The sequence below is a fragment of the Elephas maximus genome, chromosome 23, assembly GCF_024166365.1.
Source record: "Elephas maximus indicus isolate mEleMax1 chromosome 23, mEleMax1 primary haplotype, whole genome shotgun sequence".
Taxonomy (NCBI): Eukaryota; Metazoa; Chordata; class Mammalia; order Proboscidea; family Elephantidae; genus Elephas; species Elephas maximus.
Genome location: NC_064841.1, coordinates 10,251,971 through 10,504,402, shown reverse-complemented (window position 1 = coordinate 10,504,402; position 252,432 = coordinate 10,251,971). Strand labels below are relative to the sequence as shown.

The 252,432-nt window shown below is 42.4% G+C and overlaps 2 protein-coding genes across 3 annotated transcripts; one reads left to right on the top strand and one right to left on the bottom strand.

Annotated features, from left to right (window-relative positions):
- Positions 1–34,408: 34,408 nt before the first annotated feature.
- TM4SF4 (transmembrane 4 L six family member 4) lies at positions 34,409–61,489 on the top strand. Its single transcript, XM_049867505.1, has 5 exons — positions 34,409–34,582; positions 35,398–35,487; positions 47,033–47,169; positions 57,369–57,558; positions 61,472–61,489. Exons 1-5 carry the CDS (start codon positions 34,409–34,411, stop codon positions 61,487–61,489), a joined length of 609 nt encoding a protein of 202 aa, XP_049723462.1.
- Positions 61,490–79,573: 18,084 nt separating this feature from the next.
- WWTR1 (WW domain containing transcription regulator 1) lies at positions 79,574–228,762 on the bottom strand. Of its 2 annotated transcripts, none has more exons than XM_049867498.1 (7): positions 228,653–228,762; positions 227,623–228,056; positions 135,659–135,795; positions 101,700–101,902; positions 88,329–88,462; positions 86,737–86,849; positions 79,574–81,817 (listed from the first exon to the last, which is right to left on the bottom strand). In XM_049867498.1, the coding sequence occupies exons 2-7, from the start codon at positions 228,051–228,053 to the stop codon at positions 81,633–81,635; spliced, it is 1,203 nt and encodes a 400-aa protein (XP_049723455.1). In that variant the 5' UTR covers positions 228,054–228,056; positions 228,653–228,762; the 3' UTR covers positions 79,574–81,632. The 2 variants fall into 2 exon arrangements, with proteins under 2 accessions (XP_049723455.1, XP_049723454.1); XM_049867497.1 differs by having other exon boundaries at positions 228,481–228,732.
- Positions 228,763–252,432: the final 23,670 nt, after the last annotated feature.

Sequence of the window (252,432 nt, the reverse complement as noted above, 5' to 3'; positions counted from 1 at the left end):
TTAACTGTTTGCACCCCCCAGGGACACTGTAGATGCTCAATATTATTACCCTAACCTACAGTGGTGTTTTAAGCCTCTTCAATGATAGTTTTACCTCTCCTTCCAGACCAGCAACATAAGGTTACTTAATTCTCTCAACATGCATTCGATTCCTCGTTTTGAGACTCTTCCCAAGGAGATGTCCTCAATGCCACAGGATAAGACAGATAGATACTTTTTATGTTTTTCTTTTCTAAACTTAATTGTGAACAGAGAGGGAAAAAAATGCAACTAAGAGCTGGAAGCGGGAGGCTAAGCCCTCAGTAGGGAAAAAGACCATGAATCTGCCTGGGGAGGAAGGAGGTATCTTAAAATGTCTTAAGAATATTGAACACATATCCCCTCTGCAGGCCCTAAAGAGGAATTACGTACCCATTGTGTATGCTGAGGGTTCAGAAGTCCCAGCCATGGGGTTACAAGGCTGACCTCTTAACGTCTAAGGCTAAGAAGGCTGATCAGAATCAGGGCTTTTCACTTGCCTCACCTCACAGCCCAGGGGAAGTTTCGGGGCCAAGGGGGAGACTGAGGCCACTATCTGGGAGGTCTGGGAGTGGTGTTCAGGGAATGTGATCTCCTGCCAGTTTGGAGGTCTGAAGGAATGCAGCAGGTCAGTTCACTGCTGGCCTCCTCCCCTCTCCACATCGCTCGACTGTTTCTCTTGGCCTCATCCAAGTTCTGGGAACTGTGGAGGCTTCCAGATAGTTGCTGGAGCCTTGTGCAGCCCTGGGCTGGGTGATACGGAAAACCAGGAGCATTTCTGTGGATAGCAAGCAGGAGCCAGTACCAGGCTGTTATCAGGGCTCAGGAGTGAATTCCAATACAGCCATTCTCTCGTTTCTCCACCCAAAACACTGACAGGAAGAAAAGAAATGATAGGAGAGTCAAGTCAGGCTCTGAGGGACAACGGCTAAGAATCTGCCACTGCATAGGAACTTTTCTGTGAACTCTGTAGGTGGCTTTGGTAGACTTTCCTCTAGATGGGGTACACATTCTAGATAAGGGAACTGGCATTGAAGTCAGACAGATCCATCAACTGGGCTCTACCATTCAGCAACTGTGTTGCCTCAGTTTTCTCACCTTAAAATGGGGATGATTATATCGCCTCCTTCCTATGATTGTTTTGAGGATAAAATGAGAGAGCATATATCAAGTGCATGGTGCTATCCTTGGCTCGAAATAACCCCGCTGCTGTTGAGCTGATTTCGACTTACAATGACCCTATAGGACAAAGTAGAACTGCTTCATAGGATTTCCAAGGAGCAGCTGATGGATTCAAACTGCCGACTTTTTGGTTAACAACCGTAGTTCTTAACCACTACACCACCAGGGCTCTGTGGCTCATAATACAGTCTCAACAAATATTGGTCTTCCATTTCCCATTTTCGTTTCACACGGGTCCAACAGGAAAATGAAGGACATCTCACCCCATCCTGCTAAACTTTCCCTATTGTGCCTTATTAAAACCAAAACCAAACCTGTTGCCATCGAGTCGATTCTGACTTATAGTCTTATTAAAAGCCACAGGGAAATTTGGAGAGACCTGGTGTGTCCTACAAAGGAGGACAACTCAACTCAAATTCACCTTGACAAATATTTGTATAACGCTAGCTCCCCATGGACACTGGGGTTAAAGATGATGTTCTAGGTACCTATTGCCAAAACCACACAAAACACAGTACCTTAAAAATAACAATGTATTTATTGCCTCTCACGGTTATGTGGGTTGACTGGGCTTAGCTAGTTACTTCTCATGTGATTGCAGTCAGTTTTCGGCTGGAGTCATCTGTGTTGGGCTTTCCAGATGGCTTTTTCACCTACTTATCTTGTACCTCAGTGCTCAACCATGTGGCATCTCAGTGCTCAACCACATGGCATCTTTCTCCTCTTGGCTAGACTTCGTACATGGTGGCTTAAGGCTCCAAGAGAAAGGAAGCAGAAAGTGCCAGTTATCTTAAAGTGTGGGTCTGGAATTGGACCAAACTTACTTCTGCCATATTCTGCTGGCCAAGGCAGCTAGTATTATCATCCCCACTCTACAAGGGAGGAAAGTGAAGCATGAGAGGAGCCAGTATTCAAGCACAGGCAGACTGGCTCCAGAGCCCACCCTCCTAATCCCAGGCTAAAGTGTTTTTTATATTGTTCTGTAAGAAATCAAAGGATGCATTGCACTGAGCAAATCTGCTGCAAAAGACCTCTTTAAAGTGTTAAAAAGCAAAGATGTCACTTTAAGGGCTAAGGTGCATCTGACCCAGGCTGTGGTGTTTGCATGTGAAAGCTGGACAATGAGTAAGGAAGACCAAAAAAGAACTGATGCCTTTGAATTGCAGTGTTGGCAAAGAATATTGAATATATCATGGACTGCCAGAAAAATGAACAAATTTCTTTTGGAAGAAGTACAGCCAGAATGCTCCCTAGAAGCAAGGATGGCTAGACTTCATCTCACATACTTCGGACATGTTATCAGGGGGGATCAGTTCTGGAGAAGGACACCATTCTTGGTAAAGTAGAGGATCAACGAAAAAGAGGAAGACCCTCAAAGAGATGGATTGACACAGTGGCTACAACAATGGGCTCAAGCATAGCAACAATTGTAAGGATGGTGCAGGACAGAGCGGTGTTTCATTCTGTTGTACATAGTAGGATTGCTATGAGTTACAACCGACTCGATGGCTCCTAACAACAACGAGGCAGCTACAGGCCAGCCCAGATTCAAGGGGGAGGATCCACGGACTTCAGCTCTTGATAAAACAGATCCCTGGCGGGGCAGTGGTTAAGAGCAGTTCAAATCTGCCAGCCACTCCTTGGAAACCCTATGGGGCAGCTCTACTTTGTCCTATAGGGCTGCTATGAGTTATAAGCAACTCAACGGCAACAGGTTTTTAAAAATTTTTTCTGGATAAATCCAAACCAAAGTCACTGTCATCAAGCCAATTCCAACTCGTAACAACCCTATAGGGCAGAGTGGAACTGCCCCATAGAGTTTCCAAGGTAGTAGTTTTTACCGAAGCAGACTGCCACATCTTTCTCCCCCAGACTGGCTGGCAGGTTTGAACCACTGACCTTCTGGTTAGCAGCCAAGAGCTTTAACCACTGTACCACCAGGGCTTCCCATCTCTTGATAAACAAAATAAACCCAAACCCATTGCTGTCGAGTCGATTCCAAGGTTTCCAAGGAGTAGCCGGTAGGCTCCAACTGCCGGCCTTCTGGTTAGCAGCCAAACTCTTAACCACTGCTCCACCAGTAGTAGATTGAATTGTATTCCCCAGAAAAGAAATGTGGAAGTCTTAACCCCTATAAATACAATCTGTTTGGAAATAGGTGTTTCTTTGTTATGTTAATGAGGCCATACTGGAACAGAGTAGGTCTTAAACTTAATCACTCAGAAGTGACTTATAAAAATAGCGGAATAGACAAATACAGACAAACACAAGAAGAAGACAGACACTACATAGTGATGGAGGCAGATACATCTCCAAACCCAGGAATGCCAAGGATTGTGGAAACCACCAGAAGCTAGGAGTGAAGCCCCCAGAAGGAATTAATATGGCCGAGACCTTGATTTGGACTATTAGCCTCCACAACTGTGAGGAAATAAATTTCTGGTCTTTAGAGCCACCCACTTGTGGTATTTTTTATTTAGACAGCCCTAGGAAAGTATGTGTATACACAAATGGAAGGAAGCAACGGCAAACGTCTTTGGAGACAAGCCACCCTTGATGGATAAGGTATCTAAGTTCCATGTGGATACAAATATGTTTACTTTTATAATTTTTTTTTTTTTTTTTGAGCGGATAGCTCTCATCCAGGTGAGTATAAAGTACCACCCACCACGTGTCTCGGGCTTCTGAGTTTCTACCATTGAAAATGACTTCAGGATGAAGGGTAAATTCAGCGGATGCTTCGTATCATAACTTTTTCCTGTTGGCTAGGATGCTTTTGTCACTTCGGGACTCTTTCTGCTGACTACTTTCATCCTCCATGCTCAGTCAGTTTACAACTCTTGCTTGGTCTCCAGATTAAAAGCCAAGGCTTTTGATCAATCAGACTAAAAGCCTGGTCTTATTCTACCTCCTCATGCTGCCCCGTTTCCTTCTGTTATTGCAGTAGTCAGCCATGTTGATTCTTTCTGTGGGCCTCTCTACTAGTTTCTTTTTGGTCTACTAGTTTCTAGTGGCATCTTGGCGTTCTGGGCTTATAGATGTTGCCCCCATTGTCACATGGCTCCCAGTGAGCTTCACTTTTCTCAGGTAATTCTTCTCAGCTAGAATAAGGCATATGCTTTAGTAACTTTTTCAAAGCACTTACCTTAGTTTGGAAACTCTGGTGACGTAGTGGTAAAGAGCTACAGCTGCTAACCTAAAGGTCAGCAGTTCAAATCCACCATGCACTCCTTGTAAACTCCATGGGGCAGTTCTACTTTGTCCTAGAGGGTTGCTATGAGTGGGAATCAACTTGATGGCAGTGAGTTTTTGGTCCTTAGTTTGTAACTTTACATTTGTGAGTTTGTTGGCTTAACTTCTGTCTTCCTCACTGGACCCTAAGCTCTTTGTGGTCAGGAGCCATTTATCACAGGTCTTTGCCTAGTACGTTCTAGATGCTCAATAATATTCTTTGAATGAATGAATAGCTTCTCCTGTCCAGAATCATTTAATGATAAATGAAGGTCAATCTCAGTAAAATGGGAAGAAATTTTAGAAATTTATCTTCACGACCATGGTGTTTGATGTTAAGTGTCAGGTCTTGAAATCTTAGTATCCATTTTAAGAAAGAGGAAAATCATTTGACTGTGACTCAGAAGTACAAACTTAGTGGTTATCTTTAAAAACCCCCCTCCACGGCAGTAGACATGACCTCAGGCATCCCAGGCTCTACTAAAGGTATATTTCTAAATCATCTGCCATTCCAGAGCTTCTTGCTGGGTTCCCTTATCTCACATTCCCTCCCAATTGTTTCATACCTGGTTTCCACTCCTCTCCCCAAGCCCTTCAGATGAATGTTGCAGTGGGAGTGTTCACTTGGTTTAAAATTGCCTTGACTGCGCTGCCCCTTTGAACAAACCCTGACAGACTTCCTTTGGCTCCAGGCTCTGATGCACAAGTGCCTGTCCTGCTTCATTGCCATACCCACACATAACTCTGGGGTCCTCTACTAAATTCCTGTGCCCTGAGTCTCAGCATGTTCAGGAAGGGAGTTCTGTTACAGTCATCGGTGTTTCCCAAGCTGAAAACATGGGTGAGCCAATTGGTTTCCGGGAATCTTTTTATTTTTACTTTTTATTATGGAAAATTTTAAAGGTAAAGAAAATGCTATAATGAGTCTTGATATATCTATCATTCAGTTTTAGTTATTATCAACTTGTGGCCAGTTTTATTTTATCTACACCCCACCCACTTCCCATCTCCCCTGAATGATTTGAAGCAAGTCCAAGACAGCACATGATTTTTACCCATAAATATTTCAGTATCTCTCTCCAAAGGATAAATACTTCTTTAAAAACCACTCAAATATCATTATCACACCTAAAAATACTCTTAGCACTCTTAATTGTCAATAACTACTAATTTTCAGTCTGAAAAATCTGGCATAATAAGGCTCCATATTGCTAACCCTTCTGTACCACCACCTTCCCATACATATGCCACCAATGACTACACATACACCTTCTAAAGAACAGAAGGATACACATTTTTAATCACATCTTTTATCTCATTGTAGGTGTGGAATTAACAGACAATTGGCCTTACTGTAATCGATGCTTTTCAGGCAAAGACCACCAGCAGCACCTGTAATTGAACAAGCTGGGTTTTTTACTCATTGCAGGAAAGGAAAACACATGTCACTGGAGAACCAGGTGTATCTGCGTAAGAGGGTGTCTTAGGTTGGGTTCTCTAGAGAAGTAAAACCAGCAAAGCATGTAAATATATATGTAGAGAGAGAGAAATTTATGTTAAGGAAATGGCTCACGCAGTTGTAGAGGCTGGAATGTCCCAAGTCTGTGGGTCAGGCAGGAGGCTTCTCCTGATTCACGTAGCTACATGGGCTGGTAAGCCCAAGATTAGTAAGTCAGACAGTGGGGCTCTGGCTCACAGGCTGAGAATTGGCAAATCTCAAGATTGGCAGGCAAGATGGCAGGTAAGCTGATAGCTTAAGTCTCAAGAACTGGAGGTCAGATGAGCAGGAGCCAGCTGCAGGATCCAGGGTGAGCAAAAGCCCATAAGCCTCGTCAAAAAGTCAACCTATATTGGATGCAGGCCACATCCCCAAGAAACTCCCTTTCAACTGATTGACTACTTGCAACAGATCCCATCATGGAGGTGATCACATTATATCAAATCTCATGGAGGTGATCACATCATTATGCAACTGCCAAACTACATCATAACTCCCAAACCACTGAGAATCATGGCCCAGCCAGCTTGACACACAACCTTAACAATCACAGAGGGTGTCAGAAAGAAACAGAATTCAGGATTTAGTTGTGTAATTTTGGGAGAGTCTAAGAGATGTGGTTGTGAATCTTAGAATCTAAGGTACTGGTGGATCTGAATTGGGTGGCTTCAGACCTAGATTAAAAAACTCCATTCTGAATTAAACTAAGATTTTCATTTCTACTCTCCTAAAGAAACCATTCAGCCTTTTGTCAAAGTTTTGTTGCTTGAAAAACGTAAGTCCAGTGCCTGTTAAGAATGTTTACACTGCTGGCCCCAGAGAAGGCACTTTGTTCAACAGGAGAGTAGGAAATAAGACTGATAATGTGAAATTAAGTTAGAACTTATAAATAACTTTATAGCCAAGATAGGTATATATCAAGCCTTAGTTACATAAGGCTCCCAAATTCATTTTCATTCATTGGGATTTTTCCACTGTATTTCTGCTAGTTCTTTGTAAATTGGTAACTAGGTAGGGACTAATTTTGTTAAAAATAAAAAAGCAGATAGCAGCTGTAAAAGTCTTGACTGTCTGTAACACAAAGAGTACAGAGATTCAAGCTTTAACATATGTAAATAAACTTAACTATCCTAACTGCTTTCAGGGAATTCACTGTGAATACCCGGGCCCTAACTCACTCCCTTTTAGCCAGATAAATGATGTTCACATTTCAGAAGGTTTTAGATTTAGAGCTGATTTAATCTTCATTTTTTCCTAACTAATGGTCGATTTTATATTTCAAGGACTCCAGTTAAGCTGACTCAGCCTGCAACGTATCACTCAACCTCCACAACAAGAATGTTTATGCATTTCATTTTAGAAAAATTGCCTTAGTCAAATTGTTTCAGGGACAAGAGATTTGTGGTAAGCTAGAAATTGATATTAAGAAAGTTTGTAGTTTAACCGCCAGTTGTAAATTTCCCTTCCTTCCCCTGCATTTGATTTTATGTAAAACTATTTGCCTGTATTTATTCTGCATGTTAAATACCCCACTGATCTGCTTACAAAGAAGAACATGAGCTGTATCCTGTTTGAATACCTTGTGTTTCTATTCTGCAGAATAGAATTATTCCTTTGATAAAATTTTTGATGCAATTTCTATAGAAGTGTAGGTTCAGTGCTTCCACTAAGATAGGAAGGAAAGGGCTTACTTTAGATTGGGTGTTTCAGAAAGTTGGGGGGGGGTGCAATTCTATGACTGGGCATCTCACTAAGTCTTATCTATAGGGAAGACAGACTATAGTGAGGCTAAAACTATATTTAAAAATTAAGTCATAATCACTCATTTAGTGAGACGGGAGACGTTGGTATTTTGTGTTCTATAGTGGCCTTGTTTTTGTCTTAGAATTACCTTGTTTGACAGGGATGCTCTGTGACATATAGTATACATCCAACAGGAGAAATCAATGACTGGCTTTGAGCAGCAGGCCAGCTTATAATAATATTGAGGTTATCTATGAATGTCAAATCAGTGCCAGACATCAAGGCCTCCGTTTTTTCTTTCTCACTGTCCTACCACTTTCTGGGATATATGAATTCAATGACTACTGCCTTCAGTCCTAGCTCTTCTTGACTTTCTTAACCTACTTTTTCCTTTGTATAATTTTTATCACTTTATTTGTGTGTATGTTATATGCAGATTTTGTAAGCTCCCTTAAATTTTTTCAGGAAAAAAATGTAAACAAATGAGTGAATGAATGAATGTTAGAAAATGTAAAATTAACCCTGCTATCTGTATTGTCAACCACTCCAAAATCAACCCTTTTGGGTGAATATCCACCAATGTTTTACTTGTATAGGGTAGTTACCAAGCCTATATTGCAAGTGATTTCATTCAGTAACGTAGAGCAGTTATCGCAAACTTTTTTTTTTGGACTGGAACCTTCAGTAAAAAGAACACCACACACCTTATCAAACTCAAAATTCCACTAAATAATACTTACCATTGCTTTTTGTGATTAACTAGAGTTAGTCAACCTGTGAAGTTAAGAGCACAGTCCTCCAGACTGCTAAGTCTGCCCAACACTTTTGACATCAACTGAAAGTTTGACAGTTTTCCAAAACCACACTCAGTTCCAATAATTCCCTAGAAAAGTTCACTGAAAACTGTTATACTCACAGTCATAGTTTGTTAACGGTAACAAATACAAGTTAGAGCCAGCCAAAGGAAGAGACACATAGAGCAGAGTTTGGAAGAGTTCCAAAAGCAAAGGTTCCATTGTCCTCAGGAATTCAACGTCCTCCTGGCATCCGTGTATGGCAATACACATAGAGTATTGCCAAACTGGGAAGCTTACCCAAGTTTACTCATTCAGAGTGTTTAATGAGGCTTCAACATATAGACGTGATTGATTAATTGTCCAAGTGGTTGAATTCAACCTCCAGCCACACTCCTCCCTAGGCTGATAGCACATTACCCAAAGCCCCCAACCCTCTAACCACATGATTGGTCTTTCTGGTGCAGCCAGCCCCCACCCTAAGATTATCGGGCACGGCCAGCTCCACCCTGAGTCATGTTCTAAGTATAAACTATAGGTGTGGTCAGAGAAAAAAAAAAAAGAAAGAAAGAAACCATTGATGTCAAGTTGATTCTGACTCATAGCGACACTACAGGACAAAGTAGAACCGTCCCATAGGGTTTGCAAGGCTGTAAATCTTTACAGGAGCAGACTGAGTGCTCTATCTTTCTCTCATGGAGTATCTAGTGGGTTCAAACTGCCAATCTTTCAGTTAGCAGCCAAGTGCTTCACCAGTGTACCACCATGGCCCCTCGAGGTCAGAGGGGCCCACCATCAATACAAAAAACATTCCTATCACTTGGGAAATCCTAAGTGCTTAGAGGATACCTCCCCGGAGCCAAAGACAAAGTCCAGGCATCTCTTTAAGGTGAGGACAAATTCCTTACTACATGGAAATATGTCCCAATTATTTTCTTTTTATTCTATTTGTGAGCTAATGAATGACCTTACAGAATGCAGCTTGGCCTTCTTCCTTGGTTCCTGAGGGATAATCTTTGGAATTTCCTGAGTAGCTGAGGTGCCTTTTGTTATCTGGAGCCCCGTGGCTGGCCTAGTAGTTAAGAACCGGGCTGCTAAGCAAAAGGTCGACAGTTTGAGTGCACCAGTGGCTCCTTGGAAACCCCATGGGGCAGTTCTACTCTGTCCTATAGGTCGCTGTGAGTTGGAATCGACTCAATGGCAACAGGTTTAAAATAAGCAGCGTTTATCATAATGAATTACTTTACCATTTTTATTCTTGCAGTGGTAAATACATACCTTTACATCTGATTCTTTGGATCAGGAATTCAGTCAGAGAGCAGTTGATGCTGGCTGTGAGCTGTGCACCTAGCTGGGTTGCTTGATCAGAATGCTCACACGTGGGCTTCCTTCCAACAGTGCTGGCTTCCAAAAGCAAAAGACCCGAGAAGTAGAGAGAGCTGAGCAGAAATGCCATTGTCTTTTACGACTTAGCCTCGTTGTCACTTCTACCCAGTTTCAAAGGGAGGGAACATAGACCAGACTTGACTTTGAAGGAGTGGCAACATTGCATTGTAAAAAAAACGGCATGTGCGGGGGGATATACATTGGTGCGTATATACATCTTTGGAAAATACAGCTCACCGCAGTATATCGTTTAGATTTAACCTTATCTGAATACTCACTTTCAAATATAGGTAAGTGTTCCTGGTGTAATTTGGAGTGGAGAACTTTCTTATGTGCTGTTTTGCGAACATTGTATTTAAAAAAAAACCGGTTGCCGCCAAGTCGATTCACAGAGTAGAACTGCCCCATAGAGTTCCCAAGGAGCACCTGGCGGATTTGAACTTTCAACCCTTTGGTTAGCAGCCGTAGCACTTAGCCACTACCCATGAGGGTTTCCAACATTCTACTGGCCAGCTAAAATGTGAATGTATACATTTACTACTATAAGAATAAAATATTAAAATAATTCATTATGATTATAAAATCTGCTTATTTTATATACAAAAAAAATTATTAAGAACCTGGTGGCACAGTGGTTAAGAGCTCAGCTGCTAACCAAAAGGTCAGCAGTGCGAATCCACCAGCCTCTCCTTGGAAATACTACGGGACAGATCTACTCTGTCCTGTAGAATCACTATGAGTCGAAATTGACTTGATGGCAATAGGTTTGATTTGGGGTTTTTTTTTGGCCAAATAGATGGATAGGGAAATCAACTGACAATTTATGTCATAATTCCAACCTTTGTAGAAAGGATTGATATATTAACTTCTATACTATTAAATAAAGTAACCTTTCAGAACTGTATTTAATTTCATTTAAGCCATGAATCTTTCCAAGAAAAGTTCTATTTTGAAATCTCTCACATATTGGAAAAATTAATTAGAAGCATAAAGATAACTTTAACACTTCAAAGTGTGCCATGACTTCCGTGATAGATCGTCTTTGGTCCAAACAGGATAAAGAAATGCTATGAAGAAAAAAAAAAGAAAGCATTAGCTAATAGTGAGTTATCCCCAAATATCTCACTTCTCCACCAGCTTCAGTTAAAATGAGCATCTATTTATGACACTAAACTGCTGCAGCAGCAATCCAGAAACAAACGGTGCCAAGGAACTATATGCCTGACACCAGCCAGGCTTTTGATGTTTGCCTACTAAAAGTTCAAATAATTAAATTGCAATGATAATTCAGTTTGTTGGTAAAACTTCAGATTCCTTCTTGTATCCCTGATGTTTTTTCTATGAAGCTAGTATTAGGTTTTGGCCTCAGCTTTGGTTGAATGTTGATTTTAACATTTGGTTGCTCAGCATTTGATCAAAATGAGTATACCACCCGCTGTTATCAGTGGCCGTGTACCATGTGTGGCCAATACAGCTTCAAGTTCTAAATCAAAGTCTGTACACAGGCAATGTTGGCCTACACAGTGTTTCTGAAATTTTTTATTGGGTTTCCAGTCACTCTCAAATTGGACTATTTTGTATGATTTCCAAGTTCCCTAAAAAATCAGGAAAAGAAACAACCTTGGGCCCACAATTTCAGCACTGTAGCCATAGGTTGGAACTCTGTTGCATGCAGAAAACCAGTCAAAAGACATAACTGAGGGTGTGGCAGATTGATTGAAGTGATGACCCCAACTATTGGCCTTTTTTTTTTTTTTTTTTTGCAGCTCCTTTCATCGAGAGCACTCTATGTTCCCAATCCTTGAACGTGGGCTGGCCTTGTAAATTGCTTTGATCAATAAAATGAAGCAAGAAGAGGCCTTGCGCATGCTTATTCTCTCTCTTAAAACCTTGCCTCTGTCACGTGACAAGCCCAAGCAACTTGTAGGGGGACAAGAGACCATCTGGAGGAGGGTCCATTTGTCCTGCCTAGTCATTCCAGACCAGCCCGCTCCTAGCCACCTTGCCTGCTGGCCTCAGACACATGAATAAGCTCAGCCAAGAGCAGAAGAACTGTCTATCTTACGTGTAGATTTATGAACGATTAAAAATAATTATGTGTTTTTCGCCATTGAGTTTTGAGGTGGTTTGTTACACAGCAAGTGGTACAGAACACAATTGGTAGTTTCTCATCCTGCGATAATATTCTCCCAAGAAAACCAGATTTAATACATATAAGTCCTTTGAGTCTCTTATATACATTCTCCGGTTTCCTTTCACCTGAGATGGTGAGTGGTAGTAAAGGAGAAGGGGGGTGAGTGAGCAGGAAGCTTGGCCATATTTGTTTAGAGTGGGTAACCCAAAACTAAACCCATTGCTGTCAAGTCGATTCCGACTCATAGCGACCCTATAGGACAGAGAAGAAATGCCCCATAGGGTTTCCAAGGAGCAGCTGGTGGATTTGAGCTACTGACCTTTTGGTTAGCAGCGAAGCTTTTAACCACTGGGCCACCAAGGCTCCCTTAGAGCAGGTAGTTGGCAATATTTGCCGGTAGACTTTTTGCCATGGAAATTCTGTTTTTCTCTGCATGGCAACAGCTAAATCTCTAGCCTAGGAGTCAGAGAACGTTCACACTAATTCTGATTCTGCTGCTTGCTGGCTGTGTAAACTTTGGCAACTCTTGTGACCGCTCTGGCCTCAGCTTCCTCATCCATAAAAAGGTGGGTGTAATAATACCTGGCAGGTCTACCTCACTGGCAGGATCAGGTGAGATGATGATATGAATATACACTGAAGACTGAGAGGTTGCACTGCGTACACATGCAGGAGACGATGCAAGGATACAGTCTGGGGCCTCAGCTGAGCACACTGTTCAAAATGTCTGCTAAAACTTAAGAAATTCAGTAGAATAAATGGATGGATGGATAGATAGACATACGAATAAATAAATAAAAATCAATGTTTGGTCTGTATGATGTCAAATACTTGGATTTTATTTTTATGATATAAATAAACAAAAGTTTTGTTCTGAATTAAAAAAAAACAAACACGTTGCCATAGAGTCAATTTCAACTCATAACAACTCTATAGGACAGAGTAGAACTGCTCCATAGGATTTCTAAGGCTGTAATCTTTACAGAAGCAGACTGTTACATCTTTCTCCCGTGAAGGCAATGCATACTTTACTTCCTGCTCTCCTTTCCCTGCCAATTAAAGAGCAGTCTGTAGACACAGCCATAGTCTTCTTAGCTGGCCATGTACCTCTACCCCATCACTTCTATTGCCTCCTGACCTTGGACCTACCTTCTGATGGACTCTGAAGACCTGATACGTAACTCAGGGAGAGAACTCAAGGCTTGAAAGTGGGGCACAAGTAATATGATACCCTCTGACATGAGTTTTCTATTCTCCTCTTTCTGCAAGAGGAATAAGAGAATAAGGACAGTAAGTCAATGAAATGGTATTTTCTACTTCCTTGTAAAATATTGTTACTTACCATGACTCTGTCAAAGAGAGACTGATCAAGCCTTGACTGGAACATCACAGCCATCAGTTTTTCTACAGTACTGTATAGCTGGCAATAATTGTGGATGTTCTCATTGGAACAAGAAAGGGGAAAGGGGAGAAAAAAGGAAAGAGCACTAATATATAATGAACACCAACCAGAATGTAATCTCCTTAAAGACTGGGTCTTTAAGTTGTTTACCATTAAATCTCTAGCACCCAAAATGTTGGATGGATGAATGAATGAGCAGCTACTCTGTGCTAGACCCTTCTCCTCCATCATTTTCTTTAACCTTTGATAGCCAATTATCCCACTTTATACTGTAGATGAAATTCCTGAGGCTCTGAGAGGTTAAGCAATTTCTCAAGGGCCACAGTTATTAAGTGGTAGAACGAGAACTTATCCCCTTGTAGAGGAAGGGCCCTTTCATTGTATCCCATCAAGGTTCTGAAAAGAATTGAATGCAGGCAGGCCTGAAAGTTACCCACACCTTAGTCACTCTGAGAAGATAGCTTCATTTGGGATGATACCCAGGCTTCCTCACAAGAGCAAAGCAGAAAAAATTAGAGGACAGATCCCCTCAGCCAAGGTGCTTTAGGAGATCTTTCATTTTCTTCTGCATTTGCTCCTCAGTTGTGAATGGACCATGAAGCTGTAGGCAGCTCTTGAAGGTACACAGGAGCTGACTCACAGTGAATGAAAATGGAAAAGGTGTCTTGGATCCAGACACAGGAAGGCCCCTGCGGATGGATCACAGAGGCTGTAAGACCATGGCCCCCACTTGGACTCTCAGCCAGTTTATGCACATGGCAGATGGAATGTGGGCCATGCTGTTTCCTGCCCATCTATCACACCTCTGTCTAAAACACAGACATCTAAACTGAATGCACTTAATAAGATGTCCTTTGTCAAGTGTTTTATTTTGGGGGGGAGGTGGGAACAGCGGGAGCAGAGCTTAAACCAAGTATGAAAACTTCTCCTCTTCTTCCCTGCCCTCTCCCAAAACCAACCTCCTACCTCCTAACCCCTTCCTGCCAGGGGCCCGGGGTATCTATCTCCAGTTTCATGTGTATGCTCAGGTAGCCCTCAATTCAATTGTGAGATGTAGTGAGTGGATATTTTTAAGCATTAATTTGAATTTTAAAGTGCATTCAACATTATATGGGAATCACAAATGGAGAGGCATCAGTAGGGTTGGTGTCACCCAGCGCAGTAACTCATGGCGCCACCCTCTTAGCCTGGGGTGGGTAGGGCCAGCTGGTGAACCCCCCCCCACCGGTGAGCAGAGTGGCCTGGCCCTACCTCACCCCATGCAGGGCCCAGTGCCATGCTGTGCAGCCCTCCACCTCCCAGCCCTGCCACTGTAGCTCCCAGCAGCTCCTCCCCTCTCCCATAGGCAAAGGTGGAGACAGGGACAGATTAAACTATAAGCAAGGTAAGCATGTGTTTAGGACATCAACAAAACAGGGGCACCAGTTGTCCAAAGCAAAGACCCATTGATGCCAAGCAGACAGGATACAAGGAAAAGCAAGAACCACAGTAGGAGGAAACTGGCAGGGTACTAAATGAAACTGATACCCGCTCTAGCACATGAGACTATGTGGGCTGGGACAAAGCACACGGGGTCACAAGGGCGCCCATGCCCAAGGTTGTTTAAGCTATGAGGTCCTTCCCACTTCAACACTTTTGTTGACACCTTACGACCATCTCAAGTGTAATTAAAACTCCTTATCTTGGCAGGTCTTTTGGGAGTGTATTACTTCTTTCTAATAAACAAGAGATGGAGGTGGGCTGTAGAGCCTAACTCTTGCTACATTCACCCAGTGTGCAGCTGGATCCAACACAAGTGGTTACTGGGCAAGGATGGATTATATTAATAGATAACAGGTCTCTGATCTATTTTGAGAGAACCATCTTCACATCTGCTGGTCCAGCAACTCCAACCCGGAGGGCCAGCAATATTCTTTGCCATGATACAAACTCAAAGGTATGTCCTGGTGAACAACCAATGGGAACTCCAGCCCCAGATTACACGTAACAGTGAGGGAACTTGAATAAGTCAACCATTGCAATAAATTCAATCAATTACTTTTTAACTATACAGCATTTACATACAGAGTTATAGCTTAAGTTTTGTAAACAATGATATTAATAACTTTAACTGTAAAATATGTTTGGCATACATGCAGATGCAATCTAGCATACATTTAATATAATACTAACATGGGTAACAATTTAACATAATACTAACATAGCAAACATACAAAAATACTGGAAATTTAATGTTTTTCTAGCACTAGAAGTTTTCATTTATGTACCAAGTGAGCTTCACGTTTTATTGTCTGTTATGTAGGACACAGTGCATGACATTACTCTATATATGCTAATAAATGAGGTATTAGACACATTAAGAGAATGCAAAATTCAATATTTATTGTGTAAAATATCTTTCTGTTTTTAACAATGAGTGTGTTTCTAAATTTGTCTTCCAAGAAAGGAACAAAGGGCATTTATCAGAACATTACATTTATATTTTATCAGAATATTTGTGTATCTCCATGTAAGAAAATTGAACTATTCCTCAAGGAAATAAATTAAATGAATATTTCAGTAAGAAAAATTACGTAAGTGTATTTATTTTCTATTTCTTTTCAGATTGACTTTAAGAAATTGATTGATGTTTTTATGACTCTCAAAACAAACTTGGTCGTCAAGAATCGATTATGTCCGTACCTCCTTTTATGGGAGTTGAACAATTCCACAAAGAACTAAAATGTACATTTTATAAATTTTGTATACCATAACAATTAGGTTTTCCTTTTAGTTTTGGATCTAACAGGTACAACCTCACATTCGGTTCTCTCTGACAACACAAGAACACACCAGCGGCACTATAATCATGTGACTTGTGACATGTCGGGTCCTGTCCTGTTGAAAGTGAACCAAAATGCATCTTCAGATTGACCATACACTTGTCTTTGTATCATGCTTTTTGTGATTGCTCTCAGCCCATCGAGTATCAGTCATAGTCCAATGAACTGTGAAGACACAGCATCAAAGGGCAGAAAGTGAATGCAAAAGTTTTTAAGTATTATTTCAAGACAAAAAACACTCATGGAGATCCGTGAAGGTCTTGCCAACAAATATCATGTGACAAACAAATGAAATTATTTCCAATTGCTTTGTAAATATTTCATTTGACTATTTCACACCTGAATAACTAAATTATATGTTTCAAATCAATTTTTTTACTTACTAGTTTCCAAATATAAACTTTCATATTAATGTCCAAATTCGAATGTAAATTTTATTTTATAAATTTTACTTGTATTATAAATTTTATTTATTTTCAGTTATTCAAATTTATTTGCTACGGTAGAACCAAATTTAAAAAGTAACATACTTTTACATCCAGGTAAAATGAAATGGCAACAACTAAGTAGAGCACAAAAACGAAAGATAAAAAGAATCACTAAAGACAATTTCAAAATTAACTTCCTTTTTAAAATGTAATGAATCAGAAGAAACTTCTTTCTTTGAATGCTTGAGTTTAATGGGTGCAAATCATTGCACTAGTACTGCTAGTGCTGAAATTATTCATAGGAATATGAATACAACAGAATTTGTTCCAAATTATGGATCCATTCCTTGCTGTAGTAAAAAAATTAATAATGGTGTAGAAAGTGAAACTATTTTAGAATCTGAAATTGTTGCATCTGCAGACCTCATAAATAACAGAAAATAGATCCTACTTTGTGGAATAATTTTCTTCAAATGATGTAAATTATTTGGATCAAAAGAGGGCCAAGTAATTTTCGACATCACAGTGGACCATTTGAAAATTTGTGTCAAAATTTCTGAATGGTAAACAAACAAGGTTCTGTAGTCAGAATATATTTCTAGGGTACAAAGCTAATGCTGAAAATTATAAGAGAGAGAGACTACTGTATTCTCCATCAATCGGGTGTATTTTGTTTTGTTTGCAAACTATTCAGTCCTAAATCATTTAATTCTCGATTCGCTACAAATGGATTTAGTGATTGGAGCAACTCGAATATGATTGATAAATATGAAAACAGTTCAATTCGCATTTAAACTGAAGACATGGCTTGGGCTTAATTCATGAACTGGGAACAGAAATTAATGAAGAATGTCAATATTGGAAAGCCGTTTTGCAGTGTATTGTTACAATGCATTATAACAATTGTTAAACATGGACTATCTTTTCAAGGGAGAAATGAAGCATTTGAGTCCCCCAAAAGCAGAAATTTGGGGGGTTTACTTCAACTTATTGTTCAGTTTGATTCATTTTTAGCAGGTCACATCTCAAAATATGGTAACACAGGAAAGGGCAACCCATCATATATGTCTAAAACAACATATGAGGAATTAATAAACTTAATAAATGATAAAGTTCAATCAACTATTTTCAGTGAAATAAGTATAGCTCAATATTTTAATTTGTCTGTAGATTCTGCTCGTGATCTTTCTCACACAAATCAGCTAAGTAATAAGATATGTATCTCTAACAGGTAGAAAGCCTGTCAAGCGATTTACCACATTTACAAAAAAAGGTCTTAAAAAAAAAAAAAATTATTTTTTTTAAAAAGGTCTTACCAGTGAATAAATTGCAAATCAAGTACTTCACTATGTGGAGTTTGCAGAACTGATTTTTCTAAGTGCAGAGGCCAGTGCTATGACAATGCTGCCAATATGTCAAGACATTATAAAGGCATGTAACAGAAAATTTTAGAACATAATGAATATGCTATTTTCAAACCATGTGCTACATATTCACTTAAACTTGTAGGACAAGCATAGTAGATTGTTGTCCCAAAGCAGTTGATTCTTTTTCTACTGTTCAGTTACGCTACACACTTTTTGCCACATCTACTCATTAATGGGCAGTTCTTAGAACATATTTAGGCAATGATTGAGTATTAAAATGTCTTTCTAATACACGTTGGGAAGCACATGCTGTAGCAATGAGTGCAATGCTGGAATTGTACTCTCAGGTTCTAGAGGTCTTAGAAAATACTGCTGAATACCAGACACAAAGGAGATACCAAAAGAGAAGCTGGAAACTTCACCAACAAAATGCAAATGCTATAGTATGTATTTATGTTGGTTATGTTTTTTTTTAGTGGTTAAGTGCTACGGCTGCTAACCAAAGGGTCGGCAGTTCAAATCCGCCAGGTGCTCCTTGGAAACTCTATGGGGCAGTTCTATTCTGTTCTATAGGGTCGCCGTGAGTCGGAATCGACTCGACGGCACTGGGTTTTTTGGGGTTATGTGGGATAATATATTACAGCATTTTCATTGGAAGAGTCAACTTCTTCAAAATTCAGAAGTAAATTTAAAGACATGCACAGATGTCCACCTGTCATTAACAGGGAATTTACATAATTTAAGAGAAAATTTTGAAAACACAATAAAATGAATACTGCCAAATACTAATTATCAAGCAGTTTACTGTCACAGAAGCATTAGAAAGAAACAAGTAAATGATGAAAGTGCTCCAGAAGTATTGAGTGCCAGAGATTAAGCACACATAACCACATACTACACCATCATTGGCATGCTTGAATCTTGCGTGAAAAGAACAGCCAAAATGAATGAAGTTCTTTGAAATAGATTCACCTTCTTGAACAATGTAGTTATACCTGATGAAGAGTGCATGAAGGCATCCAAGAAATTAGTGCAGGCTTATCTCAGTGACTTAAATACAAACCTTTATGGAGAAGTGCGACAAGTTCATTCTTACACGACAGCTAAGTTTACAGATTCAGGAAAGACGAATTTTACTCATGTAGGCATGCATGATTCCATAATGGAAGATAAAACACTATGCGTATTTTCCAATTTTGAAATTGCTTTATGCATATTCCTAACTTTAATGATCACAAACTGCACTAGAGAATGCTCATTCTCATCCCTAAAGAGACTCAAAAACCCTCAGCATACAGCAGTGAAAGACAAGAAAGACTTGATTCATTATCCTTATCGTGTATGTAAGTAGATATCGTTCAGCAGCTTAATTGTGATGAAATCATTAAAGAACTTGCAAGAGCAAAGAATATAAAAAAAAAATGTTTTTAATTATAACATGTTAGAGATGGAAGAGCTATCTAAACATGAAATGCAAGTAATTTGTTGCAATATTTTTTTCTGATCATTAAATTTTATTTTATGATATCTTTTCATTTGTTCATTCATAATTATAGCATTTATTATGAAACAAGCATCCAAACTGAACTATGAGCTGTTCAGAGCAAAATTGGTGAAAGCCAATTTTTCACTGTGGGAGATCAACAGAATTTTACATTGACTGTTGAAACAACCAAGTTCACTGACTCATTTTCTTTGTTACAGAATATGGGGAATATTCTTTTTGTAGAAAATGTGGTATATAGTAAAAATCTTAGTGCCCCACATCCACTAAAAATTTCATAATTCAGTTCATCTCCTTCTGCTAAAATAGTATATGCCACTAGTATTATAGTTGCATTTAAAAATAAGTTACATCATGGATAGCTAAGACACACACATATACATGTTTATACATATAACTCACATATCCCATTGGAATGCACGAGTAAGCAGAGGAGGTGGTTCCACAGATTATGAGTGTGTAGGGCCCTCACATGCCTTAACCCAACCCTGGGCAGAGATCCTCCTCTCCTCCCAGTGGCAGGCACCATGGCCCAGCCACCTGCACCCTGACTGGTAGGTGATGGGTGGGGTGATGAATTACCACACTGGGTGATAGGTGATACTACCCCTAGTGATGTCACTTCCTTGGTGGCCCCCTCCCCAGCAACACCTGCCTGCTGCTGCCACCTTGGACCCTGTCATTTTGGTGTCACTCCTGCTGACAGTGTCAGGGTGTGCAGTCTGCACCCCCTTCCCATACACACACCCTCCTAGTGACACTATTGTGCTCATTCTTGTGACAAGAGCATGGAAATTCTGGTTTCAGAAATGTAGGTAATTAGCTGTGTAGTTAATCCCAAAGGGGATCAAAAGTATAGGCTCGAGAAGTAGATATGGTCCTCTTGTGCTTTCCACAGGTGTGGTATTTTATAATTGCCTGTGAGTGGCAGTCATTACCAGCATCATTGTCACCACTAACAGTTAATATTTTATTGTGTCTTAATTAACTGAAGGCACTGTGCTAGGTACTGTTAAGGACTTCACCTTCTAAAGGATAAAGTCGCTGTCTTTGAGGAGTGTCCACCTCTAGGACAGAGGTAAGATTAAAGGTTTTGACATGGAGATAAGTTTGGAAAATAGACGTAGGCCGGAAAATCCCAGGAGGAGAGGGGGAGTAAGCTACAGAGTGTTGACTTCCAAAGTCCTTCCACAGATAAACGGTGTGGCTCCAGCTGCTCAGTGGGAAGAGCCTCATAAAGAATAGGCTACTGCAGAGACATCAGAGAAGAATGAGATCTCAGGAATGGTCTCGGGAGTCAATAATGTCAAATGCCACTGATGCTGATGGACTTTCCGTAGAGAGAGAGAGAGACGGGTTACTACATGGCAAGTGGTTAGGAAATCAGTGGGGGCCTGGAAGTGGAGAGAGGGGCTTGGTGACAGAAGGAAAACAAGAAGTGGGACGTTAGCTGAAGGAGGGAGGGGGGCCAAGGCGAGATGTTTTCAAGAAAGTAAGAATTCAAAAATGGCAAACGTTGATAATTACCGAAGTTGGTTGAAGGGTGAAGGAGCTTCATTAAACTATTCTCTTGACTTGGTATGTATTTAAAATTTTTCTTAATAAAAATTTCAGAAAAGAAAGGTGAGAACTGAGCATGTGAGAAGCGGGTGAAGAAATGATTGCTTCTTCTGTTGCTGTTGAGTAGATTCTGACTCAGAGCAACCCTATAGGACAGAGTAGAACTGCCTCATGGGGTTTCTAAGGCTGTAAACCTTTAGAGAAGAAAACATCTTTCTCCTGAGGAGCAGATGGTGGGCTCAAACCACCGACATTTTGGTTAGCAGTTGTGTGCGCTTAACCACTGCTCCACCAGAGCTCCTAGAAGAAATGATTACAGGGAGGACATTAAATCCACGGGGGAGAATAACAATATTGATGGTACACTCCGGGGAGGTACGTAGAGATGGAATAAAGCAGCACAAGTGAGTGGATTGACCTTAGGACAGGGGAAAGAAATAATAAAAAATGGATGAAGACAGGAACAAAATTTGGGTTGAAGAGGAAGAAGTTGATATAAAAATACTTTAAAGCTAAAAGGAAGATGGATAAAGGAATTTGGGCGTCTACTTCTGCAAAGTCGGGGGAGAGATTATAAAGTGCAAAGGAGGGAGAGGGGAGAGAAGGGAGGGAGAGCCTGAAGAATGTGGAAAAGGGTTGGAATAACAGCCTTGGAATGCAGCAGGGAATGAGTAAGAGCAGAAAAACAGAACTGCTGGGTAGCAGGGCCCTTCCTGTGGGAGTCAGCATAAAGTTTTCATACACCCACACTCTGAGAACCACTGCCTTTAGGCATGCAGAGGAACATTGAACCGGAGTCATGAGGGCCCTCTTCCGATCCCAGAGCCTTCTGAAGTCTCCAAGTTGGCAATGACTGACCCAACAACTGGTGAAATTTTCTAGAGCAGCTAGCTGTCTGCAACCCTGCACAAAGAGCCCTGAATAAATATACTAATAAATGCCTATAACCAAGTACGGTCCTAGGACCCGCCACCACCTGCTAGAAGTGGAAAATCCCAGGCCCCCGCCCCCCAAAAAACATTGTCCTCATGTCTATTCTGACTCATAGTGACCCTATAGGACAGAGCAGAACTGCCCCCGAGGGTTTCCAAGCAGTGGCCGGTGGATTTGAACTGCCGACCTTTTGGTTAGCAGCCAAGCTCTTAGCCACTGCACTGCCATGAAGACCACCAAAGACACCCTGGACACAGTCTCTACTCTCTAGGTTCAATAACAATAGTTATTGCTGGGAAAGTTTTCTTTTCTTTTTTTTTTTTTGCAATTGTGGTTCAGTCCCCAAAGCCTATAGAAGGCAAACGCGTTTGTTTGTTTATATTAATTTTATTTATTTATTTTATTGTGCTTTAAGTGAAAGTTTACAAATCAAGTCAGTCTCTCATACAAAAGTTTATATACATCTTGATTGCTCCTAGTTGCTCTCCCCCGAGATGGCACACTCCTTCATTCCACCCAGTATTTCTGTGTCCATTCAGCCAGCTTCTGCCCACAGGTGTCTACTTGAGCCAAGAAGCTCACTCCTCACCAGTATCATTTTCTGTCTTATAGTCCAGTCTTATCCCTGTCTGAACAGTTGGCTTTGGGAATGGTTCGTGTCTTGGGCTAACAGAAGGTCTGGGTACCATGACCTCTGGGGTCCTTCTAGTCTCAACCAGACCATTAAGTCTGGTTTTTTTTTTCAAGAATTTGAGGTCTGCGTCCCACTGTTCTCCTGCTGCATCAGGGATTCTTTGTTGTGTTCCCTGTCGGGGCAGTCATAGGCTGTAGCCAGGCACCACCTAGTTCTTCTGGTCTCAGGCTGATGTAGTCTCTGATTTACGTGGCCCTTTCTGTCTCTTGGGCTCATAATTACCTTGTGTCTTTGGTGTTCTTCATTCTCCTTCGCAAAAGGGTTTATTTTAACTTTGACTTTCTGTGTATTATAGCTGGTCATTCAATTGCAAGAGAGTTATATTGTTCATTGTTCAGCTCAGGCTTCTGGACTGTCCACCACCATCGAGGAAAGTACAGCCGAAATGACTGACAAAATAAGCACGTATCACCCCAGCTACTGACACCAAGTTATTGCAGTAAAACCTGGGAAAACCAGAACGCGTGTAAAGGTGAAACTGTCAGAGAAGGAAAACCCATTTCCCACTAATACAAGTGATAGAAAAGTAGAAAAACTGCAACCTGTCAAAGGTGGAAAATTTGTAAGACCCGGGGAAATGAAGGCAGGCCCATGCTGAGTTTAGACTCTTACAGGTTTCACCGTACCTTTTAAAACTTGGTTTTAATATTGTATCATCTCAGAGTTTGGTCTTACCCACAACTTATGTTCTCTCTGTTCAGACCTTTTCGCCTGGAATCAGTCCTTAAAGTCAATGTAAAGCATCTTTGGGCCATCTCATCTGCCCCCTGGCACCCCTGCCTTGTATTAGAAGTGTGGGCTGGGGTTCGAAGGCCGATGTGAAGCTTTCTAGCTGTGAGGTCTTGGGCAAGCCCCCTTAGCCCTCTGAGCCTCAGCTTTCTCATAGTAAAGCAAAAAAAATACTCATACTAATAAATGTTTACAACTAAGTATGGTCCTAGGACCCACCCCCCACAAAACCACTGCCCTCTTGTCTATTCCGACTCGTTGCAACCCTAAAGGCCAGGGTAGAACTCCCCCATAGAGTTTCCAAGGAGTGCCTGGTGGATTCGAACTGCCGACCTTTTGGTTAGCAGCTGTAGCTCTTAACAACTATGCTACCAGGGTTTCCATAGTAAAGAGAGAAGGTGACAAGTTTTTGGAAATGCTATGGGGCAGTTCTACTCTGTTCTATAGGGTCGCTGTGAGTTGGAATCAACTCAACAGAAACAGGTTTGGTTTTGGGTGGATAGGGATGTTTGAAGAAAGAGTTAATAATGAAAACGCTAAAGTCATACCTGGCACATAACAAGCCTACAGTAAATATGAACCATTATTAGAATTTTATTCTTTGCAATATACAAAGTTTCAATGGGGCATTAGCTCTTTTGGGGAGTCTCCCCTCTCCCCACTCATATCCTCTTGTTACCATATATCTTTTCATGGCTTCCTCTATTCCCCTGCACAGATCACAGTTTGTTATTTTATATATATATATATATAGTAAATTCATTTATTTTGTTGTTACTGTTAAGAATATACCGAGCAAAACATCCACCCATTGAACAGTCCCTACATGTACCAGTTAGTGACATTGATTACATTCTTTGAGTTGTGCAGCCATTCTCACCCTCCTTTTCTGAGTTGTTCGTCCCCCATTAACATAAACTCACTGCCCCTTGAGGTTCCTATCTCATCTTTCAAATCGCTCTTATAAATTTGATCCCATATCAACCAAACCCAAACCCAGTGCCGTCGAGTCGATCACGACTCATAGCGACCCTGCAGGACAGAGTAGAACTGCCCCATAGAGTTTCCAAGGAGCGCCTGGAGGATTCGAACTGCCGACCCTTTGGTTAGCAGCCGTAGCACTTAACCACTACGCCACCAGGATCCCATATAGATAGTTCTTAAAAGAACGTAATGCTCAAGGCAGACATTTTTTGCTAGTTAAACAAAACTATTTTGGGGTTTTTAGAAGACTTCAGGGGATATTTTTTGTTTAAGGTTTAAAGATTATCTCAGGGCAGTAGTTCCAATGGTTCATCCAACCCTCAGGGTGTTATCTATTTTTGAAACAATCTGATTAACCAGAAACAATATAGCATATGGGTTAAGAGTAGATTTGATTTTTTTTTAAGAGCCAGACTTTAAAAAACAAACAAAAACAAACCAGTTGTCAAGTCAGTTCCCACTCATGGCAACTCCACGTGTGTCAGAGTAGAACTGCGCTCCGTAGGGTTTTCAACGGCTGATTTTCCGAACGTAGATCACCAGGCCTTTCTTCCGAGGCATCTCGGGTAGACTCTAACTTTGGTTAGCAGGCGAGTGCTTTAATCATTTGCACCATGGGATCAAATCACAGCTCTTGCTACTAATTGTGAGATTTTGGGCAAGGTACTTAACCTCTCTGTGCCTCAATTTCCTCACCAGAAAAAAAGCAAACTAATAATAGAAGCTACCTCCTACAATTACTATGAGAATGAAATTTGGGATGTTGCTTGGCTTATAATAAGTACTAGGAATGTATGCTAATATTAATACTAATATATTTGTATTACTAAAGTCTATCTTCCTCTTCTCGTAAGCTCTGTCCACTTAACATGACTCTAGTGCCTAGCCCAGTGCCTGGTACATGTGGGCTCAATAAATATGCTTAAAGAATATATGTATGAAAGCTAAAATTGACCTCCACAAAAGTTAATTGACATATTTTAAGCCTTTACTTTTGTTATTATTTTTCCCCAAATTCCTCACTGTTTTTTTGTTTTTCTTCTCTAATATGTTTGCATTTTTTCTTTTTTAAATGAAAATGACTGGTAAAGACCTGTGGGAAGGCAGAAAACGAATCAGACTTGTAGACATAAACGAAGGACAGACACATCCTCTGCTTTTCAAACTCACAACGTGAATGTCTAAACTAGTCTACTTTAGAATCTGTGTGTGCATTTAGCTTTAAAAAGAGATGAGGAGCCTCAGTTAATGATGTTTGACTTCATGGGGAGCAGGTGGGAGGTGAGTTCCTGTCAAAAGTTAACTTTTTACCTATAACCATGGTGATATGAAAGAACGCTGAAACAAATCGATACTTGGACAGGTCACAGGGGCAGAATTGATCAGCTGGGGCTTACACCTCTCTGAGGGGTCATGGTGGTGACCTTTTGTACTGTGTTAGAGAAGGCCACACATGCCTCTTTGTCAGTCATGAAGCAGGGCCACACTTGCACCTGCTCGTTCTCATTTTGAAAAAATTAAAGATGCTGCCTGTGAGGGTGCAGATGGTGCCTGCTAGACCTTCAAGCCCATATTTAACTCAAGCTGTGTCTACCCACACAGACTACCCAGATCATTCAGGCTATGACTGAGAAAGTCCCTTACTGTGAACCGAAATGCATGCTGTCACCCCTCTCTGTGAGATCAAATAGTAGGTGATCAACCGTTTCTGGTTTTTGACGCACTATATTGTGGTGGTTAAAAGGATGGTCCCTGGAGCCAGACTCCCTGGGTTCAAATCTCACCCCTATCACTGTGGTGGACACCAAAACCAAAAACCTGTTGCCATTGAATTGATTCCGACTCATAGCGACCCTATAGGACAGAGTAGAATTGCCCCATAGGGTTTCCAAGGAGCAGCTGGTAGATACAAACTGCTGACTTTTTGGTTAGCAGCCAAGTTCTTACTGTGGTGGATTAATGACTATAAATTCTTTGACATTCCTGTCCTGGAGAGGTGAGGTCTATGTTCCTTCCTTTGAATCTGAGATGACTCTGTGACTCTTTTGACCAGTGCAGATTCTATCACAAGGAAAAGTAACCCCATGCCTGTTTCTGGGCCAGGCCCTAAGAAACTGGAAGCTTCTACTTCTTGTCTCTTGGAGCCTTGATCCACCATGTAACGTCTAGCTACACTGCTAGAGAAACCACTGCTAGAGAGGGAGGCCCAGCTGAAGCCAGTCTTATAGCCCTTTCTTCCAGGAATGTGAGTGACGCCATCTTGGACCCTCTAGACCAGGGCGCCCACTAGCTGAATAAAGACAAATGATCTCACTTGATGCCACAGGGGGCAGTAGGAATCACCTAGTTGGACCCAACGCAAATTCCTGATCCACAAAATCGTCAGGTATAATAAAATGGTTGTCGTTTCCAATTCTGTTTTGAGGTAGTTTGTGATGCATCAGTGGGTGACCAGAAAAACCACTCACTAGTTGTTTTGGTTTCTTCCTCTCTAAAATAGAGGCAACAGTAACTCCTTGCCCTCAAGTTGACTCCCACTCATAGTGACATTATAGAACAGAGTAGCACTACCCCATATGGTTTCCAAGGAGCGGTTGGTAGATTCAAACTGCTGACCTTTTGGTAAGCAGCCGAGCTCTTAACCAGTATGCCACTGTACCTGCCTTATAGGATAACTCTGAGGATTAAGTGAGTTGATAACATAAAGCTCTTGGACCAGTGCCTGGCATCTAGTAAATTTTATATAAATGTTGGTTCTTACTATCCTGGGATGACGACTCTGGTTAGATGAAGAGATAGAAACATTGGGAGTGGGATCTGTGTTCTCTTATTCTGCAGGTCATTTGGTCCTTTTGTAATCTAGTATCTCCCAGGATATTTTCCCTCTTGGAATGCTCATCCAGGCATGGAGGAGCCAGGCTTGGAGCATCAGAGATAATTGTTCCACTTCAGTAATAGCTACTGCCTGCACTCAAGCCAGATACTTCCCATTCTTCGGGTCAATGGAAGCCATACTGGCTTCCAGCACTGCTCCCAGCCCACCCCTGGGTGCATCCAGCTCCTTACATCTCCCCAAGACATGCCTCATCCCATCTTCAACCTTTCCTCTTGTTAACTTCCCCCGTCCGAAATAGCTACTGACCTTCTCCCCACCAACACAGATTCCATCACAAGCTCTTGAGAAATGAGCTAGCTCCACATTTCCTAAAGGGTGAGCTGCAGAATCCTAGTCCTTCGAGATGCAGAAAACAGACGTGTCCTGTGGACACTGAATTTTGGGAAACACTAGACATTATATTCCCCAACCCTCCTTAAATAATTACAAGCAAATGCCAAGTTAAAAGCTCTAAAAAGTTATGCCATTCAGAAGTCTATTTAACTTTGTTTTATCCAGATTTTTCCAAACATATTTTGGCCATGAAACACTTTTTTACTTTTTGGAAAATAGGGCTTCAGGAAGGAAGCAACCACTGAGCTGAGTCCTGGAGGAGTGTAAGAGCAAAGCAAATTGAGGGGGCAGAGGAGAAAGCAGGAAGATGGGAGGCTTGGCCTGGTGAACAGGCAAATCAAAAAGGGCTGAGTTTAAGATCTGAGGGCAAGGGAAGGCCCCAAGCACTTTAAACAGGATCAAGCAAGATTGGCTTTGCATTTGATGAAGATTGCCAACCCTCATCGACTCAAGGGCACTGGGTTGGGTACTGGCCAACCCTCTGAGTAGTGTTATGCTTTAGACATTTATTTTTTGGTTAGGGACGCATAGTAAGCAAAACAGGTTACACTATTACTCAAAGTCTGTATACACAAAAGTTTCTTAAAATAGTTCTTATACTTTTTGCATGCGATGCCCACTGATATTTGCTTTTATTTTTTTTCTTTCATCCTCTTGGGAATCGCTTTTAAGAAATTGTTTCCAATAATTAGGCAAGCAAAGATGGGAACCTGAACTTTGTAACATCCACGTATGAACGGGCGGAGGTCCCCATCTCCTTCCTGATGAACTAGATGCATAAAAAATAATAATAATAATTCACTGTAAGTCTAGCGGAAGAACCTAATCGTACGTCCTCCACCAAGTAGCAGTTAACTCATCTAACCCCTGTGCATGAGTCTCTTTGTCTCTTATTTCAAGTAAGAGGTTCTAATCCCCTTGAGGGCAGAAAGCGAGTCTTAGATGGATTTTGTTGACCAGGACAGCACGTGGCACGGTGTTCGACATATGGTGAGTGCTTCAACTACGCTTACTGATTGCATGGCACTGCACTGGTGACTCGGTGATTCTTCACCCGCTGCAAGGTTTCTAAGCTGGCTGAGAAGCAGTAATAAGCTTTGCGTAAGTAGTCTGTGTGCCCCCAGTTCCACGGAAAACAGTCTCATGAATCAGGTACCTGCATCTCTGGGAGGACCCTCTGAACCTCCTGCTGCTTGATCCCTTGCGGTCAGTGTTTGCGTTCTTTTCCCTTTCTTTCCCCAGGGATCCCTCTTATCTTTCTTGTCCCTTTCAAAGCTGCCATCTGCCCTTGCTTCTGAGGTCTTCTTCCAACAGGGCTGGCTGTAAAGCGTGGCTCAGTCTCCTTAGCCACCTCCTCCATGCAGACTCCGGAAATGAAGGCTTCCGCCATTTTGGTTTAAGGGCTTCACTGCCTAACGCTCACAGGAACTGAGAGCAGGAAACAGACCATCAAGTCTGGGGTGTCACAATTCTGTCTAGTGCCTAGGGCAGTCTGTTGGTGACCACCCTTCTGAGAGTGAATTCTATCTAGCCTGGGGTGGCACAAAGATGATTCCCAGAATCTCACCAAATTCTCGCCAGTGCCTGGGGCAGTCTGTTGGTGAGGGGCCTCCCAGGGTGAATTTCACCAAACCTCCCTTACCCCCAGCATGGCCCTTCTCCAGAATAGGTGCTTCACTTCCTGCTTGAAGATCTGATCAAACAATTAATAAATGAGTTAGTCACCACGCAAGGGTTTGATATCTCAGCTGGTCAGGGCATTCCAGAAGGGTGACTATTTTACAGTGTTTCCCCTTCTCCACACAGGAAATAAATTACCTCAGGCCTCCCCCTTCCAGTACTCAGTAAATGCTTTGAAGAAAAACATAGTACGACCTGCAATATCCTTTACTTCAGTCTATTTGCTCACACAGGATAGCTAGGCAGCTTCAGTTGCTAGCCCAAAACTCTAGGACATCAGATCTGTGTTGACTAGTGTGGATCAAAGGGCCATGACACTAACTTTTACAGACAAAAGGCACAGTCCATGGAGAAAGAAAAAAAACACCCAGGCCCCAAAGGGCAGAAAAGGCTGCCTAGCTCTAAGGTGGCATCCATGTTTGATTAAGCCATCCTTTACATTCCCAGAACCCTTGTCTTCCTTGGTGGTATTATTCCTAAGACTCCCTGTTGAAAGCAGGTAGGAGGCAATCAACAAATACATGAAAAGATGCTTGCAATCAGTAGTCATTAGAGGAATACAAATCAAAACCACCATGAGATACCATCACCCCCACAAGAATGGCATTAATCAAAAATTCAGAAAACAATAAATGCTGCCGAGGTTGTGGGGAGATTGGAACTCTCATACGCTATTGGTGGGAATGTAAGATGGTATAAGCACTATGGAAATGATATGGAACTTCCTTAAAATATCATACAATTCAACAATCCTACTCCTAGGAACATATCCTAGAAAAATAAGAGCTGTCACATGAATGGACTTATGCACACCCACGTTCATTGCAGCGTTATTCACCGTAGCAAAAAGATAGAAACAACCTAAGTGTCCATCAACAGATGAATGGATAAACAAATTATGGTACTTACACACAAAGGAACACTACACAATGGTAAAGAACACTGACGAACCTGCGAAACATCTCACAACATGGATGAACCTGGAGGGCACTATGCTGAGTGAAATAAGTCCGTCACAAAAGGACAAATATTATATGAGACCACTATTCAAAAAACTCAAGAAAAGGTTTACACACAGAAAGAAATAATCTTTGATGGTTACAAAAGGGGGAGAGGTGGGTAGGGGAAATCACTAACTAGATAGCAGACAAATGTTAACTGTGTTGAAGGGAAAGGCAATACACAATATACAGAAAGCCAGCACCACCTGATCAACGCAAAGGAAGACACTGAGAGGAACACCAGAAAAAAAAAAAAAAGGCAACCACAGTAAATAATACAACCTTACAACAACAGTAAAAACAAACAATAATTTACAAGCAGATCCAAGGTAGATATGTATACTGAGTAGGGAAAGAAGGGTGTATAGGAATATACCCACATACACCACATGTTCGTATGTGCAGCATGTCCTACAAGGCGGACACAGTCATAGAAGCTTCCTAGACACAACCAAACACCTAGAGGGACCGAGTTACTGGGACTGAGGGCTGGGGACTATGGTCGCAGGGGACATCTAGGCCAATCGGCATACCATAGTTCATTAAAAAAAAGTGTTCCGCATCCTACTTTGGTGAGTAGCATCTGGGGCCTTAAAAGCTTGTGAGTAGCCATCTAAGATATATCTATTAGTCTCATCCTGTCTGGAGCAAAGGAGAATGAAGAAAACCAAAGACTCAAGGAAGCAATTAGTCCAAAGGACTGATGGACCACATGGATCATGGCCTCCACCAGCCAGATCCCAGAACTAGACGGTGCCTGGCTACCACCACTAACCTCTCTGACAGTAAACACAATAGAGGGTCCCAGACAGAGCAGGAGAAAAGTGTAGAACAAAATTCAAATTCACAAAAATGACCAGGTTTACTGCTCTGGCAGAGACTGGAGGAATCCCCGAGACTACGGCTCCCAGGCCCCCTTCTAACTCAGAACCGAAACCACTGCCTAAGTTCACATTTCAGCCAAATATTAGGCAGGCCTATTAAACAAATGGAAACCCTGGTGGTATAGTGGTTAAGAGCTACGTCTGCTAACCAAAAGTTGGCAGTTCAAATCCACCAGGTGCCCCTTAGAAACCCCATGGGGCAGTTCTACTCTGCTCTATAGGGTCGCTATGAGTCGGAATCGACTTGACAGCAACGGGTTTGAGTTTTTTGTTTTGTTTTGTTTTATAAAACAGACAGTACCCACGAGGAATGTGCTCTTTAGATAATCAAGTATGCAAGACCAAATAGGCAACACCTGCACCAAAGCAAAGACGAAAAGGTAGGCAGGGGCAGGAAAACCAGAGGAATGGAAACGGGGAGCCCAGGGCGGAAAGGGAAAGGGGGAGAATGCTGACATATTGTGGGGATTGCAACCAATGTCACAAAACAATTTGTGTATAAATTTTTGAACAAGAAACTAATTTGCTCTGTAAATTTTCACCTAAAGCACAAAAAAAAAGTTAAAAAAAAAAAAAAGGCCAGTGGATTATAAAGTGCATTTGCATCTGCTAGGGTGTTGGAAAACAACTGCCAGCAAAATGAGAACGGTCCTTATCTGCTGGTGGTGGGAATACCATTGGTTTTCTCTTCTTCCATCTGCTTGTCTGTGTATCCGATTTTTCTACCAGAGAAAAAACCAAGAGAGCAATTATACTATCTTGTAATAAGAAAACAAATCATATTTTTTTGTTATTCAGAAGGATTTTCTACTTCACACATAGACTTTTCCTTTCTAAAAGGAAAGAAATCTATTAAGGAGACCATAACCAAAACCAAAAACCAAAGCTTTGAGCCGATTCCAACTCATAGCGACCCTATAGGACAGGGTAGAGCTGCCCCATAGGGTTTCTAAGAAGTGTCTGGTGGATCCCAACTACCAACCTTTGGGTTAGCAGCCAGTCTTAACCATTACACCACCAAGGTTTCTTAAGGAGGCCATAGGGTGGATAGTTAAGAGCACAGGTTACGTTGACGCAGAGTCTTGATATAAACATCTTACCTCTTTCCCTAATTCTGCTGGAATGCCCTTCCAGAATGTTCTTAACCCTCTGAGCTGGAGTGTTTTCTCTTCCTTACGGAGGGGCGAGGAGCGTTTAAAGTGCTTATTTGTTCGGGCATATTTTTTTTATGTATGTGCTCAATAAAACATCAATGTTTTTCTTCTCACTGCAACCCTGAGATGTCTGAAATTATCTTTAGAAATGCATCCAAGACACGTTTCCTAGAATCTTTAGAAGGAACCTCAGAGTTCATCCAATCTGACTTCTCTGAAATCCTTTCCCCAGCTTCCCTGGCCAAGGATCCCTGAGCCGTGGCAGAATCCAGCCTCCTGGTCCCCTGGGAGCAGGTGCGAGTCCGTAACAGGGCAGGTCTCACCATGATAATGGAGCTACTTGCTTTTGACTCAACTAAAATTGGAGTCCCTATAAAATTCTGCCTATTGGTCTAGATTCTAACCTCTAGAATTAAAATGAACTAGCAGGCTTCCTGTTCCACAGAGTCCTCCAGCCATCATGTAACACCAGCTCCAAGGAGGGCCATTGCCTGACTTAGGCCTGTAGGCATGACAGTGACACTGAAAGCAAACAGTAACTGAATCACGCTCCCTAGCAGTTGGCAAAATGTCCAGTAGAGGTCTGATTTAATGCCTCCCTTGATCTCCAGCTGCTCTTCCAACTTGGTCCTCTCTGCCTCCTGTCTACCCATCAGTACATTTCCTCTCCTTCCTGTCTACCCAGTGCCAATCTTTCTTTGTCGTTACCCTTTGTGAAGGTAGAGCTTTTACTCCTATATGGGTGTCATAGCTGAACCAGTAGATTGGGAAAACGGTGCTAATTCCATCACGTCGTGTAGGAAAGCAGGTGATTAACTTAAAGAACTTGTATTAACGTTGTTGCCGCTAGTTGCTGTAGCGTCGGTGCTGACTTACAGAGACCCCACACACAACAGAAGGAAATGCTGCCTGGTCCTGTGCCAGCCCCGTGATTGGTTGTGGATCAGCCTGTTGTAAATCCATAGGGTTTTCCCTGATTTTTTGGAAGTAGATTGCCAGGCCTTTCTTCCTAGTTAATCTTAGTCTGGAAGCCCTGCTGAAAACTGCTGAGCATGACAACAGCACACAAACCTCCACTGGAAAATGGTTGGTGACCGTGCCTGAGTTGCATTAGTTGGAATTGAACCTGGGTCTCCATCATAAAAGGTGAGAATCCTACTACTGAGCTACCACTGCCCCCATGAAAATAATACAAGGGGGGAAACATAATAATCAGGCAAAAAATTAACAGTTATTCTGATTTTATCCTTAAAAGAATCCCTATAAGCCTGAGCATAGGTCCCTGGGCAGCACACATGGTTTGTGCTAGACCACTAGCGTAAAGGTCAGCAGTTTGAACCCACACAGCAGCACCCCAGAAGAAAGACTGGCAACCCATTTAATCGACTCCATGGCAATGTTTTGTTGTTGTTGTTGTCTTTAGGCCTGAGCATGGCGATACCCAAACAGACCACCAAACTGTTATTTTCATGTTGAGAAAAATAGAAGCTCTTTCAGATGACCTTTGCATGCCAGGCTTCAGTGGGAAAGACAAAGACACACACGAAGATCATTAGGTACTTGGAAGGCATGGTTTCAGCCAGGATGTAACTCAATTACCCGAGTGTTTAATAAAGAGCTTGGGGGAGATATTTCTTCATTTGGGAGGCAGCACTGTCAGAGGAAGAGTGGAGAGGTTCTGAAAGCTGCGTGTTCCAGGCCCGTCTTGATTGCAACAACGTGAGTGTCTTGTCTGTAGCTGGTGGATTATTAACTGAGGTTATTGGTCTCCATGGCAAAACGATTACGCACTCGGAACATAACCTCATTTATGGGGGTGCAAAAAAATAGGACGCCAGGGAAAGGAGAATGTATAAATAAATGCCCAGTGAGGGCCTGAGAGGAGAAGCCACAGCAGCCCCGAGGATACAGCCATAGGCTGAGTTGGTTCTCAGCCTCCGAATAGGAGTTTGCATTGGAGACAATTACCAGGACTCTGAAGGAAAGCTGTGAAGGTTCCGTGAAGGAGGCAGTGAGGGGTCTTTTCCCTGGATTTATATTGTTTGGCCAGCATGTGTACTGGGAGTTGTGCCAAGTGCCTGGGGGGCTCCCTCATTCCCCTGGTCCTGTTTGGCTTCCTGGCGAACATTCTGCTGTTTTTCCCTGGAGGGAAAGTGATAGACAACACCGAAAACCTTTCCCAGGAGGTCTGGTATTTTGGAGGAATACTGGGTAGCGGGGTCTTGGTGAGTAAACCAAAAAAAAAAAAAAACTTTACACTGTCCAGTTGATTCTGTCCCATAGTGACCCCATGTAAGGGAGCCTTAAAATCTCTGATGGAGAATATTCCTCCTCCTCTTTAGAATCAGGTACTTGTGGAAGAACAGGAGGGTGCGTACTTGCTAATCAAAGCCCTAGAGATGCATGATGACAAGTCAATGCCTCAACTTTTACCCCTCTCTGTTCGGGTCTGAGCAGGACTCATCGACCAAACTGACTTAAGAAGGAATCGCCATTCTTGGGCTGTCATTTCTCATGAGTCAGTTACGTCCCATCAACCAAAATGAAGGCCATGTAACGTCTTTATTCTAAAAAGGTAGTGTCAGAAAAAACAAAAAACCCCAAACTACTCTTTCTAGCAAATTGACTGACTTAAAACCCCAAAGAGAAGCAGGTGCCAGTGGAGTTCTCTTCTATTTGTGCGTTAATAATAATGCCTTTACCCCTTGCTTCCAGTAAAGGCTGGGAATGTCCAGTTGAGAGAGAAAGAAAGGCTCATTCTTCAGGACAACTGGGCAATTAAAAACAAATTTCTTATCCTTTCCTAATTCACCATCTAAATGGAAACTCACAGTGTTAGATCCTGAAATTCTGCCTTGTGGAAGCTGGAGTTACTCAGGCCAAATGGAACCTAAGTACTCAATAACACTCTACCCCACCAGCCATTTTCTGCGAGGTCTTGCCCCAAGTCCCCCATCATGGACGTGGCTCCTCACACAGCCAGGCAGGCACAGTGCCCTTCATATCCCAAACCCATTCTGAGATGTTTTCTTGCTGGCAGATGATCTTCCCTGCACTGGTGTTCTTGGGCCTGAAGAACAACGACTGCTGTGGGTGCTGTGGCAATGAGAGCTGCGGGAAACGATTTGCTGTGAGTTACTCTGGGGGACAGCCACCAGAATGATGCTGGGGTGTGCTGTCTCCTTGTGCTTGGCAGCATGGGGCTGGGGATGAGTTGCTAGCTCTAGGCAAGTTGCTAGCTCTAGGAGCAAGTGGTACAGGGATAAAGATGGAATTCATCCTGCTGGGGCAAAGTAACAGTTTTAATTTCAAATACCATAGCCCTCATACTTTAGGGTACGGGTACTGTTCCAAGTTCTACAATAACAGGCAGAGGTGCTACAGCTGGACAACAGGAGTGGTGCCATATAAAGAATGCAGGTTTGGAGGGGAAAAGAAGGGGGATGTAGCTCTCCTTTTGCCACTCAGAGACCGTGAGATCTTGGGCAAGTCATTTGCCTTCTCTGGCCTTGTGTTGCCTCATCTGTAAAGTGAGGGGTTGGGAGAGGATGAAAGAGGGTAACCTCCTGTCTTAGTCATCTAGTACTGCCATAATGGAAACACAAGTGGTGAGTTTAATAGGGAGAAATTTATTTTCTCACAGTCTAGTAAGTTGCAAGTCCAAATTCAGGGCATCTGCTCCAGGGAAAGGCTCGCTGTCTCTGTCAGTTCTGGAGGAAAGTCCTTGTCCTCAATCTTCCCCTGGTCGAGGAGCTTCTCAGGCACAGGGACCCTGTGTCCAGAGGATGCGCTCTGCTCCTGGTGCTGCTTTCTTGGTGGTATGAGATCCCCAACTCTCTGTTTGTTTCTCTTTCCTTTTATCTCTTAAGAGATAAAAGGTGGTGCAGAGCACACCCCAGGGGAGGTGACCTGAGTAATGGTGGTGTTACAATCCCACCCTAATCCTTTTAACATAAAATTACAGTCACAAAATGGATGACAACCACACAATACTGGGAATCGTGGCCTAACCAAGTTGATATACACATTTTGCGAAGGAGACATAATTCAGCCCAGGACACCGCCCTTCCCCTAAACTCCTTATCCGTGCCACAGCCAGCTTCATCGTCTGTGAGGCCCACCCCCCAACTTTTATCCAAATTCTGCCTCAAGACTCCTTTTTTTTTTTAATTAATATTTTATTGTATTTTTGGCGAAGTTTAGGTTCCCATTCAACAATTTCTGCACAAGTTGTTCAATGATATGGGTGACATTCTTCACAATGTGAACATTCTCAGTATTTCCATTCTGGTTATTCCTTTTTTGCTGCAAGACTTCTGATTCTTCCTTGTTTCATGCGGCCATCCATCTTTTAGCAGCTGAGCTAGAGAAACGAGGTATCAACAATCCAGGGTTGTAGTGGACAGAGTGCTGGATTTGAACACAGGAGATGTGAGGTTGGGTCATGTTTCTGCAACTGGGCAAGTTCCTGAACTGCTCTCTGCCCTCCTTTGCATATCTGTAAAATAAGGAAGGTGGACTAGACCGGAATTCTCCAAGTATGAGACAAACTCTGGTAGTACATAGCAGGCAATATCTTTGGTTTATCTTTCAATAGCATAGGAAGTGATTACCTTTTCAAGTCTTCAGTCCTTTTCTATGAAGAAATAAACTTATTTTGCTAAAACAAATTTTATTTTATTAAAAGAAGACTTATTTTAATAATTCTAACCCTTCGTAATCTCCCTTTTTAACAAAAGAACAAGTCTCAGGCTCCAGGAACGCAACCAATGTTATTTAACTAAAATTCAATAACATTGTTTGTGTTGGCCAGTGATTCTAGTTTGTCATTCATAGTAGCAATGTAAACGTATTTTAATAAAATAGAGTTGATTTAAAGGAAAATATTAAGCAACAGCTCAGGTACATTGATGTGGCAAAAATGAAGAAGGCAGAACTGGAATTTCTAAGCTGGCTGATGGGCGAAATGGTGCTTGCTTCAATCTCCTGGGGCTCAGTTGTCCATCTAAGGGACTCATGACCCCCCAGTAATCACCTGCACCTGCTCACCCTAACTTCCTGAAGGGGAAGGTGTCGCTATCCCTTCAAGTCAGAACCATTTCTAGCATTTCTTTTCAATCATTATTTCCTCATTCATTCAATCAAAAAAATACTCCCTGAGCACCTATGAAGGAAGGGCCAAGGCTGGTGCACTGTGCATATAATGTCAGTTTTCTATGAAATCTTCTTAACCCCCTCGTGGGTCCCAAATAAGCATTGATCATTGTTATGATAACATTTAAAATCATCATTTACTAAGAGATGTAAAAATTCAACCATGATATAATTATATATTATACATAATACTCAATATTTTTATATAATCAATTACAAAGGAAAGGATGAAATACGTAACTCGTTTTCCTAGAACTCTAATTCCGTTATTCCTTGCAAACTTTAGGGGGATAAGTTGGAGATGAGAGTTTTTAAAAATCAGCAATTAAGAAAACTGAATGAAAAGAAGGAAGAGTCATAGCTTAGAAATCTAACGTTTCATTCCCTGGTTCTGAATAGAAGGCAGAAGGCTGGCCAGTATAAAACAAGGAGTCTGTTTGTTATTCTTAGGTTGCTAGATAACCACAGTGAAAAGTGAAGTAACATTCAAAGTACTACAAAAGCTTGTCTTTTTTTTTCTTTTAATTAGATCAAAGTGAAACCCAAGAAACCAAACCAAACCCGTTGCCATCGGGTCGATTCCAACTCATAGTGACTCTATAGGACTGAGCAGAGCTGTCCCATAAGATTTCCAAGGAGCAGCTAGCTGAACTTTTGGTTAGCAGACATAGCTCTTAGCCACTGCACCATGTTTCTACAAGCACACTTGAGTCGTTGGACTCTGAAGTATTTGATCTGTCCAATTGACTTACCTACCTGGGTTTTCTCAATCTCTCCCACCCCATGCCCCTACCCCCGTGAGATCTGCCAGTGGCTGACTGTCCAGAAGGGCATCTCCATCAAAGGACCAGCTGGGCAAGACTGTAAACCAAGGCACCCCTGGACCAGGGGCCGTACACTGGATGGGCGGCACAAGGATTTTATTTTTTTAAGTCAGCTGTCGAGTTGTAAAAATTGGGAGATTTCACAAAAAGCATCTAGATATCTTCTTTTTAAAAAAAAATTAAACTGGCACCCCTGGGCCTGCATGTTGGCAACAACGCCTGCCCAGGGCATGGCGGAGGGCCTGGAGCTGCTGCCCCTCTTTATTTAGGACCATGCTTCCTTAATGTCCTAAGGCCGTGGATCACCAAACATTGTTTAAGTAGGGTATTTACAAACATTTTATTAGACAAAAAGATAAAAGCTGTAACCTAATTTGATTGGAACGGAACTGTAATGCCGAACATTTCAATTATTTTTCCAAATCCTCACAGCCTTCCTATGAGGTGTTTAAGAACATTTGGCTTTCTGTGGAGCGTTGTTGAAAAAACTATGTTTGGTAGGAAGGCCTGTGAGGCAGGATTCCATACTTTAACTTCTTCCTTCAAAATAATCTGTTCTTTCTGGTTTAGCACTTGGCAGCTAACCCAAAGGTTGGAGGTGGGAACCCACCAGTCACCCATCAGGAGAAAGATGCGGCAGTCTGCTTCCGTAAAAATTACAGCCTTGGAAACCCTATGGGGCAGTTCTACTCTGTCCGTTAGGTTTGTTATAAGTCAGAATTGACTCAACGGCAAAGGGTTTGGTTTGGGTTTATTCTTTCAAAAGAAATAACTTTCTTAAATCCCCCTCAAACTGGCGGTCATTCAAGGAATGCAGAAGTAGCTGGCCAGGAAGTCAGTGCTTTTAGCCTCGGGGGATTTGTGAGACTGAGTAGCTAGGAATGCTCCCCCAGGAGGCTGCTGAACTAAATCTTGCTGCCATCTGCACAGCCTTGTTCTCTATCGTTTGTGTCATGACCCCTCTCTCTCCTTTCTCCTTTGCAATGTCATTCTGGAATATTCTCCAGAAACCAACTTTACCATTCTCTTCCCTTTCTTTGGGTAGTAAAATCAGGACATATTCCTGATAGTATACTTAATAGAGAAACCTGGTGGCTCAGTGGTTAAGAGCTACAGCTGCTAACCAAAAAGTTAGTAATTGGAATCCACCAGCCATTCCTTGGAAACTCTATGGGGCAGTTCTACTCTGTCCTATAGGGTCATTATGAGTCGGTAATGACTCAGTGGCAATGGGTTTGCTTTCTGTACTTGAAAAGATACATTATATTAGAATAATCGATACTCGAAGCAGGACGTGGGGGCTGTGGAGATAAAACAAGACAAAGAGCTGGAAAAAACCTTGAGCTCACCTAACCCACAGTTGTATGGTAACACTGAGGAAATGGAAGCAGGCTCTCTTCTGAGATAGAGCAAGACCTGAAGCCCAGCCTCATGGGTCCACGCTCTTTGAAATAAATCGTGCTGACTGAGGGCCCGGAGGAGTGAGCCCATGGGCAAGAGCTATGAGAAAAGCGTGACTTTCAAGGTGGGCTTCAAAAACCATGACCCAGGTTACTCTCTCTTCCTCCTATACTGGAAATTCTTGGTGGCCCAATGGGACAACTAATTAATTTTATCAACTCATTCATGCCAAATATGTACTTTAATAAGAGCCTTTGACCTTAACACCGAGGAGTGCCTTTAATAATGGGACTGAAGGTAGGCTGATACAGTAGATATTTGGGTGCAGTCAGGCATTTCAGCATCCTTAAAGCATAGCAGGTAGATAGAGGCCCACCCCACCCAAAGGCAGGCCCAGATGGCTGACAGGCCAGTTTTGAAGGAAGGTCACAGAGTGGCCCGCACTTCTTCTTGTGCCTGGATCACCAGCGCCCCCTAGGGACTCCTCCTGGTGAGCACTTCTGGGTACAGGCTCTCACAGAGGCTCTAAAGGCCAAAAGCACTGACCTTCTGGCCAGCTACCTCAGCATTCCTTTAATGACAGCCAGTTGGAGGGGAATTTAAAAAAGGTGTTTCTTTGGAAAGAATAGCTTGTCTTAAAGGAGGAAATTAATGGAACCCTATTTTTTCACTAAACCTTTTCTGTGCCTCAAAACCCTCTGCTGTAAATAGGTCATGGTAGTTGCTATCTTTCATAAGGACGTTGAAAGGATGAGGGAAGATGCTGCAAGGATTAGCATGCAGGGTAGGAGGGAAAACTGCCAGCAAAGTGCCTGGAGTATTGAGGTGCATAGGTCCTCAATAAGTGCTTATTGGATGAATGAAGTAAATGAACACACAGGAGGGATTTCAGGGGATTTCCATACTTTATCTCAATCTCATAATTACCCTCTGGGTTAGGCCTCAAGACCCTCATTTTATAAATGTGGAAATTAAGGCCCATGCCTGCCATGACCCCCACATCCAAGGCAGAAAATACAGGATTAATGTTTTAAGGGAAAAAGGCTTCAGGAAATCTCCATAAACACTACAAAGGAGGAACTTTTCTGCCCACTAGACCTGTTTCCCCAGTACATTATAGCTGCCCAAGTCCCTAAGTACCACGTCCCCAAACCACCCACTTCTCCTTCCTTCCCAACCCCTAGCGCCTCCTTCATCTGGTTGGACCAACATAAATATATACTGACCAAGGACACACCAGGGCAAGATGGCAGAGCTGGGATCCGATCACACGGTGTCTGATTCCAGAGCCAATGGAGAAAACTAAAACCAAACCAAACCCGCAGGAGTTCCAATCAATTCCGACTCATAGTGACCCTGCAGGACAGAGTAGAACTGCCCCATAGGTTTTCCAAGGAGTGTCTGGTGGATTGGAACTGCTGACCTTTTGGTTAGCAGCCAAGCTCTTAACCACTGCACCACCAGGGTTCCAGAGGTCAAAGCTGATAAATGGTGAATTAGAGAGTTCTGACTATAGGGCATTTTTATCTTCCATATATGTAAGCATATATTTCTTAGAAATGTGAATGGAAGTGGTGTGCTAAGCAAGCAGAGAGTTACTTGTTTACTTTTATTTTTCTCCCCAGAATAATGCTCTCTGTATTTGTGGAAAATAAGAGTACATGATGAAATGATACTAAAAATAATAAAATGTAATAGAATATAATTATAACATTCATCAAGTGCTTGTTATATCGTGAGAAATTATCCAAAACGTGGAAACAGGCCAAAGAGATTACTGGGTTTCCTATCAGTGAAGTACTGGGCATTATCTAGCTGACCACCCACCTGGAGATTATCTGATTTTCTAGAGTGGGTACCTTTATTTACTACTTACTATTAACTAGGTTAGGAAACCCTGGTGGCGTTGTTGTTAAGGGCTACGGGCTGCTAACCACAATGTCAGCTGTTAGAATCCACCAGGCACTTCTTGGAAACCCTGTGGGGCAGTTCTACTCTGTCCTTTAGGGTTGCTATGAGTCAGAATCAACTCAACTGCAATGGGTTTTTGACTAGGTTTTCTTGCATATTTTGATCTCTGTGAGACAGGTACTTTATTATGGAATCTTATTTTACAAAGGAAACCCTGGTGGCGTAGTGGTTAACAGCTCTCTGCTAGCCAAAAGGTTGGCAGTTCAAATCCAGCAGGCACTCCTTGGAAATTCTGTGGGGCTGTTCTACTCTGTCCTATAGGGTTGCAGTGAGTCGGAATAGACTCTACGGCAGTGGGTTTGGTTTGGGGTTTTGGTATTTGACAAAAGAAGAAGTGGAGACTTAGAAAGATTAACCTCTCAAAGTCATAAGGGAGGAGCCAGGACTCAGACCTAGATCTGTCTACCTGTAACTCCTGCCCTTGACTACACAGTGGTGGCCCTTTTACTGTTTATTCAATCAGAGCAGGTAAATCACACGCACTGTACAAAAAGGAAGAAAGGAAGCCTCCCATTCCTGACACGCCCCCTTCCCAGAGCACCCTAACCGAAGGAAACCCACTGCCACTAAGTAGGTTCCGACTCATAGTGACCCTATAGGACAGAGTAGAACTTCCCCATAGGGTTTCCAAGGCTGTAACCTTTGAGGAAGCAGACTGCCACGTATTTCTCAGGTGGAGTGGCTGGTGGGTTTGAACCACCTATCTTCCAGTTAGCATCTGAGCGCTTAACTCTCACGCCACCAGGGCTCCTCCCAGTGCACCACTGTTACCAATTTTTATGTCTCCTTCCAGAGATATTCTAGGCCTTTTGCCTGTTTATATAGCATCAATTTCCCGGTGTCTACTCTATAATGTGGCTCCAGGAATTGATGGAGTATCAAAAGGATGCAGCGCTGGAGGTGCTCACTAGTCTGTGCCAAGAAATATGGAAGACAGCTTCCTGGCCAACTGACTGGAAGAAATACATATTTATGCCTATTCCCAAGAAAGGTGATCCAACCGAATGTGGAAATTATGGAACAATATCATTGATATCACACACAAGCAAAATTTTCCTGAAAATCATTCAAAAATGGCTGCAGCAGCATGTCAACAGGGAACTGCCAGAAATTCAGGCTGGTTTCAGAAGAGGACGTGGAACCAGGGATATCATTGCTGATGTCAGATGGATCCTGGCTGAAAGCAGAGAATACCAGAAGGATGTTTACCTGTGTTTTATTGACTATGCAAAGGCATTTGACTGTGTGGATCACAACAAATTATGGTAACATTGCAAAGAATGGGAATTCCAGAACACTTAATTGTGCTCATGAGGAACCTTTACATAGATCAAGGGGCAGTTGTTCGGACAGAACAAGGGGATACTGATTGTTTTAAAGTCAAGAAAGGTGTGTGTCAAGGTTGTATCCTTTCACCATACCTATTCAATCTGTATGCTGAGCAAATAATCCGAGAAGCTGGACTATATGAAGAAAAATGGGGCATCAGGATTGGAGGAAGACTCATTCACAACCTGTGTTATGCAGATGACACAACCTTGCTTGCTCCAAGTGAAAAGGACTTGAGGCACTTACTAATGAAGATCAAAGACCACAGCCTTCAGTATGGATTGCACCTTAACATAAAGAAAACAAAAATCATCACAACGGGACCGATGAGCAACATCATGATAAACGGAGAAAAGATTGAAGTTGTCAAGGATTTCATTTTACTTGGATTCACAATCAACAGCCATGGAAGCAGCAATCAAGAAATCAAAAGATGCATTGCATTGGGCAAATCTGCTGCAAAGGGCTTGTTTAAATTGTTGAAAAGCAAAGATGTCATCTTGAAGACTAAAGTGTGCCTGACCGAAGCCATGGTATTTTCAACCGCATGATATGCATGTGAAAGCTGGACAACGAATAAGGAAGACTGAAGAAGTATTGACGCCTTTGAATTGTGGTGTTGGTGAAGAATATCGAATATACCGTGGACTGCCAAAAGAACGAACAAATCTGTCTTGGAAGAAGTACAACCAGAATGCTCCTTAAAAGCAAGGATGGTAAAACTGTGTCTTACATACTTTGGACATGTTGTCAGGCGGGATCAGTCCCTGGAGAAGGACATAATGCTTGGCAAAGCAGAGGGTCAGTGGAAAAAAGGAAGACCCTCAACAAGGTGGATTGACACAGTGGCTGCAACAATGGGCTCACACATAGGAATGATTGTGAGGATGGTGCGGGACCAGGCAGTGTTTCGTTCTGTTGTGCATAGGGTTGCTATGAGGGCCTAGGCTTTCTATATGTCAGAGGGGGTTCGCCTGGGAGGGCTGTAGGATCCAGTGCAGTGAATTACTTAATATGGCCCTTCTAGCCATAGTCTTTGTAACTCCCACCTAATAAGTGTGTGGTACTATGCAAATGAGGGGCTTGTGGCTCCCTGAGGAGATCGGATAGCATGCTAATAATGCAATTAAGGTGCGCAGCACTCTTGTATGGGTGGGACCATGCAAATAAGGTGCATCAAATCCTATCAAGGGGAATAGTCAGTTTTGCCATCCTGCTAGGCTTAAAAGGAGCCATCATGAGTCGGGAAGAGAGGATCCCACCACCACCAAGAAAGAAGAGCCAGGAGCGGAGAGCATCTTTTGGACTCAGGATCCCTGTGCTAAGAACTTCCTAGGTCCAGGAGACAGAGGAAGAACTGTAACACCAGAGATGTTGAGAGACAACGAGAATCAGCATCAGAGAAATGGCAGCAGCAGAGGTAGAAGAACCAGGAGAACAGCAGAAGACAGTGTAGTGCGCTTCCCGGTCCATGACGCCAGAAAACTGAGTGCCTTCAGGCAGGATGCTTGTTGGTGGAGTGGAGTGCCTCCGAACACTTGTTGGAGCTAGGCTTGCTGACCCATGGACAGAAAGAGCTGAGTGCCTTCAGGCCAGGGCTTACTGGTGGAGTGGGGTGCCTCCAGGCATTTGCCGGTAGAGCTAAAAGAGCTGGGTAACACTTGCCTGAGCAGGGCAGAGGCCAGGCCAAGGGGCCAAGAGGCTGAGGGGCCGGGGAGAGGTGTACCTGCAGGCATGGCTGAGAAAAGTCTGTCCAGATCAAAAAACTGTATCCTGGCTGTTCCTGAAGCTGAATTGTAACCTGTTACTTCCCTAACAAACCCTATAATTGTGCGTATTGTCTATGAGTTCTGTGTGGCCTTTGCAATGAGTTATTAAACCCAGCAGAGAAGTGGAGAGTGCCATGGGAGGGATAGTTGGTGTCAGAGCTGGTAAAAAGTTGGAGGAAGGAGTCATGCCTGAACTCTGCCTTACAGGAATCAGCCTTGAGCTGTTGATCTTGATTTTCCTGCCCCCTTATGAAGGTAGAAGAGGTCAGATGCCCTCGCCATAACCTTTTTACAGCTGGTGTCAGAAGCAGGATTTGTTGCGATGGCTGAGTCATGGAAGCATGGGACTTTGTAAGAGAAGAATGAAAGGGCATGGGAAGTGAAACTTTTGATTCTTAGATGGTTACTTTGGTTGTTGTTACCTGTAATGGCTGAAAGGCAAGTAAGAGATGTTCTCCTGCAGCTGAGGGGAGAAAAGCCACATCTGGAGTGGCCTGGGGCAAAAGCTAGGTTGATTAAACAAGATGATTGAGAAGGGCCCAGGGTTTATTGGTTCCACCCAGCCAAACGCCCAATGCCATATGCACTTGAATGGGAAGATAGTCAAGGGGTGGAGAAGATAAGATGAAATTGGAATGTTTCAAAAAGGGTTATGTGTTTATTTGAATGTACGCTGGATATTGAATGTTTCTCCTACCTAGTGTGGTAAACAGACCTGAATGTATGATGGAAATGAATACTGGGCATCATAGATTACAGAGAGTGGGTAACTTCACCTTCATCCAATACTTGATTGGATATGCTAAAAGGGGAACTAGGATTTGCCTGAAGAAACACTGACTTTTTGTTTCAAGCTAGTAGCTCTGTGTATAGAGTATTGGGAACTTAGATGGAAAACCCGAACCCCACCCAGGAAATATGCATTTGGAAAGACGTGCAAACCTTCCCAGAACTGATGGGAGATGAGGAAATTTGCATTTGAGGAAAGCACCTGCAGGAAAAAAAAAAATGACTGTTTTGCTTTTTGAATTTTGAGCAAGTGGTTTGCCCTTGGGTGCATCAAAGCAGGAAAAGTCAGTGCCCATCAGAAGAACCCCCTTCCAAGGGCTGGGAGTTAAAAGGAGCCAGCAGGTAGACAGCCTAGTATGCTTGCTTGAGGTAATTACCTGGGGCCACAAGATGAACAGAAGTGGAAGAAGTGCAGAAAAGAAGAGGTGGGCTGAGTTTGGACATGTTCCATTGGCACCCATTGACCTAGCCCATGGGGTCTAGGGATGAGACAGAGAGAGAGAGAGAAGGGGCTGGCTAGTTTGAAGTGCCTCCTTGGAAACTCTGTGGAGCAGTTCTACTCTGTCCTGTTGGGTCACTATGAGTCAGAATTGACTCAACAGCAGTGGGTTTGGCTTTTTTTTTTCCTTCTGTCTTTCATATTCTATAATCCTATTTTATTTTATAATAAAAATAAAAAAAGAAAGATGTTAGTCCAATCTATTGTTCATTGATTAATCTCTGTTATTTAAAAAAAAAAAAAATTCGGAGAACTGAGATTCTGGGGATTGCCTAACCTGAAGAATAGAAAACTTCCAGAATGTAGAAGGGGGTAGAGACATGTCATGGCCCTCTTCAGATATTTTAAAGACTGCTGCCACATGGAAGTTGTTAGGTTCCATCGAGTCGGTTCCGATTCATAGTGACTCTATGTACACGTGGAAGAGAGGTGGACTTAGTCTTTGTGGCTTCAAGGAATGTACTAGGGCCAATGAGGAGAAGTTCTAGTCTTCTACTCTTTCTCGTTAGTATGCTCTACCCACCACATAAGGCCCCTCAATGAGTTAGCCTCAGTGGGATGATAGGACCGGGAAACTCTAAGATAATTGCCACTTCTAAGATTCTTTGTTCTATAATGGGTTGACCTTACATATTATCCCTGTGAAGGAGATTTTATCCTTCACAAGGTCAAAAAACATGGCTCAGATATCAAACCACAGCCACAGAACTTCAGTCACCAACGAGTAGGTGAAAAAGATACAGGGATGGAAGTGAAGAGAGGGGCATGAGACACGAAAATTCATTCTAGGAGACCCCATAGGCCCTGTCTGCTCTGAAGACTGGTTCTATTTCATAGCTTCCCAGTAATCACCATGTTCACTAACAGGGTTGTTAGGTTTGCTAAACATGAGCCCTGAACCATCTTAAGAACCTGGCCCTCTCTCTTGTTCTCTTTCAGATGTTCACCTCCACAATATTTGCTGCAATTGGAGTCTTGGGTGCAGGATACTCATTTGTCATCTCAGCCGTGTCGATTACTAAGGGTCCTAAATGTTTCATGGACAATGGTACCTGGGGCTACCCTTTCCACAACGGGTAAGACTACACTCTACAATGCCCATGTATCACCACAAGGGGGCGCAGGCAGGCAAAAGGCCCTAGAAAACACGTAGTGCACAATGTCATGTCATCTCCATTGTACAAGTCTCAAGCATGTTGCTTCTTTGAGGCAGAGCTGGAGTTGGTGTGGAGTGGAGTTTCACTAGATCTCACTTCTAATTGCTCTTTTGGCAGATGTCACCACTCACATCCCCAGACATTAATTAGTAGCAACACAACCCACTGCAGTTGAGTTGATTCCGGCTCATAGTGATCCTATAGGACAGAGTAGAACTGTCCCATAAGGCTTCCAAGGTGTGGCTGGTGGACTCAAACTGCTGACCTTTTGGTTAGCAGCCAAGCTCTTAACCACTATGCCACCAGGTCTCCAGTAGCAACACAAGGCAACTAACAACATTAGCAAACAGTGGCAACTTCTGTTACAAATCTTGTAATAGAAAACGAGAACAGTTACTCATTAACTGGGCTCCAAGGCTTTCACTAACGCCTCGGACTGCCGATAATTAAACGATCTTTTAAGGTGCAAATTTACAGAAAATGGCATTGAGAGAATTGTGGTTCTTCACGAGAGTTACTGCTAGTAGGACTCATTATAATAGCACTTAATATTTTTATGGTACTTTGTAGTTTATGGAGCCCTGGTGGTGTAGTGGTTAAGAGCTCGGCTGCTAACCAAAATGTCAGCAGTTCGAATCCACCAGTGCTGCTTGGAAACCCTATGGGGCAGTTCTGCTCTGTCCTATACGGTCGCTGTGAGTCGGAATCGACTTGGTGGCAGCAGATTTGGTTTGGTTTTGTAGTTTATAAAAAACTTCTTTTCCTAACAAATTTACAGTTTCATCTCCACAGCAACACCAAGAGGTAGTTACTCTCTGCCAAACCAAAAAACCCAACCTGTCACGCAGCTGGTTGGGGGCAGCGGCAGGCTTCAAACTCATGTCTTCTGACTTTGAGTCTTAGGCCTTTCACGTTATACATTTTTCTGTCCACTAGTCCTGTGATGTCCAATACAGTAGCCAGTAGCTATGTGTAGCTCTTTGAACTTAATTAAAATGAAATAAAACTAAAAATTCAGTTCCTCCATTGCACTGGCAACATTTTGAGTACTCAAACGTCACATGTGAATAGTAGTTACTGTATTGACTAGCACAGATAGAGAACATTTCCATCGTTGCTATTGTGGGAGTCAGCTCTGACTCATGGTGAGCCCGTGTGTGCAGAGTAGAACTGCTTCATAGGGTTTTCAAGGCCGTGACCTTTCAGAAGCAGATCGCCAGGCCTGTCTTCTGAGGCACCTCTGGGTGTGTTCAAACCACCAACCTTTTGGCTAGTAGTCGAGTGCTTAACTGTTTGCAGCATCCAGGTACTCCTCTGTCGTTGCAGACATTTCTCTTGGACAATGCCACACTAGACTCTAACCTCCAGGAGGGCTCAGATCCTTACTTTCTGGTTCTGTGTTGCAGCCCCTCTGCCTAGCATGGTGATTGACACATCCTAGGGAGTCAGGAAACCCTGGTGGTGTAGTGGTTAAGAGTTCAGCTGCTAACCAAAAGGTCGGCAGTTTGAATCCACCAAGCTGCACATTGGAAATCCTATGGGGCAGTTCTACTCTGTCCTATAGGGTCACTATGAGTTGGAACTGACTCGACTGCAGTGGGTTTGGGTTTTTTGCTTGTTTAGGGAGTCCTGAAATATGGTTATTGGTTCCTCCAGGGCATGGAGAGTAGATCCATACCTAAAAAATCTATGGAACACCAATTTATTAACTTTAACCCTGTTTATTAGTTTACAGTGAGAGTCTAAAGAACTTAAGGGCAGACTCAGGCTGAGGAGGCGGAGAGCACCAGTTCTTTTTGTACACAAAGTCTTGGTGTGTTCACAGATATTCCACATAAAAAATCATGCCTACCTATTCCCGTAGTTAAATAGGAGCACACACACAAAAAAAAGAAAGAAAACAACCAAACCCGTTCCTGCTGAGTCAACAAAGTGACCCTCTAGGACAGACTAGAACTGCCCCATAGGGTTTCCAAAGAGCAGCTGGTGAATTCAAACAGCCGACCTTTTGGTTAGCAGCCGAGCTCTTAAGCACTGCACCACCAGGTCTCCTCAGGGTCTCTAGTATCCTTATAATAAATGCAGGGATCTCCAAATGTGCTTATTTAACTGTGGAAAGCCCCCTTATCTTGCAGAGGACCACTGGGGCTACACTGACCCAGGCGTGGCTTGCTTCAGCATAGGGTTCAGATCACAGAAGGCTGAGCTGTCTCTTGAGGTTCTTCCCCTGGTAGCTCACTCTATTCCACCTTGAGACATGTCTATAGAGCTACAGTTTATATCTTCTTTCAAGAAAATTTTCCCTGTTGTTTCCAACAACAGCATCAAAGCAGCATTAAACATTTTTTTCTACTTATTCTTCTTTGTGAGTGATATCACCCTTGAAGAATTTACAATCAATTAGAATAAATCTATGTCCAAAACAAGAGAGGGAGAAAGGAAACACAAGGAACACCAAGTAACACACTCCAAAGCAGTCCTATGGTCTCATGTATTCTGACATTAGAGCCTAACATCCTCCCCTTATACGCTCGCACCCTGCTTGGGATGCACTGGGACAATGCCCAAGGTCGGGAGAGTCCCAGTTGGCCTGTGGGCCATGACAGGAAGTGCCAAACTTGCGAGAAATATAGGAAACCGGTGTTCCAAGAACTCTGTGTTTGTTATTCTGGCAGAGAAAGTTTCCTTTCACATCACAGCCATTTATTGAGCATCGCTCTGGGCTTGATGCACTCACATGTGTTATTTTATTTAATCTTCACAACTAACCCATCTGTCTAGTTATATAAAAAAAAAAAAAAAGTGCTGCTATAATAGAACTACCACAAGTGAATGGCTTTAACAAACACAAATTTATTCTGTCATGGTCTAGGAGGCTAGAAGTCTGAATTAAGGACACCAGCTCCAGGGGAAGGCTTTCTTTCTGTTGGCTGTGGAGGAAGGTCTTTTTCATCAATCTTCCCCTGGTCTAGGAGCTTCTCAGCATAGGGACCACAGGCCAAAGGACACGCTCCGCACCTGACTCTTCTTGGTGGTATGAGGTCCTCATCTCTCTGTTGGTTTCTGTCTCCTTTTATCTCTTGTGAGATAAAAGATGATGTGGGCCACACCCCAGGGAAACTCCCCTTACATCCGATCAGGGCTGTGACCTTAGCAAGGGTGCTGCATCCCACCCTAATCCTCTTTAACATAACCTAATCTTGCCCCATTAACCACGGGCAGAGATTAGGATTTAGAACATGTAGGAAAATTACATCAAATCATAAATGGAGGACAGTCACGCAATACTGGGACTCATGGCCTTGGCAAAGATGACATGTACTTTTGGGGGACACAATTCAGTCTATGACACCATCCATTAACATGGACCAGGTTATGGAGGTTTAATATAAAAACAGAATAGAGTAAACCCTGAAGGCAAGCAGGACCAGTTCAGAATTCTTCTTCCACCCTCCATTCTCTGTAGAGCTTTGATCATTACGTAAAAGGAGGATGGCTGGAATACCTAGACATCTGCACTGTAGCTTCAAACTATAATGGGCTCAGAAACTACTGTGCAGGGCTGTATAAACAAAGCCACATATATGACACTTGCCAGGTTATTTGTAGGATATTCAAGAGTGATTTTGACTATTTACATTGCATTTTCCTCATGTCCTGACTTTAGAAGGGAATCTCACCTAAGATACAAGCCTGCTCTTTGCACAGTGGGAAGCATATCATGGTTGCTGCAGGAAGGGCAATTGGGTGGGTGAATTTGGGTGAGGTATGCCTCCCTGCGTCCTGTGAGCCACCTGGCATACTTTCATCACATTCCATTGTTTCCCAGCATCCTGTTTCCTATCTTCTGAGACAAGAATCCACATTCCATCTTGATCTTATCCCCCACTGCCAGCTCCCACCCTTCCCTCTGACTGCAGAAGCTCATCTTGTGTTTCTTGTAAAAATCATTGAACTTCCTGCTAGTGTGGCTGTTTTCAGTTGACAAGGTGTTTTCATTCACCCACAGTGTTTCATTTGATCTGCGCAAAAAGGTAAGATAGCTGACAGCCAGAAGGGCAAGGGATTTCCACAAAGGATTACAGTTTCTTAATGACTGAGGCACAAATCCAAGTTTTCTGACCCAAATCACAGTGCTTTTTCTAGAAAAAGATATATATTTATTTCATCCTATCCCCCTTTTGCCTAGATTCCCATCTAGCCAAGTTTGTGGGCCTCTGTGGGCCTGTGTCCCCTCCTCTTTTTTCTATAATGTGGACTTTTCTTATCCATCAGACCCCAGAATGTGAGCCTTGCAGCCATTGTTATAGCTGCAAGCCTAGCACACATACATGGTTGCTTATACATGGTTGCTTAGTGAAGAGAGCTAGCCACTTGTATAAGCCCAAACAAGAGGATTCAAGACATCTGTCACACTTCCCTCATCACCTAACGGTGGTGACGGCAGCAGCTGCTGCTGCTTCTTTTCCTCTTCCTCCTCATCTTGCTTTTATACCTTCTCCTTCTCTTCCTCTTTCTTCTTTTTAATGATTAAGTGCTAGGTGCTTTTATACATATTTCCACTTAATCTTCCTAACAAGTCTGAGAAGAATTCTTATCCCTAGAGGAGAAAAATGAAGTTCGAAAGATTAACTTGCACAGGGTCCCACAGTTAGTAATTAGTAACAGAATTTAGAACAAATACTCTCGCTGGACCCTCCTTTGTGCTAGGGCCTGGGCCAGATATGGAGACAAAGAACAGACACGGTTCCCGTTGAATGAGTGCACGGTTCAGGTGACAACGTGGAACAGCTTTTTCAATGCAGAAAGTGATGAAATAGAGAAAGAGGGCAAGGGGGACTTCCCCAAGAAGGTGAGATGGGCTGACTTAGAAGGGTGGACCGAGCTTGCCTTCCGGGGAGGGAGGGGAAGCACATATCAGACAGAGTATATAGAAGGTCCTGATGGAGCCTCAAAAAGGCCCACCATGCCCAGAAAATGTCAGAAGGCTAACACTGTGTGACCTGTGAGGGGGAAGGGAGCAGAAGGGGACACCACACAATGGGGTGAGGCTGAGAGGCAGGCCAGACTATGGGACACGAGGGACAGCAAGGACTTCACTTAGCAGGACATGACATGACATCTGTAGGATGATTATGATGGCAGCAATGTGGAGGGTGGGCAGAAGGGCTCAGACACTGAAGAGAGAGAAAAGCTAGGAGGTTGAAGTAATAATTCATATGAGACAATGAGCAGATTCAAGGCAGTGGAATTGGGGCCAGAAAGGAGACAAATTCAGTGACTGTCTGAGATGGACTCATCAGGATCAGGTGTGAGGACAAATGGAGGAGGTCATCAAAGTGGACTCTGGGATTTCCAGCTTGGGGCAGCAAGCCATAGAACTTAGCTCTGTTTTCCTCAGAAATGTTTGTGGGTGATAATGTTGAAAGAGCAATGACAGTTAATTTTTTTTTTTTTTTTAAATGGCAAGAGCCATGCTAAAGTAGTATCCCTGAAGGAAAAAGTAACCCGCGACATCTCGAGATATGCCCTCCTGGTTTCCTTTGAAGTAGATAGAGGCTCCTTCCCCTTCTAAAGTCTTCCTTTCTGAGACAATCAGCCAGTTCTCTCTTTTGACTTCTACCTTGACCCTGAGCTACTGAGAGGGAAGCAGCTTGCTCAGGCTGTCAGGACAGCTGTAGAGCGGAAAGCTAGAGGACGCGTCAGGGATAAATTCAGCAGGGTGGGAGTGACAGCCAAGCACCACAGGTCAGGCTGCAGCCTTCTCTGTTCCGGGGGCAAGAGTTCAGTGTTGAGAAGAACGTTCTCAGGTCAGTGGTTTGGACATCAAGACACAGAACTGAACGCAAAATGTTCCTCCCAAATTTTCAGTTGAGGAAACCTGCATTTGCATTTCCGAAATGACTTAGAGGCAAATGAGCCCCATGAGCTGCGCTGAACATATTCCCCAGAGCTGGAAGCCGTACCGATAGGGTGAGATTGGATTACGCGGGTGCTCCCAGCTTTCTCAAAGCAGGAAACACCACAAATGTGGGGACCCAGCTTTGTGCTTGGGCCGATATACGGAGGTGTGATATTGGACGATGCATTCCTCCCTCAGGCTCTTCATCTGTGAAATGGAGGTAACAGCACCAAGTACCTCATAAACGCAGGCAAGAGCTAAATAACATGGTATATGTAAAGCACTTAGTGCCATTCCCATCACATACTACTTAAGAAACATTAGCCTTATTAGTCTTTATTATGAATAGAATTCATTACTATGAATGAGAACTTTCTAGAATGTTGTTTTTTGTAATGATTTTGTGCTTTAATTTCAGTCTTTCAACCAGTCACAAGAAAGTTCAAAGAGAATAATGTCTTTATCGTGGTATAGGTATAAAATGATCAACGTACTATTTTACATGTATTGCCAAAATAAAATTTCAGAAACAAATCATATGTCAAAAATACTAAGAGAATATAACTATTCAAATAGAGGCCGTTTGTGTAAAGGTTAAGAGCAATGACTTTGGAGTCAGACAGACCTGAGATCGAATCCAGGCTCTGCCATTTATTAGCCTCTCCCTTTTAATCTGGGGCTCTGGTGGTGCAGCGGTTAAGTGCTTGGCTGCTAACCAAAATGTCAGCAGTTCGAATCCACCAGCCACTCCTTGGAAACCCTAGGGAGCAGGTCTACTCTGTCCTAAAGGGTCACTATGGGTAGGAATCGACTCAACGGCAATGGATTTGGTTTTTAATTTGACTTCTTAATCTGTAAATGTGTTGTTCCATGAATATTTACTGCAGGCTGTCCTACACCAGGCATTGTTCAAGTAAAGTAGCACCTCCTTATAGGATTAGGAAAGATGGTTCTTGTAAAGCACCTAGCCCAGTGCCCAGCACATTCCAGGACCCAGTAAATGATGCTGTTGTTGGTTGGTTGCTGTTACATCAACTCCAACTCATCGTGACCCCACGTGGAGTAGTAGAACTGCCCCATAGGGCTTCTTAGGCTGTAATTTCTATGGAAGCAGATAACTGGGGCTTTCTTCCACAGAGTTGCTGGTGGGTTTGAACTGCTGACCTTTCAGTTAGCAGCTGAACACTTACCCATTGTGCCACCAGGCCTCCTCAGCTGCTGCTATTTGTTGAACACCCCCACGCTGGCACTGAGGCAACAATGGATGGGACATGGTCTCTGCCCTTGTGAGTTCACAGTTCTGAAGACAGTCAGGTGGACAGACGATGACAGCACAGGGTCGTAAGTGCTCTGCACGAGAGGCAAACACATGATGCTGAAGTGGGCAAATCCAGCCTGAGGACAGGAGGAGCATCCAGGAGGTCTTCCCAGAGGAGGCAGCGCCTGAATTACCCAGGCAAAGTGGGTCAGGCAAAGCACTTGGGCTTCCCTTGTGCCTCTCTTCAGCTACCTCTGTGGCTGGTGAGAAGTCGGTCTTGTGAAATCTATGGTTTTCTATTCCAGTGTTGATGTGACAGGGTTGCCGTGAGTCATAACTAACTCTACAGCAACAGTTTTTGTTTTTAGGGTTTTTTTTGGTTGATCTCATTACTGCAGCTCAGGCAGAAATGCCTTTTGCAGTAATTGGAGGCTTTCAAAAGCCAGTTAAATGGGTTTAAACGGCCACAGCTCTCCTTGCCTCAGAAAACGTGGTAATACGATTAGCTAGCAGGTCCGTGAAAACTCAGGGCTCCCTCTCCCCTCAGGATTGGCATGTCCCACACAGCAATTAACTGCATGTACAAGGCAGCCCTCCTCTGCCGGGATCTCTGAGACACTTAGGATTGATGCCTTCCCCTGAGAGTTTCGGGGGAGAGAAGGGCCTGGCAATGGCTCTCTGTGGTGCTTTGCAAGGATGGGGCAGGAACAGGAGTGACCCTGAGAGGCACCTGCGCTCAAGCCTTGCTGAGTTCCCTGTGAGCGTTTCCTCACTCTCACCACCAGGTGGTGGTGTTGTCCACCACTAGGCAAATTCTCCAGACGAGGGAAGGAACTCAGGATTGACAATTACGTCGTCTGAAGACCCTTTCTTTATAAAGTGTGCCTAGAAAATACTGTATCTTTGTAGCCTCTTATAATCACCAAATTTATACATTGTAAAGATCGAAAGGACTCCGTGGAAAAATGCAGAATAGAAAGATGGGGTGCTTAATGTTAAAAAAAAAAAAAAAAAAGCATTGAATAGTTTTATGCAATAATGGAGTCTAGGTGATGCAACAGTTCACATGCTCGACTGTTAACCGAAAAGCTGGAGGTTTCAGGTGCACCCAGAGGCACCTCGGAAGAAAGGCCTGGCTACCTGCTCCTGAAAAATTAGTCCTGGAAAACCCTATGGAACATAGTTCTCTGACGTGCGTGGGGGTCACTAGGCGTCGTGGTCGATTTGGCAGCAACAGGTTTTGTGAAATAAACGTAAGGTGTGTTATCTCGGTGAGTTCTTACAACGTTAGTGAGGTGGTGCTCACTTAGTCCATTTTATAGATGAGGACACTTATATTAAGAAAAGTTCAGTAGTCTGTGCAAAGAACCCACAGCTGGTGAGAGGAGCGCTTGGATTCACCTGAATTAAAAAAAAAACCAGGCTCTTTCCATTAGATCAGGAATGCCGGTGGTGTAATGGTTAAGTGCTACCGCTGCTAACCAAAAGCCCAACAGTTCGAATCCACCGGGCGCTCCTTGAGAATTCTGTGGGGCAGTTCTACCCTGTCCTATAGGGTCACTATGAGTCGGAATTGACTCGATGCAACGGGTTTGTTTTGTTCCATAAGATCACACGGTTCAGGTTAAGTAAAATATAGTCGCCCTCTGTATTTGCCCGTTCTGCAAAACCGAACCCGTTGCCACAGAGTTGATTCCGACTCATAGCGACCCTATAGGACAGAAGAGAACTGCCCCATAGGGTTTCCAAGGAACGACTGGTGGATTTGAACTGCCGACCTTTTGGTTAGCAGATATAGCTCTTAACCACTATGCCACCAGGGTTTCTGAGAATGATAAGGCGAGTGCTAATTCAGTAGCCAGGTGAGTGTTTCCCATTGAGGCCCTGAAAGGGTGGAAGTGTAATGGAAGAGAGAGAGACGAATTTGTAGGCCTAAGAATGTGAGAAGGAATTTTGTTAATCCACAGGATTTCACCCACTTGGCTCTCGTTTTTGTCTCAAAGACAACATAACTCACATTTCTCCTCCAAGGCACAATGCCCTTTATATCACAGTAGACAGATGGTTTGCTTAATACAAAGTTGGTGTAAAATAGGTATGAAGGCAGCAGGTATCTTCCTTTTAAAGAGAATTAATAAAATATGTTTGCAGGTGGAATCCCTACATGTGAACAAAAGTACAGTTGAGTCAAATTCACTCTTTGGCTAACATGAAGTCTTAACTACATGACATGATTGTACTTGACAGACTTCAGGTGGCTGCTAGGCTTGACAAGTAATCTGTCTAGAGTTGAAACGGCCCTTCGTGACAACAGCTAGGATACAGGCAGCGAACATTTGTGGGATTCTGATGCTGGCCACACCATAGGTTGTAAACCTACCCAGCTCTCATTCTGCTCACTAAAATTGTTCCGCCACTTACCAACTGTGTGTCCTGGGGCAAGTCACTTAACCTCTCTGTGCCTCAATTTCCTTCTTTGTGAAATGTAAGAAAAGAGCCATGAGGTTTCCATGAGGAATAAACGAGCTACTGCGTGTCAAGTGTTTAAAACAGGGTCGGACACGTAGAATGTACTAATAAACATGCTAGGTCTTACCTTTTTTTTTTTTTGTCTCATGGGGAGTCCCTGGGTGGCACAAATGGTTAACATGCTCAGCTCCTAACCAAAAGGTTGGAGGTTCGAGTCCACCCAGAGGCCTCAAGAAGAAAGGTCTGGTGATCTATTTCTGAAAAATCACCCATTGAAAAAAGAACCTATGGGGGAGCACGGTTCTGCTCTGATACACACGGCACCTCCAGGAGTCAGGACTGACTCAAGGGCAACTGCTTACTGGTTATTTTCTCGTGGACCTTATGTTTTGGATGGAAAGTATTGCACAAGAAAAATTGTCGTGGTGACTCTTTAGAATATTGCTTATTTTTGACAAATGTCCCCTTTTGCCCCCGTGTCACCGGCAGAGATTACCTCAGTGATGTGTCTTTATGGAGCAAGTGCCTAGAGCCCGTCAGCGTGGTTGCCTGGAATCTGACCCTCTTCTGCATCCTGCTGGTCGTGGGGGGAATCCAGGTGATCCTCTGTGCCATCCAGGTGGTCAACGGCCTCCTGGGGACGCTCTGTGGAGACTGCCAGTGTTGCGGCTGCTGTGGGGTAAGTTGAGATCCTTGTTGTTCCTTCTCAGCATGTAGGCGGCCAGGTCAGGCCGTCAGCACCGAGGGACCTGAGAGTGTGGCTACCTGTAGCCACCAGACACGGGCTGGAAATCCAAACCAGCCCACTCCATCAACACGGAAACAGCAATATTACGTTGCTGAAACCTGCAAATTCTGTTCTTTGTGCCATGTTATCACACCCATGCTGAAGCTGACCAAAATTATCAGCCTCACACCCAGGTGGCTACGGTCCTGGAAAACAAAGGACTCCACAGACGTACATACAGAAGTTTACAATGATGCTTGTGTGAAGGACCGCAGAGGGTGATCACTTGCCATGTGGGCGTATTGTTAGCAATAAAACAGCAAGGTCTGGCCTGAAAGATTCCTAAATCGGTCTAGACAATGGGTTAAAGTTACCAAGTAACATAAGGAACATACTTGAGGATATTTCCTTTTCCCTGGAGAATTTCCTGAAGTGAACAGAACATATCAAGGCAAAACCAACATTTTGATGAAATTTCTGAGATGTAGAAGCGAGAATTGGTTCTCCTGTGAGAAAAAAATAAAAAAGAAATCACTCAGGATGTACTTTCCAAATAAGACTGTAAAATATCAACAACAATATTTAAAAAAATTAAAATAAACCCGTGGGCAATAAGACAGTCTGATTATTTCCACTAATGACCAAATCAGGTCAGGCAATGATTCACGCACACACACCAAGTTCTTAAAACACGCAGATTGATGTATTTAAAAAAACCAAACTTGAGAGCACCCTAACTGAGAAGTTGTGTAAATAGATGTAAATGAAGGTCTACCCACTTAATACATTGTGCCAAAATTTTAAATGATGCAAACCATTTTATTGAAATTTCTAAAAAGCCTTGTGTTTGTATAGTTCAAAGATTAAATGTGTGTATGTGTATAAAAAGAGTTTCTTATTTTTACCTCCTCCACCTTAAAGGGATTTTTTTTTTTTTAAGCCTGTAATAGTATTGAGAAGGCTTATGAGATAGTATTATTTGAAAAGAGTGGGATAAAAAATTGTATACGTGGTATGTTGTGGTGCTGGTTAGTTGCTGTTTAGTCGTTTACAATTACATGAATAAGAAAAAAAAACACACAATAGGAAAAAAAAGATCTAAAGGAAATCAACCCAAAATGTTGAATGGTAGTTATTTCTGGATAAAAAAGGACTTTTATATTTTTTCTTTCTTCTAACCTACATTATTTAAAAATTAATAATCATATATTACTATTAAAATATAAAACATATCAATAAAAAGCCCCAAAAGGATCAACTGTAAAATGCATTTCTCACAAATAAATTTCACTGACTATCGAGTTTTCATTCTATAAGTTTTCAATTTTATATTGCATTGTATTCTTTTTTTTTTTTTTAGTATGTAAACACAATTGGGGGAAAGAAAGCTCATCTACCAAAATTATTTTTACAGTAAACCAAAAACCAAACCCACTGCTGTCGAGTCAATTCCGACTCATAGCAACCCTACAGGACAGAGGAGAACTGCCCCATAGAGTTTCCAAGGAGCCACTGATAGATTCCAACTGCTGACCTTTCGGTTAGCCGCCGAGCTGTTAACCATTGTACTACCAGGGCCCCTGTTTTTATACCAGCAGTTATGAATATTGAGCATTTAAATCTTGTCATTCACTCAAAATGAATTCGTGTTTGCAAAATAAGCTACGTTCTTTCAAACGCTGATATTTCTTTTTTTTGTTTCATAGGAGGGAGAGTTATACCTTTCAGCTAGGTGGTGAATTATGTTGGCAGGGTTGATTGAAAACGTGACTGCTCTTTGAATAGACGACAGTAGTTTCCTGGATCTGAGGATTATCTGTCCAGTTAAAAACATACCTGTGGGGGACAGGACTTTGACTCTTTTCAAAGACTTCCATTTATTTCAACACCACGTTTTCGGGATCTTAGCTACTGAATCACTTGATAGTCAAAAGACAGGAGATGAATTCCGTTGTTGTCAGCGAGGGGCCCTAGAGAATCCCAGAGGGTAAACATATACCTGCAGAATTATCCTTCCTTCCTTCCTTCCTTCCTTCCTTCCTTCCTTCCTTCCTTCCTTCCTTCCTTCCTTCCTTCCTTCCTTCCTTCCTTCCTTCCTTCCTTCCTTCCTTCCTTCCTTCCTTCCTTCCTCCCTCCCTCCCTCCCTCCCTCCCTCCCTCCCTCCCTCCCTCCCTCCCCCCCTCCCTCCCTTCCTGCCTCCCTTCCTGCCTTCCTTCTTTTCTCTCTCTCCTCCTCTCCCCCTCCTGCCACTCTTTTCTTCTTTCCTGGTTTTCTTCCCCAACTTTTTACTTTTTGGAATAACAGTACAATGAACATCTGTAAATTGTAACCTAAATCCACATAATGTTAATATTTTGCTCACCACCCCTCTCTCTGAGCTACTAGAAGGTAGTTTCCAGGCATCATGAAACTTTACTCCTAACTACTTCAGTGCGTGTGGGAGCTGCATTTTAAAAAATCGGTCTGCTGAGGGTTCCTTTCTTGCCTCTCATACAGCTGGCAGGATTCCTTCCCTGGTAGGACGCTGTGGAAAGACTCAGGCTCTCAGCCTAGTTCCACGACGATGTAACCAGCTGAATGACCTGAGCAAGCTGCCTATCTTCTCAGAGTCTCAGTTACCCCAGCTGCCTCTTGCCTCACTCCCTGAGAGTGTGCGAATTGGCATCCATTCGTTCAGGAACCAAGCATTTATTGAGTGCTTTCTTGACCCTGGCATAGTCTTTAAAGGGGGTAATAGATGGGAACGTGCTTTAAAATTCAAGCTATGAGACTCGGTTTGAATGCCAGCTATGCGGTCTTGGGCAAGTCAGTTGCCCTCAGCTATTTCCTTGTCTGTAAAATGGGGTTATGAATACCTGGCTCCTGAAGTTGCTGACTGAGTGCTTAAGACAAAGGGATAAATATGCCTCCGTCTCAACAATCAGAAGGCTCAGTAAATGGTAGTGTGTATTATGTACTGAGAGCACACAGGTCAGCAAGGCGGCAGAGCTTTGAGGAAAGGAGCTCAATCTCTGAGATCAACCTTCCTGAGTTCAAACCTTGGCCCCTCTACGTGCTCGTTATAATTGTAGATGCATCACTTAATATCTTCATGCTTCTTATCAAAATTATTTTTACTAATAAAGAAAATAAAATGAAGTTTCAGCTCCTGTCTTGGTTATCTAATGCCGCTATAACAGAAATATCACAAGTGGATGGCTTTGACAAAGAGAAATGTGTTCTCTCATAGTCTGTGAGGCTAGAAGTCCATATTCAGGGTGCTAGCTCCAGGGGAAGGCTCTCTCGCTCTCCCTGTTGGCTCTGGAGGAAGGTCCTTGTCATCAATCTTCCCCTCGTCTAGGAGATTCTCTGTGCAGGAACCCTGGGTCCAAAGGACACGCTACTCTTCTGGCTCTTGTTTCTTGATGGTATGAGGTCCCCATGTCTCTCTGCTTGCTTCTCTTTTATATCTCAAAAGAGATTGACTTACATTACAACCTAATCTTGTAGACTGAGTCCTGCCTCATTAACATAACTGCCTCTAATCCCACTTCATTAACATCATAGAGATAGGATTTACAACACATGGGAGAATCACATCAGATAACAAAATGGTAGACTATCACACATACTAGGAATCGTGGCCTAGCCAATTTAAAACACATTTTGGGGAGACCCAATTCAATCCATAACAACTCCTTTAATATAAACACAGGGAAGTGACAGATGATTAAACCTCTGAAAAATAAAGTCAGAAGAGCAGAGAAAACATTCAATAAGGGGCAGGGGGAATGAGGAGGAAAACTTGATGACGGGGAGGGGACGAAAGAGGGAAGAAAAAAAAAAAGGAAGGACATGATAACTAATTTTTTTCTTCACCTTCTAGGGAGATGGACCAGTCTAAACCTCTGATGAGCGGCTTTAACTGAACGACACGTGGGAAAACACTGTTCGTAATCTTCTCTTCTGGGGCTACCTTCTTCCCAAAGGACAAAGCTGGGGGAGGGCAGGGTTATTCCTTGTCCTTCTCAACTGGCTTTGCTCACGTTGGAATTTTATATTATTTTCGAATAAAAGATAGCTTGACCGCTTAGATTTATACATCTTTCAAATCAGCTTCTCCTCAGGGCTTAAGAGCAGGTTCAAGTACATTCTTCATAATCTCTCTTTAAAATTGTGAAATGTATGAAGTCACACATATGGCAGTGCTGCTTCTTTGTACATAGAGATGTTTATATCCTTTGGAAGTTTCCCATAATTCAAAGGGGAAAGCACATGAGAAGTGGGAACCTAAGACCGATTTTTCCTTTCAAGATTTTTGGGGAAGAAAGAATTATTTATGTATCATAATTAATTTTTTATTTCATGCCTTCATTGCTAGTTTGTTTGAGTTACTTGCAGCTAGTCTTTTGAGCCTGCCTTCCTCTGCCAGGGTTTCTTTCTTCCTGTATGTTAAATTAAAATCAGAATTCCAAGATCATGTAATAAAGATTGTGTGTGTTCTGTGAGGGAGGGGCAAAATGATGAAATGAATAACACCTTCTTTCCATTTTGTCTACAAATGCTCCCTTTGCTCGAATGAAAAAAAAGAAGGATTTTAAAAAGGTTGATTTGGGCAGTAATTTTGTCACCCTGTCTATTGCCTGGTATTACAATAATACCCAAAAAAACCTCAAAAAAACAAAACCCATTGCCATTGAGTCAATTCCAACTCATAGCTGACCGTATAGGACAGCGTAGAACTGCCCCATAGGGTTTCCAAGGAGTGGTTGGTGGATTCCAACTGCTGACCTTTTAGTTAGCCACCATAGCTCTTAGCCACTTGCCATCAGGACTTCATTATTAATTCTATGTATTATATTAAACATTAACTTTGATTTTATGAGTCACACTAGTGTGGAGTCAAATCCATCTTACGGATTTGGGATCAAATCCCAGCTCTACCACTAAACCAAAGAACAAAAACCCATTGCCATGGGGTCGATTCCTGCTCACAGTGACTCTAGGGCTACAGCTTGGTAATCCTGGAGAAGTTACATTCTAAGTCTGTTTCCTCATCCATAAAAGGACTGTTGAAAGACAATCAATCATCCAAGAAACACTGAAGTCAGTCAAGGTTGAACAAGCAGGCCTGTGGGATTGGCAACATGATGTAGGCGTAAAAAAGAGGATCACAGTACTACAAGTCAGAGTCTTACTTCTCTATCAGTCAGGCTGATAGGTTGCACTTTTAGGCACATTGAAAGCTTGGTTTCTCAGTCATCATTAATAAAGCAATCCCCAAGCACCTAGTGTGTACTGCCTGCAGGGAGGAGGGTACAGTGGGAGCAGGAAGGGGAGGGGCTAGGCTTTGAAGAGGCAAAGAGTTATACGCTATGATTTTGCCCTCACGGCATTATGAACTGTATGAGATCAGAGGTCTCATCTGGCACCTGGAACTTAACAGGCAAAATGGGAAAAGGCAGGCAGATAGGCACTTGCAATCTAGGTGACCAAAAAAACCCCAAACCCATAGCCATCGATTCCATTGTGACCCATAGCAACTGTATAGGACAGAGGAGACCTGCCCCATGGGGTTTCCAAGGATTGGCTGGTGGATGTGAACTGCCAGCCTTTTGGTGAGCAGCCATAGCTCGCTGTAGCTCTTAACCACTGCATCACCAGGGCTCCACAATCTAGGTGTGAGGTGAGGGAGACTATAACTAAACACACACGCACATGCACACACACACACAGAGTTTCAATTCAGTTGAGACCAGTAGTTCCCAAACTTGGCTGATCATCAGAATCACCCAAGAAAACTTTTTGAAGTTTCAAATCCCTGAGTTGCAGCCTGTTGTTAGTCGATGTTGAGCCAATGCCGGCTCACGGCGGCTCCATGCGCGTGCAGAGCAGAACTGCTCCACAGGGTGTTCTAGGCTGTGACCTTTCCGAAGAAGATTGCCAGGTCTGTCTTTGGCGATACCTCTTGGTGAGTTCAAACTGTCAACATTTTGGTTAGTAGTTGAGCGCTTAAGCACTTGCGCCACCCAGGGACTCCGAGCCCCAGTTCAGACCTACTGAATCTGAAAATCTGGGCACAGGTCTTGAAGTCTGTTTTTTTTGTCTGTGACTTTAGTTTTTAAGGCTCAACAGGTAATGCTGAAAGCCAGCTACTTTGAGCTCCATTGACTTAGACCATGGACTGGCAGGCACCAAGGAGGAGGATGAATCAGATCCCACTGTAGCCTGGAATATTAATATTAATACAAGGTAGTTGTCTTAGTCATCTAGTGCTGCTGTAACAGAAATACAAAAGTGGATGGCTTTAACAAAGAGAAGTTCATTCCCTCACAGTCTAGTAGGCTATAAGCCTGAACTCAGGGTGCCAGCTCCAGGCGAAGGCTTTCTCTCTCTGTTGGCTCTGGAGAAAGGTCCTTGTCATCAATCTTCCCCTGGTCTAGGAGCTTCTCAGTGCAGGGACCCAGGTCCAAAAGATGTGCTCTGCTACTGGCACTACTTTCTTGGTGGCACTACTTTCTTGGTGGTACGAGTTCCTTCCATCTCTCTGCTCACTTCTCTGTTTTATATCTCAAAAGAGAATGACTCAAGATAAAAACCAACCCTCTAGATTGAGTCCTGCTTCATTAAGATAATGTCCTCTAACCCTGCCTCTTTAATATCATAGAGGTAGGATTTACAACACATTGGAAAATCACATCAGAGGACAAAATGGTGGACCGCCACACAATACTGGGAATCATGGCTTAATCAAGTTAAAACACATTTTGGGGGACACAATTTAATCCATAACAGTAGTCCATGCTGAGTGCTGATGGGTGACACAGAAGTTCAGAGAGCTCAGGCCTGTTCACCTACTTGAGTTCTTTGATGAGGAAATATAAATATAGGTAAGAAGCCTCAAGTGCTTATTTAGGGGTTTATTTCAATTCAAAATTTTAAAAACTGAAGAAATTGTACTCATTATCAATATGGTCTTATAATTTTACAAATGAAGAACTGAAACAAGTCTTCGACAACTTTTCACACACAAAGGGTCGTTTCTCAAATCCAGCGACCATAAAATTAGTGGGAACAGATTACCATGGATAAGAGTAAAGGTGAATGAGCCCGTCTTTGGGGATATTCTTCCCCCTCCCCAATAAGGTTGGTCTTAACACCATCCAGAAACTTCTCCTAAGGTTGTTGCTAATTTTGTATTGCTTATTGGGTGGCATATTTCCCTACACTGTTGGACTACAACTTCTCTGAAGCAAGGAGAGTGTCTGATCAAGTCTATACCACCAAGGCCTAACATGGGACCTAGCACACAGTAGGCAATTAATAAATGTGTTGTGTCAATGGAGATGCCCAGGGCACCTGCTTTTCTTTCTCCTGTGCTGTCTGACTGAGTGAGGTAGTGTCGCTGGCCCAGAAATAAGCTGTAGGAAGGCTTCGAAAATGAGTAGCCAATAAAGGAAGGAGGTGAGCGTCTGTGTTACCGCGTGGACATGGGGCTGGGGTAGTGTCAGTACACAGCTCTTTGAGTACTGAACTGTGTTTTCTGTAACTGCATTTGGTTTCTGAGTCTGAGTACCACCGCGCCAGGCTTTAACTTGGGGCATTGTTGGGATTTTCCATCCTGCTACAGCATTCCACTGGGCCCATGAGAAAGGACCAAAGGGCTGCTTGAATGGTGGAAGGGAAAAGGGGAAATACTAGGAAGAAAAAATAAAAGCTAAATTATTATCTCAAAATGTTATCTAGCTATATACACATAGTACACTAATGGACCCGAGCTATTAATGACTAAGGAAAAGATCTAGAATGTGTGGGTTTTACCCAAACACGCCATTGCCGTTGAGTGGATTCCGACCCATAGCGACCCTATTGGAGAGTAGAACTGTTCCACTGGGTTTCCGAGGATTGGCTGGTGGATTTGAACTGTCAGCCATTCGGTTAGCAGCCATAGCTCTTAACCACTATGCCGCCAATGCTAATAATGCCTTAAATGCACGAGAAAGCTGGGCAATAAATAAGGAAGACGGAAATAGAATTGATGCCTTTGAATTACGGTGGTGTGAAAGAATACTGAATACACCATGGACTGCCAAAAGAAGGACCAAATCTGTCTTAGAAGAAGTACACCCAGAATGCTCCTGAGAAGCAAGGATGGCATGACTTTGTCTCACATACTTTGGACATGTTATCAGGAAGGACCAGTCCCTGGAGAATGATATCATGCTTGGTAAAGTAGAGGGTCATTGAGAAAGAGGAAGACCCTCAACAAGATGGGTTGACACAGTGGCTGAAACAATGGGCTCAAGCATAACAACAATCACGAGGATGGCGTGGGATCAGGCAGTGTTTTGTTCTGTTGTGCAGAGGGTCACTATGAGTCAGAACCTACTCCACGGCAACACCACTAACCCAAACATACCAGCCAGATGTACTGCAGGCACAGAGACTAACAAGGTGCTGAACAATGTCAAAAGTAAGATATAAATGACACCCAGCTTCTCCTCCCGCAGCCACACCTTGGTGGATGACTCCCCCAGGGCCTGAGGATAGATCTAATAGTTTAAGGAGGAAATCTCCACATGGGGGCGACAAAGCAGAGGGTCAGACAGAATGTCCTAAAACAGACATCACAATCCTTCAGTCTAGAAAGACCCAGGTGGCAGCAGGATATGACCTGCTTGCATTGGCCTCATGAGGAGAACACACGGAGTGCACCTAAAATTAGTCGACAAACCATGGATCAACTGTCTTGGCACACAACCCTTGAAAGCAGGTGAGAAAATTCTAGGATAGACCTTAATCTATGGGTGCTAATCCTTGGAGTACATTCATCCAAAAGATGAAATAGAATAAAAACAAAATAAGAAAGAACGAGAGAGAGAGAGAGAGAAAAGAATATGTCTGGAGTTTAGAACAATTCATGGGAGAGACTGTTTAGATTGTTCCCAAAAACCGTTATCATCGAGTCGATTCTGATTCATAGAGAACCTGTAGGACAGAGTAGAACTGCCGCATAGGGTTTCCAAGGAGTGGCTGGTGGATTTGAACATTCGACCTTTTGGTTAGCAGTCTGAGTCCTTAATCACTGTGCCACCAGGGTCCCAAGATTGGCCCCAGGAAGGAAAAAAAAACAAAAAAACCTTATCTTTCTACAAAGCTATTTTGTCCTGTGTTAGAAACACTACTAAACTAACCTTGATTTTAACCTAACTTATCAGTGTTCAGAGATTGATCATATGTGTGTGTGTGTGTGTGTGTGTTTATTCGCTACAGGGATTGGATCCCAAGCAATTGTGGGAACTAGTTAAGCACTTTCTGTTAAGACTGTTGTCTTCTGTCTGCTGCTGAAGCCTGACTTCCATAGGCAGACAGTCTGGAAGGGAAGAGGGATGTAAAAGTCTGGGAGAGCAAGAAGGAGCTGTAATCCACGCACAGGACCTGGAGCCTGTGAGTACAGACCGAAACCCATGTCGGTTCTTGTTGCCTCTGACTTTGATGGTACAGAGTCCTGACGAGGTCTTCTGTCATGGAGCTAAACATATGTTACCTGGCTCAGGAGTCATAGAAGGTGAAGGAGAATCTAGGCAAATAAGCAGTTACAGACCCAGCTGCTGTGTTACATCAGTGAGGTGTGTCAGCAGATCAGCAACAACACGGTTGAGCTACAAAATGGCTGCTGCTTTCCTACCATTGCAATCGAGTCAATTCTGACTCTTAGCGACCCTAAAGGAGAGTGGAACTGCCCCATAGGGTTTCCAAGGAGCAGCTGGTGGATTCCAATTGCCAACATTTTGGTTAGCAGCCGAGCTCTTAACCACTGCACCACAGGGCTTGACTGCTTTCCTACCACCTTCCAAATCTCTCAATAATCTGTTTTGCGATGCACTCTCACAGGAAACATATAGGGATGGGAATTCTGGGAAACGTAGTTGGCCTAACCAAATTGACCATACAAAGCCACCACACCCGATTTGGAGGATGGAATGTTGTGTGTGTGTGCCGTTTTTTAGTCTAGATCAAGGATTCTCACCCTTAGCACTATAGGTATTTTGGGCCTGATAATTCTTTGTTGTGGGGTGGCGGGGGGCCCTGTCCTGTTCATGGTAGGATGTTTAGCAGCATCTTTGGCTTCTACCCACTAGATGCTGGTAGTAGCCCCTTCTCCCCAATTGTGACAACCAAGTGTCTTCAGACACTGACAAATGTCCCCCGGGGGGCAACTCACCATGGTTGAGAACCACTGACCTGGATCTGGTCTAGATCTTGAGGTAGGAATCACGAGTTTCCCATCCTGAAAACCAACACAGTGTTTTGTACATAGAACCCAAAAACAAAAAATCAAACCCGTTGTCATCGAGTCAATTCTGACTCATAGTGACCCTATAGGACAGAGTAGAACTGCCCTAAGGGTTTCCAAGGAGCAGATGGTGGATTTGAACTCCCAACCTTTTGGTTAGCAGCCAGCCACTACGCCACCAGAGCTCCTGTACATAAAAAGTGCTCAGTACTTATTGGTTAATTGCACACATACGTGCATAAATATTCATTTACCATCAAAAAGACATGCATACATTTAAAAGAAAGTAAATGTGGTGTACCCAACATTGTCGTGCCCTCAGAGCACTGCTTTTCTTGGTCTAAATGCTGTCTTGGATCATCTTGACTCAGGTGGTTTTAATGAATATGCTCATTACTCCTATATCTTTACCTCCTTCCCAGAACTCTAGAGGGCTTGCTGGAACACAGATTGACGGTTCCTACCTCAAAGTTTCTGATTCAGTAGGTTTGGAAGTGGAGAAGTTCCAGTAAGTTCTCAGAGGATCCTGGTGCCGCTGATGCAGAGAACTTCACAAGTTTTCACACCCTCTGAGATGGCCTCTATTGTCAGATAAGTATGACAGCACACGCATTTTTAATTTTTAACCTGGGTAGGGAGTTCATAGATTTCAGTAGCTTCTCCAAAGAATTCATGACACCAGAATGGTTAAAAGCCAGACTAAAGTCTAATTATGCATTTAAAGCTTTTTATAGGCAGGAATTTATGGTAGATGATTTTATAACTGGGTCAGTCTTGGAGTATACCCAGGGCTGTCTGCGTATTCTTATTTACACACCTGGTCTTTGCAGGTCCCTGAAGTCAACATACTTGCCGGTCCACACTATGAGATTTCCTATCCAGAAGTTGTACCCAAGGCATCAGGTTGAGAGATGACCTGTCCCAGCACCAAATGTGAACTTTGTGGGAAGGTAGAGAAAGAGAGAGGGAGAGAAGTATAAAGAATGGAAGAGAGAGAGAGAATGAGAATGTAGCTAATGAAAGAGAAATAAAACCTCCGCAGATAATCATGCTGCCTCTTAATGCCCGTTGACGTTGGGCCATAAACTTGGGAAAAGGAGTGTTGTGCCATCACAGTCACCCTCAGGGTCAGTTAAGTAACTTTAATAGGGCACCAATTATCCTCGTTCCCTCGTCCAAGATGTGGCGTGGGAAGTTCATATATAAACTCTTGTTAGCTGCTGACGAGTTGGCCCTGACTCATAGCAACCCGGCGTACACCGGAACAAAACAATGCCCAGGCTCATACCATCTCCATGACTGGTTGTGGATGGTACAGTGTTCCATTATGATCCACAGGGTTTTCATGGGCCGATTTTCAAAAGCAGATCACCAGGCCTTTCTTCCTAGTCTGTCTTAGTCTGGAAGCCCCACTGAAACCCGTTCAGCAACATTGCCACAAGTAAGCCTCTATTGACAGAAAGGTGATTGGCTGCGCATGAGACACATTGGCTCAGAACTCTAATTCGTATGTTTTTTTTTCTAATCTTTTTTAAAATACCTATTTTTTGTGAATGTTTTATAATGTATGTAATATATTACCCATTGCTGTCAAGTCAATTATGACCCAAGGCGACCCTATAGAACAGAGTACAACCGCCCCATAGGGTTTCCAAGGCTGTGATCTTTACGGAAGCAGACTGCCACGTCTTTCTCCCACAGAGTGGCTGGTGGGTTCAAACCACCAGCCTTTTGGTTAGCAGCTGAGTGCTTAACCACTGCACCATCAAGGCTCCTTTTCATAATACAATAAAACAGTCATGTATGTACATAATTGATAAAATAAAAAAAAAATAAGCAAACATACACTGGGGCTCCATGAACAAAACTTTTGGAAACTACTCATCAGGTGTGGTCCTCAGACATGAGAGTGGGCCTGAAGTTCCTGGAAGCTTGTTAGAGAATTGCAGATTCCCATCCACAGCCCCATTCCGATTCAGGAAGTCTGAGAAATTCACATTTTAAACTAACATCCTAGGATATTCTGAGGCATTACATAATATTACTATGAACTCTGCTCTGAGAATATTTTCCTTTTTCAAAACAATCCAGTTAAAAATAATTTTATTCATCCTCACTCACAAGACATAGATTTCTCCACTGAGGATACATGTTGTTGCAGTTTTTAGGTGCCGTAGAGTTGTTTCCAACTCATAGCAACCCTATGTACAACAGAACAAAACACTGCCTGGTCTTGTGCCATCCTCACAATCGTTGCTATGTTTGAGGCCATTGTTGCAGCCACTGTGTCAATCTATCTCATTGAGGGTCTTCCTCTTTTTCGCTGACCCTCTACTTTACCAAGCATGATGTCCTTCTCTAGGGACTGATCCTTCCCAATAACATGTCCAAAGTAAGTGAGACAAAGTATCGCCATTCTTATTTCTAAGGAACATTCCAGCTGTACTTCTTCCAAGATAGATTTGTTCATTCTTCTAGCAGTCCATGGCATATTCACTATCCTTTGCCAACACCATGATTCAAATGTGTCCTGAGGATATATAGACGAACGCAAAGAAAGAAACAAAAAGATCAGTATTCTACAATGGTTCTGTTTCCCCCTTCCGTGAAGTCCCACACTCCTCCCATCTCAACCTGTAGCTCCCCATAGGGGGGGCCTGGGGACAGGGCTGGTTACAACAAAGCCATCTGCTGCCCTCTAATGGCGACTGGCCTCAGCAGGTCACTCAGTGGCTATTTCTTAGGTGGAAAGCATGGCCATCTTTCTAAAGAATCCAATTTTTCTCTGACATCTTCCCAACAAGGAACATTTTCTAAAAGCCTCATTAATGCAAGACACAAAAGTGTGAGCTAACAAGTCAAACAAAGATGGCGCCGTCCAAAGGAAGGGCTTCAGTGTGGAAGACCATATTCTCACAGATTTGCTCATTCATTTCCCAAAACTTTTTAAAAAATATCTTTGAACAGTGTACTAGGTGTTGTTCAAGGTTCTGGGTACAGAACAAACAAAAAGCCCCGCTCTCAGGGAGCTGATAGGCTAATGAGGATGACCATGGAGAGGTAAATTGCCTCTTGTTGTCAGAGGTTAGTAAGTGCTGGGGAGAAATACGTGACTTGGGAGGAAGAAAGAAATGCTCACAAAAAAGAAGGGAATGAGTATTTATTGACCAGATACTGGATATTTTACCTTAAGTTGCTTCTCTTAATCCATCACCACCGTCTCATTGTATTTGCCCCTCTCGATTTTATTATGCCAGTTTTACATGTTAAAAAACTGAAATTCCAAGACTTTAAGAAACTTGGCCAAGGTTACAGTGTTAATTAATAGCTACATGGCAGTGAACTTCATAACTGGTGGTGGGAGCAAAGCTCAGGGCAACTGTGTAGAGGAGACTGCCCACACTTGCCCTTCCTTACTGCTTACACCCCCACCTTCTACAGGACTCCAAGGGTGCATGGACTGTGCCAGGCCTCCCTTTCTCCATTAATGTTTCATTGTCGTTCTCATTCCCTGAAAACTTTTTTTACCCTATCCAAATCCCATAAATGGATTCTCTCTCTAGGGTGTAAGTTGTTAAAACCCAAACCAACCCGTCATCTAGTCGATTCCAACTCATAGTGACCCAATAGGACAGAAATGAACTGCCCCATAGGGTTTGCAAGGTGTTAGTGACTGTTAATCTCTGCTAATCTTATACATTAATTCCTCCATTTGTAACCCAGTTATGTTTGTGATCAGCTGCTAAGGTAAAGGTTAGCGGTTCGAACCCACCCAACAGCACCACAGAAAAAAAGCCCTGGTGATCTGCTTCCCTAAAGATAGCCAAGAAAACCCATGGAGCAGTTCTCTTTTATAACACCTGGGGTCACCATAAGTCAGAATCAACTTGATGGCAATGGGTTTGTTTTGTTGTTTTGTTTCTTGTAGCTGAATTAATCAGGTCATTTTTACCTAGGTAAGGTATTTGAATGGGATTTTTCTGCAAACAGTTCCCTAATGTTAATGGTGTAGAGCTAGGTAGCCTGCTTGGGTATGATGGACATACCTTGTAATTTGGCTTGCTGAAATCATGTCATTTACAGGGGTTAGAGCTGCTGTTAAAATATCGGCTTGTTATCCTCTAATCTGTTATAGCTATCAGGCTCTCAAAGTCCTGTAAGAAAAAAAAGTATGTACTCTTTGCTGGTTGATTGATATTGTTGACCATGAGGATATCGGGGAATGTCAAAGAAGATCCTAAGGGTTCTTTATTCTTTGCAGGGGGCAGGGGGATAACATGGCAGTAATTCTGAGGCATCCCCAGGAGAAAACAAAGCTGGTTTAGGACTGGGTTCCTCAGATCCACCTAACTCTCTCCAACTACGGGAAACATAGAAGTAGAATCTGCCCCCCAGCTCTCCCTCGGCGCTCAGCCGGCTGCCTGGAAGTTTTGGTGAGAAGCTGTTTGAGGAGAAAAGGTTAATTTCTAGGATTAAATATTATAACTATTCCTTTTTTATGAAGCCCTTTTATGTCATGTTGTTGTTGTTAGGTGCCATCGAGTCAGTTCTGACTCACAGCAACCGTATGTACAACAGAACAAAACACTGTCCGGTCCTGCGCCATCCTCACAATCCTTACTATGTTTGAGTACATTGTTGCAGGCGCTGTGTGAATCCATCTTGTTGGCGGCCCTTCCTTTTTTTTTGCTGACTCTCTACCTTACAAGCATAATGTCCTTCTCCAGGGACTGGTCCCTTCTGAAAACATGTCCAAAGTAAGTGAGATGAAGTCTCTCCATCCTCGCTTCCAAGGAGCACTCTGGCTGTACTTCTTCCAAGACAGACTTGTTCGTTCTTCTGGCAGCCCATTGTATATTCAGTATTCTTCACCAACACCATACATTGTATAAACACCATTAATGGAAACCAATGAGCAGGGCTGGCTTCATGGTCATGTGTCCCACACAGTTGCTCAGGGCCCCACTTACAGGGACCCCACACTTGGTTTAATGCTCTACAGCTACCATCTTGAAATCCTTAATCAATTTTGAGTGAGTGGCCCCACATCCTCATTTTATACTGAGTCCTGCAAATTATGTAGCTGGTCCTGCCAATGAGTATATGATACATGCTTCCCAATTGTCCTCTGTTTGCTGGGACCTTTTTCTCAGTCTCAACACTGAAAGTCTCATGTCTCAGGAAACTCCTCAGTCCCAGGCAAATTGGGACAGTTGGCCACCCTACTTCTGGTCCTCTAACTGCAAACATACGAAGCATGTGTCACTTTGTTCAATGGGATATATGGCCTAATGACTTATAAGCAGAAAAACCCATTTAGAGCATAAAAATGCTATCTGTGACTCCTACACTGTAATAAGTTAAATACAACTTACACATATTTTCTAGCTACAGTTCAAGTCTTTTATCAACTCACACTTTTAAGATACCAGGACCTATTTCAAAGGACAATCTGCAGGAAAGGTTTGCAGAGTCTAAGGTCAACGTAAGGTCAATGTAAGGTCTTCAGTGAGGCTATGAAAAACCCAATTCCGACTCACAGCGACCCTATAGGACAAAGTAGAACTGCCCCACAGGGTTTCCAAGGCTGTAATCTTTATGGAAGTAGGTGGTTGCATCTTTCTCCCATGGAGTGGCTAGTGAGTTCGAACTGCCGACTTTTTGGTTAGCAGCTAAGCGCTTTAACCACTGCACTGCCAGGGCTCCTTGTAAGGCTATGAGTCAATTGGAATTCAATGTAAAATGTCATTAAGTGTGAGCATCTCACTACAAACAGCATCTAAAGCTTTTATCAGCTTCCCAAAGCCTTCAGAGGCCCTGAGAAAGTGAAATGTGTTGGTTAATTGATTTGGCAAATCTTGAAATTTGGGAACAATCCCGAGAAAGTTCTAGGTGTCCTACATTATGGAGTTCAGCCTTGAGGATCTGAATTAGAAGACTTTCTGGGGGCATTCCTAGAATAAACTTGTTCTCTTTTAGGACCAGAATGCATGCACGGATCTCACTCCAGTGACCAGAAACTCAGCCAAAAAACCTTCCAAATATAACAGAAGGTGCCCGATGCTGATTCTGCATTCATTTTAGTATGTTATATATATTTACCCATTCTGGGTAGCAAGGCAGATGTCATAGCATCTCCACGTTTGAACCTAACACCTACAATACTTTCTCTTCCAATAAAAATCAAGTATATTTCCAAGAGCTTCAATGTTCATACAATATAAAATCATAATTTTGAGAAACAATCACCCTAAGGAAAGGCCTAAAAAATAGTGGTTATGATTTTTTAATGAGAAATGTCAATAAATGAATTTTCAATAGATTATCCTTTTTTTTTTTTTTTTAAGTAACCCAGGTATCCCATAAATGTACACATCTTAGCTCTGGACTGGTTTGGCTACAATATTACTCACCCCATTGATGGCTGATGAATTGGCTTCATCAACTAACTTGGCTAGGAAGTTCCTTATCCCCTATTTTGAAGCCCCAGTGTTTTGTGTGTCCCTTCTGAAATTACTTGCTTCCTTTTTTTTTGGAGAATACAGTACACACACACACAAAAAAACTAGTCCTTCAACCAATATTTCCTGGGCATTGCCCCGTAGTTTGAAGACACAGTGGTCAAAAAAACAGACGAAGTGGCTGGTCTCATGGAGATTACAAAATGGCTGTAGCTGTATCAGTTTATGCTGCCACCAGCAAGGCCTAAGTATCCCAGTTTTCCCACATCGTGGCCGACACTTGGTGTTATCAGTCTTTTGAATTTTGCCAGTTTGATAGAAATGAAATGGTATATCATTATTACCTAAATTCCCATTTTCCTGATTAGTAATGAGGTTGACGAATTTATTTACCACATTTTTAATTTATTTATCACCCTTTCCATGAATTTTCTATTTGTAAAAAAAAAAAAAAATTTTTTTTTTTTTTTTTATCCTTGGCCCACATTTCTATTTTTGTTTGTTTGTTTTATTACTGGTTTGTAGGTTACTGTTTATTTTGGATACTAGCTTAGGTCTGGTTCCCAGAAGCAGCCCCTGTGACAAGGACTCCTGTACAAATAGTATATTAAAGGAGGATTATTTAAGAAAAGCTTTATTAAGGAAGGGGATATTTACAAGGGAGGCTGGTAAGAGTGAGAGACGCAGGGGAGTGAAAAAGCAAGGGTGTGCTCTCAGGGAAAATCTCACAGAAGGGGGTCTCTGTCTGAGCCCTCAGGGGCCCTGGAGTGTGAATTACACAGCCACTGGTCACTGGTTAAAGGGCAAGTGGGGAGAATGTAGAGCCCTAAGCATTTCTGGCTCTGTGTGTATTGGCAAAGTGACTCTAGTAGCCTTTTCAAGGAGAGCCACAGTATTAGCTGTTGGAAGCACAAAAATAGTAAAAAGCAACCTAAGGTAAAAAGGAAATTTAAGGAATCGAAGAAAACAGACATTATTCATTATGAAAAGATAATTCAATTTCACTATTAATTCAAGAAATTCAAACCACAACAGTAAGCTTGTCTTCACCTATCATATTTGCAAAGGCTTAAGATTTAGGTAATGCCCAGCTCTTGAGTCCCTGGGTGCTACTAACAGTTCTCACGCTTGCCAGGAAATGAAAGGTCCATCCAGGGACACCTTGGAAGGAAGGTCTGGTGATCTGTTTCTGAACCCTCGGCCACTAAAGATCCTTTGGAATACAGTTCTACTCTGGCACATGTGGGGTTGCCGTAAGTCGGAATCAACTCAATGGCAACTAGTTTTGGGTTTTTTTAATACCCAGCTCAAGGTTGGCAGTGGTGAAATGGGCCTTCGCATACATTGTTGCTGGAAGTATAAATTAGCACGATCCTTTTTGGGAAGAATACTCAGCAGATCTACCAAAATTGAAAGTCACATGCCCTTTTGATACAGTGTTTTCTTTCTTAGGAATTTTCCTGTAACCAGCCTCACACAAGTATAGGTTGTTTGTCGCAGCATTAAGGGCAAAAACTGAAAACAACCAAATGGCTACCAACAAAGGACATCCATATAGAAGAATACTATTCACTGCTACAAATAATGATATATCAACTATAGGGACCGACACAGAGAGACATCCATGAACCCACTGCCGTCGAGTCCATTCCGACTCATAGCCACCCTATAGGACAGAGTAGAACTGCCCCATAGAGTTTCCAAGGAGCACCTGGTGGATTACAGTGGATGTATTTGTTGTTTACTGGGTAACCTCATGCAGGTTACTTAACCTTTCTTCATCCATAAAGTGAGGATAATATTACTGAAATAATAGGGCCCCTGTACATATTAAATTAGGTACCTATCAAGTTTAGTATGGTGTCTGCCATACAGCAAATGCTCAATTACTAACAGTAATATAATTGTGATTGCTAAAAAAAAAAAAAAGATGAAAGGTCCAAACCACGTATAATTTTTTTTTGTTGTTGTTTAAAAAACAAATATCCAACTTATACTATAAAGAAAATAATCTAACTTATATGTATTTCTTAAAAAGTCTGAGATATGGGGGATGGAGAGCTCTCACTTTTTACTTTATGCATATCTGTTGGTATTTTTTTTAACACTGAGCACATATTGCCTTAAAAAGTGATTTAAAAAAGTGTTATAGGTTTAGTTGTGTCCCCCCAAAATGTGTGTCAACTTGCCTAGGCTGTGATTCCCAGTATTGTGTGGTTGTCCACCATTTTGTCATCTGATATGATTTTCCTATGTGTTATAAATTCTACCTCTATGATGTTAATGAGGCAGGCTTAGTGGCAGTTATGTTAATGAGACAGGACTCAATCTAGAAGTTTAGGTTGAATTTTGAGTCAATCTCTTTTGAGATATAAAAGAGAGAAGTGAGTAGAGAGGAGAGGCACCTCATACCCCCAAGCAAGAAGAGCCAAGAGCAGAGCACGTCCTTTGGACCTGGGGTCCCTGCACTGAGAAGCTCTTAGACCAGAGGAAGATTGATGACAAGGGCCTTCCCCCAGAGCCAACAGAGAGAGAAAGACTTTCCCTGGAGCTGGCATCCTGGATTCAGACTTCTAGTCTCTTTGTTAAAGCCATCCACTTGTGGTATTTTTGCTGTAGTAGCTCTAGATAACGAAGGCAGGAAGTACATTTTCTAAATAGATAAATGAAAATTAGACTTTGAAATGTCAGTAAGTTACTTCCACCAGCACTTCTTTCTGTCGCTTATCTGAATGCTTCTGCTAAGAGTGCTCTCATCGAATGTTTTTGTCGAGTGCACAAAGACATCATGACAGTGAGAGCCAAGGAACTCCACGGGCGAGAAAACATACCCTCACAATACCAGAACGAATGGCTAGCTGCTGTTTTGGTTTCAGTTTTGACAACAAAAAAGGCCACACCCTATTGTTAATAACAAAACAGACTGAGAAACCTATAGTTCTGATGTCGCAGTCAATATGAAGGATTTGCTTTAACACAGAGGTGGTCTACAAGGGTGTTAGGACAGCATAATATTTGAAAAATATGTTGTTGTTACATACCATTGAGTTGGCTCCACCTCATAGTGAGCCTGTGTACAGCAGAACAAAACGCCACACGGTCCCTCACAATCGTGGCCATGTTTGAGCCCATTGTTGCAGCCACTGTGTCCATCCATCCCATTGAGGGTCTTCCTCTTTTTCGCTGACCCTCTACTTTACCAAGCATGATGCCCTTCTCCAGGGACTGGTCCCTCCTGATAACATGTCCAAAGTATGTGAGACAAAGTCTCATCACCCTCGCTTCTGCGGTGCATTCTGGCTGTACTTCTTCCAAGACAGGCTTGTTCGTTCTTCTGTCATTCCATGGCATGTTCAACATTCTTCATCAACACTGTAAGTCAAAGGCATCGATTCTTCTTTGGTCTTCTTTATTCATTGTTCAACTTTTGCATTCATAAGAGGCAACTGAGAATACCATGGCTTGGTTCAGATATACCTCAGTCCTCAAGGTGACATCTTTGCTTGTTAACACTTGAAAGAGGTCTTTTGCAGCAGACCTGACCAATGCAAATGGGGTATTTGTTGACTGCTGCTTCCATGGGTATTGATTGTGTATCCAGGTAAAATGAAATCCTTAACACTTTTAATATTGTCTCCATTTATCATGATGTTACTTATTTGCCCAGTTGTGATAATTTTTGTTTTCTTTGTGTTAAAGTGTGATCCATACTGATGGCTACAGTCTTTGATCTTCATCAGTAAGTGCTTCAAGTCCTCTTCACTTTTAAAATACATGTATCTCTAAAAATCTCTCTGGGCTACTTCGAATAAACAAGAAACCAGAATTCTGTGGATATTTACAATGCTGAAGACTAGGCATTTGAGCCAAAAAAATGTTTGCCTACAGAATTTTATTTCCTTCATTGTCTGCCAGGAAGGTTACATAAGCTTCTCTTTAGTGCCACCCAAAACTCTCAACAAAAGGAACACACACAAATAATGGAAAGACAAAGACTCCAAGTGGAAATTCAATTGCATTTATTTTTCTTATACAGAATCAGAAGTAAAAACCAGTACCAAACTCCAGGTGAAATAGTTTGATCTGATTGATTTAGTGGCATACTTTCTGTATGCATAGCATTCTAAATTAAAAATAAACACACATATGTCATATTACAAAATGTAAATTTTTTAAAAAAAGTTAAAGTACTAGCACATAAATGATGTAGTGTATTAGGGAAAAGGTCTCTGTCAATCACCCATTTTCCCAATTAAATTAATCTATGGTTTCCTTTTTTTTTTTTCATAAAAGTTGCACTTTCAGGAGTTACTTTCTAATTACATCATGAACACAAGTTGTAATTAGCAATACTCTTCTCATTCCAGATCACTTTCTTCCACTGAGAACTCTTCCACCAAGATGTGGTCAACAGCACTCCCAGCACACTAAATTTTTTACTGTTTTACATGCTTCCTCTATATGGTATAATCAGTGAAAGAAATGGTATTCTCATCCTAAATACTATGGTGAAACACTGTCTAACAACTCTTTAGATTTAGTAGAGTTACAAATAGGTTTTGACAATGTATTTACTTCAAGACACTATATTTTGTATGGGGGAAAAGAAACCTTCAAAGAAAGGTCTCTGAAATTATTTTTCAATTTCACTTTCTAATACACCTTTTCCATGGCAAAATTATTGGGTGAAGTGGTGAAGTTTGTTGATTCATTTAGGATTAAAAAGACTAGATATCTTGGCAGTTGTTTTATAATAAGAAATGTAGTATAAATAGCACCTTATCATGAATTCCTCAGGGAATTTTACATTTACGTCAATGAAAAATGGCCATTAAAAAGTTGTCCTTGCTTTAGGGTTTCTAGCTTTAGTGTTCTTCTATAACGGCCATATCTTATGGTCTCAAAATGCAAACAAAAAATTACATCTGGCTTTATCTATTAGTAAACATATAGTCAGATTCTATGTTGTTTTTTTTGGAAAAATATTTATGATGTTCATTAATAAATGTTCCAACTAATTTCACTAAAAAAAAAAAACAAAAACTAGTATCTTCTAATGCCACAAGCCTCTTAGAGAATGACTTCTAAAAATCGGTAATGCAAAAACTATCACTGTTTTAATTATTAAAAAAAAAGGGGTATGTGTTTCTTATATTTAATAACCTGAAAATGAGTCTATAAAAATATTTTTTAAAAAATACAGTAACACTGCTCAGTTTTGTTAGGTCCCTTGTTTTTTTTTTTTTTGCTTAGAAAGAATGTACAATTCTCTTTGCAATTATAGCTAACAAACAAGAAAAAGAAATAGCTCTCCCTTCAATTTAGTAGCAACAGAGACATCTGCCCTGTGTCTTAGAGTGCTTAGAGAGAGGGAAAGGAATTAGGGGAACAGAAACCATGGCTCCTTTAGGAAAAAGAAATCACCGGATTGAGCTGGAAGCCACAGCAGGTTTGTGCTCCACCTGCTACATGGTCAGCAATAACGTGGGCAGGGCAACACCTGCCCGGCCTTCCTGCTCCCCATAAAGTGCACCAAAGCCGCCTTTTCTGCTACAACAGTCTTTGGGTATAAAGGTTGTAGTAGGAAATCGTTGCTTTGTTCTTTTTGGGCACCTCTCACCCCTCCTGCTTGTCTTGCATTTGGGGAACTATTACTTATCTAATTCCATTTCACAACTAGCATCCTTTCTACTCTAGTCCTTAACTTCCCTACTTCGTCTCCAACCTTTTCACTTGCCTTCTTCCCAACAAGGTACAATGTATTCTGCATGTCTATATTCTGGCAGAGCCAAAAGGATCCGATTTAAGATCCTCCACAAATAAGCCCCATTGGGAACTGAAAGGTTCCTCCCAGAGACCTGAATTATGAATGTCTTCCCAAAAAACAATGCATTTTTTAAAGAGATTAAATTCATAGATTATAAATAGTGTCAGCTGGAGATATTGAGCAGTTGAGGACTTCATGGCATGGCAGGCAGACTGCAGGCCGGGTGAGCCTGATGCTGTCTCTCAGTCCTTAAAAGCTAATAAAATAATGTTCCTGGTTACATAAGAGGTATTGAGTACATATTGCAGGCCTTCTTATACCAACTGTAGCAAACAAGGTAAGATAATATACTAAGGGTTCCATTAGTGCTGAATTCAGAAACACAGGTCTCCAGCTCACACCCTCAGAGAGCGTTTCTTACACGCCAGTCAGGGATCCGCTTCGTCTTCTAAACAGTTTCAGAGATAAGATCATTTCAAACACCTGAAATCTCAAAAAGCAAAACTGACAAGGCCTCAGAATTTAAGAAGCAACTGCTTATTGTGTGTCCCATCAGGCCCAAAGCTCTGTGGTCCTGATGTTGTCAGGAGAGTTTCAAAAGGCAAAACACAGAGTTGCCCCTGATTTATCTGAAACACTGGGCTGCCTTTTGTCTTCGACTACAAAATTCTAGTGCTTTATAATCTCCACATCCAATTCTAAATTGCAATTTTAAAGAAAAAAAAAATCGAAGTTGCAATTTTAAAAAGTTTTGCTCATTAAATGCTTCAAATTAGTACCAAACCGGTGTCTTTTTACAAGCTTTGCAGTGTGAGAACTGTGACTAACAATGCTGCTATGCCCCCACTGTAAGGACTAGCTGTCTAGATGCTACACAGGACAGACTGCGACAGGGCCGTGTGTGCCTTTGTAGATACAGAGTAATTAAGAGCCATCAGGGGCAGCCTGGGTTCAAAACTACACTGTATTTCCTACAGCAGAATTGTACTATCCATACAATAATTTTTAAAGCTCAAGTTAAGTATTTTTTAAAGCATTTCATACTACTGCCATCTACACAGTTTCTGAAACTGCAAATCGGGTCTAATTTTGTGCACATTTCCTGGACCAAGCCGCCCGTCAGAAGATACTGCCTGTAGTCAGCATTTTATGGTTTCTAATCAATCGATCTATCAATTTCAACTACCACTCATACAGCTTAGTCATGGGGCAGCAGAAAGACAGAGAGAGAAAAAGAGAGAGAAAAAAAGAGGAGATTCAACTCTGCAGAAATAGTTCTGCATAATCCATCCCAGGAATGCAGGCTTGCAGAAAATGAAAACAGAATATTTATTTATGAGTTTAACTTAAGTTACTGTCAATCAAATCCAGGCAATGATTAAACTGGCCGCATGGAAAGGGGAGAGCAAGGGTCATGGAGGCAGAAAGTGGTGCACCTGTAGGTTTGCTCTGACCCATCCCTTTTCCCAAGAGGCCCAAGAAATGTCAGGTCACGGCCGCATCCAAGTTACAATGGAACCGATTACAGCCAGGTTAGAAAGGGCTCGCTTTTGTTCAGAGCAGATTCTACATCATTGAAGAGGGGGATCAGATCTTCAGATTCCAAAGTTCCTAGGTCAACGTTTGTTCCCGGAAGACAGTCAAGAAAATCAGGGAAGCGGGTCGGCTGGGTATTGATGTTCATGGGTGTCTGTCCCGCATTTTCTCCTATAAGAGAAGGAAAGGAAGCAATTTTAATTTTTTTTTTTTTTTTAGCTCTCGAAAAAGAGTTAAAATGTTAATCTCACTCATTTTTATTTCCACTGTGCCTACATTTAAATAGAAGATTACATTTGCCACAGGTCTAAAAAAAAAATTCCCTGGTGGCGTAGTGGTTAACAGCTTCCCTGATAAACAAAAGGTCAGCAGTTCGAATCCACCAGCCGCTCTGTGGAAACCCTGTGGGGCGGTTCTACTCTGTCCTATAGGGTCGCTATGAGTTGGAATCAACTCGACAGCAATGGGTTTGGTTTGGTTTGGTTTGGTGGTGGATTTCAGCTACCACATCACTGAAGCTGAGTTGGTGGCCCACACTCTTAAGTGATACAGGGATGGCGGGTGAACCTTTCGTAAGTGCTTCTCTGTAGACATGGCCCAGAATAGAACTCCAGAGAGATAAGAAAGGAGCATGCTGAAGGCCTGTGGATCTGACCTGGGATTGGAACCTTCCACTGACAGAGGCATGAAGAGCTGTTTCGTGAAAGGAGTAGAGAGGCCTTACCTGTAATAAAGACCTCATTACAGAGTTATACTCTAAAGATTTGACTATAAGCTTATATTCACCCATGTCATCCTTCTTTATGTTCAATGATAATAGCTCAGGAGTTTCTTTTAAGCATGTTATTAAAAACTGTCTTCATTGATGGCTGTAGGCATCATTTTCAAAGTATTTTATAAAGCAGGTTCTGCAGATCTTCCCTGTCCCCTCTGCACACAGCTACACCCAACAACTACCCTTCTCAGAGGGTTGCAAGGCGCATGAGCACACTAAGGTTCTAAGATGTCTTGCAGTAAAGAAATCTGTTTTGTTTTGTTTAAGCCCACATTTGCTAAATCACTATTTAATCACTCAATTCTATTTTGACTACATTTACCAAGATCCTAATGAGGTAGAGTTTTGCAGAACATACTTTAGAAAACGCTGCACTAGAGGAAGGTTTTTTTTTTTTTTTAGAGGAAGGTTAAGTGTATGGGACAGACATGAAACATACATGTTCTTTATATGTAGTAGTGTAGGAGAAAATAAACTAACTTTGGTGCCAGTAGACTGAGCTTTTTATCTGTGTGACCTTAGACACACTTGTTTGACCCTCAGCTTCCTCATCTGTAAAATAGGATATTGGTGTTTCTTCACGAGTTTGAGGAGAGTGCCATATAGTGTCTGACACACACTCACCGCTCTAGGCATCATTCATGCATACAAACATATACATTAAAAATGCAATCAGTGTGTTGATTGAATGTTCTGAGGGAAAAACAAAGCCCAGGAACTCAATCATTGTTAACTACACAATATAGGAACAATAGGTTAATTCAAACAGCCACAAACAATCTTTCCAGAGGGAGAAAATCTATCTCAAAGATTGAGGAGCATGGATAATGAAGGCCAACATCCACCATACCATCATTTTAACAAAACTTGTTAAATTGGCTTTTGCATTTTATAAGCATGGTAGACTTCCTGAAAAGGGTGCACAGAAATTTCAATATTCTGAGAAAAACTCCAAGGAGAAAAAATGTATCTTTCCAAGTGATGAGGGAAGCAATCAAACGTGCCTTTTGGTGATAGCAAAGCTTAATGGCTTTTCTATAAGTCAAATTATTAATGACTCTTGGATAATACATTAAAGGGTTTGCACTGCAAAAGGCAATGCTAAACAGTAACTTGAAAAAATAAGCCAAGTTCAACAATATAACATCAATTTAGTGCTACCAACCTGACCTAAATATAGTGCTACAGATATTGACAAATAATATCAAAATAGAAAAGAAAGGCCAAAATGATTTTTTTCTACTCACTAGAGTATACCAGCTGGACATGAAGCTTTAAAAAATCATCTGTCCTAAAAGATTACCTGATCTAAATGTGCCGAATGCCTTTTTTTCTTCATCTCCACCTCTATTGATTCTCCATTTTAATTTTCCAGTAACTCAATAGCACATCTGTTATCCAAACAACATCTCTTGTTTTAAAGAATTCCTCTTAACCTTTCTCCTCAGACATTGAAAGCATGAAGAGACTGCTTCTTCATTAAGGTTAACAATCTCAATATCTCTCCTCTCTCAACGTCTCTCTTGGGAGCAATTTAGCAATCTCAGTAATCTTTTTGGTCTTTGAAGTTTTATCCACATTCCTTAAAGAGCAGAAGAGACCAAAACCAGGCAACTCTGAAAAGGGTGTGATTGGTGTAGAATATTCCAGAAGAACGGATGGCTTCTCAGCCTTTAGTCATGGTATTCCTTTACTCTCTCCTTGCACCAAGTCCAGCTGTTGTTTCCAGGCATGCTTTGCAAAAGGAGTGCTTGGCTGGCTGTTTCGCATTCCGCGTGTGTTCAGTGTGTGGTCAGCAGGTCTAACAGTTCTTTTCTAGCCACATGTGTCCTGCCCATCCCCCAGCTTTTCCTCGTCTTGTTACTATACAATTATATTCTACCCTTTGAGGGGGTTTATGCCCATTTCCTATAGGGACTTTACAAAGGTGACCCTAAACTCAATGAGCTGACACTCACCCAACCAGGTTAACTTGGAGCCTTCGCATTTATCCGGATTATTCTGTATATTACTTCAGTCTTCTTAGAAGGGGGGGAAGAGAACTCTGTGTAGAACTCTGTGATCTCAAGCTTCCTCATGACTCTATGAAGCAGCATAATACTCCCACTTTACAGGTGAGAAATCCAAGGCTAGGGAGGTTATGTACCCGAAGTCACTGCCAACAAGCGGAGGAGCAAGGCTGCAAGCTCGAGGCTGTCTGCAAATACCATGTTCTTTTCAGAACACCACTTAATTTCACATTATGACTTCAAAACACTTCCTATGTACCCGATTGAGATCATTTGAAAGAGATGTAGAATAGAACCCATCTTTTTTTTCTCCCCGCATAGTGTTTCCATCTCCTGAGCTTTTTCTTTCTTTTCTTTTCCTTCTTACTAGCTTCCCAGTGTTTAAAGGATGAAAGGAAATAAGTGTCAATCATAGGAAGGAGCCACTTTATGATGTTGCTCCCAAAATGCCAAAATAAATCTCCAAAAAAATTCAGAGAGGGAAGAAGAAAAAGGGAAGAAGGCAGGGAGAAAACCAAAGTAATAAACTGAAGAATAGCAAAACAAACATTTCAGCATTCCTGCGTGACCCACTGAAGGGCAGGCTGTGCAATACTCTAAACGCATGGATGACCACCTACAATAAGACCTTGGAGCAGCTGCTCCCCACGTCACCATGCTTACGTGACACCTGGCTCGCCATTTGACTTTCGGTCTCACCAACAATACGGATTCAGAGCAAGAAGAGGAGTCACTCAGGAGTAGAGGGTCACAAAAACACAGGTGGTGTAGACAAGGGCAGCTGTTTATTTCAGTCACAGAAGACGACGGTGGAGGAGAAACTTGCACAAGTAAATCCAAATAATGGATACCTCCAAAAAACCAAACCCGTTGAAGTTGAGTCGATTCCAACTCATAGTGACCCTAAAGGACAGAGCAGAACTGCCCCAGAGGGTTTCCAAGGAGCGGCTGGTAGATCCAAACTGCTGACCTTTTGGTTAGCAGCCATAGCTCTAAACCACTGCGCCACCAGAGCTCCCATGGATACCTTAGCTGCCATTTCTTTTTGACTTTAGAGTATCTTCTGGGAGTTTATGACTTTCATAATGAAGGCCGTTGTTTTTGTTGTTAGCTGCCATCAAGTTGGCTGCCGATTCATGATGACCCCATGCACAACAGAGCAAAACACTCCCGGTCCTGTGACATCTCCATAATTAGTTGTAGATCAGACTGTTGTGATCCATAGGGTTTTCACTGGCTGATTTTCAGAAGTAAATCACCAGCTCTTTTTTCCTAATCTGTCTTAGTCTGGAAGTTCTGCCGAAACCTGTTCAGCATCATACCAACATGCAAGCCTCCACTGACAGAAGGGTGGTGACCGTTCATGAGGTGAACTGGCCAGGAATTAGACCCAGGTCTCCCACCTGGAAGGTGAGAATTCTATCACTGAACCACCACGGCCCCATTAAGTCGAGATCAGGCTAATAATACTAATTCAGTTTTTTCAGTTGGAGGTCTCGCTCCTGGAAAAGTGGGGGACAAGGACAGGTAACCCAAAGAGCCTGCTGGGGGCTAGCTTGAAGGATGTACAGTTTGTGGACTAGGTAAAAGTCACCCTGAATCCCTTCTTTCTGATTGCTGAGAGAGGACATTGTGGCCGTGTTGAACTTGGAGATTCCAATTTAGAATCTTCCAAGTTGCCTAAGTTCCCAAGTGTCCACTGTCGATTTCTTCCTAATTTGCAGTGAATGAAATGGGAAAATTGTATGCTAACAGAACTATAAACCATTAGAGTTCCTCAAGAGACAAAGTGGCCTATACATTACAACTAAAAACCGGAAGAGCACAAATAGCCCACAGTGGAAGGAGGGTGATGCAGACAGTGGTATCTTAATGCAATCGTAACGAGGGGGCTGTAGGAAATAGAAAAAAAAAAATAATAAACCTGTTGCCGTCGAGTCGATTCTGACTCATGACAACCCTATACGACAGAGTAGAACTGCACCATAGAGTTTCCAAGGAGCACCTCGTGGGTTTGAACTGCTGACCTTTTGGTTAGCAGATGTAGCTCTTAACCATTGTACCACCAGGGTTTCCATAGGAAGTAAGGAGGAGCAAAAAAAAGAAAGAAATTTCAAATCCTGTGTCTATATTTGAAATTGTATTTGTATAGACTATGGGGAAGTGGCTAGAGTTTATTAACAGTGCCTGGGGGGTCAGGTGGCTTTTTCGTTGACATTTAGCGGCTGGATCTTAGAATTGAGATGACTGGAGAGATGACTTAACATCACACCCATGCCACAAGCACTTACAGCCTCTGCTCCTACCTGTGTCCATCTCATCTACGTTGCTGAGGAAGTCTTCCGGAGTTGTGGGGACACTGTAGCACCCCAGCCCCAGGCCACTGTCGGTGCTCTGCTCCCTCGAATGATACGGTCCTCTGAAGAGCAAGAGATGGAGCGACTTCATTGTGAGCCCACCAAATGAATTCCAAAATTAAAATACAGTCCAGAAAACCCCAAACTAGTGGGGTCCTTTCTGCCCAACCTTCCAGGTAACGAAGGGAAAGCAGACTCTGTATCTCCTTTCCACTTGGAAACACAGATACCAATGTCAGTAAAAACTGTAGGTTATAAGCAAATAAAACTAGTCACTCACAGTCAACTGATATTGATTTCCTTTTCATCTTAAAATAGCAATTTGAATGCTGTTCTATACACAGAGTATGATGCCATGTATATAAATTTTTTTTAAAATTAGAAAGCTGTATTGAATATTGCTTATGGATACACACACAAGCAGGCTGTAAAAGTATGAAATATGTGTGATGAACACATGGATTTCAGGGTGGTGGCCACCACTGAGGAAGGAAGAAGGGAAAGAAATGGGAACTCAGGGGCGGTAGGGATGGGGTTAAAACACTATTTGTAACACTGTATTGACGTTTTTTAAAAACATTAGATGGAAATAAAACAAATCTGGGTGATGGGTACATGGGTAACTCTTACACTATTCTTTATAATTTTTCATACATTTGAAATACTTTAAAAATCCGTAATTTTAAGAGTCTGCTCTTTTTTTTTTTTGGTTACCGTTTGATTTCACCTCTCTGTTTTACTCATTTCTCTCTATTTTTTTCTGTAATAGATCACATAATTGTATTTGTTTGCTTGCCAGAAGCTTCCACAGGAGTAGCAAAGACATAGGAAATAGGGTTTAAAAAGCTACAATTAAGGTTGACTACTCCTACTGATGAATATATTTCTGGCTAACTTTCTTCTTCCTTCTCTGTTCATACGTTTTCATTTTTAAAAAAATCATCTCTTTTTTAAATTAAATTTTTTATTTTGAAATAATTTGAGACTCACACTGAAGTTGCAAAAAGAGTATAGAGTTCCTGGGTATTCTTCACCCAGCCTCCCCCGATGACAACATCTTACATAAACAGAGTACTATTAGCAAAACCAGGAAATCGACACTGTATAATACTATTAGCTAAATTACAGGCCTTATTCAGATTCTACCCTAAACATTATCTTTTAAAAGTTTTGTTCTGTACTTGCCGTATGACATGCTCCCCGCCCCCCGCTAGCTACAAAAAACCACAAGATTCTTTCAAATAATCACTACACAACGCCATCCTGTTTGAATTATAAGTTCATCTCATCCCCCTATACAAAGTCCCGACTAGATGTTTACTCCCTGTCATATCACCAGGTTTTGAAGTGAGGATTTTAAGAAATGTAGTTGACTTCCTCTACTTTTCTATTTTTTTCTGCCACGTCCCCTCACTTCCTCCCTCTACCCTCATCCCACTCCCCAAGCTCCCCACATTTTCCCAACATACACGAAGACCCATGACACTCTAGACCACATAAAAAAGAAAGCAAAAATAAATGGCCCCCAAACGTTAACTTACCCATTGAGAAAAGGATCTGAGCTGTTATTAGTGATAGATCTCATGTCTGGGGTCATGGCAGGTGGGTTGACAGCAGCCTGAACCGTGGCCAGAGTCTCGGCTTCCATGGGGAGCTGTCTACAGAGGGCAGCTTCCTAGAGAAATATGAGAGTCACAGGCAGAGGGAAGAGTTACTCACCCATTGTCACAGGGATTAGAGCAAAGTATACGTCACAGGGCAACTTTCCACCACACCAATACAAAGCACTTTGTATTTATCCCCAGTAAGTCAAGACCATCAGGAAACACTAGTCCCTTTCTCCTAGGAAAGTCTTACAGATGAAAGTCACTTTCTTGCTTTCACAGAGTTAATGAGAAAAAAAGCTCAGCTAATATTTGACTTCAGGGCACTCATGGACCAATCGTCCACCCCTCAGTTGTTTGAACATCCAATCACACAAAGGCCTCTCAAGACACTTTCTCAGAGACCAGACTCTTTTGACCCCAGGTTCTCAAGCTGAATCTAAATCAATTATGCAATTAGTCAGGTCAGCACAATTGTGGGATGACAGAATTCAGGCTCTACATATTAAATCACATCTGGCAGTTTTACGTCAATAGCCAGGAGAACAAAACAACCAGTTAAAACAGTTGTAGTCAATCAGTTTTTCTATTTGGCTGTTTTTGTTCACGTGACTAAAATGACTGAAGGTTGGAGCACCATGCAGCTACCGTCCAAACACCACAGACGACTACCTGTTTGATAGCACATGGAGTTCATTAGCAAAAAATATAACACTAGCATTACTATTTTTTTTTAAGCTAGCATTACTTTGCTTAGGAGAGTCAATCTGAAAAGTTGCAAATTTATGGACCATAACTACTTTCTCTAGGTATCCAAAAAACCCGCTGCCGTTGAGCCAATTCTGACTCATAGTGACCCTATAGGACAGAGTAGAGCTGCCCTACAGCGTTTCCAAGAGGTGAAGGAGGACTTGAACTGCCGACTTTTTGGTTAGCAGCTGAGCTCTGAACCACTGTGCCACCAGGGCTCCTCTAGGTACAGCCTCTCCCATTTTGGCAAACATGATCAAACACCAAATTCCTTTGAAATTTGCTGCTTCTCCAAAGAAGAATACTTTATATGTTTATACTTGCCTCCAAAACCAAGGTTAGGCCCTTCCTCGTATTTATGCCTATCAGTTTTCCACTTTCCATGCTGAAGTCATTGGTCTCACCATCCCTCAAACCCCAAAACCATGGATACAATGGCAAACAGAACATTTAGGCCATCTAAGTAACAGTATCTTTGTGAAATCTCTTCCAGCCCTAACACGCTATGATTTTAGAGAGTAGCTGCTGTCTAGACAAGTCCTAGTGAAGTCATCGGCTATAAAAACTTTCGGTTACGGGAGTTCATTGTAGCATTACTAGGAGTTACAGCAGCACGAGTCTTAGAGCTGGGAGGCCCGACCGATAAGAAACTTACTCAGAAATAAACACCCTGACTAGAAAGGGCTTCTGGTTCACTTTTGTTCATTCATATGGCAAATAATCAGAATACTTGGCTAATGTAAATTTTATTCATTAATCCATTAAAAACAACAAACGGAAAAAACAAATAACGGAGATTTTAGTCCATAATCCAAATCTAGGAAGTACCTTCTAAATAAATCTAGAAAATCTAAGTATTTCCTAATAATTTTTTAAATAGTCCTTATTTTATTTTGATTGTGCTTTAAGTGAAAGCTCAAGTTAGTTTCTCAGACAAAAATTTATACACACATTGTTATGTGGCCGCAGTTGGTATCCCTGTAATATGTCAGCACACTCTTCCTTTCCACTCCGGATTTCCTGTGTCCATTCAACCAGCTCCTGTCCCTTTCTGCCTCCTCGTCCTGCCTTCGGACAGGAGCTGCCCATTTAGTCTCATGTATCTACTTGAACTAAGAAGCACACTCTTCACAAATATCATTTTATGTCTCTAATAATTGTTTTTACATGATGGGAGAAACCTTATTTTCAAAGGAAAGCTTTCTTGGAAGCTTTATATGGAAATACAATGGAAAGTGTCTGGTTGAAGCTGGCGTGAGGCGATTGGAGCCCACCAGCGCCAATCCCTTGAGCACACTCAGATACCCCAAACCACACAACTTGAAAACATTGCATCTATTATATAATTTCCAGTTCTTTGTAAACTGTAAACTCAAGGAATATGTGGGTGCGAAAAAGAAGAAGATCCCCAACAAGATGGATTCACACAGCGCCTGCAACAATGTGCTCAAACATGGTAAGGATTGTGAGGATGGCGCAGGACCGGGCAGTGTTTCGTTCTGTTGTACGTAGGGTCGCTATGAGTCAGAACTGACTCAACGGCACCTAACAACTTTCATTATTTAAAAAAAAACCACTCTAACGACTTGAAATAAAGGTGGGGATTTTAAACAAACACACTGATGAAATGGCTTTATACCTGATAAAATTTTACCGCCGTATGTCTTAGGAATGAATACTGGATGAATTTACAATTTCCAAGCAATCAGAGTTTAAATATAATAAGAATCATTTCTATAACTTTGTGGGATTAAAAAACATATACGAATAATGTAAATGAATTACAATGAATTCTAAATGAATTATCATCTATAATGATACATAATATGAAAATAAAAATTCTAATTGTAAGAGCAAATACAGAAACTAGATATGAGATATGGAGTTCTAAACGTTCTGTTTCATTTAACTTATTCCTAGCATATTTCAAATAGATATAATATACCAAAAACCAAACCCAGTGCCGTTGATTCCTACTCATAGCGACCCCATAGGACAGAGTAGAACTGCCCCATAGAGTTTCCAAGGAGCGCCTGGAGGATTTGAACTGCCGGCTCTTTGGTTAGCAGCCATAGCACTTAACCACTATGCCACCAGGGCTTCCAGATATAATATAGATTTTTAAAATAATGCTTGTGGATGGCTAAAAATATAAATAAAATTCAAAAGGACTATTTATAATAGCCAAAGCTGAAAGAACTTATATTACATTGGAGAAAATTTTTCTCTGTGTCCCTTCATATTGGTTCCCTCTATTTTAAATTAAAGATAAGCTGAGATGCCGTTCTTCAGCATCAGTGCTGTTTCCCTAACTACTCTGAAGACTTGGCCACCATGTCATCATGACAAGACAATTACAGGAAATGCTACTTTCTGTCTGTAGGGGGCTCACAGTATCACTTTCCACCTTCAAATGCCTAAAGAATAAGAGAGAATATAGAAATGGTGTTGAATGTACCCGAATAACAATCTTGAAATATAAACTAGGCTAGTCTGAGTTAAGAAGCCCTGGTAGCACAACAGTTAAGTGAGGTAATACTTACAAGGTGCTTAGAACTCTGCCTGGCCCAAGACATCATTTAATAAATCTTAGCTAATTTGTTACCATCTCAAGTTCTGTGCTACATTCTCGAAAAACAAAAATAACCAATTTTAAAAACCACACTATGGTGTGGAACTGACCCATGTTAAGTGGCAAGACACTTCCTCCCGGTAAACTGTCACCCTGAAAGAATTAAACCAAGGTGTAAAATTTATCACAGTGCAGTGGAAAGCTAAGAAAATGTTGCTTTCGTTTTTTTTAAAAAAACAAGAAGAGGTTTGTAAGCCACTTTGTAGAACATAAAATTAGTTTTCAATATACATGGAGAAGGGTGAGAAGTTTCATTCCACTTAATTATACCACTTTGAAAATTCTAACCTTTCATCGAATGAAAATATTTTTCTGTTCCTGTTCATGAATTAAGGAGAAAACAAGCAGCACAGAACCCAGGGTTTTAACATAAAGGACAAGCCTCACTCACATGTCTCCATCCAAGGAAGAGAGGGTTTTGTTCCATGCTTTTCTCTTTTTTTTTTTTAAACCAGATTTCAGGATAATATTAAACTTCAGACCTAGTGTGATTTCAACTGCCACAAGATATCTGCTGCCCCTGCACAGGCGGAAATGACAGGCAAACACACCTGACGTTAGTGTGACCTGAAGCAGCAGACAAGACAAATGTAGCTGGAACAGCTGAGGCCAAGACAGAAGATGCACCTGGACCAAGCAAACTTATGTGAAAACACACGGGTTGACAGTTGGCTGAGGTAGAGGGTCAGGCCCCCTGACTCTGAGTTGGCAGCTTGGCAGCCGTTAACCCCAGGCTTGGTCCTCGGCTCTCTCACGTCTCGGCAGGATAACAAATGGTAAACTGAAAGGAACATCCAAACCCCTCGGTTTGTCTCTCATCTCCCAGCTCTGCTCCAGTTAAAGAGGTCTATTCACAGCTGCATTCCCAGGGCCCCCTTCGCCTCCACACACCCCATTCTCCCAAGCAAGTCTTAATTCCCTAGACAACTCAGGACTTTGGGTCCCTATTCATCTCACCATATGTTACCCATCCTTAGGAATTCTGTTAAACCACCTCTTCTAGGGTGCCTTCCCTGGCTACCACTGCCATAGTGTGTCACATACCCTCTCCCTCTCCCAGCCCTGAATGCCTAAAAAAATTTGTCCTGCTGGTTTCTGAAACCCAACATGTCTCACACTGCACTCCCCATCTGTCTCCAAAACAGCTCTTCTTCCTAACTTCAAGCTTTCTTTATTGCTACTACCACTTATCCAAGCTCAAGGTCAACCATGTCTCCATCGGCTCCCACAACAATCTCATTCATTCAAACCTTGTATTGGTTTTAAAAAATACTATTGAGCACTGCCAGGTGCCAAGTACTGTTCTAGAAAGGGAGGCAGACTGTAACAGACAACTGCATCAGGGCCAAGTCTTGTGGTTTCCAACTCCTCAATATCTCTCATGCTCCAAACCTCTTTTCCATCTCAAGTAGCAGGTCATTGCTTCTCTAGACATTCCAAGTGACTTCCTCACCTTCAGTCAACCTTCACATGCAAGGCTGCATCCAGGTCTTTGTTCAACACTTTATTGCAGTCTTTGCAGGGAGACTCCCCAGGAGGAAAATCAAGTTGGAGAAGGGTCAGGGTGCGGTGCCCTCTGAGGAAGCCAGGGACTGTTTACCCAGAAGGGGAGACTTGAGGGGCACACCATGGCTCTCAAACTATTAATGGACTATCACATGGAAGAAGAAAGATCTCTTTTGTCCCAGATATGAGGCAGATAAGATGGAGGACTTTCTAATTAGGAGTCTGTTCAATAATGGAACGGGCTGCTTCTCAATTCTCTGGTCTTTTGGCCACTGGAATTCTTATGTAGTAGCTGAGGATTAAATGACACTAGGCATGTCCATGGCTTAGCACAGAAAAGGAAGCATCGCACAGGGCAAAGGCTGTCTTTGGAATCAGAAAGGTTGGGGTTCAAACTCCAGCTCAGCTACTCCTGAGCTGTGACATCTTGGACTGAATTCTCAACTTTCTTGGTGATATGTTCATCCGAAAAAAAGATGGCTTATAAATATCTTGCAGAGCTGTTATAAAGGTTAGCAGGGATATAAAGAATCTGGCCCATTGAGGCAGCCAATCAAATGAGCTACAGATAGTATTAAATGTTTTGAGAAGCAAAGATAACAGCTAATACTTGCCTGTTGCTTACTATGTGTTAAGCATTGTTCTAAGTACCTCATGCATACCATCTCATTTAATCTATCTCCATTTTGTCGTTGTTCTTGGGTGCCGTCGAGTTGATTTTTGACTCATAGCGACCCCACGTGACAGAGTAGAACTGTCCCACAGGATTTTCTAGGCTGTAGTCTTTATAGAAGCAGATCACCAGGAGCAGCTGGGTGGGTTTGAACTACCAACTTCGGTTAGCAGCGAAGTGTTTAATTGTTGTGCCACCAGGGCTCCTTATCCCCATTTTAGAGATGCAGAAACTGAGGTATAGAGAGGTGAAGCCGCTTGCCCAGGATCCCATGGTTAATAGGTGGTGGAGCCAGGAAGTAAACCCAGAGTCTGTTACCGGAGCCACCACAGAGTGCGGCAGAGAGAGGGAAGCTGAGCTTTGAGGTTGGCAGACATCACGTTTTCAGCCCTTTCACCTACTTGCTGTGGACTCTGGCAAGTTACTTCATTTCTCCAAGTCTATTTTCCCAGCTATGAAATGGGAATACCAACACCTTTACCTCAGACCACTGGGTTTCTGGGTTTACCTCAGACAGTTTAGAGGAGGTACTAATGAAATGGCCTCTTTAACTGTCTGAGACACAGTTTTCCTTCCTGTATTAGGAAAGATATTGAACTAGACACATTCTAGTCTCCTTTTCAACATATACGGGTGGAGTTAGTGTCCTGGGAATCCTCAACACATCAAGCAAAGCTGTAAGTTTATATTTTAAAGGCCAGTTTCAGAAAGATCTGGGACGCTGCTCCTCGTACCCCTGCCCTTACACTCCCCCACCACAACTTTATATTTTTTCTCTACATCCGAGTGGGGGGTGGTGGAGAGACCGTTGTAAAACAAAGGCTTGAAAATTTCTTTGGGAGTTTGTGGTCCATCCCTTTAGGTCTCTGGAAAGGATAATTATTTGTGGGTTCAAAAATACCCCCTCCTAGCAGCTGGGAGAGGGGTGGGGTGTCAACTAGCTGGAGCAGTGAGGGATGTCAAAGACAAATGCTGATTTGTAGGCTGAAGGTGTCCCTGGATGCAAACCTCAAACCTCCTTTCCTTTTCACTCCCCGCTGGCCTGCAGCTTGCTGGTAGAGTGAATCAACAAAGGAGGTGAGAAAGTAAACAGCAGCTGAAAGCATCCTGCAGCCCTGCCTGTCCTTGGCCCAGCCACCACCTCCAGCCAGCCAGCTCCTGCCCTCCCGGGAAAGTACTTCAAAGGGAAGCGAAGGACAATAGCCTCTTCTGAGGGTGCTATGCTTGATTTAAGTGTGTGGTGAAGGAAAGGCTTCTACAAAAAAGGGAGACTGGATTGTTTTCATTATAAAGGGTGGGGTGAGTAGAAACAAATGGAAAAAAGGGGGGGGAGGGGAATATTTTGAAATCCTAGCATTAAAATAGTTACTCTGTTGCAGAAAAGGAGGCTTGGTGGCACAATGGTTAAGCACTCAGCCGCTAACCACAAAGTCAGGGGTTCAAGCCCACCAGCTGCTCCTTGGTAGAAAGATGCAAGCAGCTTGCTTCCATTAAGATTTAAAGCCTTGGAAACCCTTATAGTGCAGTTCTACTCCGTCCTTTAGGGTTGCTATGAGTTGGACTCAACTCCACAGCAATGGGTTTGGTTTTTTCTGACGCAGAGAAGTTGCTCTCACTGCCAAAACCCTGAGGGACTTCTGAAACAGGATGCTGGCTTATTTACCTTCTCCATAGGAAGAAAAAAAAAAAAAAATCCTGATGTAAATCACTTTTTAACTCTGTGCCAAGGGATTCTAGAAATTAATAGTCGCATTTCCTGAAGACTCCCCGTCTGAAATACCTCATCACACATGCTCAGCTGCCAGGCTGTCACTATAAAAGAAGAGTTGAAACTTGGATGATCTGGGGAAGACATTTGTTGAGTCCGTAATTATGATCCATGGTCTGTTTGCTGCTCTTTTAATTCAGGATGTATATAGCAACCATGTGTATTTCCACAATCTGTTTCTGTCGTCCCTTTAGCTCACGTTAAAGAAAACATTATAATTTAGCTATCTTTTCCTTCCTTCTCTTAAAAAAATAAAAAGCTGAATGGATTTTGAAATGCAATATTTCTTCATACCTTGGTGACCTTATTAACAGAAATAAGAGGCTGCTTTCCTTTTGTGCAAACTTGGTAAGCCTCCATTTAAAAAAAAAAATTTCAACATAACATTTTTCAAAGAGGTTCTTTTTTTTAATTCTTATTGTGCTTTAAGTGAAAGATTACAAATCAAGTCAGTCTCTCATACAAAAATTTATATACACCTTGCTATATACTCCTAGGTGCTCTCCCCCTAATGAGACAGCACACTCCTTCTCTGTATCCTCTATTTACATGTCCATTCAGCCAGCTTCTTTTCCCCTCTGCCTTCTCATCTCCCCTCCAGACAGGAGCTGCCCACATTGTCTCATGTGTCTACTTGATCCAAGAAGCTCACTCCTCACCAGTATCATTTTCTGTCCTATAGTCCAGTCTAATCCCTGTCTGAAGAGTTGGCCTTGGCAATGGTTCCTGTCTTGGGCTAACAGAAGGTCTGGGGGCCATGACCTCCAGGGTTCCTCCAGTCTCAGTCAGACCATTAAGTCTGGTCTTTTTATGAGAATTTGAGGTCTGCAGCCCACTGTTCTCCTGCTCCATCAGGGATTCTCCGTTGTGTTCCCTGTCAGGGCAATCAGAGGCTGTAGCTGGGCATCATCTAGTTCTTCTGGTCTCAGGCTGATGTGGTCTCTGGTTTATGTGGCCCTTTCTGTCTCTTGGGCTCATAATTACCTTGTGTCTTTGGTGTTCTTCATTCGCCTTTGCTCTAAGTGGGTTGAGACCAATTGATGGCTGCTTGCTAGCGTTTAAGACCCCAGACATCGCTCTCCAAAGTGGGATGCAGAAAGTTTTCTTAATAGATTTTATTATGCCAACTGACTTAGATGTTCCCTGAAACCATGGTCCCCAAATGCTCAAAGGGGTGCTTTTAATAGGACTTGAGTTGGTATTGTTCCTCAGCAAGAGAAGACCAGAACATTTTAGAAAACTGATTATTTTTAAGACTTGTAGGCAGATAAAACATGAAGAAAGCTGGAACGGAAGCTCTTCGATGGCAGGGACCAGGTCTGTCTGCTCACTGCTGTGTGTTTAGTGCCTTGGGAATTTGTTGAACAAATAAATAAATGGATGAACTTCAACAACCAAGCTACTGTGTTGTTCCTGTTGTTGCCGGCTGCCGTGGAGTCAGTCGACTCATTGTGACCCTGTGTTTTACAGACTAGAACTGCTCCATAGGATTTTCCTGGCTGTAATCTTGACGGAAGCATTATGCCATCCAGGGTCCTCCAAGTTCCTATAGAAAACCAAAGCAAACCAAACCCGTTGCCATCAAGTTGATTCCGACTCATAGCGACCCTACAGGACAGAGTAGAACTGCCCCATAGGGTTTCCAAGGAGCGGCTGCTGACCTCTTGGTTAGCAGCTGAGCTCTTACTCACTGTGCCAGCAGGGATCCCCAAGTTACTCTAGAAGGACCTATATATTGACTAAGTGTTGGAGGAAATGACTTTTGATGTCTCCATCAACTCTGAAACCTGCATAGGGTATTTTTTTCTAAAAGTGAAAATGCAGTGCCATGTTCTGAAAGACTAACTCTTTATAAAATAGCCACCGTTAGCGCTTCATGATCTGCTGTGATGTGACACTTTTTAACCTCTCCAAAGAGCTATTCTTCACATAACAAGAAACAGACCTCATAAGCTTCTCCAGGCCAGCTCTGCTCACAGCCGGGTGTGTCCCTCCATGGAGCCCTTGGTCAGGAATGGTTGTGAGAGGGGCCAGCTGGCCAGTCAGACTCGGCAGTGGCTGTCAAGCTGAACAGAAATCTGTGAGACCTGCCAAAAGAATTCTGCATTCTCCAGCCCAAACTCTCTTGCCTCGTCCCCGTTGCCCAGGCAACCAGAGGCCAGGCTTAGTCAGCATTTTTGTTTGACAAGCTGCATTCTCCAGTCTACCAACCCCCAATTAAGGAAAGGATGGAGGTAAAAACAGTGCTGAATTTGTTTGGGAATAATAACAGTTTCTCAACAATGCCGCCCCTGGAGAAGGAGCAAGGGGGAGCAAAGACTTCGCCACTTACAGTCTTCCAGGCTCTGGGAGCTGACAGGAAGGCCTTGGGTTAAAATGGAGGCAGAAGGCCCCACAGCTTTTTATTTAAATGACTATATGCATGGAAAGAAATACTTCCCTCAGATAAAGCTATGAGTCTGTTTTCCTGTCAAGGAATTGTTCTTTTACATGCGTAAACAGGGACTGAGAAGCCCGTTTCTCAATTCTTAACAGTTACTAAAATTTTCCACTTCATTTGGTAAAATTGCAGTCATGCCCTTTATGAGACTTGAGCAAATGCCGTGTTGAATCTTAAGCTAGAACAGCAAAATATTCTCTAGTCAATGTGGGTATGTGTGGCTCTTATTTTAAACTTTTTGTTCAGTCCTGATATATGGAAGGTTCCAGGCAGCCCCATAGCTTAAGATCTACCATCACGACCAGCTGTTGTTGAGTCAATTCCCACTGAAAGTCACAGTCCAATTTCCATTACTGGTACAGAATAAACAAATGACTTCCCAGTATATTAAGAAAGAAGAGGTTACAAAACAGTATCATAATATACTACCATTTCTGTTTTAAAAAACAAAGTACACATGAAGATAAAGACAAAAAGACTGGGAAAAAACCACCAACATCTTCATGGCAGCTCTAAGTAACAGAAAAAAGAAAGCCAAACCAAATCCCTTGCCTGATGGTACACTATTGAAAGTTAGAAGAGAGTACTAAAATGGTCACACTTATTTTTAATAACTTTCAAAACTTTTAACAGAGGTCCAAAGCTAGGTGAAGAGATTAAAACCAAACCAAACACATTGCCGTCGAGTCGATTCCGACTCAAAGCAACCCTATAGGACAGAGTAGAACCGTTTCAAAGGGTTTCCGAGGAGCGGCTGGTGGGTTTGAACTGCCAACTTTTTGGTTAGCAGCTGAGCTCTTAATCAGTGCGCCACTAGGGCTCCAAGTAAAAGTAGGGGTGATTATTATTTTCTTCTTTGTTTTTTGAGTATTTTACACATTTTCTACAATGAATGTATGTTTTGGGTTTTTGTGTGGTAGCTTTTATTTTATTTTCTATTTACAAACAGTAAAATTCACTGTTTGCAGTACAGCTCTGAGTTTTGACAAATGCAGCTAAACAGGTGGGCCAGACGTCACTTATACTTCCAGTCCACTTCCCTGCCCCTGAAGTGGCCTAAGTACAAACAGCGAGGCAGAAAATCACCAAGATGTTATACATAACACACAATCAGGGATGTTGGCAAACACCCAGAGAACTACCACAGGACACTTCCAACACCATTTATTGTGTGGGCTTAGATAGTATCTTTGACAACAAGGAGTAGGCTGATTCTGGATGGGTGAGAAAAACTTCCACAATTAAAGTGTATTTAGACCTTTTTTCCTGTACTCCGTAATAAAATGGAAGATATCAGAACCATCCATTCTATCTCATCCCCTTAACCTCTCACTCTCTCTCAGAAATTTGGTGAGACTCTCTAGCAGAATCTGGACGCCATTTTCCTGTTGCAGTCCTATACGGTGGACTTGTGCACTGTCGTGCAGCAAAACGCTCTGAGTTCCACAGTCCTTAGGGATCAGCATTTAAGGAACTTGGTTGGTATTTCTGTAATACGAACCATCAGTACTACGATCTGGTTCCAAGGCACCTACAGTCTGAATAAAGGAAATAATTTGGGGCACGTCTCCCCACCCCTTTCCAGAAATGCTTTCTGTGGGAAAGAAGGGGGTGGGACAAGAAAAACACAGAGAAAGGCCGAAGCCGAGAAACAAATCACTCTTTGCAGAACGGTCGCAGCTTTGTGTAAAAAAAAAAAAAAACTAAAAAAAATTAATTAAGGTTCATCGAAATATAAACTAGGACTTTATAAGTGGTACTGTAACACTGTGTAATTTACTCTACATTATAAAAATTATTCCAAATAGAATTATTATCCAAAGACAGAAAACAATAATATAATTATTTCCTGCCAAGAAACATGATACTGTATTTCTAAAAACGGTATAAAGAACTCTTATCCTGAAATAACCATGGAAGTTCAGACACAAATCCTCAGGATACAGTACAACTGTAGTTATACTGTAAACTTGTATCCCTCCAGTTTGGAGGAACATCCAGCCGGACAACAAGCCACAATTTATATTTATTTCCCTCATTTTCAAAGTCCACTTTTAAGAAATCATTTTCATTCATCATGTATTTTAAATAATAGACAGTATAGTATATATGCTCTAAAACTTATTTGATAAGAAAGATATTATTCGTTTATGGAAGTCAATGTGTATTTTTTAAAGCATCAGATGTAACTGAAGAAAAAAAAGTCATGTTTACCCTAACATCCCCTGCCCAGGAATAAAGGTTTCTGGAACAGTTCAAACAGCCTATTTCCTTAAACCACAGAAAGGAAGCTACCCACGTATCCCGCTCCAGATGAGTCATAAAGCAAAGTCTGAAGAATTAGAACAATAAACCGAAGGTTTCCTCCCCAAAATGTAGCCAGCAAAACTTATGAGACCTGCAAACATGAGTTACACTAGTTCTGCAACACAGAAGAAAGCACCACTCTCCCAGAGACTGAGCCACGGAAGTGGGGAGAAAACTGTGGCTTTCTTTAGGGTTCTCTTTCATTCGTTTTTGGACTTGTAGCACTGAGCCTGACCCACAGTAGACATAAGGCAACATTCTGTTGACGGATTAAACACACAAGTGAATGAGTGGAGAATGGGACAAAGACAGCTGATCCACGTCCAGGCAATTTTACAGAGCTCTTTATCAGAGTCCATGATGTAAGCCATTTTCTTCTCTCCTTCTCCCTTCAATTTTCCCAATTCTTTCTCATGTACTGCAGCGGATCAAAGATGGCTGCAGATTCTCTGTTCTTCCTTCCACGGAATCTCCCCTTCACTACCTGCCTTAATCTGGGTGGGCTCTGTGACTGCTTTGACCAAGAGGATATGGCGAAAGTGACTCTGTGATAGTTTCCAGAACCAGACCCTTGGAAATTGGCAGCTTCCAGTTCCTGTCTCTGGGAACACTGTCTCTGGGAGATGTGAACCGCCATGTAATAAATCCCACTACCCTGAGACTGCCATGCTGGAGATGTCACATGTAGATGGCTCCAGGCTAAGCCCATTCTTCCAGCTTTCCTTACCATGGTGCCACACACTTGACTGAAGCCATCTGGGACCCTCCAGACCAGCCCAACCACCACGCTGGCCTCAGTCAATATCACACAGAGCAGAAGAATAGTCCAGCTGAGCCCTGCCCTGATTCCTGACCCACATAATCATGTGACATAATAAAATGGCTATTGTTTTAAGCCACTAGGTTTTGGAAAATTTGTTATGCAGCAATAGGTAATTGAAACATGCCCTTTTCTCTCCAGTTTCTCTTTTCTCTCTTTCCAAAGGCCAGCAGTGGAAGCCAAGGGCAGCCATACTAATATAACTAGACCTTGCACTCATAAATTTGGCTCTGAAGACAGTGCAGACAGAATGTTGGGAAGAGAAATTGGATTCTAGCCATGAGGTTAGGAGTAGAATTCCAGGCCCTCAGCACTTCCAGAGAAAGGTTTACCCTGATTGCAAACACACACCAGCAGCCTTGGCACCAACAAAGGCCACGGAGGCTCCACCTGGCACTTCAGAAGGCCATACCTGCCTCATGAGCTCCTCCTGGCGCATCCTAATCCTCTCTCTCTCCATCTGGATCCTCTGCAGTCGCAGTTTCTGCTGCTGCTGCTGCTGAGTGGTCAGCGCGTTGGGCATGCTCATGAGCCCTGCCGGTGGGTTCTGAGTAGGGTGATTCTGCTGGTTCAGGCTACTGGGTGCCATTTGCTGCTGGTGTTGGTGATTCATCACTGCAGGAAGGAAAAACATACAGATTAATGACCAGACCTATAACACGTTATCAAAAAGAGACCATCTGAATGCTTTGTGCTCTAGAGTATAGATGCCTGAGATTCTTTCCAAAGTACTTTATTGTTAACCATTACTGTTTCAACAATTATTACCTTAATTCAATTCATGGAGGCTCAGATACTGGCCTCACTCCTGACTCACCTAGTCTCTGTTTTTTTGTTCCGTTTAAACTCTTACTTCACACCTTCCCTATGTCCAGAGCACATTGTAAACCTTACACAGAATCTAATGATCATGAGGAAATCCCACAGAGGCTACCATAACTTATCATTTCACCAGGACATCTGGGTGTGTGTGCACTTTCTGAGACAATCTGTATGTTTATGGCAGAGCTAAGGAGGGTGTGCGTTCCTTGAGACATGGTCAGTACACAATAATATCTGGAATGGATGAATGAATTGATTGACATGTTAAACACAGCACCTAAATCAGAGACCTTCGAGTCTTGATGGAGCAGTAGTTAAGAGCTCGGCTGCTAACCAAAAGGCTGGCAGTTCGAAACCACCAGACACTCCTTGGAAACCCGGTGGGGTGGCTCTACTCTGTCCTATAGGATCATTATGAGTCAGAATTGACTCAATGGCAATGGGTTTGGTTTGGTTTGGTTTGGTAGATCAGAGACCTACACCCAACCGTCACCTTGTTAATGTTTTGTTTAAAAAATGATGCCCCAAAGAATCATGAACTAAGCTCAGGAACAAATGTTTCAATTTTTGCAAAAGTAAGAAATAAGGAGAAAGAAATCATACAAAAATGTTAACCACACTTGTGACTGGATAAAGGCACTGGAAGTTGTTGAAGCTTTTAAAAATTGTCTATCAGAATTTACCAACATTTTTAATATCAGCCTGGAGAACTTCAGTTTAGAAAAGAATTTTTAAATCCTTCACCAAATCATACCTTTGGCATCCCCACACAAAACGAATCTTTAAAAGTGCTAGTTTTTTTTTTTTTTTTTCCAAAACAGTTTACCAGCCAAATTTGCTTAACATCCAAAATAACGGAAAACATGCTTTTCAGTCTATTTGCACATAGGTCAGGCCCCAAAACAATACAGTAAAATTTTACATGCTCACTTCATTTCTGAGAAAAGACCTCAATTTTTGCTATATTGGGTATCATACTTTTAGGTGATAAAATTATTGGCATATTTTACTGAAAATCCAAAAGTTAAATAACTTAGATCTTCGTTATGCTATAAAAAATTAAAACCCGTTGCCACTGAGTCGATTCTGACTCATAGTGACCCTACAGGAAAGAGGACAAATACTGCATAGGGTTTCCAAGGAGCAGCTGGTGGATTCGAACAGCCGAGCTCTTAACCACTACATCACCAGGGCTCCTTATTTTGCTATAGATATGTGAAAATATGTTTTATAACTAGCCCCAATCAACTATGTATATCTCACATTTCAAATGGCACTGAAGTTAGTGCTGTGCTAGCAACACAGACATATCTACCTATCATCACCTTGTGGCCAAGAACCAGGTATTGTGGCTAGGTCACAAAACGGGGCTGTATGAAAACAGAATCACATGGCTAGATTCTGGAATATGTACATATGTATGCATGAATGAACAAGGTATGTGGTCATATAGGTATATGCATATACACACATAAAAATGAATGTACATGTGTGCATACATTTATTCTAAAGACCATACCAACACTGAAGGTTTTCTGCCAAAGAATTGGTTTCCTTGAGGAAGAATTCCGAAGCAGGGACTTCCCCAAGATGGGGGTGGGAATGGGGTAAAAAATTCATTTCTTCATTCATACACTGACTCAAATTTTTATCGTATTCCCGTTTTTCGCCAGGCACTGGGTTTGAAGCTGGATGAACAACTTCTGCCCATAGAGAAACGAACAGGCTGGTGGTAGGGATGTGTGAAAGAATGAGATGGATTTTTTTGCTTGGTTTGTGGAAGGAGCCCTGGTGGTTAAGTGGTTAAGAGCTCAGCTGTTAAGAGCTCAGCTGTTAACCAAAAGGTCAGGAGTTCGAATCTACCAGCCGCTCCTTGGAAACCCTATGGGAAAGTGCTGCTCTGTCGTATAGGGTCACTATGAGTCAGAATTGACTTGACAGATTGTGGAAGGCTAGAATGGTAGGCAGTGTAAGGAACTTTAGAGATGATCTTGTCCGGTCCCTTTATTTTACAGAACTGTCACCCAGAGAGATAAAGAGACGTGCCTTGGATAGCATCAGGCAGAACCAGGACCAAAATTGAGGCCCCTGACACCTCATCCACTTGCTCTTTCAATTGACCTCTGCTGCTCTTCAGACTGAAACGCGGGAACAATTGCTGAAACCAAGAGCAACTCTCTAAATACATCCTGCCTTCAATAGCAAATAGGTAGCACCTGGGCCCAAAGGTTGTTCAGGTAACAAATAGGAAGGGGTCACAGAGGGTTTGGATAAATTGACAACCCTCTGCTCAATAACAAATACCAAGAGGGAAAGTAAGAATATTTAACATACACTGCCTAAACGTTTCAGGTTTTCTTTTCAGAATTAACCCCACTACAAAAGGACTCTCAGCTCCTGGTACCACCCCTGGCACACAGGGGGACCTCAGTAACTGATCTAATGAATGAATGAAACCAGTTGGGCACATCTTTTGCTCTTAGTTTAAAAACTGGAAGAAAAAAAAAGTACAGTCAAATTAATTCGATTGATACCAAATTACCTGAAATGAGTCTTTCATTTCCACAGCTGGTTAGAGCATAATTACCATCCCTATTCGAAGAACTGTGGAGGGCGGTCAGGGGTTACACATTCAAGTAAGATGAAATCCAGATATGCAAAGGGCTTAAATCATAAAACATTTCAGGTCAGAGGAGGGAGGCATAGAGGGAGGCATAATGGGAATATGGTGAGTATTTCAGGGGATAGGCATTTCTGAATCTTCTGAAGAAATATGTGCCCACTTTCTTATATAATCTCCATAGACAAAAAAGATGCCCTGTTGAGCTGTAAGAAAAATGTGTAAACTGAATATTTCTAATATCGGAAATCCCCAGGTTAGAAAAAAATAGGCTTAGAATACACAAATTATTAACTCTATGCTAATTTGTATATTTGTAAAGTTTTGAAAAGCAAAGATGTCACCTTGAAAACTAAGGTGTGCCTGACCCCAAGCCATGGTGTTTTCAATCACATCATATGCATGCAAAAGCTGGTCCATGAATAAGGAAGATTCAAGAAGAATTGACGCCTTTGAATTTTGGTGTTGGCAAAGAATACTAAACATACTATGGGCTGCCAAAAGAACAAACAAATCTGTATTGGAAGAAGTACAACGAAAAGGTTCCTTAGAAGGAAGGATGGCAAGACTGTTTTACATACTTTGGACACGTTATCAGGAGGGATCTGTCCCTGGAGAAGGACATCATGCTTGGTAGAGTACAGAGTCAGCAAAAAAGAGGAAGACCCTCAACGAGATGGATTGACACAGTGGCTGCAGCAATGGGCTTAAACATAACAATGATTGTGAGGATGGCGAAGGACCGGGGCAGTGTTTCATTCTGTAGTACCTGGGGTCGCTATGAGTCGGAACCGAGTCCACAGCACCTAACAACAATTTGTATAGATATGTTGAGAAAAAAAAAAAAAAAAGCCAAGATTCAGGTCAGGTAACCTTACTGACGTGATAAATAGATTGGAGGAGGATCATGATCGTCGACGCAGGTAGGCTGCCCTTGTCAGTGTACAAAATGCCGCATTGGGTTTACTCACAATGTACTCTGCTATTCACCTCCACACACAACTGGATGTTGATTAGCAGATTTTATTAACGTCTGGACTCTTATCTGGGGGGCTTAAGACTTGGAGAAGAGCTCTCCCAAAACGATTTTCACTAGGCTTCAAAATACCAGCCTTTATAGAGATGTTCACAGGGAAGAATGGTGGAGATGCTGTTTTTTGGGGTTTTTTTGCCCCCATGTAGTTGAGATTTGATCATTCAGATGAAAGATCTCTGGTTATTAACTGTAGAGACTGGGAAAGAGTGGAATTCACACAGTGGCTTTGTTTTCAGCGTAAAGCACAAATCAACAGAGAAGTACGTAGGAGGATGTTCACTGCAGTATTCTTTATAACAGCAAAAGACTAGGAAGAATCTTAACGTCTATCTGTGGGTGACCATAGACCATCCATCCAGAGGATTGCTAGGTAGCAGCTACTTACATGGAACAATCTCTAAGAAACATTGTTCAGAGGGGAAAAAAACCCAAGGGCAGAACTGTGTGCATGGGTATGTCACTACCTGTGGTTATGTGTGCGCACCAAATCCCTCTAGAAGGGTACACAAGAAACTGGCAGCAATGGGTGCCTCTGGAGAGGAAATTGGGTGTCTGGGCTGGGAGAGCTTCCTTTTCTTCTGCTGTACTGTTTGAATTTTTCCTAATTGCACTTATTGCTTATGTAAAACATAAATGAAAATATGAAGGTAAAAAACATAAAGCAATAACACGGCAATGTATGCATTAAACTCAACATTTTCTTGGTGGAGTAAAAGGCAGTAACCCCCAAATTATTTAAGAAACAACAAATAAGGCTTGGAGCCCTGGTGGTGCAATGGTTAAAAGCTCGGCTGCTAATCAAAAGGTCGGCAGTTTGAATTCACCAGATGCCCCTTGGAAACCCTATGGGGCAGTTCTACTGTGTCCTATAGGATCGCCATGAGTCAGAATAGACTCAGTGGCAATGGGTTTGGGTTTTTTGGAATAGGCTTAGATATAATCAAGACAGTCAAAGCTAAGAGCCCACCTGTGAAACCCCCTCCTTCATTGTACGGATGAGGAAACCAACACCCAGAGAAAGAGTGAATTTAGTAAAGGTCATAAAACTGGTCAGCGGCCTAGAAACCAGACGTCCTAACTCAGTGCCCACAATTCAGCTTGTGGCTAAACCTCTGCTCCCGGCAGCTCTTTAGTTCAATCATCAGTCAGTTTGCTCTGCGACAGAAGCTCACGAACTTCATTGCTGGTTGCATTCTTCCCAGCTACCATTACCAAACATTTTGATCAAAGATTCCATAGAAGAATCCTGATCAAAAGGGGCAAATGTAGGACAGAATTTCAAATTCTCATGGCCTCAGACTTTCTGGGGCCATGGAGGCTGGATGAATCCCCAAAACTATTGCCCTAAGATAATCTTTAAATCTTAAACCAAAAATATTTCCTGAAGTCTTCTTAAAACCAAACAAGAGTTTAGCGTCACATTAAAGAATGTCTGCCTTGAGCATTATGATCTTTAAGATCTATCTATATGGAATCAAATTGACAACAGCAACTTGAAAGAGTAGACAGGAACCTTAGGGGACGGTAAGTTTATGTTAATAGGGGAGAAAAACTCAGAAAAGTAGGGTGATAATGGTTACAACAACCGAAGAGTGTATTCAACGTTACCAAATTGTACATGCAGAAACTTGAATTGCTGTATGATTTTGCTGTTTATACTTCCAGCAACAACAAAAATAAAATAAATTATAAAAAACAAAACACTGCTTTGGCTAGCTATTCAGAGAGACATCGAGGAACCTGGGGGGCACAGGAGGGACTGAGGCTTAACAAGAGATAAACAGGAATGAATCCTCGGGAAAGCAGGGGAAGGCAACTAAATTTGCAATGAACAAAACACTCTTTGGGATAATATTCCAGCACATTTTAGGGAGAGAACAACAGTTCCGCTTAAGATGAAAAAAAAAAAAAAAAAAAAAAGACGAGTATTCCAAACGCACTATTTGAAGCCAAACCGGATTAAGGGCAGACTGCCACAAACTGCCTTAAAAAGGCGAAAGACCTCGTCAGTTCTAGACCTTTGCCAGTCCCCACAAAAGGGAATAACCCAAACAGAAGATTTCTCCATCGAAACAGGAATGCATCAAAACTAAAACAGGAACATCTATTTTTCTTTCCTTCCAAGACAGTTCAGAATTTAAATCCCTATCATTTATCTTTTTCTTCTCTCTGTTTTTTTTTTTTGGTAATTGGCTTTGTCCTTTGTGTTTGGAAATAGACATATCATGCTCTGTGGATAAGTGACCAGAAACATTTCACTGTTGTTGTGTGCTGTCAAGCCGATTCCAACGAGAGTAAAACTGCCCCATAGAGTTTCCAAGGAGCCGCTGGTGGATTCGAACTGCCACCCATCTGTTTAGCAACTTGAGCTCTTAACCACTTCGCCACCAGGACTCCACATTGCATTGGTGGTATTCGATATAAAATAATACACCAAGAAAAACAAACTCCACAACATCTGAGACGTGAACACCCTTTTAATTCAAGAGCTGCGTCCTTGGCGACTCCTTGGTGAAGCAATCAGCCAGCACGGGAATGGGGAGGGGTGAGGGTTATTCGTGTTGGACCTGACCCTCTGGTAAATGCTGCAGGAACAGTGTACACTGATGCACCTTCCAACCCATCCCAGCAAACGCAGTTGGTCCCTTTTTCTGCAAAGCCCCAGGAGTATGCACAAGGCCAGGGAGGGCCCCACTCAGTGCTTAGGCCTGCACGTCATTTGCTCTATAAGAAGCAAACATGGAAAAGGCAAAGCCTTTGCTCCTTAATTTTTGGCTTTTGCAGCACCAGGAACAGAGAGCAACAGCTCGTAGAGAGAGTGCTTTGGCAGCTTCCACCAGCCAGGAGCTGCAGACGAGGAGGGAGGCCAGTGAATCCGAGGCTGCCCAGCGCGCCTCCTGGAATGTTTGACAAATGTCTTTTTGGCTTTAGAGAGGTTCAGTTGCTTGCTTTTTCTGTGTCCTGGGCTTTCTTCCCTCATTTTAAAAATAGGCTTTGGTTAAACACACACATACAATACCAAGTGAAGAAAACAAAAGTGTAAGGTTAGGCTCAAATATAGAAACCATCACTGGTTGCAGGGGGCTGGCTCTGAGAAGATTATGGAAAAGGACAACCAGTGCTCCAATGGCTCGATGACCCTTAAGCCCTAGAAAGACAGGGAAATTACTTTACCCTCTGTAAATCCTTCTCCCCAGTCCACATGTGAGTCTGAGGAGGGTGAAGAGGAATAGCCGTAGTTGGTCATGCATTTCTCGCCCTGTTCTCAGGCTCCTCTCTCTTTCTGACAACAAACTTCTCAGCTGAGGTGTCTCTATTCTGGGCACTCTGAGCTGAACATCTAACAATATGTGCCTTCGTCAAAATGTCAAAAGGCACAATTCCACTTAAGTTAATGAATAAGGCCTCCCCAAGTGCTCTAAGGCTTTTTCACGTCCAATCGCCTGTTCCCAAACCACACTTCTGCTCCACCAATAATGAAGATAGTTTCACATGGCGTCGACTAGAGTTCATTAGTTTAATAAAAATATAATATCCACGAGTCCATACTCAGGAAAATAAATTGCTGAATACATAAATAAACAAACAGAGAAAAGAGACAAATCTCCCATGGAGAAGAATTTCAACAATTTATGTAGATACACCATCCTCCTTGCATGTGGGCTGTACACGGTGACTTCCTTCCGAAGAGTGCATTATGGAAACCCAAAACCCACTGCCGTTGAGTCGATTTCGACTCATAGCAATCCTATAGGACAGAGTAGAACTGCCCCATAGGGTTTCCAAAGAGCAGCTGGTGGATTCAAACTGCTGACCTTTTGGCTTGCAGCTGAGCTCTTAACCATTGTGCTATCAGGGCTCCACATTATGGAAAGGGATAAATAAAAGTAACTCTACAGCGGAGACACCTGATAAGCACTACCTTAGCCAGGTGATCGAAGTCACTATCAACAGTGAAAAATCACGTTCACAGTATGTATCCTTGATATGATGAGATGAAAATGATACTTCATCTCTGCGGTCTTCCTCTGCAAAATCCATAACCTGTTTACTCATGAGAAAAAGTCAGACAAATTCCAACGGAGGAATGTCCTACAGAATGCCTGACCAGTACTTCTCAAAACTGTCATGATCATCAAAAACAAGGGAGGTCTGAGGAACTGTCACAGCCCAGAGGAGCCTAAGGGGACATGACCACTCAATGTAATGTGGTATCCTGGGTAGGATCCCAGAAGAGAAAAAGACATCAGGTAAAAACGAAGGAAATGTAAATAAAGCATGAATTTTAGTTAATAATAATATATCAATATTGGTTCATTAATCATAACAAATGTACCATACCCAATTAATATAAGATGTTAATAATAGGGGTAACTGGGTAGGGGGTATATGGAAACATGGGAAGTCTTTATTATCTTCTAAATTTTTCTAAAACTGCTCTAAAAATAAAACGTGTTTTTGTGGGTGTATTTACTGTGCACCCAATGTGCCTTTAATACTCACCATGAATTGGTTTATATAGGATAAAAGAAATGATAGAGCATTCAAAAGTAAGTAGAGTCTGTAGTGTGTTCCATCGGAGTAAATAGGTGTTGAGCTAAAAAAAAAAAAAACATTCCCAGAAGTATTCCCTGGGCAAGTAAGACCTGGAAATGTTGGGCCAAACAAAGTGATAAGCATTTATTTCACTGCAGTATATTTCTCAGAGCCTTGAATAAACTAATGGGCATTAAGATTTTCCAAGACAGAGATATAAAGGCAGCATTTCTTAAACTTGCAAGACCAGTGTTCTTCTGAGTAGGAATACTGGCAAATGCTGGTCCACTGCAACTGTGGATGGATACTGATTGAACAGAATTAGCTTTCACTAAGCTCCTATTGTGTGCTCAACTGTTGAAAGGGAAGTAAGCAGCTGCTCAGGACGCAGAGCCAGGAAGTGAAAATGGCACCTAGTGGATGTGGAACAAAGTGGTTTCATGTGCCTGGACTTACCTACTGCTGGTCAAGACACAAAATGACAAAGCACAGCAAAATCCAGGAAAAGCAAGGGTTATAAAAGACTGCCAGAATACCTGCAGAAGTTCTTCACAAGCAAGTTGACTCAATGAGATGGTTTAACTTATTTCAAAGATGGTTTAACTTGTATATCCATTTTCACAGGTGGTGAGCAAAATCTTGCTAAATTTAGTTCCGTACGTTCAAAATTCATAAGGTTTTCACTGGCTAATGCTTTTCAGAAGTAGACTGCCAGGTCCTTCTTCCTAGTCTCTCTTAGTCTGGAAGCTCAGCTGAAACCTGTCCTCCATGGGTGACGCTGCTGGTATCTGAATACCGGTGGCATAGCTTCCAGCATCACAGCAACACACAAGCCCCCACAGTACAACAAACTGACAGACACATGAAGATCAAAGACCACAGCCTTCAGTATGGATTACACCTCAACATAAACAAAACAAAAATCCTCACAACTGGACCAATGAGCAACATCATGATAAATGGAAAAAAGATTGAAGTTGTCAAGGATTTCATTTTACTTGGATCCACAGTCAACAGCCATGGAAGCAGCAGTCAAGAAATCAAAAGATGCATTGCATTGGGCAAATCTGCTGCAAAGGACTTCTTCGAAGTGTTGAAGAGCAAAGATGTCACGCTGAAGACTAAGGTGCGCCTGACCCAAGCCATGGTATTTTCAATCGCATCATATGCATGTGAAAGCTGGACAATGAATAAGGAAGACCGCAGAAGAGTTGACACCTTTGAATCATGGTGTTGGCGAAGAATACTGAATATACCATGGACTGCCAAAAGAATGAACAAATCTGTCTTAGAAGTACAACCAGCATGCTTCTTAGAAGCAAGGATGGCGAGACCGCGTCTTACATACGTTGGACATGTTGTCAGGAGGGATCAGTCCCTGGAGAAGGACATCATGCTTGGCAGAGTACAGGGTCAGCGGAAAAGAGGAAGACCCTCAATGAGGTGGACTGACACAGTGGCTGCAACAATGAGCTCAAGCATAACAACAATTGTAAGGATGGCGCAGGACCGGACAGTGTTTCGTTCTGTTGTGCATAGGGTCGTTATGAGTCGGAACTGACTCGACAGCACCTAACAACAACATTCAAAATAATCCTTTAGGCTTTTTTTTTTTGCTTCTATGATAACATAACATTGTTGTTGTTCAGTAATGTCGATTCTGACTCACAGCAACCCCATGTGACAGAGTAGAACTGCCTCATAGGGTTTCCTAGGCTGTCATCTTTAACAGGAGCAAATGGCCAGGTCTTTTCTCCAGCAAAGCTGTTGGTGGGTTCGAACAGCTGACCTTGGGTTAGCAGTGGAGTGCTTTAAATTCTGTGCCACCAGAGGTCCTTATAGTAACATTAACTGCTCCAAATAACCCTTCCAACATCATCCTGTGGGACTGGGAAGAGGAAAAACTAACATTGTTCTGAAAACCTCAGTGCAATTTCCTTAAAATAGATGGCTGTGCAACATTCAGACACACACGCTGGGCGATACACACCTGATCTGGGACCTGGGAAACTTCCTCCTGGAACAGGTGTGCAATTCATTTTGATGTTTGGACTAATAAATCCATATGAATTGCATCAGAACCACCTTCCAGGAGCCTCAACATACTATGAGAGGAGAACACTGGCCACTGGGGCGAGACTGTTAGGCCTGAAAGCTTTCCTACCACCTCATTCTCCGTACCCGTTCTACAAATGCTGAAACAGATGCTTGTCACAGAGAGTGACCAACCGTCCAGGTTTGCCTGGGAGAGAAGGGTTTCTCAGGATGCAAGATTTGCAGTGCTAAACCAGCAAAGTCCTGAGCAAACAAGGTGGTTGGTCCCCCTTGGCCTGTGGCTGTGACTGCCCACGACCACAAAGCTAATTCATGGCAGTAGAACCCAAGCCTCCCATTTCCATCCTAATGTCTTCCCTTAGAAAGATAACCAGACGTCGACCAAGGTCAGGCTGCCCAGATTAGCTGCCAGTGGATCCTCCCTGGATTACAACCAGAGGGTTGTCCTCCTTTTGTTCCCAAGTTACTTGATAATCAGAGAGGGAATATTACATATCCTCTGACTCAGTAACTTTGTAAAGATATCGTGTACTACTTACGATACATGAAACTCAGGATACCTTTCCTTTGGGTTGAGCCAAACACAGTGAATGGAAGCTTGTACAAGAACTAACTCTCATCTTCCCCAGGGCTGGATTTGTACTCTTCGTAAACAAGTCCTGGGAAAGAGCCATGTCCTTCCTGCCCCTTAGAACCAATCACAGTACTATGGATCTTCCTTATAAAAACAGAACAAAAAATAATTTAAGTGCACTTCAAATCTGACTGACTGATGCACGTAACTAGAATCCGCTGCAATCATGTCGACTGGGACTCATGGCAACCCACATGTGTCAGAGTAGAACTGCCCCGCAGGATTTCCGATGGCTGATTTGTCTGAAGTAGATTGCCAAGGCACCTCTGTGTGGATTCAAACCTCCAACTTTTTCAATTAGCAGTCAAGCACATTAACCGTTGGCACCACACAGGGACTCCAACTAATACACAATAAATTAAAAAAAAAAAAAATCTGTTGCCTTCGAGTTGATTCCGACTTACAGCGACCCTATAGGACATTGTAGGGCTGCTCCCTGAACTAAACTTCAGGCATATGGGACAGAAATTGACAATGAAATATTATCAGTTTCATTTCTAGTAAGATGATCACCATAGACTTTTTTAATTTAAAAAAAAAAAAAAAAAACCCATTGCCATCAAGTCAATTCCGACCCATAGCAACTCTATAGGGCAGAGTAGAACTGCCCCATAGGGTTTCCAAGGATCGGCTGGTGGATTCAAACTGCTGACCTTTTGGTGAGCACCTGAGCTCTTAACCACTGTTCCACCTGGGCTCTGTTTTATAATCAGCGGTTTAAGAAATCCATCACTTTCCCCACTACACTCATTACAGGTGGGGGTCACATATTTACTGTACTTGGTACCATCACCAAAGGCCAGAAGGGGCCTTAGTCCATTTAAACCGCTGGTTTTCAAACTCCTCTTTTTTAAAAAACAAAAACCAAAACGTTGTCATTGAGTCGATTTCAACTCACAGCAACCCTGTAGGATGGAATGGAACTGCCCCCACACGGTTTCCAAGGAGCACCTGGTGGATCTGAACTGCCAGACCTTTTGGTTAGCAGTCATAGCTCTTAACCATTACACCACCAGCATTTCCAAAACTTTGTTGTACATCTAAAGATGATCACAGCCACATCACTCCTAGTGGGACTCAAACTTCCTTAGTAGGGTCTTTCTCCTGAGTCCAATACATGGCTTGAAGCATAGACAACCCTCACTTCAGGGGCTCGTTCAGTAGAAGGTCTGGGGCTTATAGTGGTGCTGGAGTGGGGGGAGTAAGCACTTCAATGGAACTCCCTTTTGCCATTTTCTCTAAATTCTCTTGGTCTTGCTTTCGCCCTGGTTTTGTACTGGCATTTCTCAATTGTTGTGTCAAAATATTAAACACATTTTTAAAGTACGTTGACTAGCCATAGCTTTTGGAGACTGAGCACCAGGAGACCAATCTCCCAGCTTAGCTCTGTTCACATGCCTCCAAGATCCCGGCATGGGACCTCGGGACACAATTTAAAACCAATGATTTATACTAATTCACACATTTTAGAGAGGAAGAAACCTGCAAGGTTAAGCTTCTTGGCACAGATCACACCCACAGACTGTGACAAGCCAAAGAAGCCCAGAGTCTGTGCCAGAATGCCGCGCCTGGCGTCCGCTGCACCCCTCACGGCTCTGTCTGGCCCACCCTCAGTAATCAAAAATTACTTCCAGAGTTAAATTCGATTGTCTCATGAAAAAGTCAAATGCAGACTAATTTACTTAACTTATGCACCACTATAAAATGCTGACATCAATGTGAACCACGTGTTTGATGATACCCTAGTTGTGTGACATGGTTCTACAGAAAATGATACAGGGCTTTGTTCATTAGTCCTTTACACAAAAAAACAATGGACGACACCCAATGAATTTTGAAAAGCTACACTCCATGAAGCAGGAAGGTTGAAATGGGAAGAAGTGCTGCCCTTGGGCTGAACTAGACCTTCTGGCCACCGTGGATTTTGGGGAGTAATGATCAGCAACCGGAAGAAGCCAAAACATACAGGTGTAAATTGTTTCTGACATATATGCACACCCGGCTGCTCCAATCTTTAAAAAATATTTCAGCGTCAAGAACGTCTGAGCGCAGCTGCAGGTCTTTTCCTCCCAGTTGATGGGCCGTACATGGCGTAACTCATGTGAACTGGCCAACGTCAGGTGTCACGCAGCCCTGTCTGATAGGAAACACATGTCTGCAGAGGTAGAGAGAAAACCCAGCCACGGTCCAGCCCTGACTCAGTCACGATACAATGAAGGGAAAAAAAGGGCTGCAGACGTGTCTCTGGCCCTCCTTGTGTCTCTCTCAGCTTCTGCCAACAATGAGCCGCTTGTGTCTCTTATTTCCCAGAAACGGTATTAGCCGTCCAACAAGGTCAGCAAAAAAAAAAGCAGCTTTTCACTTCAGGGTGCATTTGGTTCCAAAAATCTGTAAAGTATTAAACCAAGAAGTTGCACTACCCCAATTTCACACTGAGCCCTTTATTCCAATTCTGGGTGAGAATAACCATAAGGAAATTTCTCAGCCGGCTCAGCTGATAAGGCACAGGGACCTGAGATGTACGCACATTCAGCCACACTCTCCTGCCTTCCCGTTTCAAGCCTTATAACTGCTTCCGGCTGCTCCAAATCTGACGGGTGGGCCTCAGGCTCTCTAGATTCCTCAAGATCTTCCAGTCTGAGACTTGTAACTCAAGCTGCAAGGATTCACAGGAAACCCTAAAGTTTTAACACCAGAAAATGATTTTCCTACCTAACTATCCTATCTGCTTGTCCAAACAGCAATCTAGTCGACAAACCAGTGTGCAATTATCTCAGCAATCCTTAGTTGCTGTTCTGGTTGTAAAGACTGAAATGCCTGTAACACTGATTTTTCTTTTCCTAGTAAATGCATTACCCAAAATGTGGATTTTATTAGCATTTAAAGGATTTAGACAACAGTTCTCATTACTCCTTGTCCAAGCCAAAACCTGCTGCCGTTGAGTCGATTCCCACTCACAATGACCCTATAGGATACAGTAGAACTGCCTACTTGTTTAGCAGTGGAGCTCTTAAAAAATGTGCCACCAGGGCCCCATTCCTTGTCTAGACCAAACCAAAACCAAACAATCGCTGTAGAGTCGATTCCGGCTCATTGGGACCTCCATGTACGTCAGAGTAGAATTGGGTTTGTGATGTCTGTGAGCTTCCAGAGGAAACCCTGGTGGTGTAGTGGTTAAGAGTTTGGCTGCTAACCTAAAAGGCTGGCAGTTTGAATCCACCAGGAGCTCCTTGGAAACCCTGCGGGGCAGTTCTACTCCATCCTACAGGGTCGCTATGAGTCGGAATCGACTCAACAGCAGTGGGTCAGCTTTTGGACACAGGTCATCAGGCCTTTCTTCCAGGGCACCTGTGGGTAGATTCGAACCACGAACCTTTTAGTTAGTAGCCAAGTGCTTAGCCATTTGTGCCAGCTAGGGACACCTTCATTATGCAGAGCAGGTGTGCGCACACACACACACATGCCACACACAAATTAACCATTTTTGCTGTGTTGATTTCTTCTGGATCCTTCTGCTGTAAAAAAAAAAAAAACAAAAAGAGTAAAACTGTTCCATAGGGTTTCCAAGGAGCAGCTGGTGGATTGGAACCGGCCAACCTTTTGGTTAACAGCCAAGCTTTTAACCACGGCTCCACCAGGGCTTCAATCTTCCTTACAGGCATAAAGACATCCTATTTCTTCCACCTAAAGCAGCACCAGAATGTGTCACTCTGATGCCATCTGACATCTGGGGTATCTCAGGATTTATCAAAAGTGGCCTGTAGCATGAATAGGGCTTCAAACCAGTTCATTCCAGTTTGAACCCTTGCTGAGAATTTGCTTTTCCACTCCCCAGATATACGAAATCAGAACCTACGTTTTAACAGGGTCCCCAGGAATGCACCAGTTCAAAGCCCTGGGCAGGAAGCACATCTCTTTGCTTGGTGAGCAAACAATGACCTAACTTTGGGAAAAGTGGAAACTGATACTTGACACTACTGCTTCACAGAGTTATCTTTGTGACTGCATTTAATTGCAGGGCCTGGCAAGAGCGGCAGAACCAAAACTGTTTTATTAACATCTTCAGACAATAGGTATACTTTTATCCCGGCAGGAAATGGAAACTCTGATTCATGCACTTATTTTCATCAGTCCAGGGAGAGTTTATTGAAGCTTTTTATTGGTGAGCTTTCCTTAAAGATTTTAAAACTACACCAGGTGCAAACTGCAGCAAATCAAGCTAAATAACAGAAAATGATTCTACAGCTGCGCTCCACAAGAAGTAGAGAAAAAGGCTGCCACTGTGAACTGCTAGCTTTTATGACACACTTTTTATAACATAACTGGGGAGGAGCCCTGGTGGTGCAGTGGTTAGGAGCTACAGCTGCTAACCAAAAGGTCGGCACTTTGAATCCACCATTCGCTCCTTGGAAACTCTATGGGGCAGTTCTACTCTGTCCTATAGAGTTGCTATGACTTGGAATCCACTCTACGGCAAAGAGGTTTTTAGGGGCGGATCATCCAACAGGCCAGGTAAGCACGTGCTTACCTTGCTTACCAGGTCATCTGTGGTGAACAATTTCACATTTTTTCACACGTCAAAGATTCTGCTTCTAGGTATGGCTGGTATCTGTCTCTCTCTTAACCCCATAGCACCTTCCTACAGAACCAAAGCCTCTTTTCAAATTTATAACCCCTGACAGGGGCAGATGGCCCAGTAAGCAAGGTAAGCACCTGCTTACTTGTGCTTACTTACTAATCTGTAGTAAGCAATTTCCCACCTTTGATGTGGTGAGACCCACGTGAAATTGTTCACTACAAATTGTTCATCAAGCACAGTGCTTACCTTCCCTATGGGATAATCTGACCCTGAACGTGACATTTTAGTAAATATCTTTATTATATAAAGAGCTCATACAACAAAGACACTAAGTCTCCAAGAAATAAATAGTCAAAGGACTTGAATGATTTATGAAAGAGATCATGCAATGAGCAATCAAACACGGAAAAATTTTCAGCTTCACAAGAAGAAATCATAGAAATGCAAATGAAAGGAAGAGCCAGTTTTTAGCGATCAGATTAGCAAAAATAGTACTGTGACGCCGGTCTTCTGAATCAAGACAGGACCACTCAGGAAAAAAACAAACAAACAAGAAATCCGGTAAAATTATATGCCAAAATTTGGGAACTTGTGCATATTGAGGGCTGTGCATCGGCGTTTCATTGGTAGAATGCTAGCCTTCCATGCAGGCGACTTGACTTCCATCTCCGGCCAACGCACCTCACACAGGGCCGCCACCCATGTAAGCTTATGTCTTGCTATGATGCTGAACAGGTTTCAGTGGCACTTCAGGGCTAAGACAGACTAGGATGAAAGGCCTGGTGACCTACTTCCAAAAACCAGCCAACGAAAACCCTGTGGATCACAATGGTGTGATGTGCGATGATCACGGGGATGGTGCAGGAGCAGGCAAGTGGTTCACCCTGTTGTATGTAGGGTCACTCTGAGTCAGGGCCTGACTTCATTGTAGCTAATTACAATACCAAGCCAAAATCCATTGCTGTGGAGTTGATTCGGACTCACATCGACCCTACAGGACAGAGGAGAACTTCCCCGTAGGGTTTCCAAGGAGCACCAGGTAGATTCCAACCACCGACTTTTTGGTTAGCAGCTAAGCTCTTAACCACTGTGCCACCAGGGCTCCAGCTAACCACAGTGATGACCCCGAAAAGGTCACTTTGAAATGAAAAAGTATCAGAATATTGTGGCAGTGTTTGGCTGGCAGGACTAGCGACGATTTTTGTCTTTCCAGTGTCCTACGGTTCATTCACCGAGCATTTGCCGAGCACCAACCAGGTGCTGCCGATATAGTGAGAAACAAGAGAGCAAGGTCCCTCCTCAGGATATCATAGTCTCGTGGGGAGACAGACAACAGCAGTATATGCTATAATTTCAGCCATAAGGGCTTTCAACAAACAAATTTGGAGCTATTTTAGCAAGGGAGGTTAAGGAAGGCTCCTCTGAGGAAGTGCACAAATGAGAACGGGGGACATTCTAGGCTGAGGACAATAAGTGCAAAGGCCCCAGCATGTGAGCATACCTGCCTGTGAGCCTGGAGTACTCACACAAAAATATGGAGGCCAGCGTGGCTGAGGACAACGGGCAGGAGCGTGGAGGAGAGGTGGGCAGGCCAGGCCACGTCGGGCCTGGTGGCTGTGCTGAGCACTGGGGCTGGACTGTGTTCAAGAGTGACAGGACTCTGCTTTCAGCTCACTGCTCGTACTACAAGGGACACTGCCAGATTACTTTATACCCTACAGTAAAATTGTAAAAATGCTGAGAATATCCAGGGCTGGGAAAACTCTGAGGGTACCTTGTGAAGTTAGTTAAATAGAGTGAAGGAGAGAGCCGCACCTCTGAATCCGTGCCTCTCCATTAGTGTCTTTTGGCCCTGTGAGGTGGTTCAGGGGCATTGCTGGGAAGGGAGAAATAAGATTTGGGGACATGGGAGGGAAGACACCAGAGCAGCTCCACTTTTACACACTAACAAAAGGAGATTCTGGTCCAAAACAAAACAAAAGCCTATAGCTCTAAATTTTATCTGCGAGTGTAGGCCAAAAGGGGGTTCTGTTCTTAAAAACAAAAAACTACTGCTGTCGCATTTCGAAATTTTATCCTTGAATCCAACTGGGTATGTGCAATACAGTTGTTTTGGTCTTCTGCATTTACGGGCTGGTGCTCAGATCAGGCCATCACCCATTGTTTCGAGAGGTTATAGAAAACCTCCTTCTGAAACTCCTAGTGTTCACTGTTGGGATCGCAGAGTCTACACCATTTATGGGGAATCACAGCAGACTCCCTTCTCAGGTCTGTCTCTGAATCTGGAAAAACTATGTTTCTCCTCAACACCAGGTAAGTCTTCACGAAAGCTCAGGCTTCTATCACTGAACACAGCACCTTCTTTGAGAGAGCCCCCAGGAATCTCAGAGCCAAATCTGCAGGCACTTCTTGCAACCACACCAGACCTCATGATAGGCATTTTTCTACCCAGCTTTATTTTCTCACACACAGTCTCCTTTTACCCCAAATTAACTATATTTTTCATTTTTATCTTTTTGAATTACGTGCTTTGTAAGAGGCAAAAGTAGGGAATAAATAGTGTTATCAGGAGGGATCAGTCCCTGGAGAGTGACATCATGCTTGGTAAAGTAGAGGGTCAGCAAAAAAAAGAAGACCCTAAACGAGATGGATGGACACGGTAGCTGCCGCAACAATGGGCCCAAGCATAACAATCATTGTGAGGATGGCGCAGGACCGGGCAGTGTTTCGTTCTGTTGTACACAGGGTCACTGTGAGTCGGAACTGACTCGACAGCACTTAACAACAAAGAGATGGAAGTACCACAGCTTTATTTTAAAATTATATATCCATGTATATAGTTACAGGAAACCCTGGTGGCGTAGTGGTTAAGAGCTACGTCTGCTAACCAAAAGGTTGGCAGTTCAAATCCACCAGGCGCTCCTTGGAAACTCTATGGGGCAGTTCTACTCTGTCCTGTAGGGTCGCTATGAGTCAGAATCGACTTGATAGCAACAGGTTTGGTTTTGGTTTGGTATATAGTTAGACAGATACATTATTTGTCAAATAAGTATGTTCTGTCAACTTTAACTGAACTGGTTGGAAATGGTCATTTGCTAGTCATCACAAGGGGTGGGGGTATACGACTTCAGGTCATGTCTTACAGAGACCTGGTGAGCCACAAAGTTTTTCCCGATATCCCATTGTCTTTACTGGACACACTCAGTAGGGCAGCCAGCAGACCCAAGCAAGTGCTGTCCCACTCTTACCCTCCATGGACACGACCTTAACCAAGTAATCGAAGCTAACATCACCAGGACTGGGACAAACTGCCGCCATGTATCTCTTGATACGATGCAAGGGGAAGAACACAACATCACTTCTGTGGCTCTCGCGCCGTGAACATACAACATAAATCTAATCATGAGGAAACACCAGACAAATACAAATTTAAAAACAGCCTACAAAATAACTGGCTTGTACTCTTCAAAATCAACTCGATGGCAATGGGTTTTGACTCTTGAAAAACACCAAGGTCAACAAACACAAGGGCTGGGAAATCATTCTAGATTAAAAGAGATGGAGATATAATAACTAAATGCTATGCATGATCCTAGACTAGATTCTGACCCTGGAAACATAAACAGCCATAAAGGACATTGCTGAAACAACTGAATACATTTCAAATACAGACTGTGGATTCGATCATAGTATTGCGTCAATGTTAAATTGCCTGACTTTGATATCAGTACTGTGCTTATGTAAGACTGTCCTTTAAAAAAATACAGACTGAAATATTTACGGGCAAAGAGATACAATGTCTCCTATTCAGTCCCAAATGATCCAGAAAAAAAAAAAATTATACATACACGCACATTAAGAGAAAGAGAGAAAGCAAACGGGGGCGAGTTATAAACAACTGGCCAAGGCAAATCTGGGCAGAGGGCAAATGGAAGTTCCGTGTATTATGCTTGAAACTCTTCTGTAAGTTTGAGATTAATTCAAAATAAAAAGTTACATATTAAAAACAACAACAACAAAAACTTCCCTGCACACACCCCAAACTCCCTGGAGATTGAGAATTCTCAGTCTGGCAGGGTCCAGAGAAGTTGCATTGTATAAGGGCCATTGTTCAGCAGCGTTATTTATGTTGGCAGAAACCTTATTAAACAACGGCTTTGGTAAGTGACTAGCATTTGGAGGGGAGGGAACTCTAGCTGTGATACAGACTCCACGATTCTGATACGTCATACCCACTGTTCTTCCCAGCCTGCCCACCCCACCTCCACCTCCAACTGTTATTTAAAAGTTATTCTCATTTTCAAAAACTAGAGTCTAATAAGGCGGGACAGAGAGCTGCATTGAGGGACTAGATGGAAAGGTCTTTCAGAAGAAACAGCTCAGAACAGCTGGGCCTGAGGACAAGACACGCGGAATAAGGAATTACAGGTTTTCTTGGGAGGATCCTGGGGCACCAAAGGAGTTGGCAGTAAAGTTGGAGGCCCTTTCGCAAAAGGCCCTCACTTTCCAGGGTCAGAACTGAAGAAACTGCTCCACGTTTCCTTCTTGGTAGGAGGAGAGATGAATAAACTAAGATGAGCAGGATGACACTGATGAAGAAACCAGAAAACATCAACATATGGAAATGAGGAAGGTCTCAAGCCAAAGCCATCCTATTTTAATAAAATTTGGACCTTAAGATTCCCTTGAACTCTAGGGGGAAAAAAATGTACACTTAAAACTGCGTTAGACACAGCAGAGAAGAGCAAGCACAAATAAAGGAGCCATGTTGTGAATCTGAGACGTGAGGTCTCTGGAGGGGTACCCCTGGTTTGCAGGGTCCCAGGCAGTAGCAACTGAAAAACAACAAACTCTGAGGGGAAGGAGTCCGGAAACCTTCCAAATGCCCTGAGCATTCGTCTTGTTAGAATGGGGTGATCCAGTTCTATTTGGGGAGAAACGATAGTCCCATCCTAATGAAGTCGGGCATCACTGCAGTTGATAAGTGTGGAAATAGAAGAATTATTTTCTTGATATTTGAAGTGTGAGCTTCGAAGTAGCCTTATGATTTCTTGTGTGCCAGGACTAAAACGGCCACATTAAAAACTTTTTTTTTTTTTCCAGCTCTGCAAATATTTAATTCTTGGCAAAATTCAGAACTCACAACTCACTCTTCACTGTGTCTGAGAAATATAATACTGGAAAGAAGGATAAAAATTATATGGAATCAAATGCATATAACACGTACTGGGAAACTAACTTCAGATGAGACTCCATTTATGGCTTAGTCAAAAACATATGGATATGCAAGAGCAAGTGGGAAAGCTAGGTGCCTGATTAAAAATAAATACTTTTTTTGTGGCAACCTTAAACCATTTTTTTTTAAAGAGAAAGTAGCACCCCAAACACATTCCCCACACCCCGAACCAATACACACACAGTGAATCTTTAAACAATTACTTATTTTGTTTGATAAAAGCAAAATATATCAAAAGGATATTCTGCAAGAAATTTTTATACTTTACTCACAAATAAACGTTCCAAAGAAACTGGAAAAAATGAGAAAATTAAAGGTAGGCACAACAGGTATGTACTATAATATTTATTGCAGCATTATTGATAGCAATTAAAAAAGAGAGAGAATTAACTTATATGACTCTCAATAGAACTGGTTAAATAAATTATGGTAGAGCCATACAATGGAATGTTATGCAGCCATTAATATGCTGTAATGGTTTATAAGCATATGAAATATATCCAAGTCCACTCATCACTAAATAAACACAAATTTAAACAATGAGAATCTAAGTTCTATGTATCAGAACTGCACACTAAAAAGTTTGATAATAGACATTATTGACCAGGGTAGGGGGAAGGAAGCACTTTGATACACTGTTGGTAGGAGTGGAAATTGGAATAACCCTTTTGGAGGGAAATGGAACAATAATTATTATTGTTAAATGCACATTCTCTTTGACCCAGGAATTCTACCTCTGCAAAATTATCCTGTACATAAGTAACAAATGGCACAAGGATTTATAGACAAGGATACACACTGTGGCATTGTTTATAGTAGTAAACAATCAGAAAAGGATCTAAACATCCACTATAAAGAACTGGTTCAGTAAATTAGGGTACACCTGTACACAGTTGCTGTGAGTCGGAACTGACTCGATGGCAACGGGTTAGGTTTGTTTGTTTTACAGAGTGGAATATTATGCATTGCTGACAAAGAATGAGTTTTTTTGCAAATAGCACGCATACATAAATAATGTGCCCACACATATAATGCACCTAGGGTGCATAGAAAATAATGCACAAGGAAGTTGCGAGGTTGGCAAAAAAAAAAAAAAAAAATGTATAAAATACAGAAAGTACTAATTTAGAAAGCTCTCTAAGAGAATGTTAAGTTTTAAAAAAACAAAGACATATAAGCTTGCACGGGTATTTACAGAATCTAGAGAAGAATACCCAGGAAGCTGAGAGTGGCTTCCTCCAGGGAGGATAGAAAGACGAAGTGTCCTGTTGTGAAGGAGACTTAACTTTTCACAAAAACCCTCTGGAACTGTGTGAGTTTTCTGCCATATGCCTGTATTTTAACAAAACATCTAGTTTTCCAGCAAAAACATCTAATCAAACAATATCACAGAAAAATATTTATTGATATGAAAAGATGCTCATGAGCTATTGATTAAGTAAAAAACACAGGCCACAAAGAAGATGTAAAGGATTTCCCACTTTTTTTGTTTGTACTGAAAAATAAAAAAAAGACTAACAGATGAGAAAACGTTAGCGTGATTCTGAATGGTAAGACTCCAGTGTTGCTCCTGTTTTTTATTTTCTCATTTTTGCTGATCAGTATTTTCAACGATGACATATAATAATTATATAATATGGAAAAAATTAATATTCCAAAAATTGTCTCAAATAGGTTTAGGATCTTATTTTTTCCTGCCTTTTTTTTTTTTAAGTCAAGGAGAGGGGGGTGATTTTCTTCTTCTCAGCACTTATTAATAAAGACTACCAAGGCATTTGTTTTCCTGGCCTCCTTTATGGTATTATTTTGCTGATTTCATCACTGAGAATTATTCAGAGTAGCACCATGGCAGAACAGCTGTCCCTGACCACCAGCAACTGCAAAACACCCAGAGAATAAATTTAGACTTCCATAAAGGAAGGAGGAATCAATCTTCCAGGTGATACCGGGGTGGGGAAGGTGATGATTGCAAGCAGGCGGGGGCAACACCATCAGGGGGCCCAAGAAGAGATCAAAGAGTCAGAACGTCACTCAGCACTTATCAGTCCGGATTAAGTGGCTGGATGACAAACATCCCAGAATCCCTTCACCTTTATAGGGCCTCAAACTGGACAAAATGCCCCCCCACAGCAAGGAAGTCCCTGAAGGCACACTATTGAAAGTTAGAAGAAAGGACTAAATTGGTTATAATTATTTTTAAAAGTTTCAACAGAAGTCCAAAGCTGGGTGAAAAGATTAAAACCAAACCAAACCCGTTGCCATTGAGTGGATTCCGGCTCAAAGCAATAGGACAGAGTAGAACTGCTTCATAGGGTTTCCAAGGAGCAGCTGGTGGATTTGAACTGATGACCTTTTGGTTAGCAATCTGAGCTCTTAACCACTGCACCACCAGGGTTTCAACCCTATATAAAGGGGCTAAAAAAAGTCTGACCTAGCCATTTTACCTGCCTTCCTAAAAGGTTTCACTCTTCTCCAGGGTGGGGACACTCCTCTGGAATTTGTTCAGGAGGTTAGACCTGCAACAGGGATGGAAGACCCAGTAAGCAAGGTAAGCACGGGCTTACTTGTGCTTACTTACTCACCTGCAGTGAACAGTTTCATGTTGTTTCATCATGTGAAACTGTAGTGGTGAAAACCATGTGAAACTGTTCACTACAGATGAGTAAGTAGGCACAAGTAAGCCTATGCTTGCCTTGCTTACTGGGTCATCCGTTCCTGTCAGGGACTATAAATTTGAAAAGAGGCTTTGATTCTGTAGGAAGCTACTGTGGGATTAGGAGAGAGGCAGATGCCAGCCATACCTAGAGGCAGAATCTTTGATGTGTGAAAAAATGTGAAATCGTTAGCTACAGATTAATAAGTAAGCACAAGTAAGCCCATGCTTACCTTGCTTACTGGGTAATCTGCCCCTGGCCTGCAGGGTACTGACTCAGGCCCATTCTAAGGAAGCAACACCAAAAACAGGCTAACGCATTTACCCAGGGAATTCAGACTATACAGTTCAATCATCGGGATCCCAAAATGGTGACTTTTTGCCTACTGTTTGAGGCTTACTTGGTATGTCTCAGGTCAGAACTCTCTGGGAAGTGGCTTTAACGACCAGTTACCCAGTGCTCACGTGTGCACTAACACCAAAAGTGCCAAAATGACAAATGCCAAAGCCACAATGTCTATTTCAGACAAAGAGCCCAGTCAAAAAGGTGGTGAGCCCACCTATCAAGTCAGTGGCTATTTAATGGGTATTTGCCACTTTAATAACAGCATTCCCCAAACACTGTGCTAAAACACACAATTCTATGTGGTTCCCAAACTTACTGATGATCAAAGTCATCCAGGCACTTGAAAACAGCCCACATTTCCAGACCCCAGACTAGCCCTACTGAAACATAATTTCCAGAGGTGGGGCCTATGCAACGTATCTCCTGGCAATAGCTAGACCTCATGATTCTTCCTTTGGGAGCAATCAGACTACTGGATTCTGAAGATGTATGTTTAACAAATGCCTGGGGAGGTCCAGCTGGTGGTGGGCCTGGACCACACATGGAGAAATACTGATTTGAGTGACTGGTCAATAATTTGTTTGCCACAAGCAGCCACAGCCAACTGATTCTCCCTGTAGAAGCTGTAGAAGCTTGAGCATTTGTGGTTATGCCTATAATACTCATGGGGCCTGGAGCCCTCTTTCCAACACCCATCCTTCTCTCCCACCATAAAAAGCTCAAAGCACCAGGCTGTTCCTTTTGTTTTGTTTTTGTGTTTGCCACAATAAAAGTAATATAACGATATTATAGAAAAAAGGAGGAATCGCAAGGCAAAGGCCTTACTGTAGTCACTATGAACACTTAAAAATATATAATTGACTTACTCAATAAATTTATTTTAAAAGTGATGTGCCCATATTGCTTAATGTGCTAGGGGCTCCAAACAAAAGCCAAACCCACTGCCGTCGAGTTGATTCTGACTCATAGCGACCCTATAGGACAGAGTCGACCTGACCCATAGAATTTCCAAGGAGCGCCTGGCGGATTCGAACTGCCGACCCTTTGGTTAGCAGCCGTAGCACTTAACCACTACGCCACCGGTGCAAGGGGCTAGAAATACACAGATAGGGAGCAAGGTCCCTATCCTTGAGAAACTTAGTCTTGTGGAAAAAGAGAATCTCAACGAAGTCTTTTTAGAAAAGCAACATTATCCCAGGGCATAAATGATTTTTCTGCTTTATAAAATTGTAATGATATAATAGAAAGTTTTCCATGTATCTACACAGTATTTATAGCTACTATTTTACTGGTTACAAATATGTAGCTATTTTCTATTGTGACATTAATTTAAACCAGTACTCATTTATTTATCCTGGCATTTCTTTTTTTTTTTTTTTGCTATTATAATAACCCATCTTTGGGTACACAGCTTTTTCGAAGTGTTCATCTAGCATACTAATTATGAATTTTATCTTAGGGAATATTTTTCTTGAGAAAATTGGGGGGTCAAACATTTTTCGTGGCTCTGGGTCCTTCTTAAGGAGATTTTATACCCACATCTCACATAAGAAAATCTACAAATCTTCATCACCAAATCTTAATATACCAAGATAAATAAATGCTGATTTAAGTCAAAAATTCATCTACATTAAGATAAATGGAATATAGCCATGAAAACAAGATTTCATTTTTTTTTATATACCATTATCTTCCGCTTTATCACACAAAAGGATTTGACTCAATGGATAAAATAGTATTTTTTTGACACCATTTCACATATTTTTTAAAAACATTAAAAGAGCTGTAATCGCTCTCATTTTGGAAACCCCAAAAAGAAGATTTTCAATAATGTTGATTAAATAGAGTGAATTTCGACAATAGGTGACTTCCTTCAATCTAAGGAGAAAACAATATTAATTTGCTACAGTGTTTAGAAAGCTCCTCCTTCCTTTTCTAATCAAGGGGGGGGAAATCTTTTTGAACCAGACCTTCCCCCTCTCTTTCTGGGTCCACCACTCTTCCTTTGCTTCCATAAACATATTCTTTCCACCACAGCAATCCTGCCACCGTCCCACCATCCTCCACCTTCCCCCATAAAGTGTGGAGTTTTTCAGCTTGTCTTTGGGCTTGTGTGTGTATGTGTTTGTGTATTTCAGGGTATATTTATGCTACGTAAACCACAACGTCCAAAAAGTAGCGAGAATATCAGAACTGGAAAAACGACAGTAGCCAGGTGTGTCTGCTCAGAACTCCCCATGTAAACTTCATTGGGAGGGGGGGAAACACTGGAGAAAGAAAAAAGCAGATATGCTAAATATAAATCTGACTTTTGGTGAGCTTTCAGGGTACTTTTCTGCATGTCTGAAGCAACACTAGGCTGTGGTATCCCTTAGCTATTTTTTGTGCTTTTGATAAATTTTAGTTTTTAGGTGCTTTTGTACACTTCCCAGAGGAGACGATGAGCCAACGCAGCAAACTAAGCTCAGACGAGATTTTCCATCTTGAAAAACAAGCCCTGAAGAAAAAAAAAAAAAAAAAACCCCACACATGTGTTTATAATTTGAAGTTCAGATCAAGACACAGACCTGGAGGACTTAGGCTCTGGGCTGGTAAACGGCACATCTTCAAAGGGGCAAATGTATGTGTGTGTAATTAAAAAAAAAAAAAATTCCTGCAGCATTGAAAATACACTTTGGCTGCACTTTACCAAAAGCTTCTGAACCGACTAGGACGACAGTCTGGTGAAGTTGTCACACAGTCCATATTTTTCCTGTACTGTCTGGAGAGGATGCTGACACCCCAGGTTGGGGCCGCATTCCAACCAAGAGCTGCGTTAATATGTGACCATAGCCCAGCACGCCATGGTTTACAATGGCTAGGATTATCACCAAAAAGGCCAAATGACATGTCGCTTTCTCTTGGCAAAAACACTTTAAAATATGGGGATACTGTAAATGGTTGGTGACGTTAGGATTTGTGTGGTGAGGCGTGGGAAAACCCCGACACACTCACCACCTGTGCAAAAAAAAAGTTTTTTGCGTGGAACGTGCACTTCACAAACTCCCCCTGCTGGTGATCTCAGGCTGAGGGGGCCGGGTAATGAGCAAGCACTACCTTGTCTTCTCTCAACAGCTGTCTCAGGTTAAAGTTTTTTTTTTTTTTTTGTATGACACCAGTTAGCTGCACAATTTGTAAGCAAAAGTGCCCAAACGATAAAAGTTGCAGTAACCCTATGGTTGGGATTTCCTGAGGGAGGGGCAGGAAGACTTTCTAACACAGCACATTACAGGCACTTCCTCTGAGTACATGGGTGCCAGAAAAATGGGAAAAAGGAGGCCACCAGCTAATAATAACTGTTACAACAATACATTTCTTTGGCGCCTTACCATATTATCAAGTATCAAGCCAGGGACACCTAAATACTCAAAACAACTTTAGGAGGTAGGTAGGTACTACCGTTATCGTTAGGTTCCTAGGTGGCCCAAATGGTTTGTACTCATCTACTAAGAAACCTAAAAAGGAGCTCTAGTGGTGCAGTGGTTAAGCCCTCAGCTGCTAACTGAAAGGTTGGTAGTTCAAACCCACCAGCAGCTACTTGGGAGAAAGATGTGGCAGTCTGCTTCCGTAAAGATGACAGCCTTGGAAACCCTCTGAGGCAGTTCTACTCTGTCCTGTAGGGTTGCTAGACGTCAGAATTGACTCCACGGCAATGAGTTTGGTTTTGGTTTACTAACCTAAAGAAAGGCCTGGAGATCTGCTTGCATAAAGATTACAGCCAAGAAAATCCCATGGAGCAGTTCTACTCTGTAACACATGGGGTCACTATGAGTCGAAACTGACTCAACAGCAACGGGTTTTTGGTTGTTTTTTTTTAACTATCATTATCACTATTTTACAGATAAGAAAAATGAGACTCAGGTTAAATAACTAACCCAGCTAGTAAATGTCTAACTAAGAGAAGCCCAGTTTCGGCTCCAGGTTTTTTTCCCTACTAACCACTATACTAAACGGCTCCCTACCTCCACCCTACTCCCATGTCCACTTCACCACCACCCCCTAACAAATGGCCAATTTCCATTATCAGGCCCTATTTTCCTAAAGCCCACTCTACCACATAATAGGGCCTATGTAGACAGTCTCTCTCTCTCTCTCTCTTTTTTTTCATTATTTCCTCTTTTTAAAAAATTTAGTGAATATTAATAACACCAACAACCTACTTACAAGATAATGAGATCCTATCTGGTTTGTGTTTTGAAAAAAAAATCAACTTTCACATGTATAGCAATTCTCTCCCTTCTCTGAGTTACTTCAGGATTCTAAACAAGTTGTCAGCCTCTAAGTTACAATAGTGATCCGGCTTCCACTAAGTGGTAATCCCTCTACTTTCCTATCTAAAGTCCTTCAAGGTCTCCCTTTCTTCTTCTTCCAGTCACTGGATATCTCTGGGGACTCCGACTTAAAGGTCACCAGCCTGCTCAGGCAAAACGAAAGCAAGAAAACCTTACAGACAACCTGATTTTGCAAATATGAGAACTAAAAATTCAGTTAAAAACTAGACCAAGCTGGAAATGGTTATTTGAATTAAAATGCAATAAAAAAATTTTTTTTTTCCCCTTCCAAACCTATTTCATTTTACTCAGGCATTTGAAAATTCTGTGAGTGCAAATACACAGCAGATCTCCCTATCTTCAGAGAGAAGCCTTTTCCCTGGACTCTAAGGCAGCTGACAGGAGAACCCTCCATTTTACAAAGTCACTCCTTTCAGAATAAGAAGGTATTAGAATGAGAAAGTACTCCTTCCAGGATGTCTTTGAGTGATGGGTCTCTCCTGCAATTAAAATATGGTTTGATTTACAACCCACATTTCAGGAATATATTTATTGAAAAAATTAGATACCTACAGATAACAAGACGAGCCCTGGTGGCGCAACGGCTAAGCACCCAGGCGACAGCTCGAACCAACCCAGCTGCTCCGCTGGAGAGAGACCTGGTGATCTGCTTCCATAAAGATTACAGCCCAGACAACCCTGGGGGGCAGGTCTCCTCTGTCACACGGGGTCGCTAGGAGTCAGAACTGACTCCACAGCGCCCAACAACAACAACATTGATGACAAGGAAGGGGGGGCACTGAAATACTTCCAACAGAGGGCATTACCCTCACTGAAAGTCACTAATACAGCGTTACTCCTTTAAAGCACTTTGCAATCTAACCAGCCCCCAGTTTTTTGGTTTTTTTTTTTTTTCTTTTCTTGAAAGTCTCCACAATGAGCAATGGAACTGGCTTAGGATCTCGCATTCTATAGTTAAATACATAAAATAAAACAAAACTTTTCTATCTACGCAGAAGCTAAAGTCAGTTGCGTCAAGTTGATTCTGACTTATGGTGACCCCACGTGTGTCAAGGTAAAGGTATGCTGCATAGGGCTGTTCAGTGGCTGGTTTTTAGCGGTTGTACGCCAAGCCTTTCTTCTGAGGCAACTCTGGGTAGACTCAAACCTCCAATCTTTGGGTTAGCAGCAGCATATGTTATGTATTTGCACTATCCAGGGACTCCTCTAGCCACAGAGTGATGGTAATAATAAGAACAAACACAGTAAGATCCAACAAACACTCGTATAATTTACCCACACTATTAATAACCCCCATTTTACAAATGAGGAAACCGAGGTACAGAGAAGTTAGTAACTTGACAAGGTCACTGAATCAGGATTCAAACCTCAGCCGACTGGCTCCCAAGTCCATATACCTAACCTACAGAAAAATATAGAACCCCAACAGAATGAGCTTTATTTCTGAAGGCATTCAGCTACGTCATTAACTATATCACACCTTTCGAAATACATAAAATGAGCTTATAAAAATTCTGTCATCCGACAGTACAGTCGTGTGTCACTTAACATCCACGGTACGTTCTGTGAAACAGGAGGTTATGTGATTTGGGTATTGTGGGAACACCATAGTAGATACTTGGCAAAGCTATAAGGGATACCTTTTGTTTGACTTCCAAATCAGCTCTCCTTGGTCTCTTGCCGCTGCTATCACTAGCACTAGTTTTGCTGTGTCTGGGATCCATGGTACATGTCACAGGAATAGTTTTGAAAGAAAATGAGAGACAGATAATGCTACAACACTCAAGAGACAGGCAATACACTAGACTGGATGCTGCTACCTATGAGTCAAAGCACACACTGTTATACGGTAAGCTTTTTATTTGTAAGTAGGGAAAGTTCACATTAAAATAACGACAGAAAGTACAGTACCTATATAAGCCAGTAACATAGGCATTCATTATGACTATCAAGACATTATGTGTTATATGTATACATGTACTGTACCATCACACGCCTGGCAGTGCACTTTGTAAACAGGAGACATGACATACACGGGTTACGTGAGGGAAGCTGCTGCATTTGCTATGTTTGCTATGTCCCATTCTTTTAGAGGGATTTCTGAACTCTATTATAACCTTAAGGGATCATGGGCATATATTTGGTCAGATGTTACCCAAATGGACGTTATGTGGCACATGACTGTAATGTTATTCACTATATTTTTACATAAACACCTCCCATTAAAGGGGACACATTACTTAAGTATCAGCTACATCCCACTGAAAAGCACCAAAATTCTAGATTAAAAAGAAGGATTTGCTCTTTTTAATTTTAAAGATTGATAATAAAGACTATGAACCACAGGCAGAGCTGTACCTTGAAATAAAATGTATTCTGAGCAAATCCTTTATTATTAGGCCCATAACGTGACTCTCTAAATAATTCCCTGTTCTTTGGAGCTTACTTGGCTGTCCCTGGAGCCCTGGTGGCACAGTCGTTAAGAGCTACAGCGTGCCACGGCTGCTAACCAAAAAAGGTCAGCAGTTCGAATCCAGCAGCTGCTCCTTGGAAACCCTATGAAGCAGTTCTACACTGTCCTATAGGGTCGCTGTGAGTCAGAATCAACTCGACGGCAACGGGTTTAGCCCTCCCCGGTATAGTATTATCCTTGGGACACACGTGCATTCCCTATAGGCTAGCAACACAGTTCATCACAGGCAAATACGCAAGTTTTGTCGGTGGGAAAAAAACACAGAAGATGTGTCTTGAGGAATTTATTGCCCTGATTTATTAGAAATCTGCTAAGTAAAGCATTTTATTTAGCCATAGTTAAGCTTGTTTTGGAACTTCAGTACTTAAAGCTTCTTTAGATGTACTTTACTAGTGCAATTGGGCTTTTAGTGTGTGTGTGTGTGTGTGTACATGTCTGTGTGCATGTGTGTGCCTGTGTACACGTGCATGCATGTGTGCGTCTGTGTGTGCACGAAGGTGGCTGCACAAGCAGACTCACATGTGCTTCAATATCAAGTTTCAAGTATTCAAAGTCCTTTTAATTTAGTTAGCCCATTTCCTACATGTTGCATAACTTTAAAAAATTAAAGAGAGTGAACAGAAGAGCATGAACGAGGATATTTACTCCAGTGTTATGTGTACTAGCAACTCACTGGTAACAACCGAAATATCCATCAGATAGGAGCTAGTTAAGTAAATTAGTCATAGGATATCAGTATGTTGGTCTACTGGGCAGTTTTTTTTTTTTTTATTTTATTTAATGAGGCAGTTGTAAATTTTTTTTTTTTTTTTTGTATATGTATGGATACAGAGGCGAAAAAAGCAAGGTGCAGAACAGTGGGTACAGTGTGCTAGCATTTGTGTGAAGAAACACACACACATACACGTGCGCACACACACACACACACACTCACATACATACACACACGAAGCTGGAAACACCAGTTGGCTCTGGAAAGCAAACTGGAGGACTAAGGAAATAAAGACAGGAGAAAGCCTTATTTTTTACACAACACTTTGAAACATCTGAATTTTTTTAAGCAGGCCCATGAAACGATCTTTTCCAATTGCAACTGATTTTAAAGTTAAACTTCATACGTTAATATTTTTACTGGACGTTAAATGGTTTAAAGAAACCTGCACGATAGTCTACCGCCATCTAACTCGGGGCTCCTTTATTTTACTCTGTGCCTTTTTTTTCTACATGAGATCTTTTACATTTGGGATAAAAGACTCAAGGGAAGCGTTGGTTTACCACTACTGGTAAAGGTATTGGTGCCATTTTCTTTGATCTGCCCTTTAGATAAGAAACACAAGAGAGGTTATTCCAAACTATTTGCTTTTTGGATATATTTTACATCTGCAAGCTTTAAAACATTAAGTCCAGACTTCCTGGAAGAACGGACAATCTATTCAGTTGAAGCTGACTTGGGTCTACTTAGTTCATATTCACTTTGGCTAAGCCAGTCTGAGACAAGGGTGTCCAGAAATAACTCTTCCATTTTTATCCTGTTCATTCCTGAAAATCCAACAGGAGATTCTTTTCACTCCCTAAAATTAACTGTTTCATATATAAAGCAGGATCTCAGCATCTGATCTTAAGTGGAAATATTATCTGAAAACAGCACTCTTTAATAAAACTTTAATATTGGCCGCTTTCATTTTTAGGTCTTTTTTTTTAGATCTTAGAGGAGAAAAATAATAATTATATATATATATAAAGGCAATCAGCAGAAAGTATTTTTTTCTGAAATTTAAAATCACATCTAAGAACAGTGGCATCATGAGGGTTGGCGTCACCCAGTGTGGTAATTTATGGTGTCACCCCCATGGACCTCCTCCTGTACCAGACCATACAAAATCCTTAGTAATGTTTCTCCGTATTCATGTTATAGATCATAATTCCAGTCTATCACTCCTCCTTTTCCTTTAATTACTACTTCATCCCAAAAAAGATACAGGTTCACAAATATTAATTACAATATTGTAGCTCAAACACCAGAAAATTTGACAAAATCAGTGTCTACAAAAACACTGGTGGCAACAAAGACGACAGCGTATGCTTGTAGCGTGTGCAGATGAAACCACGTGATTTGAAGTGTCACTGTAATTGGGTAACAATGACAGCTCTGGCCAGAGCGCATTACAAGCTTCAAAAAAGAAATTCACATAGAGTTTTAGCCTTGTAGGTATACTGATACATGGCAGCTGGGCTTACGAAAAACTTTTTTGTTGTTATAACTAACTACAGGAGTGTTTTTATAGACAGTAATTTTGGTGTCGCCCCCTCTGACAGTGTCACCCGATGCAGTCTGCATCCCCCACGTGACACCACTGCCTAAGCATTCTAAACAAAGTGAAAAGTGAGTCATATTATCCTGGAACAGGCATGGGGAGGCCCCACCTGCAGCTGATACAATGGTTAAATGCATTCTAAAGGCAGACCAACCTCGGTTCAAACTCCGGCTCTGCTATACACAAGCTACAGGACTTTGGAAAAGTTTCCTCACCTATAAAATGGGAATTCTCTTACTTACTGTAGGGTCGTTGTGAGAACTTAATGAGATAAGGCACGAGAGCACCTAGCCTGTATCAGCCACATATTAATATTAGTTACCAAAAACAAAAACCAAACCCAGTGCCGTCAAGTTGATAATGTTAATAAATTACGGAAAGACAGGGATTTGAGGCCAGAGTCATACCCTTTGGAAGACTTCAGGAATCAAGGACAGAAAGGGGTCCACACTCTACTTACCTTAGTCTGAAACAGGAGACCTAAGCTATTTTTCACAGAACTTCAATAAAGGCAATTAGAGACGATGCCAGAAATGTACTGTAAACCCAGGTAGTGTATCATGAGCTTCTTGGCAACAGGGCCAAAAAAAGAAGGCAAAGGAGGCAGAAGGATAAGGTAGCCAAGAGGGAGGGAATGAATGCTCTCCAGCTCATGGAGAGGCACTGAGACAACCAGGGCTGCTCCCAGCTCAGGGCTCCTTGGTGGAACGCTTGTCCATACGTTTCCGGGCTTACCAAGATTTGGCTGGGACACGGCCATGGCCCTCTGAGGCACTGGTGTGGATGCGGCGGCAGGGTGGAGGTTCATATGATTCAGAGGCTGATTCATCGTCTTCCTAGGGTCTTGCCATGTGGTGATTTTTTCTATGTGACTAAAAGAAGGAAAACAATGATCTTTTTAATTGTCGGCATCATTATTGTTATCACCATCACCAATAACAGGACAACAGCTAAGTGACGCTGGACGCAGGCTCTTCCCTTAGGATCTGCTTACAAATGGCTGACCAATTGTGTTTGTTTTCATACAAGGACACGTTCGGCCATCTGTCCCTCCATCCAAGTCGGGCACACTGGGGACTTGGAAGGGCATGCTCTGAACTCAAGCCCAGGGCTTAGTTCTCCAGGCTGCCTTTAAGAGTGGTAAGTGGGTTTTCTGCTGGAACTGGGAGAGGCCCCAGCTTACGTACAGCCCCTCAGCCCTTGAGCAGCCCACACCCCCCAGCCTCTCAGGTGCTTCAGAGTTGTCAATCAATGCGATGCCGAGGTGAGAACACCTCTCCTGAAGAAGAACCTTTGCTCTCAGGCCCCGCCGGCCCTCCCACACACTCCTAGCTCGTGTAATTGACATAATGAGGATAACTCCACTGTCCTCAGCCAAGGAAGGGGCCCCTGAAGGCATCCTAGTAAACACTACATTACTGAGCTCTTACTAAGCATAAGGCACTGTGAGGTCCACAAGGATCATATATAAAACCCTCAAGAAGCTAGCTTCTACCAAGCAAGGTCACAAATATGTAGCTGGGGGATAAAGCGCACCTAGAAATATGCGTAGGAAGGTTGGCAAGTGTCAGATCACAGAGGAACTTAGATGTTGAGGCATGTGGTCAGACTTTTGATCGTATTCTATTTCCAACACTTGTTAGTATGCCTTAATCACAGAGAAACCAGAACAGAAGCTTCTGTCCAGACCTTCCAATATGGCCTCACAAAATTTGACTGGGCCTCCAGCTTTCCCTACCACTTCCCAAACCACATCACAAAAAAAGATAAAAAAGGAACTGGTAGGAAGAAAACTGGTAGGAATGCCTTGTACCTTGTAGACCCAATCTAACAACCTCTACTGTGATGACAGTTTACTGTATTTTTCTTTTAAAGATGAGCAGATTCACCTGGTACCATTACTTTTCTTAGGAACGACATCAGAGACCTTCTTATATCCATCAAAGACAACAAACTTAAGCCCCTGGGTGGCACAAATGGTTAAACACTCGACTACTACCCAAAAGGTTGGCTGTTCGAATCCACCCAGAGGCGCCTCTGAGCACAGGCCTATCGATCTGCTTCCAAAAAGTCACAACCTTGAAAACCCTATGGAGAGCCCCACATGGTATCGCCATGGGTCAGAATCAACTCAGTGGCAACTAACAACAATTTCATATCATAAAAGGACAACAAACTTGATAGCAGAAACTGAATGTTATCCCTTTGTTCTGGGCAACTAGGTTTGCCTCTTCCAAACCAAATGGCAATGTCAACCCCACACACTATTGACCCTTCTTTCTTTACACACAGGAAAAGAAGTATGGCTGTTATTTCTGTCAAACACATTTTAATTTCAAATGACAATGACCTCCGTTAATCTTTAATGTAGGAAATTACTCTTCCTATTATTGGATTTAATCCTAGAGGTAGAAACCCCCTCGCAACGGAGTTCTCTTTGTCTTGTTTTCATTTGCTTCGGTTTCCCCACATTTCAATGCCACCACTGCTAAAATTCTCCTTCAGATTTCTTCATCCAACTCGTGAAGTTGCCTCACACTGTTGACCATGGGGAACACATCCATGGCCTTGAGTGAAAACCTGGATGTCTTCCCTAAGAAGGTCTACAGATGAGTGTGATGAAAAAGTTGGCCTTGGTAGCTATAAAGGAGGCAACTAAGTTTAACTCTTGCGTTTCAATACTATATGTGCCATCAGCAATCTTTCTGTCAATGAACAGGAAAAAAAAAGGTCAAAAATGAACTGGAAGGAATAGAAAAGAAAGAACCAAGGCTATCTTGTTAAGAAGAAGTGAAAAATAGATGGGGACAGAACGAACTAAAGATATGAAAGTCATAACAGCATTAAAAAAAAAAGAAACAGTGGTCTTAGTTACACCTTCAGTTTAACAAATTGTAATTCTGTGTAAAGCGGCCATAAAATCCTTTTGTCAACCTCTGGGCATGTGCAAACACACAGCCAGCCTCAGGGGATTTGTCACAGGCTTTCGAAGAGAGGAACCATTTGATGAGGTTGTCAGAGCTAAGTGCATAAGCTCCCTTTATCAAAATTGTTAGTGATAAGAAACCGTTTGACTATTCCTCCAGGACTGTACTATTAAAAAATGTTTTTGAAGGCAGGCATGTCCTACATAAATACTTCCCACTCTGCCGACATGAGGGAAAGAATCTGCCTCTTTCTTAAACCTTTCCTAGATGCTCTGACCCCACAGATTTTGTACTGTGTGGGAGCCAACATCACTGGTGCCCCTAACTCACGGCAACCCCACGCACAACAGAAAGAAACGCTGCCCAGTCCTGCGCCATCCCCATGATAGGTTGTGGATCAGATCTTTGTGATCCAATGATTTTCACTCATTGATTTTCAGAAGTAGATTGCCAGGCCTTTCTTCCTAGGCAGTCATAGTCTAGAAGCTCCACTGAAATCAGTTCAGCATCATAGCAACACACAAACCTCCACTGACAGACAGGGGGTGGCTTCGCGTGAGGTGCATTGGCCAGGGACCAAACCCAGGTATCCCACATGGAAGGCAAGAATTCTACCACTGAACATCACTGAGATGTAAAGAACACTGCCGTAGTCAGAAACTCAGCTACCAGTGGTAGAAATAATACAGGAGCTGGCATGATGCATCCCCAGATCTGGTTTGCCCCTCTGCCCCAGGTTGGAGCTCACGACATCCCTCCCATCCTACCAAATGGGCTGTGACTTCGAATCTAGGTGAGGGCAGGAGCACTCAGCGCAGAAGGCCTGCGACTGAAGTGGGTGGATGAAGCTCTGTCTGCCTAAGGAGTGCCGCCGTTCTTGCTGGCTTCTGTCCCCTGAGACTCAGTGTGGGTTTTCTGGGTGGACGCTTCTGCCCTCCTCCTGGTAAGGCTGACCCTGAAGAAGCACAACTCACCACATGGCTTCACGTTCCAGAACTCCCACGGGGCCCTGGGAGACTCTCCAGCCCACTGTCCAAACTCAACAGCCGACACTTTTCAAGGAGCTTTGTTCCCAGTGGATTTATTAATTAAAAGTGTCAGTCAGCATATTCCCCCAAGACTCAAGTACAACAAGGAGGGAAGGGGGGCTTTCTTAAGTGAGCAGCTCTTGTTGTTCCAGAACAAATCTGAGAAGAAAGGCAGGCAAATTCCCAGCCTCTGCAGACCCCTCGACCTGAAATCAGCTTAGCCCTAAGACTCAGCTTCTAGGATGTCGAGGGTGGCTCCGTCTGAAGGCAAAACACAAGAAAGAGAGTATGGCTCACCAGAGGCACTTGATACATGGCTGGTGGTTTGATTTAAAAATGACTCCTTTTGTTCAAATCATTTAGTGCCTGGGGCTCCCCCCTCTCTCTCCCCCTATTCCCAAACCCAGGATGTGCAGCTCACTCTTTCACTCTGCTGTCTCATCGATGCTCCCTCTCTCAAAGTTCCTGAGTCATTTCCTTTCTCGGATTTCTCAGTGTAACCTTATTGTTTGCCAGGGCCCACAGTTCAGCTAGACTAATCCCCGCTTCCCTTCTACTCCCACCTCCTTCCTGGTTTCACTCCCTTGTAGAGGCTCCTGCCTGCAAGAGACAGTCTCTCTGCAGTTTTAAAAGTGTAATTTCCCTTGGAAAGTTTTATCTGAATGTATGCATACGACAGGAGCCCTGGTGGTGCAAACAGTTAAGCGCTTGGTTGCTAAACCAAAGGCTAGTGGTTCAAACCCGCCCAGTGCCTCTGCAGGAACAAGACCTGGTGATCTGCTTCTATAAAGATTACAGCCAAGACAACCCTATGGGGCAGCTCTACTGTGTCCTATAGGGTCTGCTCTGTGTCGGAATCGACTGGATGGCAACGGGTTTGGATTTTTTTCTTTCGGGGTTACCAAACTATTTACATCTGCAAGAATTGATTTATTTATTTTTTTCTTTCTTATCTAAACTCTTCTGCACTTTCCAGCTTTTTAGCAGGGACTACGCATTGTTTTCCTAAGCAGTGAAAACAAAAATACTCAAGAAGGTACAAAAAGGAAAACTGATGCATGGATATGCAGTTATTAAAGATAAACCACAGCCTTCTCTCTTATCTTTCTGTGCCCAAAGGAAAAAGGAAAATGGAATCAATTACTTGGACCTATGCTGTTTGTAAAGAAAAAGAATACCAGTTCCTCAAGGGAAGGAACCGAACCAAAAAACCAAACCCGCTGCTGAGTCAATTCTGACTCGTAGCGACCCTACAGGACAGAGTAGAACTGCCCCAAAGGGTTTCCAAGGAGCGGCTGGTGGATTCAAACTGCCGACATTTTGATGAGCAGCTGTAGTTCGAGGTAGCTCTTAACCACTGCACCACCAGGCCTCCCAGGGAAAGGAAGGAAAAAATTTTTAAAACCCCCATGGCATTCCCTGTGTGTTTGTGGTGGACAAGGTGCCTGCAACAAATATACTGGGGGGGCCTCTTTGATCACGACTTCCCAGAGAGCCTCCTTCTTTCAGTCTCAACAAGACCAGGCAGACACCAGCCTCCAACCACATCTGAGTCCCTGCCTAGAGACAGAGTTGTCACTAAGGTATGGCAGGTAGGGCTCATGCCCTGGAGACGTGCTAATACGCAGTTTCTATTTGCCATCACAGTTTCCATTGCCAGCTATGAGAGATCATTCAGCAAGCTAAAACTAATTGCCAACCCTGGTGGTGTAGTGGTTAAGTGCTACGGCTGTTAACCAAAGGGTTGGCAGTTCGAATCCGCCAGGTGCTCCTTGGAAACTCTATGGGGCAGTTCTACTCTGTCCCCTTGGGTTGCTATGAGTCTGAATTGACTCGAGGGCACTGGGTTTGGTTTTCGGTTTTTTGCCAAAGGCACTATTTTCTGAAGATAGACCCCGGCTTAGAGGACCGGCCAGATCAGACAAGACCATCAACTCTGGTGCTCTAGAATTTGCCAAGGCGCAAGAAAGTTAAGCGCTTCTCTGAGTGGACATTTGGCTGGTAACGGCAGCTTACGGAAAACTGTGTGGTGTGAAAAATTTTTTCCCTCTTAGGTTGATATTTCCTTCAATAAAGTCACATTTACAAACTCATTTTATTGATTAGGAAAAACTGTGTTTGTGAGTTAAAACGTCATTGAAATTAGCAGCACTATCTGGCCAATGGAGCCCTGGTGGCACAGTGGTTAAGTGTTCGGCTGCTAACCAGAAGGTTGGTAGTTTGAATTCACCAGCCGCGCCTTAGAATCCCTATGGGGCAGCTCTACGGTGTTCTGTAGGGTCGCTATGAGTCAGAATAGACTCGACAGCATGGGTTTTGGTTTTGGATCTGGCCAATGACTCATTACAATTGTCCTGTACTTTTTCTTCTGTTCCTTCATGTGGACAGTAGCAGAACCACCACCCTCCCAGCCACCTTCCCCACTCTGACTGCAACCCTCTCATTAGCCTCCTGGGGATAGTTAACTTTGCTCCTGTCTCCTCCTCTTTAGTTTCTGCTGTTGACACAAGAGTTGAGATCTTGGCTGCTAACCTCAAGGTTGGCGGTTCAAAACCACCCAAGGGCTCTCAAGAGACAGGCCTGGCGATCTGCTTCCATAAAGATTACAGCCAAGAAAACGCTATGAGGCAGTTCTACTCTTAACACATGGGGCTGCTATGCGTTGGAATTGATTTGATGCCACCAAACAACACCACCTTCTTAGGAGTTCCCTGGTAGTACAGACCCAAAGGTTGGAGGTTCAAGCCCACCCAGAGGCTCCTGGAACGAAAAACCTAACAATCAACTTCTAAAAAATCAACCCCTGAAAGCCTTAAGCAGCACAGCTCTACTCTGACACACATGGAGTCACCTTGAGTCTGAGTTGACTCATAGGCAACTGTTGTTTTGTGTTTTTTTTGGGGGGGGTGGTTATTCCTTCTTGACCTTTCACCTTGATGAGTGCAATAGCCTCCAGGCTTCCCATCCTCCAGTCTTTCTTCTTTTTCTTCCTCTCTCCATCCCTTGGGAGCCTTGGTAGTGTAGTGCTTAAGAGTTTGGCTGCCAACCAAAAGGTCAGCAGTTCAAATACACCAGCTGCTCCTTGGAATCCCTATAGGGCAGTTCTACTCTGTCCTATACGGTCACTATAAATCAGAATCAACTCGATGGCAAAGGGTCTGGTTTGGTAGGTTCTCTACCCCTTCCACCATCCTCTCTATATCATAATCCATTCTATATCACATCTCCAGACTCATATCCCCAAAGACATCTGGGATGCGAGTCACCGCTGATCCTTGCTTGGTCCCTGTGCCCATGAAGTAAAAGTACTTCTCACATAGGCATCTCCCAGGCAGACCTGTCTCCTGTGAAACACCGTGGGTCCTAGGGAGACCACAGTCTTGAAACTACACAGACCTGGATTTTAATTTACGCTCTCCTTGTATGGCTTCATTGGACAAGCCATTTAACCCTTTTAAGTCCTAGTGCCTATATCCAGGAGACTGGGGTAAAAAAATGCTAATGAGTGCTCTGGTTCCTTGTTGTGAGGGTAAAACAGGTCTGTTCTGGGAATCTGGTTGTCACTGGGTACTGCCGAGTCAATTTTGACTCAGAGTGACCCCATGTGACAGAGAACTGCCTCATAGGGTTTTCTTGGCTGTAACCTTTAGGGAAGCAGATCGATCATAAGGTCTTTTTCCTGCAGAGCTGCTGGGTGGGTTCGAACTGCCAACCTTTCGGTAATTAACCATCGTGCCACCAGAGCTCCTTCTGGGAATCTTAGGACTGCCAAAGTCACCTACAGATTTCAGACCAGTCCACTGAGCTCCGAAGCTCACGGACGCAGCTGTGAGTGTGTGGAAGGCTGGCAACATTTGGTTCAAGTTCATTCAACAAGCATGGACTGTACACCTACTATGCTCAAGGCTCTGGGTAGGTATAAAAATAAAAAAGCATTTTGCAAATATAAACCCCCATGACTAGCAGCAGAACCATAAAGCCAAGGATTAAATCTTATCTGTAAAAACAGACTTCGTGGGCTTCTTACCGCCCAGGAAAAGGCCTGGAGTTTTTGGATGACTCTACCCTCCAGTCCATGACCTATTACATGAACTTCATGGAAGAAAGCCACACAGCAAAGACTTTCTGAAATAGAGAAGGTCTACGTAATACATTTTGTAATGCTGGAAGCATACAAAAAGATATAAAAATAGGAATGATTACAAAAGTGCTTCATTTTGAAAATGCTAGGTTTCTTAGCAGCATGCTGCTTATTTCTATGGGCAAAGATTTCCTCTTCAAATATAAAAGTTTCTACTTTTTGCTCCTCCTCCTCTTTTCGGCCCCGCTTCTTTAAATATATTAGAGTTTCATATTAACGTCAGACGTGACTCAGGGTTCCCTGCCATAAACAGAGGAACCCCTGGGTACTGCAAATGGTTAACGCTCAGCTGCTAACTGAGAGGTTGGAGGTTCAAGTCCACTGGAAGGCACCTCAGGAGAAAGGCCTGGCGATCTACTTCTAAAAAAGCAGCCACTGAAAACCCTGTGGAGCAGTTCTACTCTGACACACATGGGGGTTGCCACGAGTCGGATTCAACTCCACGGCAACTGGTTACAATCAACAAAGCTGTTAGACAGAATAGAGCTTAGCAGCAGCCTCCAACCTGTTGTCCTTACCCATAACCTAGATAGAGAGTTAAAGAGAACCACACCTCTAAGATGGAAGTTTAAAGGCAGCCTGGGATCATAAAACCAGGGGTGCCGTTTCCAAACCTCAGTTCACACTCAATGCTACATTTACTTCTTCACACCTCTGGTAATGATATTCCTTCTTCAACCTTTCTGGACTCCCTTTGATTTTTTTGTAGGCTCTTCTTTCTTTTCTTCTGGAAACCCTGGTGGCGTAGTGGTTAAGCGCTACAGCTGCTAACCAAAAGGTCAGCAGTTAGAATCTACCAGGCACTCCTTGGAAACTCTATGGGGCAGTTCTACTCTGTCCTCTAGGGTCGCTATGAATCGGAATTGCCTCGATGGCAATAGGTTTGATTTTTTGGGTTTAATTCTCTTCTAATGGGGTGTATGCTGTTCTGAAGGCAGAAAGGACCTGGTGGATATGACAAAGTGCTCTGCACAATAGTAGACATTTAAAAAAATAATAGTCCCACAACCCCATAATCTTTACATGCCCAATTTAAGGTATCAATAAATTGTCTTATTTTTAAAAAGCAAACTTGAAATTAAAAAAAAAATTTATTTACTAAGCCAATTCACCACCTTATTAATGTTACAACAAACATGTGTACACCGAAGACAATTTGCTTGAAAATGGCTACATGAAATTGTTTTGCAACTTGCTTTTTGTGAATCTTTATACCAGTTCAGTGAGACCCACCAGTGTTAAAAAGAATATTTGGAACATATTTGGATGATGTTGATAAATTCCCAGATAGGGCTTGCCAAGGAAATTTGACCCGTTGGCAGTAGACAACAAATGCTATGCCCAATTTTTAATCTTGTACCAGATGGCAAGAAGGCCTGCCCAAGACTTAAAGTTTTTACAGTTCTCTTGTTAGAATGCAAACATGAACAGGCTGGATTACTTTTTTGTTGTATTTAAGGGATAAATGCTGCCTCATTTAAACTAAACATGCTAGCTATATAAACTTCAAGACCTAAGAAATGACACAGCCCTGGTGACAAAGTGGTTAAGAGCTTGGCTGCTAACCAAAAGGTCAGCAGTTCAAATCCACCAGGCACTTCTTGGAAGTAACCCTATGGGGCAGCTCTACTCTGTCCTATAGGGTTGCTATGAGTCAGAATCATCTTGATGGCAACGGGTGTTTTTTTTTTTTTTGATCTTGCTCATATGCTGTACTTCTTTAAGTGGTACGTACTTAGCTCTTGCAACTGGCACCAGAGATGGGTCATAACCACAAAACAAGGACAGCTGGAAAACACACTTAGTAATTCTCCCAGGCCCACATGCATGCTCTTTTTCCAGGTACCGCCTCTTCTGTCCCCTAAAACCAGAAGAGAGTGGGGGCCCCATTGCTGTGGGGGCTGCCATCACCAGGGCTGCACAGCTCATGACCCACATCTAAACTCGTGACCCAGCCAGGTCCTTCTCATAATCTTAAGATGAGCAGTCAGCCTCTAAAATCTCCCCCTCTGCTTAAACCTATCAATCCAGCTGCATAATGGGGAGTCCGTTTTTGAACTTCAATACATTGATAACCAGAATTAAAATCCTGGCTCTTCATGAGGCTGAACAGATACATAGCTTATGTTTTATTTCTAAAGCAATCAACCTCCTTCCCAAGTTACCATTCTTCCTGCTGCTATCCCAATTGATGACTCTTTGTCCCAAAGCAGCAGTCATACACTATAATCAGTTACAGTTCTTCTCCCATAGTGCCCAAATCCTAAATAGCACCACCTCCTCCTAGTCTAATACATTGGAATAAAAGATACAAAGAGGTAAAGTCAGACTGCCAATGTACACGACTGACATATCCATCAGCAAAACATTCGTATCACTTATATCATTCAACCCCAAAGCAATAAAAACAGACTCCTGCGCCACACAAGGAAAGTGACTTCCCGTAACAGAAGTGCGTTGGATGAGAAAGCTTGCCCTTCTTTGAAACCACAAAAGAATTTATAGTTAAAAGTTCTGGTCAGGTTTCACTGAAGACAGCTAGCTCATCAAACATAGCTGCAGTCTATGACACCGGAATAATAACTCATATATAAATAGAGGATTTTTTAGGATCCCCTAATAAAAGATGATACGAGACCAGAAGCGTTATTTTGGTGCACGCTTCCGGTCTCTGCCATTCACTTGCCAATTCAAAAAATTTGAGAGTTCTCTGGAATTCGGAATGAATGGCAGGGATTATATCTTTAACTGTCAGGTTCTAATCCTCGACTTCCACCACTGCCTTGCCAAGGAGCCCTCCACTTGTTTAAATTAGCAGCAGCAGCAGCAGCGTGAAAGGTCCATTAGTACTTCCGGCACGGCCAGCTGTGGTGATACATCCACCTCGAGGCCTCTGCGCTGAGCACCACTGACATCTCTGCAGACTCACTCTGTCTAAACCTATCCAGTCAGGCGAGCTGTGGCTGAGATCAGCAGAGCGCCGTCAGCCCAAGGGAGCAGTGTGATCAGACTTAGGACTGTAACATCCGTAGTTCCTGCAGGGATTTATTTACCAGAGCTCTGACTCTGTCTCTAGGGTGGGAAAGAAGGGGGACCCTATGAACCTGCCACTTCTCAGAGAAAACCACTTTGGGAAGCCAGTGACTCATCAACACAGTCCCACAGGGTGACTCATGGGCCTCACTTCAGAGGGTGAGGAGTCAGACATGGTGTTGCAGAGACTCCGTCATCAGCTCCCAGCACCCCAACGTCACCCAACATTGGCAAACTTGACTTTGCAAACTGAGCCAAACTCTTGCTTAACCTCATTTTTCCTACTCCCAGAAAACGCAAGAAGAAAAAGAGGGGGGTTCTTATTTGTTTGCTTGCCCTAGGCCAAGAGCCATACTGAAGAACTCTGGCTGTGTAGCAAACGTTTTTATTATCCACACCTAGCATCTTTTCCCTTCTCTCACATCAGGATCAATAATGCTATTAAAAGATGGAGAAATCACCTTAAGTTTCTTGTGTTGAAAATGAACAAAATTATTAAGAGTTCTTTTCACTATGTGTTATTATTTCCACATATCAAGTACAAGATAAGCACTTGGTAGAGTTTTCATTTCACTTTTCCCCTTTCCCCACAAACAAAAACATGGGACGGGGATGATAAGTGGAGGAAAGATAGGGTCCTTATAAATGGTGAATTCTAGAATTATCCATAGGAAGCAGCATGCCTTCATCCATTTACTCATTCGACAAGCATTTATAGTGGGGCTGCATCTTCCATGGAGATCAGTTCTAAAGTCGGCTTTGGCAAGTGTGGAGTGTGGTGAACACTGCCACTGAAAATCCTTTAAATGGCCCATAATGTACAACATACTAGGTTCCACATATATGATTTTGTCTTTTACAAAGCCCAACAGGGCTAGTTCCTTCCAGGGCTACAGAATGGTGCTGTTTCTTTGGCGCATCTCCAGACGAAGTGATGCTATATCCAAATACACACCTAGGGATTTGCTAGAAGTACAATGCTGAATATGGATTTGTGCTGAGTGCCTGCAGGGTCTTTTGGTCTGGGATGGCCGTAACAGAAGATGTCCTAACCACAGCCTTCAAAGAGGTGACAGTCGACTCTGTGGGGAGGCGATGGCAGTGAAGCAGTGATTGGTGTGGTGGTTAAGAGAACAGACCCTGTAGTTATGGTTATAAATGGTCCAGAGCCTAATAGTCTGTCTCAATAGCTACTTGTTAGATAAGCTCCCCACGTCAGCTTCACTTCACATCTGGGAAGTGGCTTTAATCTCAAAATTAATTTTTAAATGAAGTCAGTTTTGAAGCCACCGAGCTACTCTAAATGCTAAAATACTTTTGAAAGCTGTTTTTCCAGACACTCTGGACCCCGACACATGTTTTTAACATGTTTTTCCAGCTGTTCTTAAATGGGACATTACACACTGATGGCCTACTCCTAAGCCACTCCAAATATAAAATACCTCAAGGCTAAAACTTCTGCTACACGCCTTTCTCTGCTTTCTAATGGGGCCAAATGAATTAAATGTCACTCGCCAAAAAAAAAAAAAAAAAAAAAGAGGGCAAGGTCTCATTAATACCAAGAATTCTTTTGGGTTGGCCTAGTGTTCATTGTCAAAAAGAACATATCAAGATCTATCCTAAAGTAAAACACTGTCAGTGATAGGATAATATCCATATGCCTACAAGGAAGACCAGTTAATACGACTATTATTCAAATTTATGCACCAACCACTAAGGCCAAAGATAAGGAAACTAAAGATTTTTACCGACTTCTGCAGTCTTACACTGATCAAACATGAAATCAAGATGCATTGATAATTACTGGTGATGGAATGCGAAAATTGAAAGAAAAAAAAAAAAAAGAAGGATCAGAAGTTGGAAAGTATGGCCTTGGTGACAGAAACAACACAGGATATCATATACATGACAGAATTTTGTAAGACCAACGACCTATTCATTGGAAACACCTTTCTTGAACAACATAAATGGTGACTATACACATGGACCTCGCCAGATGGAATACACAGGAATCAAATCAATTACATCTGTGGAAAGAGACGATGGAGGAGCTCAATGGCAACAATCAGAGTGAGGCCAGGGGATGACTGCAGAACAGACCATCAACTGCTCATATGCAAGTTCAAGTTGAAGTTGAAGAAAGTTAAAACAATTTCATGAGAGCCAAAGAACAACCTTGAGTATATCCCGCCTGAATTTAGAGTCTGTCTCAAGGATAGATTTGACCCATTGAACACTAATGACCGAAGACCAGACAAGTTGTGGGATGACATCAAGGACATCATACATGAAGAAAGCAAAAAAAGACAGTAAAGAAAGAAAATATTAAAATGGATATCAAAAGAGGCTCTGCAACTTGCTCTTGAACGTAGAGTAGCTAAAGAAAATGCAAGAAATGATGAAGTAAAAGAGCTGAACAGAAGATTTCAAAGGGCAGCTCGAGAAGATAAAGTATTATAATGAAATGTGCAAAGGCCTGGAGTTAGAAAACCAAAAGGGAAGAACATGCTTGGCATTTCTTAAGCTGAAAGAACAGGAGTAAAAATCCAAGCCTGGAGTTGCAATACTGAAGGATTCTATGGGCAAAATATTGAATGATGCAAGAAACATCAAAAGAAGATGGAAGGAATACACAGAGCCACTGGACCAAAAAGTATTGGTTGACGTGCAACCATTTCAGGAAGTACCACATGATCAAGAACTGATGGTACTGAAGGATGAAGTCCAAACTGCACTGAAGGCACTGAAGAAAAAAAGTTTCCAGGAACTGACAGAATACCAACTGAGGTGCTTCAACAAATGGATGCAATGCTGGGAGCACCCACTTATCTATGCCAAGAAATTTGGAAGACAGCTACCTGGCCAACCGACTGGAAGAGATCCATATTTGTGCCCATTCCAAAGAAAGGTGATCCAAAAGAATTCAGAAATTATCAGTCAAACAATATCATTAATATTACACGCAAGTAAAATTTTGCTGAAGATCATTCAAAAATGGTTGCAGGAGTACATCGAAAGGTAACTTCCAGAAATTCAAGCCAGATTCAGAGGAGGACATGGAACGAGGGATATCATCGCTGATGTCAGATGGATCCTGGCTGAAAGCAGAGAATACCAGAAGGATGCTCACCTGTGTTTTATTGACTATGCTAAGGCATTCGGCTGTGTGGCTCAGAGAAAATTATGGATAACATTGTGAAGAATGAGAATTCCAGAACACTTAATTGTGCTCATGCAGAACCTGCACATAGACCAAGAGGCAGTGGGTCAAACAGAACAAGGAGACACTGCATGGTTTAAAGTTGGGAAAGATGTGCACCAGGGTTGTATCCTTTCACCATGCTTATTCAATCTGTATGCTGAGCAAATAATCCAAGAAGCTGGACTGTATAAACAAGAACGTGGCATCAGGATTGGAGAAGACTCATTAACAACCTGCATTATGCGGATGACACAACCTTGCTTGCTGAAAGTGAAGAGGACTTGAGGCACTTACTGATGTAGATCAGAGACCACAGCCTTCAGTGTGGATTACACCTCAACATAAAGAAAATAAAAATCCTCACAACTGGACCGATAAGCAACATCATGATAAGCAGTGAAAATACTGAAGTCAAGAATTTCATTTTACTTGGATCCATAATCAATGCCCATGGAAGCTGCAATCAAGAAATGAAACAAGAAATCAGCACAAGCTTTCACCCTCACATTTAAAATAGAAAGGGGATTTTAGCTTTAAGTAAAAAGCGCAAGATAGAATGCTAGCAAGGAGAGTACCTAACGTGATGAAAAATTTGGTAACGTTTACAGGTGATGGTTGGGCAACACGATTAATGTAATTGAGAGCACTAAATTGAACACTTGAAAGATGGTGAACTGGCAAGTGAATTAGTCGATATATATATATATATATATTTACAACAATAATAACCAAAAAAGAGAGTACCTGATGGCTTGTCATTTTTCCTAAGAGAAATGTTCAAGAAGTTTTAGGCTAATTTAATTTTTCGATCAGTTACAAGGAGGATGCAATATTTCCAAAATGTGGGGGTACAGATCAGGTACAGAAATTCAAGAAGCATCTGTGATTTTAACTAATGGAAAAACAAATTTAGCCTTCTGGGGGAAAAAGTACTGTAGTTTCTAGTTTCACACAAAGTAAGTTTATGTAAACTCCAAATAGATGAGATTTGTTCCCACAGATGGATATTAATTTTAAAAAAGGTACTACTGCTTCAAATTTGCTTTATTTAACAATGCACAAAAAAATCTGTTTTAATTATGACTATTTTCCCATCCACCCCCCACTCCTCACTACCCATTGCCGTTGAGTTGATTTCTATTCATAGCAACCCTGATAGAAATTCTTATATAAAATAAACACCTATTTGTGTGTATGTGTAAAATTTTATATTTTGATACGATTTTAAACTTCTCTAATGTTAGAGAGAACATCTCACATCCCCGTTAATTACAGTCAAACGTAACTCCCAACCAGTGCAACGAGTATGCAAAATGTATGCACAAGGATGTCCATTGCAGTTTAGCTTATATTTTAAATGTGTGATGATGATAGGATGATTAAATAAATGTTGGTACAGCCACACAATGAAACACCGAGCAGACATTACAATAGATATAGATTTGTATTTGTTAAAATGGAAAGATGCCCACATATATTGCTGGTGTAGGGTTGGGGGATGAGGAGGAAGGAGAGAAGGAAAGAGATATGAGGGAGGACTGGGCTTGACTCATGTCTTGAGATTTTTGTGTACTTTTTCCATTTTGTACAGTAAGCATTATTTTTCTAATCAGAAAAAAAGAGAATGAAAAAGCTATCCTCCCCCAAATGAATCCACTCCATGCTTAAAAAAACAATGCTGCATTCCACATTTGAACCCGTAACTGTTCGTTACAGTCTCTGAAAATAATTCCACAGCTAGGGTGTAGGGCTGAAATCTTGTCAGTCCCTTAACTGTGAGCTGGAAAAGGCGCCATGATAATACTCCCGTGATTGCTTAGCCTAAAGGTGCTCTGAGCCAGGAAGGGGCACAGCACGGGGGAGGGGGAGATGGTAGGAGGAAGGGATAAAGAGGATCAAGGGAAATTCTATAATTAAGCAATATTTTATAGAGGCTTCTGGCAGCTGTTTGAGCGAGTGGGAGAATCTAAAAGAGCTGTCAACAGACACCCAAGCAGCCTCGCCCGGGGCAGATCAAGCGGGGCCTGTCATTCTGTCCAACTGTCTACAGTTCACAGGACAATCTGGGCATCTTATATCCAGCACCTGTCAGCTTTGGAGACTCCCAGCTGCGGTACTGTTCCTGCTGTCATCGGCCTAATCCAGAAGGGAGAGGCATTTAGTGCATCTAGAAAGAAGGGCGAGGATGAAAATACCTTTGATTGTTCTTATGAAAGAGAATGCGTGCCTCGTGTAATTGTGTTTGTGTGCTTCCTGTCCACCCTGACGTTTTTCTTTTCTTTTTTTTTCTGATAAAAGGAAGTTTCATGCAGAAACCCACCCTTGCAACTGTATTTTTCATGTTTAACCCCAAGTTAATTATATATTCACGACAAATAATGGTTTAAATTTAGTCTGATGACCACCTGCAAGGCTCCTTTTCATCCCACTGCGAGGCACATCCTGCCTCAGGCCCTTTACGCAATTCCCATTGACTTGGCCAGGAACTCTACAAGGAATGAAACAGGATATAGACCATAATAATCGTCAGAGGAAATGATCTTTTCTTTACAGGATACATTTTAAATTTTTCCTTTCCATGAGACTTTTTTAAAATGGTGTTGAAAGTGAAGGAGACGTGAAATAAGATTTCGACTTCTTGGTAGTTCCAACTATAGACTGAGTGGAGGTGGCCTGGCAAGCAGCATACATTTGAAAACTACTCGTGGAATAAACAACTGAATAAAGGAACGAATGAATGAACATACTTAATGGGTTGCCTTCAGCAAATCATGTTGTTTTCAGTCTCTGTATCTCAAATCAATCTTAGTCACACCTTCTGAATCTTTATATATAAAGACTTATAAAGCTCGTCAAGGAACGTTAGTGCTCTACTTGCCCCAGGAAGGACACGAATGCTAGATAATACTATGACATTCTCTAAAGCAAATTCAAACATATCAGTTCATTCTTGTTCAGTTCAGCAAACAGGGCAGTTGAGCCCCTACCAGGTGCCACACACCATGGGCCCTGAAGGTGTACCATGTTTGGCACGCAGTAGACACTCAATAAATAAACGCGTGCTGAATGAAGGAATGAACTGGTAATAATATTTGTAATAATGACAGTCACGATAATCATGCTTCATATTAGTCACATGTCATAGTATTTGAAATAATAATTATATTATAATAATTATAATAATTGACACACTTATGTAGCACTTTCTTGCTTCAAACACTCTCTTAATTTGATCCTCACATAACAGGTTTATTAATCTTCATTTTTAAGATCCAGAAACCGAGTTGGGAGAAGTTCAGTGACTTGAACAAAGTCCTCAAGTTTCTAAGCGGCAGAGCAAAGAGTCAAATCTTGTTCTTAGGCAAGTCTGGGCTTTTTCCATGACATAATACTGATTGTGAACCGAAACAGACTGAAGGACATAATCTGGGCCACTGGGGAGGAAGGAAAAGTGGGTATGGACAGTCAGTGCTGCTGATAACCTGACGTTTCCTAGAACAGCGTACCCTGCAGCTTGGGCCTTCAGAGAAAGGGCCCCACAAGATAGCTTCCTCCCCCTCCTGCTTCAATAACAAACCACCATCCCTCCTTGTCCCTTCTGAAGCCTGGGAGTCACACAGTGTGTGCGTTTGCCTGCAAAGCTGACCTTTTAACTGCCTGGTTTTAATCAGGCCTGTATTGTCAAGAAAAGAGACTCTCGTGACAGTAAAACAAATCAGCTCCATGTGATCCTGTGGCTGATGTCAGAGAGAAAGAAGAACATACAAATACTACCTTGAACACACAAAACAAATACCAAGCAGAACCCAAACACTCTACTATGATTTCAAAGGAAGAGGTAAAAGGACTCTGAAGATAGATTTGCTGGTGCAAAACCAGCAACCGAATACGCTGGGAGCGTTACCAGAACGATGAGCCAGTGCTGGGGGTGCGATTCATAAACGCCTTCTCTCTTGAAAGCCAAAGCCTGCTTCTTCAGAAACCAGTCTCAGACAGTAACAGCTTCAGCCTGACTTGCTTTTAATTTTTATTAATATTAAATACTGGGAAAAATATTCAAATAAGGTTAGTGCTTTATAAAATAAATGTGTTTGTTCTACAATGTAGTAAAAAAAAAAAAAACAAAGCTGTTGCCATTGAGTAGGTTCCGACTCACAGCAACCCTATAGGATGAAGTAGAACGACCCATAGTGTTTCCAAGGAGTGGCTGGTGGATTCCAACTGCTGACCTTTTGGTTAGCAGCCAGGTTCTTAACCATTGTACCACCAGGGCTCCATATAATCCGTTATAACTATAATTATTTAACAGAAATATGACATACACATAATCCTTTCTACTGAATTTTTTGTTGAGATAAATTCCAATTTTCTTAAGTTACTACCTTTAGCTTTGCATAATATTTTACACCTTTAACATTTTATATGTTTAACATTCACACAAAGGACATTTTTATGCTGTGCTTTAAAAATAATTACACTAAAAAGACATTTCATTTGGGGTTAGGATTTGCAATCACTTTAAATAAGTTTTTGAGAAAAGGTTCATGTGCACACACTTCCATTCATAATAAATATGATTAATACAAAAGTGTAGAAAATATACAAATATTAGCTATTGTATCATGTTTCCCAGTGCGGAAAAAAGTGTTATTGTTGTCAGGCACCATCAAGTCAATTTACACTCACAGCGACCCCATGTGGCAGAGTAACCTCTTATAACACTGTTCAAGAATGTAGCCAATGGCATTGCTCTGTACATGTAAAAATTGTTGAATGAATGTATGCTTTGTTGCGTGTATTTTCACCAAAAATAAAAAAAAAGAAGCCTGTTGTTTATTACATTGAGAAATGATCAAGGAGAAAATGACAAAGACTTGAGTTTATATGACTATCTAAATGAACTGTCTATAGTTTCTCCCCCCTTCCCTCCCAATGGCTGATTTTTTCGAAGTAGATAGCCAGGTCTTTCTTCCTAGGTGCCTCTAGGTGAGCTCAAGCCCTCAGCAGTTAGCTGCTGAGCGCATTCATTGCTTGCACCGCCGAGGAACTCCTATCTAGAGCTCCTTCAACATCACGTTTTTGTCAACATGATCCTACAAAGAAGGCTAAAATAAGCCAAGCAATCAAGCTTTAGTCTATAAAATTCTCATAATACTGACAATTATTTTGAGAAAAAGATGAAAATGAAAGCGTGTGTGAGGTGGGAGTGGTCAACACTAAGTCACCGTCAGGCAATCAGGCGGAAAGCCATTTCTGAGTCTGCCAAGGACATCACCGCGTGGATGGACCACAGCTGGCATTTCAATCTAAAATCTACTTCTCAGGTAGCAAAAGCTTTCAGGCTTACCCACACTGTCTGTGAGGTGATACAGCTATGGGGCACGGTAAACTCAAGTGTGTTCTATAGGATATTAGCCCTAGAAGACACCCCAAAAAAGGTTCTGTTATCATAAGCTTGGGAAACACTGCATGTTACATTTCCTAAAATTTATATTGTATATAGACATATAAAAGGTTCCAGGTTTAAATGAGTTTAGCCTAGCATTTCTTTGATTTATTTTAGGTGTTATCCCCCCCCACACCTTAATTATTAATACCCTGTAGTATACATTGTGAGAAATAAATTACAGAATACAGTCTGTATGGTTTTTATTCCAAGCATGGCTTCAAATTCAACTCAGCAGCATTGTCTGAACACTCAACTACACTTCAGACATTAAAGGAATATTTTCATACCCACAGACCAGAGGAAACTACAGGGAGTTCCTACTGAGTCATCGGGCAAACGTGAGTACGATGGTATGAGCAACGTTTCCAAAGCATCCCACAGTGACAAAGGTTACCCAAAGGAGAGCTAATACAGAGAGAGATAGATGATAGAGAGAGAGAGAGATAGGTTTAAAAAACAAACAAACAAACTGTTGCTGCTGAGTCGATTCCAACTCATGGCGACCCTACAGGACAGAGTAGAACTGCCCCATAGAGTTTCCAAGGAACAGCTGGTGGATTCAAACTGCCGACCTTTTGGTTAGCAGCCCTAGCTCTTAACCACTGGGCCACCAGGGCGTAAAATATGCACACACATTTCCATATACGAAAGCTTGAAATTAAACCTGAGAGTTTTTAAAAAGAGAACTGAGTTGTTTGCACCCAGAAGCTTTTAGCCCCCCGCCACACACACTTTTTAATTGCTTTAAAAAAGAAAAAAATTTTATTCTGGTAATATTCATGACAAAAAATTGCCATTTTAACCATTTTTAAGTGTACAATTCAGCGACATTAGTGACATTCACTGTGTTGTGCGACCACCACTGCTATCTATTTTCAAAACCCTTTCACCACCCCAAACACAAACTCAGTACCCAGTAAGCAATAACTCCCCACGCCCAACTCCCCCCAGCCTCTGGTAACCATTAATAAATTTTAGTCTCTGTGCATTTTGCCTATTCTAGATATTTCATATAAGTGGAGTCACAGAAAATTTGTCCTTTTGTGATTGACTTATTTCACTCATCATGTTTTTAAGGTTCAAACATAACGTAGGATGTAGCCCTGGTGGTACAGTAGTTAAGAGCTCAGCTACTAATCAAAAGGTTGGTGGTTCGAATCCACTAGCCGCTCCTTGGAAGCCCTACGGGGCAGTTCTACTCTGTCTTATTTGGTAGCAATGAGTCGGAATTGACTCCACAGCAACACATTTGGTTTGGTCTAGTTTATCAGAGCTGCACTTTTCTTTGTGACTGAGTAAAACTGTACGTATACGCCACATCGTACTTAGCCTTTCATCTGTCAGTGGACACTTGGGTTGGGTCCACCTTTTGGCTATTGTGAATAGTGCTGCAGTGAAACCTTCCCTTTATTTGAAAACCAGGAGCCTGTACGTGCCTATTCTTAGGATGCTTTCGAAATCCAGCTTCCCTTGGTTCGTGGTCACAGCTGTGGCACAGCACACTGGGTGGCTCCTCTCCATTCCCTTGAAACAACTGGTGGGAACCCAGCACTAGGCTGTCAACCCAGCTGTTCAATCTTGCTTTCTAACTTTAGCAAGTCACTTAGCCACCAATGTCAGCAGGGCATGCCATGTTGAAAACCACACCAGTGGAGGTAGATTCCTATCCCCCTAAAAAACTCCAGGCGCAGAGTCAAGTCATACTCTTGGGCCTACCACAGTATCACCCAGACACAGAAAGCAGGACCTGTGTGACCTGACTTATGTGGGGACACTAGACACTACCAATGAGCAGGTCTCCATCTCTCCCCAGTGATGGCAACGGTGGTTCAGTGGTATAACGTTCGCCTTCCAGGCGGAAGCACTGGGTTGATTCCCGGCCAATTCACCTCAAGCGTAGCCACCACCTGTCTATCAATGAAGGCTTGCCTGTGGCTATGACGCTGAACAGGTTTCAGTGGGACGTCCATACCAAGACTAGGAAGGTATGGCCATCTACTTCCAAAAATCAGCCAGTGAAAACCCTGTGGACCACAGTGGCCTGAGCAGAAACCCAGCACGGGGGTGACGCCGAGGCAGACAGCGTCTAGTTCCACGGCACATGGGGCTGCCAAGAGCCTGGGGCAGACTCAGTGACAGCTGACAACAACATCTTTTCCCAATTCAGTCCATTAGAAAATTTCCTATCAGCAAGGGCAGAGCCAAACAGTTTAAAGTCTAGAAGACCATGAAAACCAACCTTGGGTTCAAGAGACTCGCACAGACACTGAGCTGTCCCTAGGCTTTATTACCAAATATGCAGGATGCACGCTTTCCCACAGTGCTAATGCACCATACAATTTCCATAAAGCCCTCATAGGGTAATTTAAAAAAAACCATTGCAATGAAGTCAATTCCAACTCATAGTGATCTGACAAGACAGAGCAGAACTACCCCACGGTGTTTCCAAGGAGCAGGTGGTAGATTCGAACTGCCCACCTTTTGGTTAGCAGCCAAGCTCTTAACCACTGCGCCACCGGGGCTCCCATAAAGTAATTACTTCTATTTAATTGACTATACAAGCCCCGTCCTGGTTTTCTTTCATTCTTTTTGAACTACATGCTCATTGTAATTACTTGCCCAAAAGCCAGAAGATTCTAGAATTATCTGACTGTTTATTATCCTTTGAAAGTTACTAATTAAAATAATTTCTTTCAGTGAAAAGAGTTGCTCTTTTTTTGTTGTTGTTCCTGAATTCGCTTCAACACTGCTCACCACCAAAGAGAACTCTGAGAATGCGGTGCTAAGCTCCCCTGTAATTCACTGCCTCCATTGTGAACACATGCGTGGCCTTAAAAAACATTAAACGACTTACACAAATGGAACAAAATGCCCTTTGAGTTCTATTGATAACTTAACCTTTAATGTTTTGGATGAAATCCCAAATCTCAGGAAGCAGGGGGAGCCGCTGCATGAAGCCATTATGTACAATATCGTTGTGGGAATAATTTTGTGCAGAAAATATACACCATGTGTCATTTAAATGTCTTTGATTGAAGGTGGGCTTTCATAATTTGTAATTAAAATATACACTACCTTTTATGGCTTCTCTACTTTGCCCTCCCTTTTTTGGGAAAAGGGGGATAATTTTCTGCAGGCAAATAAACCCGTGGCACTAGAGACCAGAAACAGGGTCACACTTGAGGGATAAAGGGGATTGGAAAGGGGCAGAAGGGACACTTCCTGGAGCTGGGAATGTCCTGAGTCTTGGTCTGAGAGCTGGTTACGTGGGTGTGTTCCACTTGGAAAATTCATCAAGCAAGTACACTTACGAATTGAACGCTTTTCTATGTGTACGTTACACTTCATTTACTAAAGTAATTTAAAAAATTAAAAGGAGCCATGATGGAACAATGATTAAGTCCTTGGCTGCTAACCAAAAGGTCGGTGGTTCGAACCCACCTAGCGGCTCTTCGGGAGAAAGACCTGGCGACTGCTTTCATAAAGATTACCCCACCCTACCCACCCCAAATCCCTATGAGGCAGTTCTACTGTGTCACATGGGGTCACTATGAGTCAAAATCAACTCGACGGCACCTACCAACAACAAATTACTCCAATTTTTAAAAGTAATTTCTATAAAAGAAAAAGACACGCAGTTTCTAACTAGCAGAAAACCAAAAAACCCAGTGCCGTCCAGTCGATTCTGACTCACAGCGACCCAAGAGGACAGAGTAGAACTGCCTCATAGAGCTTCCAAGGAGCGCCTGGCAGATTCAAACCGCTGACCCTTTGGTTAGCAGCCGTAGCACTTAACCACTACGCCACCAGGGTTTCCAACTAGCAGAAAATCTAAGAATTAACCTAAGGCATTTACAGGGGACAGAATTTAAACTGTAGTTTATTTTTCTACTTTGTTTTATTAAAAGTGGTACATAACATGTATGCCTGGTTTGAACAAACCAATGTTAAGAAAAACAAAAACACACATTTGGGACAATCGGGGAACTTTGTGTACGTACTGAATACTAGAGGATAATAAGAAATTATCGTTCGTATCCTGATGTGATGCAGTGAAAGTTCATAACATCACTTCTATAGCATTTCTGTCAAATAATTTTAGCCTAATCCAATCATAAAGGAAACCATGCAGGCCACTGGCCTGAAATCTTCAAAAAAAAATTTTTAAGTTAACGTGAAAAACAACCCCCCACCCCCACCCCCCAAAAAAGCAGGGGCATGGCTTTGAATAGAAGAGACTACAGAGACATAACCACTAAATGTAACATGTGGACCTTGATCGGATCCTGATCGGAAAAACACAGAGAGCTAAATGACACGTTTTGGGAACCAAGAGAAAAATTTAAATACAGGCAGCGTATTAAGTTATATGAGAGTTCCTGAGTGGTGCAAACGGTTAACGTGCAGCTGCTAACTGAAAGACTGACGGTTCAAGTCCACCCAGGGGCACCTGGGAAGAGAGACCTGGTGACCTACTTCCAAAAACTCAGCCACTGACAACCCTACGGAGCACAGTTCTACTCTGACACACCGGGGTGGGGGGGTCACCATAAGTTGGAACGGACTCCACAGTAACCGGTTTTTTATTAGGTTTTAGTATTGACTAAAGGTTCATTTTCTTAGATGTGATCACACTTTTTGTTTTTGTATAGAACAATGTCATTATTCGTAGGAGATGAGTGCTGAAATATTTAGGGTGAAATGTCATAATTTGCCTGTCACTTACTTTCAAATGTTTCAGTTAAAAGAGAAAAGAATACACAGACAGGGAAACGTGGCAAAATGGTAACAATTGTGGATTTCCATGAGGAAAGACACACTGGTTTTCATCATTGTCCCAATTTGAAAATTTTCAAAATGAAAAAAAAAAAAAAGTAAATCATTGTTAGTTTTGTTAGGTATGAAAATGATAATTTAGTTATGTAGGAAAAATGTCCTTATATTTTTAAAGATGCATACTTACGTATTTAGGGGTTAAAAAATATATTATCTATTATTTGCTTTCAAATACTTCCATTAAAAAATAGATGAAGCACACAACAGAGAATCCCTGATGGGGCAGGAGAAAGTGGGATGCAGAACTCAAATTCTAGTAAAAAGACCAGATTTAATCGTCTGACTAAGACCAGAGGGACCCCACAGGACATGGCCTCCGGACTCTCTGTTAGCCCAAAACTAAAACCATTCCCGAGGCCAACTCTTCAGACAAAGGTTAGACTGGAGTGTAAGACATAAAATGATACTGGTGAGGGATGTGTTCTTGGCTTAAGTAGACACATGAGACTATGTGGGCAGCTCCTGTCTGGAGGCAAGATGAGAAGGCAGACGGGGACAGGAGCTGGTTGAATGGACATGGGAATACAGGGTGGAGAGGAGGAATGTGCTGTCTCATGAGGGGGAGAGCAACTGGGGACACGTAGCAACGTGTGTATAAGTTTTTGTCTGAGAACTGACTTGAATTGTAAACTTTCACTTAAAGCACAATAAAAAAAAATAATTGAAGCAAATATGCAAATGTTTAAGGGGTATAATTTTATTTTAAGGGGTAAAAAAAAAAATTTTTTTTTTTTTATGGTAGTTACAGTCCCTCTACATGTACATTTGAAAATCTGCAAAATAAAACTTCAAACATAGCAAGTTATTGTGGTATTTCTTCTCTCTTTAACGATAAAATCCTTCCCAGGTCTTTCTGGTCTGAAGTTATTAAAATAAATTTCAATAGAATTCCTCCCAACAACCCCCAAATTGGGTTTCAAAGTTCTCCCTAAATGGGTAGAGCCTGGAGACATAGCATTAGCTCATTGGACTAGAGTTCAGATTCTTCACAAATAAAGTTAAATGGCACACAACCCTCTCTCCCCCCCAGTTATAATAATAATTAGGGAAAAGGATGGTGAATCTCCTTAAGAGAAATACTGAAGTCTGTCCTGGAACCTGAAAGCTGTTGGGAGGTTTTCTGGAGAAGCCATCCTATCCGCCCCTTCCTCCCCACCTTACTCGGACACCGCCATTGGTGACACAACAGCCTTCAGGAATTCATTCTTTTTCCTAATGGACCATTCTCTACTGGGGAATTAGCTCTGGCACTATGTTCTCAGGCCCTTTCTGGGGCCAAGCAAGCCTTGGCACCACAGCTCTTCCAGAGAAATCACTTGTAACCCTGCTGGCAGGTCAGTCTCTGATTAACTTAGAAAAGGGGAGCTCGCTTCTCCTCTGCAGAAACGGTGGGTGTTAGCGGGCCAGCAAAGGGGACCTGCCATTGATACATATTTTCTCTGTTGTTCTGTTATGATAACAGAGGTTCAAAAGCCCCCAGACCAGTAGCCTCAGACTTTGAGGCCATTTGGTCAGTGGAGTCAAAAAGAAGCTGAATTAAATGACGACTCTGCCACATGCTGGCTGTGTGACCTTAGACAAGTTACTCAACCTCTCTCTAGGTCTCATTTTCTTTATCAGTACAATGGAGAAATGATACAGTCCTTAAGGAGACTGGAGTCAGACTGCCTGTGTTCCAATCCCAGCGCCTCCACTTACTAGTTGTGTAAACTTGGGTAAGATCCTTAACCTCTCTGTGCCTCAGTTTCCCATCTGCATCTAAGACATGCAAAGATCTTAAAATGAAGCCTGGCAGATAGAAAGTCGTCAATAAATGTTATCATTACCCATTGCCGCCGACTTGATTCTGACCAAATTCTGGGGGAAATAAATGTTAGCTACCATTATTACCAGAATAAAAGTATCCATGCTGGGAGTCTTTGCATTTTTATATATAACTTTTGAGCTCTTGGAGGAAAAAAAAAAAAAACAAAACATTTAAACAGATGTTTCCATAAGGACTAACAGTTTACTTCTAAGTGCAGACCACAGTATTTTCAACATATTCACAAGAGCCTTACAAAAATGTTCAAAATATAGATCAGCCTGCCCAATTGTCATCAAGGTTTGTGTAATGGGGCAAATATTCTGATAATTAAAATCTCAGGATTCTTTAATGTTCACCCAGAATTCATCCCAGCTATTTCTAGCAATGGTTTAGTCGTTGACCGTAACCCTGTAAATCCTACTGCGTCTACTACCATACATAGAAAACTCTTCTTCAGACACAGCACCTGTGTTTCTAGAGCTGCTTATGTTACTTGACGTCCCCTGGTAGCATACAGACTTACAAATAACTTCAGAGCTGGTTCACCCCACTAAATACCCATTGCTGTCTAGTCAATTTCAACTCCTAGCAACCCTATAGGACACAGTAGAACTGCCACCATAGAGTTGTCACATCTTACTCCCATACAATGGCTGGTGGGTTCAAACCACTGACCTTTCGGTTAGCAGCCGAGCACTGAACCACTGTGCCACCAGGGCTCACCCCCCTAAATAACGGTTTTATTAATTAGCATCCAGCAAGATGTAAACATTCATCACTTATCAGAAGGACTGTGCTTCTGAAAAGCTGTGATCAAATACATCTTTTTTCTTTTATTTGGATTATGATCACAGAGCTTATTTCTAGGAGACAAAAATGTATACATCTTTCTTTGCACACTTAGAATGTTAAGAAATGGAAAACACCTTAAAGACTATCTAACTTCTGGGCTAGTTTGCCTTCTGCTTCACTGTCCCCCATTCCTAAATGGCAGCAAAAAGCACCGGAAACATACACATCTCATGGACCACCTCGACCCACCTGACAAAGGAAACGGAATATGACTTGGACATGAGCATTGCTTTTTCTGGGCACCAGTCTTCCATTATCAGAGGGCCTTGCTCCCCCTTTTGGGGACCGGCACTGTCAACATTTGACCAGAAGCATCAACCAGTTCACTAGCCAGGTTCTGTGCTCAGTGATGGCAGCTGATATTCTCAGGGGATGACTTGTGGCTGGAAGGCTGTCCTAGTCATCTAGTGCTGCTGTAACAGAAATGCCACAAGTGGATGGCTTTAATAAACAGAAGTTTGTTCTCTCACAGTCTAGGAGGCTAGAAGTCCAAAGTCAGGGAGCCGGCTCCCAGGGAAGGCTTTCTCATCAATCCTTTCCTGGTCTAGGAGTTTCTCAGCACAGGGACCCTGGGTCCAAAGGATGCTTTCCCCTCCCAGCACTTCTTTCTTGGTGGTAGTAGGTCCCCCTGTCTCTGTTCCCTACTTTCTCCTTTTATCTCTTGTAAGATAAAAGGTGATGCAGGCTATATCACAGGGAAGCCCCCGTTACATTGGTTCGGGACTGTCACCCACATAAGGTGTCATATCTCACCCTAATCCTCTTTTACATAACCTAACCTTGCCTCATAGACCAAAGGCAGAGATTAGGATTTACAAAACATAGGAGAATTACATCAGATCACAAAATGGAGGGCAACCACACAATACTGGGAATCATGGCCTAGCCAAATTGAGACGTATTTTGGGAGGACACAATTCAAACTATGACAAAGGCCTTGCACTGAAGTCACATTCCCTCCCTCAGCCTTCTTTCATTAGTTCAAGTTCTTGATTCAGTAATTCACCTGCCTAAATAAAATCCCAGGCACCCTTTACCGGAGAAAAAGTAGGATCTTTGTACCAAATCAGTAAACCAGTAAAACTGCCGTCAAGTCAATTCCAACTCATGGTGACCCAGGTGTGTCAGAGTACAACTGTGCTCTATAGGGTTTTCAGTGGCTGATTTCTCAGAAGTAGATCACCAAGCCTTTCTTCCACAGTGCCTCTAGGTGGGATCGAACTGCCAACTTTCCAGTCAGCAGCCAAGAGAGTCAACCATTTGCACCCAGTGACTTCCTTTGGACCAAGGAGCTATGTACCGAGAGGCTTCCCTCTGGTGAGCAATGCCAAGGACCCTACAAGGGAGGGAAGAGACACCTGTGTCACTCTCTGTGGGAGCGTGCAGATCCACCCCAGCCAGGCGTGGAACTGGGGGATGAGGAGCCTACTGTCTCTGCTACCCAAGCAATGAAAGAGACAACTAATTTTTTGAGAAACCTATTTCCTTCCAATACTTTTATCATGTCTCTTGCAATGAAAGAGACAACTAATTTTTTGAGAAACCTATTTCCTTCCAATACTTTTATCATGTCTCTTTTCTAATGCATAGCTGTGATCAGATGGTGTAAAATGTTGTACTCGGCTTTTTTTTTTTCCCCACTTAATGTCACAACAATATTCCCATGGTATTAAAAATTCTTCTTAAACATCGGAATTTAAATCACTAACTCCTGCTGTTGGACATTTACCAAAAAACCGTTGCCGTTGGGTCTGACTCATAGTGACCCTATAGGACAGAGTAGAACCACCCCATAGGGTTTCCAAGGAGCAGCTGGTGGATTCAAACTGTCAACCTTTTTGGGTGGCAGCTGTAGGTCTTAACCACTGCACCACCAGGGCTCCATTGGGCATTTAGACTTTTTTTTTTTTTCTTTTTCATTACAAACAAGGCTTCAACAAGCATACTTGGGCGTTAAGACTTTCTTGATGTTTTAGGTTATTTCTTTAGGCTAGAGTCCCGGAATTGGTACAGAATGGGTCAAAGAGCATGAATGTTTTATCTTCATAGGGTGGAAAATGATAGCCTTATTATTATTAATAATAGTCCATTATACAGAGGCTTTTAAAACTATTATTTATTCCTAAGAGCAATTTTAATAATATTTGTACTATAAAATGATCTTTAATCAACTAACCAGTTTTTAATCATACATTGGTGATGTCCTGTTCCTCACTTGTTTGGATTGTATCAGTCCTCAAGGTAAGGATTCCCAAACTGTAAAGACCATGGTCTAACATAGGAACTTTGCCCAGAAAATTAAGATCATTTTCCATAGCTCTGACTTCTAGATAACTGCTCCATATTGAAGGCAGTTTGATTCATCAAAGTTAATAGGCTGGAGAAACAATAGGTCTAATTGGCAAATGGATTATTTTTGGACCCTTCGCTCATCTCAAAAGGATAAGCTGATTGGTTCCCATGGCAAAAAACGCAGAACAAATAATCAGGTTAATCGCTCAAGTTCAGAAAATTGGCTGGTAACAGGGCTCTGGGGCCAGGAAATCCCGCCAGACAGGCACTGTTTGCAAATGGCTGGGAAATATGGTCCTTTGCCATCAAAAACAGATGAAAAGCAGGATTGGGTTAAAAGAGTTAGTCGTTGCCCAAGCAAAACCTTTCCAAAGTAAAGAAACAGTCCATGCTGGCTGCCAACTGACCTCGACAGAGAAAAGGGGACAGTCCCACACAGATGCTCATTACACCCGATTTCAGTACTCTGTAGACGGGGTTGAGCAGAAATTAGACTTCCCTCAGTGTCTTAGTTACCTAGTGCTGCTGAATCAGAAATGCAAGTGGGTGGCTTTATAGGGTAGAAATTTATTTTCTCACAGTTCAGGAGACCTAGAAGTCTGAATCCAGCATGTGGCTCTAGGAGGAGGTCCTCTCTTTGTCTATTCTAACGTCTAGTAGCCCGCCATCCTTGAAGTTCCTGGGCTCGTAGATTTGTCTGCTTCCACTGTCATCAGGTAGAGTCTGTCTTCCACCATACGTGCCCACTCGTCTCTGGGTCTAAACTACTCTCTCTGTCACTCAGAATGACTAGGTTTAGGACACGTCCTGATATGGCCTCATGAACATACTAAAGACAAATCTATTTCCAAATAGGATTATACCCGTAGGTATCGGGTTTAGGATTCCAACACACATTTTGGGGGGACACGATTCAAACCATAACATTAAGTGAAGACCCAAATACTCAGGTTCTTAGGAAATGAGATTTTTTTTTTTTAACTAGAAAGTAAAATACACCAAGACAATATCCATTTTAGTGTTAAAAACTACAATAATACAAGGAAGGATTCATTTAGGTGTATTTTCAAAAACATCAAAATCCAAGGGTTTCAGAATATCTTTAAATAGCAACAAGGTATATATTATACAGGGTAATAAAAAGGGATTATTAATACCATCTCTTCATTTCAAAAAGTAATATCATTGTGAAGAATCAATAGCAGTAGGTCTAATTAAGAGTCTACTTTTAACTTAGTCTCCTATGGAATATGATTAAGTCAATTAACATATGTAAAGTGCCTGGTGTGCAGCAAGCACTGTGTAAGTATTAGTTATGCTAATAAAATCATAGTGCCAAAAGAGAAGCCTGCCAACTTCTTCACCCCAATCCGAACCCAAGTGTCTCTTCCCACTCCCTCCAAGAAGCTCCAACTATAATCTGGTCCTCTGTTCTCCATACTTTACTCACCTGAAACGGAAAGAGTAAAACAGATCTATAATAATTATTAACTGTACCTAATGGGCTTGACATTGGAGATTCAGTGGTAGAGTTCTCACCTTCCATGCAGGAGACCTGAGTTTGATTCCCACCCAAGCACCTCAAGGATAGATACCACCCATTTGTTAACAGAGGCTTTCGTGTTGCTATGATGTTGAACGTGTTGCTATGATGTTGAACAGGTTTCAACTGAGTTTCCAGACTAAGACAGACTTGGATGAAAGGCCTGGTGATCTACTTTGGAAAATCATCTAACGAAAACCCTATGGACCACAACAGTCCAATCTGCAACCAATCATGGGGATGGCGCACGACTGGGCAGTGTTTCATCCCATTCTGCATGGAGTCACCTGAAACAGGCTGACATGACAGAAGCCAAAAACAACAATAGGTTTGGAACATTCCTTTACACAGTGGTGGGAGTGAGTCTATCTTCCTCAAGGTGGGAGCCATCCTGTGGTGCCTGTTTGATATATTAAATGAGATTCAAATAAAATATTACATAAGTCATGAAGTCGCCTATTTAAAATTCACTTTATCAACTCCCTGACCAATAAAAGAAAAAAAAAGTTGTTTTTTTTTTAGCATATAGTTAAACATGATGTTGTTCCAACTTCTGAACTCAAGTCTTAAGAAATTCACAGCTTCCACTGTCTGTCTCTTAGAATGGTACTTTTAGAACCCAGCAACGACCACCACGTCATAAGGAAGTTCAAGCAGCCTGTGGAGAGGCCCACATGGAAAGAAACTGATGTACCCAGCTGACTGCCACCTTCAACTTGCTAGCCATGTGAGTGAGCCGCCTTGAAAATTAATCCTCCAGCCTCAAGTTAAGCCACCCCGAATGACGCCAAGAGAAGCAGAGGCAAGCTATCCTCACCAAGTTTGTCCACGCTGCAGAACAGTGGGCAAATTAAATGACTGCTGTTTTAAGCCCTCTCCCCACTCCAAAAAAAAAAAAAAAAAACCCACATGAATATCTCAATAAAATACAGAGCTGTTCTCAAATTCTAATTAGTCGACATTTCTGAACTAAAAAAAAATACAAATTTTAAGCCAAACAAACAAAAAACCCTTGCTGTCGAGTCAATTCCAACTCGTGGTGTCCCTATAGCACAGAGTAGAACTGCCCCACAGGGTCTCTGAGGAGCGGCTGGTAGATTCAAACTGCCAACCTTTTGGTTAGCAGCCGAGCTCTTAGCCACCACGCCAGCAGGGCTCCATAAATTTTAAGAGATGGGTGTATCAGAAGACGGGGCAGTTCTACCCTGTCCTATAGGGTCGCTGTGAATCGGAATCGACTCGACAGCAGTGGGTTGGGTATCAAAAGAAGCAACCAGAAAATGGCCAGACATGACCACTTCTCCTTTTCTTCAAACTGTGAGGCCCATCCTCTCTCATGGGAACTTTCACACAGTTAACACCGAATACTCGTCTAGTTAACAACCAGCCTGAATACCCACAAACCAACACAGCTCCTGATTCTCCATCCTATAATGTCTTTATATAAACAAAGCAACGCTGACCTAGGATATATCTCTCTCTATAGATAGAAGATAGATAAACATAGATAAAAATATCTCTCTATAGATAGATAAATATAGATAGCTATACATATATCTAGCTATATGCATAGATATATATTTAGATTTATTTTTGTTAAAGAATAAACTTTCCTATGTACCTTCTAAGGACCCCTAGCTACTTGAGAAATAAGACATGTATATTTACAACACCCAGCAAATGATCCCAAGGCAGGACAGCAAGTAAGCAGCCATGTACTTGTGTGGTGTGGGGTGGTGCCTCAGTACGGAAGGTGCGGTGACATGTACCCACAGAGACTGACACTCGCCGTTGTGCTAGGTTTTATTTCTATCAAATTTTAAACTTGTTTGGAGTCTAGACCACATGTAATCTTCACATTCACCACGAACAACCACCAACTGGGCCCCAGTAGGAAAACTACCAAAATACCTTTTATTGGCACTCAAATAGTGCTGAGAGGAAAATGCCAAGACCATGAAAAGGTTTTCCCGTAGGAGAAAAATATGTTAAGTACGGTTAAGAGGGAATTTTAGGAAAAGCAAGGGTAAAATTCAGTCAGACTTTTCATCCCCAGAGTCTCAGAGTAAAGAATATTTTTAAATCCTTTATATTCTGGAGTGAGCATTAGCATATATTTTTTGCTGAGAAGTATTTTAAAGGGAGCTGAGGATTTGGATTAAGGGATAAGCAAGGCTTTGTGAATAGAGACATCCCTGAGACTTGAGGGCATTTTTGGCTGCAATAAACCTCAGTGGCTCACTTCACTCTGTGCCTTCCTTGAACAACCCTGGAATCCCAGTAGTCACAAGGTCCTAAATACTTGGGGATATCCCAAGTCAGTCCCAAGATCACAAAGCACGAAGTATAAAGCACGAGACCCCAATAAGAACTTAGACTCCAGTGGTTTACCATCACAACTTTTAAATGGTCATTAAGTGTCTTAAGGAGTCCCTGAGTGGTGCAAACGGTTAACACATTTGGCTGCTAACTGAAAGGATGGTGGTTCAAGTCCATGCAGAGGCACTTAGGAAGAGAGTCCTAGTGAACAACTTCTAAGAAAATCAGCCATTGAAAACCCTAGGGAGCACAGCTCTACTGTGCACACCTGAAGCTGCCATGAGTCAGATCTACTCGACAGCTTTTTACTGATGGCGCAGCGGCTAAGTGCTTGGCTGCTAACCTAAAGGTTGGCAGTTTGAACCCACCCACCGCTCAACGGCACGAAGATGTGGCAATCTGCTTCCATAAAGATTACAGCCTTAGAAGCTCTATAGGGCAGTTCTACTCTGTCCTACAGGTTGTTATGAGTCAGAATCAACTCAATGGCAATTGGTTTTTTGGTAAGTACCTTAAATAGCTTGTTTTCATCATTGTTTAAACCCACCATGCTGATGCTCAAATAAACAATTTATCAGAAAAGCCTAATTTTAAAGCAAAAGTACCCAAAAGGAAAGATGAGAAGGCAAGGAGGGAAAGGGAAGCTAGATCGATGGAAAAAGAACAAACAGAATGCTGACAGTTGTAAAAACTTTAATTGACGGCATAGAATCATTTGTATAAAAATTGTTAAAGGGGAACCTTAATGTGCTGGGTAAACTTTCACCTAAAACACAATATTATTTTTTTTTTAAATGGGGGGGAGGTCCTAGCCTAGGCATTACTCTGATTTCCATCTTATGCTTAATAAAGGTGTTTTTCTTAGCAATAATAAGCCTTCCCATAGAAATTGAACACTGGAAAAAAAAAAAAAAAAAAAAGGAGTAAATACCAGGCTTAAACTCTAGACTTCAACTTCAAAAAATACTAAGTTTGCGCAAGAATTTTTTAATGCTGACAAGAAGAGACGCTGAGGTAATATACAGGTCTCGCTCTGTGGAACCAATGTCACAGGTGCCCTTTGTCCCTGCCCGTCCGGGCCTCACAAACTATCCTTATCACTACCACCCTCTGGCTCCCCACCAAGTCCTCAAGAAATGATTTACTAAGTTCAGTCAAGTAACCAGATTCTATGAAATAATACAAGGAAAATGGAGTTCATGACTGAAATCAAGCTGGGCGGAGACATAAAGGGTCTTTTGTTAATAACTGTACAAGGGAATGCAAATGAAGACAGGCTTCACAAGGAATTCTGACATCTTAATGAAGATTTATGAAGGATTTTTGGCAAATTAACCTCAAAGATGAAGGGAAATGGTCACAAAAAAATACTGATTTATGATTTCTTCAGCTTCACAACAATTCAAAAGACTGTACTTGAATAATAATTCTAATAATGGAATTGTGAAGGGTTTTTTTTTTTTTTTTACTCTAATTACACTCCCCTCCCTCCATTACACTCGTCTGCTGCTTCTTTCTTTGGTTAACGCTGAAGCGGGACCACTCATCGGCCTGCCCTAAAGCTGTGAACCATTCCACTGACGAAATCCTGAGGGTGATTAGATTTCTCTACTCCACACAGGAAGTTTTATGTTACACAATTTTCTTTGTTCATGTCTTTAGTAATGCAGAAAATCAACTGACATTCTCTCCTAATAATGATTGGATTATGAGATAATGTCAATGAGAAAAAATGCTGTCACGGTGAAAGGCTTTACTGGTACTGCACAAATGTCATACCAAAAAACAAGCCTGTGAAGCAGCACAGACCTCAGTAAGGAACACATTGCCCACGTCTGAGGTCAGTGGTGGTATTTTGCCACAGCCATGGATTTGATGCGCATTTGCGATCCACCGGGTTAATGAGAAAGACTGTTAGTTCGTGAAACATATTCAGGAAGGGCAGGATTTTTTTTTTAATTCATATGCAATAAGATTACTAGTAGTAATAATACTATAAGCAACAAGGAATGTATGCAAAGCATTTTTGCTTTTGATCTTCCTAAGTTTATTCCACACTCTAACCCTGTGAGGTAAGTATTACCGGCCCTGTTTTATAGGGGCAGACACTGAAGGTTAAAAGTTAAATAATTTGCCCAGAATCATGTTGCTAAACAATGCCTGGGACCCAGTCCTGCAGGGGACCCCACTGGCACAGCTCACAGCGTGCAGGCTCCAGGGCATCCAGACAAGTGGGGTGCCAGAGGACTTTGGAAAGGCATCTGAGTTGGTTTCAATCTCTAGTCATCAACAGCCAGCGGAGCTTCTCGGCTAAAAGAGAAGCCAATCTCAGGCAACCAACGCAAGGAGGCCCTGGTCTACTCCCAGGGTTCTAAGCCTTCACCTTTATAGCTATAATTCAGAAAATGCAGGAAGTGAAGGAAGGAGGTGGAAGGAAGAGCGTCGGGACTTCCTGGAGGGCCAGGTGTTCCCTGTGGCACAGTTGCTGCTGCAAGGGCTGCCTTAATCCCTTGTCCCCTAGCCCAGCCCCATTTCTCCCAGCCTGCATGCTGACAGCTGCTCAGTGCTGCTGGGTAGGGGAGTGTGGGGGCAGACGCCAGGCAAGCCCAAGGCTCCTGGCTCTCCTTCCCGCTGAAGCGGTGCTGATGTACTTGCCTGACACATCCTCCCACCCCCGGCGGCTCCCTAGACGGTACACATTTGTGGGCAAGGCAGGTGCAAGGACAGGTGCCAGGAGAAACCAAGCACAGTGAAAGGCCGGGAGGGCAACCCAGGCCATAGGTTCTGCATTCTCTCTTACCCACTGAGCAAAGGAGGAAAAAAACGTCAACGCAAGGCTTGAGGAGCAGAGGTTTGCAGTCTTTCTGTTCCCTAGATTTTGATGTAGTGAGGTTCAGAGGATGGTTTTCAGGTCTGGGCACTGGAGAAGGGAAGGATCCCTACTTGAGGAAAAAAGAAATCCAGACAGGGGGAATGGTATGAGCAAGGACCCAGAGGCTGGAGAGGGTAGTGTTAAGTAGGAGGAATGGGAAGAAGTTCAATATGACTGGGGCATATGGTCCAGGTCACAAGGGCCTGGTAAGCTGAGCTAAGGCACATGAACTTTATCCTAAAGCCATATGAGGAGCCTGCAAAGCAGACAGCATAACATTAAGAGATCCGTCTCTGTAGACCCAGCATGGCGATGGATGGGAAAGTAAGACTGTCCTCAGGGAAGGAGACCAGTTAGGAAACCATTGCCAGAGCCTAAGAAGGGATGACGGTGACCCAGACGAGGGAATGTAGAGAAGGGAGCAGACTGTCAGGGGAATCCAAGAGATGGGGCCATGAGGGTTGGAAGGACTGAATACAGTGGGTGAAGAAGACGTGATAGTGAGCTTCCAGCACAGGAAACATTTACCGAGTGAGAGAATAACGCAGGAGAAGCAACTTTGGGCGTGAGATAATTCACTCAGACTATGCTGCCTTTGAGGTGCTTGCGGCACGCACAAATGGACATTCTAATGAGAAAATGGATAGAAGGCTCTGGAACTCAAAAGAGAGATTTGAGCTGGAGATTAACTGGAGACTTATATACTTAGTGTTGCTGAAGACTTTGCTCTAGTTACTGAAAGTGGCCAGGCCTTACAGACCCCCATGCTCCCAGCCACTCCATGAAGCTGCTTTCTTCCCATTAGTTAGGTTTTCCCACTCAAAACTCCTTGCCTGCGCCCTATACAATATCATCTAGACTTTGAGGGAAAAGGCCGGACAGATGCACAGAGAGACAGAACCTGGCATTGGCTGCATACTAATTATTTCATGCATACGTTCTGTCCTGTCCCACCCAACTTTAAGCTGTTTAAAAACAAAAAAAGCATCTGGTATATGTCCTGGTGTCATGGATTCAATTGTGTCTCCCCAAAAATATGTATCAACTTGGTTAGGCCATGATTCCCAGTACTGTGTGGTTGTCCTCCATTTTGTGATTGTAGTTTTACGTTAAGATGATTAGGGTGGGATTGTAACACCACCCTTACTCAGGTCACCTCCCTGATCCAGTGCAAATGGAGTTTCCCTGGGGTGTGATAAAAGGAAAGGGAAGCAAGCAGAGAGTTGGGGACTTCATACCACCAAGAAAGCAGCACCAGGTGCAGAGCGTGTCCTTTGGACCCAGAGTCCCTGTGCCTGAGAAGCTCCTTGACCATGGGAAGATTGAGGACAAGGACCTTCTTCCAGAGCCGACAGAGGGAGAAAGACTTCCCTGGGAGCTGACACCTTGAATTTGGACTTTTAGCCTACTTTACTGTGAGGAAATAAATTTCTCTTTGTGAAGGCCATCCACTTGCGGTATTTCTATTATGGCAGCACCTGATGACTAAGACACCTGTTTTTTCCAAGGCAGTCTCTTGGTTCCAAATATTCTAGCCCTGTGCATTCTTATGCCAATGAAATGTCTAAGAAATTTCAAAATTTCCTCAAACAGTAATTGAATAAGTCTAGCCAGTGAAGATCATAATTAAATACATAGGTCATGAAAGATGAAGGCCCCAAGGAGGACATACAGAATCACAAGATGAAGAAACATCACGATTTCTCACTAAGCCACGTGACTAGATGCTTATACTGATAATGCTCTAACTAAAGTGTCCAAGTGAGTGGCAGGGTCTGGGGTACACAACCTGAGTTGGAATCCTAGCTCCTCTACCTCTAGGGAGGTAACCTCGGGCAGGTAACGTAAATTCTCTGTGCCTCTGAAGCCTCCTTTGTGAGGGGAGGGTGGTAAGACATAGCTAATAGTTCATTCATACCAAGTGCGAAGTAAAGACTGACGCGCAACACAGACTCCACCTTCATCCAGTTGACTATGAGATAATGACATAAATACTGAATTACAGTTGCTACAACCAAAAAAAACCAAACCCACTGCCGTTGAGTCAATTACAACTCATAGTGACCCTACAGGACAGGGTAGAACTGCCCCATAGGGTTTCTAAGGAGCAGCTGGTAGGTTCCAGCTGCCAAGCTTTTGGTTGGCAGCCATAGCTCTTAACTACTGCGCCACCAGGGCTCCCAGGAGACTACAGAAGCATATATAAAGGAAACCTTCCGTGCCCTGGAAGGTCAGGGAAGGCTTCCGTCAAGAGGTGACCTTGTTGGGTGAGACTTCCCAGAAATTAACTGGATGGTGGGGTTAGATTGGGGGGATTTCCAAGGAGAGGCAAATGCATATGTGAAAGGTCTAAGGCCAGATTTAGCTTCATTTTATCATATTAGAAAAACTGAAAGAAGGCCATTGTGGCTAGAAGTAGTGCTGAGGGGGGAAAAGTCTGGCAGGGAGTGAAGGGACAGACAGCTTCTGCTGGGTTGGCATATTTATTATTACCATTGTGATAGTACTATTATTATAACAGTGTTGTTTTCTAGTTGTAAAGCCCAAGAACGCCACCCTCCTAAAAATATGGACAAAATTTATTACATTGAGGCATATCCATGAGGCACAGTTTTAACAGGTATTGTTTTTTCAGCTGCTTTTTAGTTATCCCACATTTTTTTAGTGTTCACTGAATAAACACCTGGGAAATCTTTTTACAAGTAGTATGTAACACAAATATAAACCCACTATTATTCCTTGGAGCCCTGGCAGCACAGTGGTTAACAGCTATGGCTGCTAACCAAAAGGCTGGCAGTTTGAATCCACCAGCCGCTCCTTGGAAACCCTATGGGGCAGTTCTACTCTGTTCTATAGGGTCGCTATGAGCTGGGATGGACTCGATGGTAGTGGGTTTAGTATTGTTCCTCAGAAGGCTGAAAGTATAGGTTAACTTAAGCGTCGTTTGAGAACCTGGCATACTAATTTTATAACACCCATATTTGATTGAGTTTCTCTGAAGTTTTAAATTGATTGACATGCCTTCCGAATTGGCTAATATAACTAAAATGAATAAATTCCTTCTCTGATAGTGAGGAACAGTTTTCTTCAATGATTAACACCTTCTGGAGACGAGGAAGGTCAACAAAGATCCTTGTGACTGTAAAATTTCCTGATAATTAAAAAAAAAAAAAAAAAACCTTATCGAGAGATTTGCCCAGGGATAAATGAAACAAAAATATAAAAAATAAATACTGAGCAAGCAGACTTCTTCTGAGAAGTAAAATAAGATCACCCAACCGTCACCTTCAGTAGCAGATTCCCATTGGAATATAAGCTCCATGAGGACAAACAGTTTGGTCCTCAATGCTTAGAACAGTGCCTGGCACACAGTTGGTGATCTGGCAATATTTGCTGCATGAATGACTAAATAAATGAATGAAGAACTAAAGTAATAATGTGACTATTACAAGCTGATATTTTTTGTTGAAATTTGAATTATTCACATTTTATTATTTTTAATAAATAAGTTTTAAGTGTATGTTATTGCTGTGTGACATCAACTCAATTCCAACTCACAGCAACCCTATATGACAGAGTAGCACTGTCCCAGAGGGTCTCCTAAATTGTAATCTTTATGGGAGCAGATTGCCAGGGTTTTTCTCCCACGGAACCACTGGTAGGTTCAAACCACCAAACCATTATTGTATTCTTTTCATAACTTTAAGAAAAAAAAGAAAGGCTACACAAAATAGAAAAAAAAATTGTTTTTCATTTGGAATACTGAAATATACATTTTTGTATTCTGACTATCCCATATTCTATTCCTTCCCCCAGACACGTATACAACCACCACCACCATCAAACCCCATACAGTTAGTACATGTTAAGTTCTCAACAAACATCTAAATAGTTTTTAGGAGGGTAAATTGCAAGAATTATCATTAGAAAAAGAGATGACGCACAAGTGATTAAGGGCCTAAAATGTTAAGATCTACATGAAGCCACAGGAATCATCAAGCCCGATCTCATCATATATTACAAAAAGCAACCAAGGTCCAAAGTGGCCATTCAACTTGGCATTAGTAGGGCAATGACAAGAAGACTAGAGGCAGTTGTCCAAATTCCACCAGGGATTTTCCTCACAAATCTGTGTTAGCTAATCCTAACCAGATTACCTACTAAAGGCACTGAACCTGCAGTGTGTTCACCCCCACACCCCTGCCCAGGAATTTACTGTGCTAATTCAGTAGGATGGGGGTCAGCAAACTATGGCCTCAGCCAAACCCTGTCCACCACCTGTTCTTGCACAACCAGCAAGCGAAGAATGGCTTTTACGTTTTGAAACAGTCAGAAAGAATTAAAAGAAAAATCATATTTCACAACACGTGAAAATTCAAACTTCCATGTCCCTGAAGTTTTATTAGAACACAGCCACACTCACTTGTTTATGTCTTGTTTATGCTGGTTTCATGCTACGACAACAGAGTTGAATAGTTGCCAAAAGACTGCATGGCCTACAAAATCTAAAATATTTACTATCTGGCCCTTCACCGAAAAAGTTTGCCAATCCTTTCATCAGCTGATAGTTAATGAGACTGTGGTAAACTTCACCTTAAAAGAGCCAGCTCTGTCTCCGCTGACCAGCTGTATGTAGTCACTCACATGCTATTTCCTCTTCTTTGACTATTGAAACTCCACAGCAAACTATTGTTTTTACCAGTCACCCAGAAAACAAAGATAAAAGTTTCCACAGAGGAAATAATAGCCTTCCTTTTCCAAGGTCCTCATCTGCCTCACTTCCAGTGAAATTGAAAGGAACGCTTCACAAGGATTTGTCTGTATCATCTTCCCCAAGTGAATTCTGAGCTCTCCAATAGTTCACTTTTACCATGAAGGGCTCAGGCAGAAAAAAAGGTAGGCCTCTTTGGGCTAGCAAAAATGAATTTACCCCCTCCCGCCTGCAAAAAAAGGCTATTCTTTCTCATATCAAAATGTCCAAGCAGCCCTTATATTCTACACATCTTCTAAAAATTGAAAATTAACTCTAATACCCACACTTAAATTTTTTAACTTGCTGGTTTTTACAGTAGAAAATGAAGTTTCAAATTCATACTTGCTCAATGTTGCAAAATGATTAAAGAAATCCAGTGAAATTGTTATTTATGTTGTTTACCCAGTGAAACGATGTTATTTCTTATTCATTTCCTCTACCAGGCTACACAGTACTGCCTTGTAAAGCATAAGCTAGGAAAATCCCATATCCCCCTGCCTTTGGAAATAGTTTTAAGGGCGTCAATGTTCACTTACATCATTAACCCAGATGTTATGCTCCTAAAGGTACAAATAGCCACTCTTCATTTAATAGCACATTTAAAGAAACCTAATGTTAGTTCAACATGGATAAACAGTCTCCGACACAGTATAAATAAAGGATTGTTTGAGCTGTAAATGAGGAGCCCTGGTGACGCAGTGGTTAAGCAATCGGCCTGCTAACTGAAAGGTCGGTAGTAGTTCGAATCCACCAGCCACTCCATGGGAGAAAGACGTGGCAGTCTGATTCCATAAAAAGAGCAGAACTAAATCCACTGCCATTGAGTCGATTCCGACTCACAGCGACCCTATAGGACAGAGTAGAACTGCCCCATAGAGTTTCCAAGGAGCGCCTGGTAGATTTGAACTGCTGAACCTTTGGTTAGCAGCCGTAGCACTTAACCATTACACCACCAGGGTCTCCGATTCCATAAGAATTACTGTAAAAACAAACCCGTTGCCACTGAGTCAATTCCAACTCACAGCAACCCCAGAAGGCAGAGTGGAACTGCCCCACAGGGTTTCCAAGGAGTGGCTGATGGATTCAAACTGCCGATCTTTTGGTTAGCAGCCAAGCTGTCAACCAGTGCGCCACCTGCATTCCTCTGTAGAGATTACAGCCTTGGAAACCCTAAGGGCAGTTCTACCCTGTCCAACAGGTCACTATGAGTCAGAATCAACTAGATGGGAATGGGTTTGGTGTTTTGGGGGTTCAGCTATAAATAGTAGTTGCTCAAAGTGGCCGAAGAGTACCTGAGGAAGACAGAGACTAGAGATATATGCAAAGCTTAGAGGTCTTCTCCTCACCCCTTTCTAGAAGAGCAGCGCAGGGATATGAGGCAGGACTCCAGAAGGCTAGAGTCCTCTCCCATGCAGAAGACACTAAGGTTGCCAACTCCTGAAATCAGCCCCCATTCACTCACTGTTCACTCATTTGCCAGACATCAACTGAACATTCTCCCATGTATACAACATCCAGAAGATTATAAAGAGGAAAAAGTCCTGGACTCTGTCGTTAGGAAGCTTAGAAACATGCAAGTAAGATAAAATGTGCACAGAGCCAAAAAAGATGAATAGTGGAGTGGACAATGGCATGTGCCAGAGGTCAGGTCAGCAAACTACAGCTGTGGACCAAGTCCAGCTAGCAACTGGTTTTTCAATAAAGTTTTATTGGAACAAAGAACACCCATTCATTTATGTATTGCCTACGGATGCCTTCACGCTACAATGGCACAGTTGAGCAGATGGGACAAAGACCGTGTGGCCTACAAAGCTGAAAATGTTTACTATCTGGCCGTTCTCAGAAAAAGTTTGCCAATCCCTGAGTATATCAGGGAGAGGACATCTGGCTGGGGTAATCAGAGAAGACCACATGAAAGGGCTGGTATTTGCTCTGGGCCTTGATGAAGAAGTAGAGTTTCCAAAGGCAGAAATAGAAAAATATTGTGAAGGGGCAGAAAAGACAAGTCTGAGCAAAGAAAGGAACAAGTCTGAATGGGGCACAGGGGAGATATGTCAAGGTGGGTTGATGGCATTCACCTAGACTACACGGCTTAGCAGTTAATGACACAGTTCCATAGGGTTTGCTGACTTATTGGCAATGTTGTTCCCCTTTCCTCTAGCTTCCACAACTTTCATGGCAAACCCCACTGGGCCTTAACAACAACCCAGGTGCATTGTGAGTGCTCAAAAAATGTTTGTTCACTGATTAATTACTAGGATCAATCTTAAATTTGCATATCGCTTTAATTTCAAAAATACTTTTATTTACATTATTGCCTAAGCTTTCCTTCATTTGATCCTCCAACATGGCCAAACCCAAAAACCAACCCACTGCTGTCAAGTCGATTCTGACTCATAGCAACCCTATAAGACAGAGTAGAACTGCCCCGTAGAGTTTCCAAGGAGCTTCTGGCGGATTCGAACTGCCAACCTCTTGGTGAAGACGGTAGCACTTAACCAGTACGCCACCAGGGCAGACATTATTATTTCCATTTGGCAAATGAGGAAACTCAGAGACTTACCTCATCTCCTATGTGGAGTCGGAGACCAAGAGACCAGCCTGGAACCCTGGACTCTCCACTCGCTCCAATAACTTCCTTTAGAAAGACACTTATATTGGAGAGCTTCCCATATGAACTGCATTTAGACTAGAAATCCCCAGCTATCAAGCAACGTGATAATTAAACAGCAAATCATCAAACAGGGATGCTGTTTTGGACTCCTCCCTGACAAACCTAAACTGTGGTCTGATAGCTGCATTAGCTAAAGCCTGGTGCTTGCTACTCAAAATCCAGCTCAAAGACCAAGAATAGGAGGTAAATTCATTCCGTGCTCCAACAAGTTCAGGCCAATACACACCATTTTGTTACAATGGGCACAAGGTATATATTCACACGGATTAACTCAAATCCATTACAAAAGGGAAAAACAAACTCCACCTACAATACATACTTTAGTAAGTGGATCATCTTTATTTTGCACTGGCACATTTGAGATCCTTAAAAGAAATACATTGTTGGTAATTAATTCTCCTGTCCCTCTGTTCTTGCTAGTACACAATAAACGGTGTTTGAATGAAACCCTTAGAAACCTCAGTTGCCTACCAATTGACTAATATCTTCTTTTCAGGGAAGCACCATAAAAGAGATTCTAATACCTTAAGTCTTTCCAGTGCAAGAGGATATGAGGCTATGGCCCTGAATTTCTCCACCAGCAGGATATTCAGTGTGATGAGTAATTCAGAGTGGAAAACACAAGTTACTTCCACCATTTGTCATTCCAGTGGTCAGCGTGCTCACCCTCACGAAGTTTGTATGAACGGTTTCTCTAGCCATGGAAATTCTCTCTCAACTTTTTCCCATGTCTTTGCACTTGTACCCCAGCTTCACTGATGCTTCAACACCTTCCACTGCACAGTTTTTAATGTCTTGTTCCTTTAACTGCTTGGCTTACCTAATCTTGTCTAGCATCCTCTCTAACTAAATTATTTCCATCATAGTTAACTTCAGAACAGACAATGCTTCCAAAGAAGGTTTGAAAATCATTTTGAAACTCTTCTTCCAAAACAGAGGTAGACAGGCTGGCAGGGGAGCACAGAGGCGTTTTTTTTTTTTTTTGCTTTCAGGATCAGGGGAGGACAGCCTAGTTCTGCTCTCCAGGGTTCCCATCCCAGCCACTCTGCTAGCATCATGTCCCCCAGCTTCCACCATCTCCTAGTCTTTCCTGACACCCACCTCTGGAAGCCGCGCAACTTCAGAGGGCAAAACAGGAAATGGAAAGGCAGAGAACAGAACAGAATCATACATGGAAGCGGAACACAGCTTGGAAACTGTCCCCCCAGCTGGTCTAATGAGCTGCCGTGGAGGTAAGCATCACTCCCCATCACCAGTAATGAAAAAGCAGAGGCAAGAGCAGGGGACCAAGTACAGAGTTGAAGATAGACAACAAGACAAAGGATAAAAACTTGGCACTTCCCAAATGAGCCACAGCCTCTTTTAATCTGAGGTCAGAAGAACTAGATGGTACCTGGCTACCACTACCAATCGTTCTGACCAGGGATACAATAGAAGGTCCCAGGTAGGATGGGAGAAAAACACAGAACAAAATTCAAATTCCTCAAAAACACCCAATTTACTGGACCGATAGAGAATAGAAGAACCCTCAAGATTACTGCCCTAGGATAACCTTTGAACCTGGAACTGAAGCTATTTCTCAAGGTCACCTTTCAGCCAAAGGATAGGTTGGCTTATAAAATAAGCAATATCATCCGTGAGTAATGTGCTCCCTTAAACAATATCAACTATACGAGACCAAACGGTCAACATTTACCCAAAAGCCAAGATGAGAAGGCAAGGACGGGAAGGGAAGCTACATCAATGGAAACAGAACAAACAGAATGGAAATAATGAGAATGCTGACACACTGTGAAAACTGTAAATAATGTCATGGAACAATTTGTATAAAAGTTATTAAATGGGAACTTAACTTGCTGTGTAAACTTTCACCTAAAACCCAATAAAATACTATTAAAAAAAACAAAACTTGGCACTTAAGAAAAAGTATCTGCCTTCCCTAACATAATTCACCTCAGTATAACCAATCTCTACCTCCTCCATGCCCTCTTTTATTTTGAGTAACCTACATCCTTTTATTGTTTTTTTTTTTTTTTTTTAGCAGTCAAATAATCCAAGGTAATGGATTTACAAGACCTTGTAAATTTACAAACTACAGAGAAACGAAGTGAAACAGAAAGATATATAGATGGATGGAAACAAGAAAGAGAAGATCCATAATTCCCTGACCCAGAGAACCCATTGCTAACATTTCTGCGTATGTGTGTCACCTTCCAAACCTGGTCTTTCTTACTTATCATTTGATGGATCTTTAAACTGCTTTCAAACAATCAGTTTCACTTCTTTCCCCCATCTGAAAAAAATCAGTTCCCCTGAGAGCTATCACTGACATAATTCTCAAAGACAACAACACTGATGATTAAGGATTCCTTTCCATCTAGTATAAGACAAATGTTTGATTCTATACCGTTTTGCCAAAATTAATAAGGCCATATTGATCTAGGAAGTACTTTACCAAAAAACAACCATGAACATCTTTCAAAAGAAGACATCAAAATGACAGCTTGGATGATGGGTACAAGGGGGTTCATTTATTATTCTTCATACTCCGTGGCTATGTTTGGAATCTTCCATTATAAAAACGCTTTGCATATGCACCTACATACTAATTTATGTGCAGACCAATATGTGAAGTACTCATTAAATAAACAATATTTTGTACTTTCAAATATTTGCAGACATCTTCTGATTTAACGCAAAAAGACCTAAAACCCACCGGTAAAAACTGAGTTCAAAATGCTGGTTTCTATCCTTTCTATAGGGTTTTCTTCTCGGAGCACTGATTTATCAGATGCTTCAAACCTCTATACACAAAACTGTATGCTGTCTGGAATTTGCTTTCAAATAACTTAGCTAGCAGTTAATCATTGCAAATTTTAAAATACTTTTCACAGAGGGAACAGATCAATGAAGAAGAATGGCAGGGTGTCAATAATTGTTGAAGTGGGGTGATGGTAGGTACATGGGATTTTTTAATATTTTTTGCTCTACTTTTATGTGTATTTGAGCCACAATAAAGTTTTTTTCAAAAATTCCTCTGAATATATTGCTCCTATCATATGGCTGCAACAATGGGCTCAAGCAATAACCATTGTGAGGATGGTGCAGGACCGGGCAGTGTTTCGTTCTAGGGTCGCTATGAATCAGAACCGACTCTATGGTACCTAACGACAACAACATCATGTGAATAAATCTTTCATACCCATTGTAAAGATTATTAAGGAACCGTAGTGGTGCAGTGGTGAAAGTGCTTGACTGCTAAAAGGTCAGTGGTTCGAACACACCAGTCGCTCATTAGAAGAAAAGTGTGGCAGTCTGCTTCCGTAAGGATTACAGCCTTGGAAACCCTATACGGCAGTTCTACTCTGTCCTATGGGGTCACTATGAGTTGGAATAAACTGGACGGCAATGGGTTTGTAAAGATTATTAAGCTTCACTGCAGTGGCTACTATGTGGCCAGCACTTTAAACTCATTTATTTCATTAATTATTTCAGGCACTTTAAGCTCATCTATTCCTCACGACATGCCTGCTCAGTAGGTGTAATGGGCCCCCACTGGATATCTGAGGAAACTGAGACCTGAAGAAATCAGCAACTTGGCCAAAGACTCCAGGCAAGTGAGATGGGGGAGGGCGAATGGCCACACCATGGAGGTGTCTGCTGCACATATTGTTTGGTCCCTTGATAAATATTATTGTATGTGAGCATGTCTGTTTCATTGTCACTTGCAGTATTTTAGTGCATCCTGTTTTTCTAGAAAAATGAATCAGCCTCTCTCTGTTTATCCAAGATAACAAAACAAAACAAAAAAATAAGCCCGAGAACAATATTGGTCTGATAGAGGCCATCCTGACTGTAAAAGGAAACATTCCTGAGTCAATATCCTCAGTGAGAGACATCCCTTCAGTAAAACAAACCAGGAATATTCCAGAGGGGTTCAAGTAAGCACAAACATCCACACAGCTCAGTGGATGCTACTCTATACTCACCAACCATCATTTATGCTATCTGTGTAGGCTTTTCTTGTCTCATCTCCTCAGACTCATCTCCACGAGTTCTATTCCTTCAAACATCTCAGGCTTTAAAATTTCCACAAAGGCTTTTACTTCCTCCCTTAACTGAGAATTCCCTAACTCCATCCCTTTTTTCTGCCCATCAAAATTCTATCCCATCCTTAAAAGCCAGCTCAGGAAGCATCCTCCTCTGTGATCCTGTACAAGCTCCTGGCCAGAACTAGGTGCTTCTTCTTCTGCGCTTTCCTAAGAAAACGCCTGTCCTTTCCTTTGATACATTTCCTTCATTCAGCCATGTGCTATGATAAACCGTTGTCTTAGTTCATCTAGTGCTGCTATAACAGAAATACCACAAGTGAATGGCTTTAACAAACAGAAACTTATTCTCTCACAGTATAGGAGGCTAGAAGTCCAGATTCTGAGTGTTAGCTCCCAGGGAAGGCTTTCTCTCTCTGTTGGTTCTGGGGGAAGATCCTTGCCATCAACCTTCCCCTGGTCTAGAAGCTTCAGCACAGGGACCCCGGGTCCAAAGGGTGTGCTCCGCTCCTGGCATTTCTTTCTTAGTGGTCCCCCACCTCTCTGCTTGCTTCTCTTTTATACCCCAAAAGAGATTGACTCAAAATACAATCTAATCCTGTAGATTGATTCCTGCCTCATTAACATAACTGCCTCTAATCTGCCTCATTAACATCATAGAGGTTAGGATTTACAACATATAGGATAAACACATCAGATCACAAAATGGAGGACAACCACAAAATACTGGGAATCATGGCCTAGCCAAGTTGACACACATTTTGGGGGGACACAATTCAATCCATAACAGCCATTTCCAGCTTTTTCCCTAAAACTGAACTAAATTATTTCGGACAAGGGGTCATGTATTCATTCATTATTACATCCTCACAGCCCCGACACACTGCAGAAGCTCAGTGTAGAAGGAAAACAAAGAGGGAGGGAGGGAGGGAAGAAACGCTGCTTTATATGCACAGGACAGACACAAATCTAGTAAGAGAGTTACGTTCTAAAGTCAGCACGTGAAGGCAAAACTGATGTAGGAAGATTGTCGTGAAAATCCCCTCATGCACATTAAGCTTGGTGTGCCATCTTCAGACATTCTATCTCTTAATAAAACCAACATGCCCAGTTCTCTATCCAGCTTTGGAGCAGAGAGCTGAGAAGACAGGCATTTAGGTGTCCCACAGCATCATGATAAGGTAACTACACTGAGTCTCCTGTGACCAAGATGAGCAGAAGGAAAAACAGACTCACATCCCATCTCACATTCAGTCCAGGGCATTCTCTCCTTAAGTGGGAATGGAGCACCCCGCAATCTGTCTGCTCTTTCTCTCTGCCCCTTGCTCTCCCCAAGCTCACATAGTTGCATTTGGGCGGGCCCAGCACACACATGGTGCAGCCTCGACATGCTTCTTCAAGTTCACAACTACCAGGGCCTTATAGCTTTCCACACGCGAGCCACTTTGCATTATTTCTAGCTGGCCTCTTGCTACCACAAAGGATTTAGAGCCCTTTAAAATTCCACAAAGTATACCAATATTATTCATGAATTCTAAAATCCCCTCCCATGGATAAAAATGTAGAGTATTCTACCACTGGATAAAAGAAAATATTATACTCATAGAAAAATCTGGAAGGATATACACTACTCATAGAAAAATCTGGAAGGATATACACTAAGTGGAAAATGGATATTCAGGTGGTGGATTATGGGAGATTTTTCCCCCCTTATATAACAAAGAACTGTGGTTACTTTTCAGAGTCATTTTTACAAGGCTACTATCAAGTTTTTAGGGATGGACTGAAATAAAAGACTCCAAAGGCTAAACCTCTGCCCTCTGCAGGCATGTTCTCTTGAACACTGAAGAACGGTATGAGGGGCTCTTTGAGCCAACAGACTGCCCCAGCTGGCCATAAGCCTGGGGCTCCAATGTCATGCAGCCCACAGATATGTCTGGCCGTGGTGGGGTTGGCAGACACAGAGGCGCTGGTACCAAGCTAGGGGCAGGTGGCCAATATCCCTGAGCATCCATCTATGCTGATCTCAGTGCCAAAGGCCCAACAGGTGTTTATCTGTAATCCTCATGACAACACTCAAGGCAGGCAAGAGACTAGAAAACTTACCCAAGGTCACACAGTCAGTAAAAGGAAGGCCCAGGGTTGGAAGTCAGATTAAGTCAGGCTCTAGAATGTGCTCTAAACCAATGCAATACTTATGAAAAAGATGTGGTCCCTGCACATTGGGGCATATAGGCCAAGGGAGAAGAAAGACAGGAATGTCAGGTGTGAGGAATGTCGGCAAACGGTAAGTACAAGGGCTTTGGGAATGTATACCAGGGAAATTACCTAAAGGACAGAGCTGAGATTTGAGCCCAGTTCTGTCTGGTTCTGAAGTCTTTGTGCTTTGCACTCCATTAGGTGGCCTGTCCAAGCTACAGGTAGAGAAAGCTCCAACTGAGAGGACAGTGGCGTGACAAGTGCAAACCTGTCCCCTCTCCCTCCTTTCCAAGTACCATCTGGGCTCCCAAAAGAAGCAATGCAGCAGCCAACACCGACTCTATCCTCTTGACATCTGTGAGACATCCAGAGACATCCAGGCTGCTGTCCAAACAAGGAAATCCAAGATAAACCTGCTATTCTGTCATGACCTCATCCTGCCGGGAGGCAGACAGAAACAATGGCAACGAGGAACAGTGTTTTCATGGCACCTTCCAGGAAGAGATGAAATTGGCCGTCAGTCACACCTCTCTAAGGGTATACCACGTGGTCGCTGAGGCAGGGAGGAGGCGGTTAAGTAGGGATTCTCCTGAAGATAATCCTATGCCCCACCAAAGCTTCTCAGAAAATGAAAAATAACATTGCTCCTCCTCAAACTCTTCACACTAATTGACAGGAGTTCCTATGAAGCTGGGTTTGTCAGCAGTATTATTAAAAAAGATATTAGGTGCACAGCACTGGTGGATGAGTTCTTCAATTCTACACTCTCTTTATTGAAGAATGACGAATGTACTTTTGTGCAGGCCAATTATTTTAGGCTTGAACTGGCTGCTGAAAGGAGGCCCACAGGTTTACTTTTCCTGTAGGGAGATGTGATGGTGCCCAGCAGTATCATCTGCCCCAGTTGCTGGTTAATCCCCCTGCAGGCTGAACACCGGGATCATATTACACCTGTGGTCTGGTTCTCCCCGAATGTCAGGGAGTTGATTTCTAAATTTTGTTTTCCAAATTAGGGGTCCTTTGAAGTATCTAGAACTCCACCATCGCACACCTCAACCCTCAACAGGACTCTGGTTGGAAGCTTTCTTTAGGCACCTATCTTGGTGATCTAGTGATGCGATAACAGAAATACCACAAGTAGATGGCTTCGACAAACAAGTTTATTCTCTCACAGTCTAGTAGAAGTCCAAATTCAGGGTGTCAGCTCCAGGGGAAGGCCATCTCTCTCTCTATATATATATTAGCTCTGGAGGAAGGCCCTTGTCATCAATCTTCCCGTGGTCCAGGAGCTTCTGAGTGCAGGAACCCCAGGACCAAAGGACACGCTCTTCTCCTGGCACTACTTCCTTGATGGTATGAGGTCCCTATGTTTCTCTGCTCGTTCTTTCTTTTCTATCTCAAAAGAGATTGACTTAAGACACAACCTAGTTTTACAGATTGGGTCTTGCCTCATTAATATAAATGTCACCAATCCCACCTCATTAATATCATAGAGGTAGAATTTACAACACATAGGGAAATCACATCAGATGAAAAAATGGTGGACAATCACACAGTACTGGGAATCACGGACTAGCCAAGTTGACACACATTTTTTGGGGTGGACACAATTCAATCCATAACAGCACCCAGTTAGGGACTTGGTTCCATTTAACAGCTACAACTTTGATTTAATTAAGTAAGTAGTTATTTTGTCCTGGGCTCCATCATATGGCATGCTTGAACACTTACATAATATTTTACATAGTCTGGCTCTCTTAACTCTGGAAACAAGAAGATAGTGGATTTTGCATCATCTCTGTTTGTATCTGAGGAAAGGAAGACAGAGAGAAATTAAATAATGTGTCCAAGGTCACCCAGTTCCTGAGAGGCAGAGCTGAGAATGGAACCCAAGCAGTCTGACTCCAGAACCTGTTTTCTTAACCACTACACCAGACCATCTCCTCTAAAGAGGGTTTAGGGCAACTTGGTTTCTTCATGTTTTTAAGGAAGGTACCACAAATGGAACTGGGCTCATAGGGCATAGACACAGTCCCAAGGTCATGAGGGGGCATCCTAACCCTGAGGTTTAAGACCCGAGTATGAAACTGGATCCTCTTTGAACCTGTTTGGTTAGCCCTTAAATTGACAACAGAATTCACCTTCTTCACCTTCCAAGATGACAGTAAGATGACAGAGCTCGGCTGGTCTGACAAGACTGGATGCAGCAAAGAAATCTGCAGTCAGCTGCCTTCAGATTTAGTCCTGAGTGCCCTGGTGGCGTAGTGGTTAAGTGCTACGGCTGCCAACCAAAGGGTTGGCAGTTTGAATCCGCCAGGGGCTCCTTGGCAACTCTATGGGACAGTTCTACTCTGTCCTATAGGGTCACTATGAGTCGGAATCGACTTGACGACACTGGGCTTGGTTTGGTTTTTTTGGCCTTGTGGAGGATCCCTTGGGGAATCGGATCTCGTGCAATCCTTTATCATGGTATCCTGCGCCCTCCACACACGCACGCACACACACCATACACACGCACACGTACACACCTCTACCTCTGTAAAAGACTTTTTTTAAACAACACAGAATATTCCATCTACTCAACATGACAGAGGATGTTGTGATAGGAGCTGGAGCAAATGTCTAGGTCATTTTATCTAGGTCCTATAAGGTCACTATGAGTCGGAATTGACTTGATGGCAATGGTTTTTCTTTTTTTTTTTTAATCTATCTATACCTTCAAGTCCAGCTCAAATCCCTTCTGTCTTTCCAGTAACGGCATCTCCACCGCAAGAAGTTACAACCGTGTCTGTATCTCCAGGTTGCAGAGCTAGGAGACCACACACATATCATTCATTCCCAAAGAATCTCAAGCTTTCCGCCTGCAGTGCCTTACAGGACTCCATTTGCTCAGTGATACAAACGGAGAGAAGGCAAACAAACTGCCTAAACTCGGGAACATCATAAAAGAATCCGTGTCCTCCTCAGTAGGAACAATTCCGTACTGGGATGGATTTTGCTGAATGGACCACAGATCCCTGAAAATAAATTTGCTGCCATTCTTACTTTATGGTCCTGGAAATGTCACAGAATGACACACTGTTCTACCTTGGCTTTCTCTTCCTTTGAACCGATTTGAGGAGTGCTAAATATGGCAATTTAAAGGATAAAAAACACTAAATCAACAGCTTTTAGGCCTCTCTCATGAAGAAACAGTCCTTGTTTTTAAACTGGTCGAGCTTCTTAAATGTACTTCTTCACTGTCTACTTTTAAAGTTCCAGACAAATTCTAATCACAGAAGTCTTTGTAAAACTGTATTTCTGTGATTTTTTTTTTTTTAACTCAAGTAATGTTATTGGAAGGAAGCAGAAAACCACAGTACCCAAACAGCAGTGACTAATGCTGGTAGCAAGTGCTATAATAAACAAGGCCCCACAGAGCAAGAGACCGCTGCTCTATAGCGGCCTGTTGTATGTTACCATGGCCAGGACTATTTGAGGACCAGCACCCAAGATTTCCAGCTCCCTTGATGTGTTCTTCAAAGTGACCAGGTGCAACCCCTTTTACTGGCAATCTTTTGCAAAGATGAAAGAAAGAAAAAATATAGGAGGAAAATAAACTACGGAGGAAATCCAAATACAACATTCAATTCAGTAGAAAACAGGAGCCATACGACACTTTTCCTAATATAACAAAGAACTATGATTCTATGATTGCTTTTGGAATTATATGGAAGACTTTTTTAAATTGCGGTATGTATATATATAGAAAACCTGGTGGCATAGTGGTTAAGTGCTACGGCTGTTAACCAAAAACCTGGCAATTCGAATCCACCAGGCGCTCCCTGGAAACTCTATGGGGCAGTTCTACTCTGTCCTATAGAGTAGCTATGATTCGGAATCAACTTGACGGCAACGGGTTTTTTGTTTTTTTTTTAACATATATATAAAACCCACTGCCGTCGAGTCGATTCCGATAATGTATATATGTGTGTGTATATACGTGTGTATATATATGCGTGTATATGTATGTGTGTGTGTGTATATATACATGGGTGTGTATATATGTGTGTGTGTGTATATATATATATATATATATGAAGCCCTGGTGACACCGTGGTTAAGAGCTCGTCTGCGAACCAAAAGGTCTGCAGTTCGAATCTACCAGCTGCTCCTTGGAAACTCTAAAGGGCAGTTCTATTCTGTATTACAGGGTCATCACGAGTCAGAATCAACTAGACGGCAACAGGTTTGGTTTATGTATACATAGTTGTTAGATGCCATCAAGTCAGCACCGACTCATAGCGACCTTATGTACAACAGAATGAAACACTGCCCAGTTCTGTGCCATCGTCACAATCTTTGCCATGTTTGAGCCCACTGTTGCAGCCACTATGTCCATCCATCTCACGGAGGGCCTTCCTCTTTTTCACTGACCCTCTACTTTACCAAGCACGATTTCCTTTTCCAGGGACTGGTCCCTCCTGATAACATGTCCGAAGTCCATGAGACAAAGTCTCACCATCCTTGCTTCTGAGCAGCATTCTGGCTCTACTTCTTCCAAGACAGATTTGTTTGTTCTTCTGGGAGTTCATGGTATACTCAGTATTCTTCACCAATACCATGATTCTAAGGCATCAATTCTTCCTTGGTTATATATATATATATATCAAAACACTTGTCATTCTGACATTTTTTATATGTATAACTCAGTGATATTAATTACCTTCACCGTGTCTACTATCAAGTTTTTATGGATGAATTGAACAAGAGATTCGTATGGCCTATGCCCAATTACATGTTACAGATCTATTTTTAAAGAATATGTTCTACTGTCTGATGCTAGGCATTGCAGATGTTCTCAAAAAGTCTTCCATGTAAGATAAACCAGGGAAATAACATTAAACTCTTCAAATTCCTCTACTACCGTTTCAACATGTTGTTGGCACCATCCGAAAACTGGTACACGGTTTCTCTTTGGCACTATAAAGATGTTTGTTCTGGGTTCCACAGAATCATGTCTTCATCAATTATTCAACTTTCCTTATCTTTATTTTTTCACCTCTCACTTACTCACTGTTATCTTGAAAACATTTTGGTAGAAATTATGAATCCATATCCCACACTCCCCCTGCAAAAATAATAACCCTATTTTATACGGCTCACTGACACCTCCCTCCACCCTCAACTTAGGACATGATTGGTAATAACTATTTCTTCATGAATATAACGTCAATGGGCTTGTTTTAGCCCAGTCTTAGGAAATGCTTCCCTGACGACAATGCTTTAGTTACAGCGAGTTGATTAAAGCACATTTGAGGCGTGGTGGTGTTCTGTTGTTTTCCCAGGTGCTAGTATCTTTCTTGAAGCCCTGGAGGCGCAGTGGTGAAGAGCTCGGCTGCTAACCAAAAGATGGGCAGTTCGAATCCACCAGATGCTCTTTGGAAACCCTGTGGGGGCAGTTCTACTCTGTCCTATAGGGTCACTATGAATCAGAACTGACTCAATTGCAATGAGTTAGTATCTTTTCCACCAAAATTATTATTTAAATAACTGGATTATTTTCCAAACACTCTGAAGACATAGATAATAGAGTTATTTAAGAGATGTATCAAGTAATGAATTTATACCTATAATGATAACCATCTTTTGGTACCTACCACCAAAAGATTTTCTATTTTTCTGCATGGAAAAATAAAAGAAGGGCCAAAGCAAAGGAAAATAAAGAATTAATGTACCAAATGAAGTGGTTATGGGCTGTTCATCATGCCTTCTCCATAAGTCTCCATTAAATGGTGAGGAGCCCTGGTGGCACAGCGGTTAAAGTGCTCGGCTGCTAACCGAAAGGTCAGCAGTTCGAACTCACCAGTTGCTCCAAGAGAGAAAGTTGTGACAGTCTGCTTGCATAAAGATAGGAAGAAGGACCCAGCAGTCTACTTCTGAAAAGCATTAGCCAGTAAAAACCTTATGAATAGAATAGGGTACAGCCACACAGTGGAACACTGAGCAGCCACTAACAGTCATGCTATAGTGCCGTTAGTGGGGACAAGCATCCCAAACCATTTGTAATTTTCTATGAAGTCTTTCTTTTTCCTGAATTAAAGCCTTTGTCCCTAGAATAACATCTCTGTCACAGACTTGCATTCTAACACGCTTACCTGAATAGGAGAGAAATAAACTCTGCACATAAACGTCGGTCCATGTAAGTGTAGAAATTTATAACTGCTTTCAGGACTAATTATCTACTACATGTATACAGAGAACAAGGAGCCCTGGTGGCGCAGTGGTTAAAACCATGGACTCCTAACAGAAAGGCAGGCGGTTCGAAACCACCAGTGGCTCCGAGGGAGAAAGATGTGGCAGTCTGCTTCCGTAGAGATTTACAGCCTTGGAAACCCTATGAGGTCGGTATGGGTGGGAACGGACTCAGCAGCAGTGGGTTTGGTTTGGTCCATAGAGAAAAGAGGCATAATCCTGATGAGCAAACTGGAGGATCACTGCTGACGGCAGACCAGAAGTTGTATATAATGCGAACACCTCACCATCCTCTCTGAATGGCCACAAAGGGAATACCGCATCTCCCTATCACCTCTCAGCTGCGCACCCACCTTTATCTGTATGTGGTTCTGACAACGCCATAATGTCTCTCATGTATGCATGTTACCTCTCCAGGCATGATCACGCAGGGTTACGGTTAGGGTCCTCGTCTCCCACTCGGTTTGTATCACTGTCCATAGTGAAAGTATGTGTTGCTGTCTCTTCCCCTCATCTGGCTACAGAACCCCGACTCTTCCACCACCACCATCACCACAATTGCTCCCAGTTCTTTCTCCATTCCAACTATGGCATTCTTGTGTGGCGTCCCATCTAACAGCCTGCTCCGCTGGGCTCAGAGGAGGGTAAATGAGCAGAGATTGGCATACGCAGAAGCTGAGGGTTGAGAGAAGCCCTCTCATCCCTTTGAGGTTGCTCACCTGGGCTGTGGGAAGCCCAGGTCTGCCTGAGGCCATGCCCCTGCCAAGCAGAGAAGGAATAAAGCCAAGGGACAGAGAGATGCAAAAGAACAGATGGAATGTCCAAATGATACTGATGAGGTCCGTGGATCTGGGATGAGCCTTGGCCTCACCGGATGCTTGTGCCAGCTAATGAGAGCTGCGCATCTGCCACTTTCAGCTGGAACTCTCGCTCACACAAGAGAGAGACAAGACTCCACATTCTGTGTCGCTTTCATTGCCAAAAGGCTCAGTCTGCTCTCCAGGCCTCCAGGTAATCAGGTCATCACCTTGGAGGTGTGGCTCACAGTTGTGGGCGTATAAGATCCAGTTTGTAACATCCTTCTAAAATACCAGAGCTTGTGCTAAGGAGAAGGAACTGGGTTCATTTTGTTTCTTACTAAAATCAGAAAAACAAGTTGTAGTAACTCTGAATCTTCATAATGTTCTCTGGAAAAGCTGATGGTTAGCGCCATAGTCCACTCTGATCTTCCATAACCCACCTTCTGGGACAGGATTATCATGACTCAGTTTTTTGTTTCTGCTTTGTTTTTGGTGTGTGTGTGGGTGGGAGTGCACTTGTTTTTGCTTTTTGTTTATTGTACTTTAGGTGAAAGTTTACAACTGAAGTTAATCTCTCATACAAAATTTTATACACATGTTGTCATTGGACACTAGTTGCAGTCCCAACAATGTGACAGCACATTCCCCTTTCCCACCCCGGGTTTCCCGTGTCCATCTACCAGCTCCTGTCCCTTCCTGCCTTCTCATCTCGCCTCCGGACAGGAGCTGCCCATTTAATCTCGTGTATCTGCTTTGAACTAAGAAGCACACTCTTCACAAGTATTATTTTATGTTTTAGAGTCCAGTCTAATCTTTGTCTGAAGAGTGGTCTTCGGGAATGGTTTTAGTGCCGGGTTAACATAGGGTCCACAGGGCCATGGCTTCAGTGGTTCCTCCAGTCTCAGTTAGACCACTAAGTCTGGTCTTTTTATGTGAGTTTGAGTTGTGTGCACGTTTTAAGGAAGCAGAAAATAGGATCATCTGCAAATGTGTGTTGTCTCATAAGGAAGACACAAGTTGTTCTAAGCACAGCACTAAAAAGCCCTGACTCAAACCAAATGCCACCTCCTTAATCACTAACAGCCTCCTTACAATTTCCCATTTAAGTACCTGCCACGTCCCTCCCTTCCTAGGTGTCTGACACCCAGCTGAGCTCAGGATCATGGTGACATACATAAACCATTACCAGCAATAAGTGCGCTGCAACCCCATGGTAATGACTACAAAGGAAGTATCCCTCATGACACAGGAGTCTCCCTGCAGGGCCCAGGGAAGAGAAACATCACAGAATTGCCACAGTGGTTTTCTGAATCAAACCAAGGTACAAGGGTTAGGTCCTAAACTGGGAAAATCGTGTGTGCAGATATTTCAGTAGGAAACAATAGTAAATAAATGTATGAATCCCATTTGTTAATCTTCTTCAGTCATTATTAAAAACAAAAACAACCAAACTCATTGCCATCCAGTTGATTCTGTCTCATAGCGACCCTACAGGACAGAGTAGAACTGCCCCACAGGGTTTCCAAGGAGCAACTGATGGATTCCAACTGCCAAACTACTGACCTTTTAGTTAGCAGCCAAATGCTTAACCACTGCGTCACCAGGGCTCCATCATTAAAAAAAAAAAAAAAAAAAAAACCATCATTAGAACCTACAAATTAATAACAGGGTCTCCAAAAACAGTGCTGAAAGAAACAGGAGGCACAGTCAGGATCTTTTAGGCCTCATGAACACATTTCTTAAGGTTTTTTTCCTTCCCTAAAATTCATCCAAGGAACCCTGGTGGTGCAGCAGTTAAAGTGCTCAGCTGCAAACCAAGAGTTCGAACCTACCAGCCGCTCCGAGAGAGAACGATGTGGCAGGTAGTCTGCTTCCATAAAGACTTACAGCCTCGGAAACCCAGTGGGGCACTTATACTCTGTCCTTTGGGGTCACTACAAGTTGGAATTGATTGACAGCAATGGGTTTGGTTTGGGGTGGAAAATCCATTCAGCTGGAATCCGTTATGATACAAAATGACTAAAGCAAATAAATTTTGTTTGAGTCAGAATTTAAAGAAGATGTTTGTAGGCAATCATTCACATATTCCGTAGTGTATGAAAAACACTGACCAGAACCAATGTGACGGTCAACTTAAAAATAAAAATAATGTTTACTTTATTCAAATGAACATTAAAAACACAAGTACAGACTCATCATTATTGGCGAGAGGTGAAATTCTACTCCTCTTTTTCCAACTTCAAGGGCGAGGTCCTGGAGGTGTTTGCCCATAGGACTACAAAAGGGCATCAGTTGGAAAACCACCCATATTGAATGTGTGGGCAGACGGGGTGATGAAATACATAGAACACAGGAGTGCATCCAATAATAGTATCAAAAACAAGGTGTTGCCCAACCTTTGCATCTAATGAACAGGTAGCTGAACACCTACTCTGTCCTGAGGTCACCAGGCAGCTGCTTGGCCAATACTTTATTTAAACCCTGCCCTTCCCTCTCTTAGTCTACAACATGTAATATCCTGCCACTATGCCACTCCCCGGCACCTCCTCCAAAGCCAGGAAATCTTAGGCCGGGTATACTACAGACTAACAAAACAAAATGAAATATGGAAGTATCTTAGGGGCTTAGGGTTGACCAGATTTCCCAAATCCAAATGGAGGATAGGATGCCCCATTAAATGTGAATTTCAGATAAACAAGAAATCAGTGTTTTAGTATAAGTATGTCCCATGAGATATTTGGGACATGTTTACACTAAAACATTACTCCTTGTTTACCTAAAATTCAGATGTAACTGGACATGCTGTATTTTATCTGGCAGCCCTACGCCGGGTAGGACATCTGTTGCTGACTACCCATATGGTCTAGCCCCCTCTTTCCTGACCACCACACCAAATTTCCTTTGGGAAATGCCTGCCCCTCCCCCCCCCATTTTCAGCCATATGGGGTATCATCTGAGGTGGTCAACCCCAAATTTACGGTTGAGCAATGAAATGCAATGAGCAGGGCAGCACCAAATTTTGGTGGGAAGAAACCACTGTTTATTTTCCTAGGGTGAAGAAGCTTGTGAGAAAGAAAAGCACACCAGCTACCGTAAACTCAGCACTTTCCGGCATCCCCTTGAAATGCCATAGAACCCAGGGAGAAGGAATGGGTGGTGACAGCTGAAGAGACTGTGTTGTGCCAACAGCCAAAACCAAAAAAACCAAACCTATTGCCATGGAGTCGGTTCCAACTCATAGCGACCCTATAGGGCAGACTAGAACTGTCTCATATGGTTTCTAAGGAGTGGCTGGTGGATTCGAACAGCCGACCTTTTGATTAGCAGCTGAACTCTTAACCACTGTGCCACGAGGGCTCCTGTGTGCCAACATTAAAAAAAAAAAAAAAAAATTTTTTTTTAAATCAAGATAGTCAAAACTTGTGCTAAACCAACTAAAGACACCCGTGCTGTATGGCCCATGAAACCACAGGGTTGTCACCCATTAATAAGATTTACAAAGCTCTCTAGGGTAGACCCCCTACCCCCTAAGATTTACAAAACCCTCCCCCTTTCTTCCTATGGTAGCCTGTGAAAGTCTTTTTTTTATTTTCTTCTTCTTTCTTTTTTTAAGAAAATACTCTTTTAAAAAAAATTCTAAATGCATTAAAAAAAAACTCTCATTATTAAGCCAGTGTGAAGCAAGTCTGGACTCATGTTCTGCAACAGGGAAACCCAAAGAAACAAATACTATTCTAACAAAAACTTCCAGTGAAGTAAGAATTTGAAGCTTGATATTGTCCATTGCTTTGCATGACGGGCTACTTCTTCCCCTGGGACTACCTTTTTCCACACGATGGAGTACGCGTATCCCTGTCAACAGGAAATATAAGGTGGGCTTTTGGAGGTTTGGGAAAACGGTTATTTAGGTCAAATCTAACTATTCCAGACTATAGCACAAGGAAAAATTCTAAACCAATGATACAAGCCTTGCAGATCATTCTTCTACCAGTAATCTCTACTGAATGTTTTAAGGAAAAGGTTAAAAGAATAACATTTTTCCTTTATTGTTCTGCATAGGTTTAAAAGGAAAAAAGTATTCCCCAACTTCTACAGCACTTCCAAGTCTGAACACTGGAAAATCCTTAGGCTCCCTATTTAAATAAAAGCTCCTATTTATAAAAAAATAATTCCACTCCTTTCTCAATAAACTATGTCTTTGATCTTACAGCAGAGTCTTTCAGGCTTACAGAAATATCTATATTTGTACTTCCTGCCTATTTATTTAGGCTATGTATTCCCGTACAAAAGGAGCCCTGGTGGAGCAGTGGTTAAAGCACTCGGCTGCTAACCAAAAGGTCAGTGGTTTGAACCCACCAGCAACTCATCAGGAGAAAGATGTGGCAGTCTGCTTCTGTAAAGATTATAGTCTTGGAAATCCTATAGGGCACTTCTACTCTGTCCTAAAGGATCACTATGAATCAGAATTGACTCAACGGCAGTGGGTTTGGTTGTTTGGTTTTATAACCTTACAAAGGAGTCCCTGGGTGGCACAAATGGCACGTCGGAAGACAGACCTAGTGATTGCTTCCGAAAGGTCACAGACATAAAAACCTATGGACGCAGTTCTACCCTGACACTTGGAGTTGCCATGAGTCAGGATAGAGTCCACGGCATCTGGTACTGGTATACCCTTACCAGGATCATCAAGGACTAGTTCCTTATTCCTAAGGTCGGGGAAGCCGCCACGTCAAGCTAACCCGAGCCAAGACTTGAGTGCGGTCACCAAAGCCTTCTTCCGCTGAACCCCATGGTTCTCTCAACACTACTCCTACGCCGAGTCTTTTCAGAGCCTGAAGGGAATATTTATGTCTTCTGTTTTCCAAACAGCAGTAACTTGTTGTCCAGCATCTTGCTGAGGACTGAAACAAAGCCATGACCATCTCCTCCATCATCCTAATCTTTGATTAAATAGCTTTTGTATCAGACATGTTGTTGTGTGCCGTTGAGTTGATTTCCACACATAGCAACCCCATGTGACTGAGCAGAACTGCCCTATCACAGGGTTTTCATGATTGTAATATCTATGGGAGCAGGTCATCAGGTCTTTTTGCTGCAGAGCCACTGGGTAGGTTCAAGCCACCATTTTCAGTTAGCAGCCAAGTACTTAACTATTGGCCACCAGGGCTCCTTGACTGACACTAAAAAATACATTAAACGCACCTGTGAGTTTTTTTTAATTGGGTGGCAGCACATATTAGAGAAATTTTTTTTTTTAATGCCTTTCAGAAGCAAGCCCAGCCATCCACTCTCTGGACTGTTTAATTATGAAAGTATACAAGCAGTACCGGGTTATGAACATCCATCTCACAGACAACTCGTACTTAAGAACAGACTGCCATAAAGCCTGTTTTATTAAAAATTTGAGTTAAATACCATAGATTATAGTAACAAACGCACGCACTCCTTTGTAACGCCCATGAAAACATTGCGCCATTTGGAGGAGTTTCTTAAGCGTCTTATAAGCCTAGAAAGGTAAAATACCTACTATATACTAAGACAAATATTTGACTAACTGATGTTAAATAAGAACCTTATGTACTTGTTCTGACTTACCTACAAACTCAACTTAAAGACAGATTTAGGAATGGATCTCTTTGGTAACCCGGGGACTGCCTGGATAATAACATGAAAAGTATGTATATATAAACATATCAAAAAAAACTTAATGGATATTGAAGTGATGAGATTTTTAGTGGGTTTTTCTTTCCTTTCAAAAACAATTTTTTCAATTATCATTGTAAGTTAGAATAGAATAAATAATTTGCATATTTTAAGTGAACCAAAATCCTAAGATTGGTGCCCCAAAATTAAGTTGTATGAAATGAAAGTCTTTAATTTTTCTTTTGCCTCTGGCTTTAGCAATGAACAGACAGAGAGAGGGAAAAGGTTTTCTATACAGGACAAATGAAAATCAGTAACTTATCACAGGCCAATAGCCAAAAACAAAGATCTAAAATTTCCAGAGGTCAGTTACTGTCTCCACTCTCCCTTCTGGCCACCTCACAGACAAAACATGCCTCTACTCGGGGAGAGGTGATCAGAATTTCTTCTTGATCCTCCTCCAGGTCTGCTGGGCCTACCTCAGTTCACTATATTTTCTAAGCAGCCTCGAGCCAGAAATACAGGGCTGAGGCTTATCACTTCACTCACGTTCCCAAGCCCATATGCCCTTGTAGGGCTGATAAACAGGACTTTGCATGTAAATCAGGACACCTCAGCCCCAGGACCAACAGGAAACAGAGTCATGATGCCTAAGGTAACGAAAATGGCTGAGAACTCAGATGATGATCAAACAAACCCTCCTTCTTCAAAGTCATGGTCTAGTCCATAGGGTTCTGAAGTTGCCCTATGAATGATGTCCATTCTCACCTCAGCCATTTGCTTTTGGATGCTGCAAACTAATTTCTTCCATTCATTTGTTCCTTGTTTCTGAGCTCTACTTAATTCTGAAAAGGGTCACAATGTAATGATGGAAAGGTCAGACTTAATTGAGAAAAAGGGGTGTCAGTCCCCCTAGAAACAAAAATCCTTTTGTGGAGATCTCCCACACAAAATCTGGTCATCACGTCAGCCTGAAAATGCTGACCTTTTCACAGTTGCTGTGCACAGTTCGGGCTAGTGGGAGGATGCCAGGCGAGACCAGTCCCCACTCACCTGGGGCCAGAGTAGAAGGGGGCGAGGGAAATTCAGAGATGCTCACAATGGATTTTCTCTAACTCCCACCAATATCATAGGGGAAAAGTCCAGTTTGGATGAGAAAAGTGACTTCTCTTCCATCTTCTCAAAAGACCTGCTGTTATAAATATAAGAGTTGTGCATTTATAAAACCTGTTTCCAAACCAAACCCATTGCTGTCGAGTCAATTCTGACTCATGGCAACCCTACAGGACACAGAAAACTGCCTCACAGGGTTTCTAAGGAGTGGCTGGTAGATTCGAACTGCTGGCCTTTTGGTTAGCAGCCAAGCTCTTAACCACTGCACCACCAGGGCTCCAAAACGTGTTTACTTTACACGATAAAAAAATATTTTAATTATCCTGGGTGTGGTGGCAAGCCTCACTTCAACTCTAAAATGTAGGGTTCCTTGGTTCATTAAGAATGACACTAGCCAGATTAGTGACATCTTCACGACCATTACACATCTCCCATTCACCCACTCAGTAAAAAAGGCATTTTTAGTCGTCATGTACAAACCCCAAATATAAGAGCCAATAGGTATTCAGTAACCTTAAACAAGCTCAGGTGACCAGTTCCACCCTGAGACTACCTTCAGATAAAGCCTACAAAGGATGCTGTCTTGCCCATTTCCACAAAGAATGAGAATCACCCCCTTTGTATAATTTCAAAGAGGAACCTCTATGGTCCTTCTTCTCAAATGGCCCAATGGAGTAGTGACCTGAGTGCAAATCCAGACCTAAGAGCAAAAAGGTTATTTCTTACGCAGGTACGGGGAGACATTGGCTTGTCCCAACGAGACCACACAGGTCCTTACTGGGCTCCACACCGGGTAGGGAGGGCCAGGGGGCACTGCATCTTATTAAAAGTGATGTCTTTAGGCACTCATTCTTTTTTATAACTTTTATTCTTTTAATAGCCATAATAGGATCTCCCTGCACTGGTTGAGTTGCCCCAGCCTCCACATCCTTTCTAGCACGGCCCTGACTCTCAGGAAACAGACAAGGTAGTTTCCATTTTACAAACAAGGAAATGGGAGGCTGCTGAAGTTAAGGAAGCTCCTAAGTGGCAGAGCCGTGATTCAAACCACCACTGTCTGATTACAAAGCTCAAGAGTTCTCCCTGAGACCGCTCCCTGCGACCAACGACCCAGTATCCGAACTGTCCGTCTGCACTGCGCAAACACGGCCATCAGGTCCAGCTTCTGACTTGTGAAACAGCAGAGGGACACCGTAGAAATCACTACAGGGAAGGCCATTTTTCCCCGCAAAAAGAAGCAAAATTCCGTTAGCACATTAAAAGGGACCTTGGTTATTATCTCTTTCAAGTTCCTCATCTAAGAATGAGGAAAGCTTGCAAGGAGCCCACTAATGCTGGTTCCTACTGAGTCAGTTCTGAGTTGTACTGTGCTCCATAAAGTTTTCAATAGCTGATTCCTCAGAAGTAGCCTGTGAGTGGATGCAAACTTCCAACCTTTTGGTTAGCAACTGAACGTGTTAACCCTTGCACCACCCAGGGACTCCAAGGAGTCCACTCTAAAACCCAAAAAACCCATTGCTGTTGAAAACCCTACAGGTTGGTAGATTCAAACTGGCAACCTTTTCGTTAGCAGCCTAGCTCTTAACCACTGAGCCACCAGGTCTCCACTATTAGGCTCTAAATCAGTGTCTTTGTGTACTCTGATTACTACTACTACTCAGTATCCCCTGGGTACTCAGCTCAGTGCCAGGCCAGGTATAATGGGAAACCCTCATCCCTACCCTAAAAGAGCTTAAATCTAGCTGGTTTTTTTTCAAGCCTGAAACAACAAAGTTGCATTCAACAGCCTGTGGCATTAAGTTCAGATGAGGTGAAGACCACAAGAGCCACTGAGTAATCAGGCAGGAGGTGAGGCCTGAGAAGGGCCCTCGGGGTGAAATGAACTGGGCACACTGGTGGAGAAGAGAGGTGAGGGAATGCCAGGGATGAGAGAAAAACGCTGTAATGGGGCCATGACAGCATGTAGGTTATCAAGGACAAGGAAGGCAGGGATTAGCGAGGGTCTGGAACCAGGAGAGAACTCAGTCTGACAGGACAGGATGTCAGGGAGGGTTCTAAGCTTGATATGACAGAATGAGAGCTGTCTTTAAGGACGATAGTTTGTTCAGGGGTGGAATTCTCACCTTCCATGCAGCAGATCCAGGTTTGATTCCTAGACAACGCACCCATATACAGTCAACATCTGTCTGTCACTGGAGGCTGCGTGTTGCCATGATGCCCTATGGATCCCAATGGTTCAATCCCCAACCAGTCATGAGGGTGGCGAAGGATGGGGCAGCATTTCATTCTGTTGTCCACGTGGTCGCTGTGAGTCCGGGGCTAGCTCAACAACAACTAACAACAGTGTGCAAGGGACAGAGGTCGAAGGCCAGTGTGTCACAGTCTGTAAGTGAAGTGTCAAGACCCACATAGGAAGAGGAAGGAGAATGAAAGACCAGGTAGGGGGAGAGCCAAAAGAAACAACATGTCAAGATATGGCATACAGGGAATGCCAGGGCACAGACTCTGGGCTCAGACTGCCTGGGTTTAAATCCTACTAGCTTTGCAACTTTGGTCTCTGTGTCTCAGAATAAAACATGGTGTTTATGTCACACAGTCATTTGTAAATTAAATGTGAGCACTGCTTAGAACAGTGCCTGGCACAGAGTGAGTGCTCTGTATGTGTTTGTTAAATAAATACATCTAAATATATATTAAAATCCCTGTGACCTGGTTTCTAAAGACCACAGCAGCAGCAAGAAAAAGTCTCACTATCTCCCATTAAATTTCCTTTTTACTCATTTTTCCCCCATTTATTCATCCCATGGTTCTAGGACTCTAGGGAAAAATAAGATATGCTCCCTGCCCTCAAGGGTAAGCCTTCTCGGAGAAAGAGACCAGAAAACAGGATAATGGCAATTATTTAATGCCTGAGACCTATGCATAAGCAATGCCTGAACAGCATGCTGAGTGAGGAGCCCAAAGAAATGAGTGACAGGCAACAAAGGACTTTATCAACAAAGTGAAGAGACAACCTACAGATGGGGAGAATATACTGGGAACCATATATCTGATAAGGGTTTAATATACAGAATGTATAAAGACCTTCTACAGCTCAACAGCAAATAGACAAACGACTCAGTCAAAAAGTGGGCAAAGGACATGAATAGATATTTCACTAAAGAAGACACACAAGGGGTCAATAAGCACAGGAAAGGATGCTCAACTTTCATCTTTGAATGAATGGCTTTGATTTGCCCTTAAGCAAAAAACAAAAAAAAAAAAAACAACCCATTGCTGTCTAGTTGATTCCAGCTCATAGCAACCCAACAGGACAGAGTAGAACTGCCCCATAGGGTTTCCAAGGAGCAGCCAGTGGATTCGAACTGCCAACCTTTTGATTAACTGTTGTAGCTCTTAACTACTTCACCACCAGGGCTCCAATCTGTCCTTAGGGAAATGGAAATCAAAACCACAATGAGATACCACTTTGCCCCTACTAGGATGGCTATTATCACAAAAATGTAAAGTAAGTGTTGGTGAGGATATGGAAAAATTATAGCCCTCGTCCAGTGCTGATGGGAATGTAAAATGGTGCAGCCACTGTGGAAAACAGCTTGGCGGTCCCTCAAAATGTTAAACAGAATTACCTGATGACTCAGCAATTCTACTCCTAGACATACACCCCAAAAACATTGAAAGCAGGGACTCAGATACTTGTACACCAATGTTCATTGCAGCATTACTCACAATAGCTGAAAGGTGGAAACAACCAAGCAAAATGTGGTAAATACCTACAATGGAGTATTACTCAGCCATAAAGGGAAACAAAGTCCTGATACACGCCACAGCATTATGCTGAGTGACAAGTCCAATACAAAAGGAAATACATTGTATCATCCCAGAGGGAAAGGCAAAGTTCTTGCTTAAAGGGTGCGGAGCTTCTGTTAAGGGTGATGGAAAAATCTGGAAACTGATAGTGGTGATGGTTATATAAGACAGTAAGCGTAATTAATGTTACTGAATTGTACATGGCAAAATGGTTGAAATGGGAAATGTTTTGTTATACACATTTTTACCACAATAATTTTTTTTTTTTTTTTTAAATAGAGAAAAGCAAAAAAAAAAAAAAGAAGTGAGTGAAAGACCCTGGCCAGGGGCCCACGGTGAGGGGTGGGGGGGGGGGTCAGGCAGGCTGGTGTTCTGCAGGTAGCTCCTATTTTAATAGTGACCAGTGAAGAGCCTGAGTGTCACACGTGGTTTGCAACAGGCTGCTAATCCAAAAGTTAACAGTTAGAACCTACCCAGCAGCTCCACGAAGAAAGGCCTAGTAAACTGCTTCCATAAGGATTACAGCTCAGAAAACCCTACGGAGCAGTTCTACTCTGTAACACATGGGGGCGCCATGATCCGGGGCCAACTTGGTAGCAGCAAACCACAACAGAGACTCACAACAGTCAGACGACCAATTACAATGGCAGGATAATAAGCGGCCTGTGCCCTGAGGTAGCACCCGGCTGGCATTTACCCACCACTGTTCAGCCCTTCCTAGGAGCCTGCCAGGCCCTGCCCCAGGCCCAGGAACCTCCAAGCTCTTCCCTACCCTTGCTTCCTGGTGACTCAGCCTGGGGGCCTGGCTGCAGTATCTCCTCACCGCGCCTTGCCCCTCAGGACTTAAATCAAAGATGCTGAGGCCAAACCTCGAGTTGACAATGAGGTTGAAAGCTCTGAGCAGGGCTCTAAGACAAGAGAAGAGACAAGGGATCCTTGCCATACCTGCGTGGCAGGAAGCAAACCATTCTGTGATCTTGACCCAAGAGCCCTGCTGGACAGGAATGAGAAGAACTGGACTCTGCTCCACCCTCACTTCCATGTGGTTGTGAGAATGTCCCCCTGGCTAATTCACCAGAGTGCTGGAGATGTAGCCTGCTGTGTCCCCATATTTAAAAGAGGTTTAAAGGAGCCCTGGTGGTGCTAACCAAAAGGCTGGCAGTTTGAATCCACCAGCCACTCCTTGGAAACCCCATGGGGACTCTGTCCTATAGGGTCTCTATGGTTCAGAATTGACCCAACAGTAATGGGTTTGGTGGTGCACTCAGCTGCTCTGCAGGGGAAAGATGTGGCAGCCTGCTTCTCTAAAGATTACAGCCTTGGAAACCCTATGGGGCAGTTCTACTCTGTCCTATAGGGTAGCTATGAGTTGGAATCGATGAGTCAGAATCAACTTGACGGCAACAGGAAGCCATCACACAAAGGCGATGCATTTTCAGTATTTGGAATTGTTGAAATCTCATGTCTTTGGATAAAAGATAATTACTAAAAATCTCCCTTCGAAATGATGAAAAACTCAAATGATGCAAGAATTCAATTTATACCAGGTCTTTCAGACACGGTTTAAACAACACTGCTGTTGTTGTTAGCGGGGGTCGGCCTGACTCATGACAACCCCACACAGCAGAACAACCCTACCCGGCCCTGTGCAATCTCCATGATTGCTTGTGGATCTGACCACTGTGATCCACAGGCTTTTCGCTGGCTGATTTTTTTTAGTAGATCACCAGGTCTTCCTTGCTACTGCCACTTAGTCTGGAAGCTCCGCTGAAGCCTGTTCAGCATCATAGCAACGCGCAAGCCTCCACTGACTGACGGATGAACTGAGAAAGTGGCTCTTGAACCTCTGGAAGGTAAGCAGGGTTAGGGGAGGAAGTCAAAGGACTGTCGTTTTGTCTGAATTTCTCATAACAAGAATGTATTCACGAAGAATTTGGGTAATTTTTAAAAATTACTAAACAGATAATGTTGCATTTAAATATGTGACCACCGGTGAGTAACCCTGATTTACAATTTCAAACGCTTCCTCCCTCTATTCTGTTCAGAAGATAGCTCACTGTCCACCCTTCTGAGATCTGAAAAGATGATAAGCTTATTAAATCTTGTGTCTGTGTGACCTTAAGAGACGTGTAAAGGATAAAAAAGCCCAAGACAGATTTGAAAATGAAGATCTCAATAATGAGTATATGATTTAGACTGTGACATTTCCAGAAGAATCATTCCCCTGTCTAAATAAATCCGGCTAGATAAACCTGCTAAGCTTCCTTTCAAGTCCGTTTGTGGATGATGGCAACGTCCCTAAGAATGAACTTGGGCTGTGTTTAAATGCTTGCTACTAACTGGCTTCACTGACATCTCCGCACTCACTATCGACACAGTTAATCTGCTTAATTACAGTTTGGTTGATATCTCAGATTCTGCTATTCGTTTCAAATCCTGAACAGTCTTTGAAACCTGAACAGTCCTCTACCTCTCCAGCTCCGCTGGGAGAAGTTATGATCTTTGGCTCATCTGAAAGGCTGAAGGCAGGGGGCCGGGGTTCTGTATTTTCACCATGGAGTGGAATGTGGAAATAATCTGGGAAGAGATGTATACATGGGAAAATTGCCAGCAATTTTTCCTCTTTTGGATCTTCACTAGTCTTCCTTGAGAAGTGACTCCCCAGAATTTACAACGAAATTAATAAATGCAAAGAATATATTCTAAAGTCAAACATGCTTTAATCTCAAAGCGTGCCCCCTATGCTAAGCCCAGTAGCAGTACCCGGCATAACGGTAAGTGCTCAATAAATATCTGTTGGTTTACTCCATAGGAATGAAGCACCAGGTGATCTAAACAAAGAAGAAACAAAAAAGGATTTATATTTCTTTCAGCAAATATGAACATAATCCCTACTGTGCGTGCCATGTATTGAGTCTGGCATCAGAGAAGTACAAGGAAAAGGTCTGGCTCTTGTCCTTAAGGAATGAAAATAAAGAATAAGCACTCTCCTTTAGGGCAAATAATCACGGTTTGGCTCTATTTCTAATCCTCAATTTCAAATCAAACTCATTCTACAATATTACATCTCATTTAAAAGCATTCGTTTCCACCTCTGACCTCCCAGGAGTATCTTGATTATTTCAAGAGCACGCTGGACGTCAGCAGTGATTTCAACAAATACTCCCTAGTAAGTGCGTGCAAGGCACCAAGGATAACATTCCTTATGCCATGTTCTAAGCATTGACAAACCAGTTGGGGAAATGAAATAAACCCAATCATTTAACAATACTGTATACAGCATACGAATGAACAATGGAAAAGATAATTGCCAGACTACCCCTACGGATCATAATTACTAAGGAAATCTGGAATAGGAGAAGGTGGACAGTCCAATAAAGTGTTAGAGAGGAGACGGGTTGGCTGAGTCCTAACAGACCAAGAACAGAGATGGAGGTCATTCCAGGTGAGAGAAATGATATACTGCTCTTGATCAGAAGCCCAGAGAGGAGTCGCTGCATATGAAATATGCAAGGGTCAAAAGCATAAAATGTTTAGGCTGGAGAGAGGAACGTCTTGATCATTTATGGAGCTTCCTTCAGGGCTGTTTATTAACATATTCCAAAAAAAATCACTCCACTGTTATATACACATCTGCCTGGAAATGAAGGTGACCAAAAGCAAACGCAGACAAGCTCCAAAGTAGAGGATAACTCCCCGACGTCTGTGTTATTAAAGAGTTCATAGAAAGGCCAGTGACTAGCATAATACTGGCCACAGACTTTGGATTTTTAATGAAATGTTAGAAATTACTCATTTTCTCCTTTTGTCTCTGTGTGCGCGTCCCTCATTCTCTTGGCCTGGTTCTCTTGTTCTTCTATTTTGTTTTTTCTCTCCACCCTTCTCGGCATTAAGTTTAAAAAAAAAAAATCAATGCCACAAGTCTGTACGTTTAAATTCAGCCCACATGACATTTCCTTCTCGTTTAATTGCTTCCATACAATTTATATCCGCTAGTCACGCTAGACCCTGGAGGCCTAAACATGCTCTGTTACAAAGCAGCTCTTGTCCTATAATAACCCTCAGAATCAAAGCGCAGGCATTGTGGGTAAGGCCCAGCCGGCCGGCCTACAGGGCGAAACAAACAGGTTCTTAAATTCACCCAAAGCAGGCTTCGGGGAAGAAAGCAAATCAAAGCCGGCCACTCACTCTACCATCAGGCTGGAGAGCAAAAACGCGGGGGCTCAAGCTAGAGGGGCAGCCCTGGGCTCTCTGCAGGCCCAGCGAGGCTGCAGTCGGCTGTGGTCGTCAGCCCCCATTGCCAGACAGCAGCAAGCAGCCCTCAGCCAACGTTGCCTGGAGACACTTGCTTTCCTTCTCCCTGCTTCCAAGTCAGCCCATTCCGAAACTTTCTCATGGTGGTCTACAAGAGGCAATCTCTAAAATGTCTTCAAAATGAATGAATGGTTTTTCCTTGTTACTCTGAGTAGACTAAAGTGACTTCTATCTTTCTGTAAACAACTGGGGCAACACTTCTGGCTGCGTCCTATAGCAGCGGACATCTATGAACATCTCAAGGTTTTATAAACCTTTATCTTTCTGGATGCCTGTTCACCTTAAACCCATTATCTTCCCCCACTTCTCCCCAGTTCGCCTCCTCAAAGCCCACGTTTGAAATTATAACCACGCAGGGGCACCAACATCTTCGATCTCCCTTATTCACAAGGTCACCGTGCACACAGACGATACCTACCTTTCTTACAAAATCCCTCTAAACACCTTTGGTGGTCCTCCCCACTGTATTCAGATAAACACCTCTCCACCAGGAATTTTTAACAATTTTTTATTAAAATTTTCAATAGATTACCCCTTTGTCTATTAATTTCATAAGCCAGTGACTTCTTCCCCCCACCCCCACCCCCATGAATAAAAGAACTAACAGTTTGGACAAGATAAGGTATTCTAGTCTTAAAAACAGATAAAAAAAAATTTTGCTTATAGCTGATCAGCTACTTTTGACCTATTATAATAAAGAACAATTCTATGCTATCCCTAAAACACACTGTCATTTGAGGTTTATTTATCTTTCACTTGTTATACAGATCTATTATTTGTTGTAGTAACCTAGGTCTAGGAATACTCTGAACCACAATTATTTTATGTATCTAGCCCGCTGGACAAATGAAATAAAAATCATGCTTCTAAAACGTTCATTTAGAAGTTCATATTTACACTCTGGAAAAAGAAACCTTATATTTTAATGGAATTAAATCTTATTTATTATGCAGCGTCCTTTTATCTTGTTCCACAATATAACTTTTTTTGTTTTACTCTTGGCAGGCTTGACTCTCTGTACAAAACGGACATTGTTTTAAAAACCCATTTGTAATAAGTGTCAGTAAATATGATCTTTCGCTTCAGCTGCAGTAACCCCACGGCATTAGTTAACACCTCCATGGTCTCTTGGAAAAGCTTATAATACAGTCTTTTTTCAGCAGCCTTCAAACGCAGACTGCAAATAGATACGTACCAGTCAAGAAGATGTTTACCAGGCCTCAGAAGGGCCTTCCAAGAACTCTTAAAACTTCACTTGTTACTGGCACTTTGCTTTAAGGTGAGTATGGGCAGTGCGCCTTAACAAACCACACCGTGGGCCCTTTCATTCACACACCTGAGCTAACCTGAACATTCCAGCACATATGCAACTGGAAAACTAAGGCCTTAAATGGCTTTTAACCAATTAACCAGGGCTGGCCAATTATTAGGTTAAACACAAAGCACAGTGGCAAAACTTGACTCACTTCACTGTGGCTAATAATTACAAAAGGTTGTGCCAGTCCACCCTGCACTCCACTCACCTGCCAAAGTTGAAGGCAAAAGCTTCAACAATTTGGGAGCTAAACTTCAAAATCGTGTCTTTTATGTTGACACTCCAAATTGTCTTTAAAGGCCCTACACTGTATTTATGCTCCTACTGTTAAGTACAAGTGTTAATAATCACCGACTACTCAATAGTTATTAAAATGTAAGCAACAGATACAAAGAACAACGGCTCCACTGTGTCCCTGTGGGTTACGGCCCTTGCACCTTCCCTGGAGAACTCAGCTTTCCCAAGCCCAAAGCACAGCCCTTGCCATCTTCATGCTCCAAGTGTAGAAATGCAAGATCAATAAACTGAAGGTTAACTTTTCTCAGATAACTCAACTTTTTTAAATGCCTACAAAAAAAAAAAAAGATATTTTAATATACACTTGGTTGCAGCTTAACCTTTAAGTAGCAGATCCTTTCTTCATTCCTGTCTTTCCTTCAAGCTTTTCTACAACATACATTTCTGGTTGGATTTTATGTTAAAATGCACAGATAGCCAAATGTAGATTGGGTGCTGTGGCTCATAATTATATAACACGAATCCAAATTCTCTGAAAAGTTCTATATGCAAAGAGCTTGTATCTCAAACGGCATATAAACAGAGACTCATAAAAGCAGGGACAATTGCACTTGAGAACATGTCTTCAGAAAACATAAGTAATTTTACAACTAGCACTGAAGTTTATTGCATCTTTTACGATTCTCAGCCCGTCTACTAAGTTGACAAATTCACACAAATCCCAAATCTGTAACAAGGCCACCAGATGCTCCCAAATTCGCAAAACGCAGCAGAATGGCCTTTTAACGGCAACACACCCTTTAACTACAAAACGTTTCCAAAACTCAAACCAGTTTGATATAAATCAAATACGTTTTATTTACCTTATACTGTGAAAGGCTAAGCTGGCCTGGGGCATGGATTCCCCTTTTGCCAGGTATAAAAATCAGCTCAGGCAAAGACAGAAACAAAGATGGGAAAGATAAACGTTTATCTGAAACCACAGTTACACAATATTCTGAACCATATATTTTTAAGTGATACTCTCCGAACACAATCTGCTATTTTTATGGCTGTCATTTAGTGGGACGAATCCCAGCACTAACAGTCCTGTGCAGGACAAACCAAACTGTGACACCAGCCTTGCCATAGCTAGGACTGGGACCATAATTGTCCTCTCGGCGTTTGAGTATTCTATCAGAGTAGTATTTTACCCAAGTGGTATAACTTATCTCAATTAGTTATAAGACACTGATTTGAGACCTTGTTTTAATAGGGTGTTAAAATATGCAAGTGTGTAGTCCTTCTATACGGCACAGTGAATGAACGGGCTTCTGGGCAGAAGACCAGAGATTCTGTGCGAATTTGTGGAGTTGTGTTAAAAACCTAGACTGCCTGTCCTGACACATGCTATAAAACGGATGAACTTTGAAAACACATTCTGCCGAGTGAAATACGTCAATCACGAAAGGTCAGTTATTGCATGAGCTCACTTACATGAGATGACAAGATTAGCCAAACGTCTAGAGACCAAAATGTATTAGTGGTTGGGGGGGAGAGGAAAATGGGGAGTCATTGTTTAGGAAGCAGTGAGTTTTGGTTTATGGTAACGGGAAATCTGGCAACAATTACGGGTGTTTGTTGCACAACATGATTAATGGAATTCGTATCATCGAATTTTACACCTGAAAAATGTTAAATAAATAAAAACTAGCCTGTCTGGAGATAGCCGTAAAACCCGTTGCTCTCAAGTCAATTCCGAATCATAGCAACCCTATAGGACAGAAAAATTGCCCCACAGAGTTTCCAAGGCTGAACCTTTACTGAACCAGACTACCACATCTTTCTCCCATGGAACGACTGGTGGGTTTGAACCACCGAATTATCCGTTTGCAGCTGAGTGCTTAACCACTGCGCCACCAGGGCTCCTTTGTCTGAAGATAGCATTACCATGTTTATTAGCACCCCAGGCCCCTGCTTTTGCCCTACCCTGATTAAGAAAGGTCCTTTTGTGGAAAAATTGTTCACAGGGCTTTTTTTGGTTCTCGTCTTCCTTGATCTCTTCCTGAGAAGCAAGCCAGAGTTCACCATTTCTCCTTGAAACACTTTCTTGCCTGGGCTTCCATGTGCCACTTTCTGGTTTTCCTCCTACCTCCTGGCTGCTCCTTCTCCATCTCCTTCAGGATCTATCAAGACCTTTTCTGATCACTCTATCTATAACCTCCCTCTAAAAGATTTCATCCACACCCTGAATTTTAACATTCCCCTGTAAATACATATATGTATATATGGTGAAGTGGTTAAGTGCTATGGCTGCTAACCGAAAGGTCAGCAGTTTGAATCCATCAGCTCCTCCTTGGAAACTCAATGGGGCAGTTCTTCTCTGTCCTATAGAGTCACTATGAGTCGGAATCAACTCAAAGCCAACAGGTTTGGTTTTTTCCGATACGTATGATTTTACTCCTTCCTTTTTCCAGTACCACCAAAGCAGCCTTCCAGTGATCAAATCACTCCTGCAAGCACCTTCATTCCAGAGTGGCAGCATATTCAAGTCACTGCTTGAGAATTCTGAAACTGCAATTAAAATTTCTAGCCTTATTTCTTTCCAGTAGGGCCACGTCATGTGTGATCAGTTTGGGAGCACCAAGGAGGTCAATTTCCTGAAGCCCATGGAATCACAGTCTCTGAACCATGGTTAGCCCAACAAGGCATTTCCCTCTAGATCTCCCCAACATACACAGCATCTAGCTTTTCATCATTTAATCCATAACTATACTCAGTCCTCAGGTTGTGTGAGGGTCAACCAGAAAGAGACCACCTAAACAAACCGTGGCTCCCACAACCCCAAAACAACCAGTTGATACAGTTTTTAAAAATCAATGCATGTCTATGCATAATAAACCTCTGGAAGGATACACAAGCAGTCGATAACAGTGGATACATCTGATGAATAAAACTAGTGGGTTGTGGGAGAGTACTTTTACTGTTCATTGTATACCCTTCAGTTCTGTTTTAATTTTTTATTATAAGATTAGGCATCACTTGTATAGTAAATCCATCTTTTTTTAATAGGCCAACAAATCAAATCAGGTCAATAAAAAGTTATGTCCGTTCATTTTAGTTATATGTATCATTTGCTCATGTTTTCTACTTTTTGATGTGTTATCACAGTTGCTGTTTCAATCATTGAAATGTGTTTCATGGACAAACTGGAAGAAAGACAAATATTCGTTATCTTAATATATTCAGAAAAGCTACCACAAAAGAATATATTTTTTTAAATAAATGCCCCAATATGTATATTTTTCTCCAGTGATCACATTTTGATTCCTGAGTCTGTAGCTGGCAGTGCTTAGAGGTAGATAAGTCACAAAAAAGACCAGAATTCGGTTTTATCTACAATGTTCAGAATCAAGGTGTTCCAAAGCATATTTTTTAAAATAATGAGGTAGTGAAGAGACCACAAAGACAAAGTATATTATGTACTTGAAAATTGATCATATATACCTTTGTGTTGTAGAATTTGTTTTCATATTGAGACTCATTATTCAACCTCTTGGATTGGTGATTCTTGCTAAATTAATGAAAAGTTATGATTAACTGATAGATTAGTTGGTTGATACATAAAAGAGTTATAAGGATAGGCAGATGGATGGAAAAATAAAATGGTAGGTAGGTAGGCAGATAGAAAGATAAGCAGACAGACTTCCGAGAGAGAGACACAGATAGATGAGCACATCTCAGACTATCCGTGGTGAAGGACCAGTGTTTATTTTCAATCTGTCAAGACCAGTGCACGATACTACTGTGGATGGCTTGCCACATGTGACTCACCGTACAAGTCTGACACACCCAACCTACCCTGTTCAACAAGACAATTCCACTGATCATGTGCTCGAGTGTCCCAGCAATGTTATTTTGCTATAAAAGTTTCTAACACTTATTCTCAACTTCTGGGCCAGTTCCATCTGCATGCTGGCATCAGTCCACGCATCACACTTTAAGTGGCACTGAGATAGATGATCAGTCATTTCACACTGGTATGCCATCTATTCCCATTGGTTAGGTGTCCATTCTACTGGTCAGTGCCTTTGAAAGACCATATATCACCTTTGTATAAGAGGGATAAAAAATAAAAAAGTTGCCATTGAGTCAACTCTGACTCATGGCCACCCCATGTGTGTCAGAGTAGAACTGAGCTCCACAGGGTTTTCAATGGCTGGTTTTTTGGAAATAGATCACCACACCTTTCTTCTTAGCACTTCTGGGTGGACTCAACCACCAACCTTTCAGTTATCTGAGTGTGTTAACCACTGGCACCACCCAGGAGCTCCATAAGAATGATATGTAGATTGATTGTAGGACAGTAGATGATAAATAAAGTTTGGTGACAGATAAGCTAGATAGGTAATGTCATGGATTGAACTGTGTCCCCCGAAAATATCTGTCAACTTAGCTGGGTCACGAGTCCCAGTACTGCATGATTGTCCACCATTTTATGTGATTTTCCCATATGCTGTAAATCCTATCACCACGATGCAATAAAATGGATTAGCGGCAATTATATTGATGAGATCTACAAGATTAGATAGTGTCTTAAGCCAATCTCTTTTGAGATATAAAAGAGAGAAGCGAGCAGAGAAACATGGGAACCTCATACTACCAAGAAAGCAGCGTTGGGAGCAGAGCGCGTCATTTGGACCTGAGGTTCCTGTACTGAGATGCTCCCAAACCAAGGGAAGACTGATGACAAGGACCTTCCTTCAGAGCCAACAGAGAGAGAAAACATTACCCTGGAGCTGGCACCCTGAATTTGGACTTCCAGCTACTGGACTGTGGGAGAATAAACTTCTCTTTGTTAAAGCCTTCCACTTGTGGTATTTCTGTTATAGCAGCACTAGATGACCAAGACACGTAATAAACTAGATAGGAGCCAGAGAGCTGCTCTTTGTGCACAGAATGTTTCTGGGTAAAGTGTTAACTGTCTTTCTCTCTAAATAGGGGACCCAGGGAGGATCAGAGGAATTTATTTTCCATTTTCCTTCTTCTGGTAATGTTTGAATATACATTGCTTTTAAAAAAGAAAAAGAGAAAATCAGAAACAATTTATATGCGCATCAATATGGGACCAGTTAAAAAATGTACAGTACAGCCACACAATGGAACACTATGTAGTCCTTAAAGAGATATAAGGCTGTTGTTTACATACAACAGAGGAATGACAGTGAAGAAAACCAAAGACTCAAGGGAGCTATTAGTCCAAAGGACTAACAGATAACATGTGCTACAGCCTACACGACCCCGAGACCAGAAGAACTAAATGGTACCCAGCTACCACCACCAAATGCTCTGACCAGGATCACCATAGAGGGTCCCAGACAATGTGGGAGAAAAATGTGGAACAAAAAAATCAAAGTCATAAAAACAAAAACAGACTTAATGGTCGAACAGGGACTGGAGGAACCTCTGAGACTATGGACTTAAGACACCCCACTGGCTTGGAACTGCAGCCGTTCCTGGAAACTACGTTCCCCCAAGCAATACCCGTTGCCATCAAGTCAATTCCAACTCAATAGCAACCCTGTAGGACAGTGCAGAGCTGCCCTATAGAGCTTCCAAGGAGCACCTGGTAGATTCAAACTGCCAACCTTTTGGTTAACAGCCTTAGCTCTTAACCACTATGACAACCAGCCTTATAAAATAAACAATAACATCCGAAAAGAACATGCTCCATAGAACAATTATAAGAAACCAAAAGAGCAACATTTGCCCAAAAGTAAAGATAAGAAGGCAGGAAGGAGTAGGAAAACCAGATAAAAAGAAACAGGGAACCTGGGGCAGAAATGGGGAGAGTGCTGACACAGGGTGGGGACTGCAATCAATGTCATGGAACACTGTGTACGATTTGTTGAATAGAAAATGAATTTGCTCTGTACACTTTCACCTAAAACATAGTAAAAATGTTATTTAAAAAAAAAAAAGGAAGAATGAACTCCAAACACATTAAGTAAAAAGAAGGTGCAGAAAAGAGGTCTAGGTGGGTATACACACGTAAGTTATGTATATGTGTGCATGCTTGTGCTCACACAGAGTTTCTCTAGAAAGACAAAAGAAAATGTCAACAGTGATGCTCAGAGGAAGCAGACTGCGGGTCTGGGGGAAGGTGAAAGAGAGACTTCTCACAGTATGTGCTTTTGTACTATTTGAATTGTCTTGTCATTTACATGTATTTGTTACCTATCCAAAAACTTCTTTTTTTTTTTAATTAAAGGAAGTCATCTACAAACATTAACTTTTAATTCAGCATCAGAGCTTAGCTTGGAAAAGGGTCTCAGTAGACTTCACTAAGAGTTTTGAAGTATGCCCCTGAAAGGGAGGACACAGGCGTCCTCAGGGGACAGAGCTTAGGAGGGCTTGATGAGATGAGCATAATTCCAGAATCTCAATTTTGTCTATGTCCAGCTGATCAGCTTCGAGGAACTGAGATACCATTCATACCCACATGGGAGTATTCCGGGACCAACCAGAACTGCAAGCTGTTCATTTACAAGCAGAAATAGAAGATTCAGTGGGGGTGGGCGGGAGTCATGGGTAGCCTGGTGAACCACTAACTTGGAAAGCAAAGACCACCTTTCATTTTGGAACTGCACTTGCTAAATCGAATACATGAGGAATAGATGGACAAACGGGTAAGAGTTTTGAACAATTCTACCATTTCCAGACTCTTTCAAGTCAGTATAAAATGTCAGTTAGTTCCCAAAACAAACTAGGACGATCTCAACACAGGAGACATTTGTTTTTTTTGTGTGTTGTTGAGTCAGTTCCAACTCATAGCGACCCTAAGTATAACAGAATGAAACACTGCCCGGTCCTGCGTCATCCTCTAGGAGAAAATGGTGGGGTCTTATGCACATTCAGATAGAGCTAAGATCAGTGTATGTCAAAATTAAGGGGTGAAGAGGTTGACATTTACTAGTGAAGAGTCAGTGTATCATCCTAGCTGAGATTCCAAAGCCTCAATGTAAGACATAGTCATCTACCACTCAACACTTACTTTTTAACCCAAGTCAAGCCAGGATCCTTCTGGCCTCAAAAACATTTTCATCTCTGTGCCTCTCTTCCTATCTCCTCTTTCCTGAAAGGCTTCTCTCCCCACCTACTCACATCCTTCCCATCCTTCAAGCTCCATTAATGTCCAACCACCTTCACAGAGACTTCTCCAAACACCCACTTTCATGCACCTTCCTCTCCAGAGCATTTAGCACCTGGAGCTACAATTCTAAACTGTCAGTGCAAGGGAGAACAAGGCATGATGGGATTACACTTCCAAGCATGGCAGACTCCTCTGAGGAATTCCAGTGTGATGTGCGAGCTGATGCTCCATCCCCGCTCCTCCTTCTCAAGGCAGCATAACAACAACAACAAAAAAAACCAAACCCATTGCCTTCGAGTCAATTCCAACTCATAGTGACCCTATAAGACAGAGTAGGACTGCCCCACAGAGTTTCCAAGGGGCACCTGGCAGATTTGAGCTGCCGAGCTTTAGGTTAGCAGCCATAGCACTTAACCACTATGTCCCCAGGGTTTCCCAAGGCAGCATAATGCAGTGCAAATGGTTAAAAGAAGATATTACAGGATCACTTCCGTCTTTTCTTCAAGAATTGTTTATCAAGTTATCTACTATGCGTCAGGTATGGTGCTCTGGTTACACAGTAACAAGCAAGGCAAACATCATTCTTGCCCTCATGGAGGTTTCGGTGTTGTGAGAAAGAGAAATAATTAAACGGAAATATGGGAGTAACACTAGAGCAATGGAGATACCGGAGCTATGGGCAAACGTCACGGGAGCTTCTAGCCTAGTGTCAGGGCTGCAGGTCAGGGAGATCTCCCTGCAGGAGGTGGCATCTAAGCCCATGCCTGAGGGTAGCGTAGAAGTTAACCAGGCAAACGCAGGGAAAGGATGTTCCAAGTACAGGTAACAGCATGAATGAAAGGGAGTACAGCCGATGGACCACACCAAAGGGCGTTCGGTGCAGCAGCAAGCTTCAGACCTGTGACCGTAACAGCAACGACCAACTGACGACACACCTCACAAGCACTCTCACGCACCATGCATGAGAGCAGCTGCTCCAGGTTCTGGCTTTACAGGTCAGAACGCAGCTGTTTAGTCTGGTTTTGTACCCGTTCCCCTTGCCTCCTCAGCTAGACTGTCAGCTGCTGAGGCTAGGAAACCTACCGCACATTTCCTCCCTCAGAGCACACGGCGTGGCCCAGCACACAGACAGGTACGATGAGTTTCAGTTATGAAGGCTGAAAAGGCTAAGGGTACTAGAGGTAGCATGGATGAAAGGCCCTGGAGATGGCTGCCCCCACCACATCTAAACCACAAATAATAACAGTAATTAACTTTCAGTGGTGCTTACTGCCCTGGACATGGTGCTAAGCAGTTTGTAACACACCCCTTATTTCACCGCATCCGCTAACAGCACCGAAGGAGTCCATGTCGTGTGTCCTTTCGTATTTATCGTTTGTTATGCCTGGTTGTGATCACGATGATGCCGCCAGATCAGGCAACGTTTTGTTTGGCTATACATAAGCTAAGATCAGAGCCGACTCAACGGCAACCAAGAACAGCAGCCAATGCCTGGTTGTATACTGACTAGATGGGACGTTAAATAAAAGCCAGCAGCTCAGGAAAAAGAGGACACAAATGAAGAGTAAGTTGAAAGACATCCATATGACCTAAGATTTGCCACATGCCTACATTTTATTTTGAGGTGGCTTTTATGGAAAACACTTGATTAAGGTTTTAGCAATGACTGTGTCCAGTTCATTTCTAAAGAAAATAACCCCAAGCAAGACAGACACAAGCAGCTCCCAAAGAGCATTTCGTGAGTAACATAAGCTCCAGACTTCAGATACCAAAGGCTAAGAGACTTCCCCACATCCCACCCCACCTACCCAAATCTATCACACACAGACTTGAACTCACCTCTTGGCAACTTTTCTTCCTTTCTTCTTTTATCTCCTTCTCTTTTTCTTTTTTTCTTAATATTTAAATGTACAAAGAAGTATAAAGTATATAACAACAAACATCCACACACCTCCCATCAGCTTAAGAAATAAAACGTTACAATACAGTTGAAGACCCCATAGAGATCAGTCAAACCTGACTGTATCACTTCTCTTCCCACAGTTCAAGGATCAAGCTCCAAATCCCTAGCAAGGCTTCTATGATTTCAATCTTGCCTACTCCTCCACTTCCTCTCCCCTACTTCCTGATGTCCACCCGGTGCCATGGGAGCACTTGGTCTGCCCCTCAGACACCTGAAGGCCCCTCTATCTGGAAGGCCCTAGCTTCTCCCTCCCTGCCCCCACCAACCCCAGTTTGGCCTTGCCGCTGGTATCCCAGAGCCCTGTATACACTCTACCACAACTCCTGACTCCTGGGCTTTTTGTAACTTCATTTCCCCTGCTTTAAAAAGAAATGTATGTTTATTGTAGGACAGTTGGAACCTACAAAGGTAGAAAGTAGACAATAAAAACCATTCATAATCCCAGGGATGACCACTGTAAACATTTTGGCATGAATCCTTCTATCAGATATGCAAACACATACACACAGTTTGTTTTAATAAAATCAGGATTACGATACTATCACACTGTACAGTAAGTGTTGGTTTTCTTATCTATATCCCAGTCATCTGATGTTTACGGCCATTTCTTTATCTCCACATTCTTAGTATTTCACACATGGTAAGCATCGGTAATTGACTGTTAAACGAATCAAGGGATATAAATGAACATGCAATGCATATGCACAAAGCACACCGAAAAGAAAAAACCATAACGTGCTTCAAACTTGCAACTGTCACAGTAAAGGTCACAAAAAGGTTTCCCAAAGTGTGATCTGTAGAACATTCTTGAGTGGATGCTGAAAGATGCTAGTTTTAATAATAAGGGACTTTGGAGTCTTTGATGTGTATTGTGACTCTCCAAGAGAAGGATAAAACGCACAACATATTCCAAACCTGTTGGTTCAGGAAGACTTAATTCACAAATCATCTGAATAGACTAGGGTTCCAGACAATACACTTTGGAAAACACTGCTCTACCAATATTTCAGTGCATTAAAATGTTCACATTGCCCCGCAGACCAGCAGAAAGGCCATCTCCTCAAAAATACATACTTCTACTGCAAGTCTTCCATACCACCCTTTAAAAAAAAATGTCACCTGGATTGACTGATTCCTTTACTTTCTGTCACCTCTCTTGTGGTTAGATATTTAACAGAGGGAAGAGAAGCAAGAGGAGCTGCTATACCAAACCAAAAAAAAAAAAAAAACCCAAGCCCACTGCCGTCAAGTTGATTCCAACTCATAGTTGTCCCTATGGGACAGAGTAGAACTGCCCCATAGGGTTTCCAAGGTGCAGCTGGTGGATTCAAACTGCCGACCTTTTGGTTAACAGCCATAGCTCTTACCCCCTGCACCACCAGGGCCCAATGGCTCTAAGTCCTACAAGTCTTTACTCAATTGGTCAACAAGCCAAGACTCACTGTTCCCTCAAACCTCCATTTCCACAATTTTTTTTTATCAATCTCCGCAATTATAAAGGCAAGGAGAAGAACCTAGCTCTTTCTCCTCTTGAAACACTTTACTACTGTTACTTAATTAACCCTCTCACAAGCCCTCAACAATATACCCAATCCTGACATTAACTGGGTATGTTGGGAGATTCAGTCATCACCCTCCCTGTCCATCATAAAATGATCTGGATTTCTATTTATTAATGGTGGAAATCTTGACAAAAATAAAATAGAAGTGGGCACTGTGGGCATACTATCCATTTCTGCTTGTTCTTTGTTTTGTTTTTCATTATCTCCATCTCTCCAGCAATGGGAGCTTCCAACTGGATCACCAAGACGGAGTTCAGAAGCAAACTCTAACGCTCCATCCATCACTCCCAAGTTATCTGGTCACCAAGGATACCTAATTATAGGGCCTAATTACAGGCACATAAATGGCATGAGGCATCATGGCATAAGGGTTTTGGAATCACACAATTCAAATCCCATCTCTGCCACTCACCTGTTATGTGACCCTGGGCCATTTACTTAACCTCACCGAGCCTGTTTCCTCAACAGTAAAATGGGATAATAATAGGTACCTGTTCATGGAGTCACTGTAAGGGTTAAAAGAATATATGTGAAAACACCTAGGGTTATAAAAAGTTTCCATACATGTGTTCAGAGAACACCCCACAGGTGGTTCTGGGGATGCCTCTCAGCAAACCTTGACCCCACTTTCTGAGTTGTCTGGCATAGTGCAGGCCACTAACAAATGTCCCTACCCATCTCTCTCCACATTCCATCACCCCCATCCCTGTAGCTACAGGCCAGGTCCTGAAAAATAAAAAGTAGGCCCTCCACAGAAGTGGTTAGGTATCCTCCACTCAAGCCTCTGAGGAGAAAGGGTACCCCATGGCAAGCATTCCTATATAGGTTTTCTTAAACAGAAACATTGTCCCTAGGCCCCTATTTTAAATTTTTTAAACTGGCTTTCAATTCCAGATCCAAGTTGTTCTGCACTATGGTGTTGGAATCCCCTTACCCTACTGGCAAGGTTTCTGCATCTGACTTTGGCCAGGTAGACAGCACGTACCTTGGGAGAGAGGGAAGGGGAGGCAAAAACTAACTTGTACTGAAAGTCTACTATGTGCCAGGCATTTTACTTATGTTCTTGTTGTTAGCTGCCGTTGAGTTGGCCTCTGACTCATGGATACCCCAGGCATAATGGGATAAAACCATTTTGATCCACAGGGTTTTAATTGGCTGATTTTAAGAAAGCAAATTATCAGGTCTTTCTTCCTAGTCAGTCTTAGTCCGGAAGCTCAGCTGAAATTTGTTCAGCATCATAGCAATATGTGTGCCTCCACTGACAGATGGGTACTGGCTGCATTTGAGGTGCACTGGCCAGAAATCAAACCTGTATCTCCTGCTTGGAAAGTGAGAATTCTACCACTGAAGTGCCACTACCCCCTTACGTATGTATGTTATCTTGTCTAATCGCTCAACATACTGTAAGATAGGTATTACTATCCTCATTTTGAAGATAAGGAAGCTGAGGCAGCAGGTGGTATTTTGTGAATAACCAAAGACCCTTTATGAAAATAGCTACATTATGTTGGCATCGAAAGGTAAACAGAAAAGCAAGCCAGAGTTCAATTCTTTTTTGAGGATATAAATTTAGAACAGCCTTTAAAATAAATATTTTTCAGATAGAAAAGGATTTGAAAATTTTATCTCCCACAAACCATTTCTTAAGAAGTTACTCAAGGATCCACTCCAGCAAAATGGAGGCATAAACCAAATAAAGGACAACAAGGGAAAAAGAAGTAGTGCTTCGAGCCACAGACAGAAGTGAAGAGCAGTTTTAGGATGATACCCTTGTGTGGGCCTAGAGAGCAACCAATTCAAAATGGCACAGAAAGATGGAGAAATCTGAAAGTGAGGGCTTAGGAAAAGCAGGCTTGAAAGACTAGATGATACTAAAAGCCTGAAAATTTTTTAGGTCACAATAAAGGTAAGTAATGCATAGAGACATACTGACTAGAAATACCAATTAGAAAAAAATGTTTAAGAAAGCCATGGTCCAAATATAAAGAAATTAGATGATATGAATTTAATTTAAACAACTGATGAAGAGTGAGATAAAAAGATTCCATATGACTGAGGGTGGTACTGAAGAGATCTTCCTTTGATTGGCTCAGGAGTCCTGACACTGGACCCACTGTACAAGCCTAAAATACAATCCTGGCACACAAGGCAAAGTATCATATATACTGTTAATAATAATATAAATACTGCCTACACATTTTCAGCTTTAAGAATCATTTATGAACAAAATGGTCTTTTGGGCCAAGCACAGATATAGGTTAAGAGTACAAGGCTTTGGCAATGTTAAGGGTGGCATTGACAAAAAATGAACTGTGGAAATTGTAGCAACCCATGCATCCTTGACTTACAAAATGGGGAATCAAGAAATACTGTCAGAAGTTGACAAAACAAGAAATAACAAAAGTGGTCCAATAAATAAACTAAAAATAATATGAATATCGAACTTGGAAGAGAAAGAAGAAAACTAGTTTAAGGAGCTAGATTCTCACTTCCATATCTGGAATTAAAAGCTGATAAATGAAAAAAAGAATGATTAAAAAAAAAATCTGAGACCCAAAGGTCAACAATTACTCTAAAGCAAAGCTGAGAAGATAAGGGGGCAGGAAAACTAGTACACTGGAAACAGAACAAACAGAACACAATTAAAGAGAATGCTGATACACTGTGAAAAATGTAATTAATGTCACTGAAAAATTTGTATCGAAATTGTCAAATGGGAACCTAATTTACTGCATAAATTTTCACCAAAAACACAGTAAAATATTATTTTTTTTAAAAAAGAGTGGCAAAATCATGTTACTTAAGGTGAAGGAGGTAACAATTTAAGAATTAAATATAGAAACAGTTAACAAATAAATTAAAAGATTCCTTCTGTGAGCCTTGAGGTGGTGAAGGAAACCATTGTTTTTCAACAAAAGTCCTTCTGTACTATTTGACTTGTTACCACATGCACAGATCACTTTCGCAAAAATAATTCTGTACCACACATTTCAGAAAAGGCAAAACACTAAAAATCGGAAGTGACAGCCAAATGTTGTAGTTGGAATTGTAGTTAAGAGTGGAATAGTTTTTTGTTTTTTCTTTATAGAACTATTATTCAAATGAAAGTCTTCTACAGGAATGTTTGTACGTAAGAGTAAAAATGGAAAAGACCTTCTTTACAACTATATTGAAGCTAACTCATTTTCTTCTTTATAATTCTCTATTTTCCAGTTGATGTACAATCAATGTATATTCCATTTACAATAAGAAATTAAAAAAAAAATTCATGTGATCAATGTTTTAGTGTGTCATGTTGCTAAGCACCCGCCACTTCCGCACCCCAGCCTGATTCATGAGCTTTAGAGGACAGTGGGCATGATGCAGCAGTTTTCACAGGTCACATGTTTTAATGCTGGAACTGCTCTGTGGTTACCTGTTACCATAAAGGAATGCCTGAACAACAAAAAGGTACAAACGCTCAGGAAAAGTGCCCTTTAGGAGATAGAGAAAGTGATTACATCATATACCTAGGAACAATCTTACCTGGGAAAATGACAAAAAGCCTTTTAAAGCTTCTTAGATGTATGAGCTTTGATTCCCATAAAGCTCATTATTGTCTGAGGAGGTAATAAAGGAATGAAGGTGGGGGGTGGTGGAAAACTTCTATATAAGTAGGTAGCAGAAGATCAGAGGTCCAGTGCAGGGCTCACCATTAAATGACCACATGACTTCCCCAAAGTCACATCGTCACCCTTCCCTGGCCTTAGTTTTTTTGGGAAAAAAAAATTGACCTTTGTCAATTCTAAAATCCTTTGATTTCTGATTTTAAAAGCCCTCAACTCCCAACAGAGTCAAGAATAGGTTTCACTGCTAGCCCCATTTCACAGATGATGGAGCAAAGTAAGGGGTAGATTTCATGAAAACTCAGGGTCAGTTGCCATTACTTCCCAAGCTTCTACTTAATCCACCAAACTGCCCTGCCTTTTGAGGCTGTGTAACAAAGTGTGACACAAAACATTTACCTCATCCCAACTTTAAACAAGGCTCTAAAGGAAACTCGGAGAACTCTTGGCAGATTGTTCTTCCCGAAACACAATGGTCACAGTGACTTAATTTCTTAATTCTCTTAGCCACTTGGCCAAAAGTTCGAGGAATAACATCAGTGAGACCAGCCTATTACAGTGGTTTTCAGATGTCATCTTCATTGACTATCCAAACTGAAATGAAGGTACACTCTATTTTCAGGTAGGGGAATGGTTGTGGCTGGGGGATGGGTACAGATGGATTACACCAACTTTCTCTAAACCCAAAACTAACTTCCATCTTTGTCCCATTTTCACAAACATTGCTCTGAGCTACTCCAATCACTCAAAACGCGAGTATAAAAGGAATTTTTTTGTTTCTTTTGCTTTTGTTTGGGTTTTCTTTTTTCCTAGCTTTCTTCTGATACTCAGAAAGCCCAGTTCTTATTTCATATTTCATATATTTTAATAATCAGAGTAACCATGCTGATCATATACTGTGTGGGTGGGTATGTGTGTATTCATAAACAGTTTAAAAATCATTTGGGAACAAAAAAGTCCCCCCCAAATTATTGAAAATCATTGGGTTTTTTTTCCTTCTATTTGTATTGACGATCAAACTCATTTCTGTAAAAGTCACAATAAAATTATTCAAAACTCCATTTACCTAAGTAAACTTAAGACAGCGTGCTTGTTATTTTGGCACTTTATGTACCATAGCAACCAGCATCATGCTGTAGAGCAACAATGTCATCGCATTTAGAAATTTATCATGTTATTACATCACATACTTGACTTCCGCCAGCCATTTAGAAGTCACACAGCGCACGTCCCAACTACTGCTCAATAACAAGCTCTAGAAGACCAGTTGGGGCATAAAATGACCATTAAGTCTGTTTCAGGATAAGTGATTCTCAGGATGGCACCAAACCCAGAAACAAAATAAAGAACTCCTCCTTGCACCAGATGTCAACAGCTTTGGGACAGGGAAGGAACAGGAACTGGTCACCAGTATGAGTCAAAGATTTGGCTATAATAAACCTCATCCTTCACAATGTTTCCCTTGTTAGGGCCATGTCATAGCAATTAAAGTATCAAATGTTAGTGTCAAGGAAAGGTTTGACTATATATTTTTCATAGCAAATAACTTTTGAATCAAGGCAACTCTGTTGAAGAAACATGGGCTTTCCAGGGAGCTCTAAGGCCCAAGTTCTTAGAAGAGAAGTGTCCCTTCTTGGCAGGTGACAGCAGTGTAGGCAATCCCGAACCAAGTGGTCCAGCTGGCACAACTTCCATCTAAGCCTTGGAAAGTCTGACCCCCCATGACCTTGCATTCCAAGTTCCAACTTGGTTTTTCCTCAGAAACGTAATCATCTTAAGGTTCCACACCTGAAATAATCTTCCCTAGTCTTTATGAATCTATTTCCTACACAGTTTAATTCATTACATCGAAAAACTATAGCAATGTGAAGGCAGAAGGGTGACAAAGCAGCCACCCTGAACTGATGGTATTTCAGGCTACCAAGTGCACCATATTAAAACTCCTGACCCAGTTTCCACACAGTTGACTCGTCCAGCCCACAACTACTTAACCTCCAAGTTGCTGATTACTTCACAATGAGTTGTGGTCATGACATCACCTGCTGAGAGCAGTAAGGCCTACAAGGAACTGTTCAATTTTCCAGCTTACTCTTCCCAAGAAACTAGAGACTGCAGGCCATCCACACTGACAAGAGTCTCTCTCCTCCCCAAGTCTCAGGACAATTGGCTCATAAATCTTGGTGCCACATCCTAATGGACCTGGCTCTGGGATATTTGATGTCAGCTAAGAGGGTTAAGGGCCTGTTATGGATTGAATTATGACTCCCAAAATACATGTGGTAAATCCAAGTCTCTATGCCTGTGGTTATAATCCTTTTTAGGAATGGGCTCTTTGTTATGTGAATGAGGCAGGATTAGTGTAGGGTGTATCCTGAGTCAATCTCTTTTGTGATATGAAAGAGATTAAACAAGTGAGCAGAGGAGAGATGGGAGAAGATAGATACCAAGACACATGGAGATCTCCAAGGAACCAGGAAGCAGAAGCTGAAGAGACAAGGACATTCCTCCAGAACCAACAGAGAGAGAAAGTCTTCCCCTAGAGCTGGTGCTCTGAATTCAGACTTTTAGCCTCCTAAACTGTGAGAAAATCAATTTCTGTTTGTTAGAACCATTTACTTGTGGTATTTCTGCTACGGCAGCACTAGATAATTAAGACAGAATTTAGTACCGGAAGAGTGGGGTGCTGCTCTAACAGATACCTAAAATGTGGAAGCAGTTTTCAAATTGGGTAATGGGTGGAGGCTGGAAGAGTTTTAAGGTTCCTAATAGCAAAAGCTTAGATGGTCTTGAAGAGACTATTGGTAGAATTACGGATGTCAAAGGCAATTCTGGTGAGGGTTCAGAAGGAAGTGAGGAGAGCTATAGGCAGAGTGTCTACCATCTTAGAGAATGTATGTGGATGTTAAACGTGCTTCTGATGAGGCTTTAAAAGAAAATGATGGACATGTGATCAGACAATGGAGGAATGGCAATGCTTTTTATGCAGTGGCAGAGAACATGTCTGAATTATGTTGAAATGTTTGGTGGAAAGCAGAACTTGTAAGTGATGAACTTGGAGATCTGGTTGAGGAGATTTCTAAGCAAGAGTTTATAGATGCCATGTGGCTTCTCCTTGCCACTTACAGTAAAATGTGAGAGGAAAGAGAGGGGAAAGAGATGGACTTAAAAATGAATTGTGCAAAATGAAAATAGAAGTTTAAGGTTTGGAAAATTCGGTTGTACAAACTAAGGACATATGGCCTAGAATGCTCGCCAAGGACGTGGCTACACAATCTTTTTTTTTTAGAGATTTAGCCTGTGATTGATGTATCTAACCAAGTACTGAAGCAGAAGCTTCAACTGAAGGGACAGAAAAAGAACTAAAAGGAAAGAACACCGTCTGCCTCTTGGAATTCTGCAGGCAGGAAACAGTCCAAAGGAGCTACATCTGTTGTCCTCCAAGAAAATAAAAGGACCATCCCTGGAGCATCTTGGAGATTAGCAGAACTGTTGGAAGGAGCACAGGAAGCAGGGCCTTCACGGTTTAAAAGGGTGAGGCCACGGCCTCCTAGGTTTCAAACAGTAGGGTGTTCACCAACTTGGTTCCAAAGTGCCGGGTTGCCATTAAGGTGTGCCAGGGGGATGGGGCGACCCCCAAAACTGAGGGGGCCAGGCTGCCAAGCCCAAGGGACAGAAGAATAGGGCCTGCCAGGGCCAAGGGGTTGGGGTCACCAGTCAGATGGACTAGGAGAATGGGGCTGCCCAAAGCCAAGAGAACAGGGATGCCATCCCAAAGGGTCTGGAAGGTGGAGCTGAAGCCCCAAGCTAAGGTGCCTTCACCTGGAATCCAGATGGCAGGGCCACTGCCCAGATGGTCTCAGAGAAGAAAGGATTATTTTCAAGCCTTGACAGCTAATGTGAATTGTTCTGCTGGGTTTTGGACTTGTTGGTGCCTGTTATCCCTTCTTTCCCTCCAATTTCTGCCATTTGTAATGGAAATGTCTACCTTGTACCTGTTCCACCATTGTGCTTTGGAAGTAGATAACTTGTAGTCTAGATTTCACAGGTTCACAGATGAAGAGGAATTTTGTGTGAGGATGGAACACACCTAAAGTCTCACCCATATCTGATTTAGATGATTCAGGAGATGAGATTTCGGACTTGAAGTTGAATCAGGCTTTTGGGATGATGTGATGGGGTAAATGTATTTTGCATGTGGCAAGGACATGAATTTTTGGGGGGGGGCAAAGGACAGAATGTAGGAATTGAATTATGTCCCCCCAAAAAGGTGTGGTAAATCCTATCCTCTGTGCCTATGGTTATAATCCCATTTGGGAATGGATTGTCTTTGTTATGTTAATGAGGCAGGATTAGTGTAGGGTGTATCTTGAGTCAATCTCTTTTGAGATATAAAAAGGTATTAAACACTTAAGCAGAGGAAAGATAGGGTAAGATAGATGCCAAGACACATGGAGATCTCCAAGGAACCAGGAAGCAAAAGCTGAAGAGACAAGGACCTTCCTCCAGAGCCAAGAAAGAAAGCCCTCCCCTAGAGCCAGTGCTCTGAAATTCAGACTTGTAGCCTCCTAAATTGTGAGAAGATAAATTTCTGTTTGTGAAAGCCATGCACTTGTAATATTTCTGTTGTAGCAGCACTAGATAACTACAACAGGGCCTCAGCCCAGGAGTCTGCTTCAGTCCTCCCAATGCAGGAACAGTCACCTGTGAGTATCATGGGAATCCCCCACTTTTCTCCTATCTCTAGGAGTTTCCAAGTCCTGAATCTCTTGAGACTTGCAGGACTCTGGATGAACCTCACCAGAGACTCCCCAGCTTCTGATCCCTTACAATTCCAATACCCAGCCGTTCACTCCTTGCTGCCAGCGTTCACCCAGATCTTTGGGAAAGAACCCTGGAAGGACGTGCACCTTCTCTCTCTCTCTCTCACACACACACACACACAAGCGCGGGCCCCGGGTCATCGTGCCTCTGCTTCCCCTGGCCAGGCTGACTTACTTGAGGAAGTACCTCTGGCCAGTGGCCGTGAAGGTCATCTCCCAGCCTGGGGGCAGCGGCAGCTCATCCGTCACGTCGTAGGACTGCTGGCGAAGGTGCGCGTGCTGCTGCGCGGGGCTGGCCGCCGCGCCCGCACCCGTGCCCAGCTGCAGGGACGCGGGCGACGAGTGCGAGCGGACGTGCTGGGCACCGCTGACCAGTCGGGGGCCGGGGTGGCCGCCCGACGAGTCGGTGCTCGACTGGCGCGAGTGTGAGCCCGAGTCAGGCTCCTTGAAGAACGACTCGGGCAGGATCTTCTTCCGCCACGAGCTGGGCTTGGGGTTCCGGACCGAGTTGAAGAGGGCTTCGAGGTCTGTGTCGAGGTCCTGCGTGACGTGGATCACTTGCTGCCCGGGCGGCGGGAGCGGAGGGGGTCCCGAGACCGGATTCATCTTCTGCAAGCAAGAAGGAAGGTCAGATAAGCCTTTTATTGAAAGCCGGGGAGGGGGAGAAGAATAGAAAAGAAAACGAGGAGACTGATAGATGCCCGCCTCGGGATCGCAGACACGCTGCAGCGAGACCAGGCGGATGGGGGAGGGGTCCCTCCTTGCCTGGAGAATTATGCAACTTTCTTGAAGCCAAGAAGTTCTCGGGAGGAGAAGGAGAAGGAAGGAGGGGGAGGGGAGTGGTGACTGCACGCAGGATGTTGCTGAACCTTCTAGTGGCAAAGGAGAGGTCGCAGCTTTCTAGGACAGACAGACCCCCCTCCCCAAAGAAGTCTAACCCAAGCCAACTCCACGACGTCTCGACTCCGGAAGCCCGAGGAGCCAGGCGCCCTGGAGTGGGGCCGGGCGAGCGGCGCGCTCCAGCCGGCACTACCTGGGCGCGCAGCGAAGCCAAGCCTGGGCGCGCGGCCGCCGCCGGCCAGCCTGAACCCGCCGTCGGGCTGGGTCGCTCGGGTGGGGACCGAGCTCGCGAAGCTGGAGCCGGGGCCCGGCTGGCAAATCCCGACCCACTCAGTGCCTGGGAGCCGAGGGGCTTGGGCTCTTACATCCCCCGAGCCGGCCTCAGGCGCTCGCACTCGGCGAGATGGGCGCAGACGAGAAGCAGACAGCGCGGCCGCCGCGGCTCCCGGACTGTCCCATAAACAAAGTTTGGAGCAAATTCCCACCCCCAGGAAAGAGGCGGGCCCGAAAGTTGAGCTGTTGAATTATGCATGACTCTGAATCCAAAGCGGGCCTGCCCCCGCTCGCCCCTCCCTTTCCTCCTCCTCCTTCTCCTACCCAGCTCCAGAAACCCTGGGCGTGATGGGTACTTTGCAGGGTAAGAGGAGACGGGTGCCCCCCACCCACTCCTCCCGCCGGGCGGACCGTTCCCGCGGAGCCCTGGATCTGCATTCCTTTGAGTTTACCAAGGACTTGGGGCGGGATCAAAGGGAAAGTGGCCCGAGCCTGTTTTATCAAGGGCTTGTGGACCGAAACCAAGGCTGGGGGCGGTGGAGGGCATGCGGGTGAGGGGCCCAGACCAGCGAAGGGCGGGTCCTCGGAGCCGCGCCCTCCCCTCGAGCTGGGTGCCGAGCCCCCGGCACCCCGAGCGCCGCTCGGACTCGCGGCTGTGTCCTAGGGCGAGCTCGGGAGCGCCCCTGCGCGGGGAGCCACCAAGGCTGGCCTTTCCACGGAGCCTGCTTTGCACTTGTGACCATATTTGGTGTGGCGAGGAGGCATCTCGTCGGCTTGGCTTTCAATTGTCTGCTTGAGCGCAGACGGTGCCCAGAAAGCGCCTCTGTCGCTGGAAATGCGGCTTTGCCAGCGGGTGGCCTGTAAACAAACGACCTTCGAACCATTCATCAACCCTTAGTTTCCTCTCCAGGGTGTCTCAGGTCACTAGGGATTGAGAAGAAACCGAGTCAAAGGGTGGGTGCGGAAAGGGGAGAGAGATCGCGCACCACCCCCCTCTTCCGCGCCCTCCGCGCGGGTGGTGGGAGGATTGGAATGTCCCTGACGCCCTCCGGAGAGCCTGGTGCCGGGATGGAACCGGAGCAGGTGGCTGGGAGGGAGAGGGTGCGCCAGTGACCCGGAAAAAGCCACCCACCCCCTACCGACTGGATTTGGCCGAGGGGTGGAGACCCTAAACTAGGGGGAGGAAGTTAAGCCTGGCTAGACAGCTGCGGAGAGTAGGAGGTGACCTTGTCCTCCAGAGCAGCTCACTTCTCTCTCCCTTGTCCCCTCTCCACTGGGGAGAATGGGAAAGTGGCATCGGAGGTGAACTGAGCTCCAGAATCCCTGTACCCCACCCCATTTCATTCAGATAGAACTTTTAAAAATATATAAGGCAATATATGTAAAGCACTACAAACAACACTCGGCCAGGCTCCATAAGTGTTTGTTAAATAAAATAGAATTGTGCAGGTATTGTTCTTACACTGTATTGTAAGGGCAAAATGAAGTCAACATCTGGAGTTGCCCTGAAAAAGTTTAAGGGAAAGAGGAGGCCTCCTCATTGTTTTACCTTGGTGAGGGAGATGTTGCCTTCCAGTCCATTCCAACTCATAGGAACCCTATAGGACAGAGTGAGAACTGCCCCATAGGGTTTCCAAGGAACTGCTGGTGGATTCCAACTGCTGACCTTTTGGTTAGCACCTGAGCCCTTAACCACTGCACGAATTTGGGAGCCACTTGCTAAACGGTTACATCCCTATCACCGCCCAAAATAGAGCAGAGCCCACCAAAGGGAGCCCCCTCTCCCCTTGTCTGTACTAGAAGTGTTGATCTGATTGCAGACCCCTCACAGTTTGGGAAACACCAGGACTGCCTTAGAGAAAGACAGCCACATGGATCACTTTGAAAGGTAAGGAGGCCATGGCTTCTTTGAGGAACCTCCAGAACCCCATGTTTTCCGTACAGTAAGTCCTCTACCCACAGGTGACTGAGGGAAGTGGGAGCTAGCACAGGTTATGCCATGAAGTAGCAGCTTTGCAAACTAGGGTCAGAATCCCCCATAGCTGCCACAGTGGGGAAATAGAGAAGGTGCTGGGATCAAATGGCTCTTGATTCAGAAGCAACACGGCTGACTTGATGATTCAAGGATGGAAACTGAGTCCCGCCTTGCTACAGAAAGGTCCTCACCCCTGAAGGAAGCTCCTGCTTTGCAAAGAAACCTGGCTGCCACAGAGAAGCATGTGCTGAGGAGCCACAAGGCTAATCAGCGGGTGAGAGTTAGGGTTGGGATTGGATGGGCAAGGCTGCAGTCTTCATTCCTTGCCATGCTTCAAGAAATAGACAATGGGGGATGCAGTAGATACCAGAAATTAAAACTGTCCTGATTACAGGATAACTCAAAGGGAAAACTCCGAGTTCCCAAACAGCCTGGGATATGATAGTGGATGATTCGAAAGACCCGTTGTCATCCCAGCCCTTCCAACAACAGCTTCAGATTAAGCTCTACAGTGCCTTGTATGTGTCAGGTACTGTGCATTAGAGGCAGCATGGTGTGGTGGGTAAGTGTAGACCTCTGCGGCAAAATACCTGGGTCACCTCACGCAACATACTCAAGCTCTGTTCCTGGGGTTTTTCTTCTCCTTCCTCTTCCTCCTCCTTTTTTTTTTGTCAATTAGAGACAATAGCAATGCCCACTTCACAGGATTCTAGGTTAAGACAATGTTGGCCCATGATTTAGAGCACAAGCTCCAAAGTACCTAGCTCTACCCTCTACCATGGGCAAGGAACTTAGCCTCCCAAAGTCACAGTTTCTTTATCTGCAAGTTGGAAATAATAATACTGTGTTAATGTGCAACATGGAGCCCTGATGGCACAGTGGTTAAAAGCTATGGCTGCTAACCAGAACGTTGGCAGTTCAAATCCACCAGCTGCTCTTTGGAAACCCTATAGGGCAGTTCTATTCTGTCCTATAAGAGGTTGCTGTGAGCCGGAATCCACTCAACGGCAACAGGTTTGGTTTGGTTTTGGGTTTAATCCATTACATTTCTGGCCTTCAATGAACAACCCTCCTGGTATCCACACCCTTATGTAATCCCTTCCATTAAATCTGGACTAGACCTGTGACTTGCTTTAACCAAGAAAATGTGGCAGTGAAGCTGTACTAGTTCTGCCCATAAGCTCTAAGAAGGTGTGGAAGCTTCCTTTTTTTTGCACTTTTGAGAGAGCTGAGCCGCCTGGTAAGAAATCCAAGTGGGAAAAGCCCTGAGATACTCGGAAACTGGGAGAAACCCAGTTATTGCGGCATCTGAGCTGAACCCAGCCCCCAACCAGCCCACTAGCTGATGGCAAACACATCAGTGACCACCAGGAAGACCAGCAGAAGAACCACAGAGCTGAGCCCAGTCCAGGCTGCAGAACTGTCAGCATATAAACTGGGTATTATTTTAAGCCACTAAGTTTTTGGATAGTTTGTTATGCAAATGTGCATCCTAAAAATTAAATAAGAAAATGCGAATAAAGTTTTTAGTAAAAACCCTATTATATACTAAAAACCAAAAAAAAAAAAAAAGAATCCGTTGCCTTCAAGTAGGTTCTGACTCACGGCCACCCTATAGGACAGAGTAGAACTGCCACACAGGGTTTCGAAGGAGCAGCTGGCTGGTGGATTCAAACTGCTGACCTTTTGGTTAACAGCTGAGCTCTTAACCACGGAGCCACCAGGGCTCCATCATATGCCAAAGCACCCAACAAATAATGGCTGCTACTTAAGTCTCAAGAAGACTAGTAGAATAGATAATATACTATACATCTTTGTTTTACAGATAAGAAAACTGGCCCAATGAAATTAAAACTATCTCATCCAAATACATACAATTAATTTGCAGAAACAAACGAACAAAAAATCCGAGATTCATCCCAGGGTTTGTAACCCCAAAGCAGAGAGCTTTTTTCACTCTCCCATCCTGGGTGTTGACCTGTGTTTTATTGACTATACAAAGGCATTCGACTGTGTGGATCATCACAAATTATGGGTAACATTGCAAAGAATGGGGATTCCAGAACACTTTATTGTGCTCATGAGGAACTTGTACTTAGAGAGGCAGTCGTTTGAACAGAACAAGGGGATACTGTGTGGTTTAAAGTCAAGAAAGGCTTGTGTCAGGGTTGTATCCTTTCACCACACCTATTCAATCTGTATGCTGAGCAAATAATCTGAGAAGGTGGGCCATAAGGAGAAGAACGTGGCATCAGGATTGGAGGAGGACTCATGAACAACCTGCATGATACAGATGACACAACCTTGGTTGCTCAAAGTGTAAAAGACTTGAAGCATTTACTGATGAAGATCAAAGACCAAAGCCTTCAGTATGGATTATGCCTCAACATAAAGAAAACAAAAATCCTTACAACTGGACCAATAAGCAACATCACAAACGGGGAAAAAATTGAAGTTGTCAAGAATTTTATTTTACTTGGGTCACAACCAACACCAACGGAAGCAGCAGTCAAGAAATTGAAAAATGCGTTGCATTAAGCAAATCTGCTGCAAAAAAACCTCTTTAAAGTGTTAAAAAGCAAAGATGTCACTTTAAGGACTAAGGTGTCCCTAATCCAAGCCATGGTGTTTTAAATCACCTCAAAAACACATGTGAAAGCTGGACCATGAATAAGGAAGATCGAAGAAGAATTGAGGCCTTTGAATTACAGTACTGGTGAAGAATATTGAATATACCATGGACTATCAGAAGAACAAACAAATCTGTTTTGGAAGGAGTACAGCCGGAATGCTCATTAGAAGCAAGGATAATGAGACTTCGTCTCACATACTCTGGACATGTTATCAGGAGGGACCAGTCGCTGGAGAAGGACATCATGCTTGGTAAAGTAGAGGGTCAGTGAAAAAGAGGAAGCCCCTCGATGAGATGGATTGACACAGTGGCTTCAACAATGGGCTCAAGCATAACAATGATTGTGAGAATGGTGCAGGACTGGGCAGTGTTTCGTTCTGTTGTATGCAGGGTGGCTATGAGTAGAAACTGACTCGATGACACCTAATGACAACAAAAACATCCTGGATGAGCCAGGAGTTGCTCCCTGGTATTGCAATTTTAAACCATTGTTATATCTACTTCCTGCCTATCTCATAGAGAAATTCCACAGTTTTTATAAGATAATCAATTTTGAGTACACTCCTGCTAATACCTAACTCTTTCCCTCCACTTGTAAAGACTTTCCACCAAACCTTTGTCACCTACTTCCCAAAACTCCCCTGTTCACCCTTCCTTACTGAAAGCTTAATCCTTGAGTCATCCCTCGTTCCTCCCTCTCTCCACATCAAACCCGTGGCAAGTGCTGTTGATTCTTCTGTGTCCCTCAAACCCATTCTTCTTTAGCCCTCTCACAGCAGGACCTTATCTCAAGCCAAAATGCTTGGAATAGCCTCCTAACTGGTTCTTCTACCTCCAGTTCCTCATCTCTGGTCTCCTTTTGTCATGACGCCATTCCCTGGCTCAGAAGCTTTTAACAACTAACTGCACACAAGAATAAAGGTCAAAGCTGTCAACCTAACACCCAATGTCTCCCAACAAACTGCCATCTTTATAGCCTTCTGACTTCGAGTCTTACATTGCCCAACAAAAATGTCTTCTTTATCCACTTCAGGTAGGCCGTATTCTAACCATGCTTGGCCCATTCCTTCACTACACCTTTCTCTTTGTTTGAATCCTGGTCAAAACTACCCTCCAAACTCCACTGTCAAGCCTTCATTAATATCTCCCTGTTTTCCTCTAAATTTAACTTTTTTAACTCCCTTGACATAATCATACAGAGCACTGCCTTATATTGTATTTTAACATTTACCTTACTATCTCTTGCCTCCACAACTGGATAGCAAATCACTGCAAAGCTAGAAGCATCTTACAGTTCTTTATGAAATCGCTCCTGTGAAGGCCATAATTGTTGAGGGCATAATGGCCCTTCCATAAGTTTTCCCATTCCTCTTTCAGCAATTGCTGGTATGCTCTTAACAACTTGTAAGGTGTTCTGCTACCATTCACAACACTCCTACGTATGAACTCAACTCCTTAACGGGATTACAAGCTCATGGAGAAGAGGCTTGAGAGGACTTCGTTTGCTTTTCGTTTTTTCCTGTGCCTAACAAAGTGTCCACATGGGAGTGTTCAGCACTTGTCGTCATTAACCCAGTGGCAGTCGTCCCTGCTGTTTTTGCCTATAGAACTGCTCTTCCCAGCCCTCTCCCCTGGGCTCCTGACTTTGTCTGAGTGACTAAGTCCAGCTCAGGTGAATGGTTAGGAACTTGGCAACTGAGTTGTTAGAGCTACCTTGACCCAGAAGCCCTTGGGGCAGACCGTGCCTGGACTTGCTGAACCAGTATGGAGAAAATTCCCAGGTCACCATTAGCAACTGAAGAGAATAGAGACAAGGACCTTAAATAGATAAGGGTTTGAACAATGAGAAGCCCAGAAAACCATTAATAGGATTCATCTTTATTTAAACATGAGGATAAGACTGAGTAGTTTCCTTGGGTTCCTTGGCAAATCAAAGATATCACTGCATATTCATAATTTACCATATCCCAAGCGAGTATACAAAACTTAAAACCAGTTGGTGCTACTGCCCATTTTTGCATTTATTCTCTCCAGGTACAGGGCTCATTGTCACACTTCACTTTGCTGTTCTTAATAAATGCATCACTGGCAATGATAATAAGGAGCCCGGGCGGCACAGTGGTCAAGTGCTCGGCTGCTAACCAGAAAGTCTTCAGTTCAAACCCACCAGCTGCTCTGCTGGAGAAAGGTGTGGCAGTCTGCTCCTGTAAAGATTTACAACCTTGGAAACCCTATGGGCAGGGGCTTACTACAGAAAATACTGCCTATGGCAATTAGTTTTAAATTGCTGAATAATCTCTCACAGCTGGCGACGTAAACTGCTTATTAGTGCCCCTCCTCAAGCGGCATCAGGGCAAGCGCCTACCTGCCATACCTATGCCTACAGGGCAGCTCTGCTCTGTCCTATAGAGTTGTATAAGTTGGATTCAACTGGATGGCAGTAGGTTTGGCTTGTTTTGGTTTGTTTTGGGCATGACAATGAGAATAATTTTGACGATGATGATGACGGTGATGATGATGATGATAATGATGGGACTGTCTTCCACCTAGGGTTACCTATTGCCTCAGCAATGGACTTGGGCCACAGGAAAAAGGACTTTCTGAGATTTATTCTTCACCTTACTTGGGTACCTTGTGCCAGTTGTTTGTCCTTTAGTATTTTTACTTTTCTTTTTGTTTGTTTTGACTGGGGAAAATATCTTTAAATGGGAAAAATAAATTAATAAATATTTCCCTAAAGAAAAATACGCTTCTGAAAATACTTAACAATATTAAGTATGATTCCAAAGTTAGCTATGAAGCTATACTGTAAAGTTGCCAATTACAGCATAATCTATACAAAAATAGTGAGGGAAAATTAGGAATTTACCAAACGTCTACTAAGAGAAGGGTTAAGTATACTAAATGACGTAATACAGCCAATTAAGCTTTTGGTAGCTATCTGAAACAGTGTTAATGAAGACAATGTAACAACCTGAAAAAAAAGTTTTTAATATTTTTTTAATACAAAATCCAGAAATAAACATGCATGAGCACTATAATTAAATTACAACTTTGTCCAAAAGCATGAGGAAACGAATGAAAAGTAGGATGCTAAAATAATAACAAAAATAAAATACCTACATAAAAATAAATCTATGTCCTCAGATCTGTGTAAATATGTAATGTGATAGAAAACTGAATCATCACTCCCAAAGGCCTCAACTAACTTGGAATCATATTTTTAGAGTCATTTTGGATGTGATGAGAGCACTAATTAGCAGTGGTTTGGGGGAAATTACAAGGTGCTCGGTATATTATTCATTCATTCATTTGTTCAACAAATTTATTGAGTGCCCACTGTGTGCCAGAAGTGGCCTTTCACGCTGAGCTCGGAAGAGTTTGCCACCTAATGGGACATTCATTGGTTGACGATGTCATTCAACTCCTCCCTCTACTTAAATAGGTCCCAGATCTGGTTACACCAGCTGTTCAAGCCACTGCTCTTTCCCTGTCTTATTTGTCATGTTCACAGGGGCCATATACAAGCTCTACTATTATCACCTTGTCTCAGCATTGTCCAGACTCAAGTGGGGCCACTCTTCATGCCGGGTCAAGAAAGGTCTACTTGTGGTTTGGAACCACAGAGAAGAGAAGAGGACCTGCCAACCAGATGGGCTGAAGAGAGGGCCCAAAACTCAAATTCTGCTCCACAAGAGAGCTGACGTGTATGGGCATGAATTGAAACTCACACAATGCTTAAAATCAACAAAAGTTTCTCTCAAAAATACATATATCCTGAAGTTCTGATACATGCTAGAACATGGATGAACCTTGAAAAAACATTACGTTGAGTGCAATTAGTCACAAAAGGACAAACGTGGGGTTGTCATGCGTCAGAATCAGCTCCATGACAACTTTCAAAAAAGAAAGGTTATGATTCCGCATGGAACCCAAGGAAATTCTCTCTCTCCTCTCACTCTCTCTTTCTCTGCATACTTCATTTTTTGTGGACAAACCAGCTTTTTCTGTTATTCAGTTCACATAGCACGTGATCAGCCACACCTCCTACCTTCACATATTATATGTTGTTGTTGTTAGTAGCCATTGAGTTGATTCCGACTCATGGCCAACCCCATGTGTGTAGAGTAGAACTGTTCCATAGGATTTTCAAAACTGTGACCTTTTGGAAGAAGATAGCCAGGTCTGTTTTCCAATGCACCTCTGGGTGGGTTCATACTGCCAACCTTTAGGCTAGTATTCGAGCACTTAATGATTTGTGCCACCCAGGGAGGCCTATATTATATGTAAAAAAAAAAATAAATAAATTTTTTTTTTTTTTTTTTACACGTAAAAGAGAAACTGGCTCTTACCTTGGATCTAAATTCCCGGGGAAAAGTCTGCTCTGATTGGTTTAGCTTCAATCAATTGCTCATCTCTGGACCGGTCACCTTTGTTAGTGGGGGCAAGAAGAACAAGATCAAGAATAAGTACAATGAACTTGACCCCAAAGGGTGGGCAGGAGATTCCTAGAAAAGAGAGCCCAGGTAGACAACCCCAGAATGAAATAGCTGCCTGTGTTCATATGCTTTATACTTCTTAGCATGAACACAAGTCTTTCAGCCATTTACCTTTTCGAAGCGAATCATCAACAAAAGATTTGGAGGTATCACTCGATGTTCTTGACAGCCAAACATTCATGAATACATTGACACTAACCTAGTGGCCACTCGTTGTATTTCTACTGAATCATCTCCCATCCACCTCTTTTTTTTTTTTTTTTTTTTGACAAATATGTTAGTCAAGAGATATTTTATAGTTCATTCTGCATATTTCTTCCCACCTATCCTCATTTTCTTTTTCACAGAAAGGAAAAAAAAAAAAAAGGAGAGATTTGAAAAGAGAATTAAAACACTATTAATTTCCTAGAGCTGCCATAACAAAATATTAAAAACTGGGTAACTTTTAAGAAGAGAAATTTATTGTCTCATCGTTCTGGAGGGCAAGAGTCCAAATCAAAATGTACCCTGAGCCATGCCTCCTCCACAATCTCTAGGGGAAGATCCTTATCTCTCCCAGCATCTGGTAGCTTCAGGCATTCCTTGGCTTGTAGATGCATCTACACGTGGCCATCCTTCCTGCGTCTGTCTCTCTGTATCTCTCCTCCTCTTTTAAGGACACTATTCAGACTGGATTAGGATCCACTCTACTCCAGTATGACCTCATGTTAACTGATAACATCTTTAAGGATCCTTTTCCCAAACAAGGTCACATTCACAGGTACCAGGCATTAGGACTTCAGTGTATCATTTGGGGGGATGTAACTTAGTCCATAACAAATACTTTGCTAAAATGTCAAAAAAAAAAAAAAAAAAACTGAAGAAGAAGCATCTTGGGATTTATTTACCACCTTACTGTGAAATTCTGTAACTACTGTCTATCAGAATGTCAGTCAAGGCTCTTCCCTGGTATAGATTGCACAACAAGGTGCTCAACTTCAGAGCTGGTAATAATTCAGTCTGGTTATTTGGCATTGAATCTATAAAAATAAGACAAATACCTTCTAAGGAAAAAAGTATTAGTTTGTTAGCTGTCCAGTTCCCTCACAGTTCTAAAAGACTTGCTTGTCCAATTAAATATGGTAACTTGTACCTTTCAACTAGAAAGGACAGAGTTCTCTGTCTAATGCTGATTCAAATACATTCTCTGGTACAAAATTTGTCTCTTCAGTGTGCCCTGGGGATAAGTAAAATTAGACCTCCAACAGCTGAAGGTTCATTGCTTCCAATCACAAGCCAAGGTCTTAAGTTAAAAGTGGTAGATCCCATTCCTAGAACAAAATACATAGTTCCCCAAAAGAGAAGGACACATGGATGAATTTTCTGATAACTCTGGGGCAACAGTTATATTGCTTTCTCCACATAAGCTTCCTTAGACACTGCACTCAACAAAATTTTTGTGTTAATATGGGTTCCAAAACTTTTTGTATTAATGTTTGGACTCCCCTCAAGGAGACTGCCAAGCACTCTCATTCTGTTTGGCTGGAAAGGCAAGCATAATCTGGTGATAAGCTTCATCCTCGTTAATGAATACTCCCTTTGAATTTCTAGGCAGCCTGGCCAAATGAGTAACCTTACACTCTCCAAAGCAAACTGCTAGCATAGGAAAGACCTAGCCCATTTTACCCAAAATCATTGAAGAAGGCCTTTGTGATGTGTCCAAGTTTTACCTTTAGTCAGCCTTTTCTATTTACCACCGCTGGGGGGTTTGTTTTTGTGAAACAGGCAATAAGAACCCCACATATAGGTGTTTTCCCACCCTGACTTACTTCCTTGCAACAGTGGCCACAAAATCCCCCAAAAAGAGACTGCAGCTCTGATACATCCAGCCAAGAAGTTCATGCCTGTACCAATCCCACTAACCCATAGCTTGGGGCAGCAGTGCATAGCTGCCCTGGGAACAAGAGCACCCTTTCTTTCTGCTATCACATACCCATCTGAACTTGAAAAAACCTCTCTTAAATCAGGAATTTCCATTCTTCTAGAAATGTCATTTCATCGAACTTCCATTTCTGTGACTGAAAGGAGATAAAAAGGGTCTCCACTACTAGAGTCCAGTGGGAAGGGAAAGAGAGGAACCAATAAAACAACCCATGGAAACTTTGAAGGTGAGCTTGCTCTTCTGAAAACACCTGAAGGTAGAACTTTGCTTCCTTGCTACAAGTTCTAGAAAGATGTAAAACACCCTGTAACTCCTCTGAGAGTTCAATTACAATAAATTGGCCAGCAGAGATATTTGCATTTATAAGGTAGGTTCTGGTTAACCTTCAGTGTTCAAACTATCCATCAAGAAAAAAATGAATAGAAAAGTTGGAGGTGGGGCCAAGATGGTGGAGTATTCAGACGCTTCCAGTAGTCCCTCTTACAACAAAGATCTTAAAAAACAAGTGAATCAATTATATATATGACAAGTTAGGAACCCTGATCATTAAAGGTAAAGTTAAAAAATCAGACTGACTGACAGGGGAGGGAGAGATGGTACAGAAGCAGCAAGGAGTTGCCGAGTCCCCAGCAGCACCTCAGCCCCAATTCCTTGGCACGACTGCAGAGGGGCTGATGGTAGTTTTCAGAGATGTGGCTGCTTCAGCGAAAGAAGGCAAGGGAAGTGGTGCATCCCTGACCCTGTGGCATGTTTGCAGTGGGGTTGGCAGTGGAGTTTAGGACACAGCTCCTCCACCAAAAGAAGGCAAGAGCGGGGACACAGCCCTAACCCCCTGTGGTGATCACGGAAAGGACCCAGGCAGCACACACAATCCACACATGCCTCCGGAATCTGAGCACTCTCGGCACAAGATAAGTGATTTTGTCTAATTTACCAAGAGGATCTAATAGCTCCTTCCTTTAGAGAACTGTCTCCTATCTATCTGATCCCTCCTTCCTCTGCCCCAGCCAGCTTCATTAACGGTTGATTTCCCTGGGCCTGAGATAGGTCCTGCTGTACTCCCTGAGCCATTCTCCTGGCCTGGGAGAAGGAACAAATTAACAAACAGGTGAAAATACTCTACCAACTCCCCTAATCTAGAAACTCAGAACAGAAGTGGCTCCAGTCGAGGCAAAAGCGATCCACAGGCTTTGTCTTTCACCTCTGCATGGATCCAGATGGCTCCACTACACCAGAAGGGATCTGGCTGTTATATTGCAAGGGCAAATCTGTTTGAGGTCTGACTGTAACTGTTTCAGTTGCGTGGTGGAGAGGCAGATTTCCGACGTTTGATACCACTCTGCCTATTAAACAGAGCCCTCACCTACCCACAGCGGAAGCCTGAGGACTAGAGGCTACAACCATGCCACCTAGCCACCCATGACAGGGGTCCAAGGATAAGTGGTGCCTACCAGTCCTTACAGTTAAAAGCTTCGGGTACCTATTATATGGCTGCAGAGCCTACCCACCAGAGCGCTCTAGTGAACAGGGATGTGCCTTCTTCACAGACACTCAGGGGAAGGTTGTCAGCCTTCTGCCTGCCTCAGAGTGTGACCCCCTGCTGCTACCAGAAACCTATGCATACACCATCATCACCGCTCCTTTAAGATCATAGGTGAGAGCCTGCATCACACAGTAGGTGACCAACTATCTGGACACCTGAGCTGAATCTAAAAAAGAATAATGAATGGACTCCTAGGCTCACATACCTGGTGACAGCTCTAGCCATCCGGTAACAGGACATTATTAGTGCTTCAAAGGCTCCAGTAATCAAGTTAGCTTACTCTAGTAGCCTATTTGGGTATATCAAAACAAAACAAAGCAAGAAGCTAAGACACTCTGAGCAAACATAAAATAAATTAATACAATAACTTATAGATGGCTTGGAGACTAAAATCAATATCAAGTCACATAAAGAAGCAGACCATGATCGCTTCAACAAACTACCAAAACAAAGAATCAAGGACTCTCCTGGATGAAGATATATTTCTGGAATTCCAGATGTAGAATACAAAAGATTAATACACAGAACTCTGCAAGACACCAGGAAGGAAAGGAAAAAGCAAAGGAGCACATAGATAATGCAGTCAAGGAAATTAAGATGATTTTTCTAGAACATAATGAAAAATTTAATAGGCTGCAAGAATCCATAAAGAGATAGCAATCAGAAATTCAGAAGATTAAAATGAAATTTCAGAATTAGACAACGCAGAAGAAAGTCAGCAGAGCAGAATCAAGGAAATGGAAGTCAGAATTAGTGAGATTAAAGATAAAACACTTGGCAACAATATATATGAAGAAAAATCAGATAAAAGAATTTTAAAAAATGAAGAAACCCTAAGAATCATGTGGGACTCTATCAAGAGAAATAATCTAAGAGTGATTGGAGTACCAGAACAGAGAGGGATAACAGAAAATACAGAGAGTATCGTTGAAGATTTGTTGGCAGATAACTTCCCTGACATCGTGAAAGATGAAAGGATATCTATCTAAGATGCTCACCATACACCATACAAGGTAGATCCTAAAAGAAAGTCACCAAGATATACTATAATCAAACTTGCCAAAACCAAAGATAAAGACAAAATTTTAGGAGTGGCCAGGGATAAGTGAAAAGTTACCTACAAAGGAGAATCAATAAGAATAAGTTCGGACCACTCGGCAGAAACTGTGCAGGCAAGAAGGCAATGGGATGACATATATAAAGCATTGAAGGAGAAAAATTGCCAGACAAGAATCATGTATCCAGCAACACTGTTTCTCAAAAATGAAAGCAAAATTAGGACATTACCAGATAAACAGAAGCTTAGGGAATTTGCAAAAACCAAACCAAAACTACAATATATACTAAAGGGAATTCTCTAGTTAGAAAATCAATAATATCAGAAATCATCCCAGCACTAGAACAGAGGACAGAGCAACCAGATATCAACCCAGATAAGGAAATCGCAAAAATAAGTCAAGATTAAAAAAACAATCAAAACAGGGAATCAGCGATGTCATTATATAAAAGATGACATTAAATCAATAAAAGGGACTAAATAAAGTAGTCAGATCTTCCATACGGAGAGGAAATCAAGGCGATATAGAGAGATACAAATTAGGTTTAAACTTAGAAAAATAGGGGTAAATGTTAAGGTAACCACAAAGAAGACTAACAATCCTACACATCAAGATAAGAAACAAGAAAAACATAAAGACTTAGCAAAAACTAAATCCACTACAATGAAAAAGAGGAACACACAATTTACAAAGAAAAACTACTCAGCACAAAAAAATAAATGGAAAAATGAAATTGTCAACAACACACAAAAAAAGACATCAAAATGAAAGCACTAAACTCATGCCTATCTATAATCACGCTGAATGTAAATGGACTAAATGCACCAATAAAGAGACAGAGAGTTGCAGAATGGGTAAAAATCATGATCCGCCTATATGTTGCCTACAAGAGACACACCTTAGACTTAAAGACACAAACAAACTAAAGCTCAAAGGATGGAAAAAAATATATTAACCAAAATCAATCAAAAAAGAGCAGGAGTGGCTATACTAATTTCTGACAAAACAGACTTCGAACTTAAATTTACCAGAAAGGACACTATATAATGATTAAAGGGACAATATACCAGGAGGATATTACAATATTAAACATTTATGTGCCCAATGACAGGGCTTCAATGTACATAAAACAAACCCTAGCAGCATTGAAAAGTGAGATATACAGCTCCACAATAACAGTAGGGGACTTCAACACACCACTTTCAGTGAAGGACAGAACATCCAGAAAGAAGCTCAATAAAGACATGGAAGAGTTAAATGCCACAATTAACCAACTTGACCTCATAGACATATACAGAACACTCCACCCACCAGCAGTCAAGTATACTTTCTTTTCCAACACACATGGAACATTCTCTAGAATAGACCACACAATCGGCCATAAAGGAAGCCTTAACACAATCCAAAACATTGAAATATTACAAAGCATCTTCTCTGACCATAAAGCCATAAAACTAGAAGTCAATAACAGAAAAATCAGGGAAAAGAAATCAAACACACGGAAACTGAACAACACTTTGCTCAAAAAGATTGGATTATAGAAGAAATTAAGGACGGAATAAAGAGATTCATAGAATTCGACAAGAATGAAAACACTTCCTATCAGAACTTTTGGGACACAGCAAAAGCAGTGCTCAGAGGTCAATTTATATCAATAAATGCACACATACAGAAAGAAGAAAGGGCCAAAATCAAAGAATTATCCCTACAACTGGAACAAATAGAAAGAGAGCAACAAAAGAAACCTTCAGGCACTAGAAGAAAGGAAATAATAAAAAATTAGAGCAGAACTAAATGAAATGAAATAGAAAACAGAAAAACAGTTGAAAGAGTTAACAAGACCAAAAGCTGCTTGTCTGAAAAAATTAACAAAATTGATAAACCATTGGCCAAACTGACAAAAGAAAAACAGGAGAGGAAGCAAATAACCCAAATAAGAAATGAGACGGGCGATATTACAAAAAAAAAAAATTTTTTTTTTAGACCCAACTGAAATTAAAAGAATCATATCAGATTACTCTGAAAAATTGTACTTTAACACATTTGAAAACCTAGAAGAAATGGATGAATTCCTAGAAACACACTACCTACCTAAACTAACACAAACAGAGGTAGAACAACTAAATAGACCCATGACAAAAGAAGAGATTGAAAAGGTAATCAAAAAACTCCCAACAACAACAAAAAAAAAAGCCCTGGCCCGGATGGCTTCACTGCACAGCTCTACCAAACTTTCACAGAAGAGTTAACACCACTACTACTGAAGGTATTTCAGAGCATAGAAGGGGACAGAATACTCCCAAATTCATTCTATGAAGCCAGCATATCCCTGATACCAAAACCAGATAAAGACACTACAAGAAAAGAAAATTACAGACCTATGTCCCTCATGAACTTAGATGCAAAAATCCTCAGTAAAATTCTAGCCAATAGAATTCAACAACATTTCAAAAAAATAATGCACCATGACTAAGTGGGATTCATACCAGATACGCAGGGATGGTTCAACATTAGACAAACAATCAATGTAATCCATCACATAAATAAAACAAAAGACAAAAACCACGCGATCTTATCAACTGATGCAGAAAAAGGCATTTGACAAAGTCCAACGCCCATTCTGATAAAAACTCTCAGTAAAATAGGAATAGAAGGAAAAGTCCTGAACATAATAAAGGGCATTTATACACAGCCAACAGCCAACATCATCCTAAACAGACAGAGACTGAAAGCATTCCCCTTGAGATCGGGAACCAGACAAGGATGCCCTTATCACGACTTTTATTCAACATCGTGCTGGAGGTCCTAGCCAGAGCAATTACGCTAGATAAAGAAATAAAGGGCATTGAAATTGGCAAAGAAGAAGTAAAAGTATCTCTGTTTGCAGATGACATGATCTTATACACAGAAAAACCTAAAGAATCCTTAAGAAAACTACTGAAACTAATAGAAGAGTTTAGCAGAGTATCAGGCTACAAGATAAACACACATAAATCAGTTGGATTACTCTACACCAACAAAGGGAATGTCAAAGAGGAAATCACCAAATCAATACCATTTATAATAGCCCCTAAGAAGATAAAATATTTTGGAATAAATCTACCCAGAGACTTAAAAGACCTATACAAAGAAAACTATAAGACACTACTGCAAGAAACCAAAAGAGACTTACATAAGTGTAAAAACATACCTTGCTCGTGGATAGGAAGACTCAACATTGTAAAAATGTCTATTCTGCCCAAAGTGACATATAGATACAATGCAATCCAGATCCAAATGCCAGTGACTTTTTTTAATGAGATGGAGAAACAAATCACCAACTTCATATGGAAGGGAAAGAGGCCTCAGATAAGTAAAGCATTACTGAAAAAGAAGAACAAAGTGGGAGGCCTCGCACTACCTGATTTTCGAACCTATTATACCACCACAGTAGTCAAAACAACCTGGTACTGGTACAACAACAGACACATAGACCAATGAAAAAGAACTGAGAATCCAGACATAAATCCATCCACATATGAGCAGTTGGTATTTGACAAAGGCCCAAAGTCTGTTAGATGGGGAAAAGACAGTCTCTTTAACAAACAGTGCTGGCATAACTGGATATCCATCTGCAAAAAAATGAAACAAGATACATACCTCACACCATGCACAAAAAACAACTCAAAATGGATCAAAGACCTAAACATAAAATCTAAAACGATAAAGATCATGGAAGAAAAAATACGGACAACTCTAGGAGCCCTAATACATGGCATAAGGAGTATATAAAACATTACTAAAAATATACAAACACCAGAAGAGAAATTAGATAACTGGGAGCTCCTAAAAGTCGAACACTTAACGCTCGTCCAAAGACTTCACCAAAAGAGTAAAAAGTTTACCTAAAGACTGTGAAAAAGCTTTTAGCTATGACATTTCTGATCAGTGTCTGATTTCTAAGATCTATATGATACTGCAAAAACTCAACAACAAAAAGACAAAGAACCCAATTAAAAGATGGGCAAAGGATATGAACTGGCACTTCACCAAAGAAGACATTCAGGCTGCTAGCAGATACATGAGAAAATGCTCACGATCATTAGCTATTAAAAAAATTAGAGAAATGCAAATCAAAACAATGAGATTCCATCTCACTCCAACAAGGCTGGCATTAATCTGAAAAACACAAAATAATAAATGTTGGAGAGGATGTGGAAAGACTGGAACACTTAGACACTGCTGGTGGGAATGTGAAATGGTACAACCATTTTGGGAATCGATTTGGTGCTTCCTTAAAAAGCTAGAAATAGAACTGCCATATGATCCAGCAATTCTACTCCTTGAAATATACCCTAAAGAAATAAAAGCATTCACACGAACACATATATGCACACCCATGTTCACTGCAGCACTGTTTAAAATAGCAAAAAGGTGGAAGCAACTAAGGTGCCCATCAATGGATGAATGGATAAATAAATTATGGTACATTCACACAATGCAATACTGTGCAAAGATTAAGAACAATGATGAATCTTTGAAACATTTCATAACATGGAGGAATCTGGAAGGCATGCTGAGTGAAATTAGTCAGTTGCAAAAGGACAAATATTATATGAGACCACTATCATAAGAAATCTAGATAAAGTTTAAACACAGAAGAAAATATTTTTTGAATGTTATGAGGGTGGGGAGGGGGGAAGAGGGATATTCACTAACTAAATAGTAGACAAGAATTTTTTTTTTTTTTTTTTAGGTGAAGGGCAACACCTAATACAGGGATAGTCAATACAATTGGACTAAACCAAAAGTAAAGACGTTTCCTGAATACAACCAAAAATTTCGGAGGCCAGAGTAGCAAGGATAGGGGTCTGGGGACCATGGTTTCAGGGGACATCTAGGTCAACTGGCTAACAGAATGTAGTAAAAAAAAGTTCTGCTTTCCACTTTGGTGAGAGGCGTCTGAGGTCCTAAAAGCTAGCAAGCGGCCACCTAAGATGCATAACTAGGGCTCAACACATCTGGAGCAAAGGAGAAGGAAGAACACCAAAGGCACAAGGAAAATATGAGCCCAAGAGACAGAATGGGCCACGTAAACCAGAAACTCCATCAGCCTGAGACCAGAAGAACTAGATAGTGCCCAGCTACCACTGATTACTTCCCTGACAGAGAACACAACATAGAATCCCTGATGGAGCAGGAAAACAGCGGGATGCAGATCTTAAATTCTCATAAAAAAGCCAGGCTTAATGGTCTGACTGAGACCAGAGGGACCTTGACCGTATTGGTCCCCAGACCCTTTGATGGCCCAAGATTGGAACCATTCCCAAAGCCAACTCTACAGACAGGGATTGGCCTGGACTATTTTATAAGATAGACAATGATGCTGGTCAGGAGTGAACTTCGTGGCTCAAGTAGACACATGAGACTATGTGGGCAACTCCTGTCTGGTGGTGAGATGAGAAGGAAGAGGGGGACAGGAACTGGTTGAATGGACACAGGGAACACAGGGCGGAGAGGAGGAATGTGCTGTCTCATTAATGGGAGAGCAGCTGGGAGCACATGGTAGGGTGTGTATGGCTTTTTGTATGACAGACTGACTTGATTTGTAAACTTTCACCTAAAGCACAATAAATAAATTTAAAAAAAATAAAAATAAGGAAAATCAAATGATTACTTGGAAAACAACTAGCAAGCATGGTTTGTGTGTCAGTTCAGATCTACCAGGAAACAGATACCAAGGTGGAATTAGATGAGCAAGAGATTTGTTGGGAGGGTTGCCCATGAAGGGTAAAGGGTAGAAGAGAAGCAGACTAGGAGAGTCTTCAGGCTGCAGTGCAGGCTTGACACCTGTGAAAAGAGAGAGGGAAGGCAAGAGGATTGGGTAGGAAGAGCCTCGGAGTGCAGTGCAGCTTTGAGGAAATTCCAGTTTTGGGGATCTCCAGATAAAAGACTGACCATGAGAGGTGTCCCACAATGAGCAAGAATTGTTTGGCTCTTGCACCCCACTGGGCTTGGTCATTGGTAGACTGAGGAGAACATGGCCTTCAGTGTGAAGACTGCAGTAAATCCTATAGGTGCAGTAGCTGGAGCTGTCAACTCATTGCACTCCTTGCCGCAAAGTGTCTACTGAAGGAGTCCCTGAGTAGTGTACCCACATGGCTACCACCAGCGTACACAGAGACTGCATCACACAGACTAACTTCATCCATTTTGGTGGTAGAGTTCTTCCAAGATTCCTGTGGGTCTCTCTTTCTGAGGGAAAACTTGTAAGAGGGAGGTTAATGGGAAAAACCACAGCCCCTATTGCTGCATTTGGACTTGAGGCCACAACTGGTATTTATCCTCTCCCTCCACCACCACCACCACTACCCAGTCTAAATTCTTCACATCCTGTACTGTTGCCACTGCAGGTCTTAGTGACTTATCTGGTGGTGCAACTCAAACCTTCATTCCTAAGGAATCCAAGCCCTTGGAATCATTGCCTTCTCAGAATGGAGTTGCTGCATATGTCCATCCGCAGTTACAATTGGGAAAGGCAGTCCCAGAGGCATCTAGGTAGGTCACCTTGTTCTACACATATTTCTCTCTGCCCCTATTCTAGTAATTGCAGCCTTAGCTCCTCCTCTTGATGAGGTTCATTTATCTCTGCCAAAATGATGACTCTTCTTCTCCAATTCTGTTCCCCGGACAAAAGAAATATTAACTGTCTCAGTGGTATTTGTAGATTGGAGTTCAATGATATCTTTGCTATGTTTCCTAGCAAGAATGCACTTAGTTTTGGGACCTAGATCTTTAACCCCACAGAGGCCGTAGCTGCAGTGTTGCAAAGATGGAAAGCATGAAGCTCCCCAGGGGGTCATTAGAAGTGATGGTTAGTGGAGCCAGTCTTGCTTCCACCCCTTTGTTCTTGGATCCGAGCATTCCTCCTATTGATGGCACAGCATCGTATAAAGGTCTTTGATTTAGTGCATGTACTGCACCCTGAAGGACAGCACTTCATTCCTGTAGAATATTGCCCCTAAGATGGCACTTCAGCTGTGTCTTCTATAGGCCATTCCAGTACTCCATTGGTTTAGCTGAGTCTAGATTATGCTATATCTAATATAATCAGTGGATTCTGTAGCCTTGAGATCAGTCCTGCCCCTACTTTGTTACAAAGTTGCATCCCAGGTTGGATGCTATATTGTGTGGGACATCGTCTCTGTGGATTAGGCATTCTGTAAGCCCCCAGGTAGTGCTACTGACTGAGGCTCTATGAGCAAGAAAGGTAAACTTATACCTAGAACAGGTATCTATTCTGGTGCAGACAAACTGCTGGCCCTTCCTGGATGGACGCCGTCCACTGTAACCAACTTGCCAAGTGGCTAGTTGAACTCTTCAAGGAATAATGCCATATCAGAGACTCAGAATCTCTGTTGTTGGCACACTGGACATTCGGAGGGAGCAAGAACTAGATCTGCTTTGGGTAAGTGGGAGTCCATGCCAGTGGGTCCATGCATACCCTCTGTCTCTACCACCTTCCATTTGCTTATCCTGCCAGTTCTGGGGTGGTTGGTGGCAAGGCTGGCTAACATCAGCTAGCCAAGTCATTTTGTCCATTTAGTTGTTCAATGTCTCTTCAATGGTGAATACTTTTGGGTGGGCATTAACATGTAGTACAAAAATCTTCATGCTTCATACACATTCTCCCATATATCCATCCACATTCCTTTGCTCCTAAGCTTTTGTCTCTAACTTCTAGTTCTTTCTCTTCCAGGGTTACTGCACAGAAAACTATATATATGCTCACAGCAGGCAGTCACTTCTCCTCCACACAAAGTGCACAACCAGTTGTAAAGCTTGCAGCTCTGCTCCCTGGGAAGTTTCTCTGGCTTTCTGAGCCACAACCCATTTTTGGCTTGCATACACATACTGAGCTACCTGATCCGTAAACCCAGCTTGGGTTTTTCCCTCCTCCTGTAGCTGGTTGGTGGAGCCCTGGTTATAGCTGGTTGGTGGAGCCCTGGTGGCATAGTGGTAAGAGTTTGGCTGTGAACCAAAAGGTTCACCGTTCAAATTCACCAGCCCCTCCTTGGAAACCCTATAGGGCAGTTCTACTCTGTCCTATAGGCTCCCTATCAATTAGAATCGACTTGACAGCAATGCATTTGTTGTCACTGCTGTTGTTTTCTGCTGGTTGGAACTCCAAAGGGAGAGAAGGGAGTAGGGGCTACTGAGGTAGGCGACATGGGGGTCTGGGTACCTGCTCACGCACTTTACTCATGCCTTCTGGTCTTGCTCAGACTCAATCCTGCCTATACCACTTCCATCTTGTGAGAGACTGCTCTTGGGCTTGCCCAACTTTATGACTCGGTGGGTCCAATAGAACTTAGCTCATAACAGGTGATTCTAGGTGCATGTTCATTTAATTCCTCATGGCCAAGTACCCCATCTCTACCAGGTCCCAGTAACTTACCAGGAGCTGTTTCTCAAAAGGTGTATAACTCTCTGCTGCTAACAGCACGGCTTTGCTGTCTAACTCCTAGGGCCTGTGTTGTGATTCTCTACTCGGACTTACTATAAATTCCACGCTACATCTTTTCCCACCTCCAACAGATAATATGGCCAAATAATACGCCTGCTTACTCCCTAACCTGTACTTGCTGTAGAGCCCTTTCTTGCTCAGGGCCTCACTCAAAGCTAGCAGCCTTTCATGTCACCTGGTATTTGGGCTACAATAACATTCCTAGATATGGAATGTGTTGCCTCTAGAATTCAAAGAGGCCCACTAGGCATTGTGCTTCCTTCTTTGTAACAGAGAATACAAGATGCAGCACTTTATTTTTTGCTATGGAGAGGTTGTCCCAGCATAATCTTGACCACTGGAACCTTAAGAACTTTACTAAAGTGTCAGATCCTTGGATCTTCCTAGAGTTTATCTCCCACTGTCTGTCGTGTGTGTGTCCTGCTGAGGCTTCCGGCATGCTAACTATACTTTTGCCCATCTTGCCTGATCAGCACAATGTCACTGATTTATTGAATCAGCGTGATACTCTCTGGGATACCCAGATGGTTCAGATCTATATCTGAAGTATAAATAACAGAGGGTAGGAAAGTTAACATAGCCCTGGGTCAAAGCTATAAATGAATATCGCCCGTTTCACATAAATGCCAACTGTTCCTGATCCTCTTTCCTAATTGAAATGGAAAGGAACTCATTTGCCAAATCAGCAACCTCACACCATGTACTGGTGGCCTTATTAACCTACTCTAGCAAGGATAACATGGTTGACATTGCAGCTGCAATCCTGGCTACTACTTGGTCAAGCTTGCAGTAATCTACAGTCATTTTCTGGGATCTAGAATGGTGATCACTGTGAGTCAGAACTGACGCGATGGCAGTGGGTACATATATGGTATAGGCTGGGGATTTAAATAGAGACATGATAGGACCACTCATTCCCTGCATTTTTTGGATCTTTAATGTTGGCACTAATCTCTACCATCACTTACATCCAGAAGGCAGTATGGTTTTTGATTTACTACCTTGCTGTAGGGCAGGCAGTTTGGCACGTACCATTTCCGAGGCTTATACCTGGCCTTCCCCATTGTGATATCTCTTATCCCACAGGCCAAAGGTCAAATTTGGGAGTTACTCCAACTTCTAAGTGTGTCAATATCAATTATATACTCAGAAACTGGAGAAATGATGGCCAAGTTGTTCTACAGATGCAGTGGCCCTATTGTAAGACAGACTGCAGCCAAGACTCCATTTATTATCTGGCTCCCATTTGCTCCCACTCTAACATTGGGGCCATGATGATGCCTCAGGTCTCCGAATCAATATCAACTTAGAACCTGTACCCAATAATCTTTAAAATGTCTGGGTCTTCTCCTTTCCCGAGTGTACAGTCACCCAAGTAAATAGTCATAGGTTCCTTTAGAAAATCTTTGGGGAATCTTTACAGCATTACTTGCTGTGGTATTACATGATCCCTACTCCTGAGGACATTTCTACCTCTTCAGTCAATGAGCTCCTGAACTGATCATTGGCTCAGGCCCAGGTACTGAGCAAGGGATTGTGACTTCTTATTAGGGCAATGTCACGGATTGATTTGTGTCCCCCAAAAATGTGTGTATCAATTGGGCTGGGCCATGATTCCCAGTATTGTGTGATTTTCCTGTATGTTGTAAATCCTGCCTCTATGATGTTAATGAGGGAGGACTGGTGGCAGATATGTTAGTGAGGCAGGACTCAATCTATAAGGTTGGATTGTGTCTTG

Excerpts from the sequence above, each read along its gene's own strand:
- TM4SF4 (XM_049867505.1), top strand. The coding sequence starts at position 34,409 with ATGTGTACTGGGAGTTGTGCCAAGTGCCTGGGGGGCTCCCTCATTCCC. Across the intron at positions 34,583-35,397 it reads TACTGGGTAGCGGGGTCTTG|ATGATCTTCCCTGCACTGGT; the intron begins GTGAGTAAACCA and ends TCTTGCTGGCAG. Across the intron at positions 35,488-47,032 it reads GCTGCGGGAAACGATTTGCT|ATGTTCACCTCCACAATATT; the intron begins GTGAGTTACTCT and ends GTTCTCTTTCAG.
- WWTR1 (XM_049867498.1), bottom strand. The coding sequence starts at position 228,053 with ATGAATCCGGTCTCGGGACCCCCTCCGCTCCCGCCGCCCGGGCAGCAA. Across the intron at positions 86,850-88,328 it reads TCAGATCCTTTTCTCAATGG|AGGACCGTATCATTCGAGGG; the intron begins GTAAGTTAACGT and ends CTTGCTCTTCAG. Across the intron at positions 81,818-86,736 it reads CGTAGATGAGATGGACACAG|GAGAAAATGCGGGACAGACA; the intron begins GTAGGAGCAGAG and ends CTTCTCTTATAG.